Source organism: Dermacentor silvarum, chromosome 2 (genome assembly GCF_013339745.2).
Source record: "Dermacentor silvarum isolate Dsil-2018 chromosome 2, BIME_Dsil_1.4, whole genome shotgun sequence".
In the NCBI taxonomy this organism is placed as follows: domain Eukaryota; kingdom Metazoa; phylum Arthropoda; class Arachnida; order Ixodida; family Ixodidae; genus Dermacentor; species Dermacentor silvarum.
This window is the reverse complement of record NC_051155.1, coordinates 235,256,414-235,502,665: the sequence shown is the minus strand read 5'-3', so window position 1 is coordinate 235,502,665 and position 246,252 is coordinate 235,256,414. Positions and strand designations below refer to the sequence as shown.

The following is a 246,252-nucleotide window of genomic DNA, read 5'->3' as shown; positions in this document are numbered from 1 at the left end:
GATATTTACAGGTTTCCTTTTCTTTTGAGCCGTACATCACGCAACGAAATCTGCGTATCGGCAAGACTCGAAGGTGAATCTAGGCCTCGGGTAATGAATGGGCTCGACCGTCGAATGTCATGGATGTTGGACTACGCGCAACCAGGCTGCATGGTCAGATCCACTTGCAGTGCAAGGCGAAGAGGGGACACGTGGCAAAAAAAAAAAAAGAAATACGATTACTGCGTTGCGAAGATATTCATTGTCATCATATCATTACATCATCATTACTTTCCTTTAGGACGACAATGAAGTGCGCGCATGCGCTCTTCCTTGACCGGCCGTGGCCTCGGAGTACCGATTGCCTTTTTTGTTGCTGAGCAAAAGGTCAAGGGTTCGATTACTAGTCATGACGACCGGGTTCTGGTGTAAGTGGAATGAAAAAAAAAAAGCTAGTGCACTTTGATTCAATAAGCGCACATTGAAGAACGTCGTGGTGGTCAGAACCATTCCAGAGCGGGTGTCTTCCAGTGCCCGAGCGTACGTAAGTTTGGGGCACGAAATTCGGTCAGTTAAATGAAGGATTTAACGCTCCGAAAGTGAACAGTGCGTTATGACACATGATGGATGCCGTAGCGGAGGGCGTTGGAATAATTTTGCGAAGTTTCTAAAGGTACGTCGGACGTACGCGCGAACATTTCTTAAAGATCTGAAGATACGCATGTGGCAGTGGCGCACCGACGGGGGAGGGGGGAAGGGTTTCGGGGGTTCTAACCCCCCCTCCTGAGGCCGAGTTTGGTGCTCTATCCACGCAATTACTGACATTACTGAGTTCTCCCACTCCATCAGTCATAAGTGACCTCCTCAGACACTGCCACCACCCACTATTGCCACGACCATTTAGGTAACAGTTTTAACGAATGACCACGTGCACTGCTCTGCAGACTGGCTTCTTGGAAACTATCAAGCTCCTTCAAGACTTTGAGTAAAACGCTGAAGAAATTAACATCGATATCATCCTTGGTGTCATTATTATTATAATATTAGGCATTTTATTTGCTGTTGGATTCCTCTGGCTAAAGCAAGGAAATTGCATATCATGCAAAGTGCTTGCCCCTCCCCCCCACGAAACTCCCCCTCCCCTTGGCAGAGATCCTGGGTGCGCTACTGTACTGCGGATTCATCAGAAGAAGCCTCTTCTACAATACCACACCCGCGAGGCCATTGTCATGCATGTATTCTAACCACTACCTTAAGAGTGGTTAGAACAAGTACAGAACTGTGCATAATACACGCATACCCACATTAGGGAGAATATAGGAGCAGCAGCTCGCTCGACCGCAAGTCAGCGCCAGCACGACGAAATAGGCGTCTAGAAGTCACTGTAAGCGTTAAGCATGTTATAGGTAAAAGGTTAGAGGTAGAATGGACGTAAAGTGCATAGGAATATTTCTTTAGCAACGATAAATTCACCAAACACCATGTTGCAGAAACCACTGAAGTTTGCAGCCAGTGACTAATATAACAGGTACATAACTGCCTGCGCGTAGCTCGCTGTTGGCGGTGTGGTAAAATTTCCGCTTTCTACGCTGGATATCCGAATTACATTCCGAGTCCAAAATAATTTTTTCTCCTTTCTTTTATTTGCTCTGCGGAAGTTTGTCTGGCGTGGCTAAAACCTTTTCCCTCCCATCTGACAATGACAAGATGACAGCAAGCAGTGCTCACTACTACTCGACAGTCCCATCTATTCGACTGACGGGTCGTAGGTTAAAGTAAGTTTACTGCGCCGTTTTTTCAGTACGTTTATTCCACTGTTATTACATGTGCCCTCCAGCACAAAGAAAAACAGTGCAATGAACTTACTTAAACGCATGATCACACTGTCCGATGGATGTGGCTGTATTGAGGACATACTGCATAACGTCATCTTGTCCTTGTGAGAGGTAAGTAGAGATAAACATAGGCAAACTGCCGCAGAGAAAAAAAAAATATATATATATTTTGCTGGTACCGGACACAAGTACCCAACGTATATCGCAATCGGAGATTCTACCGCACCGCTATGAACGGGCAATTTCGAACCACTTCTGCACTCGTGATATTATCCACTGGCTGAAAACTGCTGATGTATGTTTCCGATCGTTTTTGTTGATTTTGGCTTTCCCGAGGACGAATTATTTTGAACCTTACGTATTCTATACTTAACCCTTTATCTGTAACGTAATGAACGTCCCCAGCCCCTCTAAACGTGTTTCGTTAGAAAGCAAGCCATCAGCCCTAGACACTGATTGCCATGGAAGTGAGCTACGGCATTTAGATCCTCAGCTCATATTAGCGCAGAACCTCGCATACAGCATTAACAATTTATGTAGGCGAAGCAGCGTCAAAGTATAAGTGCGTATGGACCCGGCCGAGATGTGCTTTTAGACGTACGCCGAAGCACTACATCTTGTATGACCCCGTGTACACGCACGAGCGATTTCTAGTTCTTATTATTGGTCTGTATTAAGTCGCAGTCTCCCGTAAAAGTGTCAAGATGGAACTGCTTGTGAGCGACAAAGGAAACGGTACGACAAGGTCACTTGCGCCTGTTCGCAAACGAAATTGAAGGCGAACTGAAAACGCGGTAAGCGAAGCTGTATACTAACTGCTCGGTGAAGAGTTGCGCTTCGCTATTTCGGGATAGCTAACATTTATGTTAACTTGTACAGTCGCAGTTTCGACCTATACATAGCGGTGATTGTGAAATATACGAAAACAATAGCTGCAACATGAAACGCATTTCCACCAATCACTCAAGCGGACTGCTAGCGGAATTACGTAATTTACATTATTGGTGCATATAGCGAAAGCACGCGTTATTATAGTATGGCATCGAGAGGCAGCAAATGGAGTGCGTTTCCCTACTGGGAAAGCGCGCCATCAACGCTGTGGTAGGAGATGCGGCATTTGTTGGCAGCAGTGATGAGCACGCCGATGGCACCGGCTGCGTTCACTAAGGCGCGCTCCACTGCAGCACAATGCCGGTTCAGGTCAGTTATATCCTCTTCCGCGCACATGAGCGCACGGCGGGCGCGCTCGCAGAACGACTCCTTAGTCGTGCAAATCGTATTCCACAGAGTACGGGATGATTCGGGCTGGTGTTAAGCTTATGCAATGTCATTGTTTTCGGTTCAGGACGAGGAGAATTAGGAAGGAAACGGCTCTATAGCTGCTTGAGCGGCCTCGTGGCGCTTGCGAAATTAATTTGCGAGTGCGCAAGGGCGCTCTTGCCCTTTTACAAGGTATACCAACAGCTGTTGTAAAGGGAAGCTGAATTCGTTGCTGACAGGCTGCTCGTCGATGTTTTTTTGTTTCCCAACGTAATGACTGCCTCATATCTTGCCCTCTCTTGCTCTTTTACCGGGTACAAGGCAGTTATCATAGCGAAACGTGATAATGTCATGAGCATGGTAATGGTGTCGCGCGAGGGTAAAGCTGTGTCAAATAAAAAAGACGCTTGCACATAGCTGAATGAAAGTGAATCTGCAAATTAGGCAGTGTTTTGATACCGCCCATGTGGATGCCCTTTATTAACTTCCTGGATGAAATTTTATTCTCATTTGAGAATTCGCGACATCATTGTTAATACCCGGGCACGAATGTTATATTGACGGTAAAAGTCAGTGTGCTACGGTAGGGAAATGCATTTCGTTAGAATGGAATTCACTGGCCACGAAGGAATCGCATTTTAAGCTATATCCACGACGCAATAAAGCCAGCACGCTGAACAAAGTGCATCCCCCGTCCTTTCCCCCATCATCGGCATGCTGCTCCTCAAGTTCATTGTTAGAGCAGCAAGGTTCCCGCTTCCTACGCACTGACGTCACTGACGTCTTGATGTGGCTTGCATGAACGGCGATTGCGATCAATACCCACAGCGTATCACGCAGCTTCGAGAAGACGGAAAGGGCACGAGAACTCAATAAGGGTTCGCTTTTTAGGGCTCTGGCAATGCGTGGGCGATGCATCCAGATCACGGTGAAACCGTGCCATACAGCAGTGTCGTAATAACTGGAGGCCAGTCACGATTAATATAGACAAATGCTGGTGCATCTTTGTGTACACGGTCGCGAGTGTAATGCCGTGTGGATCTGCATGACGGAATATATTTGTTGTAACTTGGTGGTATAAATTCGGCGCTTCGTCCTAAACCGGTGCACTCGTTCTTTCGAGCCTACTGCCCACGAAAATATCGGACTCACTATTCCAAATAAGAGAAAGCGGAAATGTCGCAAATGGTCGCGTAAGAATTGTAGAACCCCACCGAAGAGTACAATGTAGTTCAATGTAGTTCAATGCAGTTCAATGTAGTACAACGAGATAAAACTTGTTTTATCTAGGGACCTTGCTTCACCGCTGTGAAGAGCGCGCGAACGGCCCGTTCCGGTGTATACGCAGAGTACGGTTTGAGGTGGCGCGCCCAGGGGCATGCGAAGCCTAACAAACATGCACAACTGCGCGGATTACTTTTCCCGAACGGGCGACGTTAATAAGCACCTTCGTCGAATCGGATATGCACTCGGCCATATGACCTACCAAGCGTCTTGGCACACCCAGAATCGAGCGAATTATTTGGCGACGCACGTGGTTTCATTGCCCCGTGGCTGAGTGGCACCGCGCATGCGCCGTGCCCACCGGGCCATATGAACACGTTTGACAGCATCATCGCTCGTTAAAAGCGATGCGGAGTGGCATATCTACTAGGTCGCACATATACTCCTGGTGTAGCGTCAAGATGAGGGGACAAATACTGAGCCCCCGGGTTTGCCTGTCTGAACATGCGCATTTGCGAGGCTGCTGCATGGCACAATCTCGGGCGCTATGTTGCAGGTTTCGCCAAATTCAGGTTTTCAAAGCTGCATCATTTGTTACACCTTGTCTCGTCAACAAAGTAACTGGTTACATGTAATTAGTTACTGAAAAATAGAATGGAAAAACAGTGAGCGTTACCGTGTACAAAAGTACACGTTAAATTACAAAATTATCAGAAAATGTATTGATTACTAGTAATTCATTGCATATCATTCGTTATGCACAAGTCTGGTCGCCACCCGGTTTCAAAGGGAATGTGGTAATAAATAAATAAATAAATAAATAAATAAATAAATAAATAAATAAATAAATAAATAAATAAATAAATAAATAAATAAATCATTCATTTATTGTGCCAGGAAGAACCATGAGGTATAAGTACTGGTGCACTTATACATGAAAAGAAATACGGCATGGGAATATCAGTGAAAAAACAACAACAATGAATAAACAATAACAATCTTGAAAAGAAAGTGCACATACAACAAGGCGCAAAGTGCTTACATAGGAAAAAGGAGGAGAAGTGAAGTTGAAACTATGTGAAACTACCAGACACAACGCAAAGCTCAAACAGAATATGACAACGACTTGTGAAACATATTAAGGTCATGAAAGTGGGCGTTATAAAGACTGTATTCTGTGGACGGTTGAGTGTTGGTGGTGACAGGCAGCAACATGGAAAGGTCTGTGATCTCTGGTGAACTTGCGCGGAATACGAAAACATGATACACGTGAGGAGTTCGGGGCACATGAGGATACCGTAAGGAGTTTGAAAAGAAACAGAAGGTCAGTGCGATTACGTCGGCAGCAAAGTAGGGGCGTTGGCAATAACCCGCCAGTGCTAGAGCAAGGTCCAGCGTCCGTGTTAGCAAAGCGGTAATAATATAAAATTAGAAACTTTTTCTGGATCTGATCTATAATGTCACTGTTGGATCTATAGATTCCGTTCCAGACGACCGACGCGTATTCGAGCTGAGGAAGTAGATGTGTGTGTACAACTTGCGGAACGGTGTAGGAGAATTGAATTCTCTCGATAGTCTGCAAACAAAGCCAAGAGTGCGCATACCCCGCATTTCAACGCGTTTAGTGTGAGCTGAAAAGTGTAAGGTTGTACCAAAAAGTACACCGAGATCATTGATCTCACGGACATTACACAATACTACATAATCTACCGAATAAGAAAAAGAAATGTTTGCTGTTTTGCGGGTGAAAGTAAGACTTTGGTCTTAACAGCATTCAAGTTTAGGTTATTATCTGGGCACCCTTTAAAAGAAGAAATAAACTTTATTTAAAGAGCCGGCACTTTACTTTTAGTGGCTTCAGGTGTCGGAGAAAAAAGAAATCAGGTCAGACTGCAGGATGCGACAGTCAACAGTGTGCATTGACCTAAATATCTTTATGTCATCGGCACGTAACAGGAATGAAGAATGCTGAACGGCGAAAAAACCGTCATTAATAAAAAAATCACAGCATATACCCGGGGTGAATGATGATGAGTGGGCGAAGCTCCGGAGGGAATCATCGGATCCCCGCTTAAGGGACGCTACCAAACGCTTTAGAAACGTCAGTACTCTCTATAAGGGGGAGGGCCCAGCGTCTTACCAGCCATACACATCCGGACTGCACCGCGTTGCCACGCCATAATGACTGCTGAGAAGAGTATACACCTCGTTTCATAAACGCTCCTCGCTTGAACTTGATTGACCGCCTTAGGCAGCGCGTTCGAACGCGTTGAAGGTAAGGCGGAGAGGCCACAGCGTCTTACACCAGCTTCTTACACGGGCCGTAACGCGCTAGCACAAACGCGTTAGAAACGCGCTAAAACGCGGCCTTTCGTTAAGTTGGGTATTTATTGCCACTGGTGCGTGTGTCTATGTGCGCTTCGTGGCGTAGTGGGCTAACGCCGCGCGCTCGGAGCGAGGGGTCCCGGTTCGATTCCGCGCTACGGACACAACTTGAATTTTTTTTCTCATTTTTCTCAGACTGGTTACACATACTCACTACGACGGGGACGGAACGGGTGCCGCTATAAGGAGCTTCGCTCCTAAAATAAAAAAAAGGGAGTGGCCCCATACCTATCCATAGTTGCCACGTAAAAGAAGACGTTGGCCATTGAAGTTACATAAATGATCTATCAATAAGATAACTCCGCAGGGATTTAAATTGAGGATTCAATACAAAGTATGGAAGTTTGATCAGAAGCAGTAAACTAGTGGCTGACCACCTCAAAAGCTTTGCTGAGGTCAGAATAAATGGTGTCAACTTGCCCCCTTTGGAGTACCAGCGAGGAGATCTGGGTCATGAAACTTGTGAGATATGTGATAGTGGAGCGGCCGGTGAGGAATCCATGATGATCGGGATCAATGCGTTATTCACAGTAAAGGACACTTTGTTGTGAAGAGCAAGCTCAAAAATCTTAGACGTGGCGCAGAGAAGAGAAATTGGGCGATAATTTGAGACATCGGTTTTACAGCCAGACTTAAATACAGGAAAAACACGCAGTTTTCCACATGCGAGGGAAGGTGGAAGTATCAGAGAGTTATTAAATATAGATGCCAATACCTGGACAAAATATTATAATGCCATAAGCTTTTAGAATTACGGAGGGGATGCCATCAGGGCCGCAGATAGGGAAAGCTTCAGGCGTTTAAGGCACTCGCTGATGAGATTTTCCTCAAGGAACACAGGACTAGATGTAGGAGTCGTCGTCTGCTGCTGACTGACACCAGCGTTGAAACCTGAAGGTTTATATAAGGAAGAGAAATCGGCAGCAAAACAATCCGCGACAGCTTGGACTTCTCATCTAGAAAGAGCAGGCGAAAACATTCTCCGCGATGACTACAGCGCTTGCGGATATACTTCCACAATTTCGCCGGCCGGTCGGAGGTGCTCTTCTCCAAGACGGCAATATATGAGTCATGATCCCGCTTATAGAGGCGTTTGCAGAGAGTTCGAAAAAAAAAAAAAAAAAGAAGCAGATTTCTCCCCACTTTTTAAGCACAGGGCTTTTGGATTTACGGTGCGCGCGATCTTTATACTTTAGGACAGTGATAAGCTCAGATGAGAACCAGTGGGGATATATAGAATGTTTGAGGACTATACTGAGGAATGTATTTGCGCATACAGCCCAAAACCAGCTTCGTAAACTGATCTATTTGGTCATCGAAACAACAACAACAACAACAACAACAACAACAACAACAACAACAACAACAACAACAACAACAACAACAACAACAACAACAACAACAACAACATGATGATGATGATGATGATGATGATGATGATGATGATGATGATGATGATGATGATGATGGTGATGATGATGATGATGGTGATGTTGATGATGATGGTGATGATGATGGTGATGATGATGATGGTGATGATGATGGTATTATGATGATGGTAATGATGATGATGGTAATGATGATGATGGTGATGATGATGATGAAATAATGATGATGATATGATAATGATGATGATGATAATAATGATGATGATGATAATGATGATGATGATAATAATGATGATGAATAATATGATGATGATGATAATAATGATGATGATGATAATAATGATGATGATAATGATAATGATGATAATAATGATAATGATGATAATAATGATAATGATGATAATAATGATAATGATGATAATAATGATGATGATGATAATGATGATGATGATGAAATGATAATGATGATGATAATGATGATGATGATGATAATGATGATGATGATGATAATGATGATGATGATGATAATGATGATGATGATAATGATGATGATGATATGATGATGATGATAATGATGATGATGATAATGATGATGATAATGATGATGATGATAATGATGATGATGATAATAATGATGATAATGATGATAATAATGATGATAATAATGATAATCAATCAATCAATCAATCAACATGTTTATTTAACGTGCCCAGGAACAACCCTAAGGTCTGAGTGCTGGCGCACGCATACATTACAAACCAAAAACAAAACACTCAGGGAAAATCATTAAACAATAAATGAATAAAAATAAAATTTGTGAAAAGAAGAGAGTACCGACAACAAAGCGCAAAGTAATACAAAAGAAAAAGGAGGAGAAGGGCACTTGAACAATACATGAAATTATAACACAAGGCAAAGCTCGGAAAAGACGATGACAAGGAGTTATGAAAGATATCAGTTCACGAAAGTAAGCTGTTATAAAGATTCTGTATTCTGTGGACAGTTGAGTGTTCATGATGACAGGCAGGAACATGGAAAGGTCTATGTTCTCTGGGATCTTGCGTGGGATACGGAACATGACACAGCCGAGAAGTTCGGGACACGTGAGGTTACCGTGAAGGAGTTTAAAGAGAAACAGGAGGTCAGCGCGATTACGTCGGTCGCGAAGTGGAGGCAATGACAACAATCCAACAGTGCTAGTACAGGGTGCAATGTCCAGGTTGCAAAGCGGTGATATATATATGCTTAGAAACTTTTTCTGGACACGATCTATAATGTCACTGTTGGATCTAGAAGAGCCATTCCAGACGACCGACGCATATTCGAGTTGAGGGAAGACAGATGGTTGTGTATAATTTGCGGAACGGTGTAGGAGACTTGAATTCCTCGATAGTCTGCATACAGAAACCAAGAGAGCGCATACCCCGCATTGCCAACACGCTTAGTGTGAGCCGAAAAGTGTAAGGTTGCATCAAAAGTACACCAAGATCATTGATCTCGCAGACCTTACACACGGCACAGAATCGACAGAATAAGAAAAAGAAATACTTGCTGTTTGCGTGTGAAAGTCATGACTTTGGTCTTAGCAGCATTCAAGGTAAGGTTATTATCCTTGCAACCATTTAGAAAAGGAAACAGGTCAGACTGCAGGGCGCGACAGTCATCAACAGTGTGAATTTTCTTAAAAATCTTGATGTCATCGGCATATAGAAGGAAAGAAGAGTTCCGAATAACAGAAAGAACGTCATTAATAAAAATTAAAAAAAGGAGTGGTCCTAATACTGATCCTTGAGGGACGCCGCTAGTTTGCCATGTAAGAAGAAGACGTTTGGCCATTGACGTTAACATAACAGGATCTACAAGAAGATAACTGCGCAAGAGATTCACAACTGACGAGTCAACATCAAAGTGCGTAAGGCTTGATCAGAAGCAGCGAGTGGCTGACTACATCAAAAGCCTTGCTGAGATCACAGTAAATGGTGTCAACTTGCCCCCTTTGCAGTACCGGCGTGGAGATCTGTGTCATGAAACTTGCGAGATTGTGATAGTGGAGACGGCCGGTGAGAAATCCATGCTGATTTCGGAATGAGCGAGTTCTCACAGTAAAAGACAATATGTTGTGAAGAGCAAGCTCAAAAATCTTGGACGTAGCACAGAGAAGAGAAATTGGGCGATAATTCGACACATCTGATTTACCATCCAGACTTAAATACAGGAAAAACACGAGCAGTTTTCCACATGTGAGGGGAAAGTGGAAGTAGTCAAAGAGTTATTAAATATAGATGTCAATACTGGAGCAAATATACTGCCGTAAGCTTTTAGAATTGCGGAGGGGATGCCGTCAGGGCCACAGGATAGGGAAGGCTTCAAGCGCTTAAGGCATTCGTGGACAAGCTCTTCATCAAACAACACAGCACTAGATGTAGGAACCGTCGTGTGCTGCTGACTGACACCAGCGTTGAAACCTGCATCTTTATATATGGAAGAGAAATGGGATGCAAAACAATCCGCGACTGCTAGGACTTCTGCCCCTCTAGAGTCAAGTAAGCGCAAAACCTCTCCATGTTTATTGGAACGCTTACGGATATACTTCCAAAATTCCGCCGGCCGGTCGGAGGCGCTATTTTCCAAGAATGCCATATATGAATCTTGATCCCGCTTATAGAGACGTTTACAGAGAGATCGAAAAACGCGGAATTCTTCTCTGTACTCATTAGGCAACGGAATTCTGGATTTTCGGTGTGCGCGATCTTTACGCTTTAGGGCAATTATGAGTTCAGACGAAAACCAGTGGGGATATCTAGAGCGTCTAGGCCTGTACTGGGGAATGTATTTGCGCATACTGCTCAGAACAAGCTCTGTAAACTGATCTACTTGGTCATTAACATTGCTTTTGTCTGTAACCAGTGACCAGTCGGTGGTGGACAACAACAAAATTATATAAACCAAAACAACAAATAATCACCACGCTTGAAAGCAAAGCGTGGGGATTCATTTACGCCGCTGGAGGAGCTCTGCCTCAGTGCTGACACAGAGGCAGTTATCTTTAATGAAACTTATCGGTACGCACAAGGAAATTTCGGAACGAGAGACATCTAAAACCTGAGAATTCGAGATGCAAAGATCTAAGACGTTGCCGCAGGACTGTTGAAGGGAACAGAAAGACAGAAAGTCCAACAACAGGCTGCAACAACTCTGTGTAATGATTGTAATGAGAATGTCTAAGTGTGTTCCAATCAATACCTGGTGTATTAAAATCACTAAGAAGAATTACTTTGTGCTTACTATGGGAGGATACTAACTTTCAATGGAAGAGATGACCTCATCATACAAAACAGGGGAAATATTCGGCTGTACATAGAACGATCCAATCAACAATTTTTCACATCGGGCTAGGCTGACTTCTAGCCATATCGACTCCCATACACTTTCTATATCGATGCGCCGTACACACAACAACGACAATGAATTGTCAACGCAATTAGCACGCCACCACGACTTTTTGTTGAGATCCACTGAAGTCATCACTGCGGAAACGACGGTGGAAAGAAGTCTGAAGACGAAATGTCACCACACAGCCAAGTTTCAGAAACAACGAAATAGGAAAAGAAGGAGATCACATAAAAAATTCACGTGCTTGGTGCGAAGTCCGCGAGCGTTCTGGTAAAAAATGTCCATTACACGCCACTTTGATCCTGGGGGTTGTTATTGTAGACGATGATGATCATGTCATGTGTAGATATAATGTAATAATAATAATAATATGATAATAATATAATAATAATAATAATATAATAATAATAATAATAATAATAATAATAATAATAATAATAATAATAATAATAATAATAATAATAAAATAATAATAATGTTTGTTCACCAAAAAATGCAAACAGGCCGGTCTAAGCCTCAGTTGGCTTGTAGGACCGTGCCATGAACATGATACAAACGGTAAATGAAAAAAAAAAGATATCGATGAGACACAAGGACAAAAAGAAAAAAATATGACCAGAAAAAAAAATAAGATACCATTTGGTTATTCAACTTGAAACAGAAGTTGAAGCAGTAAAATTTACGATGCCAAAGTGTTGTGGAAGTTAGTTTCGCCCTAACTCCTTGAATAATTATTTGAGCATGCTTTTTGAAGTAGGGTTAAACATTTCATTCCGTAACTTGTTAAACATGTCCGGCACATCTTCACATATGCATGACGTCATCACGTCAAACGTGACGTGACGTGACGTGATGACGTCTTCGTCAACTGATGATGTCACCCGATGACGTCATGTGATGCCTCTTGGAGAAGCTACACACTGTGCGCTTCCCGCTTCTGTGCACTGTCTCCGGTATCGGCCCACATTTTTGCATGAGCAAAAGGTCGCGGCACGCGGACACGAAAAATCCAGACCAAGTAGAGGCTTACAGCTTCGCTGTAATTAATGACCTTCCACAATGCGCTTCACCTTACCAATGCATGTTATACGCTGATGACAACTATATTAGACTTGATGTTCACCATCACTAGTTTCTAAATTAAGTAGTGCATTAGCTAACATTGCTACTTTTTGTCGCAGCAATAGTTGATTTCAAATCCAAGCAAAACTAAATTCACGGCGTTTCCTTCCGCTCAGAGAAGCCTGCCATTCTCACCTCAGGTTCACTTTGACACGCACTGCGTTTCAACCAGTGACTGTGCTTCATTTCTTGGTGTCTACCTATATTATCAGCTAAAATTTCATAAACCCGTTTCACAACTTAAGAAATAAACAGCTACGAATTTTCTATCTAGTGCGGCTCTCCTCTCGCTCTATCATGCATTCAGTCGTAGTCACACCAATAATGGCATATCTGATTACGGCAACACCGATGAGTGTCGTATATCATCTGTTCGGCACATACAAAAGCAAGCTCTACGCAATATTTCAAAAATTAATCAAGATAGTAATAAGAATATAATATGCGTGGAGAGTACAGTACTCGCAATTATTAATTTATTTGCACTCAACCTAACTACCATTGTTTTCGGGTTGCGTAATTGAGTTCACGTACAACTTTTCTCCTTGATTTTCTTGAGGAATGTTAAATCTACTCGCCTTGCTCAAAAGAACATTTTTTTACTTCCTAAAGCATCTACTAATTACAGAAAAATGACAGCTTCATTCTGCGCTATTAAGGTGTGAAATTATCTTCCCTACGCCATCGATACATCTTCGTGTCTTTCTATGTTTAAAAGTTCACTGAAAGCATATTTTGAATAAATAACTTCATTTGATAATTGCATTCTTCTTTGGTACAGTTTTTTTAATCATGCTTGTAATAAATTTTAGGTGATAATTATGCACTATTGTTGGTTATGTAACTTCAATTGTATATTTTCACTGTCAGAGTTTCTATTCCTTGATTAAATTTGTCTTTGCAGATAAGACAATATTGTATGCTTGAGTTGATTATTTCGCCTCTGCTTTTATTTCTTTACCTATTTCTACTGTTGGTCAAGTTTTCTATTGTCTTGCTTGAAAGTAACTTGTTCTGCTCGCTTGTAATTTACTTCTACGAATTATGTATAGAGGGTCCCAGTACGGCCACCTTCTTCTTCTTTCTGGGGTTTTACGTGCCAAAACCAGTTCTGATTATGAGGCACACCGTAGTGGAGGGCTCCGGATTAATTTTGACCACCTGGGGTTCTTTAACGTGCACTACAACGCAAGCACACGGGCGTTTCTGCATTTCGCCTCCATCGAAATGCGGTCACCGCGGCCGGGATTCGATCCCGCAACCTCTTGCTCAGCAGCGCAACGCCTCAGCTGACTCAGCTACCGCGGCGGATAGTACGGTCACCTGAACTTGGGACCATCTTCTGCGTAATCTATTTCTGTATTCATATCTTGATTAAACTCCAACAAACTTGAAAAAAAAGGCTTAATAATGTTTAAGAGTTATTTTTTTTTTGTAAAAGCGGGAACAACTTTATCTCAAATGAAATCAAATAAGATAGAACGTGTGCTGTGCAGTCTAGGCAGCTTGCAATCTGACAATAAGCAGCAAAGTTTACTTATGAAGGCAGTTTCTAACAGCCACCTTCCGTTTTTTCTTCTTCCTAATGAAGAGCGTGTCCCGCAGAACAATAAAAATAGCGTATATATAACCAAAATACATGATGGTGAAAGCATGTACTAAATATGAAATGACGAACATGTGCGGAACTGCAAGTCTAAATCTTCTCGCCATAGAATGAAATGGTTGTGCCGATATATTTTAGAGAACATGCGAGGAGATGCAAAGTTACAGGGCTGCATTTACAACTTCTTGATGCCAGCTTCACTTCGGAATGAGTTTACCACGGGAAATTTGCCAGTTTTCGCAAGTGATCCTGCCAGGTAAACTGGAGCGCATTCTTCTTGGAGTAAGTTTCAGTGCTATAGGAGTCCTGGCACGAGCTACTGTCGTACATTTTTGATGCAAGCTCATGAGGCTATGCAACAACCAAGCTTGACTCATCTGGAAGACTTTCCTGTCCGTGTGCATAGCGGTCTCGACGAACATATACGAGATGGTGACGGCGCAATTCCTAAAAAAAAATAGGTTACTGCACGTCTCGCCTTCTGCAAATAATAATAAACAACTCCGAAAGCAAGAATTCGAGTGAAAGCAATGCGAAATATGTTCTCGATCGTCGCCCTGCTCCGCAAGCCTCTTCCAATCCAATAATAAATAGTTGATGTCTAACGGTTGTGGTGTTGCGAATAAGCGATCCGCACACGCTGCAGTGGAGACGTTGCCCTGTTTGTCCGCTTGAATATTTAGTGCTTTCGAGAAAGGGCCTCACCGCCGTAACGCCTTCGGGTAAATAGCAAGAGCTGTCCCGCATCGTAAGCAGCTGGACAGTGTAGCCACTAACGGACACAATGTGAAGTCTAGCTTGCGTCTCACAAAAAAGTGAGACGTCTTTTCAACTGAGCAGCAGAATCTCGCATGTTTTGCTTACGTATGTCACATCAGCGAAAGAAAAGAGCCAGATATAAAAGAACGAACGACAAGGTCCATTCGGGCTTGCGAGCTAAGTAAGTTTTAATCGAAACTGTGTTGCGGATTTGGCCTTCTTGCTACCAGCTCTCCCTTCACGCCGAACGGAAATCTGTTACATGAACACAAAAATGGACTATTTAATAAAACTTTCACAACGAAACACATGAGTGCAGCGCCCTCGCCCACAAACATAACAGGCAGCTCAGGTTATTGTCGCCAATCTGCCTTCCGCTCGGAGATGCACAAGCCGTTTATATGTTGGCGCTGTGGATCAGTTCATATCGCAGTGCGCAGCACATGGTAGTGATGCAGCACGTCTCATAAGACAGATATGCTGCGGCATTCCTTGCAACTGGGAAAGAGCTCGGGCTGTGTCCCGTGTGGAAACACGAAAGGCGAAGATTTTGTGTTATGCGGGTACTCAAAAGAGGAACACTGCTCAAAGTTCCGAGTAACTGAACTGTCATCAACTTTTAGTAACTCTAATTTCTTGTTTAAATTTGAGGAAAACCGACGTCTTTTATTTTGGTAATGATCGTATCACGGAAGAGACACTCATTGCATCACCGTATAACACTTTTTCCTTGCCTTCTCTTACAAGACTGAATTTGATATAATTTTTCACTTTGTTCCATGGTCTATGGTTTGTTCATAGTTCCGTCGTCTGCTTCAAGTCTATGTCTATAACCTCGATTTTATACATTACGGCTTCGGTTCAGTCCAATCAGTCGCGTCGCTTTTCCAGATCCGCGATGAACAGCGCCGAGTTTTAGGACAATTCGCACTTGTACAGACCTCTTCATTGCTGTGTAGAGTGCGCGAGTGGCCCGCTCCGGCAAAAAGAAGGCACTGATCTAGCGAAAGGTATACGCGCACAACCTCAAACATCTGTGTTGCTACATGTGCACCTGAGCGTGCTATGGATGGATAGACGGATGCTACGAGCGTCCCCTTCGGAACGGGGCGGTGGGTTGCGCCACCAAGCTCTTGTTATTATATTGCCTAATGTCCTACCTGTCATCAAAAAAAAAGAAAAAAAAAATGTCGAACTAAGCAGCCACCACCAGGTGTCTCCCACGTGCATCGGAACATATGGGAACTGTTTCTTTGTGCGCTCTGCAGAGTTGTTCACGAGGCTGTTCGTCGGTACAGCCTCCCCGATTTTTGTTCGCACTAGCTTCGACCACACGGCATGTCAACGCCTTATAACGACGAGAAGCGGCACCAGCGGCGATAGTACGCGCATTCGCTTAAAACACACTACAGTGCGAGTGTCGTCTGCTGCGCTGTTTACTTCAGGAGGATGCATGCCCTGCCACTGTTATTGCCTCGTATTTCTTCATTTATTGTTTTCATTTTAAATGTAACACCCGCTTATTAGCAAATCCCCTGCTGTCGGTATGTGCCTTAGTATGAAAATCAACATTATCATCAACATGCGGCGATCATCTTAAAGTACGTAGTTGGCGTTGTCACGATAGAAGTATACGTGTGATCGTAGTCTATTAGGAAAGTACGTGTAGAAAGGCTAGAAAGATATGTTTTATTAAATGAATTGTGCTCTTGATGACGTATATTTGAAATAATGAGGGTATTTAGGTATCATTTGTTTCATCACTGAGTAATCCAGTAGAAAACAAGGCCAGCAGCGTCGACACATGTAAGGGTGGTAAAGATGGTAGTGCCCTCCTGCGTGCCAGCTAATAGACAACCAGCAGCAGCCCTCCTGCAGCCACAGGTTAGGGAAAACATGGTAGGGTTCGCAAAGGAAGGTTCGTTTTAATAATTGTTTGAATATCAAGAAACAATTTCCCATGGTGGTCGTTAGCTGTATACTCAGAAGTGATAAACAAAGCTCGGTGACAGACACTGTCGACAAAAGTGCTGCGATTTGCGAGTCCAATAGCTCTACGGTTACTATATTCTCGCTACGCCGTCAACAATAATTACGAAACCTATTGTTAATAAAGTGTTTCTTTCATATCTTAATTATTTGCGAGGAATGCGAAAAATTTGATAGCAGCACGTCTTATTTTGAAAGTCGTACCTCAGACAGATTATCCATAGATTCTCAGGAAACACCGACAAGCTCCTCTGTCATCAGCGAGTAATGAGAAGACTTTCCCGAACTGCAGTGACTTAACGATCGGGTATTGAACCTGTCACTCTCGGATCAAGGTAGCACTAATATGAGCACGAGAGAGCCGCTGCTACATTTGTTTTTAGCTTACTTGCGCGCAGTAATAATCGCAACGAAGGACAGTGACATGTATGAGCGGCTGCCTGCCAGCGATCTAAGTAACCGTGATGATTAGCGCGAAACCAATAAACCGTCCATCGACCCGTTTCCACGTCTCCACCTTATTACGAAGGTTGGTTACGAAATGGAAATTGCGAAGCGCTCTGCATGCAAACACATGCAGCAAAGGCTAAGTCATGTCAAAGATGGGCGGTTACTTTTTGTACATTCACAGCGTTTGTTCCCTGGAAAAATGCATCTCGCATAAGCGAAGAAAATCGTGCTCGTTGGCTCAACGAAGGTTTCTTTTCGTTTTTTTTTCTGAGTCAGACTGGGGTGACTTTATTACGGTAGCTATCATACTTCACTGCTTCGTCCCAGACTCACGTTCTGCTTAAGCAATGCAGATGCCTAGAAGAGGTACAAACAAGGAGTTGTGTTTTGACCGATCTTTTATTTTCTATAGCTTATTGCGCTTACGTACTGCTTAGAAACACATTTTACGCATGTAGATTATGTACTACTGTACGTGTCGTTGGTTGAGTATTATGGCGAAGTTGTAAATTACAAACTGCAATTCTCTGTGGCTGTCGGCACGTGGCACATATACTGTTGTCTGCTTTAAGATTTTTCTATGGCGTGCCTCATAAACAAATCGTGTTTTGGCACGCAAAACCACAGAATTCGATTCAAGATTTTCTGTAACATTTCTAAAAGGCAGCGCTTTCTCGCACTTTATTCTTGCCACAACTTCCCAAAAACATTTAAAAGAGTCATACTCTCGAAACAAAAGTTGTGTAAGATGGCGTTTTGCTGGCATGACTTCGGATTTAAGAGCTCTATAATTCAGGATTTGCGATGCATAATAGGCACCTTCGTAATGTTCTAACGCAGCTCAACAGCGGGACACTAATTTTACGGGTCTGATGGTAGCCATGTTGTTGGAACAAAGTTTCACGTTTGAGACTCGGTTTTACGACACGTGTTCGCATTATGCACACCAAGAAGCTATTCGATGCCTGTTCTTTCCTTAGTCGTTACAGTCTTCTGTGATGACAGTATCTTGAATTGTGAATTGAGATAGCTGCATGGTCACACTTAGCGGAAGCACGTAACTGTGCTAAAAGAGGAGGACGAGACAAATACAGCAAAATGGACGCCAGCTACCGAATGATATTCTTGCGGTGATACACACACATCTTTATGCGCACCTTGCAGGCACAGTGAACGTAATTACCAGGGCGCAGATGAGCACAGAAAAGTGAACAAGGTATGAACTGACAGAACGAGCTAAGAAGAGCACTTTTTTTTCTAGGACAGAGAAGGAAACTGTTGCGCCTCGGGGTTGATTTAAAGTCAGGAATCCGCCAGGCATGGGGATGCGTACGTCCGGGAGTAGGAACGAAAGATAAACGTTTATTTACATATTTAAACAAGTAGTCAGATTCTAGTCAGAACTCTCCCAGTCACACTGGAGAGGCCGCTTTTAAGCAGTTCGTCTTCCCTAGTTCCTTACACCAGGGAATTGGATGATCTTGGCGCGGCCAATCAGAGGAGTCGTATTGTTAACAGAACTCCGCCTCAGATGTCAACCTTCGAAGCAAGGACGTGGCAATCTGGAAACAGGGGGTTCACACTCCTTCCACGAAAGTGAGCGACTTGGTTTCTTGCTCTCCGTGACTGTGATCTTGCCAGGGTCGGGAGAGCTGGCCTTCGCGCTGGTCCCAGCTTCCACAAAGGGCGGCGGTAGTAGTCGGTTGCTTCTAAGTGAGCTTCTTTGTCATCGCGTCACAGCCGGTGTCGGGCCGCGTCGCCAGGTAGGCGGCCGCTGATGAAGGGGGTGGCATCGGGGGAAGCACCCAAAGAATGCGCACTGCCGATTTGGGGCGCTTGTTTGCCCGTCTCGTTCGGTGTCGGGCACTGTCGCAGTCTGGGCGACGCTGATGGGAGCGGCCGCCTCGATGGGAACAACAAAAAAATGCGCCCTGCCGATTTGCGATGCAACAAAACCAAGATGACATAGTATCCACCCTTACGTCCGATGTGATATGCTTTGATTACTTTCCTCTCCCTTTCGTCATAGCCATTTCCAATGAGGTCAGTCTTGCTGAAAATGAATAGCAGCCACATTCTTTGTGGTACAGAACTTGTTCTCGGGCTGGTCGGCTCATATATACTGAAAGCGATGACCGTAGCCTTAACACGGACAAACACGTCAAGACATCAGGACGAACACGTAAGTTTTCACCTGACGCCTTACTTGTGTTCCTCGTGTTGATGCCACGGTGATTGATTCAAATATGTTTGCAGTGCGTAGCCATGAGGGTACCATTTTTAACATTTAAGGGGTGCTATCGCGGCCGATTGTAAAAACAGCACTCGGTCTGTACAACGTAGTCTTTGCCAAAGCTAAGCGGAAGTGAACAGACAACGCCAGAAATGGGAACATCAGCACACTTGCATGACACACATAGTACCACTAAGTATAGTAGACCTTCGTATAAAAGAAGCAGATAGAGATCGAGCCACGCATCAACGAGGAATTCTGGCCGAGTCTTCTTTGAGCCTTACACTCTGGGTTAGGGATGCTCTGTCATTTATGCGGCAGCGCTGAGATAATGCGAGGCTCCTGCGGCAGTCAGTAGCAATAGCATGCAGTGACGCTGATGCGAATGCTCACAGAACTGTTGTTGGTCTCATTTCGTTGAAGTTAGAGTTGCGGCAGCGCCACTTCTTTACTTCTCTCCCCATGTCGTTTGTTCGCGAATCCTCAGTTCTTGACTCTACTGCTCTGAAAATAGGCGCGTGACGTTAGTGATAAGTGAGAGACGCACCAGGTATGCGTAGCGCCTCTCGATGGTCTCTCGCGTGGAGTCCACGCTTGGGTAGGCGACAACGTGGCGGATAACGCTCAGCCTGCGCAGCGCCCTGTCACGCGTGTCGGCGTCCATCCAGTCGAAGTAGCGCGCCATCGAGTCGTGCACGTCGGTAAGCAGGGCCCACGTGGTGTTCCAGTCGTCCGGGCTCACGCTCTGCTCGGTGAGGAACCAGTTGAGCGGGTACGTGGCCATGTCTGACACCAGCTGCAGGCACTGGTACACGGCCTGCGAACGCAAGAGAAGACAAGGAGTGCGCGTGACTTACACTGCCCACGAAACGGTGTTTACATGAAGGCGACAAGAGCCTGTCGACAATATAACTTTGTCGGGATGGGATTCAACTGAAAGGTACACGTAAACACGAGCCTGCCCTGCGGAGTTGGCGACGATGAGTGTTCAATCAACCCACTAGCAACCGCTGATATGAGCTATACCCGCCGGCAAGGTTCTTGCTAAGTGTTCGAATGTGACATTGCCCCGCCTACTGCCTTGACTTGTTAATGTCGCATTCGTTGTCGCACATATAGCACTCAGTGATTATCTGAAAGAGAAATCTGAATGCAGTCTTTCAATCTTGCTGATAGCCGGCACTTCATGAAATGTCTGTATAAAAATGTCTGCCCCCTTTCGCGTATGCAAAAAAAAAAAAAAATGCTGCATCGCGAAGCCTCTTACAAATTTCACTCTAAAATCGGCATGATGTAAGAATGTCTGACATACCAGATATGTTACGCCCTATTGCATATGTAAAATAGAACACACACTTGTGATGAAGGTTAAAGCAACTGCCTGTAAAATGTGCGGGGTTTCATGGAAGCTGTGACTGTACGTGCCACTCCTGTGTATATGCGCGACTTCGTCTAGCTGTCCCCTCTTTGGAAACTGTAAATCACAACACTGAAACATTTCCCGCTAGATTGCAACACATAGGTTCACCAAATATCCACGTTGAGCTCTGTAGTCGACAATGTTTTCATTGTTTTGCGTGCCAAATTGTACAAATGGTCGAATATGCTAGGAACTACATTCTTCGCGCACTGAGAAAGGACTTCGACGTTAACCGGCTCACCTCTTTCTCAGTTCGCCTTTTGGTGTTTCATGGTGCTGTTGTTCTGCTCTGGCGTCCGGCGATCGTGAAGTAACGTGTGTTGTGCTGGTCTGTGCTCATTATCGGAAGTCACAACTTTTCTCTGCGGGGCTCCAGGTAAGTCAAAGCTTTTAAGCACCTTGCATGTATGCATGTCTCATAGCTTGATTGTGCAGGGCGGCGTATTATAATCATTGATTTGCCGATGCCTGCGAGATGCCAGTGTAGTAGACTGCGTACTTGTTGTGCTCGTGTCATTGCAAGCTAGCGTCCTCACTATAGCTTGCACATGTCGCTACAGTCAGGGACGGCACTCTAAGGGCGCTACAGCCTTTCGTTTCGGTCGCAGACGGAGAGCGTTGTCCTGAACTTACACTATCTTAGTTTACGGAATGCCTATCTTGAATTCGTATGAAGTATGTGAGGCTTAGAAAGCAGGGCAATGGTTTTCGGCTCATACGACAGAGTGTTTACGCATCATGGCTGCGACACGTCCGACGATGTGCCGTTGGACCTGCTCCGGTTGGAAAGCGCAAACACAGAACCTTCCGGGTACAATTTCTGAAATGTCTTTATGGCGACATGTTGCAGGGTGTAATGTCATTAGTACAGCTAACAAACCTCCATATTTTGCTTTAAGGCGCGGATGTACAGAAATCGGGCATTTTCGGCGTGCCAGGCAACGGCTGGCGACGTCGGATACATCGCGCTGGTGACGCCAGCTAGAGCGCCGAAAATTTGCCCCTGTATTGCACAACACGCCGTGCGTGGCCCGCGGGAGAGCGGCGATAGTTGCAACTGAGGCCCATTCTTACAAGTGCGCGATGAGCAAGCGCTTTTTCGTAGGGCGAAGCCGCAAATTCGGTGCGCACTCTATTGTATGCCGGCTCTTGCCCGACAATTTACAATCCCGCCGTGCTCAACCCGTATGTCGGCTTTTGCTCAAACGTGCTATCGCGATCAGTATGAGCTACAGCGCGCGAGCGCGTGGCAAAGTGCTCTCCCAGGTTGGATAGTGGTAGCGATTGGCGCTGTGCTCCCGACTTAAAGGGAGAGGCTTTTCCTGTTACTCTTCTGAACATCGCCCTTCATGCAGGCTTTCGCCCTCTCTCCCTGTCTCGAAGACGAAATCTGTCTTACGAAAATAAACTGAACAGAGCGGTGCCCACCTTCTGTGCGATCTGGGCATCGTTCATGCTTCTGGAAATGAATATTGCCGTCACTTGATTTCTCGCCCTGATGCTTAATTTATCGCCTCACAATGCGTCGTCATACAGGTTTCTGAATTACCACGCAATGTGTACATTTGCGCTTTCTCTCTTTCTGCGCGCAATCGCAATATAAACGCCGCTGCAAACTCCTGCTTCTTAGATAATTCAACGGCTGAAGTGTGTCGAACAATGATTGACGCGTACCTCGCTCAAAAGGTGGATACCGTCTGTACTTATAGTTTTCGTGTGACCAAGGTGGGGGAAAGACCAACACGAAAGTGGGGAAAAGGATTAAATCAGGCGTGAAGGGGCAATGTTCGAAACCAGATAGGGAGAACCTTTTCACTTCAAGTCGGGAACAAGGCTCCGATCGGTGCGGTTATTCAACCTGGGAGAGCGCTTTTCCACCCGCTCGCACGTGTGTTTGCACGACAGCTTGCTTTTATACTGAGCGCGATAGTATACCTGGGCGCAAGGCCAAACTAAAGTCCCTAGATTTCCTTTTTTTTTTAAGTAGCGACATGTACTCCGTCGGCCGCCATTATCTTCCTAGATAGCATGCGACCGTCAACGGCCGCTGTTATCTACGCTGCTCGCAGCAGCGTGCAAATGATTGCGGGGGAACAGCGTTAGGAAGAACATGATAATGATGATGATGGTTTATTGGCATCCCCTTTGAAACGTGGCGGCGACAAATAGTCACCTAGCCTGCTTGATTTAAACGTGGCTGCCGGAATGAGCGCCGCCCAATGAGATTCGTCGGCGGTGCTTCAAAGCTTGTCGCTACTTAAAAAAATGTGGTTGATCCCTCTTATATAGGAATCGGTATAGAACACGAAAGTGAAACGTGTCTTCACAGAAGTAGTGTAATGCTTATTGCACATTGATATATAATGTCTATTGGTGTTTTGTGGCTAAAGCGCCCTTAGGCGTTGATGCACCCACGCTGACGCCTGGTGGCACGTCTCCTCCATCACGACTACCAACGTCGATGACCATGAGCAACCGTCGTGCATATGGAAGCTGCACTACGCTGCACACGCTAGCACAACGCGAAAGACGAAGCACGTAACTGACACACTAATACAACGCGCAAGACAAAGCACGTAACTGAATCGTCACCGAGTCAAATCAGCGCGTACAGCGCGTCGTAATTGCAGCCTCCGCGATCAACTTCAGAAACATTTTCAGAGCTAATTGCGGAGGCCACGCTCCGCTGTGCTGAGTACGGTGAACGCCACCTAGGTGGCGTTGGTAGTGCTTCTTGATGCCAGCGTCCCTTCGAATGCTGGCATCGAGGCGTCGTAGTGCTGAGACCACCGAAGCGTTCACTGTCGGTGCGCGTTAGTGTCATAATGCAGTACTTCTCTTTTCTGCTCGTAGGCGGCGGCACCGCCCCGAGCAAGAGCGCGGGTACACGGAGGAGTGTTAGATATATAAGGCGCGTCTGTGTAGCTCTATGCAAATGCGTTTGTGGCGCAATGGGTTAAACGCTCGGCGATCTATCGTCGCGGACCGAGAGGTCGTGGGTTCGATTTCCAAATTTTGCATGTTTGTGGAACTTTTTCTTCTGGTTTCTTTCTTTGTATTATGTTCTATGACGTATTTCCGTGACGGAAATACGTCAGTGAAGTCTTGGTGGACCCCGGCATAAAACACCTTCGTGTTAAAAAGCAAGAAAGTATCTAGGGACTCTAGGCCAAGCCACTTGCATTGCGGATGATTAATCTATTGGGTGACGATTCCTTCTTACAACGGATCTGTTAGAACCTCGCTATAATGATCATTACGTCGTCCGCAGATTCGCTGAGCTGGGAGAGAGAGAGTGAAAGCAGGAGTATAAAAATAGCATTGCGCAGCATAGTGGATGCCAGGTGGAGAGGAGGAGTGAGACAAGTGGCAGTGGGACGCGTAGAGCCGCTGCCGCCGCCGACCGCGTTTCCCCGCGTCCGCGCCGAGCGTGGTCGCTGCTGAAGATGACTTCGAAGACAATTTCATGAAAGATATACCTGAGACGAGTCCTTGTGAACCAAGTGCTTTGGGAGAGCCTTTGCTACCTGCAAATTCCATTGAAGTTGAGCCGATGCTTGAACAAAGAGAACAAGAAGTTGAACAGATGTGTGAAGCATATAGGGGGGAATTTGAAGAAGCTGAAGAAGGCAGGATGAGTGAATGTGAAGTAGAAAGTATGAGCGAGGATGAAGATTAGTTTAGAAGAATTGGAAAATAAAATACTTAGTTTCTCATACTGGATTTCTGAATAACTATGGCTTTGCTAGAAGAGAGATTGCTAATCTTAGCATTCTCAATCTGCATTTAGCTACGCGCTAAGCGCGTCCTGCTTGACCTAAATAAAGTTTTTCCAGTCCAGTCAATCTGCATTGGCATGTCAAAAAAAATATGCGTGGCTCTGCTATCGCAAACACCATAGACCAGCGGAGATGGGGGAAGCCCAGCAAAAGTGTGTGGTTTGCCACTACTTTACTAGGCTTTCCGTAGCCCCGCTGGTCTCTGGTTTGATGTCTTCGATAGCAGAGCCACGCATGATTACTGCTATCATCCTGGAGGAATGCTTGGGCAGATGGCTTGGACTAATACTGTTAATACTGCTAATCGATTTATTGAAATTGTAGGGAGTTTTTCTTATTAACTTGTTTTCAATGTGCATGCTGAAAATAGTCAGCCGTACCATCAGCACTTATATTTTTAAACACCACGGGAGCAATGGCTGGAATGTATTTTAAACGCTATTTGACGGCGCAGCAGCTGGGTCAGACGGAAAGTAACTATCGGACTTCGCTGGCCTGCTCGCTGGCTTGCTTCCTAATCCGACGTGCTTCGCGACCGACGTGGTGCGATGTGCCGTGAGTAGTGGCGCAGCGGAACTCGTTGCGACAATTGAGGCAGCGCGAGCGATTTCTGATGGCGGTCGATTGTGTCGACAGCTTTGTTGTTTGTGTGAAGACTGTGCGCCACTTTAAAGTGATCACTGCTGCCTACTGTTGCTTGAACAGGCTGGTTGCGGACCACCATGTTGCGGATCTATTGGGCATGTTTTCTCGTTCAACAAAACTTCCGGGTTATGTTTTTACAAAAAAAAAGCACCCTAGCATTTTATTTTACAGACGCTCTATAATCTGACCCAACACAATAAAAGTAATGGCAATTCCTGCCGCAGTTGTCGAACTTATAGGAAGCAAATTAGCGGAAATGTTCAGTGTTGTAATTTATAAGTTTCAAAGAGGGGACAGGCTAGACAAAGCAGCAGATGCGCACACGTGGGCCACGTACTGTACATCCGCAGCTTCCATGAAACACCAGACATTTTTACACATTTTATAGGCGTTTTCTGTAACCTTTGTCACACATTTGTCTGTTTTGTTTTTGCATGAAATAGGGCCTAAAACGTCTGTTACTTGTCTGCCATTCTCATGTCACGGCGATTTTAGTGTGAGAATCTGTAAAACGCTTCGCGATGCGCGCTGTTTTTTTTTTTTTGTATACGTAAAAAAAGAAATGCAACTTTTTTTGTCACATAAATTTATCAGTGTACATACAAGCGGCTTGGCAACCCGAGCACTGGCGCCATCCATGCTGTTGCAGAATACTCAATGAATTATTTAATTTGGAATAATTTCTACGTTGGCACGAAGTACGTTGAGCGCACCATGAGCAGTACGTGAAAGTGCGCGTCGGCATATACTTAGATGGTCCGAAATATTAACAAAATGAACCACCTCCATTTCAACTTGTGAAAGCGGAAGTACAGCGAAGCTGTTGCCGGTCGTTCGACGACGTCACATAAGCACCACCACCACAAGCGACATGCGTCACACGCGCGCGCACGTGGGCGGATGTGCAGTATACATGCTCATTCCTCTAGGCCCTCCGCCAAGAGCAAGTGCCTTATTGAACCAATTCAATTTTTCAAAGCAAATTGCGTCAGAGAATTCGCAAAGTACGACTTACACACAAGCTGCAGACACTATAGCTTCGAATTGTAATTCTAATATACGAGAAAATGTACTTCTGTTACGCGGAAACCAAAGACAAAGCCCTCTTCTAGTTGCCGTTATAGGTCTGCGTGAGTCGCGCTGTTGTCCCTTCCGCTATAAAGGAGCCTTTGTACAAACATGTGCTCTAGCGCGTACGCTAAAGAAAGCGTAGGCGTGCGTATGAAGGTTTCGTACTCCCCTAGGTTGAACTTCGAGTCGAGCTCATCTGTAAATAGATGTGTTAGACACGTGACGCATGTCACACATCTATTTACTCGACACAACAAGCAAAATAAAGAATGAAACAGAGTGCAGTAGTTTGTGGTGGTGACCAAGGTATCCATGGTGTACAGAAGATATGGAACAGATTTGTCTCTTTCAATGTCTCGCTCGCGCGTAGTGTTTTGTTTTGTGTACCGGCTGTTAATTAAGGCCGCCGTGGAGATATTAATAGTAATATCATATTCTAATGGATATCTTAGCGTATCCTATTTCGCGACGGATTCTTCCGAAGTGCACGAGAGCTGGATAAAAGTGGTCAGGGTAGAAGTATTGACAGAACCATATAGCTCGCCTAACTAAGAAAATAGGTGCACCTATGTCTGGTCTCGCTCTTTTGTCAGTAATGAGTACTCATTGGTAGTCGCTCCCACCGCGTGCAGGCTCTGTTTGCAATGGACATACATCGAGCTTACGACAATGTGAGCCACGAATGTATTATACTTGAGATCCTGCGGCGGATTCACTTACATTGTCCTGCTCGGGAATTCATGCAATAATTTTTTTTTGTGAGCGCTTCTTTTTCGTGCGTTTTCTCGGAAACAAGTATGGAGAGTTAGCGATGAAGCATGGAGTGCAGCAGGGATCCGTTGTTGCACCGCTATTGCTTAACGTTGCGCTACTGCCGATGGCGTGGGAGCTATCAAATATTCCGGACGTACGATTCTTAATGTATGCTGATGATGTGATGGTATGGGCCACTCCTCACTCTTTCGAGCATCAAGAGTGGGCACTGCAGGTAGCTCTTTATACAACACTTTCCTAAATATGAGCTTGCAGGCCCGTTTTATAAAGATATATATATATATATATATATATATATATATCATAAGCCAACAAACAGTGAAACCAAGGACAACATAGGGGAAATTACTTGTACTTACTAATTGAATTAAAGGAAAGAAAAAATGAAAATGGTTGAAAAAACAACTGGCCGCAGGCGGCGAACGAATCCACCTGCGCCAGTTACGGCCACCTGCGGACAGTTGTTTTTTTCATCCATTTTCATTTCCATTAATTTATCATTTCTGTAATTCAATTAGTAAGTACAAGTAATTTCCCCTATGTTGTTCTTGGTGTCACTGTTTGTTGGCTTCTTATGATATGGGTAATAAAAATCGGGCCCCTCGGTTCCCCTTCTTCTCGTTCAATATATATATATATATATATATATATATATATATATATATATATATATATATTTAAATTCATTAGGACGTTATGCCACGCGGCAACCCACGAGAAAAAGAAACAAGAAAAACAAGAACAGAACACTTGCTTGGCGTACGACTGAAAAGATCTCCTAGATAAGCATTGTTAACAGCTGGGGCCATCGCACGCTCGACCAAGCCCCTCTTCGACTTACGCTCGATGGTCGAGTCCTGGCCGAGGTAACCCCAATCCGAGTGCTTGGAGTGTATTTTCTGCATCGGGATTGGCATCGCCCTGGCTACGCTCTGCCCGCGGACCCGCTTCTAGCATGCTTCATATTTTTCGTTCCATCGCCCTGAGATCGGGTTGGGCTCGCACTCGTATTGCTCGGCAGCTGGTTTGCTTCATATTCCAGCCTCGCTTGATTTATCCAGCACACTTTCAGCGCCTTACGAAAGCAGAATGGGCTCGACTAGAAAACCTTAATCGTGAAGCCATGTGTTTATAGGCCTTCCATGGCTCACACCGATCACGACACTTCAAGCAGAAGCGCAGGTGAACACACTTGATGAGCTCATTCATTAAAGACGCGAAGCTCGGACGATAAAACACACTAGTATTCCTGCGGCTGCTGCCTTGGGGAATTACATGGACCAGTTTGTCCTCTTAGCGGATCAATCTTTATCGCCGCTACCCTTGTAGGGTCACTGCCAAGTGACTAACAACAAGTCACTTGACTACATTCGGCAGGTGGCTAATCTAAACTCAATTTCCGTCAGCCCCACCGCGCCTGTGCCTGTCTGTTCAGAGTTTAAGGAACTAGAACTAAGTGGCTATATGTGGATGCCGTGTTGAGTTCGGCAATTCTTCACACTGCCTTAGTGCGCCCTTTCTATCCAGATGTAAACCATGCGTGTTCTCATAAGTTGGATACCTCAATTACCTCGGTACTGGCAGAGCTATACACCACTCTCACCACTACCGTTCAGCATTACCAAAGCTAAGGGGTTTAAGTAAGTCGCATTGCTTGCGCAGCAAAACATAGTTGCATATGCAACGGCCTCGTAATTGGCAGGGTGGAGACATCCGCGCTTTTTTGGCACGTGTCACGTCGCAAAGATACATAATACGTTTATTCCACTTCGCATGTGCGTCGTATGCCTTTAATCGTTGTATCGGTAAACGCCAGCAACTCTGGTTACAAATCAACCTGACAGCACCCACGCAGAACGGACCGGCCGCTTCGATCCGAACTTGCGCTTGCTACTCGTGCACTGCGCCAACAGCAATAAATAAATGGTGCAACCAGCCATCGGTTTGTTTATTCTCTCGCCGAGGACAAATCATCAGGTACGTTTTGTCGTTATTTGCGAGATCAGGTGTTTATTTTGCCATGCCTGCTAAGCCTAATGCGCCTAGAATTTGGTAATGGTTCTTGGAAATAGCGCAATATAGTTACGAAACCATTGCTGTTGAAGCGTCAGGACTCTAATATGAAGCAAATAAAAGCGTCAGTTTGGAACTCACGGGCCACACAGCGCACGACGATGACTTCATAGGTTCGAGACGGAAGGCACTCGCTTCGGGCGGTACCGCCATGTATATTCGACTCCGGTATTGTTGTCTGCTCGAATGTGCACTCTTCGTTGGTCGTATGGATGCTCTTCGCACCCAGACGGATGGAGGAATCCGTGTCCGCCGTGTCGTATATCGTGTGTGTACACCACAAATGGCGTCCAGTGAGTCACCGGGGTGTTACATCTCAAAGTTGTCCCATTTTTCGAAGGAGGCGAAGTTGGTGGCCCTAAATGTGTTTGGTGCGGTCCGCATAGAAATCGGTAAGTGCGTCAGAGTTAACGTGGTTATAAAGAGAACCGCACTCCTGACAAACGTCAGCGAACGCTCCCTTTACAAGTGGGTCACTGAACTTCGCAGAAATGGCAAAGTGGCATCCCCGAAGAAGTTATGCCGTGGCGCAAAGGTCGCGAAAGGGAAAAGAAAGTCGACGAGTTCGATGTGGGTGTCCTGCGAAGAGCGGTCCGACTATTTCAAGAGAAAATAAATATCTACAGTGAAGAAGCTTACCGACCACTTTAACGCAGATGAAACGCTGCCTTCACTGTCATCATCGACAGTGCATTGCATGCTCGGGAAGATCGGCTTCCGATTTAAGAAACGGTACCATAATGCACTCCTTATTGAAGCCACACAGGTCATTCAGTGGCGCCGCAAGTACTTGCGTCAAATATGAGAACTGCGTCGCCAAGGTAGGCCCATTTTTTACACGGACTAAACATGGGTTAACGTCGGACACACGACGAATCGGGTGTGGGTCGACGAGAGTGTGAAAACAGCAGAGCAAGCTAAGAAGTGCGGACCGTCTGTTGGCCTGCAGAATCCCAGCGGTAAGGGGACCCGACAGATTGTGACACACTGCGGAAACGAGAACGGTTTTGTTCAAGGGGCAGAGGAAGTATTTCAAGCAAAAAAGAGCACAGGAGACTACCACGACGAGATGGACGGGCACCACTAAGAGAAGTGGTTTCAAGAAACGCTGCCGCTGTGCCTACCCTCAGGCAGTGTGATTGTCCTCAGCAATGCACCCTACCACTCGGTGAGACAAGAAAAAGTGCCGCGCATGAGCAGCCTGAAAACATTAATGCAAGCATGGCTTTCCCAAAAAGGCATTCCTTGCTAATCGATGCAGTGAAAAGCTAATCGATACAGTGAATGTTGACGGCAACAAATACCATATTGACTGCATTGCTGCCACCGCTGGACATCTCGTTTTGAGACTGCCACCATATCACTGCCAGCTAAACCCAATAGAACTGGTTTGGAGTGATATTAACCGGTTTGTGGCTTCCACAAACCAAGTCTACAAATTGAAAGAACTTAAAAAGCTTATTGAGGACGCCATCTCAGAAGTGAGTGCACAGAAGTGGAAAAATTATGTTAAGCATGTCATCGAAGAAGAGGACAAGATGAAGGAAATGTACCACATTCTTGACGAATTTATCGACAACCAGCAACCGGTCGTTGTCAGCCTCGGGGAGGACACAAGCTTCGATGAGGAGGCTAGCATGAGCGAGGAAGACTTTGGGTGCCAGGGATAGTTGTGTCCGAAAATGTGCGATGCTTTCCGGACACACATGAAAATTTACAACGTGAATCCGGGTTAAATAAATATTTTTAACATGATTTCTTCTTAAACTCGCTAAATATTTGCACAGATGCTTTGGAAGGCACAAACTGAAGCGCGCAAGAATTAGGTTCTCCGCAATGAGCACCTAGCGATCTTCGGCAGCACAATAAATCCCACTGAGCATGCACTACGTTTTCTTTCTTTTGCAGGAAATGTCTAATGTGTAGCGTTGCTACATAATTAGTAGCGTTAAAGTTGCCACACTTCCTCGAATTCCCGACGTAGTTGCTTGTTTCATTGTTTTCTAGTATTGTTGAGGTTAATAAGCCAGCCACAATAACTTCAATGAGCGTGTATCGACAACACGGCGAGCAGACGCCGCGGAAACGTTGAGCAGACGACGCAGCGCGGAGGAATACATCTTCAGGGGCTGGTCGCCCTTCCTATTGGCTGAGGATCCGGTAGCCTCCACAGTGCAGAAGGGAACTTCTGAGATGGAGTATAGTTGCACTGCGCAGTGGCCTGACTGCTCTGTTGCCACTCGTCAAAGTGCGACGCCCAAGAAGCGTCATTCTCTACACCGATTCGACGCGAGCGGTGCGCGCACTCCGTCGCGTTGAGCGCACAGCGGGTAAGCGATGGACGTTCATCGCTCTGCAGCGGCTTATTCGTGCCCGGTTCGAGCCTGCTGTATTCGTCGATATAGTGTTCTCGCGCATACCGCGACATACGCCACATGTCATCCCTCAACGTTCGTGCACCCGTTGCTTTTGCTCCTGCTAACACAGTCTGAAACATTGGAGATTCACAAAGAAATTATTCGGCGCACCACGCGAGCTCTCATATCTCCATGTGGTTCTGACTTCTTGGGTGGCCTCACCCGTCAGGAGGAGGTATCGTCCCGAAGAGTTCGCGTGTGTGCGGCTGTCACACCATCCATCCGCGCGCAGTGGGGATATATCGACGCCTCTTCTAGATGGCCATACTCTCCTGCACCAGTGCAGGAGGCAGACCTACAGCACTTGCTATGGACATGCCCTGGTCTGCAAACAGCTCGTCGACGTCATCTGAGCCGTGTGGGTCTTGTTGCCGACTGGGGGTCCGAAGATTTGTGTTATCCATTCAGCAGGCGGAGTAAGGGAACGTGGGGCTGGGCCCGACACCCAAGACGTTTACACACAAGTTTCTATTACATTATTTAGATGAGTTTCTCAAGAAATACGGAACATAAGAGGTTCGCGTTGAAGTTAAAGCTGCCGACCACCTTCATCAAGCGTCCGTTCCCTCTTTTAAACCCTTCGTTGTCTTTGTTCAGTCGCCTTCCCCCAATCCGGCGTCCGGAGACGGATGTCACCATGTCCCACCAATCCGGAGGTTGGTAGCACTTTCTCTCCGAAAAAAGCTTTATCCCAAACACAGGCACCTCACTGGGCATGAACAGGGGAGGAGGGAAGCACATTGACCCCGTCTCCGGCACGGCAGTGTGGGCGGATGACGGGTGATATGAAAGAATGTCCCTTCCTGGCAGAGTTCAACTGCCCCGGCCATGAGTCGTCATGGTCGGGGATGGCTCGGACTTGGTTGTCGGCTCATTCACTATTATCTCCGTGAGCGACTGTTGCAAGGGTAAACGGCCGATCACAACACTCTGCACCCTAATCGGCCACCAGACTTTCACAAATGAATTTTTGGCCCTCACCCTCGCTCCTTTAACTCTATGCGGGAGACAGAACATTATTATGTGAAACATTTCCTTTTGGTGCCGTAGAGCAAACTAACGCAATAAAGAAAAGTTGCAAGCAGGAAATACATTTTGCTTCCAATGGACACCGATGCCACCTACAAGGCTTGCGAAAGACTTTGAGGGCTTGTAACACTTATCTAGCGAAAAGTACGTAGATTTTAACAGGACGGCATATTCTTCTCATCGGAAACCTCGAAAGGTAAGAAAAGGTCACCCGCATGGCAATAGTGACAACATACTTCAGTTAGGAAGAGTTAATTCACAGTAAACGTGGCTGACCTCCCGCTGTTGTTTATGCGATATTATCATAAAGGACATTCACAGGCTCTCGTTCTTGGTGTCGACGCAAACCGAAGCCGGACGATATTAGAGGCAACGTAATAAAATGTGTGTGTCTGCGTGTGTGTGTGTGTGTGGGGGGGGGGGGGGGGGGGGTTGGAGGGTGCAGCGACTCTGATAGCAGTCCATGATAAGTGTCCGATCAAAGGTTTTATGATTCTGTTTGAAACTTGGGCCTATCTCAGAACCAGTGCAATCAAAGGTGTAGGTGGGAATTACTCGCATTAGTCACTCATGCGCAGCATGAAGACCTGGGAGTTTAGTTCTTTTTTTCCTTCTTCCTAAGTAAACATGCGCAGGACAACGAGTGTGCCGTGCGGAGCCGACATGCCACCGTAATTAGTGCGGTGGTTAGTAAGCAGGATCTAGGTAGGTAGGCTTTGTTTTAGAGGACGGAGTGAAAAAAGGGGCGGGGGAGGGGACACTTTAAAGGCAAATAAAAATAAACTGCAAATGGTCATTACCAGTGTGCTTAACCTCTGAGCCTCTGGTTTCAGAAAAAGAAGTTTAATGACGACAGTCATTCGGCAGTAGCGCGTGTTTGTCTCTGTGTTCGCGCCCGTGGTCGACCTCATCGGAAACGAGCGTGTGTAAATTAAGAGCCGTGGCTTGGTGGTCGGTTTAGGTAACATAAGCGAGCGCGACGTGTGGTCGCACTGCGTTTTGCGTTCAGAGACAACGAAGTCGTTAGTTAGCCTAGCAACGTCCCGTCTGTAGTGGTACTGCTCTGAAAAGGCGCCCTCTCTTCCGAGCTAGAAAGCAAGCCGGAAGCCTTTTGTGCACTTACCAGTGCTCCTATAAACGACTGCAAGTTACCCTGTCGCCAACGCACACCGCATAAACGTGGCGTTCATGGCTCGTTCATTATGTTGAAAGCACTGTCTCAAACCTTCGGTGCACCCAGTTTTATCACACGAACGGTAAACTTACAGAATAAAGCTCTGAAAAAAAAAATGAGGGAACAAATGTATAAAACAAGTCTGACCATATGTTTCCACTACGTTGTTGTGGTTCTTTCTAATTGCTGCCTTTCTCTGTGGCCATATGTCGGGACAACGAAGCGAGACGTCTAGGAGCATGGGCTCAGTCATTTGGCAATGGTATCGTTTTCTGTACCAAATAATACGCGTATATGACACGCACTCAGCTGCGCTTTCAACCTTCGATTCACTTCCATTGCGTGTTCGTGGCATTGCATGCATCTATCTACGTACTCGCCTCTCGGCACAGCGCTACGTTGTGATGTAAACCGAAAGCGATAGCGCTTGTGAAAATGACTTTTGTGAACAAGAGCGAACACTTCTTAAAGGCTGGTGTTTCGAACTTCGCGTTGCGTACTTGAAAAAAAAAGGTTGTCGCAGTTTCACCTGAAAGGCGAAGCATCAAATGCGATAGCAAATTTGTAGAGAGCTATACGAAGTAATGATATTAGCTTTATCAGCTGTATAAACTTGGACATGCAGCAGCACCGGCAACACGCAGAACTGTTGCCGACGCCGTCGTCGTTTTGCCCGTGTTCGCTCATAATGCGTGCGGCGTTGGTGACTGTTGCCGGAGCCTCTGATATAAATAGGCACTTGGTGCCGCAGCTAAACGTAGCCTCCCTTCCCTCCCCTCCCCCCCTCCCCCACGGCCTCTCGCGCGTCGGAAGAAGGCGCGTTTGCTCTACATATATGGTGATTGTAAAGGAGGAAAGAGACGCCTACTTCTGCAGCCCTTAAGCGAACACGGCGCAGAACGCGCGTTTGTTCTCTGCCGTGCGTTCACTCCCCGAGCGCGCGCCCCTGGCGCCCTTTCACTCGCACATACAGCGTTCGGCGCGCGGCGACGATTTCATCTCCATTGACGTCATACGGAACCTCACGGCGACGGCGACGCCGACGGCAGAAATCTGCTTTTGAGTGTCCATATAATTGCTATCGCAATAAAAGAAACAGAAGCAGTGTGGAAATCCACTGTCCAATCAGGGCACCACCTGTACGCCCCCCAACTTCAATGCTCATGTACTCTGAGAAAAAGTTCCACAAATTTCCAGACAAGTACTGGAAAAGAGTGCTAAGATTGAATGTTGTCTCGTTGAATAGAATTTTCTGCTTATGTCCTTACAAGCTTACTCTTGCATGTTGTTTTACAGATACTCTCTAATCTGCCTCAACAGAATAAAATTACTGTCAATTTCTGCACCATCGATCTGCCGTACCTATACGTCTAAAGCTAGCGGAAAATGTTCATTGTTTGGATTTATAAGCTGCAAAGAGGGGACAGCTTGGTGAAGCCACGCATGAACACACGTGGACCACAGCCAGTGGCGCACCGACGGGGGGGGGGGGGGGTATTCGGGGGTTGGAATCCCCCCCCCCCCCCCCCCTGAGGCCGACTTAACCCCCCCTTTTGCTTAACCCCTTCTCTTTCCTTACGCATTTGAGTACTGCAATTAAGATGTAAGACGCGCAATCGTCTGCACACTCACAAAAAGCGCATTTTTTCACAATTTCCCTTGAAGACATCGAAATTAGTGCTGTTTAGATGGTATTGGCAAACTGTCAACCCCCCCCCCCCCCCTGGCAGAGATCCTGGGTGCGCTACTGACCACAGCTGCCATGAAATACCACATATTTTACGGGCTCTTTCTGCAACCTTCATCGCACGTGTGTCTGTTCTATTTCACATGCAATAGGGCGTAAAACGTCCGTTAGTGGTCTGTCATTTTCATAGGCGGAAAGTTTTCATTGTTCCGGGGTGGAGGGGGGGGGGGGGCTGGGGCCCGACCAGCTTTCCGAAACCTACCCATATATATATATATATATACCCTCTGCTAACAGTTTTATGTTTCTAGCTTTATGGCGAAAGCACTTCAGGCAAATTGTCGCGGTTATCGTTGCCGTGATGTTCTGCATTAAATCCAAAAGCCATATACATGAGTGGCCCATACCCTGTGGTGGTGGTGGTGGTGATGGTGGTTAAACTTTATTTCCAAAAAGGGTCCTGAAGGACACCAGACTGTGGGTGCGGGAAAAAGCACGTAACAGGGAGCCGAAAAGGTGGACGGCTTGATGGGAATTATTTCCCACGCGCTCAATATTCGAGTTAGTTGTAGGTCCCGTAATTAAACGCGAATGGGACGGAGAGCACGCGTCTTCTCCTCTAGCCCTGCCGTAGCTGTGAATGACTGTGCGCGGCTGACGCTTATGGGGCCTGCGTGCCATATCTAATTGTTGGTAATCGTTGGTGGATGCAATGATAAAGGGCAACCAGGGATGGCTGCTAACTTCATGCCTGCTGTCCTCCTTGCTGGGCTGTTTTTCTGCGCCCCTAGTGTTGCAGAGTTAAGAGACAGAGGTCATCGCAAATCACTCACAGAGGCCGTCAGTAGTGGACATAAAAATACACAGATAATGATGATGAATCTAATTTTCGGAGTTGCAGTGAATCGCGCGGCTGTACGAACCGTTTGCCTCCCGCTGCCGGCGTTCTTCACAATGCTTGCTTTGTAAAAGCGAGGGCTCGAGGTCATCCAGTGAGGTATTTACAGGTTTACATGGTCCATGCTTATATGTCCACTATGTCCACTATGCTTACTATTTTAACTTTAGGTTAATGTTTACTACAATTTATATGGCCACTATAACTCGTGTAAGGGCCACACTTTTCCGTCGCGATTTTGACGAGCCTTTCATGGGACCGGGCCATGTGACCTCATTTTTTCAACTACGCGTATGAAATCCGCCGTAAACCTCCGCGATCGCCTCCTCTCGACATCCAGTAGCGACGCGCGAAAGTACGCTGCGCGCGACAATTCGCTGTTGAGCCCGATCAGACTGAACGCACGGGACGCGATTGCTTCTCAGTTGGATGTCTTTTTTTTAAATATTGTCTGTAAAGTTATGGGTGCGGAGCTTACACGGGTGCGATCCTTACACGGATTTACACGGTAAGAATCTTCCTTCGTGTAATTGTCTTCTACTTCGCTATCACTAATACTGCTTCGCCTTCCCGGCCAAACTGCACTCTTCTTTATTTTTTTAGTACTTTGAGTCCGAGTATAAGCGCTGCTGCGCAAGACTTCTAGACTTCTATTTATTCTCATTTTGAGTGAATCCAGCTTGGCATCATTTCGGTTACTGAGTGAATTCTATATACAATTAAGGTGTTTCAGCGAACAGTTTCCAAAATTTTTAAAGGTGGCCTGTGGCAGATAGTAGAATTCTAGTTCATGAGCTCGTCTACTCGAAGAGGCGGGCATTACTTGTACAAAAAAATGAAATGAATAATCGACTAATTAACAAAATTAACCAATTAGGTTTTTAGCTAATTACCTTATGGCCCTTGTTGCAATTTACAAATTCTACCCGTGGAGTGCGGATCCACTTTGAACTAATTCTCAGGCAAACACCAGTGTCGAGATATTAATTCTCTAACTTTGCGGAGAAATACATTGGCGTGCCAGTCGCTTTCTCAACAAAACGTCGTTTTATGCATCAAAGCACAAAAGTATGAAAAGAACAAATTATGGGATTTTACGTGCCAATACCACGATCTGATTATGAGGCACGCCGTAGTGGAGGACTCTGGAATAATTTGACCACCTGGGGTTCTTTAAGGTGCACCTAAATCTAAGTATACGGGTGTTCTAGCATTTCGCCCCATCGAAATGCAGCCGCAGTGGCCGTGATTTGATCCCGCCACCTCATGCTTAGCAGTCCAACACCATAGCCCCTAAACAACCACGGCGGGTAAGCGCAAAAGTAACTGGAACGCCAATGCATTTCTCCACAATGTTCGGGAATTATCTCGAAACTGGTGCCATCCTGAGAATTAGTTCCTAGAGCATCCGCCTTGCGAATTCCACGGCTAGAATTTGTAAATTGCAACACGGGCCACAAGTTACTATGTTAAAAACCTAATTGGTGATTTTTTAATTAGTCGATTATGCATTTCAATTTTTTGTGCAAGTAACGTCCACCTCTTCGAGTAGACCAGCTCATGAACTAGAATTGTGCTATCTGCCACAGGCAACCTTTAAAATTTTTTTGAAAGTTTTTGCTGAAACATCCCGTATTTATGGCCTCTGCATGCAAGAAGCGATGTTTCCATCCCTAACGCGTAAAAGTTGTAAATAATTAGAAGAGCTTTTTTTTTCTTTTATTTTGTCGGCAGTCGTTAGCATTGCCTACTGGAAAGAGAATCAATATTGAGACATATCACTCCCGTGCTTTTCACACGCCGTTGATAGAAGACTCTACCGAAGGGGTCACTGAAGTCTGCAGGTTTTTTTCAGGGTCAAAAAAGCACGCAAAGTAATTTGAAGTGAGGTGAACATACATCAACATATTCATTTTCTAGGTATAGGCTATCCATTTAGTTGGATACCTCCTTCTCTTTAAAAAATATAATAAACTTTGTTCTTTGTATATATTTAAATATATTGTGTCTGTGCGTGGTGTTCTCAGGGGAAATTTAAAAAAAATGTTAAAGTGAGGAAACACGGATGAGGTAGCCGCCGATGGTGCTTCTAATGCGCTAGTCCTCCTATTGTCAGAATTTGCCGTAATAAAGTGAAAGTATAAATTAAAAGCCGTGCACGTCCGCGCGAACAATGGTGCCGTAAGCTTTTAGACACAACAAAAGTGATAATGTGGAGGCACCGCAAGATAATCCTCAAGTTATGTGGGTAACAGAACTCCGGTAATGACATTTTAGGGGCGGGGGGCGGGGGGGGCTCAGCCCCCCCGGGGAAATTGCGGAGTGGGCTCGAGCCCCAGAGCCCCCCCCCCCCCCCCCCCTTCCCCCGTAGTCGGCGCCTATGGTCATTTTCATATCATGATGATATTACAGTGAAATCTAAAACGATTGGCAATGCAGCCTGGTTTTGATAGATGAAAAAGGATGTCAAATACCTGGTTCTTTCTGTCTTTAACAGACGTTTCTTAGAGTGCGTTTTTTTTTCCTTGAAAGGTATGCTATGCTGAGCTTTAACCATCATCAACCTATTCTTATGTCCACTGCTGGACGAAGGCCTGCCCCAGAGATCTCCAATTATTCCTGTCTTCTGCTAGCTGATTCCACGTTGTGCCTGCTAATTTCATAATTTCATCTCACCAGCTAATTAATTATCTGCCGACCATGACTGCGTTTGCCTTCTGTTGGCACCCATATTGTAATTATATTGCAAAAACTTCCGTGTACCGTGCGTTGGGTGTACGTTAAAGAACCCCAAGTGATATTAATGATTAGGGAGTCCCCCAGTATCATTATCGAAAACCGAGCTTCACACGTCCGCATGGGCGAGCAGAAGGAAAAGGACACTGACGCTAGTTAATTTGGTTACTCTCACTTGCAGACACAGCGGCAAAGAACGCGGGCACAGGTGTGCGGACGAGCTTTGTTCCGAAGCTAACACTGTATTGCGGGGGACTGAGAGAACCTTGTCCGAACTAACACTGTATTGCGGGGGACTGAGAAGAAACCTGAATACTACTTCTCCTGAAATTAAAGTATTCGATTATAAAGTCTTTGTCACAGCTATTAGCATAGTTGAATATGCTAAAATCCGTCAAACATCCAAACAAACCCTCCGAAAATGGAAGAGTTCGAAGACTTGGTTCGATGTTAATATTTAATCAATACCGTCGTCACCACGCTCCAACTTAATTATGCAAACTCACTGAGCTTCTAGCGATAGAAAAGGGAACGGAATAACACAGTCAAAATCTTTATTTTCTATAGCTATCCATACTCATGTAAAGATATAATAGCATGATAAGTACTTTCAAATCAAACTTCATGATGCATCAAGTCTGGCTATTGATAAAGGGCGTACATACCTAGGCCCATAAGGCGTAATGATTGCTTCAAGTACATTTGCTTTCCTAGAGACATTAAGCCTAAACATTTGCTACCGGATTCATCTCTCTGAGCCGAAACGGCCACCGCATTCTTAGGAGCCCTATGTCTGGCCTCTTATTTATTGATGCTATGTCTTTATTTGTGTTCTCGTGTTGAATACGACTTGTCTAGTTTGCTTCTGTTCCCATTGCCTTCTTTTGGTGCGTGTATTCTTATTCGCTTACTTATGTTAAGTTCATTGATTGTTGTATCAGCAGTGACGTTTTTTTTTTACCAATGTACAGCTTGTTTTATATATGATATCCATTCTGTAGTAGCTATTTATTGCTGGCAGTATACAGGGTGTTAATTTTGAGTTTTACGCAATTTTTAAAAATCGCCTGTAACAGGTAGCACAATTGTTATCATTAAGCTGGGTTATTCGATGAGGCGGATATTAGTAGCACGAGGAATCGCAACACATATTCAACTAATTAACAAAACTCAATAATTAACCTCTTAGTTTATTAATTTACGACACATATTGCAATTCACGAATTGTAGCCGCTGAGCTTATCAGGCGTATCCACTTGGAATGAGTTTGTTGTTCCACTTACTTTTTTTACCAAAATGCTGTTTTATACATTGAAGCACAAAAGTAACTGGAACGCCCATTTATTTCGTCCCACACTTTGGGAAATAATATCTAGAAACTGGTGTCATCCTGTAAATTCATTTCAAGTGGATGCGTCTTCCAAACTCACAGGCTACAACTCGTAAATTGCAATATGTGTCGTAAAGTAATTATTTAAGAAGTTCATTAATAATTTTTTGTTAATTAGTTGAACATGTGTTTCGATTTCTCGTGCTAGTAATGTCCGCCTCTTCGAATAACCGAGCTCAATGATAAGAATTACGCTACCTGTCACATGCGATTTTTGAAAATTCCGTAAAACTTAACGATGAACACCCTGTGTATATAAATGAAATGAAAGAGACTTTGAAGACTAGAGCACCCATGTGCACATCTATGAAGCGCTGCTCTTTTCAAGCTATAGAACACGAAATGTGTAGCTATAGGTTAAAGGCAAACTGCCTTGTCCCATAATACAGATGTCGAGGAAACTATACTGCACGAGCCACGAATTTCAGGTATTTAACGGAAGCACTTTTGCACGAACCCAAATAGAATTTTTTGGTTAATTATAATTTTTTCAACCAAAAGTTTCGCTTAGACATGACTTAGAAGCAACAATGCCGCCGTTATCGCAGGGATCGCGACCACTCGACGGGATGTATAAAAAGAATAGAACAATAAGTTGGAAGGTGATTCAACCTCTATAGTTGAGTCTATCAAAAGCAATGTCTTTCTGAGCGATTTGGGCGTGCAAATTGGATGGAGTCACTGCACACGGGAGTCACTGGAGTCACTCAGCTCTGCATACACCAATCATTTCTTCAGAAGAAGATGCTAAGCACGAGTAGCGCAAGGGTCTTTCTGCGCTGACACGATGACTGCGCTGCAGCCTTATTGCGAAAACTGCGTATACGATGATGATAGCTATATGGGCTTGTTGGTAGGTCCTCTTGTTTTGTTGTAGCGCAGACAGAATGACACGGACATAGAAAGCACACGAGACAACACATAGAACTGAACGACCAGTGCGAGTGATGCGTGCTTGGCCTAGTTGGTCTGGGCGGCTACAGATGGCGCAACGTGTCCTGCGCAGCAAGTAGCCGCGCCGACATCGTCGCCTACCTTGCCTGCTTCCGTTTCCGACCGCCTCGTCCTTTTTATTGCGATAGCAATTATATGGACACTTCCACCGGATTTCTGCCGTCGCCGTCGCCGTCGTCGTCGCCGTCGCCGTGAGGTTCCGTATAGATCAAATCTTCGCCGCGCGCCGTATGCCCGAGCGGAAGCGTGCGGAGACGCACGCTGTCACGGAGAGCGAACGCACTCAATCTTCCACGCGCAAGCAAGGAAGCGAGAAGAGAGCGCCGGAGGGAGCGTAGGGGGGCGGGGCGGGGGGGGGGGCGGGGGGGGGGGCGCATTTCTACTCTGCCAACAACCGCGCTCGTCGCTCGCTCGCACCGTCTCTTATCTCCACACGGCTCTGACCTTTACATTCGCTGCTCAGTTTCCGTTGAAGCGATAGACCGCACGTACCTTCCCCGTTGCGGCGTATATGCGCTTGCTGCCAGCGTTTTGACAGTCGTTGTCTGCAGTCATTCAGTGTGATCTATTCATGTTTGTTTGTGCGCGCTCACACCACAGTTAGTAATAGTCGGGCCACATTTTCCAACGCACGCTACACATGCAATGCTGCCCGGATCGGCAGTGCAGCGCTACAGGTGTGTCCCTTCGCACGCGCTGCCCACGGGCAGTGCTTCTCATCAACACCACCGTTTCACACGCGCCTTCTCGTGGTCATCGAGTCTCTCTTCATGTCGGTCTACTTACGCCGCAGCACACCTGCTTACTTAATCAGCTCATGTTTACTACAATTCATATTGCTACCAAAGCCGCTCACCTTACTTCGTATGACATTGCTGTGTTGCTATCGCATTCATTGCTTCGCCCTTAGGGTGAAACTGTGACATTTTTGTTTGCCGCCATGGGCGAGTCAGTGAAGCCATTGCCGCTGTAGTGCTCAGTAGGTGTGATGTGTGTGTAACGTTAAGCCAGCACTAAACCGTTCCCTACTATGTGAGTCTTCCTGTGTCCAGCCCAAGCCTCACACCAGCAGCGAACAGCTGTTTAAGTCCGCAATGTCTGCTCGCACTGAACTTAAGGAACCACTGTTGCGCACTCCAAAACAAATTTAAACTTCCAAGCGTTTTACAGCGAAGCTGGTTACCTCTAGCCACCGTATGCACCGGCCGCATGCAGTCCCAGGGGGAGGGGGGGGGGGGGGTGTCTTGGGCGGCTTACGTCCGTATCACGGAGTGTGGACAAGAACGAATACGATACGTTTGGACAGGGTTGTGCACGTGGCCTGCACTTCTGTGGTTAAAGCGTCAGGCGTGGTCGTGGGGAGAGGGGGAAAGAGGGTGGCGACAGTGCTACAGCAATGGAGACTGATAGGGCAAGAGGGTGAAAAAGTGTGGCAACGGCGACTGCGCACGTGGCCTGCGCTTCTGTGGTTATAACGTCACGCGCGTCGGTAGTGCCGGCGTGGCAGATGCAAGGGAGGTGCGGCGACCATGGCGGCGCTTGTGTCTGCGTAGTGTGGTGCCGTATGAAAAAAAAAAAAACGTGATTTCATAATGTATGCAGCCCCTTTATGCAGCGTAGACAGCTTCGCTGACAATCGGTTCCCATATGAATGTTGCGGCACCACGAATTTTATTGCGATAGCAATTATATGGACACTTCAAGCGGATTTCTGCCGTCGTCGTCGCCGTCACCGTCACCGTGATGTTCCGTATTAAGTCCAACGGCGATAAAATCGTCACCGCGTGCCGTATGCTGTATGTGTGAGTGAAAGCGCTCGAGGGACGCGCGCTTTCACAGAGAGCGAGCGCACGGCGGAGAGCAAACGCGACGTTTCCGTCGAGCTAGAGGTTGTGGGGGGATGTAAGAGAGGGAGGGGTGCCGCGTTGGGCTCCTGAACCAACTGCGCATTTAGCGATCCGGCGCGAGGGGATCTGGCGATTCAATCTCGTGCGCGATAGGAGGAAAGTGGGAAGGCAGCGCGGGATGGAGGGGATGCGACTTCTACTCTGCTAGCAACTCTGGACTTGTACTTTGCGCGGCAGTGAGCGGTCGCGCTCACTGTATCTTGAAAGCGATCTGCACACGGCTCCTACTGTTGTATGCACTGTGCTTTCGCCGCCCAGTTTCCATTGACCGCACGAACCTTCGCTCGCTGCTGCTGTGCGCTTGCTCACGCCAGCGTTCTGACAGCGGTTGTGTGCGGTCATCTAGTGTGATCTATTGATGTTTGCTTGCGAGCGCTGATGCCATGCTTGTTAATTCAGTTAGTAAGCGAATGTGTCCAAGTTTATGCAGCCGATATAACTACTATCCTTACTCCGTATAGCTCTCTACTAATTTGCTATCGCAATTGGTGCTTCGCCTTTCGAGTGGAACTCCGACTTTTTTAAATTAAAAAAAACACGCGTATCATTTGCACCCATTAAATAGAGGTCGATAATATCAGAATGCACAGGTTCTTTCATTACATTTGAAAAATTAGGCGGCGTGTGCCACAAAATTTGGCAACAAGCAGCCCTGGGCGTCACACCAAGCGCATTGCTGAAATCACAATCGTGGGAAATGAGCCCTCTGAAAATCGCATTGGGACGCGTGCGACTGCAACGATTTTTTATTTATCGCTCCAGTCGTCGCATGTGCTACAGCCTTAATAATGCTGATTGCATTAAAGAGGTGGGTGCACAGCGGGCGCAGTTGATCCCTGGAACAGTTCTCCCAGTGACAAAAGAGCCCTGCTAATGCACACTAATCGGTACTGTGTACCGCTGCTTTGTCGTGGCCTGCCTGCATTGTCTTTCCAAGGAACCGACAGGCACCACTGACCTAACACTTTCACAGGGTTGCAGTTATATTATAGTAGCCAGTTATGACGAATTTGCAGATAGCATGCCCGGGGCCAATTACGGGTCCGATTGAGGACCGAGCCCGACCCGAGCTCGAAGCTAATAGGCCCAAGCCCAGCCCTGGCCCAAGCCAACAGTTGCTTACCGTCCATGTTCATCCATTTTCAGTTCGCGCTTTTTAACGATCTTTAAAGCATAAGTTTTACTTTATTGCTAATGTAGGCAAGCTTGGGGTCTATTCGACACAATAATGCACAGAACGGAAAATTTGTCAGCAAGCTCAGCTCGTTCTCGTGGAAAGTGGTATACGAAAGATGCGGCTAAGCTGAATTTCTCATTGCGTATAATTTGTGTTAACCGTCATTGTGTCGCCAAGTTTCGTAAGCCAAGCTCCCTTCACAACATACTCTTCTTTAAAAGCGATATTTTTTAGCACAGAGGGACGCAAAACACTTTGTTTATCAACTTATGGAGGAATACGTTGCGGTCGACAAGACAGTCAGACGTGTTACTGTTTATTTTTGGTGAAGTCACTTTGATTCTCGCTGACGCGGTTGTTTGGCAGACGTCTGCTGGTGCCATTGCGACAACAACATTTAGCATGTGACAGTCAGCACAGATTACCCGCGTACTTCGTAGCTGCCGATAAATTGAGGAATAACCGAGAGTAAGCCCCGCGGATAATCGGATTTGGGGAGATATTTCTTTTCTCCGCAGAAGTGTGCGCTGTAGGCACATGGTCGTTGCAATAATGCCACCAAGCTATGTGATGCACCGCTGCCGTATAAGTCGGGAATGCCCGCAAACTGGTGTTTCCTTTTCTTAGAGGCTTAATTAGGACGTTTTTTTTCAAAGGAAGATGCATGCCCTAGCTCACCTGGTAAATCAATAAAACATGTGAGTTTATTTTACTTGCAGTGTTAATAAATCAATAAAGACATCTTGTATTGTCTACGCAGCGCAAAAAAGGCCCCATAAGCAAACATTATATTTAGAGACACTTCAGTCTGCCTTGATATTTGCGGCCGCGAGAGAAGCTCAGCATGGTCAGTATGCTAATGTCTGGATGAGCCACACTGTGCTTTACGGAACGTTTCCTACTCTGTACTTATCGTTCCGGAATAGAAAAAAATAAGTAGAATCTGGAGAGGTCCTTGAACTTGGAAAGTGAATAATATATGGGGACGGACAATAAAAGATTGTTCAAGAAAGACGCCATTGTGCTAAAAAAAGACAATGTGGGCGGTGGGCTTAGTTGCAATTAGCGTGGACGAAGCAAAATGCCTTACTTAGTTCGAAGCTGGCCATATTCATTACGAAAGCAAGCAAACTCGAAGACGCTGAGCCAAAGAAGTTGGATTAATTTTGCGGATGGTCGCGGAGCAAGAAGAAAAATGCACCGAGACCACGATCAAAGATACGACTAGTGAAGAAAAATGTTTCTGTAATTAATGCATGGACGTTTCAGAAGAGAAAGGATCTCGTAACGTCATCTGGTAAGACAACTCCGACTGTGCAAGCAGTTTTCGTGAGCGACCGCGGTGACTGAAGCATTGCAGCCTTTTGGGGCTGAGCTTCTTTATTTATTAATTTATTTATTAATACCTCAAAGGTCCCAACAGGACATTACATGAGGGGTAATGTGTTGTTCATGCCATCTGTGCTGTTTCTAGGGCTCTGGGGCCTTAAAAACACGCACATGCATACGCACACACACGCACACACACCACGGACATATTATCAGTGAAGACGGCCAGCCAATGGCAACGCAAAAAAAAAAAATAAATAAATAGCTTTGCAGATTCGGCCTCTGGGCCCGTATTTACAAAAACGTTTATATGGTAGGAATCCATTGGTCAAAAACTGCGCGAAATAAACACGGACAAGGGAGGAACACAGGACAAGCGCTGACTTCCAACTACTTGGGATTTTTGTGCTCATACACAAATATAGCTTTGAAAAAGGGCTATTGACAGCGCTTGTCTTGTGGACAAGGCAGGAACACAGGGAAGTGCTGTGCTTGTGCTGTGTTCCTCCCTTGTCCGTGTTTATTTCGCGCTGTTTTTTCACCGATGGATGTTGGCCATATTAACGCGTGTCATCTCCGAGGGTCAGCCATTAATAAAAGAAGACAGTTTTGACAAGGCCTCGCTTATAAACTTCGTGACAATGTTATTAAAGAAGGCAGCTCGTCAATGACAAGCAGTACTTACGGACGAAAACTTTTATAAATTCAAACCCTGATTTCTATTGTCCACGTTTCACTTGCGCACCGTTTATTTTGATCGCGCGGTGCTCTCAAACACGGTGGGCAAAGATTACCGTGGAAACGGATGAAATTTCTCGTCGCAATTCGTTACCTCAATTTACGCTCGAAGGATTCGAAAGAGAACCGAACTACAAAAGAAATAGTGGCTGAGTAAGACTGTTTACAATGATTGATTGGCTCCTGGGCTTCAACGTCCAAATGCACCGTTGTGGCTATGAAGCTCACCCTTGTTGGGTGCTCCCGATAAACTGTAACCTTCTAACTTGGAACGTTTTTAGTTATGTTCTTTTCTTCTAGGCGGAGACCTGGGTTCCTGTGCTATTAAGTACTTGTATTTTTGGAAGAACTGTTGTTGTCACGTTGTCTGGACCTGCTTTTAAAGGATGCTATTCTTTAATCAAAATTATGCAGTACCGAATAGCCCAACGTCGCTCAGATCTGGTCCTGGTGGCACTATAGTTGCATTTCTGTAGATCATTCTTTGTTTTCTCCTTTTTGATGTTTACACTGCACCTCAATATTTTATTTTTATTTACAATAAATCACATTGCTTCCGAAGAAGCATTGAGTGAGGGTGCACAGAGCAATAAACAGAGTTATTTAAGCAGACAACAACTAAAACAAAGCCCAGCAGTGTCATCAATGTACTATACAGACCTATTCAGTGACCAATACAAGACAAATGGAATCATTTCACAATATGAAAGTGTCTGCCCAGTTGTTTACGAAAAATGGTTATGGTCAGTGATCATGACGATGGCTTGGTGAAGATCAATGGCTTGGAGAAGTGCAATAGCGCGTGGCGGTGCAGATGAATTAGAAGCTTTAGTCCTTACAAGAATGCGTTTGATGCTCAGATTATTATGTAAACATCGTGATGTCCGCGTGGGAGGATGAACTGGTAAGCGATGAGACGGTAGGATATGAACGTATTTATGCAGTCGACATAAAAGTAACATGGGGCGACGGGCATCCAACGGCTGGGGGTTAAGTTCATGTTTAAGAGTAGTATAAAACTAAAATGGCGGTCGTAGTTAGATTATATAAATCGAGTAGCCATATTTTGGATTGACTCGACCTTGTTAACGAGGTACTTCTCATGAGGAGACCGGACTGCTGAGGCGAATTATAGCTGTGGGCGAACGAAAGTCATATAGGCTAATTTAGGTACGTTAGAGTTAGAATGACGCAAATTATGACGCAAATAGCCAAGTGCTCTACATGCCTTAGCAGAAATGGTAATTATGTGTCCTTTCCAGGAGAGGGTAGAAGGTCAGACTGAGTCCTAAGTAGGTGTATGAAGAAGCATGAGGTACCACTGTATTATAATCATATTAATGGAAACTAAATGTAGAGTACTTACGAATGAACGAAACTACGTTGCTTTTAGTTGAGTTAAGGGTCATTAGACATTTATTGCACCAGGAGTTAGTCACATTGTGATCGTTTTGAACGGTAACGTGGCTCAATAACCCGGTAGACAATGCAATCATCGGCAAAGAGCCTTATACTGGAAGTTATGTTAGTGCTAATGTCATGAATGTAAATAAATATATAAGAGGGCCCAGGAAACTACCCTCTGGTACACCAGATGTTACGTCACTGAGGGAAGAAGAAAAATTATTCGCCACTGTGAATTGAAGGCGACAATACAAAAAGTTTCTAATCCACGACAAAGTTACACCATCATTTCCAAGGGCTGATAATTTTGCAATAAGACGGCAATGTGCAGCACGGCCAATTTACTTTAAATAGTCTAGAAAGATGCAGTCAGTTTGAAGGTTATCATCCATGTTAGAATATAGATCGGTGGTTAATTCGAGTATTTGTGTTTCGCATGATAAGTTTTTACGAAATCTATGCTGGTTACTGAAAAAGAAATTATTGAACTCACGGTGGTTGTAAAGATGTGATGAAATAACGTGTTTGTAGCAGATACACGTCAACGAAATGGCACGGTAGTTTTCGGCTGCCTGTCAACTTCCATTTTTAATATGGGAATAATCTTAGCAATTTTCCAGTCGGCCGATAACTCTCCAGTTTTTAATGACTGCCTAAATAGGTAAAATAATATTTGACTTGAAATGAAAGAGATATTTTTCAATATTTTAGAATTTGTTATGAATGTCACTAGATGTCGATAGATAATTAAAGAAATCTAACACATTATGCCTACCAGCGAGATTTTAACAGGGTCCATAAAACGAAAGTCTGTTGCAGGAACAGATGGCACACTGGAATGATTTTCTCGAGGGAAAACAGATGAAAAGAAACCATTGAGCTGTGATGCACACTCTTGATCAGAAAGTCGTGTTAGGTCATCACGGTGTAAGGAAACATCACTGCCCACGCCATTGGTAGCAATCGTTCTCCAGAACATTTGAGGGTTAGACTTCAAGAGAGAAGGCAGGTCATGCGAGTACTAATTATTTCTAGCTATCTTTATAGCATTCCAATATAATTTTAAATATCCTTTGTATTTTGCCCAAGATGAGAGAATTTGGAGATGTTTTGCACACTCGTCAAGACGTTTCTTTATATTTCTTATTTGACCCAATTTTTTTCTTAAACCATGGGTTAGCTTTATCATTAGCAATTTTAATTAAGGAACCACACTTGTCCACCAGAACTGAGATTTTGCCTTTAAAAACTATCCAATTGTCACTTACAGAGCGAGACGAAAATGAGGGCCGAAATGTACAAATAAAAAACACCCCTAACTCAGCATTTCTTGCGTTAAAGTTGGCCTTGTTATAATCAGGAATGTTTTAAACTAACTCATGAACAAGTGAGCGGGGTGTTAAGTAGCAGCTGTAGCATATTATGATCACTAAAGCTATTGATATGTGAAATCGGCCATACGACATCAGGATCATTAGTCAGTAGGATATTGAGGATGTTGGAACCACGAGTGGGTTGGTTAACGGCTTTAACAAATTGTAATCCAAAGTTAGGTTGACGAAATCTTTCGAAGCATGACAAGAGGATGAGAAGAGGCGCCCGTCAATACGCGTCAAGTTCAAATCGCAGAAAAGATAAATATTATTGGCAGGACAGTGTTTAGCAGCCTGAGATATACTTTCCCTGAGCTGTTCCACAAACGAAGGACCAGAATATGGCGGACGATAGCATGCCTCTTATAAAATTTGGATGGAAGGTGATGAACATGCGACCAAAACAATTTGGAAGTGCCTAGTTAGTGTCAACAACTAAAGACACTTGAAATCTTGTTCCCTGCAATCAAGATGCCACAACCAGGTTTTTCAGTTCCATTGCGCCGGTATATGTTATGCTGTTTGCCGTCTTCGAAAACTTCTTTTTAAAGTATTTTGAGATTTAGCCATGTTTCTATTAGTACAAAAACGTTAGAGCAACTATCCCCTAAAAAAGTTTGTTTTCACTCCCATCTCATGATTTAAAGCGTGTTCACCGACAGCTCATTCGACACACGTCCTGCTTGTTTGAGCAGCAAAGTGCAATTGACGGCGATCCGTCGGTTGAAAAAAAATATATATACATACATAGAAAGTGAATGGGAAAATGGCACCGCGGTAGCTCAATGAACCTTTCCGGAAATTCACGCGCGCCCTCTGTGGCGGGCGCAAGGTACTGTGAGAAGCCGGAGCGCCACTGGTGTGTCTTCTGCTCGCCCAGCTCGCCTCGTTTGCAGCTCGCGGACGTGCGGGCGGACGAATGCAGGAATTTTGCAGGAAAAGGGCTTTTTTGTGACTTTGCTTCAAACTTTGCTGACAGAATAGGTGTGCCAAAGCAAAATATGGATAACAGCTAGCAGGCAGTAAGTGTTGTACGTTCATTTATAATATGATATTAGGTAGCGATACGTACTAGGTAAAGTGCTCGTTGAACAGGCTACTTTAGGTGGCTGTAAGTGCATTTGCGTGCTGTGATCATATGGACCCCTACGCTTCGTTTATCGTGCTTCCTGGTGGGGGTATTATTTTCTCATTCGTTTTATTGCAAACGTACAGACGTGCAGATGCTCTGTGGCCCGGCAAAACGTTGCACATAAGTTGTTGGCGCGCGCTAAACAGAACCGTGTTTCGCACGTCACACTGCCACTGTGAAAAGCACCCTGAGGGGTTTGAGGCCGACTTTGTTGTCCACACCAAACCACTGATATGGCTGTCTCGAATAGCGCGCGTCTTAACTACTTTTCACGCACGACGGTGCACGTAGTAGAGGAACCCATCAACACAAGCGTAGTTTGGCCGTAATGCGCCTGATTTATATCGTGTTCAAACAGGAAACAACATATGTTACTGCGGGGTTTTACGTGCGAGGACCACCATATGATTATGAGGCGCACCGCAGCGAAGGGCTCGGGAAATTTCGACCACCTTGGTTTCTCTAACGTGCATCGACATCGCGCGGTACATGGCCTCTAGCGTTTCGCCTCCATCGGAATGCGGTGCTATGGTGCTTGGCTACTGGCCCAAAAGACGCGCGCCAACATCTTATGTACAACGTTTTGCTAGGCCACAAGGTATCTGCGCATCCGTACGTTTTCAATAAAACGAACGAGAAAATAATACCCACACCAGGAAGCACTATAAACGAAGCGTAGGGGTCCAAATGATCACAGCACAGAAATGCACTCGCAGCCGCCTAAAGTTTCCTGTTCAACGAGCACTTTATCTAGTACATATCGCCACTTAATATCATATTATCAATGAACGTACAACATTTACTGCCTGCTGGCTGTTATCCATGTTGCTTTGGCACACCTCTTCTGTCAGTAAAGTTTGAAGCAAAGTCACAAAAAAGCGCTGTTTCTGCAATATTCCTGCATTCGTCCGCCCGCACGCCCGCGAGCTGCAAACGAGGCGAGCTGGGCGAGCAGAAGACACACCAGCGGCACTCCGGCTTCTCACAGTATACCTTGCGCCCGCCACAGAGGGCGCGTGTGAATTTCTGGAAAGGTGCATTAGCAAAAGCATCGCACCCGTAATGTGAAGACGTGGGTTCATTCCCCACCTGCAACCAGTCGCGTTTTCATCCACTTTCATTTCCATTAATTTATCATTACTTTATTTCAATTAATAAGTACATGTAATTTCCCCTATGCTGTCCTTGGTGTGATTGTTTGTCGGCTGCTTATGAAATGACTAATAAAAATCGGGCCCTCGCTTTCTTTCTTCTCGTTCATTATATACTCCTGAGACCCCTTGTACAATACATTGCCCATTGCCTTCAAGTTTTTTTTTTTTTTTTTTGAAGCTCACTCGTAGGTGATTACGCAGAATATTCATTCTAAGTAGGAAGTACGGTGCATGTGTAACTGTAAAGAAGTGGTTTACTCATATTTCTGTCATCCCTTTCGAGAAATGGGACAATAACTTGATCTATACTTCTGTGTCCTACCAGACGGCCGAAAGCAATCTTGAGGTGTATTTCTAAACCACTGAGATTACGTGAAAATACCGGACGCGGCAGCCAAATGGCAATATACTACAAGTAGTTCCATTCTCGTCTCAGCGTTTAAGCAATGAAATGCAGTTTTTTAGCATAGCAAACGTGAGGAGATGTTCGAGATAGTTATTTTTTTTTCAGGTACATAGAGACGCAGCTTTTGGCACCTAAACCACGGTATTTATATTCAAAGGTTTTTTTTTCCAACTTCATAACGTAACAGTAGACAATAAAAACTATCTTGAAGCGCGGTTATGTCCCGCAGTTGTGTTCGGGTCTTCCCACACTTCACATAAACTTGTTTCCACTTTGACACTTGTAATGCTAACGCATTAAAATCCCGCCTGGGATTCTTCATCGTGCACTCAAGGTTCAGCACACGAGCGTTTTAATTCGTTTATGTAGCATTCTTTAGGAGCTAACCGTGATTTTGTGTGACTGCCTCACTGTTTTCATGGGCATATATCGCGAAGATAATGCAATCTAACGCAGTGGTAAGCACCTCACGGTGGTACCGCTGGTACGGCTGGTACAGCGGTAGCGCACGGTGGCACTGTGGTAAGGGGAGCGTTCTCGCATTCTTCCTTCGTAACAGCTAGCGTTTTGGGAAACTGTCGCTGGGACGTTGTGCCTCTGGTAGAAGACGCAGCCGCTGTCGTTTAAGACGATGTGCCTCTGCTCGCAGCGACCAGAGCTGGTCGCAGACGCTGCACGGGGTACCTTTAGGAAGTGGCGCTTGAAGTACCCCTTGGCTCCCACGTAGGGGCAATTCACAGTGGTAAGAGGAGCGCCACCCATAGTCCATTTTGCAAAATCGTGCCACTATAACAATGTGATTTGTGGCACGATTCCCCTCCCTCAATATGAAATTCTACATAAAAATTGGGTGTGGCTTAACTCAATTATGCCTTATTGTGCTTAGCGAGAGGAACGGTTAATGTTATTGTTTAGCCATGGCACGAGATGCCGAACTAGACGCCGAACCATCGTCATCTGGATGCACTCGCCTGGCCCCTTCGTACTTACGATGCTTCTCGAGGTATGCGGCACATTCTTCCTCCGTCTCCTCGGTTCGCTGCCTCCTCTTGGATTCGTTCTGAGGACGAAGCCTGGCTTCTTTCAGTCTCGCCGACTCACTTTCCTTATCTGGCGACGAATTCCACCGAGCCGCCCCTTCTATATATACGATGCAAGGCCGGCTCCTCTGGCGATGCAATGTCGGCAACGCCGATGCAGCGTCGGCGCTTGCTAAACAACAGCTCAGCTCGCGGTTTCACCGGATGCTCCTCTGACGCCATGCCAGGTGGCGTGGCGAGCGGCGGTTGCTAGGCAACGCTCGCGGTGCGGCCACCGGCCACAGCGAAACGGCGAGAATGCGGCCAATGTATCTCTCGCTACAAAACTCTTGTGTACCCTTATGATGATATGTGATGAGTTTATCATTAATGGGGATACTCGTAAACGGAACGTGATAATTGAATACGGTGTTGCACGATACTATACGAAAACAGTCAGGAATTGCCTGAGACGCTTTCGAGTCGAGTGGCTGTCTTGTGGAGCTCATTTCTTGCAGACAATTCATATTAGTGTCTTAACGCAGGCGACGCATTTTTCTAGCTGTTCAACCTGTTGGAGTGGTTAGCAGACTTCCGTTGATCTCGTCTCTTCAAACGCATAGAGAAGCAATCTGTTAAAACCTCGGCTGGGTGAGGTCGGGCTTCACTGCATGATGAAAGTGATAGGGACGAAGGCGGGCTTCATGATGACGAAAAGCAAACTCATTTACAGACTATTTGCATAGTGAGTGGTAGTGAAGAATGTCCAGTAAAGAGGTCAGAGGCAAATGTAGTCTGTGGAGGCCGCTTATATAGGCTCGAAGCCTCCCAAAAGTCCTTAGTTTCCTTAGGCGGCAAACTGATTGTTCTGTTGCTAGGACGTAAGCCACGTCCATTCTTTGGTTCGGTGACGGTAAGGCACCATTATTCTCCTGTGGCGGGGGCCACAGGGCCATTTCGGGTAGGTCCTCACAGGTGGGCAAGAGGGTTTCTGTTCCACCTTGGTGAGAAATACCTTGTCTTCTATCTGGTGGGCTTGGGGATCGTCTCCGCGTCAGGAGACAGATCCTGTCTTGTCAGCGACCGGGAGCACTTACTTATCATCACAAAAAGGCTAAGCCATTCACGTCGGCAAGGCACTCGTCACACCCAAACACCCGGGAAATGAGTCATACACCAAACTTGGTTTTGTCGTATACGGGGCGAAAACAATTCTTAGGGCAGGGTCAGCGACCACGCGCAAAAGTCTGCGGGACAAAGCTGGTCTTGCGGCTATTACACTCTAGGCCGACAATAACCAAACGTTACGGTGTGGCTAGTAAAAGCTTTTCTACTAACACAGCAACGCGAAGCTTCACCAGCCTAAGTTCTTTTCGAATCTGTTCTGAAAAACACATAATGTACGCAAGCGAAGGAAGAAATAAACTAGATAACTTTGGTCATATTAGGTAGCGACGGTGATTTCATACCAAGGACACAGAGCTCTTGTAGGAGTTGAATATCTTGTAGGTGAGCGCCGGCGCCATGTGATAAGCCAACACCCAGCCAACCATGAGGGCGACGCCATCTTCTTTGTTGGCGGACTCGAAGGAAGCCACAAACTCACCGATGTTCCTGAAAAATAAAGAAAAAGAAAAGGATGGTTGCCTGGTCTGCAACTTCCTGCAAACGGTGTGTCGCGAAACTACGCCGCACACCTCTTTTTGGTGCAGGCACTTTTTAAAAAAAGCTGAATAGACCCATGAACAGGTTTAGCGTGATGATTGTCTTCCAATTCTTTTAATTTTCGGTGCGTCGCCGACGGTGTCACCACGTTGGCCGGTCGTGAGTGGTGAATGATAAGAACATGCAGAGAACAGCAGAACGAAATGAACCTTTATATTATGCCGGCCATGATTATGACCACGCTGTAATTGTTCGCGTCTGGTGAGCATCCTGCGGCTAAATAAAGAAATAAAGGAAGAGAGTGCAAGAGCCAATTACACGGCAGAGTCAAGCTGTCTTCAATAAGCCCCTTTTATAAACCTCTTCGAATTGCTCCGAGGCACCCCTTCCTTCGACTGCACAAACTTAAGGGGACGCTAAAAATAAGAATACTTTGAGCGGAGTAAGTAAATACACCTTCTACAGCACCAAAAAAAGCCACTCTTACTGCGTGGTGGGAAGACGCTTGGTGTGCCAGAAAAAAAAAAAAGAAAAAATAGAAAAAAGCGAGAAACTGGTGGCGACGCCGCCTTGAAGTTCCCGCCCCCGTTCGCCGTGACGTCACGAAATTTGACGGCGTCTGCTTGGGCCTGAATGTATTTTAAGGCAAAGATAGAGTACACTGTGTGATAAAAGAAAGCCGGAGACTGAACTTAAGAAGTTTCGAGAATATTTTACTGAATCACAGCGGCCCAAATGGGGACAATTACTTTGAAATCTGCGCCGTCACACTGGCTTACCGGCACTGCGTTACGGCGCCAAATACGAAAAGTTGAACGTTCATTTTCGCTTCTAGTACTCAACCTATTACCGCGATATCCATGAAAGTAGAGTTCTTTAAGAATATGTTATCCATCTGTGCTGATATATGTGTTTCTTAGCGTCCATTTAAACTTGGAGAATTCAAGAACCACTGTTAGGTGATGAGGGACGCTACTACGAATGAATGGATGGATGATGTTAGCACCTGACATGTAATTGAGCTCCACCAACCTCGCTCGTTAATTTTGCCTCTCCACCGCGTCATCATCTCTTGACTCTTTATATCCCTGGTTCGTCTTAAGAAATCATCGAGTGTTTAAGAACTTCGATACACTTTAGCTCGATAAGCGTTAAGGGCGATATAGAATTCATTCGATATTTCACTTACTTTCGTATGTTCCCCCTGTAGTTTCGGATTTGCCGCCGTTGGCTATGGCGCTACACTGCTGAGCTCGAGGTCGCGGGATCAAATACCGGCCGCGGCGGCCACATTTTCATGAGCGCGGTAGTGCAAAAAAAAAAAAAAAAAAAAAAGCACTCACGCGCTTATGTTTAGGTGATCATTTACCCTTTAACTAGCAAGATGCGAAATGCTTGACCAAGAATTTCTTCATGGCTTTATTTCTTCTTCCTATTGGACAAATATTCATATGCCAAATGAAATATCAAAACGTTTTGTCTATAAACTAAGCGCGATAGAGTAGGTTATAAATATTGTTGAGCTGCCGGATAACAGTAAATGTATGGTCCAAGGCGAGAGTTTGGTGCTTAATTGCTTTCAGAAGGTCAGTGTGTATTCTGGAGGTGAACCACTATGGAGATAAAAAAGAGCTTCCTTCAACAGACGACAAAAGTTTTGCAGTGTCGAGAATATGACCAGCACGAGCGCTAAGAAGAGAACGACGAAGGCGGCGGGTTTTGTCACCAAAACATCTACTGGTACTCACGATCGAGATTTTTGTGAATACCACAGTTGAGCAGGTGGATATTTGAAGATAAAGTTAAAGGCGTGGACTAATACAGCGACTTGTCTAGTTTTTGCTGATGTTCTTGTTAGGTCAACAATAGCTAGCAATTAAAGGGTTAAAAAATCCCGGATGCTCCAACTTAACCCGGGAGTCCCCAAATACGGCTTGCCTCCTCATCAGGTCATGGTTTTGGCACATAAAACCCTAGAATTTAATGAAAAAATTTTAACTTATCTTTCGGCCGCTCTTTGCTAGTCAGCTAAGCGGTTATGTGAGAGTTATGTTTAGCGCCACATATTTTAGTGAGGAAGCTGCAGATTTTCCTCTCAGCGTGTTTCCGGCATTTAGCAAGTGTACTAGATGCCGGAAACATGATGCACGTGAAAGCCGCATCCCAGAGCGTAGCTTTTGCAACAGAAAGTACGAAGGAACTATACAGAAAGCGATCTCACAATAGCAGGTGGAACGAACATAGAAACTACCGTCAATACAGCAGCCTCACGCTCATGTAAGAATGAACGCTGGAGGCTTGTCTCTCAAATTAAGTGTATATACGAATATATGACGCTATATTGACAGCTGCGATTAAGTTCAATTCACGCTTATTATTGACTTGTCACGGTCCTTTCTGGTACTCAGAGCTAAAAGTCTAAAAAAAAGCAAAAAAAAAAAAAAAAAACGCTTCATAAGTTGAAAGAAGAAAGCCGTAACGGTTCCGTAGATGTAAAAAAAAAAAGAAAAAAAAAAGAAAAATCTTTAAACAAGCATCGCCCAGTCTAAAGGAATCCTTGTACATGTCGACTGTACACCCACTTCTAGAATATGCGCGTCGCGCTTGAGACTATTTTGCTAAAGTTAACATTGATGCTATAGAGCGTGTGCAGTTGCGAGTGGTCCGTTTCATCACAGGTAATTGTGACTTTTATAAGAGATCATTCGAAATAAGAAATATAATAGGATGGCTTCTTCTTGAATACAGGGGCAAATAATTGCGTTTGTATTTGTTTTATGAAATATCTCATGGTATAACGGGCATTAAAGAAGAAAAACACCAGCTGAAGCCAACATGTATATTTGCCTGTAGTGATCACACAATAAATGTGTGCGAGTTTGCTGCCAAAATAAATCTATTTGAATATTAATTTTGCAACCAACAATTCCATAATGGAATAAGCTCCCTCAAGAAATTGTCTCCGCTTCCCATTCAACATTCCCACTTGTGCTTTAAAAATTTTTTGTCATGACAGCCTGGCCACAGTTGAAAATTATTCTTTATGCTTTCTTTTCTTCCTAGCCATTCGTGCTTTGTTCCTTTTGACCCTTAATTGTTGCCTTTTGTTATTTTTAAACCTCATTTCAGAGCTGTCGCTCTGTAGACAATTCCAAATGACGTCTTACCTATCTGCGCTTTATTGTGTGTTTGTATTTGAATGGTAATACTCCTCCTACACTAATGCGTCTGGTATTGTAAATAAATAAATAAATAAATAAATAAATAAATAAATAAATAAATAAATAAATAAATAAATAATAAATAAATAAATAAATAAATAAATAAATAAATAAATAAATAAAATAATAAATAAATAAATAAATAAATAAATAAATAAATAAATAAATAAATAAATAAATAACTCTTGCCGAATTGGCAGTGATAAGAAAACATGATTTAGGAGTGACTCACTGAGTACCTTCAAGTTAGCAGAAAAGAAATTTTACTTTGGCTAAATTTGTTATACATGAGTAGTATAACAGTGTGTCCCAACTAATCATGCACCAAGATTTACAAATATGCAAATGCCACGTAGCTAGACAGAGTCAAGGTAATGTTGTTTGCCATCGCTTGGAGATACTCAGATTATCTTTTTTTTTGCATTCCGCATAATTACATAGTTAGTCCTAATTAATTAACCAACTTCTCAAATATTATAAAATTCACATCCTCTTGAAACCGTGGTGGCGACAGATAGTCTCCCAGCCTACTTGAGCTGATCAGGTCGCCAGAACCACGTACGCGTCGCGTCGTTAGGGGTCCCTGAGCCAGTCAAATGTCTGCGGCCTAAGCCGCAAGGACACTGTGGTCAGTTTTCGCAGCGAGGGCAGGACGGGTGCACCAGTGTCACGCTTGAAAAGCTTGGGTGGTTAGGTGGAAATTCATGCGGTGATCGGGAGCATGGCTGGTGCTGCAGTGAGGGGGAGGTAGGCTGCTGAACGATGAATTCTTCAATTTCTGGTGGCCGCTGGCCGAATCGGGGCCAAGGAGAGCGAACAGGAAATCCCCGCAGTCCAAGTTTCCGATACGAGCGCTGTCGGTAGACGTGACCGGCCTCGCCAAAGTGGTGTTGCATAAACGATGCTGGTCAGGTGCATGCCACAAGTCTTATTCCCGCGGTGCCGATCGGCGGTCGTCGAAATATGGGCTCGCTTGCAGTGACTGCACCATGACGAAAGGCATGGTGTAAAGTGGAGGCTCATGTAGGAACAGAACATCGCAGTCCCTCAATATAGTTCATGCACTGAAATTCACTTGACAGTGGTTGTGCTTCAGTGCTGATTTGTTTTCTTTGCGCCTGTTGCATCTCATCACTCGCAGTGCTTGGCAAGAAGCTGGGCATGGGCCGCGTATAAAGAACTTCTTCAAAGCCCATCTTCTTCTGCAGTTCTTCGCGGATTACCGCATGGATAAGTCCGCGAAGTGGTTAGTTGTGGGTCACTAAAGCTCCAAAAAGGTCTGTAGGCGTTGCTGAAGAGTGTTTTAATGCATAATGGGGGGGGGGGGGGGGGCATTCTTTGGCGAGTACCCCAACAAAATCTATCTGTCGCACGAAAAGTGTAATGCCTTGTATTAGACTTCCATCGTTATAGTAATGTAAATGTAGATGATTGGTAGCTTTATAACCGATAAGGAACAAATGGAAAAAAAATTGTGGTTGACCCCTCTTTTATAGGAATTGGTAGAACACAAAAGCGAAACAGTGTCTTCACAGAAGCTGTTGCATGTTTGCTTCATGAACTTACGGTCCGCTGCGGCCAACGGCGCACGATTTGCGGGACGGCGATCGTGTTGCATGTTTGCTTCGCGCGTGGCGTCCTGTTGCGAACGGAGTTGAAACGCGCTGACTTGCCCGCTTGAAAGTTGATAAGGGCGTTCCAAGTCGCGTGTCGTTGCATGCGTCCGTGGCGTAATGTTTTCAATGTCGGGCTTCTGTTAGAGGACCTGGGTTCGAATCCTGGCGGCGGACACGTTTAATAATCATTTATTGCATGATTATTTATTGTGTGATTACTGTATCAAACTCTATGCGTGAGGCTACACTTGTTTCTTTATCCTATGGCTACACCGCGTTGGAGCTTCCGCTGCGCTCCCTGTCGGCACTCGTTAGTGTCACGATGTAGTACTTCGCTTCGCCGCTCCTGGATGGCGGCACGTCACATCTGGTACATCCGTTACCGGAAATCAGTCGTGAAACCCTGGCATAAAACACTTTCGTGCTACAGAAAAGAGAAAAAGAAAAATTGATCAAAGGAAACCGTTTTCGCCAGGCCGCCTTAAAAGCTGACTTTCCCGCATTATGGGTGTGTATGCAGAGAAGCCTGCTGTGGAGCTGCTGGGCATAAAAATATGAATAACTGATTGGTAGATGTGATAATAATAATAGTAACGAACTTGTGGCTTTAAAAAAAGAAAACTGGTGATGTTGCCATCGCCGCGTCAAGGTCGCAAAAAAGGAAGGAAGAAAGAAAAACAAGAGTAAATAAATGAAAAAATGGGGAAAACAGCTGTGGTGAAAAACCGGTCGTGACGGCGTTCCTGCTCAGTAAAGACAATCGCTTTGAAGGGGCCATGAATCTTCCTGGCAACTCATCTCCACACCGTTCAGTACACGAACGGTGTGGAGAATTTAATTTCTTTGGCACCTGAAAGGCAATGGTAGACGTGCAAATGCTAAGAAAAGCAAGTAAGCTAATGCGAAGTAACAGCCGAGCCAAAGAATGCTTACGCATTAGTACACAAGTTTCAGAATTTTTGTAGCAATTTTTTCAATCGTGACGGTCTCGGTCACAAGGTGTCCCATAGTTTTGGCAGGCTGCACACGAGGTCACCAAACAACTGTTTCTTTACTCACAGCGTGATACGCTGGGGCTTCTTTTCTTTCGACATGCTGCGGTTGGCTCGCCGGAAAAGACGCGTCATACGTCGTGACGCTCTCATTCGGCCTCCTCTGTACACGAGATTGGAAAGCACGTTCAGCTCTTTCTCGGTAACCACGAATTCTGCAGCTACCAAAAAACAGGCGTGTGAGCACCTTCTACGATGTCAGGACATATTAGCGATTTTCATACAAAGTATATTTGCGCCGTCTTCGAGGATGAAAGAGAGATACCTGAGTTTGTTATTATCATTCCCCTAATTGGGGAAATTTGGCATCGCGTTCCAAGTGAGTAAAGCAATCTTCCGCATCCTCGAATGCGTCACCGTGGAAAGCATTCGGCCCTCGCGAGTTGCGCTACGTATAGCGAATTGGCGTTACGCCTCCCATACCAGTTTGAACAGTCGTGGCCGTTGTTTTTTCAGAAAGTGGCCCAAGTTCGGGCTCGAGTTTCTAAATTCTACTGCTGCTGCGACGAACGAGAGTAAGTGCCAGAACCAGGCTGTAGTTCCTGCTGCTCGCAGGGGTTTGGCGCGTAGGTCTCTCCAACACGTCCATCAGTTTTGTCGCACACCAGGTCGACAAACTGATGGACGATAGCAATTATACAGACACTCTAGGTACATTTCTGCCACCGGCGTCGCCATCGCCGTGAGGTTCCATGTAAAGTACACGGGCGATAAGATCGTCACCGCGCGCCGTATGCTCTATGCGCGAGTGAAAGCGTGCGAGGGATGAGCCGGCGATTGCGGCTCAGTCTCCAGCACGCAAGCGAACGAAGCGGGAAGGAAGCGCGCCGTTTTCCAGTCGCGTGCAACGCCCCGGAAGAAGGGCAGGGGGGGGGGGGGGGGGGCGTTTTATTTTGCGCGCCCACCGGGCAGCAATGCTCCGGGGGCAGGGTAGCGGCGGGCGCAGAGCCCTTCTTCCCTGCGATGTGTTTTCACGGATTAGTTCGCGTTGATGCGAGCGGTGGGACAAAGGTAAATTCGCTCGTTGCTGCGGCCGCGCTTACTCACTACAGCGTCTTGACAGCAAGTTTCCGCTGCCATCTTGCGAGATGCGTTCATGTTTGCTTGTGCCCGCGTGACACCAGTTAGTATGCTTATGTTTACAAATTTATACAGCCGATAAAGCTACTATCCTTACTTCGTATAGCTGTGCACTAGTTTGCTATCCCAATCGATGCTTCGCCTTTGGGGAGAAACTGCGACTTTTTTTTATATAGAGACAACCATATGAAGCCAACGGACAATAAATACATGAAAGCATAAAGGAAATGACTGTCTTTAAAAGTGAACTCAGGAATCCGTTATATGAGTCAACTATCGCCATAATTATTTCTATACGGTGTAAGAAGAAAACTGTGATCTCTACTGTGCCTTTCTTGGCTTCACTGGCCATTAGATTTAAACAGTGCATCATTTACCTGAAGTTTAATTGCTGTTTGGAGGATTGCGCTGCCACGTGATGTAGTTTCAATCATTAAGTAAAGCCATTTATCCGCACTTCTTGGTATATAGCCCCAAGGTTACAGGACAAAAATACCATTGCCAAAAATATATCCCTCACAGACACACGCAGGAAAGATAATCTTTTGTCTTGCGCACAGCGTTTGATCACAATGATCACCTCATTTGCAGTTCTAAAAACTAATTCCTTGAACTTCTTAGGACGTAGTATTTCCTGTTCATGAATGCGGCCGAAATTCAAGGTGTCATCATGTGCAACTGGAACGTTCTGCTAAGTTATTTGCATCTGGTCCAAAAATATATGGTGGTGGTTCTATCGCAATATAGTACAACTTTACCTGTTCTGTCAATGCTTGCAACGTCTGTAATGCAGACATTGAAGATGAGGAGACCAAACGTCAACATATAACAGAAAACTATCTAAAGCAGCCTATACATAAAAAAAAATTCGCAGGGTGGTCGTCGTTGCATTGGCAAACACAAATCCTGTAGCCGATGTGTTTTCAGTGGAATAAGATGTTCGCTTACCTTGTTCTCTTACATTTCCTGCTGTGTTCAATGAACAGTGGTTGAACAAGAGATGTCTTTGGGGCCAACGTTTCGACAACGTTTTGAGAACATTTCGACAATATTTTGACTTCGCCTGACAAACACTAGTCTTCTTCAAGACCACTTCAAGTATCCATCTTCCTGTGCACTTGTTTGAATTGCGGCATTCGAGTACGACGAAAGTTTTATTTCGTGTTAAAAAGGCTGTGGACCAATGTAAACGTTTCAGTTGGAGTGCTTTGCAACTTTGGCAATGTTTACTTGCCTTACGAACGATTCGTCGAGCAAATGCATCTCGCTATCTTGATCGACCTTCACTCCCTCCGGCAGGTAGCGGTTGATGGTATCTATCCAGCGCTCCGATGTTATCTGCTCCCTCGTCAGGTATCCCACGTCTGTGCGCGAAAAAAGAGGGGAAAAATTATGATTCCCGTGTATGAAAATTAATTTTATCTTGCCCAGTTGGGCTTCCTCCAATCTCGTCTTTTTTTAAAGCAAATGTTGTCGTCCCTTTAAAAGGGATGACAGGCCCGTATTCAAAATAATGCTTTCCCAACGTGTCTCAATGTTTCAATTGCACCATGATGTTGACGATAGGCCATAGGATATATTTAGTTTTAAATTTCTTCGAGAAAAATCGAAACAGAACATCAGAATGTAGCAGGAACCTATCATGATCCGCGGGCCTTTAATAAGTGCACAAATTTAATAGATTTCGTTTGCGCCCGTAAGGCTAGAAAACGACACTTCAGTCCGTGCTGATCTATCAGCTGCAAGCCAATTAACTACCTTTTGTCAGTGGCTAGTGTCCGCGCCTACGTGTGCGCTGAACGAATAAAGAAACAGTGTGCATAGCAGCTCTGCAGTATTGCCTTATATCTTGGTATCAGACATCTGCGAACATTTTGCTATCATTTGATGAACAGTGGCATCTAAGAAGACGGTGCATGTTCCGTCCAAGATGTTTCTACAACTAATACGGTATTTCTGTCGGAGAAGGTAGCTGCTGTCTCTTAGAATATTACAATAATGCTTGTTTTGATATGTTGAACGAAGTATCCGGCAAATAAATCGGAACCGCTTTTGGAGAAAAGCACGGAGTGCTTCGGTGCCCACGTCAACAACAATTAAATATGTATTTTTAATACTTTTTATATAATTAAGTTGGAGCTTCACAAAAATAACAAAAGAACGAATGAGATGCTTTGGTGGCACCTACGAAATATACAAGGCTTATTGCACACCTTTCAGCAACGCAAGGATGAATATGCTAGTGGCGATATGAAAGCCAAGTAAAGAAAGAAGCAGACAAACAAAAGAGGCCGTACGGGGCTGCCACATCTTTCAATGAATAGTAAAAACCAGTCAAAAGACGAAGGACAGAGAAGAGACGTGGCACACACGACGACTAACTAACTTTCAGGCCTTTGCTCACGTGTGGCGCGCGGCAGGAATAGACCCCCCGCGTGTCATGACAACGGTTACATTCCTTGTGCTACACGTGTGGTGTATGAGCTTCAGCTGATTTGTGAAAAAGTTTACATCAGTCAAACAGGCCGGTGTATTAATGAGAGGCTGCGAGAACACTACAATTCTTGGAATACCTCTGATGGAGCAAATCTGCCTCGCCATTGTCGGGAATGCGGCTGCGTCCCGCTTTTTTCCAATGTTAAAATCCTTGGTAGGGGCAAGGGCAAGACGGAGCGTGAAATTCTCGAAGCTTACCATATCAATTTGCAAGGGTATAATTGCATCAGTTCTACCTCTCTCTCACTGATGCAGAAGGAACTTAGTTTCCTATCGCACTGGCGTTAGCTACTCGGCCTTTTGCAATCACCTTTGTTTGTGTGTCGGTGTCGGCTTTTGAGCTGCGCATGCTCGCCGGGTTTTCCTGAGAGACGCGGTTTTTCAATAAAGCACAGTTGTTAGTCCAGTCGTCGTGTGTGCCACGTCTCTTCTCTGTCCTTCGTCTTTTGACTGGTTTTTACTATTAAGTATGTACCAACTGACCCAGACTGCTACTCTACTACATCTTTCAATGGGTTATGTCACCGCTTGTTTTCTAAATACACATTTGCCCTCTATGCGGGGTAACAGACGCTTCCGTCACGGACGACAGATTCGCATCCAGCGACAGCGAACTCTAGGCCGGCGCGCCTGTGCCGAGAAAGACAATGGCGATCGATATGATACCTTCATCAAACACGTCACGTTGCTACGCTAGAGAGGTAGTACAGCCGCCGCTGGAAGATTAAATTTCCTAGAGCACGTGGCGGCAGCACGTACACAATGTCGTCAGTGACGCACCTTGACAACGCCGGCAGCATACGCATTAGTTTGCTCAGCTTTGGTGCGTTTTAGTGTAAAAGGTTTCTGGTTGCCTCATCGGATATAGTGATATCAGAGTGAAGGGAAAAGACAGAATAAAATTAGAGGTTTTCAGTCGTCGATGATTATGTCCTAAAACCGCCGGTACGACTTTGCGTCAATATTGTTGATCGCGGAACGAGCGTTATGGAAAGACGTCATACGGGTAATTATATGAGGTATACACTGACGTCATCGAGGTCACCATATAATGTTTTACAGCAAACACTATGAATGGCTGGCTGCGCGTTTTCTCGATCCATTCATCCCTAGCAGGTCTGTGCAAGCTATGAGTACAGGGCAACTATATGGCATGTGTGACGTCACGTGAATACTTCCTATAGCACCTTTGTTGAGCAAGTCAGGCAGCATTTTTTCAATTGCTATAAAGTTGCGAATGATTCACAAGATTAACGTTTGAAAGCAGCACTTCGACTATAAAATACAGCATTGTGAAAGGCCCCGCAAAAACTTTACAACCGGAGCTACTTTAACGCGCAATCATATATAAATGCACGATCGTTTTTGCATCCCGCCTCATGCAGAATGCGGCCTCGGCGGCCAGGAATAGAATGCCGGTGATGTCGGACTAAGAAGCAAAATGTGATACCCACTATGCCTGTGCAGCTGGAAACTGAAAAAACAAATATCGAACATTGTTTGGCGATTAACGCATTATTAACAAATGCCTACTGCATTACTCAGGATATGTGTTCTACTTGTTTACATGGAAAAAAAAAAACTTCCCGTACATCACATGGAGTCAACTGATACAAATGTGTGGCTGCTGCCGGTAATTTCGCAGCACAGGCAAAGATGCAAGAACTGCCTCTAATGGCGATAATTTGTGCATTGCCTGATATGGATCATACCCGCATTTAAACACAAAGAAAATCACATTCTTATTACACTTTTTATCGATAATTGTTGCAACTCTCATTTTTAGTATGCGATAAATTACGTCTGTTTGCTCTAACACATTGCATGCATATTATTCTACGAATCCATGTTATACTTGTGCTTTTTAAAATTTTTCATTATGCAAGAGCAACCGCAAATTTATTAATTACCCACCGAAATTTCCATTTTGCTTAGCTATAGCGAGAGAAGCACGGGATGAATTGCTCACTTGATGACCACGCCTGTGAAAGGTGATACATTTAATCAGACTGGAAATTTGTGAACTTATACAACCTACTGAGGCCAAACACACACGTTTACTCTTGTAAGAACATTTTTTATTCATCGACCTGCTGCGTTTTCTTAAAATATGTTCACTCCTGATTGGCTGACGTTCCTTCTCGCGAACCCCCTTAGTATGATTTGTGAATACGGGGTCTGAACATTTGACGCAGTCAGCTGCCGTCATATAGTTAAAACAAACAATTCTCTTTTCCATCTTTATTGCGTGTTATCGTGCCCGATCACCAACTCGAAGCCGGGGTTCCGAGCTGTCATACAAAGCGTTCCTACGGATCCACTGTGTCCAGTACTAGCAGTCGACTGGAATCACCTGCCTATACCTACATGATTTTTCTCCCAGCACTTTCATTCTTCAAGTCTGCATTTGCAGAGCTCTTGTGAATAAGTGTACCTGCTACTACACTTTTCTTTCATTTTATTGCGATAGCAATTATATGGACACTTCCACCGGATTTCTGCCGTCGGCGTCGCCGTCGCCGTCGCCGTGAGGTTCCGTATAGATAAAATCTTCGGCGCGCGCCGTATGCCCCAGCGGAAGCGTGCGGGGACGCGCGCTATCACGGAGAGCGAACGCACTCAATCTCCCACGCGCAAGCAAGGAAGCGGGAAGCCAGCGCCGGAGGGAGCGGGGGGGGGGGGGGGGGGGGAGGCGCACTTCTACGCTGCCAACAACCGCGCTCGTCGTTCGTTCGACCGCACCGTCTCTTGTCTCCACACGGCTCTGACCTTTATGCGCCGTGCATTCGCCGCTCAGTTTCCGTTGAAGCGATAGACTGCACGTACCTTCGCCCGCTGCGCGGCGTATGCGCTCGCTGCCAGCGTTTTGGCAGTCGTTGGCTGCAGTCATTCAGTGTGATCTATTCATGTTTGTTTGTGCGCGCTCACACCACGCTTGTTCATTCAGTTAGTAATAGTCGGGCCACATTTTCCAACGCACGCTACACATGCAATGCTGCCCAGATCGGCAGTGCAGCACTACAGGTGTGTCCCTTCGCACGCGCTGCCCACGGTAAGCGCTTCTCATCAACACCACCGTTTCACACGCGCCTTCTCGTGGTCATCGAGTCTCTCTTCATGTCGGTCTACTTACGCCGCAGCACACCTGCTTACTTAATCAGCTCATGTTTACTACAATTCAAATTGCTACCAAGGCCGCTCACCTTACTTCGTATGACATTGCTGTGTTGCTATCGCATTCATTGCTTCGCCCTTAGGGCGAAACTGTGACATTTTTCTTCTCACGCTGCGCTCCGCGTTCTCTTCCATCTTTCGCTGTGCTTGTTCACTCGGTTACACCGAGGGACAACGCCGACGATCACCGCAGTAACGGGCGCCTAAAGCCTGTTTCACATGCAAGCGAAAACGCTCACGATTCCTGCCGCTGCGGCGCGCACATTTGTTTTGAGCGGCGGCGGCACTAGCAGGTGGCGCGGCGAGGTTCGGCCAAGTTCGGCAGCGCGGCAGCACCGCTTCCGAACCAATGACGGCCCGCCTCGCCACGTGACCAGTGGAGGACTAGTGCGGGAAAGCCTACGCGTAGGACGATATTCGCAGCGGTGGAAAATGCGTGGCGGCAATGCACGTGAAACGAAACCTCGCGAAAATCTTCGCAGCGCCGCGCCGCTGTTCACTCCATTCGCTCAATCGCTTGCATCTGAAATAGGCTTAAGAGTTGCTCCCTAAAAAGGCGCCGAAGGGTGGACATAGCGTGCAAGTCCCGTCTAAAGGTGGTTCGCGCTCGGCGGTTGTTGCGTGCCCCGTATAAATGTGGCTGCCACTTACGGCCGGGTATCGAAACGCCAACCTGATGCTCAACAGCTTCAAGTACGAACTATTTCTAACTATCCCAGCATTCCATCCAATAGTAACCGCTTCACTAAAGCTTCGCTGCACATAGATTCTGAAGTGTGCGTCGGATATACACAATTATTTTAAACGTAAGCTTTCTTTGGCGAGCCCGCCAGCCCTGTCACGCGAAACAAGTAATGCCTTGCATCTGCACAAAAATGCGTAATTTGCAAAGTTGACAGATTTGATCGTTATGATAGCGTAAATGTATATGAGTGGTGGCGTTTTACAAATTCTTTTGCCACTGTCCTGGGATGAAAATGCAACTTAATGTTTGCGCCACATATGTATGATATGTTTTGCACAGCCGAAGCTTCTTTTCGCCAGCGATCTTTTCGTGCTGACGTCACATACGACACAGGCCCTGTTCCACGTGCTGTAGGTAGAATATTTTCAGCAATAAGATTAGAGGCGTCCTTTCGAAAACAAGTTACGCAGTACGTTGTACTGCGTAACTTGCGTTACTATTACTATTTTTTGTTGTGTACACTGACTGCGTGCTATACGCCAAGTGTACAAAGCACTCGCTACGTAAATCTCACCGTAGCAAAGACCTTACACATACTATGTTTACGACGCGAGAAAAGGCGACTGAGCAATCCCCGGATAGAAGCGAGTCATCCAAAATTTATGCACCCCGTTGAAAGCTCTATAGGGTGCACAGATAGTTTCACACAACTCGAGAGGCCTTGCGTAACCATGCTGTCGTGCACCAAGCCAGCGTCATTTGTACTTATTTCTTATTGCGTTTGACCCCGCCGGGATTGTTACGAAAGCAAACATGGCTGCAATCAGTTGTCGCGAAAGAAATCAAATTTGTTTTACGGTTGAAAAGTCTAAACGTACTAGCAAAAGAACCACCACAGTGGCACTCTCTTATTTTATTGCTCTACGTTGACAGGATTATTCGCCATATTCATTGTGTTTAAGAGTAAGCTTACGCATAATGAGTCAAAACTACCGGAAATCTGGCTTTTATGGGTATACGAAATTTTCAACTTTAGCGGACCATCTTTCTAGAAGCGTGCAGCAAAAAGGGCGCGAGGAGGAAGATAGGCGAATGTATCGAATTTATCGTGGCCTCTTAGGCGTCACGCGGGACAGAATAAGAAGGCGCCCACAGTGAGACGCCAGACAACGGCGCTAGCCTTTATTGTCCGCCCTCTTTGTTCTGCTTGGCGCCCAAGACACCCGCGTCAACCTGCACCAACAATCCAAAATTTTAGTGCTTAAGTTTATCGGGGCTGGTGATGTTCTTGCAAATTTTATTCCGAAGAATAGCAATGGCTAGTACGTGCCTCGTCGGTCCCAGCCGTACTTCAGTGAAATTTCTGAACGCGAACTAACAAGCATATCGGTGCCTGATGTTACAGCAGCGAGTTGAAATTACCAAGAAAACAAAATATACTGGTGCCTATACTTCAAAAGCAAATATTTGTCGCCCCCTCCCCCACGCAAAAAAAAAGAAAAAAGGGAAAAAGAAAAGGAAAAACATATCTGGAATAGGCGTAATACAATTGCCAATGTGTTGCTGCAACCGGCGGCTACAACATGCGTGAACCCTGGTCCATAGCTTTTTTTACTTCGCTATGTTAAAGCAGTTTACAAAAAGGTTCTCGATGTTTCTAAATTTTTACTTTTACAATTGTTTGTCAGGTCTGCAAAATTTTCTAATGTACGTATTTATACTTAGGTCCGAAATGAAGGTCTTAACGGGTGACGCATTCACAGTAATCCGCTAACGCACCTGCTTAAAATCATATTTCTCCCCAAGCTTCCCAAACGCCTAGTTTATCTTTAGGAATTATCCGGCACTTAAGTGTCTCCAGTAAGGCTTTCATTGTTAACTGACCCTTCACTTAAAGTCGATTCCTTGAAAATTTGAGTCCACCTGATTCATTTCTGCAATTTTGTTAATTTATCTGTGTTTTCGTTCCAGTAGCAAAAAAAAAAAATTCTCGAGCTCTTTAATTTGCCGAACTTCATACGATTAAGCGAGATTAGGCCGGTAACGTCGGAACGCGCGCAGATCGTAAGATAATAATATAGTTTCTTACAAAAGGGACACGAATGGCAAAAGCGGATAAATGTCGCGCGGTGTGTTTAAAAAAAAGTTACACAAAGAACAAATACATATTTTTGTTCGGTTGTTGTTAATCATCACAAAAGCTTACCAAGCTGGGGAATGCAAAATCGCTGGAAACCGACTAGCTTCTTTCGCTTGTCGCTTTTCGATTCTCCAGATGCATTTAACGCCCCGGTAAACGTTGCCGGCAGTCCTTGCAAGAGTTCGTCATCCATGTACTCAGAAAGCAGAAAAGAAGCAATCGTATAAGTAATCCCCTCGTTTGAGTATTTCTCGCTTCTTAGGACGGTTAATCCTCTCCCCCGCTATTCTGACCCGACCTCTCTTTTCTGCCTCATGGACGCGACTGAACCCAGTATGGGTGCTCGAATAGCAGACCGAATCGAATACAAATCGAACAGTGCCAGAAGTGAGTTTAATCGACACGAATGAAATATCGAAAAAGTTTCGAATAGTTTGCGAATGTATAGCCTCCTCGCCCTTAAAATCTCAAACAGTTTTAACGACCTGGTATTCACAGCAATGAAACGTTTCTGTCAATACCATGTACAATAAAATGCGTGCTTTATGAAAAACACAAAGGAAGCATTAGGAACAACTAAGGCAGATCGATCGCAAAAACAGGATCTTAGGATAATACGCGGTCGTGCAGTATCATAAAAAGTTTATGCCAGAAACTTTGTGGATCAATTAATATCTGTGTATGCCGTTGCGACCAACCATGCGTTTTGCCTGTACGGATGAAAGAGTAAATAAAAAAGTTTTTTTTTCTAGTTCGAATTGACGCGGCAGATGATGCCACTATTAAAGGTATAATGTATGTTGCACTGGATTGTATTCCGATTTATTGCGATGAGAGGAGACAGGTAATGCAACGATAAATTGTACCAAGCAGTACCTACTGAGGAATGCCGTGTCAAAAGCTTGTTTTATTGCGAGTGATCCTGTTTAGTCGGAATTGGCTGGTTGACTGAGCTACGCAGCGTGCTCTAGCACGTTATGTACACTGTGGATGGGATGAAAAATGTCGCATTTCTGCTTAAATTTCACTTCTGGTTATGTGCAGTAAGCTATGCAAAGTATTCGAAATGTATTCATATTTTCAAATTGTGACTATTCGATTCCAGGGCGTAATTGAATAATGACTATTCGTTTCCGTAGACCGAATCAAATAGGAAAATATTCGATCCACCATTGGAAAGTTTCAAATATTCGCAGGTCCCCCTAAAAAATTAAGCTTATGATTTACGCGAAAAAATAAAATCTGCAGCTTAACTGACACATGAACAATATGTTTTCGATGTCCTAAGCTTGAGGCACCGAGTTCTTTGAGTGAAGGTCAGCACAAGAGGGCGAGATAAAACTGCCTTTCAAACAGTGGGGACAGTGTGCACACAGGGATAAGATTTAACGACCGCTTAACCACACGTCATGAACATTGCGATATGTGACGATATGTGAACAGTGCACTACAGGACTGTGGCGCGCGGCTTATTGCAGAAGAAAGAAAGACAAAAAGAAAGATACGGGGCTGTTTTAATACATCACATGGTGCGACCTTAATCCTTTTGACTTCAACAGCAAGTCAAACATGGGTGGTATGCGTGAAGAATCGGGTTCCGCAAAGATCAGTGCACGCAGTTTAACGGTTGCAAAATTCATGTTTGAATAAGTTGTCTCTTCGCCAAAGCTTTTCATGGATAGTTCGAAGTGAGGCAATTGTACTTGTGGGTTAAAAGCGATTTTAAAGGATAAAAAAGTAAGCTCTTACTCGGCGTAGATATTTCTTGCTGCATAAATGCAGAAAATGCAAAGCCATAGATCGAGCGTGACGTTGCATATTCAGCAAATGCGGTCGCCTTTTCGCGAAGCGCAAGTGGGATGAAAGCAAAGAATTGCCCTTAATCGGCTCAGACACGCCGCGTTGTTCCGTAGGGGCGCCGTATATAGGCGTATATGTGGGCGCACAGATATGAAATTTCTGTCGTATAGGAGGCTTGGCGACTGAAAAATTGGGTTTTATTTTTCGATACAATAATCCTTTTCCGTGAATCGCAAGCGTTTACTCGTGTCAAGAAGCAGGTTTTACTCGGCACGTTTAAGAATAACATAGGGCGTCAAAGGCCTAAAGAAAATATTGCACGCCTCTGGTGTTCTTAGTACTGTGACCTCGTCGCGCCATGCCTTTAATCGGTACAACAGCAGTTAAACCGTTATGTAATGCGAAGCATGGCTTATTATTTTCTTTTCTTGAGGGAGGGGGAAGGGTGAGAGGCATTACTATCTCGTGATATAGAAACCACTTTTGGGTGACGAAAGTAAAAATTTTAAGGTTTATTCCTATTTTAGGTGAATTGTCCGGAACGCGAATGCAAAGGAAGCTTGCGGCAACACTTGAAGACATGTAATCTGCGAAGCCACCGGTCGCGAAGGCCGAACGCGTCGCTTTCCCGTCTCCACATCAATGCTACATTGAACGAAGTTTTCTTTCGCTCAGGCTTTCTTCACTCGCTTTGACCGAATGCTTCTTCAGGAATTGTGAGACGGCGAGGAGCACCTCCAGCATTGACAAGGTGCTTCTTCGTCGGCTTCTTATTTTTTTAATTTGCTTTTTTCAATACACGTCTTCAATGCACTAAGGGATACAATAGAACACAAGCTATAGCTTGCACAATGCAGTAATTTTCCTACCGACACGGCTTAATTTAGCTTGCCAAAGGTACTTCGTGACGTGCGTACATAACCCACACACTTGCTGAAGCACGACGCAACTGTATTATAAAGTTGGAAGGCGATTCAATCTACAGTTGCAGCCGATGAGAGACAAAGTCTTCCTGAGCGAGCTGGGGCGGGGGGTTATAGATAGAGGAGTCCCCGTGCACTGCACTTTGTCGCGTCACTTTTCGCGTGAGGAGAGTAGCAGAAACATTGCACTCACATTTCATTTACTGCACTATCTTCGGGATCGAACCTCAGTTTCTCGTATGATGACTGTGGTACTTATTTTAAATAATTCCTGAGATTTAACATGACAAATCTACGATTCGATTATGAGGCACACACACCGTTATGATGGAAAAGCGTCCGCAACGCAATTGTTTCAACGTCAGGCTTCTGTACTTGAGGGGCTTTTCGAATCCGGCTGTTGAACAATTTTGCTCCTATGTTTATCTGAAAAATCACAATTTCGCCATAGGGCGAAACAATGAATGCGATTGCAACATGTTAGCCTGAGGTTTTAGAATAATTCTGTGCACCAATCTGTGCGATTGGAACACGCCTAGACATAATAATACGTAAGAATTCTAGGGCTGATTCCTTCGGAAATCTGTCCATCAGTCTGCATTGCATGACTCGATGCGGTCCATATGTATACATGGGGTCCTATAGGGCTTTATATCACTGCCTTGTGACTACCTATGACTATACTGAGATTTATGATTGTGACTATACAACACCTACAGTTATAGTCGGCATAGAAAGAAAGTAGGTCACTACAACCGGCGCAGCAAGTAAAGCTACCACGTTCCTGCAAGAAAATAATAATAAAAGAAACGAAAAAAAAAAAGACAATCACCAATGCCTGTGTAGCACAGTAAAAGATTTCATTTGGTTTTACTCAGGAAAGCATATAGAACTACTACACCTGTCCAAGAAGGCAGACAGTACAGTTGCCACAAGAAGCAACTATACCACGCAGAAACAAAGCAGGCCACAACAGTTACCGCAACTAGTAACTATATCATACAGTTAATGTAGAAAGTAGGCCACTACAGCTGCCACAGAAAGTGTGCCATACAGTCGGCCTTACGATACAGTCGGTGCAGAAATAAAGCACGCCGCTAGTTGCCGCTGTAAGTAAGTAAATAATTAGGTCAAATTAAAGGAAGTTTATAATTAGGTATAATCAAGAATAATTAAGGGCACTTAGGAATAATTATACCTAATTTCGATTGGAAAAACATGAAATAATTAGGGCTAACCAGGATTATTTACAGGTAATTAAAAGTACGAATTTTTGAGGCTCGTTTTACATAATGAGGATATAATTAATAATTTCGGCTAACTTAATTGGCTTAATCAGAAATAATTAGGGGAACTCAAGATTATTTATCCTAATGTCGATTGATTATTACTAAATTGATTTGTGCTAATAAGGATTAAAGGATTAAATCACTCAAGCCTAATTCAGATTATTGGCCTAATTGTTTAATTATTTTATTTATTTATTAACGACGTTAGACAAGCACCACCACAACGCGCGACGTACGTCACGCACGACGTGCGCGGAAGCACAGCATGCATCCTCATTCTTCTAGGCCCTTACCAAGCGCAAGTACCTTATTGAGCCAATGGAATTTCTCAAAGTAAATTGCGTCAGAAAAGTTGTGAAGTACGACTTACACACGAGCTGCAGACACGATAGGTTCGGATCATAATTGGAATATACGAGAAAACATAATTCTGTTACGCGGAAATTCAAAGACAAAGCCGTCTTCCAGCAGCTGTTTAGGTCTGTCTGAGTGGCCGCGACCGCTAGGTGGCGGTACTGTTTTTGGATGAGCACAGGACGATCCCACGAGAACTACCGACCAACTAGAGGCTAGTAGCGTCGCTGTGATATCGAAACCGAGAAACGTAGCCATCATATGACCAGACGCGTTCGGATAGGTCAGAGAGGCGTGTTTGCAAGGTGAGCGACTGGAAAGAATGCTTACGCACTGTATGACATGTCTCACTAGGGAGTTTCTGCGGTAATTGTTTCGCCACCTTGCGTTCAAATTCTGACGCAAAGGGAAATCGCACAGTTAACATGAGTAATGTTCTTCAGAAACCGTATCAAATTTACCACAGAAACCTGTAGTTTTATGTGTAATTATATCGACGACGACCACAGATCGCTGGGAGTCTTCATATTATTGATTTTGCAATAAGACGCGCCAATCCCATCGACGCGCAGGCTTCCACGTGGAAAATGCTTATGGATGTTCCATTCGACTGCTGGGGCATGCGCCCGTGGTCTAATGGTGAGAGCATTAGGCTGCTGTCCTAGGGGTCCTCTGCTCGAATCCTGCCATCGGCCGGATATATATATCTTGAGAACAAGTTAAGGACTGCACAAAGAGCGATAGAACGAAAAGTGTTAGGCCTAACGTTAAGAGACGGGATGAGAGCGGTGTGGATCAGAGAGCAAACGGGGATAGGCGATATTCTAGTTGACATTAAGAGGAAAAAATGGAGCTGGGCAGGCCATGTAATGCGTAGGATGGATAACCGGTGGACCATTAGAGTCACAGAATGGATACCAAGAGAAGGGAAGCGCAGTCGAGGACGGCAGAAAACTAGGTGGGGTGATGAAGTTAGGAAATTTGCAGGCTCAAGTTGGAATGAACTCGCGCAAGAGAAGGGTAATTGGAGATCGCAGGGAGATCGCCTTCCTCCTGCAGTGGACATAAATATAGGCTGGTGATGATGATGATATATTCGGGACATCATGGCGAGCAGTGCTCCCAGAGGCACATATATATGCCCACAGGCTAGAAACATACCCGTAGAGAAAGGGGGAATGACTCGCTAAGAAAGACTTTGTCTTTAACATTGCCCTGCAGTATTAGACGTCCTTGCGAAAGAGTTAGGTGGTTTTCGTTCAATAGGGTAAACAGCGCACAGACAAGCCCTGAGATGTGTCCTGTTGTGGTTATATTTCTTGTGCCTTCGTTTGTGTTGCTGGCTATGTCGACTTTTCAGAACTGCAACGCGAATCCTATCCAATTAAATCTCTCAGAGACAAAGAGGTCGCGGTTCACGGCTCGCTCTTTGTTACAGCGTCGAAGTGTTTTCCCAGAAAAGTAAGGTTTGCAGTTCCTCGTGGAGCATTGTCACGGCATTTGTGAGCCGTTATCATCGTCTCTGCGCTGGCGCCGGCGCAGAGGCAATGAGGGGTCTCAGCGACTCCGCTTTTATACTGTCGAGTACATAGATGGTGGAACAAAAATTCGACGTTTGTTAAGCGAACCAAACGGCTATCTAGCAACGTGCGCCGACTGCAGTCTTGACTGTTGAGTCAACAGTTAAGCGAAGATACGAACGAGCACGGACGACGTCCCAGCCAAAACAAAAGCGTACAGCAGTGAGCCTGCAAATAAATAAATGAAAAAAGAAGGCTCCTGCTTCACAGAAACCCTTTCATTTCATCGAGAGCGCTATTTCGTCCCAAGTTTACCACAGTCGGCTCGCACCGCACGAACTATATACACTCGGCAACTTCAACAAACAGTCATTTATTCTTTTCCTGTCCGGTGGGCAGCTCATATTTCCCAGAACCCGGAAATGAGTGACTTGCTATGCACAAAAATAAAAAGAAAAGAAAAACACACAGTGATTGGGGCGGAAGCGGCAGAACGAGAGAGAAGCCAAGAACAATGAAAAAAATTCCTTGAAACAGGAGAGCAAACGAGGGCCGCGTTCGGACTGAAAAAGTTCACCGACGATTACGATGCTCCCTAATGCGAAATTTGAGCGCAGCTCTCTCCGTGTTTTCATTTCGCGTGCCAATATTTTGCGTTACGATTATATAGGTACACGGGTTATATTAGGAAGAGAACGCTGTGAATAGCGGGGCTGGCGCGGGCAGTCTGTCTCGTGCGGCACACTGAAAACAGAGCGAAGTGACGAGCGACTGCCTCGGTAATCGGGAGATCGCGAGAGGCAGCGCGTGAGGGACGAGTGGGCGCGATTCACGTACAGTAGCCGCCGCAGGCAGACCTCCGCTCATGTAGCGCTTTGTTTTCATATATGGTATCGGTGGACGCGCTCTCCGCATGCCTTATCGATGATGTCATCGGTGAACAGACAACGGCGCGCTACTCTGGCGCAATCTCGTAGCTGTCGTCGCCGCAGAGCACGTCTTGCGCGGCACTACGCTTTCTTTTTCACGCTTTCGCCGTACCTTCCTCCTCCGCTTTCCGCCTTATGATAGCGCTGCTCCCTCCTCCTCCGCTTCCCTCCTCACGCTCACCTTGCTATCGCCGTCTTTCATCCCCCCCCCGCTCCGCGTTTGCTCTTTCATCCTTCGCTGTGTTCGTTCGCTCGGTTACGCCAAGGGACGCTGACGCTCCACGCAGAAACAAGCGCCTACATGAGCTGCGCTGAGAGGAAAACAACCCTCGCATGCCTACAATTGTATGCGCGTTATAGAACCTGAGGCGCTCAAATATATCCAGAGCCTTCCACGACGGCGTCTTTCAGAGCCCAGATGTATCCAGAATCTCAACCTCCACCATCCATGGTGGCTTAGTGGCTATAGCTTTTTCTACTAAGTACGAGGTCAAGTCCCAGCTGCAACGGCAGCACTGCAATTGGGGAGAAATGCAAAACCCCCCGGTGCATTTAGTGCGCGTTAAAGTGCCCCAGGTGGTCAAAATTAATCCGGAGTCCCTCACTACGGCATGCCTCATAATCAGATCGTGGTTTTGGCACGCAAAACCCCAGAACTCAATTTCTCGCTTTCTTGCACCTGGCTGGGACCGTCATCGTTATGATGTACTGCGCCTTTTCCTGTAGGTTTTATTCCCTCACAAGCGCTTTAGCATAGAAATAGCCAGAAAGTATGTGCCAGACGGCCATCAGCATAACGAGCGAGCATAAACGCGGAAATATTGTGATGAAAAGACTAAAGCATTGCGATCCTTCCTGCTCTTTCATGACAGTCATTCGAAGCGGAATGTCATACGACATTTACGAGGCCTTCTTGTCAGCTCGGACGTTAACGGCAATGTGCTTTTTTTTTTTTTTGTCACAGCTGTCAGTGTCGAAAAACTGCAAACGGCAACAGTAACGAGAGAACCGTGTAGCCAGAAACAAGGAACAATTTAAACAGACTTGGAGCTCCTTTCATAGCTAAGATGAAAATAAAGCCTAGCATGAGGCATGCACGTGAGTCATTAAATAAATAAATAAATAATTAATAAAAATACTGCATCGAGTCTGCGTTTTCATAGCGCTTGTTGTTTTATCGCCCTTGAGACTAACCACGCTTTTGAATAAAGCAAGAGGTCCTCCAGTTGTCTAGACTGTGAATCGGAGGCTATATATTCCAAAGATTGCTTTCCTGTCTAGTGTACAAGTTGGAAAGCCTAACAACATTCGTGACTAACGAAACATTTGCGCAGACAAAACCGTAAGTTTGTATAAAAGATTGTGGAAGTCTTCGTGCAGACTTTGCCTTAAACACGCGTTGGGACGTTATAAAACGAGTTCATGTTGTAGGTTAGATTTCACATGAGCCGCGCGAAAACTTTCGAGTAGAAGAGCAAAGGTTTCTTCATTTGCAGAGCTCCCGATCTTTGCGTATCTAGGATGCTCTAATTATTTTTTTCCCTCTTTTTCGATATGCGAAAAATGAACGACCATTTCCTCGAGGGTTTTCATAGTTAGGTGTTAAATGGTGTGGTGAACTTATGAACGAGATCATAACTAGGCACTGAAGTGAACCTAGCGTTTAGTTTGCGTTGCTTTCGGGTCCTGCTACGTGCGGAAGTTCGAAAACTTGCGCGTTGACAATTCAATTACGTCGAAAACGGCCGGACCTTTATTCAATTACTTTCTTTTTTTTTCTATAAGAAATCCAAACGTTTCAATCGCGCCTTTCGCGCTACAACCTTTTCTGTAGGGATGCTGTTTGCTGCGTGCAGTTCACTCTAGCTGTCTCGTTTCATACAGGGGAAGCACTATTTATCCACTGTTTCCTCTTTATAGGATTGGTACCTTCTGCTCTAAGAGAACGCAAACAACGTTGTACTGCGTTTAATGAACTTAGCACTCGAGTTGTTTGCATACTATTTTTCTTAACATTTTCACTTGACATTTTTTAAACGGCACATTTGAAATATGCCGCCGTTGAAGAAAAGATGAACTTAGCTTAGTTTGTTCTGCATATATATATATAAAAAAAAACGAGTACATTTGTAAGCCCGAAATGCGCCACCACCTGTTGAGAAAAAAGCAATGCCTGTTATTTACGTCGTGGAACTTCCAAGATAGTTCGATGAGGAAATGTACTTGAGATAATTTAGCGAACGACAGGGCTTGAGAAAACAATGCGGTCAGACAAACAATAATAAGACAGAAGAGAGTGTCTCTGTCCGTGCCATATTGATGACTTTGGGAGAAGGAGTCAATTGCGTACAACAGTATTGAGAGCATAGTCTATGGTGCGATGCACGAAGACTCGCGCCTTTCTGTCCTCGCGTTCAGTCTTTCTCGTTGTTCAGGTATCAAGATGTATATAGACATGTTTCGACACACCGCCCTTGAGAATACGTCCTCGGCTGGTATTTTGTAGGCATTAATTTCTTTTGATTTTGTTCTTTTCTTTATCACCTACTTTTTACGGCGAGCCAATTTCGTTGATAACGAGGGCGGAGTGGCTACATTATCCTGCATTTTGTCAGACGTCTTTGCTGCCTCAAATTCTACTGATTTCTTATCAACCGTTACACCGTATGGCTATAACGCAATCCCAGCAATAACGGAGGCGACAAGTCATAAAAGCCAATGATAAATGGTACAAATAATGAAAATGGAAATGTTGCAAAGTACACTCCCCCCCCCCCCCCCTCCCACCATTTAATAGAAAACTGTAATAAACGTTTTTTTCTTTTTGTAACAATTCCTTTCCTTGTTAATTGTTCTTGTCCTTCATATTGGGCTCACTCGAAGGTGCGGCCTCGTTGTCGCCGCGATGAACCACTCAATAGCGCAGACGATATGAAATGAATAGAATCAGAGAAGGCTCGCAAAATGGCGGCCCCTGGTGGAACGCTTTGTCAAAAGCGCCGCGTGGGCGTCAATCCGCTCACCTCCGAGCCTGACGTAGGCTGGCTTGGCGATCTCGTCGGCGTTCTTCCTGGACAGGAGCAGCATGAGCGCCTCCACGCTAGGCTCGACCACCCTGGCCGCGATGCTCTTGTAGTCGACGAACGGGTCGAAAACGCGAGGCAACTCTGCAAACCACAGGCTGGGGCCGCCCTTGTTGAACCACTGGCTGATCCACTCGAGCAAGGGATCACTCCTGGTGAGGCGCAGGATGGTCTTGTTGTCGGTGCGAAGGTCAGTGGTCACCTGTGCCAAGCCGATACAGGGTTGGATTAATAAACAAGGGCGGAATTCACAAAGCTTTTCCTTGTACTGAGAATCATTCGTCATATTGACCGGCTCTCTTTGATAATGATATATTTGCAAGTAAGATTGACATGCCCCTATTCTTACGAACAGCTCTAGCGTATTAACTGCTTAGTGACCGCAGGCCCAGATTGAGCCTGGACTGCAGGTGAACCACTCGGCTCTTTCCCTCTTGCACCGTCTCCTTCGACGCTGTCCAAATAGCGGAGGCGAGTTTCCAACCACTATTTGGTACGATTGTCGCGGCAGGCAACCCAACGCAGCCATAGCGCGCCCTTCCCCTTCTTACGTTATAAATTTCTCGCCCCTTCCCTTCCACTTTCGCTGTTTAGCCCCCTACTCCCTCCCCCCGTGTAGGATAGCCAACCGGAACTACCTCTGGTTAACCTTCCAGACTTTCTTTGCATCCTTTCTCTCTCTTCCGTCCCCTTCTGCTATCCACTTTTTCTAACATTGTTTGCGTCAATAAAGCTCATGAAAAGTCCCTGCATAAAAAAAATGTCACAGTTTCGCCCTAAGGGCGAAGCAATGAATGCGATAGCAACACAGCAATGTCATACGAAGTAAGGTGAGCGGCTTTGGCAGCAATATGAATTGTAAACATGAGCTGATTAAGTAAGCAGGTGTGCTGCGGAGTAAGTAGACCGACATGAAGAGAGACTCGATGACCACGAGAAGGCGCGTGTGAAACGGTGGTGTTGATGAGAAGCGCTTACCGTGGGCAGCGCGTGCGAAGGGACACACCTGTAGCGCTGCACTGCCGATCCGGTCAGCATTGCATGTGTAGCGTGCGTTGGAAAATGTGGCCCGACTATTACTAACTGTGGTGTGAGCGCGCACAAACAAACATGAGTAGATCACACTGAATGACTGCAGACAACGACTGTCAAAACGCTGGCAGCAAGCGCATACGCCGCAGCGGGCGAAGGTACGTGCGGTCTATCGCTTCAACGGAAACTGAGCGGCGAATGCACGGCGCATAAAGGTCAGAGCCGTGTGGAGATAGACGGTGCGGGCGAGCGAGCGACGAGCGCGGTTGTTGGCAGAGTAAAAGTGCGCACCCCCCCCCCCCCCCCCCCCCCGCTCCCTCCGGCGCTGGCTTCCCGCATCCTTGCTTGCGCGCGGGTGATTGAGTGCGTTCGCGCTCCGTGATAGCGCGCGTCCCCGCACGCTTCCGTTCGGGCATACGGCGCGCGGCGAAGATTTTATCTATAGGGAACCTCACGGCGACGGCGACGGCAGAAATCCGGTTGAAGTGTCCATATAATTGCTATCGCAATAAAAAAAGTGAGAAAGAGAAGAAAGAACAGTGAAAGCTGCTTTGGTAAAGAGTGGTCGTATGAGGTGAATCTTAGCACGGGACAAACGTTTCCTGAAGACGTGTTCCGGACCTGCCGTGGTGGCTTAGTGGGTACGGCGTTGCACTGTTAAGCACGAGGTCGCGGGATCAAATGCTGTCCACGGCGGCCACATTTAAATAGGGGCCAAATGCAAAAGCGCCCGTGTGCCGAGCATTGGGTGCACGTTAAAGAACCCCAGGGTCCAAACTTATTTCCGGGTCCCCCGCTATATGGCGTGCCTGAAAATTAAATCAGGGTTCTGGCAGATAACCCCAACATCAAGAAGAAAAAGAAGAAAAAAAAAAAAAAAAAACTAGGGCTACTTGTCGGAACGCTGGCTCTATGCTGAGGCTTCTGTTGTTGGCCCACTACTGATCAATTCAAATCTGCACCTTCTTGCGATACCTATATTTTCTTCCAAAAGTGCGTTCAATGAAACTGCGTTGAGTGCTGAAGCACTAAAAGCTGTGTTTACTCTGTTAACCTAGTCCTGTGTAGGCCTATCTAAGCTTGCCAGAAAAGAAAAACAAGAAGAGATGAGTAGGTCTTGCGCTTCGGCATAAGGCACGGATATGAACTTTAAGGTTCTGTAAACTCGGCTTCCTTGAGTACTCCATCCAATGTCCCTTAATGCAGTGCTGAGCTGAGCAAACATGCTGAATTGCGGCACGAAGCTCTAGTGGGCACTTATACTGCAGCGTGCGGAGGCAGTGTTAAAGGAATTCTGATTAAATGCATGACCTGCAGCATAGCAAAAGAGGGCACACATTTATCAGATAGAAAAAAAAAACCAGAGACAGGAGTTACGATAAAAATACGCCCGTAGCGTTGTCGCTTTAAACGGTGACCTGTACTCATAAGTATCGTAATCCTTGAACACTTGGTTAGCGTTTCTTGTTGGTACGCAGCATGATCAATGTGCTGCTTGTGTTTCAATGTGACGCGTCCAACAGGGAAGTTTTGGCCTAATCTAAATCAACTGGTAGGTGCTTAACCTCTACTTAGCTTTTAAGGCACGAGGCCCCTTGCTCTCATTTCTACCATGCTTACATGCCATGATTTGGTTTCTTTATTATTTTATTTAGATTTTACAGATATAAAGAACACCCCCACTCGCATTTCTGGCGAAGCGTGAAGGTTGGATCAATGAACTTCTTGCGCTAATTGCATGGAGTTTTGATGCGCGCTCTAAGTATAAAAAGCCCAGCAACCAACTATGAATTTTAATGTCACATCTCTCATTCAACAATCTTGGATACAAGCTTTATTCAATAAAGAACTTAAAAAGAAGATAATGTCGAAGGTTGAAACATGAAGTGTTTCCGGCTTCTCCCTAAAGCTCAACTCGGTTTCTCGGGGTTAGAATCCAATGTCGCAAGTTCCGCGCAGCCTCAGCTCAAGGCACCAGTTTCTTGAATAACTTCAAGTTACGGCTGTAGGCAACCTGCACAGAAGCTTTCTGCACCTACATGCGAATACATTTTAGGTCGTGTAAAAGCCTAGTTTCAGGGGGCGATAGATGTAAAGCAGCCTTCGTGCAGTGGAAAGCCGGCAAAGATAAATGTTTTCAGTTACCGAAACTGAAAGAAAGAAAGAGAGAAGGACACCACCAATACTGCTCGCCAGAAATTACGCACAACCTAGACCGCTGAGAACCGGCGTAGTTCCTCAGCTACACCCGCGAGGTGGCGCACGCGATGCGTCGACAATCTTGGAGGCTAAGTGCTTGTAATCTGCGCCGTATCTGCTAGCCACATGGAGCATGCGTAGTTTGCTTAGGTGCTATATTTGAAGGCTGTTAATAATAAAAACGCAAAAACAGGCAGTTTCCAACCCTGGTAGCTTTGCCACGATTGATTCAATGAGCCAGAGTGAAATGTCATTGCAGTTGGCCTGTAATGCCCAGGCCAGCGAGCGGAGGACGAAGCTTCCAGAGGCTTTGCAGTTCTATCTTCCAACGTTGCTTATCCTATTCCACAACTTTCCGACATCTGCCAAAGCAACAACATCACGTGCTGTATTTTGCACCAGCGCGTCTTCACGGACTTCCGAGAATAAAGGCAATCCAAAGAAACACGCGTCTAATTTGGACCATATGCAGGTGCTCCCTTTGTTGGTGTTAGTAAGTCATAGAAATTACGCAGCCTTTTCGCGGCGATCATTCGTATCGCAAAAGAACATCGGTGATGGTTCTCAACGAACGGTATGCGTCATTGAATAAGTACGCTGAACAGCGGAGGTACTTATGCAAGGTAATCATTGTACTCCCATTAGTGTTTCGAGAATTACGCTGCCGCCGAGTGCTTTATATGGAACACGAGTGCTGAGACTGAAAGAAGTGGTATTTGGAGGACGGAGAATCACGCGGGAATATTGGGAGAACAAGGAAAGGGGCCGTCCTATTGGCAGATGGTTTTATTAGGACACGTGCGCTGTTTCATGTATACGAAGAAAGGCAGTAATGTATCCCAGGATCAGCTGCAAACATACTTTTTTGTAACAGATAATATTTTCCAATATTTGTCGAACGTTGCCGGATTCTCCGCACAGGGCTTCATTTGCGCCAATCTTCATTCGCTGGAACCGTGCGAGGAAATACAAATTTCGTTTCGGTGGCACTGAAGCAGCTGACGCCGGTAACTCTGAGCAGAACTATATGTAAGAACAGCAGTGCCCTCTTACACTCCGCATAGCATCCGAATACTTGGAGCAAATCCTGACCAATTCTACTTCTTGTAGACAGGAAACTTGCGACAGAACGAAAACATCTAGTAGAAAGTGAAGGAAGTTAGACCGCTAGACTAATTGTTCAAGGTTCATGTCAGGAACAGCGGCGAAACCACAGAGAACTCAGGGCAAGTATACTAGCTTGTATTCAACATTGCCGTGTGTTCTCATCTGCTTGTGTCCGGGCTATTTGTGCGGTTCTTAGTATTAGCTAGATAGGGATGTATGAATATTCAAATCTTTGAAAACAAATGGGGGCGAAATGGGAAACTGGCGCGGAGACACACCAGTTTCCGGGTGACCGCATTGGGGCGACCACTTCTGTAGGTGACACGTCTTAACCTGGAAAAGCGCATTCCTTGGACGTTTGGCACGAGTCAGTCCAATCATCAGCGCGCGCCCGGGCGGCGACCGGGCGTGTCATAGACTGTGAAGAGTTAACAAAGGAGCTCGCGTCGAGACGACAACAACTACCGCCATCCGTGGATACGGTAATTGCCGCGAAGACCACTGTATCTATTCCTGATCCTGACAAGCGGACCGTCACGCAGAGCCCACTAATTGTTGAAAGAGGCCAAAGTCGACCAACACCATGGGAACTGCGACGATCTCGATTTCCCAGATGGCCACGCAGTTTAAAGAATGCGGGGACAAGTGTGCAACAAAGGAAGCGGATCCGGCGGGACAGTGTTACGTCCTAGGAGGGATTTTGCGACTGTTTCAACGATTGTGATTGGCCGAGCTACAGTCATCAGATTCCTTATTCCAGTCTCCTAGAGCAGACGACTGAATTAAAAGGGGGAGACCTGTGGTGCGGTGGGAGTGGTTCTGGTGTGTCCCGATGGGAACTCAGACGTTTAATACGCTCCTGATGGAGTGGGCTTCCATATCTGAGAGCCAGTGTTTATACTGTAAAAACCCTTTTTCCTTCATTCCTACTGCCGGACTACTCATGTATGGGCTTGGTGGTTTCCTTGCCCTAACGCTACCTCAAGCCGCAATATAGGGTATATTTTCCAGCTGTTAAAATACAGGGTGTCTCGCCATAAGCAGCCTAGGAATTGGTTGTCTCAATATAGTCAAAATAATTTAATGTTTCGCCAGTCTCAATTTTTTCATTCCTTAAGGCGACATGTGCCGATGTGGTATTTCAGTTATGTCTTTCCACAGACTCAACATTCTGCTACGTGCATCAGTTCACAGATATGCTCTTCCTATTTTTAATTACTGTCATTGTCATTACTGCACCATGTATGATCAAATTTCAGCTGATTATCACTTACGAGACTCTTAGTTACATTTAAACCCATTTGCTAATGCCATTAGATGTATCAAATAAAGCCAAGAAGCTTATTTTTTTTTAATTTTCCCAACAGGCTTCACACAAACCTTTACATTTCACTTCGTTTAACAATTGGAAATCTTCGTTTTTTGATTCGATATTCGGAGGTAGCTTTTCTCTAATATTTGTATTCGAAGTGATTAAAATTTATATTTGAATAATCCCAGAACTAGGCTAAAGTGCTCTCGGCCAGCTTGAACATTGCCGCGTGATGGTGCTACAGCGCCGGCACCTGCACTCTGGGCATCCAGCAGCCTCCGTGTGTAATCCGCTTAGTTCTGCGAAGCAATGCGGCAGATGTGGCCCTCATAGCAGAGCCTGGGGTGGGAACATTATCTTACCGCCAACGCATAGACAAACGTGGTCCGTCCCACAACGTTGTTTAGGTGCGAAGCACCTTATGCGCCCAGGCTGTCGGCGTCTTCTGTCGTAGTCACTGTAAGCATGCAAGCGGCTCCGCTCAAACCGAGCCTATCTTAACCCGTGATAACTGTAATAACTAATGAAAACTGAAACAGTAAGAAAGACGTCCACAATGGCAAATTGCTGAGGGAGTTTTTTTTTCCTCCGTATACACCTCTTTCAGCTTGCAAGAGCGCTTAGGTTCCGGACCTGTAATTCCTGCCTGCGTTTCTGCCAGCTGCTCGAGAACTACAAATACGAGTCTGTGTCGTTGTGGTGCGACGCCCGGTATGGCGAGAGCGCTTCGACGAGAAAGTGCGTTTGGCGGCGTAATTATTACACATGGTCTTAATAAGGGTTGCCTATCTTGTTTGAATAGTAAATGCCGAAGCGCGCGAGCACATCTTTTTTACAGCGAAAGCTGTATATGGCTAGGCGAAACGAAAAACCGGTCGTCCCATGTTTCTCTAAACGTCTCCATTGGCTGCGCCGTCAGTTACGTCGCTCTCTACGTCGCACCCAAGCGCGCGCGCTATTGGCAGCGCCGTTAGTGACGTCGTTCTCTGCGTCGTATCTGCTCTGCCCGCACCGCCGGCTCCTCGGCTCGCCGTTGTCGCATGCGTTCGATATCTCGAGTTAGCTTGGCGTCGTGGTTAGCAGCATCCGCCCGCCATTGGCGCTTGCGTTCCACTAGAAACGCAAACATGTAACCAATAATTGAGAAACGCTTCAATACAGCGTCGGGATTTACCCATTGCTAAGCACCACGGCCGCACGTTTCAGCTTCGCGAGTTAACCATCTGTACGGAGTGCTTGGGCGGTGATTTTTTTTTTTACTTTTTTCTCGCCAATACTCTAAACGTCTCTTGCTTATCTCGACTGCTGACCAATTAATGCTTCCATCCGCTTTGAATCCCGGTGCTTCTTGAAGTAGGTTCTTCCTGGGAAAATATTTTGGCATTTCATTACAATGAGCTGAGTCGTTTCCGGACTTTTGTTGCAGCAAACATACGCCTCGTCCTTTTGCGAATATTTGCTCCGGTATGTTTTCGCACGTTTTGTCCTCAGGCAGCCAGCTCGGTCCTGAAATAGCAAGGCACTGACCTATGTGTTATCGTACATATTTTCCCTCCTGCTTTATTTTTTTTTGCCGTATCTGTAAATTGCTATGGTCTTTTATTTTTTGTTTCCATCCATTGCATCTAATTTACCGTCTCTGTATCTCTCATTCTTCTTTTTTCTGACGCCAGCTTGTCTCTTTGCACTTTCAATCACCCTGTACTTGGTTGCCAACTTTCTTGACCTGTTCCTTCATCCCAGCTTCATGATTTTGTGGAACAGATATTTGTGCACTTTAGCCGCCCATTTAATTTCCTCCGCGTTTATTCCAAGCGCCGTCACGCGACAGATGGTGTCACAAACTCAGAGAAAGCGTGACTTCCAAGATGAGGTAATGTGAGCGCCCAAGTTCTTCTAATTCATTTTCATTCCTGTTATTTTTTCCCGCTTGTTTGATACCCATTCTGACCACGGTTGCACCTCAGCTCTGCTTTATCATCAGCATTGCGCCTGCTAAGTTGAAGTGTCACGCAGGAAAGCGCGCTTTACATGCCGGTCGACTAGAGGGCTGGTGCAGAAAGCGCACTCCAAGTGAAGGTTCTCGCATCCGCACCAGCACTTTAAGCTGAGAATTCATTACGCTGCGGATTTTATAGCATAAGACGAGGAAAAACAACACAAGATACCCGTGTTCAAAAAACGCTCTATTGTGTAAAACCCGTATCGAGGCAATATTAGATTAACATCGCAAGGCAACCTTACGACGATGCTGCCAGCGGCGATGGCGCCCCATTGTTTGTCGCCGGCGACGACCTGACAATGACGTGAACACGGCCGCTCTCTCACATTACCCCGCGGATGCGTGGTAATGACGTAATTTGTCTTTACATTGGCTCGGCTGAATATAAATACCCGTAATGTACTGCTGTCGTTAACGTCGTGAGCTTTCTTCCATGAAGCTTTTTACACATTTGCCGAAGTATTTACCCTCTTTTTTGTAATCGTAAGTTTGTATTTTTGTACGGGGAAGACGGGGCTCTCCAATGGGATTTATTTATGCTTCGACAATTGCGCCTCGTACGAACTTATTAGCTGGGTAATTAGTGTTGATTACATTTTTTTTTCTAATTTTCGTTTGGTAATAGTATAAACATAAACATATCCGGGAATATTTAGTGTATGTTGGGTAATCCTTTGTAGAACATGTTGACTTGAAGCTAATGTCGCAAACCAACATTAATAAATAGTTTACTTCGAGCTGCATCGGAAGTAGTTACGTTTTTTTCTCGATTATTCAGTTTGCAATAACGTATGAGCCCAATATCAACATTGCCGCCACCACGAAATACTAATTGCTTATGACGATATTACATTAGGATGAACGATGGGCTCTGCTTCCCTTGTGCAAATTTGAATTACGAGATTATAAGGTCCATCGCCCTCAGGCACAGTTAATGTCATAATGTTCCGCAGATTTGTTTATTCTCTTTGATCGATATACCGGTATTCTTTCTGTCTCTAGAATCTACGGCGCTGACGTTGCGCTTAGTCAGCGAGACTGCCTGTCTTAAGCCCGATAACATTGCCGTGTCGAGTGGAAACACTTTTGTAACGAGATCCATCAGGTGTTTCAGGCTTCCCGCGCGGCTCTTGCAAACTGCCTAATGAAAGTCGCTGCTTCTGGATGTATCAAGGAAATGTTCCAGCACGTCTTTTTGTCTTTGTCTTTCTTTTCATTTTTCTTATGCGCCTGAACATGTCCTTGTCTAAATTCCAACTGGTCTAACTCTGTGCCTTAAATTATGGATTTTTACCTTTGTAGTTGCTATAGGGATTTCCCTTCTCATCGTCTAAATATTTGTTTGGCATACTAGAGCTGAAATGGCAGTGAGGAATTGAGTTCCTTCCTTTCAATACCAATTAGATGTTAAAGTTGTATTCAAGTATTGCCGTTGTTGTCCTACAACAATGCGTCCAATTGAAAAATGAACTTTCATCAACGAACAAATTTTTCTCGTTGTATTCTGGGAAGCTTCTTTTTTTTTTTTGCAGTTATCACGCGTGCTGAGTGTGGTATATTTTGTGTCTTGTTTAAAAATTCAGGGTCTTCATCAGTGAGTTAGACTGAAAGTTCTCTTACGCATAATTGTGTACCCAATCTTCTGATATGAAAAGCTTCACCTAGCCCCCTTTCCAGTCTATTTGACTCCCTACCACGGCCAGACTGGACTCCTCGCACGCGTTCCCAGCACGCGCGGAGAGTCCAGTCTGGCCAAGTCCCTGGCTACGATCGGCGCTATGCGAAGAAGTTTTCCATATCAGAAAATTGGGTCCAGAATTGTGCGTGTCCTTCTGTCCTATTCACTGATAAAAAGCTTGAATTTTAGGAGTAGACAAGACACCACGCACAGCAGATGTTCATTGCCGTGGAATTCCTTATTTATCTCCTGCTTGTTTTTTTTTTCTCGCGCATGTCTGGCACTGGGGTGGTATTCTGTAAGAGTCGACCTAGTGGAAATGTCTGTTTCGTCTGCTGTTGAAGTTCTGATTGGCTGGGCCGGGGTGCGCTTCAACAGGAGCCAGGCACCACAGCCAATGAGCACTTCAGCAGCAGACGAAACGGACATGTCCACTAGGTGGACTCTTACAGAATACCTCTCCTGGTCGGTGAGATTTCCTTCAATTTAAAACATAGTTCGTAATTCCAGCGTTCATCCTGCGCCTTCCTTCTACTTGCGCTCGCCTCTTTTCTCCATGGTAGAACCATCATACCTTCACTATGCGCCAACTCAACCAGCAGGCCTACCTACTTGTCTTACAAGAGATTGCAGCCATTTGTTTGTGGGCCGTAATTCCATTTGGATTGAATATACGGGATCGACGTTGATAGGATGTTGACAAACGCAGCGATCTGTTAATAGATTCACTCGAAACGATCAGCTAATGGATTCACTTAAAGAGATAATGTGCAATATGAGATACATTCGCAATCGACGTATTCTCCCGAAAAGCTTCTCTCGTGCGCGGTTGTACGCCAATATTATTTATTAGCGCATATATCGTGGATGGTTTATCTTGGAACTGGCGGTGGTGTCGTGGTTTCTGCTAAATGCACTATTCACCAAAAAAGTTTACGGACTACGGGATCTCAGAAAACGCTAAATATCCGATCAGCCTTTAAAAGTAGCCAGTAAAACCGTACATCACAATGTTGTTCACATATACCAGTAGAGGCTGGAAATGGGAATACCGGGCTGCGCTTTGAGGCTGCGGAGATACTCAGCTTTTTGTCAGATTCCTTGGTCCGTAAACTTTCTTGGCCGATAGCACATAACTTGTTTGCTATGTAAGTGCCCGACTTCCGCGCCGCAAGTGCACAATACGCGTTGCAGCAATCAGTCAAAATCAAATCAAATCATGGCATTTAACTGTCCCAAAGCATCACACGTGTTCTATAAGAGACACCGTAGGGAAGGTATTATGATTCATTACGACCACCTGGGGCTATTTAGGGTGCACCTAAATCTATGGACGAGCATTTTTGCATTCAGCCTCCATCGAAATACCTCTGCCGAGGCCGCGAATCGAACCACCGACATCGTGCTCAGTCGCAAAACGCCATGGCTATACGAGCCACCGTGCCCTGTACTCTATTTAGTATTTTTCTATTAAGCTTCATATGAAGTAATTTAAAGTTGTGGTAATTAGTACAAATATATGTAGTAAACTCCTAAAAATAGTAGTAAAAAAGGTAACAACAGGTGTAGTAACTAAATTTACCACGCATTTCTACCACTTAACTAGCTTTTTACAACTTTCAATGATTCAGACTCACCGTAAGTGCTACCTTTGCGAAGCATGACTGCTGCCGGGTACCTACTGTTAAAGCAGGTGCAGCCGCGCTCTCGGTCAGGTGCACGACAATTACGAGACTTAATTCATGGAAAGAGGTGCATATAATCTACCCAAGGGCGCTCTCACATAATCGCTGCTTCGGGATGCTACATAAGAAATAGCCATCGAGGGGGTGGCCCAGACCCTCTACGTTATAAAACCCCCCAAAAACCGCTCCGCATTGGGTATTAGTGTGGTATAAAACGAATAGGCACAGGTATGAGGAAGTGCCCTTGCTAAGCTTTCGGTCATGGCATGGTCGAAACGTTAGTCAACACAATTTCAATGCGATTAGCATTCTCAGGATACTTCACATAATTTCAGTTACCTATGCCCGTACCTGTCTCTAACCGTTTTCATGCCCAGTGACGCAATTTGTCTGTTATCTTGGGCCACTTGGTATGTGATCGTGGTCGATCCAACGTCGCCTTTCAAGCTTCGTCTTCCGGCTCTCATCATGCCGTCGTTGTGACGTCATCTTCGCCATACAGTGGGCGTCACCCCACTGTGATGATGCCGTCGTGATCAAGCTGTAGCCAAACAACCATCATAACTTCAGAATCGTGATCCCATTATCACCACGCCATCGCCGTCATACCGCTTTCGTCGTTAGATCGATGTCGACTCCATCGACGCAACAGATTCTAAATAAAGGTGTCTTGGTCAATACGCTGTGTCGCTAGATTGCATGAACATTAATTGCATTATTATCGATAGATTGGTTCTCTCGGAATATTTTTGTACGTGTGCCCTATTCTAGTTTTTTTTTCTAAGATGTCACAGAGACTCGGCAAAGCGAATACCTTAATCATAAGTGCAGGATTCGTTGCGGTACTGAATAAGTTCCTCCAGACGCGCCCATCTGATGCGACTGAACGGGCGCGTTTCAGATGTGGCGACATTTGCGCAACGCTCAGTCACACTCGAGAGCGCAGCTAGTCAAGCATTAAGTGCATGATGGCATAAGGTTCTGCTCCGAACTAGAAGGCGTATTTGCATAAGTGAGGCAACTCCTCAATTCGTGGGCTCAGGCAGATATGTAAATCAAAGGTCAGTGTTGGTAGATGTCGGTTTGGCATCTCCTTAACTTTGGATTCATGCGAGAGCCAGCATGATCCTAATCAATATATATTGACGGGACTATTCATTAAAATTTTGAAGGCAGCTTTGCTGACAAAAAGATCTATGTAAACAAGAGTTTGTTTTGCTTGCACTCTTTGTGGTGGATCTAGGTCCCGCACCAGGGCGAAAATACAATAACAGGCACCTATATAGCATGTGGTCTCAGCTTGAAACTGCCAATGTTGCTTTATCACGTTATGCGCAATGAATGAATGAATGAAATATGTGTAGTTCACTTAAAGTTTGGACAGACTTTGGAAAATATACAGGGTGTGTCAGCGACCACTTTCAAATATTTTTAAAGGTTGCCTGGGGCAGATGGCACAAATCTATTTCATGAACTGGTTGGTCTGCTCGAAGAGGCGGACATGCACAAAAATTAAAATGCATAATGGACTAATTGAAAAATTCACTAATTAAGTTTTAAACTAAACACCTCATGGCCCATATTGTAATTTACAAATTCTAGCCGGGAAGTTTTCTAGGCGGATCCACTTGGTACGAATTCTCAGGGTGACACCAGTTTCGAGATATTAATTCCCGAACTTTGCGAAGAAATGCATTTGCGTTCCAACTACTTTCTCAACAAAACGTCGTTTTATGCATTTAAGCACTAAAGTAACTGGAACGCCAAGGCAGTTAAAACTGAATTAGGGATTTTCTGTTAATTAGTTGATTATGCTTTTCAATTTTTTTGTGCAAGTAATGTCCGCCTCTTCGACTAGACCAGCTCATGAACTAGAATTGTGCTATCTGTCACATGCAACCTTTAAATATTTTTGAAAGTGTTCGCTCAAACGCCCGGTATTTCTAAATTTGAATTATGTAAGGACGCACTTTCTCTTCAGCGGCAATTACTTGCGTCCATCGCTTTCGTTTTCAACTTAACGGGGGTAGATGGTAATTCTATGTCGAAGAGTTCAACTTAACGGGGGTAGATGTTACCTCTATGTCGAAGAGGATGGGTATGCCCCAACCAAGGGACATCGAGACGCCAAGTTCGAGGACGTCGAAGCGGACTCCCGGCTCGACGAACGGCCAGCGGAATGGGAACTCCTGGAGCAGCGTGTAGAAGGGCGTCAGGTCGTGCAACTTGATTACGTACGTCGACAGGCAGTAGCGCAGGGCCTCTCCGGCGTATTCGACAACAGACAGGTTCTTTGTGTTTCCTGCAAGGGCGCGTGAGGAAGGTTTCTGTTGCTGTCGAACTGAACTCGATATAATGTGAACATTATGCAGGGACTACTTGGTTAAAGGAACGAACAAAACAATTCCACAGGTTGTAACCCTAAAGTTCCGGCTCCAATGAAATGCGGCCGCCGTGGCCAGGCTTGATCCTTCGACCTCGAGCTCAGCAGCAGCCACTCCATAGCCACTGGTCTACCGCGGCAAGTAAAAGAGCCGAACAAGTGTCATAAAAAGAGTGCCAGTCTTTACAGGTAGTTTCGCCCCACAGCGCTATCGTGGAGGGATCTCGACACATCACATGAATGCACACTCGGAGTTTGCCGTCTGACATAAAATGAACTTACTGGGCGATCTATGCATTGCACCCACCGCGGTGGTACAGTGGCTATGACGTTGTTATGGTCAGTACGCCGCGACGACCGCATTTAGGAGGCGGTGTAATGCGAAAACGCTCCCCAATCCACAGGGGGTAAAATTTATTCTGGAGGCCTCCACTACGGAGTCTCTCATAGCATCACTGTTTTTTGGGGACTTTAAACCCCATGAATGAATAAATAAAAATCAATCATCATGGGACTCATAATATCATTTTGTATATTATGCAATCATCTAGAAAAAGAGGTTTGGTAGCTCGATTTATTTGCTCGCTTGAAACGATAGAACGCTGAAACTTTTTGGTGGTATACCTAGAGGCTGTTTTCGAGGCGTTTCTTAAATGTGCAACCATGGTGTCTTTGCCAAAGGAACTGCAATTTCTTTGTTCGCTATTTCGAGCCATTCCGTCTTGAAAACAGAATGGCTCGAAACAGCTATTTCATTCCGTCTTGAAGACGGAATGAAATAGCTGCCGCTGTGCGAAAGACATAGTCGGGCAGGACCGCATACGCTATTTTGGAGCGGGCGTTGAAGAATCTCACAAAGAAAGCAAAATCAAAACCACGCAGCAGGGTGCTAACTATAACACAATAGCTCTATCGGAAAAAGAAAATCGAGCAAACAAACATGATGGATGTGGCATGGGAAAGCAGAAAGCTTGGAACGGCTTTTTTTTTTTTCTATTGCGAGCAAAGGCGAACCAAAACGAATGTTTGAACAGCCTGCCACCCTAGATACACTTAAGCCTGCTTTTAACGCCTAATACGTGTGTTTACGAATCGACTATTTACGCGGGGTGTTGATTTGATTTGAAGAAAAGAGAAATTTGTAGACGAGGCTGCTGAGAACGTTGGCATGTGTGTTCTTCTTGATGCTTGCGCTCTCTCTCTCTCTCTCTCTCTCTCTCTATATATATATATATATATATATATATATATATATATATTGTTATGAGCCAGTTGTCCGGCAGACAAAGAAGATGCTGAAGCGTAGAGCCGAAGAGACGAGGAAGAGGTGAAACTGTGGTTCGCCATCTTTGTTGTTGTTGGCCAACATTTAGTCTTCTTGTACATAGTGTGAATAAACCCCCTTTTCTGTAAATCTCCCCGTAACAATATATATATATATATATATATATATATATATATATATATATATATATATATCATGATCATCAGCCTATATTTATGTCCACTGCAGGACGAAGGCCTGTCCTGTGATCTCCAATTACCCCTGTCTTGCGCTGGCTGAGTCCTCCCAGTGGCGGCCGGTCCAGACCCATATATATATATATATATATATATATATATATATATATATATATAACTGTTACAACCCGCCGTGGTTGCTCAGTGGCTATGGTGTTGGGCTGCTGAGCACGAGGTCGCGGGATCGAGTCCCGGCCACGGCGGCCGCATTTCAATGGGGGCGAAATGCGAAAACACCCGTGTACTTAGATTTAGGTGCACGTTAAAGAACCCCAGGTGGTCCAAATTTCCGGAGTCCCCCACTACGGCGTGCCTCATAATCAGAACTGGTTTTGTCACGTAAAACCCCATAATTTTTAAATATAAATCTTACAAGGGTCATATATTCGCTATTTTTACATAAATTCTAGTAATACTATATTTGTTACTCAGTGATATTGTTATACTAACCAAAAGTATTGTATTTCACATTGTCATTAGTGGTTTTTGCAGTAGTTAAGGAAGCTTTTTCTCTTTTTTTTCTTTACTGTACTATGTAGTATGACCTGTTTGTTTCTCTTTGAAAACTGTCTGATACAATGCCCACCTGCTTTGGTCTCACTGAGACTGGCAGTATCGCAAATAAATAAATAAAAATAAAATATATGTAATGAAATGTCGTTGCTATATAAATTTTTTTTCTTTATCCGAGCATGAATGTCTGCTGCCATTTTGAGCTTGAAGAAAGAGATAGTTGCTGTAGATGAATATTTTATTGGTGATTAATCCTTCCCACGAGGTAGGTCAAAAATAGAACCACTCACGACTCTCGTTATACAGGGTGTTTCAGCGAACATTTCCTCAAATGTTTAAAAATTGCCTGTGGCCGATAGCACAATTACAGTACACGAACTGGTCTACTTGAAGAGGCAGAAAATATTTGCACACCAAATTGAAATTCATAATCGACTAATTCACAATAAAAGAATTATGTTTTTATTTAGGCGAATATGCATTAGTCGATTATGCATAATGTAATTATTCACGACTCTCGTTATACAGGGTGTTTCAGCGAACATTTCCCCGAATGTTTAAAAATTGCCTGTGGCCGATAGCACAATTACAGTCCACGAACTGGTCTACTCGAAGAGGCCGACATTATTTCTGCACCAAATGGAAATTCATAATCGACTAATTCACGATACAATAATTATGTTTTTAATTGTGCCTGGAATCGTGCTATCGGCAACAGGCAATTTTAAAACATTTGGGGGAAATGTTCGCTGAAACAATCTGCATAACGAGAGTCGTAAGTGTCGAGAGTCGTGAGTAATTACCTTATGGCATATATTTCAAGTTTACAAATTCTAGCGGGGGAGACTGCAAGGCATATCCGCTTGAAAAGAATTGTGTGGATGACACCATTTACGAGATATGCGCCGTGAAACTTGCGTTAAAGATGCACTTTCGTTCAACCTACTGTCTTAACAAAACGCCGTTTTATGTAGGGAAGCACAAAAGTAACTGGAGCGCCAATGCATTTCTCAGCAAAGTTCAGGAATTAATATCTCGAAAGTGGCGTCATCCTCAGAATTCGTTCCAAGTGGATCCGCCTTGCGAACTCCCCGGCTAGAAGTTGTAAATTGCAATATGTGCAATAAGGTAATTAGCTAAAAATGTAATTAGTGAATTTCTGTTAATTAGTAGATTATGAGTTTCAATATTTCTTTTTTTTTGCAAGTAATGTCCGCCTCTTTGAGCAGACCAGCTCATGGACTGGATTGTGCTATCTGCCACAGGCACTTTAAAAAAAATGTGGTTGATCCCTCTTATATAGGAATCGGTATAGAACACGAAAGTGAAACGTGTCTTCACAGAAGTAGTGTAATGTTTATTGCACATTGATATATAATGTCTATTGGTGTTTTGTGGCTAAAGCGCCCTTAGGCGTTGATGCACCCACGCTGACGCCTGGTGGCACGTCTCCTCCATCACGACTACCAACGTCGATGACCATGAGCAACCGTCGTGCATATGGAAGCTGCACTACGCTGCACACGCTAGCACAACGCGAAAGACGAAGCACGTAACTGACACACTAATACAACGCGCAAGACAAAGCACGTAACTGAATCGTCACCGAGTCAAATCAGCGCGTACAGCACGTCGTAATTGCAGCCTCCGCGATCAACTTCAGAAACATTTTCAGAGCTAATTGCGGAGGCCTACCAAGCACTACCAACGCCACCTAGGTGGCGTTGGTAGTGCTTCTTGATGCCAGCGTCCCTTCGAATGCTGGCATCGAGGCGTCGTAGTGCTGAGACCACCGAAGCGTTCACTGTCGGTGCGCGTTAGTGTCATAATGCAGTACTTCTCTTTTCTGCTCGTAGGCGGCGGCACCGCCCCGAGCAAGAGCGCGGGTACACGGAGGAGTGTTAGATATATAAGGCGTGTCTGTGTAGCTCTCTGCAAATGCGTTTGTGGCGCAATGGGTTAAACGCTCGGCGATCTATCGTCGCGGACCGAGAGGTCGTGGGTTCGATTTCCAAATTTTGCATGTTTGTGGAACTTTTTCTTCTGGTTTCTTTCTTTGTATTATGTTCTATGACGTATTTCCGTGACGGAAATACGTCACTGAAGTCTTGGTGGACCCCGGCATAAAACACTTTCGTGTTAAAAACATTTTGGAAAATGTTCCCTGGAACACCTGGTATAGGTTTCGTCGAACTATTACACTGCATGGCGTCTTCATGTAAAAAAAAAAGTGGTACAGGTGTGTTATTAACTGTGCAAGTAACTTTTTCAGTGCTATTTTTGGCAACAGTAACGCTCGTTTCTCCTTAAAGTCGCGGAGGTGAACTTTTGGCTACGACAATTGTTGAGGGCTCAGTACCAATTCTATAACGACCTTGTGACCAAAATGTAAGCATTCGAGCATCTTTTCGCTCTGTACAAACGCGAATGTGGTCTCGAAGACCCGGATTTCATCTCGTAGTTTCATGCTAATCGCTCTCATGCTCCGCACATAAGCACCCTAAGAATAAAATGGTTGTGATTTAACAGTTTCGAGAGTACCTAATTTTGCACGGCACACGGAAGCTTTGACCGTGTAGCAATCACGCGAATTCAGCGCGCAGCGACCTGACACCTCTTTCTCGGTTTCCGTGTTTCTCACGCAGTGTACCAGAACCTGCGTGATATAAACTGTAGTAACAAAAAATTTGTGGGGCAGAAACTTGGAGGTTAGCAAAGAAGCTCGAGAACAAGTTAAGGACCGCACAAAGAGCGATGGACCGAAAAATGTTCGGCATAACTTCAAGAGACAGGAAGAGAGCGGTGTGGATCAGAGAGCAAACTGGGATAACCGATATTCTAATGGACATTAAGAGAAAAAAATGAAGCTTGGCAGGCCATCTAATGCGTAGGATGGATAACCGGCGGACCATTAGAGTTACAGAATGGGTACCAAGAGAAGGGAAGCGCAGTCGAGCACGGCAGAAAACTAGGTGAGTTGATGAAGTTAGAAAATTTGCAGGCGCAAGTTGGAATCAGCTAGCGCAAGATAGGGGTAATCGGAGGTCGGAAGGAGAGGCCTTCGTCCTGCAGTGGACATAAAGATAGGCTGCTGCTGCAGATGATGATGATGATGAATCAAAAATAAGAATGGACTGTGTCGGTGAAAAACTGCTACTATAGTTATGGCGGATGAAACGAATAGATTTTCTTTGCACAGATTTCAGTGAACTTATTTCACACTGCTTGAGTGAGTACCAAACCCCGTAGGCGAATTCAAGGAAGGGGCGAATTATGTTTTTAACGGAGGCATGTGTCCGGACCGAACATCTGTTTAGTGCACGAAGCACCTTGAACTAACGTATAAGGGCTTCAAAGTGCAAATATATTCGGGTCGCGACATGGACAGACGTCAGTGCACTCTCTGTTGCGATGTTTTTATCTTTCTTTCATTCAATTAGTATTTATTTACTAAAGTTATTATTTATTTATTTACTTTAGCATTATCATTTATTCCTTTAGTTTTTGCTGCATAATATTGATAAATGTAGTAGCCGAGGTTCTTTTAACCTCAATCTCCCTATAGCAACACATGTATGGCAGAACAGAAGACAAGAGAGTTTAGAATGTTGAGTCAAAGAATTGTGTAATTCGTTTACGAATTATATGCTCAAGCATTTTACACCAGTATGGAGTAAGCGATATTAGTCTTTAATTAGAGAAAAACTGTTTATCACCTGATTTGTACAATCGCTAAACTTTAGCTGCTTTCCACGAGCTTGGGACATGGCCAGAGTATAAGGAATTTCTGAAACATAACCCTAAGTTAACGCTTTGGGTACCGCGATGTCCATAGAATATAGCGTGCAAGAAGAGAGTTAGGGATACCGTCTGTCTTTGTGCGTGTGCGCGCGTGTTTTCGCGCTCGTTCGTACTGTGTCTGCTGAGCGCCAGCTTGTGGATGGCGGCCGACAGCAGGTCCGTGTGCAGGCGTGAGAACTCGTTGTCCAGTCCCGGGTGGCTGCTACGCCAGCGGCCGCACACGAATCGGTAGAAGTCATCGCAGGGGTCGGCCGCCCAGTCCAGCGACATGCGCACCTCCTCGCCGTAGTCGTAGGGGCGCCAGGTGCTTCCGCTGCGCCACCAGCGGCCTCTACTCTTGCCGCGGCGTTCGAGCGAGGATAGCCCAGAGCGGAGCGCCTCGCCTAGGCTCTGCCACCTGCGGTGTACGCGAATCGCACGTTCACTGCCGTCGGATATTTATATTCTCCAGTGATCGCCACGTTTCACGAGAACTGGCGGACACCTCGAAAGTGTCCGCCTGCGTCCTCATGGGCAACAGCTGCACGACACAGCGAAATGTGTTACAGCGAGCTCTAATAAATGGATGGTGTAGAAAACTTCGCCCGAAGACGCTCTGAGACGTCAGCGCAAAATGTCGACGGAAATTAATGGAGAAACTCCCTGGAGCCAGTCCTGGCAAATTTGAAGGGGATGTGAGGGTTAATTTGTCGTGGGTGACACGGGGACAAAGTTACAAATTTGTGGCATAAATACATGGGCTTTGCGGGATATTGTCAAAATTCTGTGAATTCTGTTTGAGAGCTCTCTTGTGTATATAACAGTGCGTCGCTTCAGAATTATCGGGCGTATCAAGATAAAACGTAGTATTAGAGTGAAATGTGACTTGTGAACGTCATTTGCGCACTAACGTATGTATAACTAGAGCTCTATACATTGGTTCCATGGACGTTGTTGCCAACCTTGGAGGTACTCTCGGAACGCTTCTTCTATACTTACTGGGAAACTGATATGTTCGCCATTTGCTAAGTTCTATAGGTATGTCAAGATGAAAATTTATGAGAATATATATAAACGAGAAGAAATGGAACCGAGGGGCCCGATTTTTATTATCATGTCATAAGAAGCCAACAAACAATGACACCAAGGCCAACATAGGGGAAATTACTTGTACTTACTAATTGACTTAAAGAAATGATAAACTAATGGAAATGAAAACGGATGAAAAAAACAACTGCCCGCAGGTGGGGAACTAACCCACGTTTTCGCATTACGCGTGCGATGCTCTCACCATTTAGCTACCGCGGAGCCGTTTTCCCATCCACTTTCTGGGGTATTTATGTTTTACAACTAGATTAACCCTGGGAGTGTTAGCCAGCGCCACCACTCACAAACCTAGGGGCGGATGTGGAACATCTTTTCTGCCGCAGACGTCACGAGCACGTGAAATACGTCACGTGCTCGTGACGTATTTTTTAGACGGTATATATATATATATATATATATATATATATATATATATATATATATATATATATATGGAACCATGGCTTTCTTATGGTGAGATGTATATATTATATATATACGTCTCACCATAAGAAAGCCATGGTGCTACGATATGTAATCCGGTCTGTATACTTAGGGTTAAATATAAAGTCCTTACGACGAACATCGTGTATTGTTAGAGAAAGAATAAGACGCCGTGTTGTATTGTTTAATCGCCGCTTTCTTTGTGTTGGTATAATACGATCGAAGCGAATAGCGCTTTGCATATATAGGGGCCAGTTATATAGGGGCAGGTCATGCAGGAGCACCAATAGTGGGCCGCATTCCCATATACGTTGAATACGCAATGAAAGCCGCAGTGGGCGTCGCGCACGCATATATACCACGCGTTGGTGCGCCGGTAACTGCGATCGTGTTTCGGGGCGCACATTTTAAAACGACCGCATTCGGACAGAAATGAAAACGTCGCGAAGTGCACATGAAAATGCACGTGGCGGAGTGGTTGCTATGTAGGCTGGAAAATGGAGGCTAGAGGGAAGAGGTAGTGTAATGGCTTAGTGTGAGCGTTACAACTGTTTTGATCAAAGTGGAAACCAGAGCTATTCCGCGGCATGATCAGAAGGCATCGACACTCGGTTTTCCAACGTAGTCTTCCTCGCAAAGGACAGGGGAGAACCCGATGCTGTTTAGTTACTGTGATCTGACCAGAATTGCCGTATTAAGCGTGATATAGCGGTGATGGCTCAAAACGGCCGATTCTGTAAATATCAGCGAGTCGCTTATACCTCCCTTACTTACGGTTCGTATAGATTCTGCGAATTTACCATTTATGAAATTTTGATTAGATGAAATGAAAAAATTTAAACAGTATTTAACTTTAGGCCTTCGTCCAATTTAATAATGCATGTGGACATACATATGTACGCGAGCGACACCATTAAGAAAATAATGAATTGATCTAGAGCAAAGGCGCATGGAACTTGTAAACCAGAGTGAAGTTGGAAAGGTGCTGAAGTAATTTTAAACTTCTAATTCTATACATGTCTAAAAAGTGCTGCTTACGTCATAGTAGAGATGAGGACTTGTTGAAGAATACATTGAAAGGCTTAGATCTTCCTTTTTTCTCGTAACAACTGTCCACCAGATAATTTAAACAAGCTGCTTTAGTATTTTATGAGACTACCAGAAGTAGATACAAACTTCAGTACAAATATTTATTTTGCAGTTTTGTTACAGCACCTGATGCTTGGTAGAACTGTAAACTGCACCTATATATCGACGCTATGTCACTCATGCCCTAAATAAAAGAGAGAGAGAGAGAGATTCGATGACAGAGAAAAGGGAAGTCTGCTGACCGCACCGTAACTGCCAACACGCTGCTGGCACCTGAACGTAGGTCAGTAGTGTGGGGAAAAAGGGCAAGGGACAAAAAGATGACAGGGATAGGGGGAGAGTGTTCCCTGAGTAAAAGCGAAAGAAAATTTCGAGCGTCTAAGCTATACTAAACTCAGCTTATGCCCTTTGGTTAAACCAGCACATTTACACGGTACGCTAACGCCCACCGCTTGGTAACTGCGCAGTAAATAAGTACTTTCACAAGCTGTTAAAAATATTTATGGTACCATAACTAAACCAACCACCAGCAAAAAATGAATGGTGTCAGTGCACAGATGATTGCGTTTGAAAGATAAGGCGGTATGTTCATCTAAAACAAAAGTACACGTGTACATGATCAGATGAGCTAATAAGAGTTTGAGGTAAAAACAAAATTATGGACTTGCCTATATATGAAGAACAAAGCAGTTTTTTTTTATTCTCTACTGTGTGGTTTTCTATAAAGCTTATCTTTACCAGCGCTGTGCCGACCATCAGCACATGTGCAAAATTTGTACAAGTCGCGTTGACATGAACGTGGCAAAGTTATAACGCATTAACATACCGAATAAAATTTTCCGGATGCGTCATCACTCGCATAAATGTGCATCTTTACCCGCTGCGGTAGCCCACTGGCTCTGGCATTGCGCTGTGGAGAACGAGGTCGCGAGTGCGACTCCTTGCACTCGCGTTCTTGCATTCCGCCTGCGATGTATGCGGAATGCAAGAACGCTCGTGTACCGTGCCTTGGGTGCGCGTTAAAGAACTTCACGTGGTGAAAATTAATTCGGGGCCCTCCACAACGGCGCCCCACGCAAGCCTCTGTGTGGTTTCGGGACGTTGAACCTCGCAATATACCACAGATTTGTTTACATTGTCTATCAGGATTGCACCGTAGCGTGCGACAGTTTCAGTGATGCGTCGAAAAGTTAATTAAGCGCTCACTTTCGGCAAATATTTGCGCTGCCGCTCACTCAGCGCGAATGGAGGCGAGGCCATAAAGGTGCTGAACGCACCTGCAGCGCGTCAGCTGTATAGTATATTATTTGTTGTGGCTTTTGCGCCTAAATATCCGGCAAGCTTTCTGTTAATTGCAGGGACGATCTTGCACGTAGATTGTGTTGCTGCATTGGACTTGTTAGTTAGGATGGGTGTCGCAGGCAAATAGCGCAAACTCAATTGTTGCAGCCACAAGCGCAGCTACCTCGTCGACTTTCAGCGGGCTGGCTCTAAGATCTCGAATACATCGATTCCTCGAAGTTTACTTCAGTTTCGATGGCCAAAAATAACGCGTGTGTCATCGCCTCTTACACGCGCCAAAGGAACTCGCGTGTAGCCTGTTTCGTCAGCCGCCATGTTTATTTTGACGTTGCGCAGCCTGATAGCCATCCCGAAGCGAAATACTTCCTATAAGTGTTTATGCTAAAATACCATATAAAGTAACAGCTCTTTTCATTTTCGGTACTTTTGCCTTTCGTCATAGGCTCGCATGAGCAGCTCTTACATGCCATATTGTCCGCATCGGTCGCTGAACGCCACCCAGGATAAAGAAGGAAATAAGATATACATGTAAAGGATCCTTTCGGAATGTGGACCTTGCTTAGATAATCCGCTGAAACGTGTCCTTTAATCTTAACTAGATCCTGCTTGGTGCGTCTGATGCGATGCTTCTTCCCAGCTTAATATTAACCCTTATATATAGAATATCTTTATGGTGATGTGTAGGAGGTGGGCATCAGCGATCTAGGCAATAAAAGTAAGTAGTAGTTTTGTCTGAAAGGCGAAGCATCGATTGCAATAGCAAATTAGTAGACTGCTATAAGAAGTAAGTATAGTAGTTTAATTGGCCGTGTAAAGTTATAAGCATTCGCTTACTAACTGAACAGACATGAACGGTGTCACGCGCGCACAGGTAAACATGAACACATCTCGCTCGATGACCGCGGAAATTCGCTGTGAAAACGCCGGAGTGAGAAAGCGCGCCAGCAGCAGCGGGAAAATTGACCTTCGCGCTGTCTCTCGTCTCGCTTGAACACGAACGTCGAAAGCAGAACGCATAAGAAGCTACGGGCACTCGGCGCATGCACTTTGTCCCCATCGCAGATCGCTTTCAAGATACGGCGCCCGCGTGGCCACGCTGTGAGCACCAGCCGACGGAGGAGAACGCACCCTCCCTCTCCGTCGCATCGCCCCCGTGCCTCGCACGCGCGAAAGACGACCGCGTGCTTCCGGCCTACCTTTGTCCCTCGCGTGCGCTATACAATGAGCCACGATTGCCGGCTCACGCTCGTACGTTTTCACTCGCACACACAGCGTACACCGCGCGGCGACGGCTTTGACGGTGACGCCGACGTCAGAAATGTGCGTGGAGTGTCCATATAATTGCTATCGCATTAAAATTGGGCTCTACTCCACGCTGGGAAGGTGGTTGGCCCGCGAAAGTGTGGTATCACCTGACCCAATAGACCAATGTGACGTAGCAATGCTCTGCACGAAATGATTGACAGCTGCTTCTTGCCTAGCCTGAGAACGACGCTGTTGTGCATATTGACGTTTCTGCTCCCGTCGCCAGTCATCGTGTTCCCGCTGCTCATCGGCAGTCCTAACTATGCGCGGGTTTCCCATAGCGCTATCCCAACACAGATGAAATCATTTGCTAGGCGGGTTCTTCTTTTACACATGAAAGTGTAGTGACGTCACTCCCTGCTTCGTATGCTACAGTTGCCGCCTCCCGACAACTGTAGCTTGTGCAATCGTAATCTTTATCGGGAAATGCATGCGGCGAACGCTACGTTACTTCGCATTGTTCAAACACGCCATATCATCTATCATGTGGTTTTGACACTTGTTTTGTTCTTTTCTTTATTAAAACGAATACTGGCTGTGCCTTGCATGCGTAGTTATAATGGAGATAGACACATTTCGCTTTATTTCGTGGAATGGTTTTTCTGTAGACTTGTACTGTCGACTGTTCTGTCGATGGCTACGAAGAAATGCTGGGATCTGAGCCATATAAAGCTTCGCTGGAAAACAGTGAGAAGACTGGAAGGAAATTGATTAAGAACCATAATTCTCCACCCATGACGTCTTTCGTTCCATTCACACCTGGCCTATTTTTCTTTCTTACGGATTTTGCGAGGGGGCGAGCGAAATCTGTGAGTGCTGGGCTTTATCGCCGATGGACCACCGGTCGTAACAGCACTAAATGCAGTTGCTTCATTTTCCCGTCATTTTCCTTCCTTGTGGGCCAGATCTAAGATGGGAGTGCAAGAAAAGTGCCTTCAGGCGTCGACGCAGGTTTATGCGCTTCGCGAGTACAAGAAATTGGTGGGTCACATGGGTACCTTCACTGGTAAAACTCGCTTTGGGCGATTCGAAAGTGCGATGGACAGTTATGAGATCATGCGAACTAAGGGAGACAGCTAGAAGCTACGATCTCGTAAAAGAGAGCATCCACCGGAACAAGACATACGTAAAGCAACGTAAAAATGTTTCGTAGAAAAGATAAACGAAAGTGTTAAGGCTACATTTTAATGTTTCTGGCTTTTATGTTTCAACGCTTTAGCGTAAGGTTCCTGCGTTGATCCGAACGCCGAATTTGTAGTCTCTTTTTCTGCAAATATTTGCACCTACATTTTCTTATTTTCCCTGAATTTTTTCAATGCTTTTAGTTGGTATGCTACGGAACGTGCTAAAATTCTTATAGGACAAAGAATATAAAATGGCAGTTTCTCCCGGGAGGTGAAGCATCGATTGCGACAGAAAATTAGTAGACAGCTATACGAAGTAAGAATGGCAGTTTTATCGGCCACATTAACTCGTAAGCATTCGCTTACAAACTAAATTAACAAGCCGGGTGTTATGCGCGCGGAGGCAAACAAACCCATCTCACTCGATGAGCACGGACACTAACTGTCAAAACGCTGGCGTGAGGAAGAGCGACAGCAGCTACTAGCGAATTGACCTTCGAGCTGTCTCTCGCTTGAACGCGAACTAAGTGGCGTAAACACAATGCACATGTAGGTATCAGCACTCGGCACATCTAGACTCTGTACTCATAGCAGATCACTTTCAAGTTAAGGCCCGCGCTGACCGCAAATCGCTTTCAAGAATCCTCCGGTGCCTTGCACGTGGTGGAAGACGGCGTGGTACCTCCCCGCCTTCCTACATTGCGGGCGCGAGATCAAACCACCATCATCAGCTCACCCCCGCCCGCTTTCACTCGCACCTACAGCATACGGCGCGCGGCCACAGTGTTATTGCACTCGGAATTTATGCAAAACATCACGGCAACGCCGACGGTGATGACGATGGTGTGCAAATACTCCTGCAGTGTCCATATAGTTTCTATTGCAATAAAAAAAAAAACTAGTTAAATTTATCTACCACATGCCCATGCATGCGAATAGAAGTATGCTGCTGGCAACTCTATGGAGAAAGTCACTATATAACTTCTGTTTTAATCGCTTCCGCTTCACAAGCCTGAAATTTCGAAAAAAAAAAACGTTTCAAATGAGAAATTCTCCAAATGCTCTACAAAATATTCTGGCCAAGCATTTTCATTTTTTTCTACCAATGAATGAATGTATGTCTCATACAATAAAATAACCTCTAGCAGATCATTTTTATTGCGATAGCAATTATATAGACACTCCAGCGCATTTCTGCCATCGCCGTCGCCGTTAACATCGTCGCGCGCGCCGTATGCTGTATGTACGAGCGAAAGCTTATGTGGGTGAACCGCCGACGGCGGCTCAATCTGGCGCGCGCAAGCAGGGTCAGCGGGGAGGACGCGCATTGTCCTCTGTCGCCATCAAAGCACCAAGGGGGGGGGGGGGGGGGGGGGGGCGTACTACTCCGGCGGCTGCTGCTGCGAATGGCGTGGTCCTATCGTTGAGTAGCACTGACAATTGGGCGAGTTGGTACGGATGCATGGTTTTAGAAGGGCGCAACAAGGAAGACGACAGACGAAAGAACACACGTACACAAGGCGCTTGTGTACGTGTGTTCTTTCGTCTGTCGTCTTCCTTGTTGCGCCCTTCTAAAACCGTGGTCCTATCGATCTGAGAAGCGGATTAAGTGCGCCGAGTGCTGATAGCTTTGCCTGCATTGTGTTTTCGCCGCTAAGTTCGCGTTGATGAGAGAGGCAGCACGAAGGTCAATTCGATCGCTGCTGCGGCCGCGCTTCCTCGCTACAGCGTTCTAACAGCGAGTTTGCGCGGTCATCGAGTGACATGTATTCATGCGACATTTTTTTTCCCGCGTTATGAACACAGCTTGAGAATTATGAAAAAAAAAGGTACGGCTATTTCATCGAAGAACCAAACAAGGCCGCATAAGTTGAGGCTGATGAGTAGCGCAGGAACAAGGGAATAGCAGCAACCAAGAGGCGTGCAAGTGCCACCTGGTGCGCGATAGTCGAAGCATGCGCGACCAGCGTGGTTTCGGGGTTCATTCCTCGTTTCGAAAGCCCTTCGCCTGCACCTCCTCGGGCGGTCCTACCTACTCGGTCTCTTTGCCTTTGATGCAGCGCTTTCTGACGACGGATTCATGGCGTGTTTTCGTTAAACTCAGCTAAACTAGGTGCTTCTCTGCGGCTTAGAAATTGGAACGCAATCTGCTAGGTTTCTGTTAAAGCTCCCACGCGATCAGGGCCGATCCCCAAGGGAGCTTTTAGTTTAGGGAGAGAGAGAGAGAGAGAGAAATACGTTTATTAAATCATAAAAAATAGAAAATTGTACATGTATGCAACCCCAGTGGTTCTTCCGATGAGGTGCCTAGATTAAGTTAATGGTTTCGGTTCTTATAAGGTAGGTGAGCAAGCTGTCATATATAGCTTTGCGGTGTTGAGGGGTCCCTCTAGGAAGGATCCAGTCATTGAGTGTGACGACTGAGCTCTGCAGCCCAGCAAGGCAGATTCTTCGCAGTGAGGATAGGCCAGGACATGTTCATAGCAAGTGGTGTGCTGTGGCTGGCGCACCCGTGGTGCAAGTTCCACAGGTGGGGTCACTGTACTGGTGTCAATGTACTGGGCTTTGAACGCAGGCGTGACTGCCGTGCCGGTGCGTAGACGGCGGAGTGCCACGCGTTCCCGGCGTGGAAGCCCAGGAGGGAGGGAGTCAAGAAATGTGTACAGAAGCGTTATAACACGTTATTCACGCTCGTGAACGTGAATGAGCGTTTAAATCACCTCGGGATGCGAGATTCCACGAGAAAACGAAAGCCGAAAGGACCAGAATTGTCCCTGCGTTTCATGTCTGCGTTTTCAAGCGTCTTGCAGTGGTGCTCAGAATTCGGCTAGTTTGCACACGTCAGCTGCGCGTAGAACGAGGGATGTGTGTATATGCCGTCGTTTAGTCTGTGTCATTGAGCCTATTAAAATTAACGTCTTGACGTGTTCGTGCGCTTGTGTACGTCAATATATGTTTGAATCGTTTCAAGGCGGGAGCTGCCGGGAACGGACAGTGCGTGCTTGCGGAAGCCACGCTAATCCAAGACAGTGACAATGTCGGGCCGCCTGCGTGTTACCATGGTCTAGGCCTTCTGCCCTCAATAAATACCAAGAGTCAATCTCCAAAAGACCGCCGAGATAACGCCCTAACTTTGCTGCTGAAGTGAGATAAAAGATAGCGAAAGTCTACAACAACATTCACTTCCCTTGAATGGGGCTAACGGGTTATAAAAGGCTACCCATTCGGCGTGAAGCTGGTAACCCTGGGGCCGCTAGATGGGGCGATGAAGTAGTTGTGGCCGGCTAAAACACACAAGTATCTGTACCTCAAAAGCGTGGACGTGGAATGGGGGAAGAGGTCAAGGAAGTTGCAAACTAAGTACAGGGTAATTTAAAGTGTACTTAGACAACCAGCAATAATAACTAAGAAAGTGAGAGAGGCAGATGCGGTAAATTGGATGCAAAGGGATGGAGACATAAAATGCCACAGAGATTTACAAAAGGGGCAAGAAAGAAACCAGGAGGGAAATCTGAAGGATAACGCAAAAGAGGAGTGCCTTGCTATTGGACGCCGGAGCTGACTGCCTGACGACAAGCATACCGGAGCAAACATGCGCCACAGGATGTGGTATGCGTGTGCTAAAAAACTACGGAAACGATTCGGCGCATCGTAATAGAATGCCAAGATGTTGGCCCAGCGAGACCAGTATAGGGAGTGTCACCTTCCACAAGCATTGGGATTCAAAGATGGAAAAATTAACTGGTCAGCAGTCGAGATAAGTAAGAGACGATTGGATTATTGGTGGTATAAAGCAGGGAAGAGATTGACAGAACCGGAGTCATTGTAAGTGTAGGTAATGGTACAGCATAGTGATAGAGGTTTTAAACGTTAAAATTGAGATCAATATCAGATAGGCAAAAGGTTAGATAGGGATAGATGTAGTAAAACCTGATTGAACAAGCAGGCTATGGACTATTTGACCCCGCCCAGATTCAAAGAGGATAACAATCATCATCATCATCATCATCATCATCATCATCATCATCATCATCATCATCATCGTATAACGATAGTTTGCGGGAGAGCGCGAAAGAAAAACGGCTTCTGGGGTAAAAGATTACGTTACTCGCATACCGTGATTGCAGGCTTTGTAACTTGCCCCGAACTAATGAATAACGCCTTTGTTATTAACAGATTAACAGCGCGATTGCCGACCAAGAGTAGGTTACAGGTCGGGCGGTAACTTCCAACTGCTTTCTTTTTTCTGAGAAGAGTATTTATAACGGCAATAACACGGAAACCTGAAACGCAATGACATGTGATGAACCAAGTAAGGCAGCAAAAAACAAAAGCCAAAAGCCAACAAAGTATATCTGTCTAATCTGAAGGCATGTAGCACGTGTTACATGCAAGAATTGTAGCTCCTTGCTAGATAAAGGAAGACGGAGTACTGACGCATATTGCGTCACAGCGCGCCATTTCAGCGGCTTCTTTTATTTCCCTTGTGAGCCTGTTCCCACCTTTGCCAACGATAGAACAGCACTCAAACTTGGGTTTGCAACCATACCGCTTGCAATGCGTGGCTAAATGTCCCTTTAAGGCCCGCCTTACGTTATTACCATGTCCTCGCAACTGGTCGTTCACGCATCGACCACTTCGTCCAACATAGCATTTTCTGCATACCAGAGGAATCTTATACACCACACCCTCAGCGCATGACACATAGGGCCGACGATCTTTTGTGCGGTATCCGCTCACCTTCAAGCATGGTTACGCTTTCCTTGCACAGTGTCATCAATTTCTCCAGGGTGGAGAACAACACGCCCACGTTGGCCAATATTTTTTTAGACCATGTGCTATGTCATGATTACACGGCATGACGGCTAGCTTTTTCTTTTCGGCGGCCTGTTCCTTGTCTGCCGCGGAAGCCCCAACACGAAGGTACTTTAAGTTCCCGAGAATGCACTCAGACTGCGGTTGGCGCATGCTGCGGACACCCGGAACGAACGAGGCGTCGTATCGATCTGTTCCTCGAAGCTAGCTTTGACGGCATGCGGGCAAGATTTCTTGAGCGCATTTTCTAGGAATGATCCCGCTGTTGCTTGTGTTACCAGTTTTGAGTGTGCTTATGCGCGTGGCAGGATGGGTGTCGTCACTCGGGACTCATATTGCAAACAAATGTGATGCTTTAGAAAACAAAGCTCTAAATCCAACAAACGCATTTGCGTTATCGCATGGCACTTCCTGCGTTTGTGTAAGTGGAGCAAGGCAGGTATTGAACATATCTAATACCTTACAAATGTTTTATAGACACTTGTGTGATCACAATTAAGTAGAATGAGGAAATCATCTACGTAGCGAAACAGACTCACAATGCCTAGTTTTTGTTGTAACTTCTGCAACTGTCGATGACATTTTGCCAGCAGGATGTTACTTCGAACACGAGCAACACACAAACCTATAAAAATGCCTTCTTTGTCTGCTTTTCTTTTGCACGTAGACATTTCCGTTACAAGTCGCCGTATGCGACCTTAGGTACATGTTTGCGAGAAAAAAAAAATCCGCCGGCAATAATGTCTACGGCATTCTGGAAAGCCATTGCACTATACTGGTCAATAACACGTTGAATTGGTGGAAAGTCCTTTCGGGAGCAGAGAGTATTGTAAATCCTTTGTGTCGATGAAAAACATCTTAAATTCTCGGTTTGAATTTGCCGACAGGAAAGTTAAGTACGTCATTTGAGCTATAAGTAAGGTAGGGGGTCATCCATGTGTGAAAGAGTTAATTTCTCTTGAATGAAGGATGCCACCGCCTTCTGCCAGGCATTCCTGTCCGAAAGAATGACCCTCAAAGGGCAATCCATCTCATGTTTCTTCAGCAAAGAACATCTGCAAACAGGACCTCTTGTTTTTCTCTATAAGCTGAGCTAATTTATTTAAATCTAACTCGCTCCCCAGTATTCTTTCGCTTTGGTCCTTTAGTTTTGACAAGAACATATCGATATTTTCGTTAAAGGAGGACAAAATTGTATCCGATGTTTTTCTTTAAAAATCTACAAAATGAAGGACTAAGAAAGCACCTTTGTCAGCCGGTAAGTAACACTGATAGCCGGCAACCTTGAAATAAATTATTGGTAAACCTAACTGGCAGTCCACTAGAGGAAGACCTAAATTATTTTAGCACATCGACCCCTTCAGAAACAAACTTGCCACTTTCACTTAAGTGTGCTTAGCGTGACACTTACCTCGCAAGGGTCAAAAGTTCAGGCGGCTCGGGTTGGACAGCCAAACTTAGGTGCCAGGGGTCTTCCCAAATAACCCAAACCAGCACCCGGCTTTGTTGTCTCCTGTCTAAGAGCTGCTATTACCGTGACGCCAGATGGCCGATGCCACCATGCGAGCCTAACTCATAAATACCACACTTAGTCGGCTCACAGTATCTAATATAACGGGTCTCTACTTGATCTCCGGCCTTTTTGTTCGTTGACCTACATCACGCTTGCGCCAGTATCCCGTTCCTATCCATAGCAGTGTTTTTAACTGCGAAGCTGTTTAAGCCAGCCGTAACTTGTGGTTCATGGTTCGTATCAAGAAACTATGAAGAAATAAAAGAAAATAAACTGTCATGCCGAGGCGGGATTCGAACCCAAGGCGAGCGTCGTAACCACTAGTCTATACAGCAACGCTTGCAGAACATGCATTTATGCGAACCATAGCCTCCTCTATACTTATATATATATATATATATATATATATATATATATATATATATATAGGAGGCTATGGTCCGAGACGCACGAAAATAAATTATCATCATCATGAGTAATAAGATGAAAAGTTCGCGCGCACTTCCGGAGAATGCTGAGCTACGATTGCCCAGCTTCGTTGTTTCAAGCGTTGCGCGGCCGAGTGCAAGGTTAAACGTTTTCTTTTTATTGCGATAGCAATTATATGGACACTCCAAAGCAGATTTCTGCCGTCGTCGTCGCCGTCGCCGTCGCCGTGAGGTTCCGTATGACGTCAATGGAGATGAAATCGTCGCCGCGCGCCGAACGCTGTATGTGCGAGTGAAAGGGAGCGAGGGACGCGCGCTTTCACTGGGAGTGAACCCACGGCGGAGAACAAACGCGCGTTCTCCTCCGTGCTCCCTTAAGGGCTGCAGAAGTAGGCGTCTCTTTCCTCCTTTACAATCACCATATATGTAGAGCAAACGTGCCTTCTTCCGACTGCGCGAAAGGCCGCCGGGGGAGGCGGAGGGAAGGGAGGTGACGTTTAGCTGCGGCACCAAGTGCGTATTTATATAAAAAGTTGTCGCAGTTTCACCTGAAAGGCGAAGCATCAATTGCGATAGCAAATTTGTAGAGAGCTATATGGAGTAATGATAGTAGCTTTATCAGCCGTATAAACTTGGACATGCAGCAGCACCGGCAACACGCAGAACTGTTGTCGACGCCGTCGGCGTTTTGCTCGCGTTCGCACAAAATGCGTGCGGCGTTGGTGAATGTTGCCGGAGCCTCTGATATAAATAGGCACGTGGTGCCGCAGCTAAACGTCGCCTCCCTCCCCCCCCTCCCCCCCCCCCCCCACCGGCCTTTCGCGCGTCGGAAGAAGGCGCGTTTGCTCCACATATATGGTGATTGTAAAGGAGGAAAGAGACGCCTACTTCTGCAGCCCTTAAGGGAGCACGACGCAGAACGCGCGTTTGTTCGCCGCCATGGGTTCACTCCCCGTGAAAGCGCGCGTCCCTCGCGCCCTTTCACTCGCACATACAGCGTTCCGCGGCGCGCGGCGACGATTTCATCTCCATTGACGTCATACTGAACCTCACGGCAACGGCGACGGCGACGACGACGGTGACGCCGACGGCAGAAATATACTTTGGAGTGTCCATATAATTGCTATCGCAATAAAACGTTGTAAGGCGAGAAGGTGGTAAAGACTTCCGACGCAGCTCGACGAGTGTCCCGTTTTGATGTGGTAGAAAACCTCCGAGCCGCCCCCAGAGGCCAAACGCCGCACGCGTTTTGTGCGAAAGCGGGCAAAACGCCGACGGCGTCGACAACAGTTCTGCGTGTTGCCGGTGCTGCTGCATGTCCAAGTTTATACAGCTGATAAAGCTACTATCATTACTCCGTATAGCTCTCAACAAATTTTCTATCGCAATTGATGCTTCGCCTTTCGGGTGAAACTGTGACAACTTTTTTTTTTCGACTCTGAAAAAGGTAGCGTGAAAGCTCGTTCATTCTGAACAAGCAACGCATATTTTACATTGTACTGGCTTAGTGCAGATCGCTCTAATAAACTTCATCGGCAATCTATTGCAACAGCCCGCGGTGTTGTAATTTGTTAATGAAATGTAGCTATTAATTACGATCCCCTCAAGTGTCGCCATATGAGTAGAGGTCTCGTGTCACTCTTGCAATGTCCACGGCTAAATAAGGATGACTTTGTGAGGCGTCTGTATTACGGAGGCCGCTTTTAGCACCATGCACTTGAAGCTCACTTTCACATAACACGAAAGAAAAAGTTATTCTGTAGTTCTGTAAGTCAACACGCAATCGGAATTTGCATGACCTTGCTAGGTCATATTCGACACTAAATTTAATACTGTGCGACATGACACGTGTGAAGTATAGATACAAAAAAATATGAACGGTACTAGTGTGTGTCAATCTTTTGTGCCTCTACGCCGTACTCGTTCTGTTGCGCCGCTTAAAATTTAGTAGCACGATCGATCGCCTGTAATGTGACACTCAGTGGCTCTTCTTTGAGAATCGGGTACCAAACGCACGTTCACAACACCAAGGAGTCTACCCAGGGTGAACCTCAGGCCGGAGACGCTAGGCGAACTAAAATAGCATCGTTACGAAACAGACGAGACCTGCAAAAAGCAAACGGTGATAGCTTCACACAAGAAGGCGAAGCTGGCAACAATGCACACTGCTCTCTCAACACAGATCACGCGCTCCGTTTTCAGGCTGAGCAAGAAGGCGCTTCGCACACGCGTTTGTGTTAGGCGACATATTTGTGTTGGCCTTATCAGTCTTTGTTTACCTCTGAGACCTCACAGCGGCCATATAAGCGCCAGCTTGGGTGTTATAGGCTAATAAAGGTGTTTTTACCCTGCTTTATGCTCATTGATGCCTCACGACGCATTAAAAATAGGCTGCTGTTCCTTTTACTTTCCTCGTCGACTCAGTCTGATTATGAGGCACGCCGTAGTGGACAACTCCGAAATAAATTAGACTATATGGGGTTCTTAAACGTGCTCCTAAACCTTAGTGCACGGTTTATTTATTTATTATTTTTTTCATTTCGCCCCCAACGAAAAGCGGCTGCCGTGGCTGGGATTCGATCCCATGACCTCGCGCTCAGTAGCCAAACGCTATACCCACTGAGCAAACACGGCTCTCGTCGACTCAGTTATCTTTATGGTAATGTAGGAGTTAGGCTGCAGCGGTAGGCAATTAAAAACTACGAGAAAAACAAGTACGGAACAAATAACGGAACAAAACTGCATGGAAGAAGAATCATATTGCTCAAACTGTGGCTCCTTTCGCACAGTTAACATACCGCCTGACGCGTTTGCAGGGAGGCGGGCGAAATAGGCAAATGCCAGGCTTTATTGCCGACGTGTAAGCGGCCATAATAGCACTATAGTGTCACATTGCAGTGAGCTTCAAGAATTGAACGCTACCCAAATGGTGAGTTAACAATCTAAGTATATATATACATTGGGCGGATTTGTGGCCCGAAAAAGAAGCAAGACTGAAATCACAGCGATAGCCACGAGCGCGTCTTCTTCTTTCTGGGGTTTCGCGTGCCAGAACCAGTTCTGATTATGAGGCACGCCGTAGTGGAGGGCTCCGGATAAAGTTTGACCACCTGAGGGTCTTTAACGTGCACTACAACGCAAGCACACGGGCGTTTTTGCATTTCGCCTCCATCGAAATGCGGCCGCCGCGGCCGGGATTCGATCCCGCGACCTCGTGCTCAGCAGCTCTCTACTGGGCTACTGGCCACTGGGCTAACACGGTGGGTGCGTACTTTCTAGAAAGTCCAGCACTGTTTGAGTCGCACGTGCAGACTGACTAGACAAGACTATTTTGCTATAGAATCGGTGACAACGTTAGAGGGACACTAACCGTCGTATTCGGAAATGCACCTAGCTTGAAGGCCTTCACTCGCCGGGGTGGCTCAGTAAGCTAAGGCGTTGCGCTGCTGAGCACGAGGTCGCGGGATCGAATCCCGGCCCAGGCGGCCGCATTTCGATGGAGGCGAAATGCAGAAACGCCCGTGTGCTTGCGTTGTAGTGCATGTTAAAGAACCCCAGGTGGTCAAAATTAATCCGGAGTCCTCCACTACGGCGTGCCTCATAATCAGAACTGGTTTTGGCACGTAAAACCCCAGAAAGAAGAAGCTTGAAGGCCTTCCTTGACTTGATCTATAGATGACGCCTGTCGTGAACGCGTCTAACCCCCGTATTCACAAAGGCACCTCGACTCGACCCTCCACTCGAAATGCTCCTTGAGGGCGGCTTTTCATTTCACAAATCGCCCTCCACTCGAAACGCGCCTTGAGTGAAGGAAAGCTGGAGCGTTTTACTCGAGAATCTCAAGGTATAGCCCCGCAGCTACCTTGAATCGCTCCTTGAGTGAAATTAGTGCGCAAACATGGCTGCGTTGTGATCTGTCACTCGCCTCGTCGGCTTTTTCAGATGGACGCCGGTTGCCTCCGCAGCTTTTCTTTCGTTAACGATGCTGCGTCAGTTAACACACTGACAATATCATCCATAATAACCACGATTAACAACTGCAACGTGAACCGCAAATTAAGCACAAGGAAACAACGAGCAGCAGGCAAATGCGGGCGCAAATTTTCTTATTTCTCAGCCATGCGCCATACTATAGTGCCTAGAATAGTACATTCTAGGCACTGTAGCCATACTCAGCTGCTGGGGTGCGATCGTTGCCAGACCTCAAACATAGCTCCCGCTTGATCTATCAGTCGAACGCTAACAGTGGCAGCGCTGCCGAGCTAAATTTGTGCATTGCGCTGTGTTGTCATTTTATAACGAAGCCAAATTAACAGAAACACATATCTGTCTTAAATAATTGGGCTTTTGCTAAGCGCATTTAAGAATAGCCTCGATATCAGACGCTTTTCTCGGTCGGCGCACTTCACTCGAGTCAAGAGCGCATTTTCAAGGCGGAGGAAAAGTGAAGTAGTGTTCATGAAACGCAACGGCGCCTTGAGTGAAGGAACGCTCGTCGCCTCGACTTGGCTGAGTCGAGGAGAAGCGTTGAGTGAAGGCGTGTTTAAGAATACGGGGGTAAGACGCTCATTGCATTTCCTTCGGCGCTCGTATACCTTGGGGCGTTATTACAGCGAAGCTGCATATGGCTAGTTTCCAGCGGATCGATGTCCGTAGACTAAGAACGAGGGCTGATCCCGAAGATAGCGCAATACCTGGCCGACCCGCGGTGGAGGGGAAGCAGGCTTCAAGCACTCCGCCAACTTGCAAAAATAAGTTTTATATCTTGGGTCTACATGCAACCTGTATCAGGTTGTATTTGACAAGCTGATAAGAACAGATACTACACTTCGACCCGCGTCGGCCATGTCTACGTTCACACCATACACGTGTACGCCATCTCGCGTATTCAAACTATTGCTTACCAATCTCAGTGTCTTCTGTCTCCTGACGTCGTGCTCGGCGTAGGCTCCTACCCTCAGTTGTGCTCTGACTGTGAAATGGGTATATAGGCCGCGTGTTGTACGGTCTGAAGAAGAACAGTGTGCCTACCAAGAACGACAATGGGAACAGAAAAGGGAATGGGCGCGGCGGCGGCGGAAGGAGACCACCGGCGACGAGCGGGCCGCGGACGCCAAGCGTACGTGTGCTGCCTGCCAGTATCGAGAGGCGAAAAAAAAATGCGAACCGCGCATGTGGTCCCGATCCCGCAAACTTGGAACTTTTCATCGGAGCAACGGTAAATCACCACATACACAGCTTCGCTGGCCATCCACCTTCGCAGAGTGGTATGGCACTGAATGTTTTTGACCAAGTCAAGCAGCGGCTTTAAATTGAGGCGCATTTCTGAATACGGTGGTAAAGCGAAGCAATGAATCAGTTTAGAGTGATAAAGCATTTTTCTTAAATGTTGTGCCTATTACGCATTATGTATTCCGTGTCATAAAGACAGCCCGTTGAATATTCAAGTAAAAATCTCGTGACTCACGGGACATACGTCGCGTAATCGCGTGCTCTCCAACTTTCAGAGCATAAATGAACAACACCTTTAATCTAGTGCGCTACCACTGAGAAAGTGATATAGTAGTGACGCACACCACCACCAGCAACAAGCGTGGCGCTTCTCGATAGCCAGAACAAAACTGGAAAATCTGTGATCGCCTCTGCCCTGTCAATAGTTCTGGTATTCAGTGACACACGGCAGGCTTGAGAGCAAGCCATCGGGGCGCGCAAGCAAGTAGTCAGCTGACTTATTTCTTAATAATTCTTTGGCTGTTATTACGGCGGGAAAATGTATTTCGTAACAGGCAGAAAACTAACAGAAAAAGCATTGCTGAGTCACGTGTTTCACTGAACCTCTTACAATTTTTTCATTTATAGTTTAGCCGAGTTTGGGCTTTGTGAATGCGGTAATAAATTTGTCTTGTTATGCAACTAGGCACGATACAAAAGTTTGTGTGCCTTGCTCTGCAGAGAACTAGCCTGATGTTTTCAGTCCTCTCCTCTTAATGAAGCGCCAGCATATATTTAACCTTTGGCTAAAGTTAGATGGAGCCCGCTCTGCTCAAAGATAGTCGGATCCAGGTCATGAAGTTGTGAGATATGTGCGACAAGTGTTGATACTGGTCATGCAACTCAGTGAACCTGAATTACTAAAGTCTGATGACAAGTGTTGTCAAGTGACGACGCAGTGATTATGTATAGTAACGGGTACATTTATCTGTTCACCAACACTAAACACTATATATAACACTAACACAAAATTAAGCTTTCGGTGAGTTTATTGCCACTGTCTCAGACTGTGGTGATTACAAGAAACAAACTAAATATATTCGTAATTTTCACCGCGATAACCACTAACTTGTGACCAGCAATAAATTACGTTTGCTGCTTTCGTCATGTGGATGAGCTGGAATTAGGAGTCATATATGCACTACTCCGATGCTACAAGCCTTCGAAAATACACAATGTTTACGCATTAAGCAATGTTCTCTACCTCTTATATTTTTTCTTGTGCCAAATTTTCCAGAAGTATTAACTTTTATCAGCGTGCAAATAAATTCGGTTTGCATTTCTTGCTTTTGATAAAAAACGTTAACCATAGATATAAGGCAGATTCTGTGCATATGTGAATGAGTCACAATAGGCAATAGTCAAGATTTCGACGAAGACTCGTCTGGTCAGGAAGAGGGTAACAAAAAAAAAAAACGCAAAGAATTCTGGTAAATGACCAAGTCGAACAGTTATGAACCTTTGATAGCCCACGCGGAGTTCGTTGTTCACAATGCAAAAATGGAATTTAACTTCCGACTTGGTAAGTGACCAAAATATTGTTTTTTTTTGTAGAGATGGGTAATCTTGCTACTCGCACAAGTATACATCACCTAATAATGAAGGCGTGTCTGTCTACGCCAGGTTCGTACGTCGACAAACACAAAACAAAAGGAAAAAAGAAGGAAACGGAACATTACGTCCGGAAGATACCCTCAGGTTTTCGCGATGCTTTCTCGTGTAGCAGAGAAAGTTCTCATTTATCTTCTCAAAGCTTGTGAAAGCATTGAAAAAAGACTTAAAATAAAAGCAATAAGAATGAAAATGTGACATGAAGTATTGTCGTTACCCGCCGCGGTGGCTCAGTTAGCTAAGGCGCTGCGCTGCTGAGCACGAGGTCGCTGGATTGAATCCCGGCCGCGCCGGCCGCATTTCGATAGAGGTGAAATGCAAAAACGCCCGTGTGCTTGCGTTGTAGTGCACGTTAAAGAACCTCAGGTGGTCAAAATGAATTCCGAGCCCTCCACTACGGCGTGCCTTATATTTGAACTGGTTTTGGCACGTAAAACCCCAGAAAGAAGAACAAGTATTGTCGCTGCCGTCAGTCCTGGCTATTTTTCTACTAGCTTCCTACAGATATTGCTTTTGAACAAGGCTAACAGCATAATCCTGGCAGCAATTGACCACACACCTGTCAGAATGCTTGAAAAGTCTCTATACATTCTGAATAAATCTGTTCATATCCTCGTTCCTGTACAAGAAATAATAAAAAAATTCAGGTCTGGTAGAATGTGACGCTGGCAGACCAGTCAAGTACATGAATGACGGCGAGTGTAGTTCCTTCCGCTTATCCTTCGCTTTGCTTTCTTTTTCAAAACGCAGAAGACAGCTTCGCTCGCCGTATGCACTTGTTGCTACGTTTGTGAAGTATCGCTTTTTCAATTCTTTTTAGGCTTTTATAATGTCCTCATTACGGTGAAGACTTTTTTTTTTCCTTCTCGGCGCAGTTATGCGAGGGCAAACAAGCTGTCTACGCCAACTGTCTACGCCAGCTGTCTCCGCCCTAGACATCGGTGTGACAGCAACAAGAGTTTCCAACTCGGCACTATGTAAGTTCCGATGCATATTTCTCTTGTCTTGCGCACGTGTGCTTGGCCCATCTTGCTGTGCCCACGTCGCGAGCCGCTCTCAAAAAGTACGACCAGGGTAAAGAAACGGTGAGAAAGGACGAGAGGGCATAATTTGAGCTTGTGTGACCTACGAAACACAACAAGGTGCTACTCTTAATTTATGCCAGTGAAAAAATTGGGGAAAATAAGATAGACGAAGCAAAACAGTGAGCCAAGAACCGCCGTGTCCCCGAGGAACGCCGCAAGGAAAACATCGTGTTGAGGATGGAGGAGCTTTGTGGGGAAAACATTAGTCAGTGACGTCGGAAGTGGGGAAGTAGTTGGTGGGGTTGTCGCACTTGTTCTCTCACACAGAGATAACTTCCCCTGCCGATGCAGGTGCAGGCAGCTCAGCGGCGTGGAGAAAACCAAAAAAAAAAAAAAAAAATCACCGCATATCCACGAAGTGAATCATGATGAGTGGGGCGAAGCACTGGGGATCGTTATGCCGTAAAATCACCCGTGACATTGGCCCACTCACGCATGTAAATGCGTGACAACGCGGTGTACAGTATATACACTGTGTTTTATTGCTCATAACGCGTATATCGTGTTGAGTTCCGGGTTGCGTTTCGGTTTCATTATTACTGCTTTATGGTCGGTGAAATGCACAGCCAGCGGTTCTTCTAGCGGATACATCCTAAAGTTTGCAAAGACGAGGTCTATATGCACGTTCCCCTCGTGGTCGTGGGTTGCTTGTAGTCGTAAGAGATGCACCATAAGAGAGCAGCTTGTTGTCGGCGTTGCCGCTTTGCTGCCGCTTCCCTCGCTCTCGCCTCCGGGGTATATAGCTTGCTGTCGGCGTTGCTGGCGAGCCGCCGCTACCCGCACCCTCAATTCCGGGTCCGCTCGGCGTTTTTGGCGCTTTGCCGATGCTTCCCGCGTCTTCGCCGCCGAACTAGCTTGCTGTCTGCGTAGACACTGAGCCGCAGCATGCCGCGCCTTACGTTAGTCCATGGCAGAAAGAGATTGTGTGGTCTGGAACGCGCCATACACAGCAGCGCCATCTCGTCTATAGACGTTGAGCCGCTGCATGCAACGTTTCATCCATGACAGACAGATGGCGTGGCAGTCGATGTGAGCACGGACGACGGCGGAAAGACAAGGCTAGACTCTAAGGGGCTTCGCCCCTAAAACAAATGAGAGAAGCTGCTCCTTCACACTTTTGTCTGCCATCTTCTCTACGCTGCAACTCCCCCCACCTTTTTTTACAGCTAAGCTGTTTAGGGCTAGGTTCAACAGAATCGTGTCCGCGCGTAGAAAAAAACTATCATCATCATGAGCATTGGCTCGAGCGTCGTCGTCTTCTTCCGCAGCTGGCTCGTTGGCGCCCCTCGGTTAGCGCTCGGGACGTTGGATGCAGTTCCGAGCACGAGTGCGTGCTCTGGACGTGCAGATCGCGACCGTAGACCGACCGGCGTGTACAACAATTTCGTCTCCATGTGCGTGGCGGTTTTCCGCCAGTTGTGTCTTAGCACAGGTGTCAAAATTGATGACTAACTTGACTGAGAGGTCATGACATTAATAATATCACATGCTCGTCAGTTACGTTATGATTAACGACAATAAAATCACGTGTGGCGCATACCCGCATTGAATATGCGGGTATGAGCCAGGGATAAGCGAGTATGAGCCAAGGACAAGGAAGGAAGGAAGGAAGGAAGGAAGGAAGGAAGGAAGGAAGGAAGAAGAAATACAGAAAGAAAGACAGAAGGAAGGTAAGAAAGAAATCACGTGTGTCTCATACTAGTATTGGATGTGTGGGTATGAGCCGTCGAGAGCAGGAACGGGAGAGATCTCACAGGATCGTGCAGTGTGCCACGGCTATGAACGCTGTGGCTCACACGCTAGTCTATGACGATGGGGCGGACTTGGCGCAGTAAACGCACTACTTGGCCATTGCGCCGGGCGAATACAAGATGCCGGCGTTCTTGCTCTTTGACTGAACATTCCGAAAGCGCTCAATATTATCAATAATGCTAATATATAAATTCACTATATCAATATCCACTACTGCAGACCCACCATAGTCACAGCTTCGCTCGCTTCCATCTTCATAGTAGTGGAAGAGCTCTGGAGTTTTTTTCTCTCTCTTCTTCCCCTAGCCTCCAGTCCTTCCCGACACCGTTGGCGTTGACCAAGCCGAACTAAAAGTTAAGAACAAAACGGGGGAAAAAAGAAAACGACGAGAGGAAGAGCAGCGTGTAAAGCGTGCGTAATATCATCGCTAGACGGGTGTCATTAACGCTCCCGTAATTGCTTATGCTTTATTAATGACCTGCCGCAATTATTAACGACGTCTCGCAGACGCATAATTAAGTAGTGCGCCCACAGTTTATGTGTTTACTAGCCTCCAAATGTCCGAGTGGCGCCCTCTTGTGTGCGATCTCCACTGTGGACCTCGGCTGCCACGTTACGCGCTGGCTTGCTATATACCGGTGGTTGTTTGACACGGCCGACCGACCACCTATAGTTGAGTTTCACTCCGACACCCAAGTGCTCCAAACTGTGTTTGCTGTGCCAGTTCGTCTTTTCTGTTACGCCATCGTGGTGCCCTAGTTGTCATGCCACTCACCAAGTCCTCAGGTGGAGCTTCCCCATATGGCAGAGAAAAACAAAGATTCGTCCGAAACCGCCACTGGCGATGGTACACACGGTCCTACGGAAATGTGCTGTTGGGAGCAGGGCGCGCTAACTGCAGCGCTATCGGGCAAGGCTTTCACAATTGGCAATTTGTGCGGGATGTTGTGCGTCGTGCTGACTGAGAGTGGCGCTGTCTGCGAGTGTAGTTGGAAAGCCGCAGCCAGCAATAGTGTAGCGTACGAAGACGACGTTGTGCGCATCACAAAGAAGTTGTTCTTGAGAGGATGTTTGCATGGAAGCCTACCGAGGCCACAGCCAATGGGTTAAGAGCCACAGACATCGCTGAAGGCCTCGGAACCTTCTGCAACGCTCGAGTCGGTAACTATTTCGACTAAAAGTGTCCGGAATATCGCAGTGCCCTACAACTTGTATACCTTTTATTCGTCGAGGTAGAATAGCTACGAACGCTTGCTGCCTTTGCCGTAAAGATGAGTGTGACAAAAACAGAAAAGAAATTTAGGTGCCGCATTTCCGTGTTTTGATCGACATTGAAATTGACTTGACAGTTTGAGATTAAGCATTATATTACTCTAGTAGAGATCCAAGCTTACTTGGCGCATATTTTCTACGAATTAATATGTTGGTGCCATATTTTTTAACAACGAACAAAATATATTTTTTTTCGGCTGTTATGAAGTTCCTGAAACTTCTTAAAGACTGGCCGGCTAGAAAGAGAGACAAAATTACGAGGTGTATGCAAAAAATAGCGTAGCTTGCACTGGTGGCACAATGCTAAAGAGACAGCGGAGCTGATGGGCACTTAGCTAGTCCTGGCTTTTGGGCTAGGCTAAGCACTACGAAGTCATCCCCAGCATTTTCCGGAATTCATCGCGAAGCGCGGCCTCTTCTTCGGTAGTACGAACTATATTTGGGCGTCCCATAGCTTCTACTGATCGAGCGCCGCCGCCCACACGCTTACATAGCTGTTGCCTCAAAGTCACCGCATGCGCAGATCCAATCGTTATCACGGCGCATGCGCAGAGCTCGGCGCGGTGGCGGAAACCGGTTGCGCGCAGTGTCTCCGAGCTGCTGCCGAGCTGCTGCCGACGCCGCCCGTGTTTCCCGGAAATCAGAATTCTGGGCATGTATATCCAGAGAAATGGATACAACCTCACGACAATCAAAAGTTAGAAGGATACGCGGCGCAAGTCACAGGGATATTTAGGAGAGTTGCACTCAAAGGCAAGGACCTTAAAGAGAACAGCCTCCTCAGACTCATGCAAGCCTTTATTACTAGCCGAATAGCGTATGAGACACCGTATCTCGTGTTTTAACAAGATGAAAAAGAGGAATTAGACGCGATCATTTGTAAGAGCGTTAAGAGAGACCTAGGGATCCCAGACTCGACCTCGACAGACCTCCTTCTCAAAATGGGGGTTCACAACACGCTAGTTGAGCTCACTGAGGCAGTACGAGTCTCTCAGTTGGAAAGATTAGGCCAGTCCAAGACAGGGAGAAAAATCATGGAATGGGTAGGAATCCAATGTGACAGGGGTGCCCCGACTGGCAAGAAGGACATTCTGTTGGACGTGCGTAAACGCTTCCGAATTGGCCCCCTATTTAAAAATATGCACCCTATCTACACCAAAGAGAGGAGAGCTCACAGGGCTAAGGCTCTAGTAAATAAACTTCAAAACACACCGGGCGCATAAAGTAGCGTACGTGGACGCCGCTTGCGGCAGAGATGGGGCTGTGGTATCGATGGTGGTAGATGGCGACGGGTGCGTTCAGATATCGTGCTCCACGTGCACGAGGGACGCCTGTACAGCCGAGGAGGTTGCAGTAGCGCTCGCTTGTGCGGATACAAAAGCGGGAGTCATATTATGCGATAGCAAATTAGCTATCCGAAATTTGAGCAAAGGGCGAATCTTAGAAGAGGCAGTCAAAAACCCTCATAGTAGGGACATAACATTTATTTGGGTTTCGGCCCATGAAGAAATCCCAGGTAACGGAGCCGCTCACGAGCTCGCCCGAGCACTACTCTACCACCGGTCAACTCTAGAGCAGCCAGTTCCAGGGATCAAAGATATCATCACGCACAGGGAAATTGTAGATCATTATACAGCCGAAAGAAGAATCTTTCCGCCTCCGCATCGGTCTTTCTCTCACTGGAGGACGCTCGCATTTGGCGGCGTCTCCAGGGAAACAAACATACATCACCATATTGGATCTACTTAACTCAGACGAGAGACTATAACGATACCCTCTGCAAAATTGGTAAGGACAAAGGTACGTTAGACCATGTAATATTCCGGGAGTGTGCTGGTTCCCCAGGGGCCAAGCAAAACATTGACAGTAGAGAAGCCTGGGAGGCCTTGCTGCAGAGCGAGGCTGACGACGACCAGAGTCGAGAAATCCGCCTGGCCGTTGAGGCCGTGAAGACTCACCGTCCTCAGCGCGCGGGGATTGCTTCGTCCTCCCCCACTACCTACGTGTAGGTTAAGAGGCGGGCACCCCAGCTCGGTGGAATAATAAAGTTTTCAATCAATCAAATCCCCGGCGCGAACGCGGGAAACGGGGTGCGACTGTTTTCACAACACATCAATGCAGGGGCGGGGCCTCGCCTCGATGACGTAACGATGCTCGAACGCAATCATATGGTTCGCATGAACGCATGTTCTGGAAGCGTGGATGTGTGGCCTAGTTGTGGGACGTTCTCAAATGAACTCTGAAAAAAGAACTGCCGATAAGCCCTTTCGGTATTCGTTTCTTGCCATGCGCAGACGCAGAGGGAGTGCCGGCTGACATGATATTGCTTTTGTGTATGAACAGTGTGTGGAAAATGCGCGTAGATGTCAGGAATGCCCGCGTAGATGCAAGGTCGGCAAGGCAATACCTAATGGAAAGTCTCGCGTACACGCGCGATGCCCTAAAGCACATAATTGAACCACCAGAGTGGTTTCAGGAGCCTGACGTTTTGGTGTCTGGGGTGGCCTCTTTGAAGGCTTTTTAACTTAGTACAGTCTAGCCAAATTATGTAATAAGATTTTGTAGCACCAAGTGACCTACTTTGTATTTGTACGGGTGTATGTATTGTTGCGAAGAAGGTAATAAAGAAAAAAAAAAGGATGTGTGGCCTAGTGGTTACGACGCTCGCTTTGAGACCGGGGGTCCCAAATAAAAGAATACTGCTCCAGTCAGGTAGACTGCTCGCTCCCTGATAGTGAAATCGCTCCTTGAGACCGGGGGTCCCAAATAAAAGAATACTGCTCCAGTCAGGTAGACTGCTCGCTCCCTGATAGTGAAATTATATTTGGATAATCAAAACAGTGATGCGTTTATTTAGGAATACCACGATCCCTTAACAGCAGCCACAGTTGTGCCTAGTCACCACCAGCCCAGCGTGTTCTCCGTTCAGCGCAGGCGGAAAGGTAAATACACCTGGCAGTGAAGCTTCCTTAGAGGCCCATACGTTCAAAACATGGCGGATTATCGGCGGTTCATGGGGCTTAGCGCCATCTGTGTGAGGATCGAGGGAACACTTCCGGCGGAAGAAAAAATAGTTTGACGTCATATCCGTTAAAAACAGAACTGACGTCATTTTGTTCTCATAGGTGCGAAATTTGTTTTCGGAGGCCTGCCATTAGAGCTGTATATTCAAATGCCCCGCCATTCGACTTGATGGGCGTTCCAAGCTTTCAGTGCGGAAAGCGATGCAGGAAAAGGTCAGCCGTATGGATGTCGAAATCGCATCGCTGCACAGAACGTACTTTCTTTGGAGGCCGACGAACGCTTCGGGCGTAGATTGCGTAGAGTGCTCGTCCTTTCGTCGGACGCCAAGCCCGTCGGCCAGCGCTGTCGCACGAAAACAACTAAACAAGTATCTGACGGTCGCAGTTCACTACTTGTGACTGCACAGGTTAAGAAACAATAAAACTACCCCCGTCACCTAATTCAGACAAACGTCGACATGCAAAACAACACAACATGTTAGGGGGGCGTATTGTAACAGGTGAACTTTAAGAGCGCGCCTTTCCACGCAGTCCAAGAGCTGCATTGCATTGCAAGCGATAGCAGCGTCAACGCCCACCACTATCGATGGGCGCTCTCACGGTGGGCGCTGAAAAAAGGTATTTATTGATAATGATCAAGTAAAATCGAGTAGTATCTTATTTTCTCGCCATGCGTATATAAAATGGATTAGGAATTTTATTTACGTGAAATGAATCTAACTGCGTCTCGCTTTAATTAAAAAAAAACCGCTTAGGTAATTCCCAGTGTTTATTCCCTCCAAACATAGTCGCGCTTCAATCGCTGCTCCCATAACCACCCTTGCTGATGTCGGTGACAATTGGTTCTGAACCTGCTTTTCGGCCAAAGCTTCGCGACCTATGTGGATCGACCTTGCAGGCGGCGTTGGAACGCCGCCAAACAGAGAAGAAGAAGAAGGAGAAGAAGAAAAAAAAAAAGGAAATGGTGATACGTCATCGAGGCGAGGCCCCACCCCTGCGCTGATTTGTTTGAAAACAGTCGCACCCCGGGAAAACGCGGTCGCTCCGGCACGTGCGCATGCGAAGCTTCGCGACCTATGTGGATCGACCTTGCAGGCGGCGTTGGAACGCCGCCAAACAGAGAAGAAGAAGAAGAAGAAAAAAAAAAAAGGAAATGGTGATACGTCCTCGAGGCGAGGCCCCGCCCCTGCGCTGATTTGTTGTGAAAACAGTCGTACCCCGGGAAACGCGGTCGCTGCCGGCGCATGCGCATGCGCAGTACACAGGCGGTAGATTGTGCCAGGTGTTCTAGCAGCTGCGGTGTCGCTGGTTGCCATGGCTACGGCGCGGCTGGCTTTCTGTAAAACACCATACTTTTTACAACTAGCTTAACCAGCTTCGCTGTTAAAAGAAATCGAACTTTTGAAATAGCGCGCCAACCGGCAGAGCAAGGGCGCTGCGGCTGCTGAGCGCACGTAGTGGCAGGTTTAAGCAACAAACTGCCATTGGCCGCGTTTCGCTCTGACTATGAGTTGGCGAGCTACAGCCGCTGAATTGAGCACGTGCGCAAGCGGTTCGTCGGATTAGTGCCAAAGTGATAATGAAAGAGCTTGAAGAACGTGTGCGTGTAAAATTTTGCGAAAAACTAGCAAAATTTTCACAAAGACATTTAAATTCCTTATCCAAGCATACGGGGGGGGGGGGGGGGGGGGGGGACTGTATGAGTCGCACGCAGTGCTATTAGTGGTTTAAGCGTTTTTAACACGGCAGAATGTTGGTCAGTGATGATCCAACGCCTGGACGACCTTCCACATCTGCCGATGATAACCGTGTTGAGAGAGCTCGCGCTGTCATTCACGAAAATCGTCGTTTAATGTTCGAGAAGCGGCTGACGAAGTGGGCATCAGCCTAGGATCATGTATTCAAATGTTGAAATATAAACTTGAGATGCGTCGTGTCAGTGCAAAAATCGTGCCGCGCTTGCGAAGCAGACCCGTGTTGAAATCAGCGAGGAATGGCTTGCCACTGCCAATGACAATGAAAACTTCCTAAAGAACATCATACCAGATGATGAGACATCGTTTTATGGCTATGATATTGAAACGAAGGTGCAGTCGTCGCAGTGGGTGGGCAAAGAATCTCCTCGTCAAAAAAAAAAAAGCACGCTTAAAAAAATTAAAATATGGGGTTTTACGTGCCAAAGCCACGATCTGATTATGAGGCACGCCGTAGTGGGTGACTCCGGAAAGTTGGACCTACCTGGGGTTCTTTAACAGTGCACCTAAATCTAAGTACACGGGTGTTTTCGCATTTCGACCCTCATCGAAATGCGGCCGCCGTGGCCGGGATGCGATCCCGCGACCTCGTACTCAGCAGTCCATAGCCACTGAGCAACCACGGCGGGTAAAAAAAAAAAAAAAAAAAAAAAAAAAAAGAAAAGCACGCATGAGTCGGTCAATGATCAAGGTGATGTTGGCCGTATTTTTTTACTGCAAACACATTGTCCATCAGGAATTTGTATCACGTGGCCAGATGGTAAACAAGGAAGTCTACCAGGGAATTCTAGCGCGTTTGGGGGAGTCGCTCCTTGTCCGCAGCTATCCAGCAAAACATCGCCCTCCCATTGTGCCCATCCACTGTATTCTCCGGACCTAGCCTCAGCCGACGTTTTCCTGTTTCCAAAACTTCAAACCACGTTGGAAGGACGTCGTTTCTAAACCACAGAGGAGATTCAAGATAATGCGACAGCAGACCTGCGCGCCATCCCAGAAAGTGCGTTCCAGGAGGCTTTCCAAAAATAGAAGAAATGATGGGAACAATGTATTGCAAAAGAGGGGACTACTTTGAGTTGCACAGTGCTTAAAACGTTGTACAATAAGCAATAAAGATTTTATAGCAAAAGTTCGGTTTCTTTTTGAACACACCTCCTACTTAGTCATATGTTGCAACGGTGACGCACAAAGGAAAATTAAACGGGATTAATTACATCGTGCCACGAACCATATTATTTCACAACAAACAAAATATATTTGGCTGTTATGAAGTGTCTGAAACCTCATGCAGACGGCCGGCTAAGGAGGACAAAGTTACGTAAGTCATGTGGCGCAATAATGACGCACAAAGAGAAATTGTACGTGATTAATTACATCGTACCACTAACTACGAGCGACACGTCTCGAAGGACCCAGCTCGGCCTCCGTACGTTAGCCGGCTCAGCGTACATCTCAAAAACAAGAAATACATGCTACGAATCAAGCGCTTGACAGGGTCTTTCTTCTTTCATCCTGCTATATCGCTAGCTCGCACCGTTCGCGAAGGAGGTTTATTGAATGCTGAGAGCAAGCGTTATCATTTTACGTTGTCATGGGACAACCTCGGCTAAATACAGGTGCCGGTCACGCATTGCCCTAAATACACATATTTTTTTTTCTGTAGGAGCACTATCTATGTTATAAAGCCCTGTAAAAAGCAGTATGTACCAAAGCCGCATAAAAAAAACTACTTTGTATATGTATCTTTCCGACGAGTTGAATATTTTATTTTTTTCACGATGGTGTGGTTTCTTGTGACTGGTTCGAGGTTTTCCAAATGCGCACTGAAGAGAAGAAATTTTACATCGTACTACCAGAAGCTAAGATCAATTTTCGCAATGAAAAGCGAATATAAGATTCCTTTGCAAGAAGAAGGTCTGAAACATAGTTTACGAATGGAAAACATAATAACGCTCAGTGTCTTCATTATTGCCCGTACAGCCGCTTCCACGAAATGAACCAGTATTCTGCTGTAGCCACATTTCTCTTTTCCCCTAAACACCGTATGAAACTTGTCACACGATATCGGGCTTGAAAACACTTAACCCCATTTCGACTACACCAAGTCAGCTAAAGTTAAACTTTTTGCTCGTGAGATATATTTTGCTGCTCTACAACAGAGATGTTTTGAGAACCTAAACAGGCCAAGATAGTTTGTCTTTAAAAAAATGTCGCAGTTTCACCCGAAAGGCGAATCATCAATTGCGATAGCAAATTAGTAGAGAGCTATTCGAAGTAGGGATAGTAGTTTTATCGGCTGCATAAACTTGGACACATTCGCTTACTAACTGAATTAACAAGCGTGGTGTCAGCGCGCACAAGCAAACATGAATAGATCACACTCGATGACCGCAGACAACCACTGTCAAAGCGTTGGCAGCAAGCGCAGCCGCCGCAGCAAGCGAAGGTTCGTGCGGTCTATCGCTTCAACGGAAACAGAGTGGCGAATGCACAGCGCATACAAAGGTCAGAGCCGTGTGGAGATCGCTTTCAAAATACGGTGCGCGCGACAGCCCGAACCGGCGTAAGGTACAAGCGCGGTTGTTGGCAGTAGAAGCTGCCCCCCCCCCCCCCCCCCCCAACCTTCATAACAAGTTTGAGTACATGTACAGCCTTTGTCCATTCGATAAACTGTTTTCTTTTCGTCTTGCCAATCACAGCTTAAAATGGCTTCGCCATGGTTTCAATCACGCCATGTGGTCCTATATATACTCAATGACAGTTCCTGCGCCGAATTCCTCCCATACATTGTGCACACTAGGCTTTCTCAACAAGGCTACCTACAGTTACCCAGAGTAACATTTATTAAGAAGAAAAAACATTAGGCAATTTCTACTGCTATATTTTTCGGAACTCGCTTCCAACCAACATCTAGTGATGTCATTATCTAGGTCCGTTTCATAACTATGTAAACAATTATTTAATTACGCCTGTTTAAACTAAGCGCACTTCTTTCCTTACATTGTATAGTCTGTTTTTTAGTGCTAAATATACATGCTTTTTTATATCTTTTATCTGAGACATTTATTTCTGAACCTCCTTTGCTAATTATTTCATGCAGTTTTAGTTTGCTGTGTGTGTTGCAATCAATAAACCTAAATAAAAAAAACTACTGCTTAGGGGTAAAAACTTGCCTGTGAAAATTCGACTGATTTTACGTCAACAATAGCTTTATTATATATCACCAATTATGTGAAAATATGACAGAAGCGCAGATAGGGCGTCTCGGAAAATTTTTTCGAAGCTTCGCAAAAATGTAGAATAATTAACAGCTCTTCTGGGGTCGCTTGTATAACAGTGGAATAAATATTAAAGCGATTAGACGAAGTAATTAGACAAGTAATAAAAATAAATTAAGTTTGAAACAACGCTGCATATGCAAGACTTAAAATCTGCTGTCAAAAAAAGTTCGCAGTACGCTGACGCTGCTAATTTATGCAATATAATAATTGCTGGCCAATGTATCCAGAAAACCAAATTTCACTTGCACCAGTCTCACCCTCATAGCAGACGCCTACAAGCACCCTGATTTCCCGTCGCATTGGTCGAACGAGCACGAGCAAGCACATTTACTATAACCGCAATCTCCCTCGCTTTCTGCCGTAACGATCGACGCTCAGCAAAGTATGGGTGGCGACACCTCTCTTGAATTTCCACACAAGTTCCCCGTGACAATATAGGTGGTGGCAACGTTTTTTATAGGCTGTTTGGCCACTTGCTCGTCACTCAAGAGACTACACTACCGCCAAAAATAAAAGCTCAGCATTGCAAATTATTTAACCCTTCTATTTCTCGGGGGGGGGGGGGGGGGGGGCAATGGTGTCACCCATGGCACGGCGCGACCCTTCATTTATGAAATTTCTGGCCATCATTATATCCGCTAATAATCGATATTTAGTCCAGCGAAGAAGATTAAATAGATATATTGAAACGTAATCTGTCATGTCAAGCTGGTTTAGTGCTTCTACTTAGTACCCCTACAAAGGGGGTTACGTAGCTGCTTGTAATCCACCCTTTTCGAAACTGGTAATGGTCACCGCACTCGAAAACAACGCTGCAGCCGCAATCAGAGCGTGCGAAAAATAGTGTGTGCGTGGTTGGACCAAAGCGAGACGACAACTTACTCACCTGTCGGAGTCTTGTGTGAGCCGTCCGAGATTGACGAGCCGCGGCATGTACGGTAGTACAAGGGCGAAGGTCAGTGCAGAGATTATGACGAACGCCGACACGAGGGCCGTCGTTTTGCCTCGCAGAATTTTCGACGATTGATCGGGCGTGGAGGACATGGCTTTTATCATTGCAATGTCTCTCTTCACTCAGCTAAGCGGAATGAGAGATACAGGAAGAGAGAAATAAAAAAATAATATCAAACTGAAGTCGAACGGCGTCGGATGAAATTGCTTAGTGCTCGAGAACGCGCACCCAAGTGACTGCTTCATTTCTTAAAAACAACTGTGGCGTTTAATGTTCCTTCACACCGTAGGGAGGGGCTTTGATTTAAATTTTGACCACCTGGGGTTCTTTAACGTGCACCTAAATCTAAGGACACGAGCGTTATATTGTATTTCGCCCCTATCGAAATGCGGTCGTTGCGGCCGGGTATACCCGGCCGCAACGACCGCATTTCTCAAGCGGAATTTCTCAAGCGGAATTTCTCAAGCGGAATTTCTCAAGCGGAACTTCTCAAGCGGAACTTTCTCAAGCGGAATGGGGCCTATATTCTTTCTGTGTCCGTTTTAGTGTAGTAAGATTTAACAGTTGCCGCTTCGCAGAAATCGCAGTTACTAAGCTAATTACTAGAACCGGGCTATTACCAGTAAAGCCCACGCAGTCCCAGAGAAAAGTCATTAGCTCTTTTGCCTTTCTGGCATGCACGAGCGCGTTATAATGTTTGTGGTAAGTACTCTGCAGAGCGCAAATGTTTCGCAGGAACTTAACTAAGTAGCCTACGCAAGACAGCGTTTTGTGACAAAGGGGTTTATTGGTAGCACGCTGCTCCAAATTGGACCAAGGTTACATGTGCGTACAGGAGCTGAATACAACGATGTCAATGTGTCACAAGGCAGAGCAAAACGCACGGACCTTCATTACTACGTGGAAGGTGGTTTGTAGCACATAAAGTGCTTGCAAGACATAAAAAATGCGATTTATTTTTCGGCAGCTACGTTGGAGCAAATCGCAATTTGACCTTGCGGATTGCTTATGACGGGATTATGCGCCACCCGTTCCTGCTGCGCTCATTCGGTTCCCGCGAAGCGACTCGCAAAAGGAATACTTATGATAATATATGATATGATATTATATATATATGATATATTCTTACGAAGCGACTCGCAAAAACCAATTCTTATGATGTGTAAATGCGAGAGCGCATTACTTGTCGCTGAGTTACGTCGCTGAGTTTAGTGTTGCGGCGAAATGTTGCTGAGTTTAGTGCTGCTGCGTTCTGTCTCAGAGTGTAATGTTGCTGCTTACGAGGTCGCAAGACGGTGAACAGGCCAAATTGCAATCTCTCAGCTGAGGTTTATTTGCGGAGTTCTCTTTAAAACAGTGTTTCACGCACATTGTGTTCAGTGTTCTTTCTCGATGACATCCCTTTTCTGCACGCTGACACCACTTTGCCAATCGATGACAGTACTTTCCGATCTGCACCATAGTGCTGAACTACATCTCTTCATCGGGTTCGTAGGCAAACACCACCTCCCATTTCGCGTTGTCAAGGAATTGGGGGGGGGGGGGGGGGGGGGGTTGCACGTTGCCTCGCTGCATCAGCTTGCTTCCCACGTTTAGCTGCGTTGCAATGGTCTCGTACTTCGTCAGCAGCGAACTGCCGCCTCCCGCCACGCTTTGCTGTTTCACCTGATGATGTAGACGCGAGTGATTCAACTTCGGGCGACGAAGACTCCATAGCGCTGACAGTGGCACCACTCCTATTGTGCGCCATCTAGTGAATCGCCCGACAGGCAGAGCCAAACCACGTGCACAGCCTCGAAGACATTCATCAATGTGGCCTGTTGCAACGGTGGCGCAATGCAGCGGTGGCGCAGTGGTTAGTGCGTTCGGCTAGGGAGCGGTAGCAGGGGCGGCGGGACGGAAGGTGGAATCTTCACCATGGCCACCTTTTTTTTAAGTTGAATGAAGATAACGTAATTTTTGTGACAATTTTCTGCCATGGCTTTTCTGCCAAGGCTTTCTGATGACGGCGGGGTCACATGTTGAGCCAAGTAATGCTCTCGCGTTACTATGGCCGAAAGCCAAATCACCGCTCGTATTTTTGACAAGAAATACCGAGATACCGATGGCGAAACGCCTTTGCCTGTCAGCAATCATCTTCAATCCAGCCCTAATCACTCGAGTTGAAACGCGTGCAACAAACGCGTAGCTCACGCTGTTAGCTCGATGTCCGCGATTGTGAACGCCCGCAATATTCCCACGCATATGCGCCGTCGCCCATGCGTGCTGTGGAAAACGAGAGCAGGGTTTTCGTACGCGTCGTCGCTTGGTTTTGTGTGAATGCTATGGCTGCGAACTGATGCGATGTACAAACCCGTTCGCAGCTCTGCAGAGCCTCTATAGAAGGTGAGCCTCTACGAGGAGAGGCCTGCTTCGGCAATATGAAGGTGCCAACGTGCGCAGTCAACACATTTGTGTAGCCGCTCTTGCAAATAGGCTCGCAATCTCGAACCCTCTCCCCCATACACTCTAGGCAGCGGCGAATCAGGTTTGTGCGTCATAACTCACGTGATTGATTTGTCCGCGACTACATCCGTCGTGTGAATCGATCCTTACGGAGTCTCTAGATAAGTCAAGGAATGCAGGGGGCACACAGGTGCGTTGGATTACAAAGGGCCATGCGTGAAAGGCTTACTGCAGCCTGACAGTGGTGCTGAGAGTATCCATGCGACATTACAAGGAAACATTTCGACAAACATCCGCAGAGGAAACTCGGTCGTTTATGGTCGGTTGCGCAAGATAGCAGGTGAAAAGCAGGAGGCCGTATTATAGCTATTAATGTACGTAGGCGTATATGCTGAGAGCATGGCCTCGTTATGGCTTGAAAACAAGGGCTTGCAAAGGCATCGAGCTCGGTTCACACAAGCACGGACAAGTGCGCCTGCCTATCCGGAAGAAGCCCTTATTTATTCGAAGCGCCACTTAAACATTACAGTGATCAATCACAATTATCGTGCCACTATACGTTGGAAATCCTTGACAAAAATCCGCAGAGAGAACTTTAGCTACAACGATACTTCTGCAAGACAACATGCAAGAAGCAGATCGAGGAACGGCAAACGCCGAGGCACTTCAGCGTATGTCCTGGGAGTTACGCACTGGTTCGGGCTGAATCGAACGTCAGCCATCCTTCATCCGGTTTACGACGTTGATTTCCGCACGAAACGCAACAAGTAACGGGAAGAACAAATGCGCAAACTGTAGACTGTTTGTTGCTCGTAAGCGCACGTCAAGTATGCGAGACCAGGAAGGGTCACAATGGGAAAGAAAAGGGCGAGAAACAAGAGATTACAGACAGCCATATCAGCACTTCCCTGCTTTCGCAAGGACAAGAATAATTTTATAGAGTTCTTGTTAATTTAAACGCAACTTCTCCCAAAAGCCACCAGACCCGTATTCACATGATTCACCATTCTTTAGCAGAAAGTGAAATGCTCATATCCAACGCACATGTACAAATCTCTGTGAATCGAAGCTTTCGTGAAATGGTTACGCATAAATCTTGTAAAGCTAGATAGCGATGCTGCCAATCATCTATAATGTCATCAATGCAACATGTAATCTCCTGCACTATTTATGTTTACGCACTGTATTGGTCTCAACTCTAATGCGTTGCCATGCTTATGTTTATGCGCTACACTGTCCACAAGGTCAGCCGAAATTCAAACAGCAGTTCATGCGAATGCACTCCATGAGACGTCGACGCAAAAAAATAAACAATACATTATGGGGCTTTGCGTGCCAAAACCACGATTTAATTAGGAGGCACGCGTAGTGGGGGGCTCCGAAATAATTTGGAACACCTGGGGTTCTTTAACGTGCACCTAAATATAAGCCCACGGGTGTTTTCGCATTTCGCCCCCATCGAAATGAGGCCGACGCAGTCAGGTCACGAGGAATAAAGCGAGGTTTTTAATAGGGTTCCAAGATTTCTCGTGCGTTCTTTGAAGTGCAGCGAGTTAAAATTCCCTTTTTTTGGAAGATCGGATTACAGCCGCAACGTGCGCGGTAGGCTGCCAAATGCTGCTGGTAACTGGAGCGTTCCTTTCGCATGCCTGCGTTCTCCTAACCTGACGTTAACATCGCGGCACATCTGCTCTACGCATGATTTCCCGCACGTGTCGTAGGAACTGTCATCCTAAGATGTCATTCCAACCAGTCCCTGTTGAGAACTTATTGATCGGCCACACGACCGTACGTGCTTTGCAAGTTCCGGGCTTAGGCTCAGCCAGATTACTAATGTATGACGGGGCGGCTTTGAAGCTGCATTGAAAAGCCCGACTTCACTTGACGCTATATCAAACATCATTTCTATAAATGACATAGCGCAAAACTCTGTGAGCTCTTACAACCCGCAATACTGCGACACCTCGCTCGGTCATCGTTTCACACCTTGGGCGAAACTGCAACTTTCGTCTTTTTCATTCTTGTCGGGCTCTAAGGCGTGGTCACCCGGGGGTGCTGATTTATTCTGTTTGTACTCAGCAGTAATGAGATGGTTGTCCTGTAGGGATTAGTATAGTATAGTGATGACCGGAAAATAAGCAACGTATAGGGGGTGACAGTGCTGAACGCCTAGGTATTCAAGATTAGGGAAACAAGAGAAGCTTGAACTCCGAGCTATACATAGTGTTCGGACAAAGAGACTTTCATCCTGACGAGCCCAAAGCCCCTTATCTAAACATTGGCTGCGGGCTAAGGCTTTCTTTGTTTGCCCAGCGTGAATTAGTTCGTCTCTATCATGCTGTCATTTCCTTTTGTTGTTCGGAAACGCCTATCGGAGTAAATGGCAGGGGAACTTCTCAGTACATGAGACGTATTCTGAATGGGCATGAGTCCTAACTCACTGCACAAAATGTCTTTTTTCCTTTACCCAAAACAAATTCATTGGGTGGTTTTTTAGTTATAACTAAACTTTTTGAAATCCCCTGTGGCATGTTGCGCAATTCTGTTCCTTGAGCTGAATTACTCTAAGAGGCGGAAATTACTTGCACAATCAGCGAAGCACATAATGCACGATCAGCGAAGCACATAATGAACTAAATACCAAAATTTTAGAATTCAGTTTTTAACTAATTGCTTTACGGCACATATTGTACTTTGCGAATTGTATCCACTAAATTCGCTAGGTATATCCACTTGGAACGAATTCATTCGGAGGATCACACTAGCTGCTAGATATGCGTCCGCAAAATGTACGACAAAATACGTTGGCGTTTCAGGTATTTTTCTGTTCAATGCACAAAAAAGGCATTTGGTTAAAAAAGTGTAGCTGGAGCAACAGTGGATTTTTACCTCAAGTTTCATGGTGCTTACCCTCAAAACTGGTGCTAGTTTCAAAATGCGTTCCAAGTAGACGTGCCTTGAGAACTCACTGGCTACAATTCCTAAATTGCACTATTTGCCCTGAGGTATTTAGTTAAGAAGTTGATTAGTAAAATTTTGTTATCAGTCAAACAGACATTTTCTTTTCTTGTGACAGTAATCTTGCTTCTTCCTAGTAGTCCAGCTCGATGAAAAAAGTGTACCATCAGCCGCATGTGATTTCGAAAAAGCTCTGTTGATTCTAAAATAAAACAAGTGTTACGAAATGAGCCTTGAACATACGCGCTTATTGCTGTTCCGAAGTTTGAGTTAGTGTACAAGCTCATTGTCCACCACGTATTCGTTCCTAATATGTAGTCTTATACGTATTAGCAAGGTCTATAAAATGGCCCCTCACCATGCCCCATGGGAAATTTTCGATATGTGCTGAAGCTTGTAAATCGCCGTCCAGGGGGCGTTCCACCGCAATAATTTCTCAATTTGCTATAGTTACGGTCGCAGTTTTTCCACGACACAGGCACTGCAGTCCCTGAACCTCCAACCACTGTTGTTGCGTTATCACATGGAATCGTTAAAGTTTTTGCACGTGTTCATTAACTCCGTTTCTGGCTTTTGCGACTGCAGTCATACACTCTTGCTAATGAGTTTTTCGCGTTGTCACATCAAATTACTAAAGTATCTGCACGTGATTAATAACTCCGTCTCTGGTTTGTGCAACTGCAGTCATATCACACTTGCTAATGAATGCTGTACACGTAGTTATCCCGCTTTGAACCTAAAACCTTTATTTGCTCATACCAGCATTAATTCTTTTTCCACGCACAATAGAACACTGGGATTTATTGTCCGGTACTGTCCGTTCCCTGCCATTAAATAAGTTTTTACTCGCCATAGGAGGGTACTTTTCGAATATGTAGTTTGTTTTTACCTGTCTTATTTTTTTGCATGTGTTCGCTTCGAATGGTAATTAACTGCCCCACTTACCTGCTTGTCTTGGCTTCGTCATTTGCTAATTTACTGTTCTTTATCCCCCCCCCCCCCCCCCCCTCCTGCTATGGTGTTATAATAGGAATGCAGCATGTCTAAACAAAAAAATAAATAAATAAAAAAGGAGGTTAAGTCAGAGCAATGATGCAGGTGAAATGTAGGGAGGGGGTGAGGCGAGTAGACGACCCGCCCATCTCTCCGCAAATGCTTGCAAAGGCAAAAACACTTACTTGTGCGCTCCCATTCCTCGACCAGCGTCTGAAGCTGATAATTCTTTCACTGCCTACCCGCATACCGGAGCACAGAGCCGATATAAAGCTTACGACACCAACCCCGCTTGCTGCACAGAGATCGAAGCTGGGTTCGCTCGGTCCGCACGGCCAGGGTTGTGATTTGGGTTTGTTTGAATGTAATCACTAAGGCGTTCGGTGTAGTGCAACAATCCTGGGGTTTAACGTCCCAAAAAGACAATCTGATTCTTAGGCACGCCGTAGTCTGGGACCCTGTGTTATTTGGACCACCTGGGGTTCCTTAAAATGCACCTAAATCTATGTATACACGAACGTTTTGCATTTCACCCCCATCAAAATGTTGCCGCCGTGGCAATTAACAGATGAACACAGGAAAAAACAGGACACACACACAGTGCTTAGTGTTTTTCTGTTTATTTCTGCGTGTTTAATGTACTGGTCGCACTGCACTGAACGCCTTCCGTCCATCCGTTCAGTTGTACAAACTGCGTGCGACGACGCGCCATGATCCATGATTTGTTTAGTATAGGATACGGATACGATATTTAAAATGAAAATTAAATTATGGGGTTTTACGTGCCAAAACCACAATCTGATTTTGAGGCACGCCGTAGTGCGGGACTCCGGGAAACTTGGACCACCTGGCGTTCTTTAACGTGCACCTAAATACACGGGTATTTTTGCATTTCGCCCCCATCGAAATGTGGCCGCCGTGACCAGGATTCGATCTCGCGACCTCGTGCTTAGCAGCCCAACACCATAGCCACTAAGCAACCATGGCGGGTGGATATGATATGAAACGATTTACTGAGAAAACAATTAAGGGATCAGAGTATATTTATTTGCGTCCGTTCTGCTACACTGCAGAAAATTTCATCACGCCACCTTTGTCGTCTTTGTTGCAACTGTTTACACGGAGTTTCGAGTTTGTGCAATTGGGTGCAAGAGCTTTGCAAAAACTTTAGGTCATTGGGGGTAGACGGTGAAGAGGCTACCGTCACATTAAAAAAGTTCAGATCCGAAGGAATAGCTGAAGTCGACGGCATTGTTTTTTCTCTTTCCTTTCTACTACGCTGCATATTTTTTATGGCGGTTTTACGCATTGTGCGTTTCACGGGAATTTTCGTGTTCGCGTTGCTGCTGTCTACTTGGTCACTGCACCACCTTCTGATCTACGACGTTACAAGTGGCACTTGCAACGTGGCAGATAAAACGTGTGGCGTTCCATTTTCTGGCGAGCAGAGCAACTACTCTGAGAATAAGGACGCCCTAGTTTTCGTATGAATTTTCAACAATTTTTGCAGTGGATACAGGTGTAACATTTTGTAGACACAATCGTCATCACGTAATCTGCGTACACGACTTATTTGTAATGCACAAACCTAGTGAAAGTCTTTTTTAAATAAGACAAAAGCACAAAAAAAAGAAAGAAAGCAAAGAAGAGAGAGAGCGAGCGATGTCTCGTTCCTGCTAGTGTCGTTCAAATCAAGACCTGACGGTGCGGCTCATTGTCTTGGACACAGAACAGTTGAGTTCGATCGCAAAATTAAACGCTGATACCTCCAAGCACAATTACATCAGAAAAAAAATATAGGCGACAGTGCTCTTCGGCCATATCTGGTCTTCGAGCCACAAAACACTGCGTCATCATCACCATCAAACAAATGTTTACCCGCATTTTATTTTAAGCGTGTGCTCGAAACATTATAAATTTTAAATCGTTCAAGTGGTCATTGCAGTTCCCCCTGCAAGTCTCATGCGCCAGTCCATGATATCCAGCCTGGCCAAGTCAGTGGTGCCCCAGGTGCCATAGGCGATTTTTCTGCAACAGGAACTGCCTTTCCTAACAAAAGTGATCCTACGTAGCATCCATGAATCTGGCCAGACAAGGCCAGAGAGCGCAGACTTGTGATAACACGGCTTCCACAATGAATGCAGAAAACAGATTTAGCACAACCTTTTCATCCATTGAACCGCAGCTTCGGCTTTTTTGCTGTCATCCAGAGCCGTAGGTGAGGCAATTCAACGTTCGAATGATGCTTCCCGAGTAATAATGAAATGTCAAAACTAGGCGGGCTACGCACTCTTGGGCATTATTGGCCTGACCAGGGCTGAACGAGCAACTCTATATGTTTACTGCCTCCCACTGCAGCCTCAGACGCGCGTTGAAAATGCCTCACTTCAGGTGCTAGATAATATGCAAGTCACACAAGAAATACAGATTATTTCTGCTTACCTGAAGGCAGTGCTGTAACCGTTGAAAGGTGGTGATGATGAGCCTTCAAAACATGGCCCGTACCCACTATGACGGAAGACGGCTGCAAGCTTTTTTCTTCCTTTAATTTCTAGATAGGAGGGAAGGAATGAAGTATTGTCTTCATGGCCAAGGCTTGAGTGGGGACTTGAGCCGACGTGAGAACATGATTTATTTTTGTTATGCAACCTTCGAAGGGAAGCAGACGAATCATATAAGTAATGTACTTTTGATTTACATGTGCGGGTGGCTAGGATAATGATGACAATGATAATGTGGCGGATGTACCCTTTGAAATGTGTAGAACAGGCTTGCATCACTTTAAAATACGCTGCTACTGCTTATACTAGCTCTAGTGCAAGAACAGCACTTTAGAGATCTATTAAAGGCGTCTAAAGGGTCAAATAATTTCAGGTCATAAGAATACTTGTTCAATGACCTCCAGATTCCAGAACCTAAAAAAGAAAACTACACACGAGAAAGCTTTGCCTCTCACGTTAATTTGAAGCGTTTTGGACCAGCTACCGATGTAGAGTGTCGTTCTCAAATTTTTACCTTTATCGGTCTGGCCTGTGGATTTCTTATATTTGCTTTTTTTGTAATAAAAAGAAACGATTGACCATTCCCTTCTGTTCTGCTACCATTTCACCTCCTTGCGCAATATTGCCCTTAAAGTCCCCCTTCGCCATCTTGTGTTTCTGATGACTTTTCTAAATTGACTTGTGTTCAAAGCTGTACAGTTTTGCGAACCCACCAAGGTAATTCTAAATGTGCGTATACGTTTAGAGAAAGATTTCGCAGGTCACATGCTATACGGAAGCCGTTTCTGTTGCAATTTTTACCCCGTTATTTTAATTATTACTCATTTCCTATATTTATAATTCCTAATCAAATGCATCTCCTTTCATGATATTTTCTTAAGTTTCGTTAACTATAGGAACTTATTTTGTCTGTAGTTCTGTCTCTGATAACTTGAATGCAATGCAGCATTTTTCGAAAATCAGTGTCATCGTCATATTTACTCGCATGACTTCTTGTTTTCAGAAGGTTTTTGTGTTTTCCGTAAAACGTGCAAGTGTAGATTTTGGGGCAAGGTTAGTTTTTTCTACGAGAAAAATTGCTGTAATTTGCTTCATATTAATTTGTATGGCTGTGGCAAGTACTCAAGGCCTAGGATAATTAATTGCATGGTGTCTGTATAATGCAGCTAAATAACCCATGCCGCCACTTAGGATTAACTTGCCTTCTTGCATGGGGCGCAAAGTGGCAGCACTTACTGAGCAGTGCGCACTGACTTGCAATTGAAGGCCAATCCTGGGCATTGAGTATGTAAACATTCGTTTGGTTACAAGTATGACTTGCGTTTGTAGGTCATTTGAAAGGGTACATTCCAGTGGAGCTTCTTGGTGCAGTCACTGACTCGGGATTGCCGAGTCGGTGTCCTCATATTTCTCGCCACAGACGTATTTACATAGCCCCGCTCATTCATTTTACATGTTCGTACGATGTCATTAGTTGATCAGCGAAAGCACTACCCAGCTTGACAGATGTATTCTGCCGCAATGCCACCTTTTCTTATTTAACCAATTGATTATTGCAATTCTCTTAATCGCGCCTACTTACATATCCCGTCCATTGCACATATGTTGGCAAACAATTCACCGACTCCAAGTTCCCCAGCTTCGTGTGCGGACTCTCCTGCTCTAAAATTCTTATTCTTTTCTGTGGGCAGCCGAACATTGGAATAGAGGGAGGGGGAGAGAAAGCAAGAAGAGGAAAGGCAGGGAGGTCAGCCAGACTAGCACCCGGTTTCCTATCCTACACTGAGGGTAAGAGGGAATAGAAATAGGAAAAGAGGGAGAAAGTCGACAGTGCGTGCACGTGGTATAGGATGCACAGGAGAACGAAAAACGCTTGATCAGGCCAAGTACATTTCAAAATTGCACTAGTGCACGAGTAGCTTTCCGCGCCAGCGATGGATGTTGCCACGGTCCTGTGTTTCTCAGTGAGATAATGGTCTCTATATAGCTTTCCAAACGAAGTAATTGCTATTACATGTCGGTCTGCATTAGAAAGACGTTTGCGAGGTATGCTATGACCACATGTTTATCTTCTTTCATGTTTGGAAAAACGCTAAATTGGGCGAGTTGGTATTTGTTCATTATTTCTACAGCGCAAAAAAAAAACAAAAAAAAAACAGACTATAAGAGACACAGAAACGACAGGACCACGTGGTCCTGCCATTTCCGTGTCTTCTTTAGTATTCATCCTTTGCGCCGTCGAAATAATGAATTATTTTATGGCAAGATGGTTCTACGGAAGCCCCAAGATCAATGAATGATCATGAAAGAGAAAATTGTCATATATCCGTAAGTAACACGAAGATACACAGAAAACCCATAGGGGTTTCCCAGAAAGAAAGCTTAGCAGTTGTCGAAAAGTTCATCCTGATCCGGGGGTCGAACCCCAGACCAACGCCTTTCCGGGGCGGTCGCTGTAACATCTCTAACATCTGAGCTAAATGCGAGGCTGGCAGATCGCAGCGTGAGCGCGAAGTAATCGAATTCATAACTTGGAGAACAGGAACACTGAACATGACAAATCAGTTGTGCGGAAGACCGCAAGGTGGAGTAAAATTCATGAAACAGAAATAAAGAACTAGTAAAATAGATGCTTGTATAGAGAACATGTATAGCATACCTGAATAAATCAAGCAGACTAGGTGATTATTTGTCACCGCCCCGTTTCAAAGATGATGCCAATAAATCATCATCATATCATCATCATCATCATCATCATCATCATCATCATCATCATCACCATCATCCCCTATGTAACACGAAGCTACATATCAAATATGGGTTTCCTATGTAGCTTCGTGATAAATGCGGGTGGAGGACACTTTTCTCTTTCAAGAATTATTTTATACGTAAGTTAAACGCTTTAATGGAATACCGTGCAAAAAAGTAGTCATAATAATCATGGGAAGTGAAGCCCCGCGACAGAAAACACCACTAACGTGCCTCGAATTGACGCAAGATCGCTCACGGGCTTAGAGTGGAGAATTCGTCGCGTCGGAGCTTGGAACAACGTATGCCGTTAAGTTGCGACAGCTGTACAATCATTAAGAAAACATGCCACGTGCGCCTCCCGTTGTGATGAAAGGACAGTGGGCACACTCCAGGCTTTCTGTACCGACTGTCTGGCCGGCAGGGGCCGAAGTAGGTGGGTGAGGAATGACGCAATGATTGCGGTGCTTCTACCGTGTGGCGGGTCTGTTAAAAAAATAAAGCCGGAGGGCTAGAAGTAGAACCTGACCATAAACCAAATGTAATGGTTATCCAGTGGCAACTGGAGAAACTCTTTCAAAGAAGACACTGCCTCAGGCCTTTGTTCAGGCGAAACTATGCGTCTCTCTTTACTTTACTGTGGACTGTTGAATATCGCTTGCCCATTCTTCCCTCTTGCCTAGATATTGCAAAGCGGTAGTTTTTTACACAACAGGCAACTGGCGAAAGCGCCACTAACTACACAGAACCCTGCCGAAGACAACACAGCGTTGTCTTTTAACTAATCTATTGAATTGAAACTAATGAAAGCCTCCACGAACATGATATTTAAGATTTGGGAGCACTAGCGCTCTGACAAAGCACAAGAAAAAAAAAAAAAGAGAGACAGACACATGATGCTGATAAGCAAACGTACGGGTTTATTGTTTCTTGCATCGAAATTTTATGCAGTCATAAAAACAAACTGAGTAAGAGGAAAATGAAATTAGTAAGAGATAGGGAACACAGTATTTCTTTTTCATTCAGTAAAACAAATAGCGTGCTGTCGAGCATGTCTCATTTCTTGTGCGTGTAAAGAGAGACTTCAAATATTTCTCGGGCACTACCGCTCTCGATGTGTTTGCTCAATTTGGCGCCTATGATAATATGTCTGACACTTGCACTTGTTTCAGGGGACGGCGAGATTGCTGCCACGCGAACCCTCCAATTATATGTCGTGTTCCTTCAGACGTTCCTTTACAACAACCTGTCTGGCCCACGTAACACCACCCGCATGATCATAACCCGCAATCACGTACACAACTTTGCCATGGCAATCGACATACATTCTAGCTTTGTTTATCTATAATTTAATGGTTATTATGCTTATTTCTTGATTAACGTTTTTACACAGCTTCTGCTAATTGTAAGGAGCACTGAAGAGACACGTGACTCCGGCCGTACGAAAGATCTCTTTAAGGTAGTGTGCCACTTCATCTGCGTATGGAAACACTGATTGCTTCTCTTATGGAAATGATAAAAAGCCCGCTGCTTTATTTGTTTGCTTTGAGCATTTTGAGTTTCAACAATAGTCCCTGCATAACACTCTGTATCACGCTTTCTGAATAGCTTTCTTGCCTCTACATAACTATCTGTGCTTGATTGCCTTATTCAACCATCTGGACACATGTCTGAGTGCAGCGCTTAGGCATGATTTTGCTGTGCCCATTTCCACTTTTTCTGTGCCCAAGAGGGTGGCTTTATGTGTGTGGCGACAGCGCTCTATTACTAGAAAGCACGCGAAGATATCTCCGGGAACTTCAGACTGGCCCGGAATGTACATCCTTGGAGAACAAAACGTGAAGCTGTTCAAGACTCATTATCTGTGCTTCCTATTGATGATCCTTTCATTGTTCCCAGCCCCGAAGAAGTGTCTAGTTACCTTCAAGACGGGTGCCCTCGTAAGGTAAACATATTTTGTGCAGACGTAAAGGACCTATATTATTGGCTCCCTGTTGCATAGGCTTGTGCGGCTGTCACGGAAGCTATTGACTCGTTTGGGTCTACTCGCTTCCAGAACTCTTGTAGCACCAGCATCGGACGCTTCATGGACATCCTGACGTTCTACTTGAGGTCTAAATTTGTTGAATTCCAGGGTGAGCTGTATATTCAGAGAGGTGATGTCTGTATAGGGTCATGCTTGGCACCGGTTTTGATCGACCTGTTGTGGGCTCGAAGGTACAGAGAACTCCTGGAAGCCTTGCGAGACACGAGCGTCGTTAGAACTTTCCGCTTCTATGGATGATTTCCTTGTGATTTTCAACAAAACAGACTGCGATGTCCAGGAGATAGATCGCCTTTATGACTTGATCGCATCGGTTATGACTGGCCTTGTCCTCACGAGAGAGCTCCCTGAAAATCGAGAAATAAGGTTTCTGGATTTGAGACTTCCCATAGCTAGTGATCACCTTCGCTGGGCTTATGCCCCCGTTCTCTGAAGAGTCTTCTGCCAAGCTTTATAGGCTCAAAAGTTTCGGTGGTGGTGGTGGTGGAGGTATCACGGTGAAAAGTGGGCCGTTCCTGGCGATAGTGCAGAAAGGGTCCAGGCTCATTGGCACATACCAGGGACAAAAAGAGAAAGAGAGAGAAAGAGAGAGAGAAAGAGAGCTAGAAAGAAAGAGAGTAAGTGAGTGAAAGATAGAAATAAATAGAGACAGAAAGATAGATAGAGATAAAGACAGAGAAGGAAAGATTTAGAAAGAAAATCACCACGAAGGTCAGAGAAAGAAAGAGAGAAAGAGAAAGAGAGAGAGAAAGGAAGAGAGAAAGGAAGAAAGAGAAAGAAATAAAGAAAGAGAGAGAGAGAACGAAATAAATAAAGAGAGAAAGAAAGATAGAGAGAGAGAGAGATAGAAAATCACCACGAAGGTCAGATACGCACACTACAAGCTTCACTTACCCCCATTTTCTCGATAGGGGAAGGGCGGGTGATTTTTCATCTGCACATTCAAACACAGTGAAGTGGGGAGTGGCAACGGCTGTTCTTAGGAACGAATTAAGAAGGTCATGTGTGCATCAAACGGGGAACAGCTTCAAGTCGCAAGTTGGCCGGTTACGATCAGCGGGCTTCACGGAATTCTTGCTGCGCAGCATTGCCGAGAAGCTTGTTCAAGAACTGCAAATTTCCAAGAACTGCAAAAGAACTGCAAGCAGACTACGAAAGAGCACCGCCCACAGCGCTCACTGCGCCTGCGCGATACTCATTGCGGCCGCCGACTGGCGGTGGCGCCGAGCAGACGCCACGCGCTCCGGTGTTCCCTTTAACAGTGGACCCCTCTGTACATTTATAAAATTTCACATCACATCAAGAAAGTTGCTGGAAGGGCCGGGGTGCGGGTTATTTTCCGTGCACCCAACAAACTAGCACGTCTGTGCAGGCTGGTCAGCCGAGACGATCCGACGACCGAAAAGTGCAAGAAGAAACCCGTGAAGGAATTCACGGATTGCCGCAGCGATGTTGTGTACAACGTCCCTCTGTCATGTGGTCTCTCGTATGACAGACGGGACGTTGCGGTAATGACCACCTCAGAGAGTGGTCATGCTCGCTCAAAACCGCCTACGGAAGCCGCCTGGCTTAGCACGTGTCGATGTGCAGCGGTTTCAAGCAATAATTTACGTGCACCACTACATTGAAGACATACAAGGATCGCCTCACGCGCGATATATTTGAGGCTCACGCAATCCACCGAAGGGACAGTTGAGCCAGCAACCCATCAATCGATCTGACAGATAAGGAGGCTGAAAAGAAAGGAGGTACACCACTACCTTGTATAACAGATAGAGACTCATTCCTCTACTAACCACGCGTGCATTCGCGCCAGTATATATGCTCGGTGTATTTTCAAATAAATCATATGGTGATAGTCTGCGCTCGTGTTTGTATCCTCCCTTGTCCCGTCTTCGCACAGTTCACCCAAAATTTAATATGCACCAACAAGCTCAGCTCAAAACCCTTCTTCTATTGATACTTTTGCGCCTCTATCAGTTTCTCATGAGCAAAATTTGTTGTCGCCTCCAGCTTTTCTCTTAACTGTAAAATATATTCGTAAGTGGTCTTCATTTCGCTGTGGAGGTAATCATCCATCCACAGTTCGTTCATCAGGGTGAGAGCGCCACGTACTATATACATGACGCCCGTAGAGTAAATCGACGTGCGAGATGCCCAGGCTGGACTGTGGCACCTCACGATAAGCAAAAAGTAGCAGAATCAAGTAGTTCTCTCAGGATTGAGACTTTTCCTGGCACATCTTCCTTAAGGTTTGGTTGAGGGTGCCAAATTAAGGTTCGGCCAACCCATTATACTCATTGGGTGGTATAAGGTTGTTCGCATTTGTCTGGTTGACAATAAGTCATTGACCTCCCTCATTAAACCTGACGTGAATAACGAACCGCAATCACAGAGTATTTCACGTGGAAAACCGACCCGTGAGAAAATCTGTATATGCCCCTCTACAATAGATGCTTAATCAATTTTATGTATATAGTGACCACGTCTGGATACATCGTAGCGAAGTCTACCACTCTCAGGATATGTCGTTTAGCTGAGAGGGATAGAGGTGACAAGGGGCCGATTATGACGACGGCAACCCTTTCTAAGGGCGTATCAATGATAGGCATTTTTCCCAACCCGACTTTTCCTGCCTTCCAGTTGGCACGGTTCGCTGGCATATGTCACAGGAACTCAGAAATTTATGGACATCTACTTGGATTTCAGGCGAATAGAACGCTTCTAGAATCCTATCAGTATTTCGTTTTGGTGTCCAACTCGCGCACTTTAATGTGCACTCTCTCAGATCTACTGACGTAAAGCCGAGGGAAATACTACGTGTTCGAATTCCTTACCAGTCGACAGTTCATATCGCATATATAGAAATTTCCTCGAAAGGTAAAATTTCCATTTTCTGTCTTTCCGGCTGAATTCTCGGTCAATCGTCTGAAAGCAGGTTCGCAGACTGGCATCCTCCCTTTGGGCCTTTTTAAGGCCTTCCTTGGTGACGCCGATCTTTCCAAGGCTAGTCTTCGGCACATTCGTATCCTTCGGGCCTTTAGCAATGGCGATAACGTCCTCCTCCTGTAGGTCAGATGGGTCTGAAAACTGCATTTCATATAGACCCGTGCTACCTTTGTTTCAGGAAACTTCCACGTAGAATTCGGATCACCCGGTTCACGAGCTCCTGTAATGTTCCTTAGAATTACATCATAAATAGGTGATTTCATACAACCCGCTAGAGTCTTTTCCGTCAAATAAGGGGATGACAATGTGCCCATGTCCATGGGGAGAACGTGGGTCGTTCCATCAACCAGTACCACGGCCCGTTGCTCACCGGTGAAAGCTTCCTGGGGAATCAGGCTAGGGCGTACCACGACGGTATTTTTGCTCAAGTCCCACAGAACAAACTCTGTATCCGTTTAACACTCCACCTGACAGAAGCATATTACTAGGATGGTTATTTTCCTTTTATCTGTCATCTATTGCGGTGATCATATCAGAAGGAGTTCATGCATCACTTTCGTCTCCTGGCATCCCTCCAGTCAGCACGTGTTCGACATCGCCTATTCGATGCATAGCTTTGGATGTGGGCTGGGCGTTGTCTAACAGACAAGACGTTCGATCCAGCCTAGATCTTTTCCTTGGGCACAGTTTCGCCTCATGACAGTGTCGACGGCATTTGGTGAATACTGCTTTTGTTTTGACCCGACAGTTAGGAGCCGTGTGTCCTGGCTTACCACACAAGAAGCGCTTCGAAGTTGTGTCCTCACCATCTCGGCCAATTTTCTGACTCGGAGTACTATTAATTTCTGAACCGTCCTTGAAGTGATACAATTTTTTTTGTTGCTGGGCTTCCATAACTGGATCAGCTGCTTTTGTAGCAGCACACAAGGTACGGCAATCCCGCTCGCGGAGAAACGTCACAAGTTTTTATTGCAGTTTGCTAGAAACTGTTCCATCATGACCAACTCGGCAAGGACCCTGGAACGTTTGAGGGGCCTCTGATAGTTCTACCCATCTATCAAAGTAGCCTCTAATCCTAGCTACATGCTGCGTAGTCGTCTCTCCGTTCTGAGTTTTGGAGGCGTGAAAACGTCCACGATAACCTTCTGCCGTGAAGCGAAAACGATCCAGCCAAGATATTTTGACTTTGTCATTATCTAAACAGTCTTGCGGGCCAGTCTTCCATACACCTCCAAGGCTTCCCCCGTGAGGCACATGCTTAGCGCAATGGCCCTCTGCGATTTGTCCCAGCCGTGACTGATGGCGACGTACTCAAGTCCTTTGAGGTAAGCGTCCAAATCGCCTCGGGCGTCCTCAAACTGCGGAAGAAACTTGCGCGGTTGATCGTTTGTGTGCAAACCACTTGAGCAGATTCAGGGGGTTCGCCCACCTGTGGTTTGCTCCCTCGGGCTGCGTCCATTTCAGCGAGCTTAATGCGTAGCTGAAGGCTGCGCTCCTCCGCTTCTCCTCGAGCTCCGTCAGATGACGCACGCTCAGCAGCAAGCCGTTCACGCTCGACAGCAAGCTACTGAGGCTTCTTATATTAGTGGCCTCACGCTCCACTGCCCTCTCCTAGTGATGCCGCTTTTCTTCGTCCATTACCCACTGTCCCCGACAAGCCTAAGCGTTCCCCAAGTTCCATTAATGTACGGGTGTCCATAGTCTTACGTGCTTGTCCGGCATAGAATAGCTTAGTCCGGTCGCGCGGATGACAGCATGTCACGGCGTAAAAATATTTTTTTTCGTAGTAGGTTTTTGAACTTGTTGAATACAACACAATTTAGAAAAGAAAACACGAGGCGTACGCTCTCTGTCGCACGCTTTATAACACTTCTATAACATGCTTTATAACACTTCAAGGACAATAACTTGAACCAAATATGAATCAGGGACACCTGCAAGTATAGAGTCAATAACTAGTCATCGAAGCTCCCATATCACCATATGGTTCGGTGTGGAGTGTGCGAGGAGGTCATGGCCTAATGGTGCAGACGTCGAGGGGCTGCTGCTGAGGTACTCTAGCTGGAGCCGGGCGACGAGACAACGTGTCAAGACGGGGCAGGAACGTAGGCCAGGAGGGAACGCCACGGGCATAGAGAGTGCAGTATGTGCTCTGCTGGACGCCCCGCAGAAGAACACAAGCTTTAAACTTTAAACACAAGCTTCAGGAGCACCAGACATAGGCAGGAGCCCGGACCGACAGGCTGCTTGCCTGCTTGCTCGATCCTCATCCGTGGCGCTTACCCACTACGGGGGATTGACCAAGAAGCCGGCGGTTAAAGGTTAAAGGGAAGGGGGAGAAGGAAAAAAAAAGACTAGACCAAAAAGTAAATCAGGGTGAAGTATAACGCTTATGATAATTTGGAAAGAGATTTACACAGCAGAGACAGAATTAAAATAATTGTAATTGTATACAAGCAGCACAATTTTTGGTGGTATTAGAATAATGTCGAAACAACAATTAGAGATTTAATGAGCTATCTAATTATTTATTTCGAGAATAACGGGGTAGTCTTTTCGTGTCACAGATATAGTCACAGAGGGTCACGCAGATGTTCCTGTGGCTAAAGCCCATTGAAGAAGCCCCGAAGGAGAGGATATTTTGAGTAGTTAGAGAGAAACCCAATTTACGGAATGAAAATTCGAATTTCTTCCTCTGATTCCTAAAGCGACGACAAGTGATCAATGTTTTCGGGTTCCTGGCAGGTAGGACACAGAGGGGACGGAGCCACACCGGACCTGTATAGGTAAAAAATTAATGGTGGGATTCGGCAGCGTAATTTTGTTATGGAGATTTCCAATTGACGTGAATTAGTGTGGGGTACCATTTATTGTCCCGTGAAAAGAACAAATGATTAAATTCTGACGTTTGGATTTTCAGTTTCGTAGAATCTTGTAACAGAGAAAATTTTCTAAACCTAGTCGCAGTGACATAAGCCGAATTAGGCATGACAGACATAACTGGTCCATCAAGAGATATCCGCGCAAGTGTGTCAGCCATTTCATTTAAGAATATGCCATGATGGCCTCTAGGCATGACAGACATAACTGGTCCATCAAGAGATATCCGCGCAAGTGTGTCAGCCATTTCATTTAAGAATATGCCATGATGGCCTCTAACCCATACCGATCGTACCAGACTTAAGTTAGGAGAGGTATTGTAGTGTCTGCAGATGCAATGAGCGGTGTGCATACTGACAGTGAGTCAGTCACTATAACCACTGCTGAGTAATTTGAAGGAAGTTTCCGCAGAGCTAAGATAATCGCTGCTAGTTCAGCCAAAAATATGGGTGTGAAATCCGGAAGGCGTAATGCATAAGACCAGGATAGTGACTCGGCGAAAATACCCACACCCGCTTTCTCTTCATTCATTGCCACGTCAGTCGGGATCACATGATCTATTCCTAGTTGCGTTAAATGATCTTGTAACATGCCGTTTAAGTATGTAGTGGGCAGGAGTTTGGCATTCGATGGAAATATATCGTCAAATTCTATCGATATATTAGGCAAGGGTTTGTCAGAGCAAGCGATCTCGCGTATATTAACATTTAATGGATCTAGCTCAGCTTGTACAAACACAACTTGAGGTCGAAGTAGGCGGTGCCAATGCTCATCGAAAAATGCCCTCATTTCTCTAATAAATACAAATTGTGATCGTCTCAAAGAAGATGCATAAATGCTTAAATATGTGTTTACTGTTAGAATGCGGAATCTGCAGGGAAGAGTAGACAGTCGAGCTTCTTGATATAAAACATTGTTAGCTACAAATTTTGGCAAACCAAGACAATTCCGAATTGCCTCCCGCTCTAGAAGAACCAGGGTGTTAATTTTGTACGCTGGCCCACCAGAGAATAGCACGCACCAAACTTCCAATATCGGACGAATGCGATAAATCATCATGAAAGTGTCTCTGCGTACCCCAGAGCGGTGTCCGCCAAGTTTGCTTATCATGCCAACAGCGCGTGTCGCCCTAGATTTAATATGATCAATGCGATGTCGCCAGATCAGGCTTGTGTCGTATATTACACCAAGATATTTGATAAAGTCAACTTGCGGAATAATTTCCTGATGATATTGGAGAGAGATTTTAATTGGCACATGCAAAGGAAACACAATCAATGCGCTTTTGTTAACATTGGGCGACATTCTAATATTCGCAAACCAGGCTTCAAGTGTTCCCAAGTATGACTACAGTGTACTCTGTAATGAGTGAATATCACTCGCAGACGCAAAGAATGCTATATCGTCTGCATAGACATATACTTGTACACTATCGCACAATTGGATTGAACTTAGTAAAATGTTAAACAAAACAGGAGAAAGGACAGGTCCCTGGGGAACTCCTCTTGTTTGACTATATTTTTGTGTCACCAAGCCACGCTGAGAACAATAAAATTTTTCTTCCTTTAAAAATACATGTATCCAATTTATAATATATTGAGGGAAAACCATGCATGCTATTTAAAACGTTAAGGAGTATGACATGTTCTACGCTATCGTAGGCTTTAGCTAAATCAAGGGTCACTAAAGCTGCATACTGCCGCCTGTGCCGTGCAAGCTTAATGCGTTTCCCTAAATCGACATGGGCGCACCATATCGAGCATCCGGGTCTAAATCCAATTTGACATGGGCTCAATAATGTATTATCCGTTAAAATTTTCATAATACGAATGTGCAATACCCTTTCTATTAATTTTATAACATTCGAGGTTAATGAGATTGGTCTTATATTATGTGGGTTCAATCCTGCTCCTTGGTTTTTGAGCAGGAGGATTATTTTTGCGAGTTTCCAGTCAGGAGGAAGCCATGCGTTCATGAGGGAGTAGTTAATGATATTGGAGAGGTCTCGTGGGGAGAGGTCAAACAATATTTTTAATATGCCTGATGTAATGCGATCTGGACCCGGAGCTGTGCCAGGGAGTAGCCGAATAACGTGCTGAAGTTCTTCCATTGATACCTCTATAAAATCATCCCCTGATAGAATCCGTACGAAGTTTACCTGCCGCTGAGTTGTAAAACGCTCTTCTAAGCCTTTTTCAATCTTATTTAATGATATTAATTCTTTTGGCGACATAGCAACCGAGTCACTATTTATGGGCACTGGAAAGGCCTTACGAGAGCGAAGAAACCTAAATAGTGCTTTTTTATTATCACTCTTCGATAAAAAGTTGTAGCATTTTTCATCATAATTATCCTTCGCTAAGGAAACGGTTCTTTTAAACGTAGCAGCAGTATATTTATAATTACTACAATTAGTAGGGCACTGATTGCAAATAAGTTTCTTCCATGCAGCTTTTCGGCGTCGATAATCTCGTGCGCAATCACTATTCCACCATGGACAATCAGTGCGCTCTTTTGTTGATGATACTACAAATTCTGATTTTTTAATAGTACCCTTCAAAATTGCACAAAGGCTCATCGCTTTAATATCTCTTTCCCTATCTGTCCTAGAAGACAAAGTTGACTGTAAATTATTTTTAAAATTTGAATAGTCCACGAATGTATGGGCATGTTTATTTAAAGAAATGATGGGGTTGTTAATGTCAATCACAATCCCGCGATGGTCACTACTAGTGGCGGCATCAACCACAGTCCAAGAATAAATTCAAATGCCTGAGCTAGCAAATGTCAAATCTAGGGCAGATCGTGACTGCGAACGCACGAAAGTGGCAACTTTAGCATTTAAACATGTGAAATTGTTAACATTAGTCCAATCACATAAACCTTTTCCAGATGAGTCCATGCGGAAGCCTCATGGCACATGATGTGAGTTGAAGTCACCCGCAAGCAATATGTTCTTTTTGCAGTATGTTACTGCGGCATCAAGTGGGCGTACGTTTTACACTCCAGCGGGAAAGTAGGAGTTAATTATAGAGAGCGGGACGCAACCCGGAATAGTTATTTCTAATATTAAGATATTAATATTAATCGGATGATAGGGTATGATGCTAAATTTTTGCTTTATGACAGAATTTAGACGAAATGAAATGGATAGACCTCGGGAAGGTCTATCCAATCGAAAACACTTATAATTGTTTAAATGAAAGTCTTGGTCAGCGGACAAACAAGTTTCTTGTAATAGTATAATGTCTGGCGATTGTTGGGAGATTAAATATAGACAGATTAAATTGGGAGAATAAATTAGACAGGCTGCTTCTTCCGCCGCTGCTGACTTCTTTCTTCGGCTTCCTCTCTCATAATGGCGCCGCTGCCACGTTCCTAGGTCGCGCCACGAGGCTCTCTGGAGATTCTTCTTTCTCTTTTTCGACTTTTTCGGGTGTCATTGCACGATCATACTCGTGCCTTCATCGTCATCGTTGTCATCTTCGTCTTTCCTTTGCAACTTAGCATGCGCACCCCATGACAATTGGGTAACCTGGGCATTCTCGCACGTGACTGCGGCTCCAAACGAACAATGTGGGATCAATAACTAAAATTTAGGATTAAGATCATTTGTTTTAATTTTTTTAATTTGTGTTCTTGCATCTCATAAAGAAAACTGGACAAGTATTTTCCTGCCCTTGGGTTTAATTCGTGACCGACGCTTTGTTAGGTAATCTATGCATTCATATACGTGATTGTGGGTGCAAAGCACTCTGTGTCTTTCCTTCCTGTATGCTTGGTCTTTTTCTTGCGCTAATTTTCCTCATAAGCAGTGTTTTAGGACGGATTTGTGTAGACGAGGAGCACGGACCATGTTACTTGAGAAATATAGAGGGAACGGAGACAGCGCAGTTGGGCAACTTGTGCGCAAACATGGTGATGGTGCCCGCAAGCATTGCGTCAGTGCACATTACGCAGAGACATCTGGTATTTTTTTTCGTGATCACGAGGATGCGATAGATGGTTGTATGTGCCATATCCAATATACACGTGTTGATTCATATCTTGTTTTTAAAGCGAAGCTATGGCAATTTTTAGGTCCATGGGGGGGGGGGGGGGGGTAATGGAAATTTTTTGTTCTTGAGATTCTCCTTTCCCACGTTTATCCGTCGAATTTCTGCGCAAATTCAAACATGATTTTAAATAGACGAAACAATGCAAAAGGAATACCGAAACTTGGTAAAGCAGTCAAGCAAACCCTTCGTGTGAATTGAATTGGGGCGTTGCAGGTGCGCTAGGCGTGCTGGCCCCGCCAGCGCGGAGACTGAAAGCGGCGAAGTGCAGACGCTCTGCAGATTCGTGATCGCACCGGCCGCGCCGGACCATTTTCCCAATGACCAGTTTTTCGGAACTGTCAAACGTTAAAAGCTGTGATTACGACGTCTTAAACAGCCACGAATCACCGTTCGCATTCGACGCGCCACCACGAGAGTGAGTGCCCTGCGCAGCACATCGCGCTGCAACATGAAGACGCAGGGTAGCGCCTAAAAACTGATTTGATACGTTCTGCTTGCTGTACTAGGTGTTTTACAACTTAAGTGTTTTACAACACCGTAGTGGAGGGCTCCGGGTTAATGTTGACTACTTGGGGTTCTTTAACGTGCACTACAGCATTTCGCCTCCATCGAAATGCGGACGCCGCGGCCGAGATTCGATCCCGCGATCTCGTGCTCAGCAGCGCAACGCCTTAGCTGACTGAGCCACCGCGGCCGGTATCGAGTGCTGGGCAAAATATTCCGATGTCAACCTTTTCCTTGCACTGCGATGTTTCTGTCGCAATAATAATGTTTGTTCCTAGTGTGTTTAGATGATCTTGTAATACGCTGCTTATGATGCCATAAGGTGTTTTGGAAAAAAATTCCATCAGACATCACTTCAGGGGAATCCGAGTGCGTATTACTGGGAAGTACATCGCGAACTTATACATTTAGTGGCTCAAGTAATCTTTGAACAAATATAATCTGTGGCGTACAAAACCTGGACCAATGAACGGGAAAAAAAATTTGGATTGGAGATGAAAATGATTCGAGGACGGCGTAATTAAGGAAGCCTGGGGAGAGAGAGAGAGAGAGAGAGATAATAAACTTTGTGCAAAAGAGCACACGAGCGTAGGCAGCTCCTCCGCTCTGCAGTGGGTGGTCCTGGACGGTCAAAAGGTGACGTCGGCATAAGCTATATCCGCATAAGCAGTTCTTCCACAATGTGCATACCTGCGACAGATATTGACTATGCCACACAAATAGTACATTTATTTCTACGACAAACACCAGAACCATGACCGAGAACATATAGCGGACTAAATATATTGGTTCGGCGATGGAAGATGCGAGTTTCACGACGATCCACACGGCGAGAGGAAATGTCTCACTGAACGTGGTGCCAGCAAAATCGGCGCGTTCGAGTCCAATACATCTGAAGCATTCATACCGGACTGAAATACGTGCGCAGGTGGGCAAAGTCGCGGCAGGGCAGGCTAGTGCGTGAGTTGCACAGTTATCTATATTTGCTGACAAGGTATGGAGACCGTGGCTATCTCAACGCATTTCACGTGCCGCCGGTGTGGTTAGTTCTATAGTCTGCACGAACATTCGGCGGGAAGCGCCTTGTTTTTTGTTGCCATCAATTGCTATTGATGGCAACAAAAAACAAGGCGCTGGCAACAAAAACAAGGAGCTGCTAAAGACTTCCGACGCTGCTCGACGAGTGTCACGTTCTGATCTCGCCTAAAACCTCCGAGCCGCCCCCAGAGGCATCGGCAACAGTCTTACCGACGCCACACGCGTTCGGTGCGAACGGGGGCAGAACGCCGACGGCATCGACAACAGTTCTGCGCGTTTCTGGTGCAGCTGCATGTACAAGTTTATACAGCAGATAAAAATACTATCCTTATTCCGTATAGCTCTCTACTAATTTGCTATCGCAATTGATGCTTCACCTTTCGGGTGAAACTGCGACAATTCGCGTTTGCTCTCCGCCGTGCGATCGCTCCCCTTGAAAGCACGCGTCCCTCGCGCGCTTTCACTTGCACATACAGCATACGGCGTGCGGCGACGATTCCATCGCCGTTGGACTCTATACCAACGCCTCCTAAATCTTCATTTTTGTACGGAACCTCATGGCGATGGCAACGGCAGAAATCCGCTTGGAGTGTCCATATAATTGCTATCGCAATAAAAGGTGCAGTTATAAAGGCCATCAATTTCAGAATAATATTTTTGTGTTGTCGAATCAATATATATAGTTATGAAAATGAAAAAAAAAATGGATGCAGCAAAAAAAAAAAAAAAGCCATTTATTGTTCCGTCATGGTCACTTTGAACTGTTGTCTATTTTATATCAGTCGACGCTGTGTAAAAAGCAAGTGACTACAGCATATATGTTGTAGGTCGCAGGCTCGTGTATACCCTTCAACAGTTGTTGCCTTGATGACAAGTCCACTAGGTGAAATGTTAGCTCCAGCGATAGCCCTTGTTAGACCGCTATTGATCTCTTCGTTCCCATCTTGATGCGCACTTCTATATCGTTGAAAAAGAACTGACACTTGGCAGAACATTGAACATGTATTACGCAGTCAATTTAAAACAGTGGTGATATTCGAACAGCCTCATTGAATTCTCTGTCACATCTACCAAATGTAATGCAATAGTCAGAGGGCCTTCCGCCTTTGTTACGCAGCCGTATAACTAAAAAAGGAGATAAGAAGCATTAACAAACACATCGTAAATATATTTATTAGCAATTATAGCATCAGAAATGGATTACAGGAAGGTGATAAAGATAAAGCACGATACGACAGGTACATTGGTCGACGGCAAACGTCACGGTACTTTAGCCGTTTATTTTATGGAATTAAAGAAAAATAGTGTATTGTCACAGATCTGCTGCACCTGTACTTGTTCTGTGCTACGCAGACAATTAAGACAATTAAAATGGCACAAAGATACAGAAAAGCGTCCGTACTACCAATAGCACCTAAATACAAGGGATTATATGTAGCCATAATCCTGTAAAAAATTTCTCCATAACACACATGACACATATCCAATAATGTTGTATGACCGTATGGGAACACATACGTTTCATATGTGTTCTCATATGATCATACGAGATTATTGGATATGTTTCATATGTATAAAATGAGATTTCTGATAACTTACTGCGTACCGTGTTTTTTAGCCGGTTAAATTGGCTTTGGTGTATAGCTTAATTATACCTTTCATCGTACGTTATACGTTCCAAAAATAGAGCTGTTAAGTCAGGACAAGATTTACACGCTACATGACATTGACGATATGTGCAGAAACGAGGACATCGATCATCGAACGCTGAACATAGCTGAACCTTGTTAAACGATTCAATGATGAACGAAAGAGGCACTTTATTTTACTTATGATTTCCGGATGGCCAGTACAAGAGCGAGCTTGTAGGTGACACAAACACAATGTTTCAACTGTTACACCAGTACTAAGTTTTCTGGCTTTAACAACATAGTGTATATCACACAGACCTAATAAGCATCCCAGTCAACGCAGTCTCTGTTCACGCATGAAAGAGCACCTGGTGTCATGACTCAACAATTTTATAGCATCGAGTCATTGCGACTCGAAAATAGCAACATGACATATTTCCGCACCACTTTTAGTTATTCCATTAGGTACATGTCATATCCTCGAACTATGGCCAATGACAACACGTTACTGAAAGCTTAAAATCAGTGTCTCCAACTTAGTGTACTTACATGAATTTGAGCATCGTAGTCTTGACGGCATTCAGCGGATGAGGCTCGATATCATCACATCAAACATAGTGGGTAAGATGCCCCACAAAATTGTTTCTAGACGGATGATACACTAACAGTTCGGTGAGAATGAGAACGATGCCAAGAGACACAGTGCAAGCGCTTAACTTTAACCTGCAGTTTTTTGTAGCTTTTAAATATGTAGTTGATAGTTCAACACTTTTGCGGTGTAGCTAGATTTCGTCCTTGTTTTTGCTGTACTGTTAGTATCAATTACTGTTAGGAATCAATTCCAACTTGAACAATTTTTTTCGCCTCTTCAGGTGTATTTGAATACAATGACTGCTCACACGTCTTGCGACTTTCCATGATGAAATGTTGGCTTTACGATATTTTTCTTGTCGCAAAAGAACATTTCTTTGATAACTGGCCTGTCCATTCTCGCACGTTAATCCCTGAAGTACGAAACGACATTCGGTATGTTCACAAAATAATCAAAAGAATGATTTGTTTGTGTGGCTATTACGCACATAGTTCTCTTTCATCATGAAACACTTTACCCCATTTAAATGCTGGTGAAGTTAACTGGACGGTCGCATTTTCTTAAAGATCATGTTTTGTGAAACTGAGCATATACAATACAAGTTGGATGTGATGTCAGACACAATGAATGTGGGTAGTAGTTCGGACACTTGAGCGAGAAGAATGAGGGAATCCGAGGCGCTTGATTTTTGTCAGCCAGAACCAGACTGCGTAACAGACAATGAAGCCATATAATGTTTAGGAGAAGTTATGTGTTACGTTTAATTTAAACGTAGAAATAAGGTAAACGGAAATGAAAGTGGACGAAGAGATAACTTACCGCCGGTGGGAACCGAACCGCCAACCTTCACATTACACGTGCGGTGCCTTACCTATCTAGCTACTGTGGCGCTAAGACTAGAAGATTATCCCCTGGGAGCGTTAAAGTCAGCACCACTCTCGCCCAAGACGGCACATACACTTTGGATAATAATGAGAAACTGAAGCCTTGAACACACACAAGTGTACCCTCGATGGCCCCTAATGGTCTAGTAACACGTACACCATATCCGACAACAAGCAGTGAATCGAAAAACGACATTGTCACTCTACGTAAACACACAGCAAACACACGACACTTTTGAAAGCTTATGTACGGGGAAGAGACCATTGCAGCCCTCAGAAATAGTCTTGAGCAGATTTTGTGAGCAGTCACTCAGACGCAGCAGCGCTATTCCTGCTAACATGGCCATTTTTTATCCCACAGCGTACAAGCGGTCGGCAGTGTCAGAGTCGTAGACTTACAACTCGCATATACACACGCGAACCAGACAATTCAGGAAGCTCACATGATGCTAGCGTCTCTAGCACAATCACCTTTTGTTAGAGAGGACCACATGATCCATTTTGTATAACAAGACGCCTAATGCACGGCCTAACAATGGTGAACGCCTAAATGCCAGAAGCTCTCAGTAAGCGAGCTTGCTCCCATGAACTGTGCCCTTATTTGCAAAATTTTATGTAATTATGTAAGTGGCGTCCGTGACTGCTCATTGCAGCGATAATCGGCTCGTTATCCCGCCTATCGCTGTAATGAATGTCACCTATCTCAGGTGCCCGAACACCAGCCAACATGGAAACGCTCTTACATAAGAAAGGTATTGTGAATCCGAGCCCCGATTATTACTTTTGCCGACACATATGAGGCATCACGCTTTTCTGAAACCACGCTTCCCCTATAGCACATCGCACACCGCTGTGTCGAAGTGCACGTGGATAGCACCTTACAGTGCCGCAAAGGCTTAGCTGCAGCAAGTCATAACGATCTGATTTTGTTACAGAAATGTACCAGGTAAGAAAGGCAACGACGCTGCGCTTTTCTAGCCATGAAAATCTCCAACGCACCATACTGCACAAGAACAGCTAGCGGATTCACCATCGTAACGGGCATTCGCACGGTGGACGGTTGTTGGTTATGGGCATAGGTTGGCGTACTCACTCACGGGTACACTGTCTCATACGACAGCTACTGCGCGACGGCCGGCGCTTGAAGTTTCGCTGATAAGGTGGAGATATAGACAAGCAGGTGTAGTGGCCGTAACATGCTGGACGCCATTCACGTAGCCCAGGAGGCGTCTTTGAATGTGCATGTGGCACCATGAAAGCGTTTCTGTTGGGCTACGGGGCTGGACAACTTACTTTTTTTTTTCAGGCGCCAGAAATTCATCTGATGCTAATCACGCTCCACGGCATGGTTTTTCTTGAAGACGTGCGCTGCATATTTTTTTTTCGCATAGCATAAATTTATCTAAAATTGGACGAGCTCGACATTTCGCGGCGCAGTTATTGCGGCGCAGACGATTAGCTTCGATACGGCACATACTTTCGCCCCCATAGTCCTTGACGCCGAACTGCAGTGTGAAGTGCCCGGACAGATTAGCAGCTAAAAAAGGTCAAGTTTTACTTCAGCCCGCAAGGATGTGAAGACGTGATTTCCCGGTTTTCTCGAAGGGCTTACAGCACGTCACAGTGCCTTTGGCCATTCGATTCACTAAGCTTACTCAATTGAAGAGCTTAGCGCTGATGAGAATAAAATTATATTCATCGAAGTGTTTACCTAAATCACTCTCAGTAAACTTTGGCCATCCGCAGTCAATAAGGGGCTGTGTTCTCACAAGTGTTTGCGATAACAAAATATTTACTCGTGCTATCGCATCCCACCACAACGCATGCTTGTCCTCCTCAGGTCCTCAAGAAGCCCTTGTGCATGGAATTGCTAACGAGGGTCTCCGCAGGCTCTCTTGAGCAGACTCACGCTCGTGCGACAGCAAAGCGATGGCGTCAAAAGGCAGCAAACTGGAGTGTTTGGCACAACAGCCGAGAAGAAAGTACTGGCAAAAAAGTGAAAGCACTCACATAGTTCGTGAACCTTCAAAAAACAACATTTAAACCACTGTTTTATCTACGCAATGCAGCCTATCGCTACTTTGTGTGCGCCGTCATGCCTAAAACTCGATCGTCTGCACGTAAACTGCATTTGGTTAAAAATATGTATCCCATAAACATCTTCGCCCACCTTGTGAATGCACGTATTTACGAGAAATTTCTTGCTCACTCTAATGAGCGCACCAAAGCCGCGGTTCGGCTCCTCCACGGTTCACAGACGATCTTTGGAGCTCGTGCTCGCGTGAATTGCCACATCCGCTTCAGCACTTACTGCAGCACCAGACAAGAGCGGCTTATCAATTGGGCCTTCATACTTCAATACAACAATGCCGTTATCACTCTTCCGCGTTTCGACTTGCAGTTCCTTCAAGCATTATTGTTAGGAGCTCGCGTGCGGCGCCGTTACTGATGCCCTCAAAGAAAACAAGCTGCTCAGTTGATGAAAGCACCAGCACAGGAATGCTGAGAAATGCTGCCGATGAGGTCTAACTTAGGCGGTGTTGCCGTGAACAACCAGCTTCTTCGCGTCTCACGTCCCAACACTCATATGCTCTGCGCGGCTTCCTTGACCACGTGACCATTCATAGACGAGCGGCACATCGTCACCGAAGTGTGTCTCACTTCCAGCTGCGTGTGGCAAGTGCGGCCGTCGTTGTGGTCTATGATAGAACGGACGTCGTGGCCGTCCGAGGAACACATGGAGCAGCAGTCTCTGGTGAACTCCACCCTCTGAATCGGGTGTGGTGGGTACCCACGAGTTCACAGTTTGCTTCGAGGGCTTCCGGGTGAGCATGTACGGGCCGCGGCGCGCGTTCAGCGCCCTGAAGCACGAGCCCCGGCAGCAGGCCTTGAGGAAGCTCGACGTGAAACTGCCGTAGACAAGCGGGTTTACGCAAGAATTGGAGACTGCGAACATGAAGAGCGAGGACTGCACGTAGCCGTCCACGTTGCTGGCGCTCTCGGGGTCGATCTGGTACCAGAGCACCATGATCACGTACGGCGTCCAACACAGGAAGAAAGCGAGCACGATGATGATGGTCAGGCGTAGAGTGCGGTTTCGAGCGCGGGTTATGTGCCGGACATCAGAGCGACGAAGGCGTAGCCGGCCCGGCTGTTGTTGCTCCGGCAGCATTAGTTGATCAACTGCACGAGAAAAAAACAGAACAAGGAATAATAATTTCTGGGTTGCTGTAGCATAGGCTTACCCCGCGTCACTGATTACCTTTTCATGAATGAATCGGCGATATTTAGAATTTATTGACCCTTTTCGCGGAGCTGTTTGTTCCCGAGAAACGAGATGGCGCTTTCGGCGGCGCGCCATACGATGCCTCAGCGAGCGCGCACGAATACGAACCCATTACCGCTTTCGCCCTGTTTCTGAGCGATCAGCTGCCGGAAATGCAACTGGGTTTTCGCTCACGCACTGCGCTCAATTCATGCTGTAAAATGCCGAGCGGTGAATTGAAGACGTGTGCAGTAGTTGGCTGCAAAAATACTGACTGGCATATTAAGGAATGGATTGAGTATGTGTGACCAAGTTCACGGACCGTTGCTATATACACGGCCAGTCTCTGTTGCCGGCGCTTTTCGATGTACGGCTTTCCTCGTGGATAAAAATACTCACTTATCCGCAAGCGTTGTATCGCTAACCTCCAGAGAAAGGACTTCAACCCCGGAACGTCGGCAAGAGTGAGTACCGCTCGTGAAACAATGACAAAGGAAGTAGCGCCGCTTCCTGGTATAGCAAGTTTCGCGCACGTTAGCTACACACATCGACCCCAACTCTCACGCAAGCTAACGCACACTCTATCGCCAGCCTATTAAGAATATGTGAATGGGCGCACACTTGAATCAGTGCGCCAAAGTATGGGGGACATCGACTACGCCGACAGCACACGAATGGTCGAAGCTGAATGTTTCGTGACGGTCCATAGGAGTAAGTGAGTTACGAGCGATAATACATACTTTTTACAAGCTATTACAAAGTACAGAACAATTACGTTCCAAGCCTTCTGCGCAGCAAGAATAAATATATTGCAACTGAGCACACCTGTGAGCGATTTGGCAGAAAATAATCAGGTAGTGACTGGCACCGATGAACTCCACTTAGTCAGAAACGTGACAAGCCTCTGTTTCAAAGTATTTGCCGAATAAAGAACAAAGAGCAAGACACACTGATCCCGATTCAATTCATAAGCGGAAAGCTTGGATAGCTTACATATTTAGCCTCATTTTTAGAACAAGCACCATATATGCTGCTCGCGTCATTTGGACAAAACTTAATGATCTTCGAAAGCGCTTTTACATGTCCTCTGAATCTGTGGCTAAAGCTTCGTGTCATCCACCCAGGCACCGTCTACGATATCTCCCGAAACACAGGTTTACTAAGCCGCACCTAGCGTCATACACATCCATTGTAAACACGGAGGACAACGGAGGCAGTTGAGGAAAGCAATGGACTCGTCACCACGTGACCAAACATGGCAGCGCCCACGGGATCGCCGCGAAAAGGGTCAATATACGATGATTGACAATACTGCAATATTCTCGACGGTGCAAGCAGGTGTCATTCCGGGTAGAATGTTTGGGTATTAGAAGTTACTTAACAATAGTAATCGTTGACAGACGCCTCTGTTAAATTGAGTACAACAGGGCTCTAGGTTGAGACAAAAAATGCAGAGCAGTCCAAGAAGTGTTTGCCCACATAATTATGCACTTGCTGCGACGTTCTATGTGACACAAAAGAACAGAAAACATGTTTGCGTAGTCGTGCTTTACCATGCGATTCTTTGGACTGCTTGTGAATCTCCCAGATGATGCGACAGTAGCAGACCACTATTGCCACCAAGGGAACTCCGTACAGCGCGAGCAGGCAGAACAGGTTGTAGGCTTTCTCGTGCCATGGTACCGCGAAGAAGGCGAATGTCACGCACTGGTAGAAGCCGGGCATGGCCGGGTGCTCCATCACGCGGAAGATCACCGCCTGCAAAGGACACACGTGGACAGATAATTGACGAGACGCCGCCGCGACGTGAACAGAGATCGTTTAACTGTATACAATGGTAATAAGGTGGACAGAAGACAGCGTGAGCTTGAGAGCTTGAAGGTTGGATAAGGTTACAGGGCGTGGGCTGAGACGTGAATAGTTGTTGAGAGCAAATGTTGAGACATTGAATACACGTAATACGGGGCCCGGGCAAGGGATGTTGGCGCAAGGAGAATGTGAAAGTGCGCTTAAATAGTAAACTGAAAGCACAAAATTAATAATCATCGAGGTTGATGGCTTGTGGCATGCGACTTGGGATTGTTAATGTAGATGCACAATAATGCAAAATGTGAGTCGTTTCTTTCCGTGTAAGCACAACCGCGAGCAAAAGTCTAGAGACCACAGGCGCCGTGTTAAAGTTTTTTTCTTCGTAGCGTTGGTATCAAGGTCGAAATCAAATGGTACAGCTCACGGGCACCTGTGCGACCAATGCCTTAGAACAATTTCACGTTGCGTGGCTGAGCTAGAAGAAATACAATTTTTTCGTGATGCTGGTGGTTTGCACCTTTTTTTCTTCTTTTCTTTTTGCCCAACTACTTATTGTACTAACGCACTTCAAGGGTTGCAGTGAGGGTAAGAGCGTGATATTTTACATGTAAATGCAAACGAAGATACTCACAAATGGCTGCCCGCAAAGATGTACAAGTTACTAAATTATTTAAAGCGCCAAACAGACGACACAAGAAGAGACACGGACGAGCGCTTAGTTAATTTAGTAACACGCACCAACTAGCCCAACAAAAACTTCTGCTTGAAGATGTACAAGGCCGTGCAAGTTTTTACAGAACGTACTTCATCAAATATGTTCTTTTTTGCTGATGTAAAAAATCGAACGATTTATGCAGTTTTCACTTCCCAGCCACCCATAAAAATTGCCCGTCAATCCACCCTGTGAAGGTGGTTGGAAAGCGAAGCTTTTTACGCCACCCTCACGGTGACTGCGGCGCACTTGATATTTCACACACTACAACGTAACTTTAACCACGGCCTTTATTATTATTTACTTCACAACAATGTTCACTACTGCTTTATGATCGGTGTGATATACACTACTAGACTACCCCATAGTGGGGTAGTCTAGAAAATGAACCGAAGCAGTTACTAGGCTGGAAGGGTTTAGAATGACGTCAACCCTCTTTCAAGCAGCTGCATAAGCTTTGCAACAGCTGCAATCTAATCTTACGGACCTGCGCCGAGCCTCTTTCCGTTGTTTGCCCGCAGCCCTTATCATCCATCATGTTGGCTCATCACTTTGAAGCTTGTTTTTGTGGTTTTTCTTGCGAAAACGAGTGCTTAGTTGTACGCTGAATGCCTGAATTCAAGTAAGCTATACTGCTATACCTGCAATTGTTAGCCGTTCGTCGGGATCGTTTTTTGCTTACAACGACGGACACGACAGAACCCTTGGCTGGTAGAGGTACAAAGCTTCGCTTTAAAAACTCGCTAACTATAGTAAACGTCCGATAGGCACGGCGCAGTGTGGCGGTGTGGCTCCCCTGAGACAACTCCAGTTTTCTTAGGCAAATAAGTCACGCAGAAAAATGCTATCTGTCTAGACAATCAAAATATATTAGCCAATTATATGGACAATCCAAGCAAATTTTCGCCCTCGTCGTTGGCGTCGCCGTGAGGCTCTGCATATATTTACGTGTACGTGTGCCATATGCCCTGCATGCCATATGCCATGCTGTATATGCTACTCAAAGACACAAGGACGCCCTTTCACCATCTTGCTTGCCTGCCAACGACTAGGCCGCATACGAGTTTTAGCCGTCTCCTGACTATACACGGAGCATCACTACCATCGAATTACGTCCCTGCAGCATGGCCATCGTTACCACTGTGGTCCCTGCATTCACCTCGAATATGCCTCACCATTCCAGGCGTGAATAAGAAGGCACAAATGCCGTCAGCAGCATTGAAGCAGGCAGCATTATTGCTACTACATGAGGTCCACAGTGACCGCTTACATGTTTACACAGATGGGTCGGTCATGCACTCCAGTTCAGCAGCCGCAGTATTTGTCCCAGCAAAATCTACAGTAATAAAATTCCGGACATCGCACTTGACATCGACGACGGCTGTCGAACTTACAGCTCTGTGTGCAGCAATGAAGTTTATCGACCAGGAACCGCCCCAGAAATGGTCTATCTTCTGCGATTCCAAGGCCGCCCTCCAGAGTCTGCTCTCTGCACTACGCCGTGGACCCCACGAACGACTTGTCGCGGACACACGCGAAGTTTACCATCAGGCAGTTGACAAAGGACATGACATTTTCTTTCAATGGCTGCCAAGTCACTGTGGTATCTTTGGAAACGAGCAAGCGGACGCAGCCGCTCGATCCTCACATACCAGTACGGATTGCGTCGCTATCCCTATGTCCAGAACAGACGCAGCAAGAAAGCTCCGTACGCTTGCTCGCGAGCTTACGTTAGCCCACTGGAATTCAACGGACTTTAAAAACCAGCGCCTCTGTTCCCTGGATCCTAATCTGAAGTTCCGCCTTCCACATGGCTTACCACGACGGGAGGTAACTCTCATTTGTCGCCTAAGACTTGGAGTAGCATTCACCAACGCGTACTCCTACCTGATGGGAATAGCCACAAGTCCAGATTGTTAAACTTGCGGGTGCAAAGAGACGATAGCACATCTTCTGTGTGATTGTCGTCGTTTTAGTGCACAAAGGAAAGTCCTCAGAACCACGCTCGACAAGATAGACAGCCGTCCCCTTACGGAAGCCAGAATTCTTGGTCCCTGGTCCCAGCCGACGTCGGAACGAAATGCTTTAAAAGCGCTAGTACGCTTTTTGAAAGAAACAGGACTTCATGAAAAACTATAGAATTGTGCGGACAGATGTGTTTTTTTTGTTCTTTTTTGTTTTTGTTTTCTTTTTAATCTTCTCTTGTTTTCTCATCTTTTCTGCCCTTACCCCATCCCCCCGTGCAGAGTAGCCAACCGGACACTTAACCTGGTTAACCTCTCTGCCTTTCGCCTCTTATTTTCCTTCCTTCCTTCCTACTCAAAGACACGTTGTTTTATTGCGATAGTGATTATGTCTGAACACTCCAAGCTCATTTCTACCGTCGCCGTCGCCGTGAGGTTCCGTATAAAGTTCAACGGCGCCGTACGCTGTGTGTGCGAGTGAAAGCGTACGAGGGTGAGCCGGCAATCGCGGCTCAATGTAGCACACGTGAGGGAGGAAGGCAGGCCGGAAGCGCGCGGTCATCTTTCGCGCGCGCGAGGCACGGGGGCGAGGCGACGGAGAGAGAGGGGGGTGCGTTCTGCTCACAGCCAGCCGCGCGGGCGCCGTATCTTGAAAGTGATCTGCGATGTGATCGAAGTGCACGCCCGCGCGGCTCCCATCTTCAAAGCGATTTTCGATGGGGACAAAGAGCAGGCGCCGAGTGCCGGTAGCTTCGTATGCGCTGTGCTTTCGACATTTAGTTCGCGTTGAAGCGAGACGAGAGAACGCGCAAAGGTCAATTTGCCCGTTGCTACTGGCGCGCTTTCTCACTCCGGCGTTTTCACAGCGAGTTTCCAGGGTCATCGAGCGAGATGTGTTCATGTTTACCTGTGCGCGCGTGACACCGTGCTTCTCTATTTAGTTAGTAAGCGAATGTTTACAACTTTATACGTCCCATTAAACTACTATCCTTGCTTGGCATAGCTCTCTACTAATTCGCTATCGCAATCGATGCTTCGCCTTTCGGGCGAAACTCCGACTTTTTTAATATTCAATTGAGCTGTTTATAGAGTTTTTTGTACTGATTTCAAATATGTAGTTAGTTTTCTTGCCAGTTACATACGTTTTGTTCTCCACCATGACAAAGTGTAAAGTATACACCTATGCCCCCCCCCCCCCCCCCGATTTTTTTTTCATCAATGAACTTCCATATTTATGGACCTCTGACGGTTCATATTCCTCCAATTGAACTGTGGAATGCCGAAAACTAAGTAGGAAGTGCACGTGAAATATTTAATACATGTGAATAATTCGAACCTGGGAAGTCACAATACACAGACCCCAGTAAGTGTTTGCTTGCAATTTTTCTAGTATATATAAATAATATTGAGGTTTAAACGAGATAATGGCACTCCTCACACTTACGAAAAACGTCGGCAAACTTTCATGCAAGTCCGAGCGCCAAAAGTACCAAAAACAAGATGGGCAAACTCAAAAGGTGGCTAAAAATTGCGTTTTGAGAAGAACAAATGTTCAAGTTAAATATTGAAAGTCGCAGCGCTCGGAAAACGCGGGAAACGCATGCTTTTTAAGATTATTTCTTGCGCCGCAGCAGCCCGGGCAACCATCGTTATTGAGAGAATGAGGCTTGGCCGATCACCATGGCGAGCGGCCGCGCGTTGTCGGCTGCGAGACGCCAGAAGACGGCACACTTGCGGGCTTTGAACAGCCACCTTGTGCTCTTTAAACGCAATTTTAGCCCATTTCCAGTTCAGTCTCGGCTTTGATATTTATTTTCATAACAGCACAGATGGTAAATGCAACTAGACAATTTTGCACAGTTAGATTCGCAGATTCTTGAAGAAAGAGAACTCAAATTTTTCAAGTAGCATGTCCCCTTAAGTTGCTCGTATCAGGTCTTACATCTTGACTAAGTTATTCTTAGTCAAGAATAACTTAGTTATCCTTAGTCAGCCCACAGAAAAATGTCATGAAACACATCACTCACAGTGCATGTGAGCCTTTTATCTTAAGTCTTCTCAGACTATAAATATAAAAGTTCGAAACAATATCAGAGCTCAAATCTGAAAGTAATGCAGTATTAGTGGCGCGGATATTTACCGACAGCGTAATGGAGCCTGTGGGATGTCACTGCAGGCCCTACATGCATGGCGTGGTAAAGCTTTAAGGGTGCCGGAACATTTGGTGCCCCCGCGTAGGTCACGTCCGCGTTCGTCATACGTAAAGCCGGTAGTTATTTTTCAACGTTTTTTCAAAAAAAAAAGAAAAAAAAATTCGTCGGACCTTCCACTCCGTGAAGATGGTACCAGTGAAGCTAAAACGTGCGGCCCCGGTGTTTGTCACTGGGCTAATCCTGAGAGGTCATTAAAGTATTTCTGAATTGTGAGGTTACAAACACGTTCGGCTGCGACGGAGAGAACGACGCCAATGACGGCACGCCCGCAGTCCGCCGTTGTCACTTGCGTTCGATGCCTCGAGTTTACTCGGCGGCGTGGTTAGCAGCATTCGCCCGCCATTGCCACTTGCGATTCTTCGAAATTAAATTGCTTCAAAATTAAATTTGTCCATTACGTAAGACAATGAGTGGTTCATACCCACTTAAGCAATGGCTCATACCCCCGTATACGCGGCCTTCCCATTTCGACGACAGAAGAGAAGTGCTGGAATCTAGGCTGGAATGATGAGCTGCAACGCAGCCAGCTGTGGAAGAAGACAACGAACGCGGGAGCAGTGCGTGCCGAGCACGAGCACGAGCGCAACCCGAGGGGCGCCAGCGAGCCAGCTGCTGAAGTATAGGCAGTAAAAGAAACGGGACGCAAGAAACTCTCTGGCTAGTATGTTACTTCAAAGAAACAAACAAACAAGCAAACAAACAAACAAACAAACAAACAAACAAACAAACAAACAAACAAACAAACAAACGAACGAACGAACGAACGAACGAACGAACGAACGAACGAACGAACGAACGAACGAACGAACGAACGAACGAACGAACGAACGAACGAACGAACGAACGAACGAACGAACGAACGAACGAACGAACGAACGAACGAACGAACGAACGAACGAACGAACGAACGAACGAACGAACGAACGAACGAACGAACGAACGAACGAACGAACGAACGAACGAACGAACGAACGAACGAACGAACGAACGAACGAACGAACGAACGAACGAACGAACGAACGAACGAACGAACTGCCTTTATTTTGGCAGCCATCTCGGACCTCTTCAGTCTGGTTATCAAGCCCCGCCACCAAAGAAATATCAAATAAGCAATGGTGTATCATGCGATCAGGAGCCGTGTTTGGTATTTAAGCGCTTCTGCGAATGGCTGTAACTTGGGCACGACACGAAAACATCTGTATATAAAAAAATGTCACAGTTTCGCCCTAAGGGCGAAGCAATGAATGCGATAGCAACACAGCAATGTCATACGAAGTAAGGTGAGCGGCTTTGGTAGCAATATGAATTGTAGTAAACATGAGCTGATTAAGTAAGGAGGTGTGCTGCGGCGTAAGTAGACCGACATGACGAGAGACTCGATGACCACGAGAAGGCGCGTGTGAAACGGTGGTGTTGATGAGAAGCGCTTCCCGTGGGCAGCGCGTGCGAAGGGACACATCTGTAGCGCTGCACTGCCGATCCGGGCAGCATTGCATGTGTAGCGTGCGTTGGAAAATGTGGCCCGACTATTACTAACTGAATGAACAAGCGTGGTGTGAGCGCGCACAAACAAACATGAATAGCTCACACTGAATGACTGCAGACAACGACCGTCAAAACTCTGGCAGCAAGCGGATACGCCGCAGCGGCGAACGTACGTGCGGTCTATCGCTTCAACGGAAACTGAGCGCATAAAGGTCAGAGCCGTGTGGAGATAAGAGACGGTGCGAGCGAGCGACGATCGCGGTTGTTGGCAGCGTAGAAGTGCGACCCCCCCCCCCCCCCCCCCCCGCTCCCTCCGGCGCGGGCTTACCGCTTCCTTGCTTGCGCGTGGGAGAGATAAGAGACTGTGCGGACGAGCGACGAGCGCGGTTGTTGGCAGAGAAGTGCCCCCACCCCTGCTCCCTCCGGCGCTGGCTTTCCGCTTCCTTGCTTGCGCGTGGGAGATTGAGTGCGTTCGCTCTCCGTGATAGCGCGCGTCCCCGCACGCTTCCGCTGGGGCATACGGCGCGCGGCGAAGATTTTATTTATACGGAACCTCACGGCGACGCCGACGGCAGAAATCCGGTTGAAGTGTCCATATAATTGCTATCGCAATAAAACTCGATCGTGTACTTTCGGGCATCGTTCTATAACGTGATAGCGCGGGGATGTTTTCCTAGGCACATTTACCGCGTCGAACGCTTGCAAACGTGAATGCCTTTTTGAGTGAGTTCTCCCGAGGCCCTCGATTCGCTGTTCGTTTGCCTCCAACAAAAGAAGGGATATTTGGCGAAGCACGTTTCCCGACCGCTGTAAATAGTGTACCGTTGAACGAGCTGCTACTTTTTATTGATGACACAAAAGTTTCATAAAGAGTAATCAACCGTATGTTTGTTTTTCCTATGAGCAAATGACTTAGACACAGATACGCACAAAAGAAAGAAAAAAAAAAAGGCCGCGCTGTGTTCGTTATTAAAATATAATCGCGGCACGTAGCCGCTGTGGGGTGAAGACCAAGAATGTGGCAGTAGGGACAAATTATATGATCAGAAAAAAAAAGACACCAAGAAATGTGTGACAAAGCGGAAACTGAGCTCCTGAATACGTATAAAGTACAGTACGCATTCCCGTCGGGCAGGTTGCTACGCGACAGGAACACTATTTAGATCATGCTGGTATAAGATACGGTGGCGCCAAATACGTGTCTGCACTGCGGATTTTCTTTCTTTCATTTTTTTTCCTATTTTTATGCCCAGATGACTGCTATCAATTTTACCCGCCGCTGCCAGATACCCAGACATACGCGGTGCATACACTGTTTGGACATAATTGTCTGGAATGTCTAGGCTAGGGCATTTTTTTCTTCTTTTCTTTTCTTTTTTTTTTTGAGCATACGACAGTTTCCACTGTCAGGAACGGCCAACTGCAGCGGCCGGCTGCGTGGAGTCCTGTGGCGTTCTACTACGATACTATTGGCCCACATCGCCCGCAGCCTTCCCCGTTTGCCAAGTTAAGGTGGAACAGTGTATAGACGCGCGGCATACTACAACGTGCTACCTTACTTGCTACACTGCATGTGATAAGGGACAAGAAATTGAAAGGCCCCAGAAGAGAAAGAAGGCAGAAAAAAAGAAGACACGAGAAAGGTGGACTTGGTATTTACATGGTAAATGATGTACGACACATTACATAGAAAATGAAAACGATATAAAAAGGAACAATAATTTTAAACCGAGCTTGTTCCTACATATTACTACCTTATACGACTTATTGGGAACGGCGCGATCTTCACGCCGTTCCCAAGAAGCCAAAGCAGCATAAAGTTTGCTCATTCTGATGATGTATGTAGCATTTCCCAAGACTCATCATCCAAGCCAATGTCCCGAAGATAAGCGAACTACAAGGTTAAAGCCTGACATTGAGTGTCAGTGGTGCCTGAATAATTTTGCCCATTTGCCTTTCATAACGTGTTCTTTAGCAATTAAATTTCGAAGAATCAAGAAGGAGCAATTTAATTTCGAAGAATCGCAAGCGGCAATGGCGGGCGAATGCTGCTAACCACGCCGCCGAGTGAACTCGAGACATCGAACGCAAGTGACGACGGCGGACTGCGGGCGTACCGTCATTGACGTCGTTCTCTCCGTCGCAGCCGAACGTGTGTGTAACCTCATAATTGAGAAATGCTTTATTAAACCCTCAGTATTAACCCAGTGATCAACACCGGGGCCGCACGTTTCAGCTTCGCTGGTTAACCATCTTCACGGAGTGGAAGGGCCGACGAATTTCTTTGTAAGAAGTGTCCAATCAAACTACTTTTTTTTGTTCATTACTTTACTCGAAAAAGGCTGCTTGTTTGGCTCGTGCCCTGCGGTGACATTGTGGAAAGAGGTTTAGAATACTACTTTTATTCAACATATTTTCGCCGCACTGCTGCTTCGGAACGCTTTGCTTTATATACATATAGTTATGGTGTTTGTCTTGCGTCCTCGTAGTAAGCAACCACTTGACACTGCCGCGGGCCACTCAGGGCAACGGGAGGCTAACGAGACAATGGCTTCGAGCAACCAAGTGTGGGCATATAGCATTATAGTGCCTATTGGACAAGCCTGGCACTCGGGCCTTGTTTCGACCCATCTATTGTGTTTCCCTGCTTCGGAGGCGCAATGAAATTGTTTGACTTTGAGTGCAGCGTCCGGCCAATACAGGACTTTTGTGCGAAAGTGTTTCACCGAGCGTACAAAAGAAAAAAAAAATAGCGAGAGGAAGCCCAAAGCCGGAAGTAATTGCCCCCATTGGCGGCTTGCCTGGAGGATATCGGTAAATAAATGTTAAGACCATGGTGCTAGTTCTGCGCCCACCTTCGCCATGTCCCCCTTGTCTTTCTCTCCTTAGCAGACATAAGCTTCATCTCCGCAAGTTGGATTAATCTTATTGCCGTTATCTCTTTTTCATAGCTTCGTGTTTCTACGCGTCGTGACGTCACGTACAGTAAAGTTTGGGCAACATATATACACTAATTTCTCAATACGTTGCAGCATTCCTTACTCTTCGACCTTCCATTATGTTGAGAAATACAACGATAAAATTATGAGAAATTATCTCCGATAAAGGATATTAAAGCCATGGCGACATACGCGTCAATTCCGCATTCAATCTATGTCGTTCAGCGCCCGCAAGAAAGCAGCCGCTGTGGAAAGAGGCGCGAAAACGGCGTACCCACTCAACGTGCGTACCGGGAAATTCCGCGCAATAATTATACTCACATTTCACAGCAGATAATAGGAGGATGAGCTCAGTTCCGTGCGATCCTATATTAAACAAGAACCCTGAAGTCAGACAGCAGAGAGGTTATAAGTTATGGTGGCCATTGTTTTGGAAGTCGCGATCGAGAGGGAATTTGCAATTTGTAATAAAACTCCCACATCGAAAGCGTGAAAATGTTGTACGAAACGTGCAAATTAACCGGGGATCACGATTATTTAACTCGGCCGGCCACTAACACTGTTAGTCGCAGTGTTAGTCGCCAGGCCTCTGGAGGAAACCATGCGAAGGTAATGCCCAGCAGCTTATTCTTATTTTGTGCCGGTCAAGTTTTTAACCTCTCTGCCGCACCGTGGAAGGTAAAAGGATGCTGAGGAGTTCGTACCACCGAGAACTGCAGCCCTACGTTTTTGTACTTGGATCTTTTGTGCCCATACCATCAAAATGAAGGCAAAAAAATGGCGTCGTTGTGGCGTGTATGCGAGGATAAAGTAACGCTTTTGAGGATGGTATTTTCTTGCGTTGTCCTCGTCCTTTTTTTTTGTTGATAATCATATTATTTTTTGCTTATTGTCATTACCAGTAAGCGTTCAAAGAAAGAGATAGAGAGAGAGAGAGAGAGAAAGCAAGCAGAGAAAAGGCACGGAGGTCAACCAAACAAACGCCCAGATCACTACCCGACATGGCGGGTAAGGAAAAAGGGTAGATCGAAAATTAAATGAGGAGAATGGCAAATCAGGGTTCTGCCGAAGCCCGCAAGGTGGACGAAAGTTAAAGAAAGGGACAAAGTTTCCTCCACCCGAGTGTAACACGAAGCTACAAAGGCAACCCGTAGGGCTTTCTGAGAAATAAAGCTTCACAGTTCGTGAACCAGGACGAATCATTCTTCAACTGTGAAGCTTTCTCTGTGACAAACCCGCACGGGTCTCCTTTGTAGCTTCGTGGCACACTCGGGCGGAAGACAATTTTGCCCTCGCACGAAAAAGAACAGCACAAAAAAATGATGTTTTGCCTGGGCTCCGGAAGCCCTCACACAATGAGCCCTTTCCCGAGCGAGTTCGCGGCGCCGTTGCTCAAACGCAGCCTGCTCCTCGGCGGAATGCACCACGCGAGGATATTCCCATCCGGTCTCGCCGAAACTGATCTGAAGCGAGGGAAGCCTGGCGGAGCGTGCGCCAACCCTCTTTCATTCCCTTTCCCTATATAAAATAAAATATCTTTTTTGGTCAGTTGTAATTACAGGTTCGATTAAAAAAGTTGTCGCAGTTTCACCTGAAAGGCGAAGCATCAATTGCGATAGCAAATTTGTAGAGAGCTATACGGAGTAATGATATTAGCTTTATAAACTGTATAAACTTGGACATGCAGCAGCACCGGCAACATGCTGAACTGTTGTCGACGCCGTCGGCGTTTTGCCCGCGTTCGCTCAAAATGCGTGCGGCGTTGGTTACTGTTGCCGGAGCCTCTGATATAAATAGGCACTTGGTGCCACAGCTAAACGTTGCCTCCCTTCCCTCCCCCTCCCCCCTCCCCTCCCCGCTCCCCTCCCCCACGGCCTCTCGCGCGTCGGAAGAAGGCGCGTTTGCTCTACATATATGGTGATTGTAAAGGAGGAAAGAGACGCCTACTTCTGCAGCCCTTAAGCGAGCACCGCGCAGAACGCGCGTTTGTTCTCCGCCGTGCGTTCACTCCCCGTGAAAGCGTGCGCCCCTCGCGCCCTTTCAATCGCACATACAGCGTTCGGCGCGCGGCGATTTCATCTCCATTGACGTCATACGGAACCTCACGGCGACGGCGACGGCGACGCTGACGGCAGAAATCTGCTTTTGAGTGTCCATATAATTGCTATCGCAATAAAAAACACCGCCCAAGCACTCCGCACAGATGGTAAAGCAGTGAAGCTGAAACGTGCGGCCCCGGTGTTTAGCAGCGAATTAATCCCGACGCTGTATTGAAGCGTTTCTCAATTATTGGCTACATGTTTGTGTCTCTAGTGGAATGCAAGCGCCAATGGCGGGCGGATGCTGCTAACCACGACGCCGAGCTAACTCGAGATATCGAACGCATGCGACAATGGCGAGCCGAGGAGGTGGCGTTGCGGGCAGAGCAGCGCCAACGTGGCAATGGCGGGAACGCGTTCGCCGGGGCCAACGGGAGGTTCTCGAGCGGCACTTTGGCTTCGGCTGCGACGAAACGTCCAAGTTGAAATCGCGAAGTGGAACGCAAGCGCCAATGGCGGGCGGATGCTGCTAACCACGACGCCGAGCTAACTCGAGATATCGCGTACGACGCAGAGAACGGTACGACGCAGAGAACGACGTCACTAACGGCGCTGCCAATGGCGCGCGCACTTGGGTGTGACGTAGAGAATGAGGTAACTGACAGCGCAGCCAATGGAGATGTTTAGCGAAACGTGTGACGAACTGTTTTTCGTTTCGCCTAGCAATATACAGCTTTCGCTGTAAAAAGTCGCAGTTTCGCCAGAAAGGCGAAGCATCGATTGAGATAGCAAAATAGTAGAAAGCTATACGAAGCAAGGATAGTAGTTCAATCGGCCGTATAAAGTTGTAAACATTCGCTTTCTAACTAAATAGTCAAGCACGGTGTCTCGCGCGCACAGGTAAACATGAGCACATCTCGCTCGATGTCCGCGGAAACTCGCTGTGAAAACGCCGGAGTGAGAAAGCGCGCCAGCAGCAGTGGGCGAAATTGACCTTCGTGCTGTCTCTCGTATCGCTTCAACGCGAACTAAATGTCGAATGCACAGTGCATACGAAGCGTACATACCTACATACGTTCCTACATACCGGCACTCGGCGCATGCACTTTGTCCTCATCGCAGATCACATTGAAGATGAGGCCCACGCTGGGGGCGCACTTCGCCCACAATTGCAGATCGCTCTCAAGATACGGAGCCCGCGCGGCCGCGCTGTGAGTAGCAGCCCATGGAGCAGAACGCAGCCCCCCCCCCCCCCTCCCTCTCCGCTGCCTCGGCCCCGTGCCTCGCGCGCGAAAGATGACCGCACGCTACCGGCCTGCCTTGCTCCTTCGCGTGCGCTACATTGAGCCGCGATTGCCGGCTGACCCTCGTACGCTTTCACTCACGGAACCTCACGGCGATGGTGCTGGCAGAAATGCGCTTGGTGTGTCCATATAATCGCTATCGCAAGTAAAAGTTGGGCCTTAAAGAAAACGCCGAAAAACCAGCTTGCCCAACAATTTGTTTAAAAATTTTCGTTCGCTATGATTTTTCATACCCAGCAATTTTGAACATTGCCCATGCGGCCATTTGTCGAACTTCACCGTAATGCGCCAGCGTAACTCAATGGGTAGCCTTTTTAAAAATTGTGTTTCAAAAGTCCGCCCGAATTGCAACTATCAATTAGAAACGTCGAGAGGGTACGCCCTTCTAATAGCTCACATAATTGCGCCACTCATTCGTAAGTTTCCTGATGCGTCATAGCAGAGTTTATTGCTGTAACAAAAAAATCTTATACGTATGACGCAGCAAGGACGTTACGAGGAAGGGCCGTAAATACGCATGGTAACAAAAGGGGCGTACCCTCTGGACGTTTCTAACAGAAAGTTGTTGAAATTTGGGCGGCCTTCTCAAATACACATATATTTAATTCTGCCCATTGCGGTTCGCTGGTGCACGGCGATGAAGTTCGACAGACAGCCGAAGGGGCCATATCCGAAATATCTGGACGAGGTTGCTTGCTGGCTCCGCCTCTGTCATTTGCTTTGCGATCACGTCTGGCCGACGCTTCGGCCCTGACCTACTGTTACTTCGTACGAAAAGGTCGGCGGAATACGGAGTGCATGTATGCAACAAAGTACCAGGTAAAGGAGTACCACATAAAAAAATCGTTGCCTGAAACATCACGCTGCACATAACTAGGACTGAGAGGCTTTCCGCATTTGGTGCGTGATGTGTAGAGATGTCGACAACATGGTCCAAGTTAAGCCCGTTAGGCTGCTGAGAGCATTGACGCGAAGTGAAATAAAAGCTGGCATCGAAGGCGAAAGCACTTTCATTTTCTTTGTTGTTTTGTAAATTACCTCGATGGTCACTGAGACGCCCAAGCAGTTCGGATTGTATGACAGGGCTAAGATGCTGGGGGACATTACTCTAACTGTGTGATGTCAGTGATTGCGAAGTACGCGAATTAATGGAGAATCACAACCGGAATGTCAAGGATATTGGTGCTGAAAACAAGAAAACAGAATGAAGAAAAGGAACCGGAGATCAAGCAACCATCGCGCGATCGAAGTTATTCTTGGAAATACTGACGACAAGATTAGCGTGATGCAATCTTTGTACTTTTAAGAAGGCCACTGTGAGTGGCAAACAAAGGGTGCCCCTGCAAAAGGATCGTTTGTTGGTTTCTCTTTGATCTTTTTGCTTTCTTAAGCGGTTTCAGTGATGCAATAAGTTCTCTTGGGCCTGTGTATTGCCAAATCGAATTTTTGTCGCAGTTGCACATTGAAACTTACACAATGCCTTTCATTAGCGAATACCACAGTCTCGAAAAAATGCAGTTCTCTAGATAAAAGGATGAAGGTGAAAAGTTTTGAAGTGAGAGGATCTTCTTATCTCTTTCTTTATTGACATGCATCGCGGCTAGAGTTGGTGTTTTACACTTATGGCACGTTTACATTCTTATACATAGCAGTGATACTCTTGTACATGTAACATACATATAACATAATGTAGTGCATAAATAATAAGCACGTGCAACATACTGTACGGCATACTAAAGGTATAAAATCATCATCATCAGCCTAGATTTATGTCCACTGCAGGAGGAAGGCCTCTTCCTCAAATCTCCAACTGAGTCTTGCGCTAGCTGACTTGGGCCTGCAAATTTCCTAACTCCATCAACCCACCTAGTTTTCTGCCGTCCTCGACTACGCTTCCCTTCTCTTGGCACTCATTCTGTTACTCTAATGGTCCACCCGTTATCTACCCTACGTGTATACCTAGCACTACTCTACATAATTATAAACAGCTCAACATTAGAGAGTAACTCTCAAAATGACATTGCGAACTTCATGGCGTGGCTCATAGCCACTATGGGGTGTTGGTCAAGAATTTGGTAACTAAGCAAAATGACCCCAGAAATTAAGGAATGACGCAACCCCGTTCAGAATCTACAGGTTTTCAACAGGCTGTGCAGAGTATGTGGGATGTGTGAGGAAAAAAATATAAGTGGGACTTTTTGTCATTCCCCACACAACCAGCACGGTCGATTCACGCAGATGCATCTCTTCCTACATAAGGCAACAGTACATATCTAATTTTATCACTGTAATAATCATCCATCAAAATAAAAAAAGGAAACATGTTCTGACGGTGCACTTTGTTGGAGTGTCAATCAAAACAATTGAAATTACCACTTTAAGGTCAGCCCCTCCAGGGTTTCAACACTATACAAGCGTATGCTTATTTTTTCTGTTTTTTTTTTTCAGTATGAAGATGATTTATAAACATCGCCTGTGACAGATACCAGAATTATACTCCCTCCACTGGCGTACTCGATTAGGCAGAGATTACGGGTTCAAGAAATGGGAATTTACAGTCAACTGCAAAAGTTTACGGGATGCAGTTTGCCCTGCAAATGTGAAATAATGCACTGTTAAGGCATGACACTTTTAATTTAATGAATACCTGTGTAGGTGGCGAAGGCTGCTACATGCTGGAACATTTAATATGAGGCTGTGTGACCACGCTTCGCGAGAATTCAGATTTTTAACGAATCATGTGTCCCGTTAACTTTTGCGGCTGACGGTACAACATGCATATTTAAATAACAAACTTTTAACTCATCACCTTAGGGTAAATGTTGAAACTTATGAATTGGAGGGAGACAGAGAGAGAGAGATACGAGATAGAAGGCAGACATGTTAACCAGAATAATAGTGCGGCTGGCTACTCTGGTACGGGGGAAGAAGAAAGTGTAGAAAAGATTAGAAAAAAGATGAAGCTATGAAAAGGATGTGTCTGTACAAACTCGACGAGGCGCTTGACAGACAATAAGTCTTTCAAACGATTGATCGGTGGAGTTTAGCGAGGAATATGCACTTAGAAAGAATTCAGAGGTTGGCTTTTTACCAAACGGAAGATCCTGGGACCATGAACTCTTGGGTTTGCGATGTGCAGAACCACAAAAACGCTACTCTTAACTTTCCTTTTTTTTTTCTTTCCACCCATCCTTTAGTCCTCTCTCCCCCTTTTCCAGTGCAAATTAGCCAACTGGGCTCAGCCTGGCTAACCTCGCTATCTTTCCCTTATCACGTCACTTTCTTTGTGAGCCTGGAACCAGTTTCGAGATGTGCGTCCCCAAATTATTCGAGGACGTGCATTAGTTAGCTTTAGCTGGATGATGGAATGGAGAGGTTCAAAGCATGTGCTTCCTGCAGCTTCATTTCACTTTTCTATGGGCTAATCCGCGACGAGTCATCAAAATTACTTCGAGAAAATGCTGAGGAACACGGAAAGAAAAAGAAAGAAAGACTGATGGATGTAATCTCACACGTAAACGCCATGTTGAAAAACAAAATAAAATTCAAGCACACGCACTTCCCGCTTGCAAAGAGCCTGCAGGAGTTACATAGCTGTTCCAGTTAAATTCGTACTACACTGCTTCAGAACGCGTATTGGCAAAGTAAGTTGAACAGCAATCCATTTTGTCACTAATATGACAGCGCTTATCTCAAACGGGTGATATTTTCAAAACGTTCCCTGAGTGAACGTGTCTTGAGGACTCACCGACTTCAATTCACTAACCGCAACACGTGGCCTAATATGAGTGGTTAAAAGATAAGTATTACAAAAGGGTGGTTTTCTGGGCGAGTTGGTAATGCATCGTTGACTTAGGCAGCACGAAATAAAATACGCGGAGGATACCAACTCGTCCGGCAAATCACCCTTCTGAAGTACGTACTAGTTATCTGCGCTGCGTCCGCACTGTGTTTTCGTTCCCTCCATCCATCTTATTTTGTGCGGCCTAGGTCAACGAAGTAATACAATTGTGCTAACTACCTAAACATTTACCGTGGAATTATTTACGTATGTGATTTTACCTATGAAATACATGTCCCCGTCTCTGTGGAATTATTGCCCCCTGCATAGAGTAATCGGCTTCACGATGTAGAATAGTGCTGCCTATAGAACAAATGATTAGATTTTTTATAATTTTGTTAAAATGAAGTAAACACGCAGTATACGTTATTATTCTGTTGCGGTGACGTCATGGCAATGATGACGTAAATCATGCTTCATTTGCTTAATATTCATACGCTGTTCACAGCGCAAAACTGAACGCAGAATTTTAGGAGCAGCTCAACATGAAAGGTTGCAACAGATTGCCTAATATAAGAAATAAGAGTGTGGACGAGTCTCGCGAAACTCTACTATACGATTCACTATTTTTCATGATTGCGCAAGAGTCTTTAAAGCTCTATTTCAGTATTATTGCAACTCGGCTTGCTCAAGTGGGCACCCTTTAAGAAGCAATAAAAAGTAGTCTTTTTCAAACTTGCTTTTTTTTTGTTTCAGCGAATTTACTTTAATGATACGGAACTTCCACCAAGCGTAGGAATTGAAATCTTCGTCCCGATGTGAATTATATTTAATAATTGTCTTGAGGACCGCTCAGACGCAAAACGTTGCTGAACCTCAAGCACGTCATAATCGTTTCGGAGAGAAGATTACGATCGTGGGAGAACATAGCGGTGGTGGCCGGAATAACTGGGTTTGAGTGCGTTATCCACGATTATTTACGGCAATTATCATTAGGAGAGCGTAGGAATTCGCCGCGCTAAACGACTTGGAAGAATATGCTGTCTAGGTGCATGGAATCTCATTTGGTGCTTGCGCAAGGGTTTCATGCAGTGGGCCTACTCGGGAGCATTTGTGCGTGGCCACTAATCTTCGAAACAAAACTTGCCGTTCTTTTATGTTGCTCTAAAATTACCGACATATGTGCGGCTGCGTGCGTGTGTGTGCGGGCGTGCTTGTGCGCATGTGTATGTGCGCGCGCGCGCGCGCGCGCGCCTGTGTGTGCGTGCGTGGTGTGTGTGGGTGCGCGTGCGTGCATGTGCGTGTGCGTGTGCGTGTGTGTTTGTTTGTTTGTTTGTTACAGTCAGATGCGAATTTGCAGACTCCCAACCGAATTTCCAGAGAAGCGGTTGCTTTCAAGTGCTTGTATTAGTAACTTTTCCAAATCCTATTACCACATACTCAGTAAACTGTGCCTCCACATCTGATCATATGCTCATAACTCATTCCCACATTTTGTTTTAATCCAATACAATGTACGAGCACCGTAACACCGCTTATGAGGGAAAATCGCAATTCAATTTCTGTAGTGAAGCTGTTGTGTTCGAGTCCTTGCACTAGTGATTTCTTTTTTAAAGCGTGTTGCTTCTAGCCGCGCTAAGCTGTGCTGTAAACCTGCAATCAATTGCCACTGTGATTTGAAAGAATCACGACAATGATTAGAACTGTCCTGGTTTGAGAACAGGGAATTTGCTATACCTTCGAGACATTCTACAAGATACAATAGCGTGCCAGTGTAATTAGATGCGCAACCAAATGGCCCTTTTCTGGCTCTGCATGCGGTTGCATTAAGCAGGCTAAGCTTATTTTTACAGATGACATTTGATACCAGCCATTACTTTGGTAGAGCGATAATCGGTATTTAGTGTTTTATTTATAAACCACAAAATAAATTCCGATGAACATTAAAATCCTAAATTCACGGAGTAATTTGAACGCATCCATGCTTTAATTTATTCGTTTTTTACAGGAACATAACGGCAGTATTTGCCGGTGTGGACACTTAGAAGTCTTGACCAGCGAAGAATTATTACGTGGATTTTCATACGAATAACAACAAATGAAGAAGGCTGCCATCAGATAAGGTGGGACGTCATCATCATCATCATCATCATCATCATCATCATCAGCCTATATTTATGTCCACGCCAGGACGAAGGCCTCTCCCTGTGATCTCCAATTACCCCTGTCTTGCGCTAGCGTATTCCAGCTTGCGCCTGCAAGTTTCCTAACTTCATCCCCTCACCTAGTTTTCTGCCATCCTCGACTGCGCTTCCCTTCTCTTGGTATTCATTCTGTAACTCTAATGGTCCACCGGTTATCCATCCTACGCATTACATGGCCTGCCCAGCTCCATTTTCCCCCGTTTAATATGAACTAGAATATCGGTTGTCCCCGTTTGTTCTCTGATCCACACCGCTCTCTTCCTGTCTCTTAACGTTAGGCCTAACATTTTTCGTTCCATCGCTGTTTGTGCGGTTTTTAACTTGTTCTCGAGCTTTTTTGTTAACCTCCAAGTTTCTGTCTCATATGTTAGTACCCGTAGAATGCAATCATTGTACACTTTTATTTTCAACGACAGTGGTAAGCTCCCAGTCAGGATTTGGCAATGCCTGCCGTATGCACTCCAACCGAATTTTATTCTTCTGTAAATTTCTTTCTCATGATCAGAGTCACTTGTGAGTAATTGACCTAGATAAACGTACTTTTTTACAAGTGGTTGACTGGCGATCCTGAATTCTTGTTCTCTTGCCAGGCTATTTAACGTTATCTTTGTCTTCTGCATGTTAATCTTCAACCCCACTCTTAGACTTTTGCGGTGAAGGCCCTCGATTATTAGCTATAATTCGTTCCCATTGTTGCTGACTAGGGCAATGTCATCTGCAAATGGAAGGTTGTTGAGATATTCGCCGTTGATCCTCACTCCTAAGCCTTCCCAGTCTAAGAGCTTGGATACTTCAGAGAGGTTGGTTGTATACTCTGCAGATTTCTCTATTACCTGATTGATAACATGGATATGACCCATCACAGAATATCCCTTCCTGAAGCCAGCCTGTTCTCTTGGTTGGCTGAAGTCAAGTGTTGCCCTGATTCTAATGTAAATTATCTTGGTGAATATTTTATACAATACTGAAAGCAAGCTAATGGGTCTATAATTCTTCAATTCTTTAACGTCTCCTTCTTATGGATGAATATAATGTTAGCGTTCTTCCAGCTTTCTGGTACACTTGATGTCGTGAGGCATTGCGTATAAAGGGCCGCGCAAGCTTTTTAAGCATGATATCTCCTCCATCTTTGATTAAATCGACTGTTATTCCATCTTCTCCAGCAGCTTTTTGCCTGGTCATGTCTTTCAAGGACCTTCTAACTTCCTCGCTAGTTATAGAAGGAGGCTCTGTATCCTGTTCATCACTACTTTGAATGAAAGTAGCTTGGCTGCTCTGGGAACTGTACAGGTCAGTATAGAATTCTTCCGCTGCTTTTACTATGTCATCAAAATTGCTGAGGATATTACCCTGCTTATCTTTCAGTGCATACATTTTGCCTTGTCCTATGACTAGTTTTCTTCTCATTGATTTGATGCTGCGTCCATATTTTACTGCTTCCTCAATCTTTTCCACGTTAGAATTTCGGATATCCCTTACTTTCTTCTTGTTGATTACTTTCGACAGTTAAGCGAATTCTATCTGATCGCTCGAGTTTGACATTTTCATGATTTGCCGTTTCTTTATTAGGTGCTTTGTTACTTGGGAAAGCTTACCTACTGGTTGCCTTGGTGCCTTACCTCCTACTTCAATTGCTGCTTCTGAGATCAGCCTAGTTACGGTTTCATTCATTACCTCTATGTTGTCTTCATCTTCCTGTTCTAAAGCTGCATATTTGTTTGCGAGCACAAGCCTCAATTGATCTGCTTTTGCCCTTACTGCGTCTAGGTTGACCTGTTTCTTCTTGACAAATTTTATTCTTTCTCTCTTCAAATTGCCAGAAATCCTAGACCTCACTAAGCTATGGTCACTGCATTTTATCCCACCTAACACTTCTACACCCTGCACTATGCTGGTATCAGCAGAGAGTACGAAATGTGTTTCATTCCTTGTCTCTCCATTAGGGCTTTTCCAGGTCCACTTCCTGTTGCTGTGCTTCCTGAAGAAGGTATTCATTATTCGGAGCCTATTCCTTTCCGCGAATTCTACCAACATCTCTCCTCTACTGTTCCTGGAATCGGTGCTGTAGTTGCCAATTGCTTGCTCACCAGCCTGCTTTTCCCCCCACATTTGCATTCAAGTCGCCGATTGCTTCAGTATACTGAGTTTGCACCTTCCTCATTGCTAATTCAACATCTTCATAAAAATTTTCTATTTCTTTATCATCGTGACTGGAGGTTGGGGCGTAGGCTTGTACTACCTTCATTCTATACCTCCTATTAAGCTTTATTACGACGACTGCTACCCTCTCATTAATGCTGTAGAATTCATCAATGTTGCCCGCTATGTCCTTATGGACTAGAAACCCTATCCCGAATTCTCTCTTATCTGGAAGACCTCTGTAGCAGCGAACATGGCCGTTAGTCAGTACTGTATAAGCCTCACCAGTTCTTCTAACCTCACTAAGGACAATAATATCCCAGGCAATACCTGATAATTCTTGAAATAGCCCTGCTAAACTAGCCTCACTCGATAGGGTGCGAGTGTTGAACGTTGCCAGGTTCGGTTTCCAGTGGCGGCCTGTCCGGACCCAGGGATTCTTAGCACCTTCTGCCACGTCGCAAGGTCTGACCGCCGCCTTGGTCAGGTGCTCTGCTGCCGCTGGGGACTGAGGGCCATGGGTAAATTGTAGGAGTAATAAGGGAGGTAGTGGCCGTATACTGCACCAGGGAGGTCAATTCTTGTTATGGTGAGGGAGTGACTTTGTTGAAGCTTAGTGGGCCTTCCTAATTTGGTTGCACCTGGACTAGTATAGCCCGACTAGCTGTGACTGACTGAATAAATTTTATTAAAACCAGCAAGATGTGGTGGCTGGGCCTAGGCCTCCCACGTGGGGACGTCGAGGTGTTCCTCTTCGCCACCTCGCAGGCTTTCTGGGTCGCCCAGAGTTGGTCGTCGAGGTTGGAGCTACGCAGGACAGCGTGCCATCTCGACGAGAGGGTCGTGTAGTTAGTGTCGGGGTATTGTTGTGTACAGTCCCAAAGCATGTGTGGAAGTGTGGCTGGCTGTGTCTTGCAGATATGGCACGAAGGATTGGGGTAAATGTCTGGGTAGATCTTGTTGTAACTGTGTAACGAGGGGTAAGTGTTGGTTTGTAGCAGGCGCAAAGTTGTAGCCTGCGCTAGGGACTAGCTCTCGGCGATATTTTTTTTGCCGGTTCAGGCGCCACTCCATGCCTGAAAATGTAGTGAACTGGAAAAAAAAAACGAACAGAACACTACACGTCTATGCATACAACCCCAAAACCCTCCAACTGCAGAATGACCCTAAATTATTGAGAATTGAAATGTCATATGTTCGTACTCTACATCCGTTATTAACACACGTAATAGTGCCACTGAGAGCCTCGTTGATTTCACGGATGTACTAGTAGACTCGCTTTCATTTTGCGGTCAAAACTCTTGCGTGCGACTCACGCATTAAAGAAACAAAAACAAAAAAAAACTTCCACAAATTACGCGTTCAAGACTACAACAATATTCGCGCTTATTTATAAGTAATTCCACGCACTAAATGAAACTCAAATGATGCCGTCGTCTAAATACACATGCGAGACACGCACAGCCTTAGACATACCCTTACATAATATGTCGAAAAGCAAAGAAATCTGTAGAGTATACCATTACTAAAAGCGATCGAGCAGCCTGTTTCTAAGGCGCGGTACTCTGTACGTGCGTGCGGGAACAACCATCCAGCGATTTCTAAAATCAGCTGAAGTGGGATACAGAACAACCCATCTCTAACCTGATACAGCGTTATTTTCAGAACTCGCACAATCTGAAAAGAAAGCTTTAGTTTAACGGAAGCTCACGCGAACTATCTACATATCTCTGCGAAAAGAACCACTGACGCTATCTTTTCTCGAGCGTTCAGCTGCCACGTTTTCTTGAAAGCAAACATCAAATTAACTCGAAAATTGATCTGCCTCTACCACGATCAGAAGAGACCAACACTGCCCTCTGCCTAACAGAACGTTCCTAAAACTCAAAGTTGTTCCAAAGTATCCTCAGAGAAATGAATAATAATGAATGCAAGTTACCAAACGTGCCTCGAAAGAAAAGCACTGCTGTCAAACAAAACACGACTTGTCACGAACTCGCGCAGAAGCGTCGCTCATCAACTGGCGGTAGGACGTCATAGATGAGTGACAAAAGCGGCAACAAAAGGTGGGACGTCACTGAATGCATAATGCGGCAAGGTCTCATACGTACTGTTCATTTCGTCTATGTCGATGCGTGCGCTTACGACTGGTCTTAATTCTACAATGACCTCCTCCGTGCATGAGTCAACGCCTCAGTCTTTTTATTAAGCTACTCAGTGCGTCTGCAGGGATCAGAGATAAACACCTAGTGACAGCGTATTTTACAGCGAAGCTCTATACCTCTCATTGGTCGGAACATTTCGTGGCGTAAACACAAAACTCCAGGTTAACAATTGAAGGCAAATGGCATATCTTTCTTTGCAATCAGGCATGCAGTATATATATACAGGGTGTCCCAGCTATCACGCAGCACGATTTAAAAAAAGGCGAACGGCGTTACCCGAAGCAACTCTAGTGCGTATTGTTTCCAGTACAGTGGAGTAGCCGCCAGTAATTTTTTCGTTACTGAGACTTAATTAGGTAATTATATTTAACTATCTAAGTCGAGAAGTACTGTTCTAATTATCAAAGTCTCAATGAGAAAGTTGTAGAGCGACATGAAAAACTCCCGATACAGCTTTCTGTTGCTCAATACGTGCTACATAAATGTGTTTTTCTGAGTGTGAAACAAGCCAGCGAATACACGCAGAATTGCCGTGCGACTGGCCGCTCGAGGCACTTTGCGTGTATTCGCGGTCTTCTTTCACGCTCGGAAAAACTCATTTATGCAGCCCGTATTGAGCAACAGAAAGCTGTATCGGGAGTTTTTCATGTTGCTCTACAACTTTCTCATTGACACTTTGATAATTAGAACAGTACTTCTCGAGTTAAATAATTAATTACAATTACCTAATTATATGTCAGTAACGAAAAAATTACTGGCGGCTACTCCACTGTACTGGAAACAATACGCACTAGCTTTGCTCCGCGTAACGCCGTTCCTCTTTTTTTTTTAAATTGTGCTGCGTGATAGCTGGGACACCCTGTATATATATACTTAGTGACATCACCATGCTTTCACATATAAAAGGGCGACCAGTCTGGCAACTCATTCAGTTCATTCTAATACTGCCATGGGTAGACCACGGAAATTAGACCCCAGAAGAACACCGTGAATACAATGCTCGACCATGTGTGGGGTTTGATACAGCTTCGCTCGACATTCACGTTCGCAGGGCGGGCCAACTTTGTTTAGGCTATCTGTAATGACTTGAAGAAATGTGTGTGCCAATCTAGATCATATTTTTTGTGTGTTGTTCTCTAGTTTAGTTTTCTCTTCAGCAGCCAAACTCCCCATATTGTTGTAGTTCGTAAGGAAAACGTCGGCTACTGCACGGATGCCAACACCGGATTTTCTGCGACGCAGGGCCCTTAACGCTATCGCGTTAAGAATAACAGTTGTGTTGTTTGAACTGTGCATAACATTTCTTTTGTTCTTTTTTTGATTTTCATATGATAACAAAAGTCTAAGTATAACACTAATTGGATAACACCAGTAAAATATCAAGGTTTTGTCGTCTGACAGAATCTTCAAGCTACCCATTTGTGTAACATGTCGTTTGGCTGCTTAAAACTATGTTGGCTTTAATTAAAACCGGTAGTCCTTGATTATGTGGATGCATTTACTAACCAACACTTATATATTCTACAAAGCCGTAAATGATTTGAGTAGTCTTGCAGTCTCACTAGGCAGTCAGCCTACACGGTAAAAGGCTTATCTCGTATGCAGACGTAGCCATTAACACAGACGAGCGAGATTGCAGAAGGCGGTCACACAAACGTCGTCTTACCTGCTTATGAAAGTCCTAGAAATACCCACAGAAAAGTGACGATTAGTCGCATTTACACGCAAAACAATGACTCCATATGTTATACGCATAAATGGATAGGTAATTGCTTACGTAATTGCTACCGCTTCCTTGGAGTGACCATTGACCGTGATTTGATTTGGACACCACATATCTCATATATGAAAAAGAGGTTGATGCAATAGCCCATGTATTCAAATTTGTCAGCGGAAAGTCTTGTGCAATCAATGCTACAGCTGTACCAAGCATTATTTATGGGCTTCCTAAGGTATAGCTTGCCCGTGCTGGGAAACACCAGTAAAATTAACCTTCGCACTCTCCAGAGTATGCAAGCCCAAGTTCTACGGACGTGCCTCGGCCTCCCTAAGTGTCCATCCACAGCAGCCACACAATCGCCATAGCACGTGACCACCCTATATGACCGTACATTGCAGTCGAAGCTCTAACAGAGCACATTCGACACGTCGCAAGGATAACCTCTCACCATCTTGCTTGCCCGCCAACAACTAGGCCGCATACGAGTTTAAGCCGTCTCCTGACTACTCACGGAGCATCGCTACCATCGAATTACGCCTAAGTAGCATGGCCTTCGTTGCCACTGTGGTCTCTGCATTCCCTTCGAGTATTCCTTACCATTCCAGACATCAAGAAGAAGGCACAAATGCCGTCAGCAGCATTGAAGCAGGCAGCATTATTGCTACTCCATGAGATCCACAGTGACCGCTCACATGTTTACACCGATGGGTCGGTCATGCACTCCTAGTTCAGTAGCTGCAGTATTTGCCCCAGCAAAATCTGCAGTGAAGACATTCAGGACATCGCACCTGACATTAGCGATGGCTATCGAACTTGCAGCTATGCGTGCAGCAATCAAATTGATCGATCAGGAAATGCCCCAGAAATGGTCCATCTTCTGCGATTCCAAAGCCTCCCTCCAGAGTTTGCTATCCGCTTTACGCCGTGGACTCCACGAATGACTTGTCGCGGGCACACCGAGAAACTCACTATCGGGCAATTGACAATGGACATGACATCGTATTTCAATGGTTGCCAAGTCATTGTGGTACCCTTGGAAACGAGCAAGCAGCGTCAGCCGCTCGATCTTCACATACTAGGGCCGATTGCATCACTATCCCTATGTCCAGAACAAACGCATCGAGACAGCTCCGTACGCTTCCTCGCGAGCTTACGTTAGCCCAATGGAATTCGACAGACTCTAAAAACCAGCACCTTTGTTCCCTGGATCCTGATCTGAAGCTCCGCCTTCCACATGGCTTACCACGACGGGAGGTAACTCTCATTAGTGGCCTATGGCTTGGAGTAGCTTTTACCAACGCGTACTCCTAGCTTATCGGAATGGTCACAAGTCGAGATTGTGAAGTCTGCGGGTTCAAAGAGACGATAGCGCATCTTCTGTAAGATTCTCGTCGCTTTAGGGCACAAAGAAAAGTCCTGAGCACCACGCTCGACAAGATTGACAACCGTCCCCTTGCGGAAGCCAGAATTTTTGGTGCCTGGTCACAGCCAACGTCGGCACGAACTGCTTTAAAAGCGCTAGTATGCTTTTTAAAAGAAACAGAACTCATTGAAAAACTATACAATGTGCGAACTGATGCGCTTCCTTTTTATAAATTTTTTAACTTCTCTTGTTTTATTATCTTTTCTGCCCTTACGCCATCCCCCTGTGCAGAGTAGCCAACCGGACACTTAACCTGGTTAACCTCCCTGCCTTTCACCTCTTATTTTACTTCGTTCCTTCCGTAGCGATTAAATGTTAGTTAAGAAGTTACCACCGCATTTTATTGTTACAATATGTGAAAAATTTCTTTCTATAGGCGCGTAATCCCTAGCTGTTCAGCTTTCATCATGTCATTAGAGGCAGGAACGAAGCATGCGCAAAAATTGCTCTGCCGAGCTGGGGTCGCTTGTTCAGTCGTTTAATTCACTTTCTCTTACGTTCCTTGCCCTTCCTACAAGTGCGCCAAACTTTTAATTGTCGCACAGTCTTCCACTTGGTGACCAATAATATTGCTTAGCGCCCTGTGCAAGCTTAAACCCACAGCCCCTTAATTAGCTTGCTCGTTTGCCCTGTTTTCACAGTAATCTCTCAGAATTTGTAATCGTTAGCCGTCCCGATTACCCCTGCGCTTCCGCCCACAAGAGTATTGATCAAAGTTTCAGACTCGACCTACGACTGTTCTTGATTTATATTAACGACACTGCTTCCGCAATCTCTTCTATGCAATTAATTAAGGTTCTTTACTTGCTCTTGCTCAGTTGGAAGCGCCGTTCGGTGCCAAATGGCAAGCACGTAGTCCATGAAAACTTTAGTAGGATTTCCGTTCTATCTCTACGTGGCCCAACGAACGATCTACGACTCTTTGAGCAAAAAATAAATAAGAATACGATGGTGCCTCAAGGAACTAATCCGGCTGACTAGTTGGTTAGCCATACTAAACGTTAACAGCGCCAAAACAACACGGGAACGAAAACGAGAAGGGACGAGTGCTTATCGTCTCTCACCGTTTCATGCGGCCTTCACTGTTATTGCTCGGCAAACAATGAGATTTTGCAACCGTTTAATTATTCTTTTAATCATCAAATCATAGACACCACGCAGAAAGAGAAGCAGCATAGCCATTGTGTCCACGCCTACCGTCTTAAAAAGGAGACAAAAGAAGGAAAAAAGAAAAGGAAAATTTTGGGTGCTTGGCCGACAGAAAAACTACAAAACATCGCTGCGCGCGCCTTGGTACAATTTTTGGAGGAATCCAAAATATCACAAGAATACTAAGTCAGATATTAGTTATTGCTGGCATTGTTATTATTAGCAGGCACTCTTGATTACATGTTTACAGTGTCTTCGTGTTCATGTGGCATTTGTGTCTGCGCACAAGACTGTTGTATTTAGAGCACGGCATTCAAGACGGACCTAATTCGCAAGTGCCCAACATCATCTTTGTGAACTTGGTTTTGAGATCATTTATGCTTTGTGAACTCATGTGTTGTGTGTGAACACCTCAGTTTTGTGAGTGTTATGTGAACTCTTCTGTAGTGCGAACATTTATTTATATTTCAGTTAGGATTTTGTACGTGAATGTTCGTACACGTGGTTATTAGTCCAGTTTTGTGAGTTTTGACAACATTCCGAGGACAACTATCATGCAAGAGAAGAGGAGTAGCCGGCGCCACATATCGCCACATCGTTCGGCACAGCCGAACAAGCGTGAAGTATTTGCAACATATTGCACACTTGTAAGTCTTGCAACTTGTGTTCAACACTAGTTTGAGTTTGATGAAATCTACCTGCTATGGCACAGTGAGCTCTCTCAAACGCGAACACTCCTGCTCAGATGCACAAGCGTGCTGCCGAGATACTCTTCTCTGAAAGCCGTGCGCGAGGCTAAATTTAGCCCCGATTGCGTCACGCGTGGCCCTAGAATAGTACAATGCGCGCATGCGACACATGCAGGGTCTAATAATTGGTTGTGTTCTCTACACAACGATACTAAAGTAAGGAGCGTGGGTAGTATGGTTGTAAAGTTATCGGCAATAATTCAATGTGCTTTCGTTGCATTGGTGTCGGCAAAGGACCCCTTCGGAGTTTTTTCTAAAAGGCGTTTTACGTCAAAAAGAAAATACATATATATTCTGGGCACCTCAGAAAGCCCTATTGAAAAGCCTGTGTGAGTGAGTACAAGACGAGATGTTTTGAGTTTGAAGCATATGGCCACTCCATCAAAAGACCGCACCGCTTCAAAGATGTCGCAACAACTATTGTGTCAGAATTGTTGGCGAGCGGAGTACTCGGCCCCCGAGGGCAAGTTTCAGCGCACGCTGCAATCCCCGCTGTTACCACAGATATTAGCAATACGCGCCGAAGCACAATCCCGCAACAGCGAACACACAGCGCGGTTTCCGCGCTGAGTTGACCTTGCGTCGATTGCTGCCGTTGCTCGCGTCCTATGGTTTCCGCCAGCCAGCAACGAACGGGCGAAAAATCGATCCCTGCAGCTCTGCCTATTGTCCTGTCGCTCTTTTTTCTCATCGCAGTTGTACAAGAGAACTGTGTTCTGAGGCTACAGGAAACACCGCCGGCTGCTGCAGGAAGAAATGTCGTTAGGCGGAACCTGCTTGGTAGTTATGACAAACCCGTTATTATAAACGCGATTCGATTGAGTAATTTATAACTAAAGAATACTGAACGAGCAGCGTAGTTCCTATTGTCTCCAAAACACATTTATTGTCATTTAGTTTCAGCGGTAGTAAAAGGAAGCCTAGTATGCCATTGTGATGTGAACATGGCTCTCAGTGTCTGCTTAAACAGCGAATATCATCTGAATGAGGGCTATCGAAACTGTTGTCGTAAATTGTCGACTTCGCCAAACATTTTCTTCAACAAAACGCGGTTCTGCTTTTTAAGTTCAGTAAATTAGTTTTATTGACAATAGTGTTGTTCAGGTTTTCTTTGGTGTTGATTGAGTAGTAAAGGTCAAAGAAGGTGACGCAGGATTTGATGCGCGGCTAACACCACGCTATAAAAGCGAAGGTGTTCGACAGCGAAGTTTTGCGTTACACAGTTTATGAAAAAGTGGCAGGTTTATATTCGATGAGCACGAGCAATAACCTAAAGTGCGAACCATAAAGGTGAATGATGTCTGAGAGCTTGGCTCTTGTATCTGTGAGTGTGACAACAAGACAGTGTTTGTCTAGCACGCCATACACGGTGTGTCAACGAATTAGCTAAATCTGTATAAAGCCGACGAGGAAGATCGGCGCGCTTAAAGAGCTGACGCCCTTTAAGACGATTGACGATCTATCACACATTCCTCCCAACTGAGTCACAAGTCTGCGCATCTTTGTCCTATATTAGGCGCCGTCTCATTTTCTGTGCGCGAATTATGAGAGCCGCGTTGTCTCCATTCATATTAACCGCCATAAACCTCTAATAAGCATAATAAATACACGCATGTTTATTTATTTTCTATTTTTGTAATAAGTGAACTAGAATACTAAAGGGCAACGGAGCTGGTGTTGACTTAATCGAGTGTAGCGCGAAACAAAACTTAAATAGACGCACATCATTTTGTAGGAATTTAAGTTCTTGAGAGACAAAACTTATAAGATAACGAGGGGATCCCAGGGGCCTATATTTTTTGTTAGTTACAAACACATGATGAGAACAGACAATGAAGCCAGGAATGCATAGAGAATTGTTGTGTTGAAATTAATATTGAAATAATTTTGAAAATGTTGAAATAATAAAGAAAAGTGAAACGAACACGGACGAAAATACAACTTGCCGCAGGCAGCAGCCGAACTCACATGTTCCGTAAAGGGCCTCGGCGACCATTTCTTCCGTTCACTCTTTTGGGTTCATGCAGAACATTTTCTGTATTTCGTGGACCTAATGACAATATTATTTCTGAAGACGGCTTCTCTCATTTACACTTGGTTAAGAGGTAGCTAATAAAGATCGAGCCTATCTTTTGTTTTTTATAGCCTCAACAAATACGGGGAGCGAAAAAGCTCGAGAAATTCCAATCATGTTGTTCGCGGTAGTCGGTCCTTAAGAAGTGGTTGCCACAGAAACACTCCGAGATGTCATGTTCCCCTTTTATACAATATGTGCACTTGCGTACATTATTGTGTGCGTTTGTGGTGAAATGTGTAAGTCATAAAACATAGAAGCGCGGAATATGCTTACAGTGGGGTCGTATAGGGCTGTCATTATCTGCCATAGAAAGAAAAAATTTAAGGACATTTTGTAAATTCCAAAGTGTGTTCGGCGAAAGCCTGTGGCCATTCGACTGACTATGCCATGTTTTTTTTTCTCTCTTTTATTTATCTTTCCGCTTCCCTGGCCTTGGTGCCCGGTGACATGTTAGCCCACCGCATGCGCATTCGCTCATCCTTCTTCTGGCGTTCGGTATCGGGGGAATCTATATTCTTGGGGAGCTTCTCCGAACCGCTTGCCGTCGAATCATCACCAGGCCGCTTGGGAGCCATCCGACTAATGGCACGTACACACTAGCGGCAAAACGCGCGCGGCGCGCCGCCGGCGGCAAGACACGCGCCGCAAAAGCAGCCACGAAACAGGTTTTTCTTGCCGCGGCAGGGATCGCTCCTGGACCGATATTTTGCGGCTTGCCGCGTGCCGCGGATGAAGGAGACCAATGAGAGCGGCCCGCTTCCTGACGTGCGCGCTGGAAACTGGTGTCATGCGGACCCGCCCAACCGCTCGTTTCGTACTCGCGGCCGGTGTTAGCAGGAAACTCGTTTTGTACTATGATCACGCGTCAGCTCGCGGATGGAGCCGACGGATAGTTCGAGAAGGGGAGAGGAGTCTGGTCTGTCACGTGATTGCCGCAGAGGCGCGCCGCCGGTTGGTGTGGCTAAAACCCCTATATTTATAAAAGTAGCGCCATCCACTTCCCTCCTCCTCCGTTCCACTATCGCGCTCGGCGCGACCAGCGCGATCGAGGCGCGATATCGACAGTGGCGCCGCCTGCGTCGGGCCTGCCGTGGCAGACGACAGCTAACGCGCTACCAGAGGAAATCCGAGGAAAACTTCGATCGCGCCCTGCGGAGACGATTTTGAGGCGCGATTTTGCTTCGTCAGTCAGTAACTGGTCTTAATAATGCCGTTTTGGAAGTAGCAACGCGACGATGCGAGACGGCGCAAATATCAAGTGTGCAGCAAGCGTTTGCGCACGCCGGATGGCAAACAAAAAAAGGCTTTCGCCCTTGCCTTGTCGGTTGCGGCAACTTAAGGCGCAGCAGCATGCCATCACAACGAAGTTCTTGTCCCTAACACGTTTGATCCGTTTGTGCGTACAGCACTTTCGTCGCACAGGCCCGAGTATGGCAGTCGGAGCGCGCTGGAAAGAAAAAAAAAATATACAAAAGCGCCACGCGAACTTCCACGTGACACGGATTGGCCAATGGGGGAGCGGAGGAGGCTGGGGCGACAGGAGGCGGCTAAGAGAGGGCGAGGAGGAAGCGCCGGGGTGAGCGCGGTGGCGGCAAGATCTAAGAATGGCGCTACTTTTATAAATATAGGGGCTTTAGGTGTGGCCGCCCTGCCGCAGCTACGTTTTGCCGCCGGCGGCGCGCCGCGCGCGTTTTGCCGCTAGTGTGTACGTGCCATAACTCGACTGCTGCAACGAGACGTCTGACGAAGGAGCGTTGCCGCGCGCGCCGCTGTGCCATCACGTGATTGCTGAGAGAGTGTAAGGGGGAGAGGCCACAGCTATGGCGGCGCAACTGTTGCTATGCGCCACTGTGCCATCACGTGATTGCTGAGAGAGTGTGAGGGGGAGAGGCCGCAGCTGGCACTGTTCCAGGGCACGGACGGACGGACGGTCGGACGCCGCGAGTATGAGCCATTAAAGACTTTCGCCTTAATATGCTCAGAGGAACCCCTCAGCTTCCCTTCAAAATGTTTAGAAAGCCATAGTGGTGTAGTGTTGCTGAAACGTGTTCGAATTGATGCAGATTAAAACGAGAATGGGCAGCGGGATTAAGTACAAGGATTTGGCATTTAGTGCCCGTATCCTTCATTTGTCTGCTAGTTCATGAGCTCTCACTTTTGGAGCAAATCGTAAAACAGGGTATTCAGTCAGCTCATTCGTCAGCGAACAGCATTATTGCACGAATTTTGTTGTCAGAAATGAGATGTCCCAAGAACATTTCAGATTCAACGCAGGATTGAGCTCTTCTACTGCTACTACTGATTAAAACAATTTTTTTTACATAACGTGCTACAAATGTCTTCTCCAGCTACCGAGCGTACGTAGCCGGACTGTATACTTTTTTTATCGGCTCTCTCTAGTATAATATTTAACCTATACGGTTAGGAGACAAACGTGGAATATATCTGGCTGCTTCTATAGTTTACAGCCGACCATGCTTGGCAATACAGATATTTCGTACGTCTGTTTGTTCACTTGCGGGGAGCATTGGACCCATCGAGCTTCATACTCAACTACGCTCTCTCTCTCTCTCTCTGCCCTGATACATACATACACATATATATATATATATATATATATATATATATATATATATATATATATATATTGAGGAAAAATTGAGGAAGCCGTAAAATATGGACGCAGCATGAAATCAGTAAGAAGAAAACTAGGCATAGGACAAGGCAAGATGTATGCACTGAAATATAAGCATGGCAATATCATCAGCAATTTCGATGACATAGTAAAAGCAGCAGAAGAATTCTATACTGACCTGTGCAGTAGCCAAAACAGCCAAGCTTCTTCCATTCGAAATAGTGTTGAACCGGATACAGAAGCTCCTTCTATAACTAGCGATGAAGTTAGAAGGGCCTTGAAAGACATGACCAGGGGAAAAGCGCCTGGAGAAGATGGAATAACAGTAGATTTAATCAAAGATGGAGGAGATATCATGCTTGAAAAGCTTGCGGCCCTTTATACGCAATGCCTCACAACTTCAAGTGTACCAGAGAGCTGGAAGAACGCCAACATTATACTTATCCATAAGAAGGGAGACGTTAAAGAATTGAAGAATTACAGACCCATTAGCTTGCTTTCAGTATCGTATAAAATATTCACCAAGATAATTTCCAATAGAATCAGGACAACACTTGACTTCAGTCAACCAAGAGAACAGGCTGGCTTCAGGAAGGGATATTCTAGGATGGACCATATCCATGCCATCAATCAGGTAATCGAGAAATCTGCGGAGTACAATCAACCTCTCTATATGGCTTTCATAGATTATGAAAAGGCATTCGATTCAGTAGAGATATCAGCAGTCATAGAGGCATTGCGTAATCAAGGAGTGGAGGAGGCATACGTGAATATCTTGGCAAATATCTACAAGGATTCCACAGCTACCTTGGTTCTCCACAAGAAAAGTAGAAAGATACCTATCAAGAAAGGGGTCAGGCAAGGAGACACAATCTCTCCAATGCTATTCACTGCATGCTTAGAAGAAGTATTCAAGCTCTTAGACTGGGAAGGATTAGGAGTGAGGATCGATGGCGAATATCTCAGCAACCTTCGGTTTGCAGATGACATTGTCCTATTGAGCAACAATGGAGAGGAATTAGAACAAATGATTGAGGACCTTCATCGAGAAAGTGCAAGAATTGGGTTGAAGATGAATATGCAGAAGACAAAGATAATGTTCAATAGCCTGGCAAGGGAACAAGAATTCAGGATCGCCAGTCAGCCTCTAGAATCTGTAAAGGAATATGTTTATCTAGGTCAATTACTCACAGGGGACCCTGATCATGAGAAAGAAATTTACAGAAGAATAAAATTAGGTTGGAGTGCATACGGCAGGCATTGCCAAATCCTGACTGGGAGCTTACCACTGTCGTTGAAAAGAAAAGTTTACAATCATTGTATTCTACCGGTGCTAACATACGGGGCAGTAACTTGGAGGTTAACAAAGAAGCTCGAGAACAAGTTAAGTACCGCACAAAGAGCAATGGAACGAAAAATCTTAGGAGTAACGTTAATAGACAGGAAGAGAGCGGTGTGGATCAGAGAACAAACGGGGGTAGACGATATTCTAGTTGACATTAAGCGGAAGAAATGGAGCTGGGCAGGCCATGTAATGCGTAGGATGGATAACCGGTGGTCCATTAGGGTTACAGAATGGATACCAAGAGAAGGGAAGCGCAGTCGAGGACGGCAGAAAGTCAGGTGGGATGATGAGGTTAGGAAATTCACAGGCGCAAGTTTGAATACGCTAGCGCAAGACAGGGGTAATTGGAGATCGCAGGGAGAGGCCTTCGTCCTGCAGTGGACATAAATATAGGCTGATGATGATGATATATATATATATATATATATATATATATATATATATATATATATATATGAAAGAGAAGAAAGGGAGCCGAGGGGCCCGATTGTTATGAATGATATCATAAGAAGCCAACAAACAATGACACCAAGAACAACATAGGGAAAATTACTCGTACTTACTAACTGAAATAAAGATTCTTATGATATATATATATATATATATATATATATATATATCATAAGAATATTTATTTCAATTAGTAAGTACGAGTAATTTTCTCTATGTTGTTTTTGGTGTCATTGTTTGTTGGCGTTTCCTATATATATATATATATATATACTATACAGCATAGATATATGCTGTATATATATACATAGTCATAAATATATGTGTGAACGAGGAGAGAGGGAACCGAAGGGCCCGATTTGTATTAATAACATCATAAGAAGCCAATACAAACACCAAGGACAACATAGGGGAAGTTACTCGTATTTACTAACCGCATTACCTAAATGATAAATTAATGGAAATGAAAATGGATGAAAAAAAAGTTGTCGCAGTTTCACCTGAAAGGCGAAGCATCAATTGCGATAGCAAATTTGTAGAGAGCTATACGGAGTAATGATATTAGCTTTATCAGCTGTATAAACTTGGACATGCAACACGGCAACACGCACACCGGCAACACGCAGAACTGTTGTCGACGCCGTCGGCGTTTTGCCCGCGTTCGCTCAAAATGCGTGCGGCGTTGGTGACTGTTGCCGGAGCTTCTGATATAAATAGGCACTTGGTGCCGCAGCTAAACGTCGCCTCCCTTTCCTCGCCCTCCCCCCCTCCCCTACGGCCTCTCGCGCGTCGGAAGAAGGCGCGTTTGCTCTACATATATGGTGATTGTAAAGGAGGAAAGAGACGCCTACTTCTGCAGCCCTTAAGGGAGCACGGCGCAGAACGCGCGTTTGTTCCCCGCCGTGCGTTCACTCCCCGTGAAAGCACGCGCCCCTCGCGCCCTTTCACTCGCACATACAGCGTTCGGCGCGCGGCGACGATTTCATCTCAATTGACGTCATACGGAACCTCACGGCGACGACGACGGCGACGCCGATGGCAGAAATCTGCTTTTGAGTGTCCATATAATTGCTATCGCAATAAAAACAAGTGGCGGCGGGTGGGGAACGAGTGCACGTCTTGGCATTACGCGTGCGATGCTGTTACCATTTAGCTACCATGGCGCCGTTTTCCCATCCACTTTCTTGGGTATTTAAGTTAGCAAATATATATATATATATATATATATATATATATATATATATATATATATATATATATATTGCAGTTAAGAAGAGGGACGATGCAGTGGGGCATCCTTACCAGCGCTGTCTAGTGGGTCAGTCTCTCCAGCGCATCGCTCGGACTACGCCGCTCGCGCTCGCAGTTCCCTGAACTGATCCAACGGTCGGCTCTAATGCTTGCGGGCAATAAACAGCTTTACAAGTGGTGGAGGTGCTGGGTCCTTTTGGGGTGGTGCCACGACCTCGGTGTAGCTCAGTGGCACAGGCGCAGGAACATGGTGGCGTTGGTCTGGCAAGACCTCGGCGATTTCTTGTTCGATGGCGCGGCGGAGCGGAGGCACGATAGTCGAAGCAGGCTGTGGCCCATGCGACGGCTGAGCAAAGGGTACCAATAAGAGTTGGCGTGCTACTTCCTCCCGAATGAATGCTTTCATTTCCGCAAGCAGTGTGGTCTGGTCGAAGATGGCAGCCAGACCAGCGATGTGTTCGTCGCGTGATGAAGACCGACGAGTCAACGAGTGCTGCCTGCGCGGCTCCTCGTAACTTTGGCATAACGTTACGATCTCTGTGACGGATTGCGGATTATTAGCGAGCAGCATGTTGAAAGCGGCGTCCTCGATTCCTTTCGTGACGTTTCTGATTCTGTCTGATTCCGACATTGTCGCATCCACGCGCTTAAACAAGTCCAGGATATCTTCGATATAGCTAGTGAAGGACTCTCCCGGCTGTTGGGCGCGTTCTCGCAAGCGGGATTCTGCTCGCACCTTGCGCGCAGCAGGACGACCAAACACAGCTACGAATGAGGTCCTGAACGCGGATCATGTCGGAATTTCCGTCTCGTGGTTGTTGTACCAGAGGCTTGCCACGCCGGCGAGGTAGAAGAGTACGTTGCTTACTTTCGCGGCATCGTCCCATTTATTGATGACGCTTAGTCGCTCGTACGTGGACAGCCAGTCCTCCACGTCGTGCTCGTCTGTGCCGCTGAAAACAGGAGGATCATTGTGACTAGGTAGACCAGAGCACACGACGGATGGTGCAGGAGGCGTTTCCTGGGACGTCGGCTGAGATGCGCCCTGAGACATGGTTGAAGAGAGGGTACGGGAGCGTAGCACTCTCCACCACTTGTAAAGGCGTTCATTGCCCGCAAGCGTTAGAGCCGACCGTTGGATCAGTTCCGGGAATTGCGAGCGCGAGCGGCGTAGTCCGAGCGATGCGCTGGAGAGACTGACCCACTAGACAGCGCTGGTAAGGATGCACCACTGCATCATCCCTCTTCTTGACTACAATATTGACGCGAAGTAAGCTGCCCACTACAGGCACCGATCGTGATAAGTCAGCTGCCCACTACAGGCACAAGATCGCCAGAGAGAAGACGACGAAGGGCGCAGGTGTGCGCGCGTTCTCTTGAGTGTCGGCCATCATAAAAGAAGGCTGTTCTCTTTCGGCAAGCTCGTTATAATTATCTTCGTGACATTTTACTGGTGGAGGTGCTGGGTATATGATACCATTGCCGGAGACGCAGCGTACCCCTGACTCATCCCCAGTGAGTAGTCCAGGAGAGATTACTCCTGTGCACGTACGCACCAGCCGCCGTCTTCAAGGGCTCCAACCTGAGCACGGTCTGTTGCCCGATCGTATCCGGACGATGAACCTGAGCCCACAGCCTCCTGCTGCTGCGGCTGTTTCGCCGGCGCAGATCATCTTCAACCAGCCACAGACGCCGATTGCGTTCCACGGAGATGCTACTGAAGACGTAGAAGATTGGCTAGACCATTTCGAGCGGGTCGCCGAATGCAACGGATGGAACGAAGACCGCAAGTTGCGCAACGTGTACTTATATGAATTTAAAGTCCTCCCATTCGGCCTGTGTTCCGCACCTGCCACATTTCAGCGGATGATGGACACTGTTCTGTCTGGACTGAAATGGCAGACGTGCTTAGTCTACTTAGACGACGTTGTGGTGTTTTCCAGAACGTTTGATGAACATCTCGAACGACTCAAGAATGTACTCCTCGCAATCAGCAAAGCAAATCTGACTATCAAGCCTGAGAAATGTCATTTTGGCTTTCAGGAGCAAAAGTTTCTCGGACACGCAGTCAGCCCCCGCGGTGTTCGGCCAGACCCCGAGAAGCTAGCTGCCGTCGCTGAGTTCCCGCGTCCAACAGACAAGAAGGCAGTTCAGCGATTCTTAGGTCTCTGCGCCTACTACCGTCGTTTTGTCGAGGGGTTTTCAAGGATCGCCGAACCATTAACGAGACTCACACGCCAAGATGTACCCTTCGAGTGGACGGAAGAACAACAGGAAGCCTTTACAGAATTGCGGAAGCGACTGCAAACAGCCCCCGTACTCGCGCATTTCGACGACAAGGCTGACACAGAAATCCACACAGACGCCAGCAACGTGGGGCTCGGTGCTATACTCGTTCAGTGGCAAGACGGCGCCGAACGAGTACTAGCCTACGCGAGCCGCAGCCTCACAAAGGCAGAGGTCAACTATTCCACGACTGAAAAGGAGTGTCTAGCTGTCGTTTGGGCCATCGGCAAGTTCCGACCCTACCTTTACGGCCGCCCTTTTCGCGTAATAAGTGACCACCACTCACTGTGTTGGCTTGCGAGTCTTAGGGACCCTTCAGGCCGCCTCGCTCGTTGGAGCCTCCGCCTTCAGGAGTACGACGTCACAGTGGTATATCGATCCGGACAGAAGCACGGCGACGCTGACTGCCTCTCACGTGCACCTATACCTTGGAAGCCCTGTGACGTAGAGCAAGATTTTCCGTTTCTCGGTGTAGTGGACACTGTCGAGATGGCTGACCTCCAACGTGCAGACAGTACATTGCTTCCCCTCATTAGATACCTTCAGGGAGCCGACGTTGTTGTCCCACGACCGATGTCACGCGGTCTGACTTCTTACTGCCTCCGGAACGACGTGCTCTACAAAAAGAACTCCGAAAACAGCCAAGAAACGTTCCTTCTTGTCGTCCCGGTTTCGCTGCGTGAAGAAGTACTGCAGGCGTGTCATGACGACCCGTGTGCCGGACACTTAGGCTTCGCCAGGACGTTAGCGCGCATACGTCAAAAGTATTACTGGCCACAACTATTCTCGTCCGTTCAGCGCTACGTGAGAAGCTGCCGTGATTGTCAACGGCGCAAGGTTCCACCTTTGAAACCTGCTGGTCTTCTGCAACCCCTGGACCCTCCTCCAGCACCGTTTCAACAGGTGGGAATGGACCTCCTCGGTCCGTTCCCTACGTCGTCCACAGGAAACAAATGGATAGTCGTCGCAACGGACTACCTAACGAGGTACGCAGAAACCAAAGCTGTGCCCCGCGGAACTGCTACAGAAGTCGCGATGTTTTTTGTCCATGAAATCGTACTACGTCATGGGGCCCCTTCAATCTTAATAACCGATCGAGGAACTGCGTTTACTGCTGACTTAATGCAAGAGATCGTCACGCTGACCCACACCAATCATCGGAAAACCACGGCCTATCACCCACAAACTAATGGACTAACCGAGCGTCTCAACAGAACTATGGCCGATATGATCTCCATGTACGTTGACGTAGAGCACAAGTCATGGGACCAAATTTTACCATACGTGACATTTGCATACAATACGGCTGTGCAGGAAACCACCCGATTCACACCATTTGAACTGGTTTATGGGCGCTGCGTAACAACACCTTTAGACGCCATGCTCCCGGTAGACAACGGAACAACAAGAAGTGACAACGCTGACGACATCATCCAGAAAGCCGAAGAAGCTCGACAGCTTGCTCGCAACCGCATCCGCAACCAGCAGAGTACCGACGCCCGCCGTTACAACAGTGGCCGAAGGCACATCCAGTACGAACCCGGCGACTATGTTTGGGTGTGGACACCCGTCCGTCATCAGGGGCTGTCAGAAAAATTACTGCGCCGATTCTTTGGCCCGTACAAGATCGTCAGGCGACTCAGCGACGTGAACTACGAGGTCGTCCCTCAGAGTACCAATATGAGCTCGAGCCGACGGCGAGCACGAGCCGAGATTGTGCACGTAGTACGTATGAAGCCGTACTACGCCCGCGAAGAAGTGCCCCTCTGATCAACTCTCTCCCACGCTCTCTGTCGCCCTTTACCTTCTCCAACCGGCGACCGGGACGGTCGCTTTTCACGTGGGGAGTAATGACGCGAAGTAAGCTGCCCACTACAGGCACCGATCGTGATAAGTCAGCTGCCCACTACAGGCACAAGATCGCCAGAGAGAAGACGACGAAGGGCGCAGGTGTGCGCGCGTTCTCTTGAGTGTCGGCCATCATAAAAGAAGGCTGTTCTCTTTCGGCAAGCTCGTTATAATTATCTTCGTGACAATATATATATATATATATATATATATATATATATATATATATCCAGTTTCTGGTGAATTTATGTTTTTTTACTAACATTAATACCCCAGAAAGTGGATGGGAAAACGGCGCCATGGTAGCTAAATGGCAACAGCGAATACACGCAAAGTGCCTCGAGCGACCAGTCACGCGGCAATTCTGTGTGTATTCGCGTGCTCCTTTCACGCTCGGGAAAACACATTTATGTGGCACGTATTGAGCAACAGAAAGCTGTATCGGGAGTTTTAGATGCGAAGCAGCGGTTATGGCGGGGGCTTTGTCCGTCCCTCCATCCATCCGCCGTGCGGCGTCCACACCCGCATTGCGCATGCGCATCCGCCACCCGCTCCTCTCCTTGTCTCATCTCCTCTCCTCTCGGCATTCCTCCTCTCCGACGCTCCTCTCCTCTCCGGATTGCGCAACGAATGCAACACCTGCGGCTCCGCGTGCGATAATGCGAAGCAGCTTAGGTTAGAGGCGCGACGGTAGGCGCTGCATACTCCTCTGGGGGGCGCCACTGTAGCTCGCGGTATAATGACGCGCGCGCGCGCTCCGCTCCTCTCATTCTCCTCCCGCAACGCCGCGTTGAGTGCCACGGACAGCGCCAGCGTCAACGCCAGTGTCAGCGCCGTGGACAGCGCCGCGGAGAAGAGGGCTCGACCCGTTACCGGGCTTGCGAAGCCGAAAGGAAACCCCAACCTAACGGAAACGACGAACTGAAAACTAATGGGAACTTGAGTCGGACCCCATGGCTGCTTCGCATACTACTCAGGTTTCCCCTACGGGAAGATGGCGTAATTTCTTTTATGTTTCTCTACAATTTTCTCATTGAAACTTCGATAATTAGGGCAGTACTTCTCCAGTTAGATAATTAATGACAATTAGCTACATAAATCTCAGCAACGAAAAAATTACTGGCGGCTACTCCACTGCACTGTAACCAATACGCACTAGGCTTGCTGCGCGTACCACCGTTCCTCTTTTTAACACGAAAGTGTTTTATGCCGGGGTCCACCAAGACTTCACTGACGTATTTCCGTCACGGAAATACGTCATAGAACATAATACAAAGAAAGAAACCAGAAGAAAAAGTTCCACAAACATGCAAAATTTGGAAATCGAACCCACGACCTCTCGGTCCGCGACGATAGATCGCCGAGCGTTTAACCCATTGCGCCACAAACGCATTTGCACAGAGCTACACAGACGCGCCTTATATATCTAACACTCCTCCGTGTACCCGCGCTCTTGCTCGGGGCGGTGCCGCCGCCTACGAGCAGAAAAGAGAAGTACTGCATTATGACACTAACGCGCACCGACAGTGAACGCTTCGGTGGTCTCAGCACTACGACGCCTCGATGCCAGCATTCGAAGGGACGCTGGCATCAAGAAGCACTACCAACGCCACCTAGGTGGCGTTCACCGTACTCAGCACAGCGGAGCGTGGCCTCCGCAATTAGCTCTGAAAATGTTTCTGAAGTTGATCGCGGAGGCTGCAATTACGACGCGCTGTACGCGCTGATTTGACTCGGTGACGATTCAGTTACGTGCTTTGTCTTGCGCGTTGTATTAGTGTGTCAGTTACGTGCTTCGTCTTTCGCGTTGTGCTAGCGTGTGCAGCGTAGTGCAGCTTCCATATGCACGACGGTTGCTCATGGTCATCGACGTTGGTAGTCGTGATGGAGGAGACGTGCCACCAGGCGTCAGCGTGGGTGCATCAACGCCTAAGGGCGCTTTAGCCACAAAACACCAATAGACATTATATATCAATGTGCAATAAACATCACACTATTTCTGTGAAGACACGTTTCACTTTCGTGTTCTATACCGATTCCTATATAAGAGGGATCAACCACATCTTTTAAAATCATGCTGCGTGATAGCTGGGAGACTCTGTATATATATAAAGTGATTGTGAGACGATAACAGGCGCGCTTATATTCTCGCAGCGTTAGTGTCGTTCACTATTGCAACACGATCGCGATTACAAGACCAGTGCATATTATGGCCTCGGTCGAATTACTTTAGGTTATTAACAAGGCGTAATTGGCAGAGCGAGCCACGAGCGTGTCTACTACGTGCATATAACTTGTACGGCGGTAATTCTAGGCAGAATAATAAAACGACTCCATTAGTGTACTCCTTACTGCGAGTTACTAATCATTAGATGGAGAGCATAATGTCTAGTGAATATAAGAGATTTTAGCTACTAATCATAATGCGAGCAAAAGGAAGTCTCATCTTGTGTGTTATAAATTAACAGCACGCTCTTATATTCGTTGCCATGTGATTGTTAAAGTTCTGGAGTTGAGCTTCATAAATGCTTATTATGTAAGTAAATAGTAACCGTTTCTCATAGGCCACGTCTTGAGCCGACATTTCAACTTCACCGGTCGTTGCCCCAAAGTCTAGTTGTCTAGTTGTAACCCTAATGTTCACCGAAACATGTCTCTTAACTTCACTCGGACTGTTCATGGGCATCCTGTATCGGTGATTAGTCTAAGCGGTGACTAAGAATGTCTTAGTTTTAAAATGTTCGCATTAGGTAAATCCCGAAATGCCGGATAATCTGGCTACGTTAGACTTAAGAAATGGGGTCGAGGAAAGTTAGATTAACTGGTACTGGTCCATTTTGCTACCCTACATGTGGTGAGTGGGATGGGAGTGTGAAACAAAACACAGAAAATAGACTAGAGTTCAGCTGAATCATCTGAAGCTTACAAAAGGCGGCATCTACGTAAGGACACTTAAGTCTGCTGCTTTAAGCTAGGCATTGCATCATATAAACGATTTAACACGACTGATGTACGCAATCAAAGCAGCCCCAGGTGCAAGACAGTTGATGCAGTCTATATATAAAAATAGAAAACAGATGCTTCTCAAGCAATAAAAGAATAATTCTGGGGTTTTACGGGCCAACACCCCGATGTGATCACGAGGCATGGCGACACTGCAATAATTTTCACCACCTAAGGTTCTTTGCGTGTTTTTGCATTTCGCACCCTGCATGCGTCAGTTCTCCGTCCCTCTCCCTATCGATCCACGAGTTAGAGTATCTATCATGTTGATTACATTTTCTTGTTCATGTGTATACCTTCCGCATGTCATTATGTACCACTCCTCTGGTCTTGGTTAACACTGGCCTCGGTTGTGCCGCTCTTAATTGTTTGCTAGTCGGTGCTCTATGCGGTGGGTCGTTTGCTGTGTCTTGTGTAGCACTGTTTAAAACTGTTGTTTACCTGATCTGAAAAGTTGCACTCCTCGCATGGCCTGCAGTAGTCTAAAGGCCAATACATCCGCCATAAGCTTTTACAACTTGCATATTGTTGCGGCCTTCGTCCTGCAGCGGACATAAATATAGGCTGATAATGATGATGATGATGCTAATGATGATGATGATGATGATGATGATGATGTTGCTGCGGAATAGAGCAGAAAAGGCGAAACCTATTTACAGACTGTTTACATGATTGACAAAGGCAATTCACACAGCACAGCAGCAGCAGCAGACACAGCAGGCAATTCACCAGCGTCGTGGTCTTCATCGCCGAACTCGAGTGCTGCCTTCTAGAGCGTGCAGAGCGTCCTGGACGGTATTAATAAGTTTTGAGCACTAATTCGAATTCCGATGACTTCGCCAAGTGGGGACACGCAGAGTCAGTTGAACTCTCCGATATCAGCACGAAATGTCCGATGTCCGAACATAAAATGATGCGTCAAAGTTTGCCGCAGAGATAAACTTCTCGTAGCCAGAAAAAAACCTGTGGTTGTGGCAAGGGAACTGTGATTTGAAGCTGCTCTGCAGACGAGCTTGAATATTTGCCATTGCCTGTACTTAGGCTAAGAACCATTGTCCCTTTGTAAATCCAGTTGCTAAACCACTCTATCTGCCCGTCTTATACAGTCGCAGCGATGCTATATTTAATGCTGTGAACAGCTTGTACATATATTTTAATCTTGTGAGCTATCGCAGGCAAAAGAAGTCCATTGGCAATTGCGTGGGTGGGTGCGCAATGGCGTACTCCCACTGTGCAAAAAAAAAAAAAAAAACCCTTTTTAAGGTTATTGAGCAATACAGGAAGCGGGGACTATTCTCTCTAGTTCAAATTGCCCAGTTTTCAATTTAGAAAAAGCTAATTAACCAGATTTCTTCCCCACGTAGAAAGTTAGAGGACAAGCAAGCGTCCGAACTTTCAAACCCGGTTCAATTATGGTAACAAGACACGGTGCAACCGACATAATCCATGTAATCAGCCTTATCCAGGTTTAACGGGGAGCATTTTTAAAGCTTTCGGCGCTGGGGTAAGTCATTAGTGCTGGAGTACGGTGCGGACAGCTTCATAACGAGGCAATCGCCAATCGGGAACGGCCGATTATGAATGCCCAATCGCGAATGGCACTTAAGCAGGATAAGCCTTGTGAATACGTGCACAGAGTAGAACAGAAAAGACACCGACGGAAAGTACAGGACGTGCGATATATGTCAAGTTGGTCAACCCCCTCATTAAAAAAAAGAGCAGAAAAAAGAAAAAAATAAACGCCTCCGAGTACGCAATGAGCTACACGCATAACACAACGACTATAAATTGCTCTGACCTCTTGTTTTCTGTAATTGGACAGCCACATTGATAACCTTACAAAGGCCGAGTTCACAATGCTTTTTGTCCGAAAGAGGTAGGCCTGTATTAAAAAAAAAGCTCTTACGCTATAATTGTCCATAAGAGAAAATTTTAGCCAATCCTGATGTTGGACATATGATTAATGAAGGCAGCCTTCAATTGGCAAGTACAAACTACGAATAGAAAGCTTTGGAAATTCGGCTCCTGTTTTCAAATCGCCGGGCGCCTCTGTCACTATGGCCAGCATTACGAGTGGCTGAGAACCGTTCTTTTGTAGTTTCAGCGTCAGAACGTATCAATCACTTTTTTTCTTGATTTCTTTTTTCCGTATTGCCTTCCCGTTGTGGGTGACGTACATCGTGGAAGTAAATGGCAAGGATATGATTAGTATATACACATTCCAGCTTTCTGAAAAGAAATCTAAAGGAAATCGAAAGAATACTTGCTCAAAACAGGTGAAACTTCCACAGGAAAGGAGGAAACGGTCAGTTGCTTTTGATTTATTGAAAAATTCTAAGAACGTTATAAATGATGCGCAGAAGAGTTACGAAAGAACACACTTAGAAGACGAACGCTGCGGCAAAGCCTTCGTGTGTTCGCTCACATTGTCGTTGATGACAGTAGCTCGTATACCTAATTGCGGCCGGCAACAGGATTAAATTTTTTTTTTTTTTTTGCTTTTGGTGTTCAAACATGGGAGGCACGTGCTATGGGAGACAGATCAATATTGTGCAGTAGAAAAAACCAAATATGCAATAAAATACTAAAGAATAGAAGCTTCTAATATCGATAATGAGCAATTCTGAAGTCAAACTAACCAAAAGCCAGAAAACTAGGCGAGTAAGAGAGAGAGAGTGTGTGTAAAGGGTTTCTTTTGCAACACGTTTTCTAAAAAAAAAAAAAAATACCATCTGATCGCTGAAAATTTCAAAGCTGGCGTGGTTGAATTTTCCTAGAATATTGGTGCGGTGGTATTGGTGTGGCTTGTAATGGCACATGCGCCATTACAGGCAACATACAAATTAAGTAAGGCATTTCCTTGAGATCAGTGTTTCCAAGAAATATTAACACTGTTTTCGTAGCGCAGGGGAGTTATGAGAGAGTTGAGCGACGGGAGCGCTGGCGGCACGGTGTCAGCCTGGCAGACATGGCAGGAATTGACCGCCTGAGCCTTTCGATACAAGAAATACCTAGCCTCACCTACGTACCATTGGTAACTGATTATCTGCAGTTATAAGTTTTATGAAAAGTTTCCTAGCTGCAGTAGACCAGAACTGTGACAGAAGTTAACCACGGTGAACGCGCCTGCGTAACTGAGGTATAGGTGTGCAGAATGAATCTAACGAGTGCATTCTAGCCGACGCTCATGTACTATAATCGCCAGGACGGCAAAAACACATGACCACGCTGAGATATTTGCAATCGCCCAGATAGGGGCATTCCAACGGTTGGTAAATTTCGTAAGTTGTACGACTATACCTGGAGAAACTGGATACCGTGGCTCGAATAATAATGACACAGAAAGCAAGTCATTGAACAAAAATCGAAGCAAATGGTGAAGTACACCCAGAGATGTTCAGTCCGTTTGTAGTCTCCGAAAGTTTATGCACTTTGTAGACGCATCAGCACGAAGCTATGCCTCACTGTGCCACCATTTCAATGTCACCTTTTGACCCAAGTATTGTCGGTCATGTTCAACTTCAGTGAAAAAAAAAAAGAAACCAAACACATGACAAATTATCGCTTAATGGCACTGCCATGCACGAGCCTATGGGTGCCGCCTTTCGTCCATAAGCATGTTGCCACATGGATCTATATATAGCATGTCACTCGAAATGCAGAGGCTACTCGAGGGAGACTAAATAGCAAGATAAATGTCTGGCTCTGGCCGTGTGTAGTAGGCCTTTAAGCAGCCCAACTAATTTAGGTCCCTTCATTCTTCTAGGGGACCAGTGAATCCCGATATTTCCGATCCTAAGACTCGTCTTCACGCAAAATGCGTGGGGGGAACTGTACCGATGACGTCTCCTGCTTCGTTGAATTTCCGTGATACATGAACTGTAAGTAACCACGCGCTTTTGTAATGGCCCTGTGTAACGACATAGATGAGTTTTAGTTAAGCACTAAGTAAGCCTCGTTTTCCTTTACACTGGGCGTCATCAAAATGCTTATGTGATTTATTGGTAAGCTTGCATTAAATGTTTTCCGAGTCGTTATCCCTCTCTTTCCCCACTACTCGTACGAGTGAGATTGCCTCACAGGTGGTCGTTAGCGAATGCTTTGTATAAGAAGCAATTCTCTCCTTTCCTCCGCCTTAATATTTTTTTCTCATTTGCAGCGCACTGTGTGTGAGTGCGTGTGTCTGTGCGTTTGTGTGTACGTGTGTGTGGTTGCGTGTGCGTGTGAGTGCGTGCGTGTGCATGCGAGTGCGTGCATGTATGTGTGTATGCCTGCGCATTTGTGCGTGCGTGCGTCTGGTTGTGTGTGTGTGTGTGTGTGTGTGTGTGTGTGTGTGTGTGTGCGCGCGCGCGTCAGGTTGTGTGTGTGCGCGCTTCTGCTTCCATAACCTACAAGTTTTAAGCAGTACGTGTAATTTTTTTCCACTGTGCCAACGCTCTGCTTTTGAGCGGCTAGCCAGCGTTGACGCAACAAGACTTTGTTTTAGTTATTCAGCAAGAAACATAAGAGGCAACTATGTCGGCGTGTTTTTTGAGATGATTCAACCCACAATATTATTTCACTCACTCACTCACTCACTCACTCACTCACTCACTCACTCACTCACTCACTCACTCACTCACTCACTCACTCACTCACTCACTCACTCACTCACTCACTCACTCACTCACTCACTCACTCACTCACTCACTCACTCACTCACTCACTCACTCACTCACTCACTCACTCACTCACTCACCGAGACAAAGATGCTCACGGTATTGTTGCGCAGAGTTTCACACACATTTTCATGCGTGAATTCGTCACCGTGGGAGGCTTCACGGCGCTGGATAGTGGAAGGAAGAAAGAATGGAAGGAGTCTGTCTGGAAGTACGCGCATATCACATCCCTGTTGATTTACAAATAACAGAAAGAAGGGAAATAGCATCACCTACACCTGTATCTCCCACAAAAGTAATGTCGGGTTGCTGAGAGCCCGTCAAAAACAACAGAAACATGGGATACAGAGTATTAAGGAGAGAAAAGAAGAAAGGTAAGTTCGAGAGTGTGATTAAGAATTTATGATATGCGCATTGCTCAACTCCTCGGGAAGGAATTCGGTCCACCTCCTACGTATTTTATTCACCCGAAAAAGAAGGCTGCCCATTCACGAAGCAGGAAGGTGGCGGTCATTCCACGAATAGCATCTTCGTAGCAAGGAGAAGTTCGGCAATTCGCTGCCGCAAAGAAAGGAATCCCGCGTGACTTGGGTTGTTTGAAATTCATGTCTTGGATGCTTGGTATAGCAAACGCGATACTCTGCAGCAATGACTAACCTTCGTACCTTTCCTCGTGGACTAACGGTTTCTTTCTCCAAACTTTATCGTTAATAATTCAAATAAATGGAAAGCGATCTTGACGCACTTAACACACGTCACAAAAGGGTTTCCTAATACATGTAAAGTTACATTGAGGTGAGCACGGGAGTTAGCGTTTGCTTTTCTTCACAGCACCGCTGCTGCATTCTTCAATTCTGGGCGCTTCGTCACTTGCATAGTAGAAGGCTGCAGTTTCATCAGTTTTATTGCGATAGCAGTTATATGGACACTCCAAGGCGGATTTCTGCCGTCGGCGTCACCATAGCTGTCGCCGTGAGGTTCCGCATGACATCAACGGCGATGAAATCGTTGCCGCGCTCCGGACGCTGCATGTGCGAGTGAAAGGGCGCGAGGGACGCGCGCTTTCACGGGGAGCGAACGCACGTCGGAGAGCAAACGCGCGTTCTGCGCCGTGCTCCCTGAAGGACTGGAGAATTAAGCGTCTTTTTCCTCCTTTACAATCACCATATATAGAGAGCAAACGCGACTTCTTCTGTCGTGCGAGAGGCCGTGGGGGGATGGGAGGGAGGGAGGGCACCAAATGCGTATTTATATAAAAACGTTGCGAGGCGAGAAGGTGGGTAAGATTTCCGACGCTGCTCGACGAGTGTCCCATTCTGATCTCGTCGAAAACCTCTCAGCCACCCCCAGAGGCACCGGCAACAGTCACCAACGCCGCGCGCGTTCGGTGCGAGCGCGGGCAAACGCCGACAGCGTCGACATGCAACAGTTCTGCGCGTTGCTGGTGCTGCTGCATATTTATACAGCTGATAAAACTACTATCCTTACTCCGCATAGCTCTCTACTAATTTGCTATCGCAATTGATGTTTCGCCTTTCGGGTAAAACAGTGACAATTTTTAAGTTTTTATTTAATCCCTCGCTTTGGGTCTCTTACATTCCTACACTAGCAGCCTTTCACATCTCTTGACACCAAATTTATAACTTTTGCGCCCGGGCTGTCGGCGTCTCCAGTCATAATAGTCGTCGTCGTCGTCGTCGGTAAGCAAGCGGCTCGTGCTCACTCAGTCTCGTGCAAGCGGCTCGTGCCACTGCTCTCGCGTTCGTCTTCGTCGTCGTCTTTCACAGATGGCTGCGTTGAACCAAGCGGCTCGTGCTCGTGCTCGGCACGCGCTTGTGCCACTGCTCCCGCGTTTGTCGTCAACGTCGTCTTCCACAGCTGGCAGTGTTGCCGCTCATCATTACAGCGTAGAATTTCACTTCTCTTCTGTCGTCATAATGGGTAGGCCGCGTTTACGGGGTTATGAGTCAGCCCTTCAGGCAGTATGAGCCCATTAGCGGTGCATAACTGCATGCTTCGCACTTTCCCAGGTTTCACGTTAGTGGAGCTGCATTTCACTCAGTGGGTCATTTTTCAAGCGCCTTCCGCGCACAGGCCTCTTCGGCAGTGAATAAGCTTCGCCCTGCTGAGGTCACATAACCGCGAGTGCCGTGTAACCGAAGGCAGCCCACATATACCACGCGGGATATACGTGTGATATGCCATGTAAATATGCTACATTTTATTTATTTACTATTTATTATTTATTTACAAATACTGCGAGCCATAACTCTGGCCCAAGCAGGAGGGGGACTATATACAACACAAGAGCAGGTTTGTCTAGGAACATGCCAACAGAACGTAATAATAGAGCTGCTAAATACAAACAGGTAAACATATTAAATCTGCGTCACGAAATCCTCAAAGTAATGTACATTGAAAACAAATAAATACATCAACGTTCCCATGCAAACAAGTCAAACATAACTAGCAGCAGAAGTATTGTACAGTGGAGATGACTACAAAAAATGTTTTTCTATTTGCCTGATAAAATTATCTGAATCGAACACTTCAACTGGCAATAAATTACACTCAACAACTGTTCTGGGGAAAGAACTATGCTTAAATCCTTCAGTGCGGGCAAATATTGGAGCTGGTAAGTATGGGTGAAATCGCCTTGTTTTCGTTCTAGCGGCTGGCTTAACACAATCAGGCAAATTAACATTTACCTTTCTTGAAATAATTTTGTGCAAAAAGGCTAGGCGAGCAACTTTTCGACGGGCGTCCAATGTTGAAATATTATGTTGTTACATGAGTGAAGATGGCGAATCATACCTTCTATACTTTCCAAAAATGAATCGTATTGCTTTCCTTTTGAATTCATTCCAATTTTCATTTATATTTATATCTTGCTACGTTGCAGGAATAGTCAATTGTCCGCAACCTAGTTCTGCTTCTTTCTTGTTTCCGGTAAAAAAAAAAAGGAAGCCCGATGTATGAACAGTGCTTGCCTGATGTGACGTTCTCCTCCTCTCCCTCTCCCTACCCCTTCCCATTTTTCATTTCATTCATGGCGCCACTCAACTAACGAAGCACCTGCGGCGTGTATATTTTCTCGGAAATGGCGTTCTGCTGTCTTCTATTTATATCAAGCGGCAGTAAAAAATTTTAAAGGCTATTCTCACAAGTGATCAGGTCGCACACAAAAATGTGGGGCTACGCTGCACCAATTTACGAAGGACTTTCGTTATACTCTGGTTTGCAATACCTTATAATAATCAGAACCGTTTTATAACTTCGTACAGTGCAAGAGCCGCTTGTTCTGCGCACTGCGGTCGCCCCAGAATAAAATTCTGGCAGAAGTTACTAACCGCTAACTGTCAAAGTGTGTGATAACAATTTTTTAGGTTTGAGTGGTGCACATGTTTATGTAGGTACAATGATGGCTGATCCAACGCTCATGCTGGAACCGATATGAAGTGAAGCCTTCTTGATGCAAACACTTAAATTCTGTAAAACTGACTGTTTCTTGTGCCATAATTTGCAGCATGTCGATTACTTAGCCGAGCATAGCATGAAAGCAGCACCAGTTCACTATTGCACTATTTCGGGGATCGGCCCGTTTCCGACGCCCGGTAGGGCGGTGGTGGTAAACATTTATTGTTCGTGAGCCTTATGTAACAAAACTACTTGTGAGGGGGCTCAGGAGCCCGTAGGGTGGCCGGGAGTTTGTGGCCCTCGGCGATCCTCAAAGCTCAGTCCACCAGCCGTATTTGGTCGGCTGGGTCGGAGCGAGACACCGCGGTCTCCCATCCCTCGACGTCGGTGAGTTGCCACTCAGAGGGCGGCTGGAGCTCAGGGCATATGAACATTATGTGCTGAAAGTTGGCTCTAGGTGCGCCGCAGAGCGTACATTCCTATCGATATAAACCTGAATGAACCAGGGCGAGAAAAGCTGGAGAGACGAAGGTTTGTGCCTGGAGCTGGCGCCATGCATGTAGTTTGCTGGAATTTGGTGAAGTATTTGTGTGGAGGAGGATATGTTAACCGCATTTCGCGGTAGTGGAGGGTGATCTCATGATATGCTACCAGTCGGTCTCTGGCGTTATCCAGGTCATCGGACGGCGTGGCTCGGTTGACGGCTACTCGAGCGACGGAATGGACCATCTCGTTGCCTGGATGGCCCGCATGCGCCGGCACCCAGATGAGCGTAATTAGTCTGAGGGGGGTCTGACGATTGAGAATTTTTCTCGTCGGTTCATGAACTCTGCCTTTGGAGTAGTTGCGGATGGCAGTTTTGCAGTCGCTAAGAATAACCTCGGCAGCAGTGGTCGATATGGCCAGAGCTATGGCAGCCTCCTCCGCCTCTAGGGACGTGCGTGCCTGTATTATGGCTGCTGTGGTGTAACGAAGCTGATGTGACACTACACTAACAGCATAGGCCGGTTTGTGTGGGTAGCTAGCGGCGTCGACACACACCGTGAGGCGGTCATGGTGGCGTTGCTTGTAGAAGGTTTTTGCCCTGGCCTGCCTGCGCGCCTCCTGATGGACGGGGTGCATGTTTTTAGGCAGGGAGAGGATAGTGAGGCAGTTCTGTATGTGTAATGGTAAGGAACGTGTCTGATCTTCCTCGGAGGTCGGGCTTAGTCCTAGTTTGTCCAGGATGTGCCGTCCTGTGGTGGTAGAGGACAACCTTTCGATTTGGGCTCTGCGGTGGGCTTCCGTGAGCTCATCAAGTGTGTTATGTACCCCCATGCGAAGGAGGCGCTCATTCGGCGTGTGCCTGGGGAGGTTAAGCGCTGTCTTATACGCTTGGCGTATAAGGGCATCCACTTTTTCCTTTTCCGCCCTGGTGAGATGCAAATATGGGAGCGAGTATACTACTCTGCACATGACAAAGGCCTGCACTAACCTTCGCAGGTCATGCTCTCGCATCCCATTGTGTCTATTGGCTATTCGCCTGATCATGCGCATAGTGTGGTGTACTGTGGTGGTGAGAGTGGCTACGGTCGCCGTGTGTTTGCCGTTGTTCTTTCTTGACCATGCCAAGCACTCGTAGCTTTGTGACCTCTGGAGTGGAGCACGTCCCCATGTGGATACGGATGCTTGGGGCTGTAGTTGGGTCTGTGCGACTCCTCGGAGGGTGGAGAACAAGAAGTTCCGACTAGACGGCTGCACAACGGCTCGCTTCGGTCACGGGCGACCTTTAATGCTCTCATTTATCGAAGTGACGTTTCTATGCCTCGTATGCCTTACAAATGGGCGATTTCATGCACACTGTGACGCACTATCGTACGCTCAACACACCTTGAATTTTCTGTTAAATACTTTAAGGTCGGTGAAGTCCGCCTATAATGCTCTAAAGAAATACGCGACCGATGCTTTATCTATTAAGCCACGATCTCATGCATGCTTCCCTCGTGCCAAAGTCACCCATTTGAAACGTCTAGTGCGTGCATCACGTGCCAGTTTCTCGTATTGTTCCCTCGGTAGAGCTAACACTTTGAGACGCTTTGTTCGACTGCACTGCCTTCGGGATGAATGAATGAATATAACCTTCATTTGGCGAAGGGTTGGCTCTGTGGCCTTGGTGTGGAACGGAGGCTGTTGGGCAAGGCTATTCGTGCAGTTGCACTAAAGGTATTCAGGCCCAGTCAGGTCAATCCGATGAGTTCGTTCTCTGTGGCGCATTCCCATACTGATAGGACACGACGTTTCTGTGTTTACAGGAACAAATTGGGCGCGGTTGGTTGGTAGATCCACTCTTTGTAGCTGGTGGCATCACATGCCCCGGCAAATTTATCCGAGCTATCTTGTGTGGCTGGACAGTCCTAAAGCAGTTGTTTGACATTTGGTTTGACTTCTTTCGTGTGACAGAGTGGGCAGGATATATGTTAGGCTTCTCAGGAGTGTCTGTGTTCGGCGTTGACAGATGTGATCCGCCTTCCAGTAAGCCAGCTATCACTCGTCAGTGCGAAGCCATACCTGCATTTGTGTGTTAGAGCCTAGGAGGCTTTGGGAAGATTTTCTGGTATGGGAGGTTTGGTAGTTGTAATCGTCTCATTGATCCTCTCTTTGTTCTGGATTTCTTTCCCAATGTGTCTTAGGGTTCAGGGGTTCATAGTGGTTGGCACGGGTAGTCGCAGACGGGGAAGTGAGATTGTTGTTCTACCACCGCTGTTGGTCGAAATGCGTCAACTCCCAGATGGCCATTCAATGCGCCTCTCTGTTGCCTATGTTGGCCCTTGTGTGACCCGGGGCCCAATAGATGTTCACTTGGATGTTTTTAAGAGACTTCAGTTCTTTCCATTTCATTTTAATCTACGTACACCGATATAGGCCCATATTTGTTGTCGAACGGATACCGACATAGTGGGCACAGTCTGCCTATAATGTTATCGAATTAATAACGCTGAGGTAATTCCAAAGCGCGATCGAGCAACTGCACATGACTGCCCCAGCGCCATGTGTTTCACCGCCTGAGAGCGAAGCTTAGGACGCCAGAGAATATGACCAGAGGCTTTTTTCACTTGGACGCCAGCGTATTATATAAGAGTATATAGCCGTGCCTGTATATCAGGCACGGCTGTATACGAGCTGAACATCAAGCATATGGCCAGATCGAGGCTGTTTACACTTTAACGCGAGGATATAATATGAACACATAACCATGCCTGTTTTTCACTTATTTAAAAATAGCGCGTCTAAAAAGGAAGCACGTCTTTCTATGAAGAAAACGAGGGTTGAGGTTTCCGCGCATTTTACTTGAATACAAAAAAAAAAGGTAAAAAAAGATGCAGTATAGAATGCCAGATCATATGGCCAAAGGCTGTTTTCACTTTAACGTCAGGACATCATATAAGAGTGTATAACCGTGCCTGTATATCAGCCGTCTATATATGGAATCAAGAATGAGAACAGCAGCGGTGTCAGATGTATTTTACTTTAAAAAATAAGAAAGCCACCGTAGAATACGGGAGTATCCGGATGAACTACGGTTGCCCTAGTGAAGTAAAAATCAATGTTTGAGTAGGCATGCTAATTTTCTTTATAAGTAAAGAAATAAAAATGACTCGCCATCCCGACCCTGCGGAAGTGGATGTCCAGCGAAGCTATTGAACTACTACTGCTGAAGGGGGTAAAGAAAAATTAAAATATGGGATTTTACGTGCCAAATCCACCGTCTCATCATAAGACACGCCGTAGTCGGGGACGCCAGAATAATTAGGACCACCTCGGGTTCTTTAACGTGCACCTAAATCTAAGTACACGGGTGTTATCTACATTTCGCCCCCATCGAAATGCGGCCGCCGTGGCCGGGATTCGATCCCGCGACCTTGTGCTTAGCAGGCCAACAACATAACCTGAAGGGGGTATTATTTATAAATGCGAGATCATTATGCAGCGAAAAATCCGGTGTCAACATTCGATGGTACCAAAACCCGTGTGACCAAGTGGTGACGTCACGTTTGACATGATGACGAAGCGTGATTAAATCATAGCCTCAAACGTCGCGTGTGCTGGCGTCATCAGACCAAAGGTCACATGATGAGATCATCACGTCAAACGTTACCTTACGTGATAACGGCATCGTCACGTCACAATATCGCCTGATGATATCGTGTGATGACGTCATCACGTCACACATGATGTCAATTGATGACCTCTTCGTCAAGCGATGATGTCACCTGATGGCGTTATGTGATGCCTCTTGGAGAAGCAGCACACTGGGCGCTTCCCGCTTTTTGCACTGTCTCCGGGATCGGCCCACATCTTTGTGTGAGCAAAGTTCGTGCACACGGACGCGAAAGATCCCGATCAACTAGATGCTAACCGCTTCGCTGTAAAAAATCAGACCGAGTGGCGAAACATTTAGAAGGAAAGGAGAATCGTTGCTAGCGGCAGTGTCCGCATCAGTTGGCCACCATTGACGTGTAATCGAAGGACCCCAACCGCCCTTTCACTGCCGTCAGCATGGCTTGGCATGTATAGGTGGACAAGAACTTCCAGCCATCGGTCTCATGCGTTTGCGCTCGTGTGTGCGTGGGCGCTCGTAATCGGAGCACCAACTGCGCCGGCGGACTCGTGCTGTGCATCCGTGCCCTACACAACCGTCAGGAGCAGTTGGCCGTTGATGTCCGCTCTTTCCCAAGCACTTTCATCAACGATATAAAGCTGCTGTTATTTCTTTAACTTATTTTTTAAAAGCCCGTCTCAAAAGGAAGCACGTCTTTCTAGAAAGAAAACGAGGCTTGAGGTTTCCACGCATTTTACCCGAATACAAAACGAAATAGAAAAAAAAATATGTTGCAGCCTAAAATATTTACTGGCGTTATTTTACGACGGCCATGACTTCCACGAAATGTCGGCCGGCTTTTTATCGCTTGAACAGCCCAGAAAATTTCACGTTGCGCGTAAACGAGTCTGCCTTATGTCATGCTTTCCCGTCGCGAAGCGTTTCCCCGAAAGAGCAATTCCTAAGAACTACAACTTACAAATAGTGGTAGTAAAGGAGGTTATAGCAAAGTTACTTGTGAAAAAAAAAAGAAGAATCAAGTCTGGGGTTTTACGTGCCAAAACCACGATTTGATTATTAGGCACACTGTAGTCAGGAAATCCGGTTGATTTCCGACCACTAGGGCATCTTTAAGTTGCGTCCAATGCACGGGTCGACGCGGACATTTTTACATCGCAATACTGCGCCGACGCGGATCCCGCGACCTCGTGCTTAGTAGCGCAACACCATGGCCGCTAAGCCACCGCGGTGGGTAAAAAAAAAAAAAAGAAACAAGAGAGAAAACGAAAGAAGAAGAAAAAGAGAGAGAAGAGAAAAGAAGCGAGAAACATGTGGATTTGTTACCGTTTAATTTCTACTAAAAGAAATGCCTTAAAGGTTTATGTATCGGTTCTCTTAACTCTTGGCCATTACAGTATGTGTGACTCATAGTTTTTCTGCTTTTTTTTTCTTTTACGCGAAGCTTTTTTTGCAAACCCTCCCGGACTTTCCTGACCGTGGCTGCTGGCTTTGTGTGGCTGCTGTTTTGCCCATTAGCTCACAACTTGTACCACTGCGTAGTCCGTGGTCGAATGGGTAGAGCATCGGCCTGCTGTCTTGCAAAAATCGGGTTCGAAGCCAACCGTAGGACCAATTTCGGTCACGGGGCGTGTAGAGTAAATAAATAAATAAACTGAATTACGTGCCCGATGCAAGGATCGAACCTCGGTACTTTAGCATGATGCTATAGCATCATTCTGCGTGAAAGAGGAAAAAGCTGCGGGAAAGTGGCCCAAATGGTTTTTTTTTCTTCTTCTCTTTACTGCATAGAAAAAAATGCAGTAATGCTCTTTACGAGCAAGGAGTTCTAGATACCCACATAGTTAATATTCAGCAAGCAAACATATGCACCTCACAAGGACATTCACTATGGCTGCGGCTCTTGAGCCGCGTAAGCACTACGGTACATGAGCCACGGTTTAGCGAAAAATTAATTGCGTTAATCGCGGGGTTTCTGCACGCCTATCGACCATCCTACTTATTAGAGACTATGTAGGTCAATTAGTACAAACAGGTCATATGGGGGTTCTCCGGAATTTTTGGAATGCAATGACCGAATTGAGAATGGTTTCACGTCAACATGCTTCGTCGCGGTTCTTTGAAGGACGTCCCAGAAAAAGATCGCATCCCTGCAGTCTATGAAGCGATGTTCTATAGTTTTTTTCCCGTGGACAAAACTTGCAATTTGTTGACCGTGGGACATAGCAACCTCTCGCCTGCAACCATGTCTTAACTGAGAGGGTTGTTGTGCACAGTTTTAAGAAAAACGATTTACCCATTGCTGGCAAGTGTATTCAATGAACGTGTTAGAACACATCTTGGCACCCACATCTCACGTAGGAGCGCGATAAAGAGGTGCAGGCAATAGGGCATCTAATATTGTCAGGCAGCTTGTTCCCCGCTTATTTTTACTGCGTAGCGCTGAGCATCCATACTTCTGAGAGATGTTGCACCTTCAGCTCGTCCAATTCCTTTCCGACCTTGTTGTGACATCGACCGTTGCGCATGTGTAAGATGTCTCTTGGGGTTTCCCTAAAGAGTTTGTTGAGACGCTCGGCTTAGTATGAAGCATATATATTTTTAATGTTTCTATAAAAGGCGCTATCTGCCGCAGTAGTAGATGTTTTAGGCCACAATCGCAAGTCTGCTTCTATTGCGCCAACCCCAACTATAGCTATGGCAGATATACCCACATTGGGGGACGAACCAAGAAGCAGGCGGTCCATTTGAAATAAAACAAATCCGGCAGAATCCATCTCACCATGAATGTCGACGTTAGTCTGGTTATCATCGAAGTCATGCATCGACAGACAGTATTGCTGCCACCGAAACGCGAGCTGTATGAGGCGTGTTTGAAGTCGGGCTGCTCTCTCACGCTCCACACCCTGCGCCGACTATCGCCGCCGCAGCGAAGTCCCAGCATGGAGCATGCGTGAATTCAAACAAAATTGTCTGAATATATATCGCATGGGCTCGACTCCGCCCAGTACCGGATAAAAGTAATTTGTTTTTTGTCATTGAATAATGGCACATTTCCAGTGCCTCACCCCAGTGGTCCAAGTTTGCATCAAAAAGGTTCGTTGAAAAGCTGCACACATCCTATAAGCCTTACTTATCTAGTGACTCCAGTCAGTGGCCCAAATTAACATCAAAGAGGTTAATTAATTGAAGTGCGGAGTATACCCGTGTTTAAATACCTAGTGACCCAATGGGGTGAAGGAGGTTCACTGAAGAGCGACCCATAAGCACTCGCACATACCCAGTAAAACATGTTGGCATGTAGATATTTAACTGATGTCATTGAAGTGCGCCATATACGCAGTGGAACATGCTTGGTTACCCAAGTTGGCCTCAAAGAGATTCATTGAATAGCGGCATATACATATATAGTGGCACATATCCGGTGAGCCCAAGTTGGCGAAAAAAATGCTAGAGACATAAATAGATATTTGCTCAGACAGCACCCCAAAAGTGGATGAAGTACTCTAAGAAAGCTAATCGTAATAATAAGAAGAAATGAGAAAATACAAAGCAATTTAAGAGTTGTCACCAGCGCAAAACGAATGCGCCAGAGCCCATGAGCGCGCATCCTTAGGCAAAAATTTGTCGTAGACAGTAAATCGATAGATTTCTTGTGAGCATCACTTAACGTAATTTTTAATGCGTTAGGTGGGAGCACGGTTAGGCGCAAACATACATAGATACAAAGAAACATAAATAGATAGATACATAGTCCCCGGAAAGTACGGGAAGTACCATAAGACGGCTAACGCCATTAAAAGATCCCTTAAATTGCTCCGATGCCGAGCGGAATCGAAACCACGTCACAGGGGTTCCTCAAGGAGAGCAACCCGACACCTTACCAGGCCGTGCCACAAATGCACAGGGTATATGGGCCGCTTTCCAACGAACGTCTTTCACGCCAACGCTTTAGCGAGCTGCGCCATGAAGACACTGGGTAAGGGCCGTTCTTCAATGAAGCCACCCGCCAACTTGTGTCACTGAGTACGTGCCACTGCAGTGTGCGCCAAGCGAGGGAACAAGCGCGCCACGTTTCTCGTATCGCAGGTCACGCACAGACTTCTCGGCACCGCACTAGAGGGCGCATCTGGTCCATAAACAAGCTGAGGCTCGAGCCGGTTGCCTAAGGACCAATACATACCGGAGCAAATATTCGGAACTAGTTGAGGCATGGGTATGCTGTAGGAAAGATCCGGAGGCCACTCAGCACACCCTAATGGAATTCGAAGGGATTCACAAAGTGAGAACTGTAGGTAACGTACACCTTCCAGAAGCGCTTGGGTTTAAAGTGGACGGAAGCATCAACCGGTCAGCAGTCGAGGTAAGCAATAGACGTTTAGAGTATTGGTGGCAATGAAGCAGGGACGAGATTGATACGACCTGAGCTCTTACAGTCATAGGTTGCGGTACAAGGTAGATTTTGAGAAAAAAAAAGATTAATGAGATGGTATACAAAAATGCTAGATAAAAAAAAGTGTATAGCATACCTGATTAAATCAAGCAGGATAGGTGACTATTTGTCACCACCCCGTTTCAAAGCGGATGCCATTAAATCATCATCATCAAGTGCGTAAGAGGAGCCCGGTGGTCGCATAACGCGTTTCTCAGCGTTTTCAGGCACCGGGGCGCCATGCAGTTCAGAGTCCGCGCGCAAGCTTCGCGGCGGCGGCACTAGACTGACGCTGAGCGCTCGAAAGAGGAATAGCGCTGCAGTACCCGCCTCATACGTAACTCGTTTCGACGGTGGTAGTACGTTGTGTCACTGCATAGATTCGATGCTAAACGCATTACCGCTAACAGTCATCGTGAAATGGGTTCTGCCGAATTTTTTTATTCTCTTTATGCTCACATGACTTATCCCTGCTTGTGTTATTCTTGTAGTCTTGTAACCTATTTTGAAGCGAAGCTTTTTTTGCGAACCTTCCCGGACATTCCTGACCGGTGGCTGCTGAGTGCTGCTGTTATTCTACCAAACAGTTCATACATAAAAAAAAGAAAGATGAACTAAGTGTCCAATGCTGAGATCGAACATTGGCCCCCTAGAACAGCAGCTCTATGCTCAAACCATTAGTCCACGACCGCTGCCTTTTTTTTTATTGAAGGTTTGGCCAAACAGAACAGAGTAGAATTGTTGTGCAGCACAGAAAAATGTATAGGGCGCTTCCTGAACCGCCTAATTGGATTACACTGCTTGGTGACTTGTTTGGCAAATAAAGGCCGACTCGTTTCAACATTAGTCCACACCCGTACGCATACTTCTATCGCACCGACGCCAACTAGCTCTTTGAGATGATCGCCGTATGTCGATTATGATAATGATTTCCATACTATGGCACATACCCCACAACGGGAGATTTCTATAGAACGGTACATATCTTGCTAACGCCAGCTAATCCTTTCTGCCCCGAATCAAAGCGAATAGCATAAAAAATAATTCTTCTGTTAAGAAGTTAAATATTCCGATAAATAACAACCAGACACGTCACCCTTTTATGGGCGTAATTTTATTTCGTCATTCCAATTGGAATCACTCGGACTTGGTGTTGCATATAAGAGCAAGTCACTGAACTTGAATGATTGATAAGAAACGGTCCGACCTTGAAAGTCTGTCGTACCTTGGACGTGTATTACGGGTGGTCATAATTTTGCTATTTGCATAAAACCATTGAAGAACCTCAAGCGATCCTGTTTTTTTTTATCATTACGTCAGCAATAGTGCCAAAAACTATCAGTCAGCAATTTTCATAAAAGAAGGGTAATATTTTTGACGTGATCAGCAGCATTCTTTTGTTTCTGTGAATATCTAATATTCTCCTCTTCATATCATTTCATTGATATGCCTGACACATCCCATGGCACATAAGTATGTACACATAAAGGCCTACTATTTGTAATTAGAGAAGCGTTGTCTTAAAATTTAAAGCGGTGCATTTTGTACTCAGCTAAATCATGTGTTTTCAAATAGAATCACTGAACCTTAAAGTGTAAGCTCTTTCATTAAACACATTTTGCTCACAGCCAACCAGATATACTATTATAGGTTATTTCAACATATAAAAACTAACAAAATATATACATCAAACTCATCTGAATCAAAATCTCACTATAGCCTGCGCAAAGAAACTAGGGAAATTCCAAAGGCTAGAACAATTTATGGCAGACAGCATATGAATTACCAGGTTCCTCAATTATTAAATCACCTAAATTTACCTAATTATCGTAATTTATCTAAGACATCTATGAAAATGCACATTATAGAACATAAAATGCTATATAGATATGTATATTTTGCCATTTATGCTGTAACACATTTATGGCCATTTTGGAATCGAATAGTACAATTAATTTACGTTTAGCGTGTTTTATATTTCCATGACTCGGGGAATCGTATCTACAGATTCGTAGTCAATATGTATTGTTATCGCATAATGCACGTTACTTTTTTTATTTAACACTACTAATATGTTCAATTTGATTTGGATAATATGTTTACCTGCATACTGCACATGTAACATTGACTTGCTATGATGTGATCAGTGTATTCCATATTATGTTTATACCTGTACCACAGTGCTGAAGGCCAAAAGGAGCGGGAGCCCTTTGACAGGCCTTTGTAGCCTTTTGCTCTTGCGCCCGTTTCTGTAATAGAAGCAAATAAACCTGAAACCTCTGATGCTCGCCGCGTGTTGATGATGACGATGATTTGGCGGGTGATGCACTTACAATAAATACGAGGAAGCGAAGAAACACAAGCCAGTATAGGAGTGTTCCCGTTGCGTAACACGGTGCGTGAGATCACATGAGCACGCGCCACATTCCTTTACACCAAAGACGCAGAAATGAAATCGGCAAATTTATAGAATTTCGTTACAGGTTTCACGAAAGCTTGACTTCACATAGATTACAAAATGTACAGTTAGATCTCCATAATTTTCTTTTCTTCATTGACTTGCTCTGTTAGTGTTTTGCTATTGTGTTATAAACTATAGACAATGTTTTGTATTTTCATTATCTTTCGTATCTTTGTTAGTTTTTCCTATCTGTGATTTTAAGAGTGCCAGCCCTATCTGTGGCAAAACTTATCATATTTCAAATTTAGAAGGGAATAAGAGGGCCAGTAGACGGCCTGAGGACGACGTTACGACAGCGATGATGACCTGACATTGACAACGATCACGTAACTGAATAGACGGACGAACACAAGAAACGCTGTTTCGAAGTTCTATGGGCTGTTATAGCAAACATGAAAAAAAAAGTTAGGGCCTTAAAATAAATATGGTATCAGAGGCATATCTGAGTATAGCTAGGCGCCTGGAAAGTTGGATGAGGTTTTCAAATCTAAAGACTAATTCTTCACGGCAGCAATAGTGGCACTTTTCTTTGGTCTTCGAGCCTTTCGGTTAAAAGATGAAAAGCCGAGATAAAGAGGGAAAATGGAAATGGCAGGAACACGGGACGCGCAAATGTTCCCTCAAAGGAAAGTTAGAGAGCTGGTTTTTCTCAGATGATATCGTAGAACTTTACCCACACCTCCTCTTTTTCCAAGTAGAACTTGCTGTTGGGCTAGGTGGCAACTCGTCACAGGGAAGTAATAAGGCGCAATTTTGCACTCCCGCATTCAGGCACACATCCACAAAAATACACTCAAAAAACTACCCCCACACACAGCGCTCACTATCAATTGTTTATTCAGCGAATGGATCCCATATTTATACAGAGACACGCATGCGCAGAGACCATCATCAAAGCCAAACTTATCAAAAAGTCGCAGTTTCGCCAGAAAGGCGGAGCATCGATGGCGATAGGAAATTAGAAGACAGCTGTATCAAGTAAGGATATTTGTTTTATCGGCAGTATAAACTTGCAAACATTTGCTTACTAACTAACTTAACATGCATGGCGTCACGCGCGCACAGGTGAACATGAACACATCTCACTAGATGACCGCGGAAGCTCGCTGTCAAAACGCTGGAGTGAGGAATCACGGCAGCAGCAGCGAGAGAATTGATCTTCCTACTGCGTCTAGCCTCAATGCGATCTAAGCGTCGAAAGCACAGCGCATACGAAGCTACCAGCACTCGGAGCAATTTGTCCACATCGCACATCGCTTCGAAGATGAGGCCCGCGTGGCCGCGCACTTTGTCTACATCGCCGGTCTGTCTACACGCACTTTGTCTACATCGCAAGATCTGGCGCCCGCACGGCCGCGCCGGGCGCAGCAGCCGCCTGAGTAGGACCCCCCCTCTCCATCCCTCCCCTCCCTCGGTGCCTCGCTCGCGACGAAAGACAACGTGCTTCATCCCCACTTTCCTCCCTTGCGCGCGCGAGATTGAGCCGTGATCGTCGGCTGACGGTGTTATCGTGCTTGGACTTTATATGGAACATCACGGCGGCGACGATGGCGACGACGATGGCGACGGCAGAAATGCGCTTGGAGTGTGCATATAATTGCTATCGCAATAAAATAAGCAGGTAACACATTCTAAGGCCTTTCATCAAGAAAGGAAAATTCCCTAGGAAACAAAGATATGGATGGTTCGCTCATGCACTGATGCTTATTCTTTTCGACCGACGACCCACCCTCTGCCCCTCTTAACCCTATTTCTCCTGAATAAATTTATTTTTCTCTCTCTCTCTTTCTTTTCGGTCAAAAAAGCTAATAATGCTACATGTGCCACTAGTCTTGTGCTTCTTCCGAAAATCTACATATCAGAAAATCGTGGTTCACAACCACATGATGTAAAGTGCTCAACGTCCTCTTTTTCTCTCGCACGGATTCCTGATGATTTGAATTACCGAATTTCTCGCGCCAGGAAGCCCATGGTATTTCTATTTTATGCTTTCAGAGCTACCAGAAGCAAGAACGATAAATAGGAGAAGCTCGGGTGCAAAGGAAAACTTCAAGGATGGAATCATATAGCCTTGGGATTTGGCAATGTGAGAGAAAGAGTCGCCGTTTCGCCCGAAAGGCGAAGCATTGAGTGCGATAGCATTTTAGTGGACAGCTATAACAAATAAAAATAGTAGTTTTATCGGTCGTATAAGCTTGTAAACATACGCACACTAACTATATTAATAAGCATGGTGTCACGCGCGCACAAGCAAACATGAACGCATCTCTCTCAATGACCGCGGAAAGTCGCGGTCAAAACGCTGGAGTGAGTCAGCGCGGCGGCTGCAGCGAGAAAATTGAGGATCGTGCCGGCACTGGCATCAACGCGATCTTAGCCGCGAAAACGCAGGGAGGGCGGACACTGCCCCCGCCGCATGTGGCTTTCAAGAAACAGCCGCTCGCGGCGCACAGGAAAATATCTCACCGTGCGAAGGAACAACAATGGCTAGATAATTAAGATTCTCTCTTTAATTCGGGCAGTATCGGCGTCTTCCAATTATGTACCGTCGCGCGCACTGCGACTATTGCCCCGCGAGACAAACTTCTCCGAGCGCTTTCGCGTTGCCGTTGCTTTTGCTCATTGCATTGTGGAAGCGTCGCGCTGTTGCTGTAATAAAGAAAATGCATTAAAGCCAACAAGCGAGCAATCAAGCGTGAGGGAAAGAGACGAGGTAAGAAAGAAGGGCATACAAAAGTTGAACGCTGACTGGCATGCGGTATTTTCTGTGATTATTTACTTCATAGTCAGCAATAGGGGATGACGATAGACATTAGAGGGGGCTACAACAATGGCCTATTGTTCCACATCAATGACCTACGGCCGTGACATGCGCTTATATCATCTGGGAAGTCTCAACGAAGGCTATCATTCCGCAAAAAAAAAACGATAGCGGGACTGCATTTTTTACACAATATTATACAATATTTCAGCGTAATAAAAACTTAAAATACCTGCTTCTTCCTGCGCTCATTTAGACAGCCACGGACAGATAGATAGATAGATAGATAGATAGATAGATAGATAGATAGATAGATAGATAGATAGATAGATAGATAGATAGATAGATAGATAGATAGATAGATAGATAGATAGATATCTTTATGGTTATTGTACTGACGCAAGTTAAAAAGCGAAACCTTCCCCATCAAGCATAAAAAAAGAAACCGAATATTATACAGGGTGCTTCTTTTAGACCGTAGCATATTTTTTTTTATAGAGAGGCTATAATCGCAGCGAACATGGCGTTATTGCAGAGGAGTTCTTAGGAGAGGTGGGAATACTTTGCCGCTAATGACGGGATCTTCAGAAGACTAATGACCCAAAATTCAATAATTATTATTTTTAATGTTGACTGACGGGCACTTCTTTACGTGGCGTTGCTGTCTGACGCGCAGCGGGACGCGCTCGATCTCGATATTGCCTAAATTGAGCTTTCGAATTTGATGATGAATATCTCGAATTAAGTGCAATTTTCAAGTCGTTTAAGAGATGGGCGTGCATAAAAATATCACTGTCTCCAAATTTGCCATTTAGACAATTGCCCTTCGAGGCAGTTGTCTATAATGATCGTGAATTGTGCTAATTAGTTTATAAACCGTGCGTTTTTAGCGGAAAAGTATGTGCACTTCGCCTAGAAACTCGTCTGCAAAAACTCCACTATTGCTGTGCTCCCTACAAAAAACAAAAAAAAAAAACACTGTATAAAATTTTGGACAGCCAAGTTTATTTTGCATAGCATTGCTGAAGAGCGCACGTATGGGTAATATAAGACAGTTTAGAAAACACTTTTTGCATCATGTCACAATAACAATTAAGTGAATCAGATAATTATTGAGTGGGTCATGCTGTTGTGAGTGACGCCAAGTTACCACTGAATGTGTGTTCTTGCGTAACTACAAATGTGCGTCCCGGAAAAGTCGCAGTCATTTATCCTTATATATTTTCGGTATCTCATGTCATTTAAGTTTCCTTATTTGGCGATCTCTTTTGTGAGAAAGCATGCGATACAACGTGCCTGTAGTTTCAGCGAAATGCAATCGAATATATCATTCTATTCTATACTGCGAATGTGCCATTGTTTGCGTTTACCAGCTTCTCTATCGCTCTGTTTTCATCAGTGACGAAATAAGGAGGTTTCAATGTCTTGACATTTTATTCCGCGATGATTTATTAATGTAATCTTTGCCGATATTTATAGTACCAAGCTTGTTTCTTTTTTTTTCTTGCTTTTCACTTTATGCCAACGCGGCTGTTTTCATTGGCAAACGCGTGCGAAGTAAAATAGGAAAATTCACAAACTTGGGACGCTGTAGTGTTTCTCAGCGGAAAGAGTCGCATAAAAGTATCCAACGCCGAATTGAAAGACAATGTTGGCATTTGAGTCCCCCGAACGTAAACGTCAATCAACTATATTACCAACATGAGTAATTCGCTGTGAGTGCCACAACGCCTTCTGTTTCCCCTCAACACTGTCGTTATTACGATTACAAACATAAGTTCGCGTTTCATGTGGCCCAAGATTAATTTATGCTTAAACGCATGCACTGGGATGCCAACACGGGAGTAATGAGAATTACATAGAGTTTCACCAACTCTGACGCGTTTGGAATACACGCGAAGCAGGGCCTCCTTTAGACAGCAGGACGGGCTGACTCAATAATTTGCGCGTGTTCTGTTGTGCCAAATCGCACTGTCACCTACCTGCGGCACGCTGCACACCAGGCTGGCGTACCAGGCGACGCCGAGCATGATCTTTCCGCGGCGGTGCGCGTTGTGCACCTTGAGTGGGTGGAGCACGGCGAAGTATCGGTCCACGCTGATGCACACCAGCACGGCCGAGGACAGGTAGGGACCGAAGGCGCGCATCATCTGCATCAGCTTGCACATGAGGTCACCCGCCAGCCATTGACCCGTGATTCGCCAAATAACCTCCACGGGAATCATCACGAACGTCACGATCAGGTCGGCGATGGCCAAGTGCATGATCATGAGTTTGATTCGCGACTTGCGGTGCCGGTTGCGAAGTAACGTGACGAACACGGGTACGTTTCCTCCGGCAGCCACGATGAAGAGGATGCAGTACACGACTACCTGCACCAGCGATAGCGTGCTGAACGAGAGTTCTTCGAGAACTTGCGCGTCTTCTACGGCGGCCGCAACGGACGTGTTTCCGCTGCTGTGAACGCCGGCGAAGTCCTCGTTGTCCGACGTGAGATTGTCCACGATGTCGTTGCTTCCGGTACCACGGGGCCGCATGGCGAATGTCAAAGACGATGGAACGCCAGTTAGCCTTCCCGAGCACGACGATATTAGTTGAAGAGGCAAGTGTACCACTTCAGATGCGAAGATCACTCAATAATGCCGCCGAAGAACTTCACCTCTAGGTAAGCATATCGGCAGAGCAAAACAGCGTTAGGCTCACTTGGAGACGATGCTTCCACAATTTCGCGTGAACGACTGTACCGGCAGTTCATCTCGCGACGTGTTCTTGTCACGCCGAAGAAAACTTTCAATCCACAACTTTTCCAAGCGTCCAAGCGCTCCTCCAAAGGCTTTTGGACATTCACACTGTAGCAGCAGCAACTAACTTTTTCTCTGCTTAAAAATTACCTTAAGGAGAGGCGATGCTCATTTCAGAATTCATCCGCCGAAACTTTAAAGCGAACTTGACAAGTGGAGCGGACGTTACTCCGATGGTTGTTGCGAGCAGAAGCCAGAGAGGGCGCGGGAACTAACAGAGAAGTTTTCTCTACAGTTGCGCGCCGGTCGGTGTCCGACACTCTACTGGCAAAGAGGTGTGCGGCGAGGCCGGTCGCTATAGAGGCTTCCACTTTCCCGCGGATCGATAGGGGCGCGCGCGCCGCCACCACCCTGAGCCAATGGAGAAGAGCGGCAATCGCGCTTTCCCGCCGCAAAAAAAAAAAAAAAAAAAAAAGTGCGCGCTGGTTGAAGACGCTACCTGCTGGCCGGTGTCAAAGAAGAGCGTACGTTAAGTTGGAAGGTTCGGAACAATGGCAAGCGCGCGTCGTAAATGAGCTAGAAGCGCCTCTATATAGGTATACTATGATTGACCTTCCTGAGCGACGTAAGTAGCAAGGAACTCGGTGTTACCACTCCACGAAGTATGACGGTTGAGTGGGTAAGTCTCTTGCTCACACGCGAGCATATTATATCTCCTTTATTTTTCTAGACAGAAACAATTGTATAGCTGCAATCCTGCTGCTGATGCATTTTTTTTTTCTGCGGGTGCTTGCGTTGTACCAAAAACACACAGACATCTGACGCCATGGAATCAGAAACGAGTCCATATTTGTGATATATGTGCCGACCAAAAAAAAAAAAGAAATTGAGATATTGTGCACCTGAACCGCGGCGTGAGCCACTGCTGACTGGTCTTTGCTAAAGTTATACCTTTCAGGGCGATAGCCCAGAGAGTTCCTCTTCATCTGATACGACCAGCGTGCGATAGCAAACCATGGCCTTTCCTATAATACCTCTACGACGTGGTACACTTACATTGAAGGCACTTATTCATCGTTCAGCCAAACTGATTACTCAGACCGTGGAGGTTTATCAGCAAAACGCTAAGCTGAGTCACCAGCAGCGCGTCACACACATATCGAAAGCTATCCTGCATAATTTCCACCTAGCGCCCTTAGGTAGCAGGAGAGTCTCTTATCAGGCGCAATCGGCAGATGCCTCGAAACATCAGAAAAGCCACCGCGGTTTATTTTTGTTTTTGTTTTTGTTAACAAAATTGAGGAGGCATTCCACTGTGTGAAGGTGGATGACCAGCGAAGCTGTAAGCACATAACACAGGGTTATCGAAGGGTATATGTATTTATTTTCATCATTTGGTACTGGTAGTGACGATGGCTTTGTGATTACTGTGATATACACTTATCGGTTCGGTTACAACCTTAAACAGAATCTTGGCCAAAGTTTAATCTATACACGACCGTTGTTGAGCGGTTGAGTGACTCGGATTGGTGGTACACTTCAAACCAAGCTCTTCCCGCACAAACTGAGTGAACCATTTCTTGTCTGGTTTTGACATGTCAAGATTGAAGTCTCCAACGATGATCGGCGCGGGGTATACTGTCATCACGGCTAATTCATGCAAAGTGCGAGGTCATGAACTTCTCGATATCACACTTGGGTTTGTCGGGATTGGATATCACAATTCCGTCTTTCGTTTGCACGGCACAGGTATCCCCAAAGTCGGTAGCATTGTCCTCTTGCGAGTGAATGGGGTATGGTTGTAGAAACTTTTTGTCCTTTGAAAATATGGCAACACCTCCTGCTCGTGAGTCCATGCGCTGTTCACTAAAGATTCCACTATACCCATCGACTTGAAACAATGCATCTTCATTTGTTTAATTAATTTATTATTATATAATATTACTATTACTATTAGGGGTGGAGTGTTTGAAGCCTGCTTCACCTCCGCCGCAGGTAGGCCCGGCATTGCCCGGTATGGCCAGGTATAGCGCGGTATGGCTCCGGGACCGGCCCACGCTCACCTATTTTATTGTTGACGCGCAAACACACAAAATACACGGAACCCTAGCCAAATACAGCTTCGCTGTAAAAGAATCAATAACCTGTAATAATGACGGTTAACTCATTTTCATGAAAAAAGTGTCGCAGTTTCGCCAAAAAGGCATCTGCTGAGAAGACGCTACTGAGAAGCGAGAGCGGAGGCGGGGGCGCCTAAGAAGACATTCGATGACAACCGCGAAGACGCTACCGAGTAGCGAGAGCCGAGGGGGATCCCAACAAAACCGTCCGAGCAAGTTCATTGTGATTACCACTGTGTCCCGTGTCACCGACCCGACAGTGGCCACTGCACCCTCTCCACGGTACTGCGGGTGCCTGACTCACGCCTTTTTACTGTGTTTCTTTACTTCTCTCTTTCCACCTTCCCTTTCCCCACTCTAGTCATTTACTACTGCACAATAAATCAGTCTCGAAACGGATCCCGAAGAGTGAACTTCTTCCTTCGTGGCTTCTGCGCGTGCAGCCGACGCCGTCCAGCTTAGTTGACGCGCAGCAAAAGTTAGCAGTCGTTCAAGGGCGACAGTGATCAGATTCAGCCCATCGATGCGAGTATTCAACGGCATCGATTGCGATAGTAAATTAGTAGACAAGTATACGAACTAAGGATAGTAGTTTTATCAGCCGTGTAAACTTGTAAACACTCGCCTACTAACTAAATTAAGAAGCACGGTGTCACCCATGCACAGATAAACATGAACACATCTCGCTCAATGACCGCGGAAACTCGCTGTCAAAACGCTGGAGTGAGGAGGCGCTGCAGCAGCATTGAGCCAATTGACCTTCGTCCCGACTCTCTCGCTTCAACGCGAACGTACAGCACAGCGCATACGAAGCTGCCGGCACTAGTTGCACTTTTTTCACGTCGCAGATCGCTTTCAAGATACGGCGGCCGCGCCGTAAGCAGCCGGCGCCGGTGTAGTGAGCACCTGAATAAGTGAGCGCCTGAATTTTAGTTCTCTCCACACTGAAAGGTGGTCGGTCCTTCCTATCGACTTCCGCTCGTCTCTCTTGAACTGCAATTCTGCAACAGGCAGAGAACAAATAATCGACAAAGAAATCCCAGGAACAAAGTGTCGTAAACACAGGGCTCTTAAATGGTCGAATGTACGCACCGCGACATGGTGCTGGAACGCCATGTAAGGTGAAATTGATGGAAGGGACGATCATATCATAGAGTTCAAGGAGAAACGAAAGACATAGCCCGATGTAGGGATGCGAACAAAAGTCATTGGAACCCGGGAGCTGTGGCTGAACTGCATCTCAATGCCCTCTGACGGCCTCAAGGGCTAGCAAGAAATTGGATCTGGCATGCACGCCGGCCGGCGATGATTGATGGTCATTCTCAGTGCCTTCTAGCAGTCATCAGGTGACTAGAGGACATTGAGCTGCATTTCGCCCACAGCTACCGCGTTTCAATTGTTTTTGCCCACACCTGTACTAAAGGAAAATAACCTACCAAGGAACTAGTTTGAATGCCGTGTTTAGGTTATTATGATGTCCATAGATTTCTGCTTCAATTCTGCGATGAGTTCGCATATTTACCTCACCTCAATCAGCATCGTCCAAATGTAGTTGCTTTGGCGTCTGACTTGATGGAAGGGAGGTATAGCTTGAGATAGAAAGAGAAACAGTTTAATGAGATCTGAAGATGTCAGCCTAGCTGCTACTACATATCAAGTGTTTGAATTGACATGAAGAGAGAACGTAAGTGTTTGCTAACTTTTTGTCAATTAAGAAATTTGAGGACGCTTAAGCTTCGCCTTTAAGAGTGGAGCGAGATTGCGTTATCGGGACCCGCCGCGGTTGCTCAGTGGCTATGGTGTTGGGCTGCTGAGCACGAGGTCGCGGGATCGAATCCCGGCCACGGGATTCGATGGGGGCGAAATGCGAAAACACCCGTGTACTTAGATTTAGGTGCACGTTAAAGAACCCCAGGTGGTCCAAATTTTCGGAGTCCCCCACTACGGCGTGCCTCATAATCAGAACTGGGTTTTGGCACGTAAAACCCCATAATTTAATTTTAATTTTGCGTTATCGGGCCCCGTTCGAGCCCCGTTATCGAGCCCCGTTGTAAGCTGGCTTTCCCACTGCAACCCAGGACGTGGGAAAGCCAGCTTACAAAGACCAAGCTTACACCGATCCCCTTAAAGTCGGCTTCACTTTTAAACAGAAATGCATTGCTGGGAAGACGTATTTCCAGGGGCAATATTAGTAATGCTAAATTAAAATGTGAAGGGGGCCCAAGCACCTTTTTTATTTTATTAATTGTGTGCTATTGCCCCGACGCGCGCGCGTATCCAAAACGCATTAGACAAGCGAACTCCCAACTTGACCTGCCGAGGATGCGAGCGCCATCTGGATATCATTTTCGCAAGTAAACTACCCGAACACGCAGCTGTAAGTCTGGTAGAAATGCTAGAAAAGGGGTTTGTGTTTAGTTTCTGCGTAACAGAATTATGTTTTCTCGTAGATTCAAATTACAATCCGATGCCACCATGTCTGTAGGTTGTGTTTAAGTCGTGATTTACTGCTTTTCTGATGAATTTCACTGTGAGAAAGTAAATTTTTGTTCACCAAAACCTTGCAGCTTGTGGAGGGCCTGCATGGTTGGGGCGGTTCGGGATGATGTTCTCCGCCACGGACGCCGACATCGCACGTCGACACCGACGCCGGATTCTCTGCGACACGGGGCCCTTAACATTATCGCGTTATATAAAGAATTCAGAGCCCTTCCCCTGTCGAGAAAACGGAGTTAGGCAAAGCTTGAGGCAAGACGACACTGTCGCAAGCGTTCCGCTTCGTTTGACCTAAACTCAGGGTTGGCGGCTCTTCGTTGACGTTTGGCCTCAAAATCGCGCTCCCGCAACTCGGGGTCCGCGGCTCTTCGCTGACGTTACACCTGGGCTTCGGAAGCCCTCACGCAAGAATCGGACGATAAGCTTCGCTTACCCCTATTTTCTCTTTAGGTCCGACGTGTGACAAGGTATAGTTCAAGGGCGCGTCACAGGCCCCGGAGCCAAGAGGGCTACGTGCCATTGAGCTTAGATCCTTTCTGCCCCATCGCCAGGGTCGGCCCACGTGACAGGGGTATGTGCCATTGAGCTTGGACCCTTTCTGCACTATTACCAGGATAGGTCCACTATTCAGCGTGACACCACCGACACCACCACAGCCGAAACTTGTGAGCCTACAAAGGTTCGCTTAAAGATATTACGGGGGATGCTTAGAAGTTTCTAAGAATGTGAAGGCGAAAACCGAGTTGGACCTATAGCGATGTGGAATGCAGCTCTGAACCCACGCGGCGACGTATACAAAGGCGCGCGAGCGAGTTGCGTGATGTGCTGCCACCGTTTTCAGAACGTTCTACGGGCGCCGCCAGAGCGCTCGCCCTCAACGCCCCTACTGCGCAGCTGCTATTTCTCTCCTCCTCCACTGCGCCGCTGTTGCCTTTTCCCTCAACGCCTGTTGAGCGTGAGGGGCAGTATGGGAACGCTACCACAGAATTGCATTTGCAAACGTTAGCGCTGGCCCCATTACTCCTTTCCAGATCCCACGCGCCGCCTCATAGTTACCCAAAGTCGTCAATGTTGCAACATTGCTGCATTACGCTTCCCCTTTATATTATATTATATTATATTATATTGCCGCCAGCATACTGAGAACGAAAAGACGCCCACCGCATCATAGCTGGGACTCAAATAAGCGCCACAACAGAAGCGTCAAGCAGGGCATCGCACCGCAAGGCAACGTACGCTGCGCCGCACGTACTTAAACCACGTGCTGACAGACCGATGGCTCGTGCTCGAGGATCGGATGAATGGCACGCGACAGGAGGTGATGAAGAAGAGAACGACGTTCGAAGAGGCGACGCTCGCGGGCGTTTTTGTTGAGTGTTGAGTCTCTGGAGTTGACGGGCACAAGTTCGCCCAGAATAAATCAGTTTTATTAGAAACGGTTGTCGTAACTGTTGGTTACATTTCTGGTGGAGGTGCTGGTGGAGCTTCGTCATCCGACTCTGCGGCTTCGTCATCGTGTTCGCGCCATCCTCGTCCCGCCATCGTCATCTTACATGCTTCGTGACACCGTCGTCGTCATGCTATAGTGATGACGCTCCTCCTCATTCCTTTGTCCTTCGCTTTCGTTGTGATACATCGTCGTGGTGCCGTCGCGGTCGCTTTGTTGTCGTCATTCTAACTTCGTCATCCTGCTCTTGTCATGCCGTCGTCGTCACCCCATCATCGTCATACAGTCGGCGTCATGCCGTCGCCATCATACTGCCTTCGTCATTTAGTCGACGTCAATCCTTCTTCGTCATTCTATTGTAATTATGCTGTCGTTATTCAATCGCGATTACGCCGCCGCTCTCATGCCATCGCCATGATTGTGTCTTCGTCAGACTGGCGTTATCGTGCACCCATTGTCATACCATCGTCTTCATGTCGTCGTGGTCGTGCCATCGTCATTCTAGCTTCGTCACCCGACTCACCATGCCGCCGTCGTCACGCCATTCTCCTAATACCTACAGCGAATCTTTCATTCCGAAGACTAGCAAACAATGGAACCATCCTTCCCACTTCCATCGCCGGCATCACGACACCAACTGCTTCAAGACTGCCATTCATGAAGCCTTTGGTAACATTTTTTTACTTATTATAAATGTTTTCTTTTACTGTGCTAACATTTCTTATTTACCACTCCTTCCTGTAATACCCTCGAGCCTTGCATGCCAAATAAATAAATAAATACACTCGTTGTCATCCCATTGTCATCATGTTGTCATCGTCGTTAAACCATCGTCATCGTTTTAGAATCGTCCTCTCATTGTCGGCATGCCGTTAGCGTCATACCACCACATTCATGGGTGACCTTGGCAAGAGAGTGCCTTCACTAAGTGAGACGATAACTATATCACATATAGCTGAAGTAACGGATGTCTCACAATGACCACTACAGACGTTAAATAAACCCGACTTCAGAGAGAGAGAGAGAGAAATACAAGAGAGGAAATGCAGGGAGGTTAACCAGACGCACGTCTGGCTTTGCACTAGGGGAAAGGGGTTATAGGGATGAAAAGAGAGAGAACGGAGATAGAGACAGCACAGTTTCGCGCACATTTGAAGCTTTGCACCAAGTCTACAGACGTTCGCCAAGACCTGTTGACTTGAGGCATCGTAACAACGCTTTCGTGGCTTTCTGTACCATCGACGCGTACGGCTATGGTCCGAGGATCTTCATTTCCGAAAATGGTCTACTAGAGTCGAGCTGGTTCAATGCTGTCCGGAGAGCTTCACGTTCGACGTCGTATTGGGGACAGATACATGACTTGTTCAATCGTTTCTCTGGTTCCACATGAGTCGCACATGGGCGTATCCTCCATTCCAATGCGGAGCAAGTAGGCCTTTGTAAATGTCCCCTCCCCCCTCCCCCCCATAGCCCCAAGCCCCAACTTCTGTAGTTCTGGCTAAGGAGGGCGGGGGACCCATCCTTGTAGCTTCAAGGATGTGTCAATTTTGTGAAGATGACACTTTGGGGGGGTTAAGAGAAGACCAATATTTGTGGATCATAGGTTTAGCTACGATCAGGCTGTTTCAGTCTTTAGTCTGTCTCCGATGGTAATGCCTTCAACTAAAGTGATTTGATTTTATTTACTATGAAGCTTTCCTGCAGCGTCGGTCCTGGATGAGGGGATTGGGACTGGTCGGCCTTCCAGATGAGCAGACTTGGCGGTTTCGTCGGCGAGGTCATTACCAGCAATGCTGGTATGTCGAGGTAGCCATTGAAATATAATTTCATGCCCTTTAGCGATAGCTTGATGGAGGTCTTCTCTTATCTCATATGCCAGCTGCTCATGAGTCCTGTGATAAAGGACAAAACGCAGACTCTAAAGTGCTGCCTTAGAATCGCGAATGATTACCCGTTTTTGAGGTGTCTCTTACAGGAGGTATTTTACAGCAGCACGCAAGGCAGCAAGCTCTGCTGCCGTTGATGCTGTCACGTGTGACAGTTTGAACTTGATTGTAGTTTTCGTAGACGGAATGACAATGGCACCTGAAAAGCTGGTAGGTGAGACTGAACCATCGGTATAGACGTGTATTCAGTCCCCGTAGGTCTCATTCATTAATAGCAGCGTCACCTGTTTCAGAGCTATTTTTGGGTGACTAGCCTTCTTCTTTACTCCTGGAATATACTTAGGCGCACCTGAGGCTGTTGCAGGTACCGCAAGGGGAATGAAGGCCCTGCTGCTGGGGTGTATCCTGATGGAAGACAATCGGGATTGGTGACGATAACTTTAGAAAACGTGGAACGAGGTCTCTACGAAGACAAGAACACCAAGTGATGATCGGGGACGCGGGAAAGATGACGGATATGCACCCTGAGACAATCCACTGCAACGTTTGTTTGGATCGGATGATCTTTGGCGAGGACGATTGTTGTAGGTGTTGACGCGCAGCGAGGAAGTTCTAAGCAAGTGCTCAGTGCTTGGCCCTGTAAGCTCTCCAATGAGCGAACATTTGACTTGCATGTATTGGACAACACTGGAAGGCTGTAGCGTATATATATAGATATCCTAGAAATACAGCTCTGTACAACTGAAGCATAGAGCGTACAGATGGGCCCCGTGTTTTCCCGCACATGAATCTCAGTACGTTGGCAATCGACGACAGTTTTTTTCTTCAGGTAAGTGCAATGATGGCTCCAGGAAAGATTGCGGTCAATTATTACACCTAAAAATCGATGGGTGTTTCCGTAGGCAATAGTGTGTCCACTAATAGAGATTGAGCATGGTGTCATAGGTTTACGCGTGAATGCAATCAATGCACATTTATCGGTCGATAGAGTCAAGCCTTGTGCTTGAAGATAAGTTGATGTCAACAATGCTGCCCACTGCAAGTGCGCGCGCCCCTGAAGGCGAGTAAGTGCAGAAGTCCAAACGCAAATGTCATCTGCGTATATCGTGAGGCAGATTATTTTAGGTAAAACGTCAGCTAGTCTAATGAGTGTCACATTGAACAACGTCGGACTCAATACTCCTCCCTGAGGCACGCCGCAGTACGCGACTTCAGAAGTATGGTGTACCTATGGAGCTCGAATGGCTAATCGCATTACCGTCGACAGTCATTGCATAATTTTTCTTTCTTTCTGCGGATATTTTGATGAATGTCGTGCAAGAACTCCTCTCCTTGTTGATTATATCTTGTCCATCTTGGGGCATATTGTAACGTCTCCAACTCTTTCGCTATGTCTTCTAAGTGCCAGAGACATGCTTATCTGCACATGCGTTAGGGCAAAAAGCACGCGATCTTTGAAATTTCTTTTACCTGTGTGCAGCGCTTGCTTCCGACAGCACCCATTAATGCGATTCCTTCACTTATATGTACTCGTGCTTCCTCCAGGTATTGAGAGCCTAGGACTGACGAAACCCCTTTGCGAAAGTGGCAAAGCTGAACAGACACTCGCCGCGACTGAAGAAATTGGCTCAACCACTAACGAGCTAAGACCATTCAAGAGATCTGTGATTGCTACGAATCTTCCAGCGAAAAAGTGTGCTTTTGTGCTACTTATGGCATATTCGAGTTGTCGTTTCAGAGCGCTCTGGCCGTGCTACAAAGGTGGTGAAAAACAACTTTAAACCTGTATTACGAAAATAACCGGGTAGGGAAGTGATGATCCTGCTTTGTTATCATCTGAGGAACGAGGAACCCGTTTATGCAAATGGTAATGCTTACTGTTTTAACTGTTTTACAGGACCTTTGTAGCTCTACCAGAGCGCTCTAACACGACCACTCGAATATGCCGCAAGTTTTATTGTACTCATCAGACTTCTTTCTTCGGTTGGCATACTGTTAGTATTTATTCCCTTCTAGTACACCTTGCAAGAAGCACCGATGCAATTATATTTCTTTCAAAGCAGTTGGAAGGTGGCTTAATTAGCCAGGAGAAATCTAGAAGAAAAAACCTAACTGCACGTTGGCGAGTGGGGCGTGATCATGAAGAAGTAGGCCATGACGCGCATTGAAAAGTAAACCAAGTATGTACAAGGAACGTTGCTTGGTCAGATCTGACTTTCTCGCGCTAAAGCAACCATTCGCGTACTAGAAGTTGCAGCTTGAGAGGTATTGTGTACTAACATTAAAATAACTCGGAATCAATATTTTTTGTAACTTGTTTGGGCAGTAACTAGCGTATGTAATGTGGTCCTATACACAGGACTGGGAGCCAGCGACCGCTTCTTCTTTTTTTTTTTTTTTAGCCTTTGACTGGTTGCCCTGATGTTCTCGTTTGAGTGTTCGGATAACGGCTTTGGCTTTTGGTTCGTGGCCACTTGAAAGTCGCCGACAACGGGAGCTAAAAGCGTTTCATGCTTAAAGGTGGTTTTTCGTGCGTGAAAGACGTCCGCGAATACATGCAAAGTGCCTCGAGTGTCCAGTCGAGCGGCAACATTGCGTGGATTCGCGGGCTTCTGTTACGCTCGGAAAAACACTTCTAAGGAGCACGTTTATGCCCAATTTTTTTTGGCAGTGTGCTGAGCATGCACGTATTTGGTATTTATTGAAGATATAAACTGTAAGTTAATTTCGATGTTTACTAATTCGGCAGGCAAGTGATTCCAGTCGCGACTTGTTTTCGGCCGAAATGAGTGGTACATATGACTGTCTTGTGATATAGACCTTTTCATTGGGAGAGGAGGAAACGGCGCGCAGCGAGGATTTCGTCCTCTCTCGCTAGTGCGAGCCGGCGCGGCGCTACTTGAATGTGTTGCCGGTCGCGCGCTGCGAAACGATTTGGAGGTGTTTTCGCTTGTTTTGAGTGCAATTTACGGGATGTCACTTTTTACGAGGTCGTCGAACAACCACTATCTAGCCTTTAGGTGCAGCAGTAGCTACAGTACCTGGAAATCTCTGTTGGCTGTGCAAAAATGCGACGCGCATGCACCATCAGCCGCGGTGCGTGTATGTGTTTTGAACTATTTTAGATGTATCGGTTTTCACTCGACGAAGAGAACCGGCGTCTGTGAATTGCCAGCGTGAATTGGAAAATCTTCTCATTGTCTGATTGGTTGATGTGGGAACTAAAACATTAGAGTGTGCTCGTGCACGGTCAACTCAACCCCAAAACATCTAAGCGCTAATTGTTATAAGACATTTACATCAGCCACCGGCATCGTTCTCACACATTTTAAGTCTAGTAGACTTCAAATCACCATGTCTATACGTTAACCTTCTGTATGAGGCCGAAGGCTTTGCTAAACACAGCGAGCACTGCGGTTGGTAAACCAACATGATACACACAAGTTTTGTGCTTCGATTGGCATTGCCTTTTTGCCATGTAAGGCACAATATACAAAAGGGAGCGCATAAAAACAATACAACAGCTATTCGTAAGGACGCAATTTCCGTAAGATGGGTGAGTGTGGCTTAGAGGACTGGACTAAACGAGAGTGAAAAAAAAATTTCTTATGCCCTCCTTTTGCGGAAGAATAAAACAGAACACGGGATAACGCCGCAATAAGACTTCACATGATCGTGCCGTATATGCTTGGACCACTTGGACCATGCGCTATATAGAACAAACAGATCTATAACACAGCATTTAGTACTGGCTCGGACGCTCGCGCAGTCGGCAGCTGGTCGTTCGACAACTCGAAAAGTGTCATTCACAGTGTGCGGTATGTGGTTATTATTAACCAAACTATTTTATTTGTGGGCGGAAACCTTGCCCAGCAAACAAGGCATTCGCTCAACGTATCTGCAGATAACAACTTGAACGCTTGTCAAAGTAAAAAGCACAACTTATTCTGCAGCAGAACGGTACCAACGCTGTTAGGATCGTGATATATGTCGTAACTACTAATTGCTGCTAAACCAGAGCTTCGAATTACAATGCTGAGAACACTGCAGTAAGGCAACATTCGTGAAACTAATTTTAATAAATACCTAACTGATCTCCGAGGCTGACTGTAACGTCCAACACGCGCACACATCGCGCTGGGTGCTCCGTCCGCCCTAACGCCAGCAGAAACTCCAGACGCTTAATTAATTCAGACCTAAATCCCTTCACGACGCCTCACAGGACCGTTACCCACGTAGAAGACGCCATGCACACGCGAAATAGACCACGCGAGTGCGAAAAAATCCACCAGGATTGATGGATAGTGGGCGAGGAAGAGTGGCCACCATGCGCACGCTTGACAACCCGTTCTGCTTCCCTGCTGTACAGATTCCCGTTCTTCTTGGCACGTGGCTATCTGCGCCAGTCCGGGGATATGCCGACATCGCTGCAACGTCACCGTGCTCTGTGGCAGCAAACTGGACCGAAGATTTCAACGCTTTCGCCAACGTAATACTGCGACCAACGCCACCTTGCGCCCCCGGCACATCATCGGCGACAACCGAACATATAAAAGCCTGCGTTTCCAATGACTTCTTCAGTGGGCAAGGAAGAGTGGCCACCATGCGCACGCTTGACAACCCGTTCTGCTTCCTTGCTGTACAGGTTGGTGACTGATATATGATTGCATACATGTTGTTAAGCTTTTGATGTTAGCAGGCGACATTGAGTCAAATCCGGGACCAACCGATGCTAATCCAAATGCCGATGTGCTAGCTGCTATTGCTGCCTTGTCTGAGAAATCAGATGCCCGTCACAGTGAGTTGATGGATACTTTAACACAGCTAAAGGCGAACCAACTTGAACTAGAGCAGAAAGTATGCGACCTTACTAGCAGGCTTGCGGCTGTCGAATCCCAGGTACTG

General features: G+C 45.9%; 2 protein-coding genes and 1 non-coding gene across 3 annotated transcripts; all 3 read right to left on the bottom strand.

Annotated features, from left to right (window-relative positions):
• Window positions 1-2,885: 2,885 nt before the first annotated feature.
• On the bottom strand, window positions 2,886-132,744 carry LOC119440752 (neprilysin-1-like). The gene is made up of 8 exons (XM_049663043.1): window positions 132,587-132,744; window positions 99,683-99,966; window positions 93,430-93,653; window positions 80,277-80,538; window positions 63,178-63,307; window positions 54,779-54,923; window positions 20,171-20,440; window positions 2,886-3,074 (listed from the first exon to the last, which is right to left on the bottom strand). The coding sequence occupies exons 1-8, from the start codon at window positions 132,742-132,744 to the stop codon at window positions 2,886-2,888; spliced, it is 1,662 nt and encodes a 553-aa protein (XP_049519000.1).
• On the bottom strand, window positions 117,315-117,501 carry LOC119443297 (U2 spliceosomal RNA). The gene has a single exon (XR_005190241.1). It is a non-coding gene; the product is annotated as a U2 spliceosomal RNA (small nuclear RNA).
• A 29,611-nt stretch (window positions 132,745-162,355) lies between the features above and the next one.
• On the bottom strand, window positions 162,356-233,403 carry LOC119442877 (adipokinetic hormone/corazonin-related peptide receptor variant I-like). The gene is given in 4 exon segments (XM_037707923.2): window positions 162,356-163,653; window positions 163,655-164,060; window positions 165,696-165,900; window positions 232,640-233,403. Coding segments are annotated over 4 exon segments (1,359 nt in total). The 5' UTR covers window positions 233,195-233,403; the 3' UTR covers window positions 162,356-163,460.
• Window positions 233,404-246,252: the final 12,849 nt, after the last annotated feature.

What these genes read in the sequence shown, in the direction of transcription:
- LOC119440752 (XM_049663043.1), bottom strand. Translation starts at nt 132,744, where the DNA reads ATGTCCTCCACGCCCGATCAATCGTCGAAAATTCTGCGAGGCAAAACG. An exon ending in CTCGACGAATCGTTCGTAAG is followed by an intron (nt 54,924 to 63,177) that starts GCAAGTAAACAT and finishes TTTATTTTTCAG; the next exon opens with GAACATCGGTGAGTTTGTGG. An exon ending in ACAAGAGCTCTGTGTCCTTG is followed by an intron (nt 20,441 to 54,778) that starts GTATGAAATCAC and finishes TTGCGTTCGCAG; the next exon opens with GCCGTGTACCAGTGCCTGCA.